Genomic DNA, 242,537 nt, shown 5'->3' on the forward strand with positions numbered 1-242,537 from the left:
GAGATTAGCGCATCAAAACGATCGAAAACATATAAAAAAAATTTATTTTTTAATAATAAAAATTAAATTTTTTGAAAATGTAGGATAAAATCCTTTCAATACATTAATGATTAATAAAACTTAAGGATATTAACACATACTCTAAATGGTGTTGGGGAATCACTGTTCCCCCGCACACATTTCACTGTGGATTACAACAATAATCCACAGTGATTCTTCCCCACTTTTCTTTTTTTTTTTTTTTCTTTTCCCTTTTTTTTTCTTTTCCCTTTTTTTTTGTTTTTTTTTCAAAAAAAATTTTCAACTTTCCTAATTTTTCTTTTTTTTCATTTATTTTTTTTTTGTTTTTTCCAAAATTATTTTTGTTGATTTTACTTTTTAAATATTGATCTGGTTAAAATTTTTGCTTTGTAATTTTTTTTCTTGAAAATACTGTGGATTGCTGCGATGTTTTTCCACATAGTTTTTCTATTTTATTTCTTTATTTTTTAAAATTATATTTTTTTATTTTTTTTAATATGAAGCTGATTGAGAATTTAGTTTTGTAATTTTTTTTCTTTAAAACATTGTTTTGTGTTTTTTTTTGTAATATTTTTTTCCAAAATCATTTTCGTCGATTTTATTTTTTTAAATATTGAGTTGGTTAAAATTTAACTTTGTAATAAAGCTTAATCATGTGGGGAAAGTATTGTAACTTTGCTCATAAAACATTGTGGATTGCTACGGTGTCTCTCCGCATAGTTTTTTTTGTTATAATTTTTTTCAAATTATCTTTTTCAATTTTATTTTTTTAATATTGAGTTGTTTGTGAATTACAATTACAAGTCATTACAAATAAGGCTAAATCATGTGGGGAAGCACTGTAGCTTTCATCACAAAACAATGTGAATTGCTACAGTGTTTCCAACATGATTTTTCCGGTGTTTGTTTTTTTTTTCTAAAATTATCCATGTTGATTTTTTTTTTAATATTGAGCCGATTAAGAATTTAGCTTTGTTATTTTTTTTTCTTGAAAACGCTGTGAATTGTTGTAGTGTTTTCCCATGTGATTTTTTTATGATTTTTTCCAAAATTATCTTTGTCGATTTTTTTTTTAATATTGAGTTGGTTAAGAATTATAATTACAATAAAGCTAAATCATATGAGGAAAGCATTATAGTTTTTCTCACAAAACACTGTGGATTGCTACAATATTTCTCTAAATAGTTTTTTAGTTTATTTTATTGGGAAAAACGCTATAATTTTCCTCACAAAACATTGTCAATTACTGCAACATTTTTTCTCATGGGTTTTTTTCCTTCCAAAATTATCTTTGTTGGTTTTTTTTAATATTAAGTTGGTAGAGAATTTAGCTTTGTATTTTTTTTTTGCTTTTTATTAACTGAAAAGCTAAATCATGTGGCGAAAGCACTGTATCTTTCCTCACAAAACACTGTAGATTGCTACAAATCATTTTGTTCGGTCTCTAAGTTTTTGATCACCGACACAACTTTTTTTTTTCCGTCATGAAATATTTGCTCCATCATACCTTTAATTTCTATTACTTATCTAGCGCTGGTTTACAATTATAACGTCATCTCGTTTTTATGATAAAAAAATGTTTCCACACATTATTCATGTTTTTTATCTAATAATAATAATAATTTTCTTATATATATAAAGTATCTCTGATTTCAAAAGAAACTAATTAAGGCTCCGTTTGTTTGCAGGAAAGTTGTTTCCTTTTGGAAAGTGAATTCTGGGGAAAGTGAATTCCTGGAAAGTGAATTCCGGAAAAGTATTTTCCGATGTTTGGCAGTGTTATGAAAAATGAACTGGAAAACACTTTCCAGTGTTTGTTTATGTTATGAAAAATGAACTGGAAAATAATTTATTAATGAATTAATTTTTTTTTCAAGTTTATCTAATATATATAAAATATTTAATCACTTACAATAAAGAAATAAAATCTAAAAAGTATAATGATGAATTTTTTTTATTATAATATATATTTATACATAGCTTATTTTATAAAATATAACTATATATGTCATATCATATTATATAAAAATAAGCTTATGAAATATTTTTTAAGTAAAACCTATTACTATATTTTTTTTCTTATATATTTGGTTTTTTTTTTTTGGTATGAAGTTTTGTTTAAAAGATAAATAGATTGAAAAAATATTTTGATGGGTTTTTTAAATAATTTCTTTGTTAAAAAAATTATCATGATTGAAATATACATGTTCATAAAGTTTAGAATATACAATTTTTTTGAATAACATTTTAGAAACAAAGTAAATATCAAATTAACTCTCGCACAAACACAGAAATTAATTTCTTCAAAGCTTCCTTCCCCTGACTTCGTATCAAATTAATTCCTTCAAAGCTTCCTTTATCAAATTAATTCCATTCCCCTCTCCCATTCTCCCTCCCTCTCGGTCGATTCCCCTCTCCCATTCCCTTGTTCCCTGTTCCATGTTCCCTCTCCCTCTCCCTCTCGGTCGATTCCCACTGTTCCCTCTCCCTCTCGGTCGACGATTCCCCCTGTTCCCTCTCCCTCTCGGTCGACGATTCCCCCTGTTCCCTCTCCCTCTCGGTCGATTCCCACTGTTCCCTCTCGGTTTCTTTCATTCCCCTTCCCCTGTCCCTTGTGCCAACAAAGCACAGGAAATGCACAAAACACAGGAAACGCATATCAGCAACAGAGAAGGAAAATCACATCGGGTGGAGAAACAAAGCATGGGTTTGCTGTGTTTTTTTCACAGAAACCAAACAAATTGTTTTGTTTGGTTTCTGTGAAAAAAACACAGCAAACCCGATTTCTGGGAAAAATGGGTTTGGGTTTGCTGTGTATGGGTTTGCAGTGTGTGGTTTATGGAAAAAATGCAGGGGTTGTGGTTTTCTATGGATGGGTTGCCTGGCGAAGAGATTGGGAAGGAAACGGGCGCGAAGGGCGCCTTCGGCTTGAGAAAAGAATGGTGATTCTTTGCTGTGACAGTGGTAATTCTTTGTTGTGATAGCAACAATGGCGAAAGGAAATAATTTTGCCGTGTATGTGTATGGGTCTGTGTTTGGTTTCTGGGTTCAATTTTTGGGTTTGCTGTGGTTGATTTTTCCCAGGGGTTTGGGTTTGCTATGGTTGAATGGGTTGCATTCCCATGGGTTTCGGTTTACAGAGCATGAGAGCTTTTGGTTGCAGTGAAATTAACAGAGCATGAGAGCTTTTGGATGGGAGCTTTTGGTTAATAAAGAAACGGAAAGTGTTTTCCTTAGAATAAAGAAAGGAAAACACTTTCCTGCTCTAACGTTTCATTTTTTTGTTGACTGGAATTGAGTTTCCTTTGACTGATTTTCCTTATGCTTGCCAAACATGGGAAAGTGGGGAAAATGGTTTCCAGGAAAATGAATTCCTGGAAACAAACAAGGCATAATATGTTAATATAATTTTTTAAAAGTAAGTTAATCCATTTTTTTGAATATATATCTAGCTGTCATGAACATAACTGCATATATATGACAGTGAGTCAGTGACTATAAATATATAAATATAAATGTCAACATACATATGCAATGACTACAAAAATATAAAGGTGAAAATGACCTCTCACCGAAAATGACTACATGACATGCACGTTTTGCCGACATTATTTTGACTAAGTTATCTTCTGACCCTCTCTTCTTTTTAGCCCTCACTCACTCAATAGATTTTTTTTTTCCGATACATAAGGCAAAAAAAAACTTCGGGAGTTTTTTTTAGAAAAATCATGTTTTTAAAATTATTTTTTATCAAAAAATATTAAATTAATAATTTTTTAATTTTTTCTTTAATAATTTTGATATATTGGTGTTAAAAAAAACTGAAAAAATATATTATTTTAATGTATTTTTAATTAAAAAAATATTATACACCGTATTATCAAATATAAACTTTCAAAAAAAAAAAAAAGTAAAAGGCAGTGTTGCACGTATGATGTGTCGTTATTGTTTTCATAATTTGAAAGATTTAAATTGGACACCTAGTATTTTTATTACTAAGAATTGTAACTAATATTCAAAGTCATGATATATGTTTTAGGTGTACAAATTCTCTAATTAAGAGTCATATCTGAATATTATAATCTTGAACTTATTTTGGAGGGATATAACATTTTTATATGAGCTTGAACATGTGATATTTTAAAGTCTTGATAGACTTTAACTTCTATTTGAAGGACTTTTCAATTATTTGTATCTGATTTTTTATAGGTTCTCTTACTATTTATAAACATGTGAATTAATCATGCCTCACATGGTCCTTGACATTTTATTTGCTTACTTATCTTGATATATAGGCACACGAAAAACAGCCAGTGAAAGCTAGCTTCATCATTGAAAAAAACAATTCCTCGAAGGTTTTTTTTATAATAATAATAGTTTAAATTCGTTTTCAAATATATCTCTGAGCTGACGAAGAACATGGAAGCATATGACATTGACTGAATAAAACATAAAATGCACGTAGTCAATATATAATGTGAAAACAACAAATCGCAAAAAAAAACACGAGCTGGAGATGAAAAAAACACTGAAAATACCTAAAATTGTCATTACAAGGTTACCGTTTATTTCTAACTTAAATTCAATCTAATTACTTATCATTTTTATATCCTAATTTGTATATTGATTATTTAGCTTTTATAATCAACCCTAGATAAGATAATTTAGAGACTAAAGAACATTAATTTCTCATCTAAATAAGCGAAAATGAAAATGAGTGAAAAATCACATTATACCATCACAACCATGTAGAAGAATACAGTAAAATTAAATAATTTGTATAGCACAAAGTATCCTGTAGTCTTCGTACAGCATCAAAGATGTCTACGAGTGAGCCAGTGAACATTCAAGATTATTGTAGAAGAGGGGCAGTGGCTGGTGGTAAAAACTTGAGTGCCAAACTTGCCATGTGGAAAATGCTTTTCATAAAAGTGTGGAAAGTCCAAAGATGATTTTTAAAATTAATTAATCCCTATCAACCTACTGACCCACCGACAACAAAATTCGAACCAACACTGCTCTGGTGTTAATTTTTTCCAACAGATATGTCAATACTAAGATATAAAAAACATTATTTCAAATTAGAAAAAAGACTAAAATAGTAATACAATTCCTAAAAAAATAAGTTAATACAGTTTTTCTAATAAATGCATATGACAATGACTATAAATATATATATAAATGTGAACATAAATGCATATGGTAATGACTGTAAATATATAAAAGTTAAAATGACCTACTCGTTTACTGATGACACGAGCTGACAATTTACTGATGACACAGAAGAAAACTCAATGACATCCACGTTTTCCTACCACCATATAATCTAGAGGTCGCGCAACCATTAGGGTAGACAAGGCAGGAGACTTAGAGAGAGAGAGGGGAGCTGCAATCTATAGGAAAGAGGCTCGCTGCTTGGGACCATATCTCTACAGAGAGTGTCCACTGATCGATCTCCCTCAGGTCAGCACTATCTAGTTTTGTTCTTTGAAAATTTACGAACGATGTTTTGGATTTGGTTTAAGCTCTTCAGACATTACAAGGTTTAATATATGTATAAGCATTCTATCCATAGAGTTTACCTTTTCCCTATAAAAGTGCATGGTGTGTGTAGTTCCATTTTTGTTTTTCATTTTTTTTAAAAGAACTAAACTAGGCCCGGTCTGGTTTTTTAATACAATTTAAACAATTGAATATATAGGAAGATTGTAAACGAGTCAGAAGAAGACAAGTAGAGGGGGGAAAAAGTCATTCCTGGTTTGCTATATATATACCTTCCATTCATTCCTGGTTTGTTTCACCGAATTCGCAGGCTGGAAAAGGATAAATTTATTGCAAGTGCTTCAAACGTGGAAAACGATATTGAACTGGCCAAGAGCATTAAACATGGAACCATTTGGATTAGATGAGGCCAGAGACTTAGAGGGGGAAAAAAAAGTCAAGTGGATGGAGAAAAGTCAACTACGTAATAGGAACATAGATGCATATTGCTCATTAAAATTGATACCAGTTATATAAATAATTAGAAAAAAAACATATAAATTTTTTTAACAATGATTAAACTTATAATTCTTTATCAATTAGTTAGTTAATCTATCTGCACTTGTCACTAACAATAGAAAATCCCTATTGCAATAATTACAGAAAAGGAACAAAAGTTTTTTTAAAATATAATTGTTCATTGATTAAGAATTTGTATATAAGACATGATATATGAGATCTGACTTTTGATTTTAAATATCATAAGTTATTTTTCATCTTCTCTTTCTTTCTTTGTATTTTGAAAATGAAATATCTTCATCTTTGTATATAGCTGATTTTGACAAATTTTAAATAAGAATTTGTAAAAACAACATCTTCATAAGTTTTTTTTTTTTCAAACCATTATTTAATCTTCTCTTTCTTTCTTTAAAAAAAAACTAAAAAAAAAAATTGTACCACTCCTCGTAAAATACTATTTATCAGAATAGTGTTTTGTTTTTTTTTTAAATTACATCCTTCAATATTAGATTTATTGGGAGATTGAACTTTATAATTTTTATTAATTTACTTTTTATAAGGTTATCCCAGTTTTATGACCTAGACCGCGGGTTTAACAGATCGACTCGATTGAATCGAGTTTTTGTTTTTTTCTTGTTATTTATTTTTTTCAAATTCATCCCTCAACTTTGGGGTGATTGGGAATTAAGTTTCATTATTTATTTTGATTTGCTTTCTATAAGATTATCCATATCTCATGACTCAAGTCACAAGCTTGGCTTGTTAACCCGGGTTTACTCGAGTCATTTTTTATATTTTTTTAATCAGATTCTATTTCAATTTTATCTTTCAACACTAGATTGATTAAGAATTAAACTTCATAATTTATTTCAATTTACTTTATATTGAGTTATCTCGGTCTTATGACCCAAGTTGACTCGAGTCAAGTTTTTCTGGTCTTTTTTTAAATGATTTTTTAATTTTATTATTCAACACTAAATTTATTGGAAATTGAGTTTCATTATTTGTACTTTTGATTTATTTTTTATAGGGTTACTATGGTCTCATGATCTGGCAAGTGGACTGACAAGTTAATTTAGATTGATCTGAATCAATTTAATAGGTTTTTATCTTAGTATTTATAAAAACAATTATGATCTTGAATATTTATTATGAGGCAAACTATATTTTTACTGGTTATTTGGGTTACCTTTTGAACTTCAAGTTGAATGGAACATGTCAAAATAATCCTTATATGGTTTAATTTAATTTTTTTTCTATAAGAAAAAATACTAGCAATGCCTAAATATTTTTTTCATACATTAAAAAAAAATTATCGGGCTAAAAATCTAGTTACACCTAATATTGGTCCCACCAAAATACATGTTTTTAAATTATGTAAATTTTAATTTAAAATTTATCAAATCCCATTACATAAATTTTACACACTTACTCCTATCATTAATACTTAATTCGATCATTTTTTTGCACCCTCGATACTTCATCATTTAATTTAGAATTCTTAAATTTACACACGACTTTATAATTAATGCTAATTTGTTCTGATAAATAAATTAATAATCTTCAAGTAATGCATCTAGAAGATGAAAATTAATAGATTGAGCTGAATCATCGACCCAAATAACATAACTTAATAGTTAATTAGGAGGATTTTATGCATAGTTTTAAATTATGTTATTTCTTGATCATGACAATTCAATGAGAAGGAAAATGGCTGGATTAAAAAAATTCAAAATTAAATATTTTGTATACTAACAAATTATATAAAAAATTTCACATAAATTGATTTGTTAAGTGATAACTACTGAAGCGATATATATATTGAGTGTACATGCGTTCCAAAAATATTAAATGATTGATTAAGAGTAATTATAATAGTTCATACATGAAATTTTCGTATGATTTCTGTATAGCATTGCTCTAAAAAATTTACATGGACAATTTTCGTACACACACACCTTCTATTCATTCTTGGTTTGTTTTATCAAAAAACTATCTCAACCTAATAGCTTAAACTGTTAGGTGAGATCTCAAAATATGATTTATATTATTCTCTAAAACATCCCCTCAAGTGAAAGTTTTTTGGACTTGAAACTTGCACAGTTTCACATTACCTTTTGCTTGATTTTTTTTATCAAATAAACAGGAAAGATAAGATTCGAACTCGTGACCATTTGGTCATCAAGGCTCTGATACCATGTCAAAGAATCATCTCAACCCAATAACTTAAATTATTAGGTGAGATTCTAGAATATGATATATATTATTCTTTAACATGTTTCACCGAAAATGCAGACTGGAAAACGATAAATTTACTGCAAGAACTTCATCCTTGAAAAACAATGAACAAGTAAGTGGATCAGATAATGGAAGACGATAGGGAAAGTGTTCCAAACAAAGGAAAAGATATAGCAAGTACCTCATGTGTTTTAAACATCAAACCCAACACTGGGATGACTGATATTTTGACACAGCTGCAAAATAAGATGGGATCGTTGACCTCTCAACAGGACCGGGCTGAGTGGTGTTGTATCTACAGGGTGCCCAATTCGTTTCGAAAGGTAAGACCGAAAGCCTACACTCCAAAACTGATTTCAATAGGTCCTCTTCACCGCGGCGATGAAAGACTAAAGGATATGGAAGAGCAAAAATTGAGATATTTCAAAGGGTTTTCTGAACGGGATGGGATATATAAGAAGAAAATCGAGGATCTTTTGATCATCATTCAGGATAAAGAAGCGCGTATCCGAGCCAGTTATTCAGAGAACTTCAGCGAAATTACAAGCAGTGAGTTCATAGAGATGATTCTGTTGGATGCAGTCTTCATTATTGAGTTTTTGGAGGATTCAAATGATATTGAACATTATTCTGAAAGTGTTAAGCCCTGGATGATATTTGACATACGAGAAGACTTGATGCTACTTGAAAACCAACTACCTTTCTTCATTATTAAGGAAATATATGAGAAGGGCTTTCGCAAACAGGCAACATGCTTTCCTTTTCTTGATCTTGCTAACGTTTATTTGGGAAAGTACACGTGTTCACAAGCGCTGCAAAACACCGGCCGGGATGTAGAGGGAAGCAGGCATTTCACTGATTTACTAAGGAATTTTATGTTGAAGGGAGCCATTCAGCCACGTTGTAATTTTAATCCTATCAAGCTGAAATATAATGCCGTCATGCTTCGCGAGGCAGGGGTGAAGTTTCAGGTAACCGAAGACAAATGTTTGGTCAACATAACATTTGAGGAAGGAGTGTTGAAAATACCACGCTTGGAAGTTGATTACTGCTTCGAACGTCTTGTACGAAATATCATGGCCTTGGAGCAGTGCTGCTACCCGTTTAAAGCTTACGTATGCAGTTACATTAAGTTTATGGACCATCTTATCGACAGTGCAGAAGACGTGGCTTTGCTAGCTGAAAATGGAATTATTCTCAACTGGCTAGGTGACGATGCCGCAGTTTCAAATATGATTAATAAGCTTTGCGAAACAATCACCGGCACTTATACGTTTTATGATGATATCTGCGGAAAGATGAATGCCCACTATAAGAACCGCTGGAACCATAGAAAGGCAACCTTGAAACTTGTATATTTCCCCAATGTTTGGAGAGGTACGGCAACTGTTGCAGCAGCTATCCTGCTGATCCTCACTTTGATACAGACTATCACTTCCGTAAAATCGGTATTCTAGGATTTTATCTCGTTTAGTTTCATTATTCCTACGTATGATTGATGTAATTGTTATTTTCCTTTGAAGATTGTTTTTAAACTCTGGGTATGTGTATTTCTGAACTAATAATGTTGTTGCAAATTCTTGTTGTTGTATTGTGTTAGAGAATAATATAGATCATATCTTGGGATCTCACCTAACAGTTTAAGCTTTTAGGTTGAGATGGTTCTCTGACATGGTATCAGAGCCTTAATGACCAAGCGGTCACGAGTTCGAATCTCACCATTTTCATTTATTTGATAAAAATTAAGCACAAGGTAATGTGGGTCTGTGTAAGTTTCAAGTCCAAATGGCTTTTACTTAAGAGGATGTGTTAGAAAATAATATAAATCATATCCTGAGATCTTATCTGACAGCTTAAACTTAAATGAAGCTAAAGAGTTAGTGCATGATCTCAATTTCAATATCCCCAGCTTACCTAACAACGAATTTGACAAAAACCTGAAAATCAAAGAAATGAACAACGACAGATAAGAGGCAGGAAGTGATCACAGGAGGAAGAAGAAGAACCAAATCTTTATTGTCTCGCGGCGGGCCTCTATTCTACATATATCCTCACCTCGTGCCAATAAATTTGCATACTGATCATAGAAAGTAGAAAAAGAAAATAGTCCAAACCTTTCTTCCTCTTCTTGTCTTCATATTTCATCACATATTCCAGTAGTTTCACTTGTAACTCAACCATTTAATTCTGTTATATGAAATCTTCCTTCGGGCACAAGGCCATACGAGCAGTGAAGTTAACAAGCAACATGTTCTTCTCTTTCCTTTCATGGCTCATGGCCACAGGATGCCTCTATTGGACATGGCCAAGCTATTTGATTCTCGAGGCCCAAAGACTACCAAAGCCACCAACCCTCTTAATGTGCTTCTTCTCTGCATAACAGTCCACAGATACAAAAAAAAAAAAAAAGGTTTTGAAATACTTGGAACTTGTTAGTTAATATGTTTTGTAGTGAATTGGTTGATAATATATGACATTAATTTTATTTATATAAATATATTTAATTTATTAATAAAAATTTATTTATTTTTAATAATTATTAGTTATTTTATTAATAAATCTAATATTTAATTAATGAATCTAGAGTAAAGATAAAAAATTTTGGATAAAAATATTTTGCAAAAGAAATTATAATGTTGTTATAATTATAGGATTTTTATTACATCAAATAATTGTTTCTAAATGTTCTTGGTCAATACTTTATTAAAAATGGATGTTAATTAGAGTTGTTGAGATTCATACATATTATGTTTTTTTTTTTATGAAATAAAGCAATTATTCTCATAAACTGAGATATGAGAGTTACATAGAACTAATATGTAGGTGTTTGTCGAATGACTTGCATACTGAAATGACTCACATGAAAAATTCATATATAGATATCACTTATGTCCATGAAAAAGCTCACGTGACAGTTGTGTAAGTGATCCTTAGATTTAAGATCACTGAATTATCTTATATAAAGAGTGTTATGTTTTGATCATATTATATGTTGTCCTAATCAAGGGTAACAAATGGGTAAATATTGGGTATAACATGAACTATATGAATTCATCACCTTAGATGAATTATGAAAAATATTTCATCTGTTATCAAATAGTATTAATTGTAAATCATTGCGCAAGATGAAATAAAATTAAAAAAGAGTTTCAAATCATATTCAAATAATCAATAACTATGGTGTTGAGAACAAACATGATTTTATAAAGTAAACATGCTCAATGTTATAATGTTTAAATCAAAACACTGTTGATAAAGGGATAATAATTTCATTTAAAAACTATTAAATCAAACCACTTATGACTTTCCTAGTATTTGGAGAATCACGACAGGTTGTTAAACATTATACTTAATCTTCAAATATAAATCAATCAATTATTGAATTGATAATAAATTAATTTGTTTAATTTATTTAATCCTATTTTGTTTAGGATTATGATTTATATTTGGGCCAACTTATTAGGGAGCTTAATGGATCACATACATAAGAATCATTAATCAGAAATTAAAATAAGATGATTAATCAAGTGTGACTTGATTGTAAATAAGTTTTAGAAATTAAGGACTAGAGTGTAATTTATACATTGAATTACAATTATAGACCTAGAAAAATCAAGTAAGGACTTGATTGAATAAAATTTTAAAATTAGCCTAAAATAATAAATGTGATATTAATTAAAAGAAAAATTGATATTTTATAGCACTCTAAGGTGTAGCAATCTCTCCCCTAAAAGGATTTCGAAGATTTTTTATTAGTGGTTCATATGAATTACCATTAGAGACTGAACACATGGACGACTTGTGATTTGCGACAACTTAGCCTTAAAGCAAATATTCAAAGCTGAAAAGAACAACTAATCTTCAAGTAATTTTCACAAAAACCTAACAAACTCTAAATTTGTTTAACAGGTTCTTAAGACTTCTAAAAAAAATTAAAATTTATAGTTTTTGTTATGTGTATGTGTTTCAAGAAATCCAACAGTGGTATTAAAGTCATCGTTAGACAATCAGGGTTATTGCTTGCATGTTTTAATTGTTATTGGAATTAATTTAGAATTAATTTTATATGCAAAAGTTATTTTTTCTAAAATTAATTTTTCACTCTTGATTTTATAAAAAAAAATTATTTATTGTTCCGACCAGGCCGGACTTTTTGAATGTGATCGAAATCTTCCATAAATTAAAAAAAAAAAGAAAAAAAAAACTTTTCATGGCTTTCCATAGGCACTACTGCAAGCAGCACCTCCCCAGCAAAGACAATCCCTCATGCTATTGGCTGGTAACGGCAACCAACGCTGCCGCTAATAGTGGGCAGAGAGCCAACCACCAGTAGAAGACAAGAAGAAACGAGAGGGGCAGCATTATGATTCTGCCCATAGTGCCCTTTTAGGGGTTTTTGGGATATAATTATTACTATACCCTTGCCACTTATATTTAATTACAAAAGGATTTAGAGGTTTAATTTATGAATTTACCCCTACAATTTATTACTTATTACAATTTGATTTTTTGGATAGAATTATGATTCTTTCTCTTTATATATAAAATATTGATTTTATATTTTAAAATTAAAACCCTAGATTAAATTAATTATATAATTAATTTTTCTAATAGGATTAGGATTGAATAAAAATGTTTCATTAAAAAAATTTATATTTTATAATATTCTAATCGGATTAGGATTTAATTAAATTTTTTAATTAAAAAAATATTTTTTCTAAAATAAAATGAGATTTATTAAGTCATAAAATTTTATTTATTTGATCCTAAAATAGTTTAGGATGTTAATAAGAATTTTAATATGATTAAATTTCTTATTAGATTTTTTAAAAATATATATTTTTAAAAGACAATCTTTATTAAATAAAATTTATTATATTTGGGAAATTATCAAATTGAATTTAATTAAATATTTCTAAATGTTAGAAATATTATTTAAAAAATTACATATAAAGCCAATAATTAGAATCAAAGCATGCAATAATAAATGGACATTAAAGACCAATGCGATTGTGTTTTTATGATTGAATGGTTATAATAATAAATAGCACTTGTGTCTCCTGTTTTTTCTCTATTATTATTTTGGATTGTAAAATTTTTTCTCATATAATTCCCTTTGAATGTAACTCGAGGTTTCCTATACAATTATGTAAATGTTATATAATTTAGAAATATAAAAATTTATATTAGAAAATCTATTTTTTAATCTAAGAAGAAAGAATGGCGGAAAAAGATAAAATCATGGTGCTCACAAAAAACTTATCAAGATTTGCAACAGTTACCTAGATTTTGACCATCTAATTTCATTTAATGCCCAGAGAAAATTTGTTTAGATATATCCATAACCATACAAATAGAATGTCATTCTAGGGGTTTATGTTTATATATAATTGCTATGTATGAATTTGTTTTCCATCACAAACATTTTTTTATGTGTTTGTGTATGGGACACTTCATCATGGATCCCTAACACAACACTTTTATATGAGTAATTTTATCTCGGATCCCACCAACAATATATCCAATAATAGTAACTAACATATAAGGAAATAACACATTAGTTCTTTAATGTTTTTTTTTCCTAGGGGAACCTTATAATCTCCTTTTACATAATCATGTCATATTTTACAATTGAAAAGCATATAGCAACTAACAACTAGGAATTGTTGGGATATTATACCCACTAACACAAATAGAAGCAAATGACAACAAGATTTGTTATAATTTAAAATACACTTAAAAACTAAAAACATTATAACTACGATACATTTAAATACTTTATTTTTTATTGATCTAAAACTCATTTCCCAAAAGGTTATTACAATTTTATATATATATATATATATATATATATATATATATATATATATATATATATATATATATATATAAACTAGATAAGGAAATAATATAAAGTGGGAAAATAAAAATAAAAATAAATTAACTAATAAAAATATCTATTTTTTTAAAAAAACCTCCTACATAAACTTGCTATAAATATTATAATTGTTCTCCACACCATTGTCCACACCAGCTTCACCACCCCCACCCTCTCAGTCACTATCATCACCACTTTACTGCAACTATCCTATTTTTTTATATTGTTGCTTATCATTTGAACATTTTATATATTTTACGTAAAAATGACCCAAAATTCAACCACCCAAATAAAACTCACGCTCACCAAGTTCCCCGCCAAAGAAGCTGGTTTCCCTAGATGCCTAGAAAATCTTGATTTAGTCACTAATCTAGAAAGTAGCAGTACACTCTTTAGTGATAAATTAGGTAATTACTATTGAAATTAAAAATAAATGATGAGTTAACATAATAGTAAAAAGTTTTTGATAAAAAAACATATTTTTAAATATTATAATTCAAAATCATGACATTAATTTAATAAGTTATATTTAATTTATATGGTGTTTCTAAGCCACTACATTAATTAAATTCCAGTGCACTTGTGGAAGTACACCCATTTGCTTTTCACTGGACTTGGAGCTACTTTGGCTAGCTCGTCAATTTCTCTTTGTGAGCAAGAATCAAGGGGGGTGGATTGAGGTAGCTAATCCATCAGAGCTGCATTCTGCAGCCTCCACGGTAGATGAGCTCGATCACAAAGTATATATGGGTTAGTATTGATTATCCAGCTCAACATAATAAAGGATATCCACACTTTTTTATTTAAGCATTCAAGAGTTTGTTCTACTAAAAGATTTTCCTGCTGCAGGAAGCAACAAGGTGGATCAAAGTTATTCTCTCTGGAAAGAATTGGAGAGGAACAATAGTGTGTTAGAAAATAATATAGATCATATTCTAGGATTTCATTTAATAGTTTAAGCTATTGGGTTGAGATAATTATTTGACATGGTATTAAAGCCTTGATAACCAAGCAGTTACAAATTCGAATATCACCATTCATATTTATTTGATAAAATTTAAACACAAGATAATATAAACATGTGCAAGTTTCAAGAGAGAAGAACTTTCATTTAAAGGGGTATGTTAAAAAATAATATAAATCATATTTTAGGACCTCATTTAATAGTTTAAGCTATATATTGGATTGAAATGATTCTTTAAAATAGTGGCGGTAATACAAATGATGACAATTATGAAAATACATTTTATGATACGCTTCTGTCTTTAATTCGTTGGATGATCCCGTATCACAATTTCTGGAAACTGTCCCCGGATCTGAAAATGGATCAGCGAGGGATCGGATCGTGCAGAGATGTTTCTACCGGGCCTTGTGATTCATATGGTACTCCAACAAAGGTCCAGCGCGCTTGAGACAGAAAATTTTGGAAATTGGAAAAACAGACTAAGAAGAACAATGCTGAGAAGGAGACAAGACCAACATCCTAATGGAGGTGAAGAAAATGGGGTGAAGAATCACAATAAGAGAATACCAGAGCAAAGAACGGAAAGAGAAGACAAATAAAGGCAAGGTTTATCTGCCGAAGATAGAGGAGGCTTTGCTTATTATTTATTTACTAATTTATATTAAGTTATCATGTTTTCAAAGAAGAGTAAAATGTTTAATTGTTGTTTTTCTAAAGCACGAACAATTATAACAATATTTTGTCATGTAAAGATTAATTGTTCTCAGTTTGCTTTCGTCTGGAGTTGTAATTCTTTCTTAAACAGGATTTCTTCCTGTTTTGGTTGATTTTGATCAATGAAGTTTTTCATTCATAAAAAAAAGAAAAAGGAAAGAAGCTTGGCATATAGGGCCAGTACTCTCGCTTTGCAATAGAAATGATGAAGAAAAAGCTCAAAGAGCTCTTGCATAGAGCTGTGATGCTACTAGTAATTAACATGTTTTCAGTGTCTTGATATCATTACCTACAGACAAAACTTGTTATTGTTATTATTTCTAAACAATTTATGCATCAAATGTTGCAATATATTGTTTTTCCAAGTAATTTTTGCTATTAGGTTATAAACTAGATTCATTCAATAAATGGCCAAGCAAGCCAGTAAAAGGAGTTAGGCCCTGACCTCAAAGGTTATGATATTCCAACCTCCAAATCCTTTGCAACCAGTTCACAAAATATCCCAGTAAAAATAGATCATCAGAGGGACTGATATCAGCTAACATTTGCTTTGTCTGTACGAAGAGAGATTTGGCAAATGGTGGACCCAAGACCCAAGCAAAGAAGACGATAAAAGGGATGCCATGTTTGGAATCATTGAGTAAGAAGCAACCCCAGTTTCTTTGGATGATTGAACACATTGTATTTTCCCACTGCAGATCATTGAGGGAAAGTGTAAGTACAACTGAACCTGGTGTGTCAGTCTTTAGCATCAGTTTGATTTCCTTTTTGTATTTGTTCTTGTATCTATAGGATGACTTTCAACTCGTAGAGACTGTCTTGTGAAAAGCAATTCTTAAAGAATATCACAATAATAATTCAAACTAGAAAAAAACATAAGATTTAACGTGGTTCAATAACACTGTTATATTCATAATAATAAAGAGTTTTATTTTTCATTATATTAAAATAAAATTATATGGTATGTATTTATAATAGATTAAAAATTACCCAAAAAACCCTAGATATCTAAAGAGTATTAATAATTTTTTTTAATATTTTTTATTATATCACAGAGTCGTTGCCCCCACAACCCCAACCCATTAATAATCCTCTGAAACAAAACAAGAAATAAATTTCAAAGAGATAGATATCGTTGTTTCGCTTCGCTCATACGCTTTGTAAAACACAAACTACAACGGACTGTATTTCGGGTCATATCTATGATTGTAGTCCAGTGGATTTTACGAGTGATATGGGGAGACGATCTGCAATTCACCCATCTGTTCTTAAAATGTCTCATCCACCAAGAATACTATCCTGGATGGCAAATGGAATTGGTAGCGGTCTTGATGCTCTCTTCCTGTACAGATTGAATCACGGCTTGCTGAGCATCGGCGGACTCTGTACTCCTTTGCTGTAAAGTACATAATATGTGCTCAGAGAATGATGATCTTGCTCCTTGTCTAGACATTTGCAATCTCGGAGTTTTTGCATTCATTTTACTCTTTCCCGCCCCTTATCTTGGAGTTTTTGCTCTTTTTGTAAATTATTTCCTAGCTCAAAAAGGATTCTACTTGCTTGAAAATAATACTATTCAAATCAATTTAGAACTCAGAACTCCTCAAGTCAGAGACCAAGTTATTCGAGGTTGAGTTGTTGTCTCCAAGGCTATTTCTGTCACATATAAAGCCTCTTAAATCTCGACTCTTCTTCTCCTTTTCCTTATAGGAAACTCTCTTTGTCCAGTTGCCACAAGAAAACTGCCTCTGTTTTCCAACTTATAGTTTGCTGAAATTCCTTCTCTCACAAGGACTCCTTGCACAGACCTAGCAGCTGGAATTACTGCCGCTGCCGATTCTTGGTTGTTGTTCCTTTGCTGCTGATTTATGGTCTACCTGGATCTCATTAGTACCATACGAACATTTGCTTGGTCTGTTATCTATTGATTATTTCTTATGACTTTGAAATTTAATTATTGGTAGAGAATAATATAAATTATATTTTATGATCTCTTTTAATAATTTAAATTATTGGGTTGAGATGGTTCTTTGATAAAATATTAGAGTTTTGATAATCAAGTAGTCACGAGTTTAAATCTCATCATCTCTATTTATTTGATAAAAATCATGCACAAGTTAGTATAAGTTTGTGCAAGTTTCAAGCTCAAAAAGCTTTCATTTGAGAGAATATATTAGAAAATAATATAAATTATATTTTGAGACCTCATCTCACAGCTTAAACTTTTGGGTTGAATTGATTCATTCATAATTATAAAGGTTTGTAATTTTAACATTTCTTTGTTTCTCTTTCCTCTTTTCATTCTCTTGATTTTCTTAATAGACATGAGAGAGCCACGCTTCATACTGAGATTCCAATTAACAAAATTTGATTTTAGTATCAATGATTTTATCATAGAAAATGGAGTTCAATGATGGTGGTTCTATCTTGTAAACATGTAAAATAGATGGACTTATAGTTTTTAAATAGATTAGAAGATGTGTTTTAGAGTTAAAGATTTATTGAAATTTTTATGATGTTTTTAAAATATTTTTAGATAAAAATATATATTAAAACTTAGGATTTTAAGATACAAAAACCTTGACAATGAAAAACATTATAATTAACATTATATTACATGCTTATAGTATACTCTTAGACATAATTTTCAAATCTTACCTAAAAAAAGGTCTTGGACATTGGGTTACTAAGTTAATGCATGGGTTATCAAATTAATCCTCAATTAACTTAATATTGAAAGATAAAAGTGATAAAAAAAAATGACACTTAACTAAAATAAAAAGCCTAAGTGAACTCGAGTCAACCAAGTAAACTCGACTCAACCAAGTAAATTTGTGATGCAAGTCATGCATGTTATTAGATTCAATATTTTTTTTAACAGAGATTATTTTTCATTTAATTACACGACGATAAAATGCATGACAATTTTTTTGTATAAAATGTTTTTTTAAATAGAAAAACAATATGTTAGACACGTGTGGTTGAGATATCATAAGCAGATCATTGATAAAAAAAAAAAAGATGAAATTGATTTTTCTTAGTTTTGAGCTTAACAAAAAAAGAGATCATTGATAACAAAGAAAGAAATTATATTTTTAAAATCGAGGGACAAAATAAATTATTAAACAAAAAAATAATAATAATAACTTGAATGCTACGAATGAACTATTAAACCTACAACTTGATTCATGAACTCAATTGGATTCAATGATTTCTTTTATCGATTTTTTTTACCCAAACATAAAACAACTAAACTTTTTTTTAAAAAAAAAAGAGTCGAGGCACATTGGACCTAAAAAACCAGCCCAAGCATGTGGGCCTTCAAACCTAGCCCACGCTCCTAGGCCTCGCTCTTTTTTTAATTTCTTAATGGGATGGATTTTTTGAAATATTATAATGAATCCATGTAAATAGATACACAACATACTAATATGAATAAAAGATAATTGGCAAGGCACCTTATCTCATATAAAAAGCTTTAAAATGTTAATATTTTATCTTTATCATAACTATTTCATTACATTACAACTCTTAAGATCAATTAGAGTATTTTTTATTGACCATTATATAAGGAGGTGATTCTTTTCTCTCTTTTTTTATTTATTTTCAAAATATTATATTTTTTTTAGGTTTGCTATAATGTCGAGTGTGATAAACGTTTTACATAAAAATAATTTCTTTATATATGAAAATATAAAATATATGTCAATACTAATATGTAAAAACAAGATCTTTAATTAGGAAAGAGATTAAAACATTAAAACAATTCTTAAAATACTTAATGTGTTAATTTCGTTTTTGTAAAAGCTTATTCATCAGAAAATTAATGCATTCTGTAAATATGTGAGTAGTGTCAAAATGCCAGATCACTCAAGAAAACACGTTCTCCTCCCACTAGTAAATGAAATAATGCCATGGGTCTGTTAGGACGTGGACTTAGGTGATCTGAATGTTTTACACAGTCGTTATTAATTTGAGGTTATGGGTTGTTAATTATTAAGTAATTTCAGTAATTATTCTGTTATTTAAGTTATGAGATTGAATAAAAAAAATATGCAGAATTGTATCCATATACAGAGTACCAATTAGCCCCTCAAAGTGACTATTTATTTATTCTCTACTAATTAGTATATCACAAGTAAAATTAATAACAACCGCCTAAAACTGTACTTGAAGTCGTGGCCTAGCGGTTGTGGTAGGGACTTGTTCCCTTTCTCTGCATCCGGGTTCGATCTTTTCTGTGCATGCATGTCATCTCCGCGGTGCATTACTTGCCTACTGGGCTTGCAGGATGTTTAATAAATCTAGGGATTAGTCGTGGTGCGCGTAAGCTGACCCGGATACCCGGGTTATAAAAAAAAAAAATAAATAAATAACAACTGCCTAAAACATTCTAACATAACAACCCATGACAAATAATCTAGAGGTCGCGCAGCCATTCGGATAGATGAGGCAACTGACTTAAGAGGGAGGGAAAAAAAAAGTCAAGTGGACGAAGAAAAGTCAACTACGAACATAGATGCATTCATTCAAATTGATACCAGTTATATAAATAATAAATAAAAACATATAATTTTTTTTAACAATGATTAAAGTTATAATTTTCTATATCAATTTGTTAGTTTGTCACAAACAATAGGAAAACCTGTTGCAATAATTAAAAAAAAAAACAGGAACAAAAGTTTTTTTTAAAATAGAATTGTTCATTGACTAAGAATTTGTAAGACATGACTTATGATATCTGACTTTTGATTTTAAAAAATAATTCATATGTTATTTTTCATTAATAATTTTTTCACAATAATAAGTAAAAAGAAATTTAAGTTAGAAATATGTGATTCCAATCATCAAAACAAATATAGTATAAATAGAATCCATCTAGCAAGTTAAAAATTCTAACTTTTGATTAAATAAATTTTTTTTTCTCAATTTTATAACAAATCTTTAAGTTATTTTATTTTTATTTAAGGGTATTAAATCAAAATAGCACAAAATATTTTGATTTATAAAAATACCTTTAATTAAGGTGTACTAATCGTTACATGTATTAAAAATACTTTAATGATAACTATAATATTTATTGTCTTATCTTAGGAAATTCTACATGATAAAAATAAAATAAAAAATCTTAATTTCACACTAACATAGTTGCATATATGAATTCTTGAATAAAAATGAAAATAAATGCTGTAAATAAATAAATGTACTAGTGGATCCTTTTTTTTAAAGAGAAAAAAAAAAACAAGTAGATGGAAAAAGTCAACTAATTAATATGAACATATGGAGGCACATTACACATCAAGATTGGTACAAGTTACATGAATTGAAAAATAAAAATAACATATAAAAATTATACCAAACAGAATGGAATATATATGCCTGTATTGTTATGATTTGTTAATCACCCGTCCTTGCTTATATATATTGGGCTCAACGATGCAGGTTGACAAGAGCAAGAGACTTCAAGAAAGAGAGAGAGGCTGCAATATACAGGAAAGGGGCTCGCTGCCTGGGACTATATACACAGAGATACGGCCGGCTGATCTCCCTCAGGTCAGCACTAACTTGTTTTGTTTCTTTGAAATGTTTACTTACCTTCTTTGGGATTTGGCTCATTATAAGTAAAGGAAAATAAATAAATTGAATAACATAACTTCTAAGTTAATCAGAAGGATTTCATGCATAGTTTTAACCTATGTTCCTTCTTGATCATGACTTAATTATTCGTGGAGAAGGAGAAAATACGGTATTTTAAAAAAAATGGAAATTAAATACTATGCATATAAACAAATTATATTAAATTTTCACATATATTGATGTGCTAAGCAATAACCACTGAAGCGATTGAGTGTACAGACGTTCTAAGAATATTAATTGAATGATCAGAAATAAAAAGAGTAGTCAGAACAATTCGTATGATTTTCTTCTAGAATTGCTCTAAAATTTAGGTATTTTTTTTCTAATTAGCATGGTTTTTTTTAAAAGAAATTAATTGAAAAAATAACAGTTTGAAAAAAAAAATAGCGAATTCACATAATTTATACAAGTTGTAATTAGAAAATACGACATTCAACTAACTTACTATAAAAAAACGCAGCATTTCAAAAATATTATCAAAATGAGCTGCACTAATTTCTATAAGAAGAAAGAGAAAAGAAAAAAAAAGACTCCAAAAACACATTGAAGCTCCTATTACAATGTCACCAGTGCCATCAAAAAGCTCTCGACGAGAAGTATACAATGACATCAAGAAAAATCATAAACAGTGATTAGAATGAGTTGCACTTGTAGTCCAAAGATATTAGGTAACTCACTTGCTTTTGATGGCAAGTGTGATCCATTCCAGTCACCATTGGTGATCTTCATTAGTATCATTGGATTCGTCTCGTCAAGAGTTTTTTATGGTACTCGTGATGTCATAATCGAAGCTTCAATGTGCCTTCAAGATTTCTTTCTTTGTTTTTTTCTCTCTTTTCTTTCTCCTCTCTCTTCACAAATTATAATGAGGAGAGAGGAGGGTAGGGAGAGAAGTCAAGAAAGAAAGAAATAGACTCTCTAGAGGTACATTGAAGCTCCGATTATGACACATTTGGTATTATCATAAAGATTTTAACAAGACGAATCCAACGATACCAAGAATATCACCAACAATGATCAGAGTGAGTCACACTTGCCGCTAAAGGCAAGTGAGTCATCAGTCATCTTTAGGTGCCAAGTGTGGTCTACTCAGGATATCATTGATGACATTTTTTGGTGTAGTTGGATTTGTCGCATCAAAATTTTTCTAATAGTACTAGTAGTGTCGTAATCAAAGTTTTAATATGTCTCACAAGTCTCTTTGTTTCTTTCTTTTATTCTCTCTCCTCATTATAATTTGTGCAACTCATTAATTTCATGTTTTTTTATAAAAAAAATCTCACGTTTTTAAATAGCGACAAGGTTGAATGTTGCAGTTTCTAATCATGATATTTATAAATTGTGTTATTTCACCAGTTTTTTTTTCAAACTTTATTATTTTGCCTTTTTTTTAAATAGTGCTAATTTAAAAAAAAAATACTAAAACCTTACGTTGGAAAATATAGCCAAGTAGTTGTATGGAAAAAAAGAGTGACATAGATAAAAACAATATAAAAAAGACAATAGTCATAATCAACACATAATTCTTTTGATTATCATATAAAAATTCTAATTAGAAATTTTATTACCGGGTATTTTTCTTCAAGTAGTTCGTCTCTTTAAAAGATTTAAAACTCTTTATTTTTTTTAAATCATCCTAAACAAACTAGGAAATCCAAAATCAAAGTCAAAATTAATAAAAATATTAAACAAAGTAGGAAATCTAAAAATAAAAAAAAATTAACAAAACTAGCCTTATGTGTCTAATTTGTGGTCTTTTTTACCTTACCTAATTACAACTCGATCTCCTATTGAACTAAGTTCTTAGAATTTCATGATATTCCAATTATTTGCAACCGAATATAATGTTGCCGCAAAATCATAAATATAACGGGAAGAAAATAATTTTAAAATATTTTAAATTCATAATCGATTTCCAACTTCATATGTCAATTACATTCTCCCATTCAAAAGGTAGAAAATGAAAAAATAAAATGTTTTTTTTTTTAAAATGATGCGTTTTTAGGAGTACAAAATGGAAAAGTTTGGGAAGTGTGCCATTTTGTTCTTCTTTTAAAACCATTATTAATTCATCTCCTCTCTCTTTCTTTATAAAAAAAACTAAAATTTTTTGTTTTACTATTTTTATACTATTCATTAAAATAATATTTTGTTTTCTTTCTTTGTTTATTTTTTATAAAAAAAAATCTATATTTTTTTTAATATATCCTTCAATATTAGGTTTATTGGATATTAGACTATATAATTGTTTTCAATTTACTTTTGATAAGGTTAATTATCCAAGTTTTATGATCTAGACTATGGGTTTGACTAGTTGATTCGGTTGAGTCGAGTTTTTGTTTTTTTTTCTTAATATTTTTTTTTCAAATCCATCCTTCAACTTTGGATTAATTGGAAATTAAGTTTCGTGATTTGTTTTGATTTATTTATTATAAGATTATTCTTATCTCATAGCTTAGGTCACAGGTTTGGTTGATTAGCCCAGGTTTACTTGAGTTATTTTTTATATCTTTTTTTAACAGATCTTATTTCAATTTTATCTTTCAACACTAGGTTGATTGAGAATTAAACTTGATAATTTATTTCAATTTGCTTTCTATTGATTTATCTTGGTTTTATGATTTAGGTCGCAAGTTTGATATGATAACTCCGTTGCCTAAAGTCAAGTTTTTCTAATCCTTTTTTAAATTGATTTTTTTTTAATTTTATTATTCAATACTGAGTTTATTAGAAATTGAGCTTCATTATTTGTATTTATTTACTTTCAATAGAGTTATTATGGTCTCATAACATGGCATGTGGACTAATAGGTTAACTCAGGTTGATCCGAATAGATTTAATAGGTTTTCATCTCAGTATTTATAAAAAAATTCTCCTCTTGAATATTTATTATGAGTCAAATTATATTTTTAATGATTATTTGGGTTGCCTTTAGACCATCCAAGTTGAACAAGTCATATCAGATTAATCTTAACATGACTTAATTTGTTTTTTTTTTACCCGCAGCGTAGCGCGGGCTAAAAATCTAGTTACACCTAATATTGGTCCATCAAAATTCATGTTTTTAAATTATGTTAATTATAATTTTAATTTAAAATTTATCAAATCCCATTACATAAATTTTACATACTTACACCTATCATTAGAATTCTTAAATTTACACACGACTTTATACTGCTAATTTGTTCTGATAAATAAATTAATAGCCTTCTTGTAATGCATCTAGAAGATGAAAACTAATAGATTTAGCTGAATCATTATGTTCCTTCTTGATCATGACAATTCATCGAGAAGGAAAAATGGCAGGACTAAAAAATTTGAAAATTAAATATTTTGTATACTAACAAATTATATAAAAAATTTCATATAAATTGATGTGTTAAGTGATAACTACTGAAGCGATATATTGAGTGTACATGCGTTCCAAAAATATTAAATGATTGATTAAGAGAAATTACAATAGCATATAGCATTGCTCTAAAAAATTTACATGGACAATTATAGTCCTTTAGGTAAAATTTCGTATGGAAATAAAAATGTCTTAATTTTGTGAAATAAGATAGAAATTACAATATTAGTTAGGTAAAATATATCTTAAAATTGCCTTGTTATTACTCTCTCTCTCTCTCTCTCTCTCTCTCTCTCTCTCTCTACACACACACACACACACACACACACACACACACCCCTTCCATTCATTCTTGGTTTGTTTCACCGAACGTGCAGATATAGAAAGTACCTTAGGGAAGGAGTTCCAAACGAAGGAAAAGTACCTTAGGTGTTTCTTACATCAAACGCAACATGGAGATGACTAGAGATATTTTGGCACAGCTGCGAATTAAGATAGGATCGTTGACCTCTCAACAGGACGGGGATGAGTGTTGTATCTACAGGGTGCCCAATTCGTTTCGAAAGGTCAGACCGGAAGCCTACACTCCACAACTGATTTCAATAGGTCCTCTTCACCGTGGCGATGAAAGACTAAAGGACATGGAACAGCAAAAATTGAGATATTTCAAAGAGTTTGCTGAACGGGATGGGAAGGGTATGGAGGAAATCCAGTATCTTGTGATGAGCATTCAGGAGAAAGAAGAGAGGATCCGAGCCAGTTATTCAGAGAACTTCAGCGAAATTACAAGCAGTGATTTCATAGAGATGATCCTGTTGGATGCAGTCTTCATCATTGAGTTTTTGAAGGCTTCAAATGATGATGAATGTTGCTACCCAAAGTTTTCGGAAACAAACCACGACAAAAACAGCCATCAATACCGCGCGGGAATGTTGGACAATGGACATTCTAAAAGTATTAAGCCCTGGATGATATTTGACATACGAGAAGACTTGATGCTACTTGAAAACCAACTACCTTTCTTCATTATTAAGGAAATATATGACGAGGCCTGTCGCAAAGAACCAATAGGCATTCCTTTTCTTGATCTTGCTACCGTTTATTTTGGAAAGTACACGTTTTCACAAGGGGTGCAAAACACCGACCCGGATGTAGAGGGAAGCAGGCATTTCACTGATTTACTAAGGAATTTTATGTTGAAGGGATCCATTGAACGAGGTTATAGTTTTAATCCTATCAAGCTGAAATATAATGCCGTCATGCTTAGCGAGGCAGGGGTGAAGTTTCAGGTAACCGAAGACAAATGTTTGGTCAACATAAAATTTGAGGAAGGAGTGTTGAAAATACCACGCTTGGAAGTTGATTACTGCTTCGAACGTTTTGTACGAAATATCATGGCCTTGGAGCTGTGCTTCAAACCGTTTAAAGCTTACATATGCAATTACATTATGTTTATGGACCTTCTTATCGACAGTGCAGAAGACGTGGATTTGCTAGCTGAAAATGGAATTATTCTCAACTGGTTAGGTGACGATGCCGCACTTTCAAATATGATTAACAAGCTTTGCGAAACAATCACGGACACTTATACGTGCTATGATGATATCTGCAGAAAGATGAATGCCCACTATGAGAACCGCTGGAACCATAGAAAGGCAACCTTGAAACTTGTATATTTCCCCAATGTTTGGAGAGGTACGGCAACTGTTGCTGCAGCTATCCTGCTGATCCTCACTTTGATACAGGCTATAAGTTCCGCAAAATCATTAATGCCCACTATGAGAACCGCTGGAACCATAGAAAGGCAACCTTGAAACTTGTATATTTCCCCAATGTTTGGAGAGGTACGGCAACTGTTGCTGCAGCTATCCTGCTGATCCTCACTTTCATACAGGCTATAAGTTCCGCAAAATCATTATTCTAGGATTTTATCTTGCTTAGTTTTATTAATCCTACCTATGATTGATGTGATTGTTATTGTTAATTTCCTTAGAATATTGTTGTTAAACTCTGGGTATGTGTATTTCTGAACTAATAATGTTGTTGCAAATTCTTGTTGTGTTGTCTTAAAATTGAGTTTGTACTTGTTTCTTCTCAAAATTCTCTTCTTTTAAGATCACCTTCAGATTAAATGAAGCTGAAGAGTTAATGCATGATCTCAATTTCAATATCCCCAGTTTGTTGGTGGGAGGAACCACTGTTGGTGGCCTTGAAACACTCGGAGGGGATAAAACACACTGTTTTATTACAAGAAACAAATAGCTTACAAACACAAAAAGCTTAATACACGCCCTCTCTCTTTCTCTCTAGTGTTTCTCTCTACTCTCTCCCACATAATAGCATAAGCTCAGCTTGCTATTTATACACAAATTCAAAACAAGATATTTCAACCTTCAAGTGTGAAGGCGGCTGGCGGCTGTGGCGGCAAACAGCTGGTGGCTGGCGGCTGGCGGCTGGCCGGTTGGTGGCTGGGCGGTGACAGCTGGTGGCTGCCTTCCTTGACCTTCTGGATGGATTGAGTTTAATACAACACAGTTTACCTAACAATGAATTTGACAAAAACCTGAAAATCAAAGGAATGAACAACGACAGAAAGTATATCCACGTCTTTCTACTAAAATCATCAATAAAAGTGAGGAAGTACCTATTATGTCCAGTCGACATAGGCGTAATTGGGCCACACACATCTGTGTGTACTAACTCCAGTGGCCTCTTTGCTCTCCAGTTGACTTCTTTGGCAAAACTGGATCTGTGATGTTTGCTGAGGACACAACTTTCACAGACTTCATCTGGATGATCAATGTGAGGCAAACCTCTGACCATCTTCTTGCTTGCTAGCATCTTCAAGCTCGTGAAATTCAGATGTCCAAGCCTCAGGTGCCAAAGCCATTCTTCACTGTTGGTGATGGCACTCAAACACCTTGCTGCATCATACTGGATGTTCAAAGGAAACATCCTATTCTTGGACATTTTCACATAGGCCATTAATCTCCAATTGTTGTCTCTAATTGTCAGATGACAATTCTTCGAGTAAAAAGTATATCCTCTCTCCAAAAGTTGACCTAAGCTGATCAGGTTCTGCTTTATGGCTGGGACATAATAGACATTGGCGATGTAGCTGGAATCGCCGTTCTTCAACTTGATTGGGATGCTGCCTTTACCTTTGAACGGAACCTTTGAGGTATCTCCAAAAGTAACTAGACCTTGCTTGGTCTCATCTAGATCACTAAATAACTCTCGGTAGCCGCACATGTGATTGCTGGCTCCAGTATCTAGATACCATATATTTTCCTGTTTCTCGCCAAGTTCTTGTTGGACAAGAAATGCAGCTTCTCTGTCATCCTTCTCTGCATAGTTGGCTTGCTCACGTATCTCCAACGAAGCTTTCCTTCTGCATTCAGTGCTATAGTGCCCAAATTGATTGCAACTATAACATTGGATATTCCTCTTGTCACGGTTATTGTAACCGCCTCCTCTTCCTCTAGGAGTGAATGCATGTTGTCCTCTACCTCCTCTGGTGGTGTTTCTACCACCTCTTCCTCTAAAGCTTGTATTCCAAGAACCTCTTCCTTGGAATTTCTGAAATCCTCCTCTGGATTGTTGACTTCCTGTTTGAGTGGTATATCCACTTGTTGAAGTCTCCCCTTGCTCATATCTGTCTTTGAGCGACAACTTTGCTAGTAAGGCATGCTCGATGGCCTTATCTCCATTTCTCTTTACAATCTTCTGCTCATGAGCTTGCAAAGAACTCATAAGTTCATCCACTGTCAACTTGTCCACTTCCTTGGACTCTTCAATGGCGACAACAACAAAATCAAATTTTGGATCTAGGGATCTCAAAATTTTCTCAGTAATTCGAGAATCAACGATGGCTTCTCCATTTCTCCTCATCTGATTGACTATCACCATAATTCTTGTGTGATAATCAGAAATAGACTCCGAGGACTTCATTTGCAATAACTCAAATTCACCTCGCAAAGATTGAAGACGAATCTTCTTGATTCTGTCAGCACCTTTGTATTTTTGTTGGAGAGCCTCCCATATATCATGTGATGTTTCAGCAGAAGCTATGATCTCGAATGTATCTTCATCAAGACCTTGGTAGATGATGGTCTTTGCTTTGTTGTCCTTCTTTCTGTTGACTTTCAGGGCTTGCTTATGTGCCTCTTGTAAAGCATCTTCTTCTTCTTTGGACTCTGGTTCATCATAACCATAGTGTACAATCTCCAAACACTCTTGTGAACCAAGAAATGCCTTTAATCTGATGCACCAACTATCATAGTTGTCTTTGGTCAGCTTCGGGATGAGTGTTTGTGTACTTTCTGTAGTCATTTTGCTCTTGGAATGACTATATCTCCTTCTGGGAGTTGAATTTGGCAAAACGGACACTGTAGATCGATCCGGAATGGTCGAAATAGTCGGGAACCGGTCTGACTTTGTAGAAATCAGGTCCGAAAATGGTTGAACCGGTCAAAAAACCAATTCTGGGCGACGGGCGGTTCGCTGGGTTGCACCGGGAATATTCTGTGGAATATTCTATCGGCTCGGCTTCGGCTAATAGCGGCTTGGCTTAGCGGCTAGGCTTGAAAAGGGAATATTCTTCGGAATATTCTTCGGCGCGGCTGGAGGCTTGGCTTGAGGCTCGGCGCGGCGCGGCTTCAACGGCTCAAATATGGCGCGCGTGGACGTCACTCGTCTTCTTCCTCTGGCGCGCGTGGGTGCGACTGGGCTACAGTCACCGGATCTTCAGTCGGCGCGTGTAGCGCACCCCGGTGTCCGATTGAGCTGATTTTTGCGGCAGTGAGTTCGTATGGATGAGCTCTACACGTTGGAATGATCAAAACTTGTTTTTGACAACTTTGAAAATTCGGATATCTCCCAAAAACACTTCTGTTTTCTGACGAACGGGGCTCTGATACCACTTGTTGGTGGGAGGAACCACTGTTGGTGGCCTTGAAACACTCGGAGGGGATAAAACACACTGTTTTATTACAAGAAACAAATAGCTTACAAACACAAAAAGCTTAATACACGCCCTCTCTCTTTCTCTCTAGTGTTTCTCTCTACTCTCTCCCACATAATAGCATAAGCTCAGCTTGCTATTTATACACAAATTCAAAACAAGATATTTCAACCTTCAAGTGTGAAGGCGGCTGGCGGCTGTGGCGGCAAACAGCTGGTGGCTGGCGGCTGGCGGCTGGCCGGTTGGTGGCTGGGCGGTGACAGCTGGTGGCTGCCTTCCTTGACCTTCTGGATGGATTGAGTTTAATACAACACAGTTTACCTAACAATGAATTTGACAAAAACCTGAAAATCAAAGGAATGAACAACGACAGATAAGAGGCAGGAAGTGATCATAGAAGGAAGAAGAAGAACCAAATTTTTATTGTCTCACGGCGGGCCTTCATTCTACATATATCATCACCTCGTGCCAATAAATTGGCATACTGCAGGTTGTAGAAGGTAGAAAAAGAAAATAGTCCCAACCTTTCTTCGTCTTCTTGTCTTCATATCTTCATCACATATTCCAGTAGTTTCACTTGTAACTCAACCATTTAATTCTGTTATATGAAATCTTCCTTCGAGCAACATGTTCTTCTCTTTCCTTTCATGGCTCATGGCCACAGGATGCCTCTATTGGACATGGCCAAGCTATTTGATTCTCGAGGCCCAAAGACTACCAAAGTCACAAACCCTCTTAATGTGCTTCTTCTCTGCATAACAGTCCACAGATAAAAAAAAAAAAAGTTTTGAAATACTTGGAACTTTTTAGTTAATATGTTTTGTAGTGAATTGGTTGATAATATATGGCATTAATTTTATTTATGTAAATATATTTAATTTATTAATAAAAATTTATTTATCTTTAATATTTATCAGTTATTTTATTAATAAATCTAATATTTGATTAATGAATTTAGGGTAAAGATAAATTTTTTTGGATAAAAATATTTTGCAAAAGAAATTATAAAGTTGTTATAATTATAGGATTCTTATTACATCAAAGAATTATTTCTAAATGTTATTGGTCAATGCTCTATTAAGATTGGATATTAATTAGAGTTGTTGAGATTTGTACATATTATGTTCTTTTCTTTATGAAATAAAGTAATTATTCTCATAAGCTGAGATATGAGGGATACATCGAACTAATATGTGAGTGTTTGTTGAATGACATGTACACTGAACTGACTCACATGAGAATTTCATATGTAGAGATCACTTGTGTCCATGAAAAAGCTCACGTGACAGTTGTGTAAGTGATTCTTAGACTTGATATCACTGAATTATCTTATATAAAGAGTGTTATATTTTGATCATGTTATATGTTGTCCTAATCAAGGGTAACAAATGAGTAAATATTGGGTATAACATGACTATATGAATTCATCATCTTAGATGAATTAGGAAAAACATTTCATCTGTTATCAAATAATATTAATTATAAATCATTGTGCAAGGTGGAATGAGATTTGAAAAGAGTTTCAAATCATATTCAAATAATAAATGACTATGGTGTTGAGAACAAACATGATTTTATCAAGTAGACATACTCAATGCTATAATGTCTAAATCAGAACATTGTTGATCAAGGGATAACAATTATATTGAAAAACTTGTCAATGAAAGATTAAGTCAAACCACTTATGACTTTTCTAGTATTTGGGGAATCATGACAGGTTGTTAAATATTGTACTTAATCTTCAAATATAAATCAATCAAATATTGAATTGATAATAAATTAATTTGTTTAATTTATTTAATCCGATTTTGTTTAGGATTATGATTTATATTTGGGTTAACTTGTTAGGGAGCCTAATGGATCACATACATAAGAATCTTTAATTAAAAATTAAAATAAGATAATTAATTAAATGTGACTTGATTGTAAATAAGTTTTAAAAATTGAAGACTAGAGTGTAATTTATAAGTGAATTAAAATTATAGACTTGAAAAAATCAAGGACTTGATTGAATCAATTTTTAAAATTAGCCTAAAATAATATATGTGATATTAATTAAGAGAAAATTGATATTATATAGCACTCTAAAATATAGCAATCTCTCCTCTAAAAGGGTTTAGAAGATTTTTCATTGGTTGTTCATATGGATTACCATTAGAGGTCGAACACTTGGACGACTTGTGATTTGCGACAACTCAGCCTTGATGCAATTATTCAAAGTCGAAAAGAACATCTGATCTTCAAGTAATCTTCACAAAAACCTAACAAACTCTATATTTGTCTAATAAGATTCTCAAGACTTCTAAAAAAATTAAAATTTATAGTTTTTGTTGCGTGTATGTGTTTCAAGAAACCCAACAGTGGTAGCGAAGCCATCGTTAGACAATCAGGGTTGTTGATTGCATGTTTTAATTGTTATTGGAATTAATTTAGAATTAATTTTATATGCAAAAATTATTTTTCCTAAAACTAAGTTTTCTCTATTGATTTTTCAAAAAAAAATTGTTTATTGTTCCAACCATATCTGGGTGGACTTTTCGAATATGGTCAGAATCTTCCAGAAATTAAAAAAAAAAAAAAAAACTTTTCATGGCTTTTGATAGGCACTACTGCAAGCAGCACCTCCCCAACAAAGACAGTCCCTCAAACTATTGGCTGGTAGCGGCAGCCAACGCTGCTGCTATCAATGGGCAGAGAGCCAACTACTAGTAGAAGACAAGAAGAAACGAAAGGGGCAGAATTATAATTTTGCCCCTAGTGCCTTTTTAGGGGTTTTTGGGACATAATTAACCCCTGCCACTTATATTTAATTATAAAAGGATTTAGGGGTTTAATTTATGAATTTACCCCTAGAATTTATTACTTATTACAATTTGATTTTTTTGGATAGAATTATGATTCTGCTCCTTTATATATAAAATATTAATTTTATATTTTAAAATTAAAACCCTAGATTAAATTAATTATATAATTAATTTTTCTAATAGTATTAGGATTGAATAAAAATGTTTCATTAAAAAAATGTATATTTTATAATATTATAAAAGGATTAGGATGTAATTAAATTGTTTAATTAAAATAATATTTTTATAAAAAAATAGTTTTTCTAAAATAAAATGAGATTTATTAAGCCATAAAATTTTATTTATTTGATCCTAAAATAGTTTAGGATGTTAATAAGAATTTTAAAATGATTAAATTTCTTATTATATTTTTTAAAATATATATTTTTAAAAGACAATCTTTATTAAATAAAATTTATTATGTTTGATAAATTATCAAATTGAATTTAATTAAATATTTCTAAATGTTAGAAATATTATTTAAAAAAATACATATAAAGCCAATAATTAAAATCGAAGCATACAATAACAAATTGACATTAAAGACCAATGCGATTGTGTTTTTATGGTTGAATGGTTATAATAATAAATAAGACTTGTGTGTCCTGTCTTTTCTCTATTTTTTCTGGGTTGTAAAATTATTCTCTCATATAATTCCCTTTGAATGTAACTCGAGGTTTCTTATACAATTATGTAAATATTTTATAATTTAGAAATATAAGAATTTATATTAGAAAATCTATTTTTTAATCTAAACAGTGAAAAAGAATACGATAATGGTGCTCGCAAAAAACTTATGAAGATTTGCAATAGTTACCTAGATTTTGACCACCTAATTCTATTTGATGCCTAGAGAGAATTTGTTTAGATATGTTCATAATTATACAATTAGAATGACATACTAGTGTTTATGTTTATATATAATTATTATGTATGAATTTATCTTCTATCACAAACATCTTTTTGTGTGTTTGTACATGGGACATTTCATTGTAGATCCCTAACACAACATCTTTGTACGGGTCACTCTATCTTGGACCCCACCACTAGTATTTTCAATAATAGTAACTAACATAGAAGGAAATAACACATTATTCTTTGATGACTTTTTTTCCAAGGGGAACCTCATAATCTCTTTTAACACAAGCATGACATATTTTGCAATCATCTCTTTCAGCAATGGCTATTCAAAAGCATATAGCAACTAACTATCAGGAATAGTTGGGATTTGGTACCAACTAACACAAATAGAAGCAAATGATAACAGGATTATAATTTAAAACACTTAAAAATCAAGAACATGATAACTAAAAAGGAGACATCCAAATACTTTATTTTTTATTGATCTAAAACTCATTTCCCAAAAGGTTATTTTATATATATGTATATATATATAATAACTAGATAAGGAAAATAATATAAAGTAGGAAAATAAACACTACAAGATTTCACAGTTTTACCGACGGAAAAATTCCGTCGGTGTGTGATTAGAAGTTCGTCGGTGATTTTTTTACCGACGTCATCACCGACGGATTACGTCCGTCGGCTTTCCCTTCGTCGGTGATTCCCCATTCCGTCGCTATATCGGTCGGAAAAACAAAAAAACCATTTGCCGATGCTTTTACAGACGGAATTTGCACGCCAAAAAAAAAAGATTCCCGCTTGAAATATACCGACGGATTTTTAGTCCGTCGGTATATTGTGATTGACCAACGGAAAATAACTGTCGGTAACTCTGTCGGTGAGTGTGTGAAATACCGACAGAATATGTCCGTCTGTAAATTCGTCGGTAATTGTGGAAGCTATTGTTAAATGCCGACGGATTAATTCCGTCGGTAAGTCTGTCGGTGAGTGTTTAAAATACCGACCGAATTCATCCGTCGGTAAAATCCTTGGTAATAGTTTTTTTCTTAATTTGTTTTTTAAAAATTATTTAGGATATATAATATAAAACTATATAAATTAATTGTAATACAAACCAATTATGCAAATAAAATTTATATTAAACATAAAAAAAAAAAACAAAGTTAAATAATATTCATTACAAACTGAATATGTTTTAAGAAAAATATTAAATGAAGTTTTAAAGGTAAATAATGTTGATTACAAATTAATATAAAGATGATGGAGCTGGAGGAGGAGGAGGAGATCCTGGCGGAGGCTGGTGGTTATACGGCCAAAAAGGATTAGGCGCACATGTTCCACTATTTGACAAGTTCATAATCATTGTGTGAAGCTGTTCATAAGCCGCTTTTTGTTGTTCATGAGCCGCTTCATACTCCGCTTTTTGTTGTGCTTGAGACGCTTTGAGTTGCTCAGACTCCGCTCTTTGTTCCGCTCTTTGTTGTGCATGAGACGTTTTGAGTTCTGCGTACTCCGCTTTTAGGTTATCGTATTTCTCGGTGAGCTGAGCCGTGTGTTGCTGCAAGGCCACGAACCTCTTAGATTGAGAGCTCAATATTGATTGGGAGCTCCCAACGGTTGAAACACTACGGGTCGACCGCAAGTTGTCGGCCGTAGTGTTGGAGAGCCCGTAAACCCGATTTTTATCGGGTCCACCTGACGAGCCAACCTCCATCCACAAATCCGGATCGAATTCCGGATGGGTCAAAATATCGTCCCCGTATCTCTCCCTCAACCGATTATTATAGGTCTCCTGAAAATAAAAATAAAAAGTAATCATCATATTCAATACAATAAACATAATAACTTACAAAATAAAATGGTTGAACAAACATACCACGAAATGCTGAGCACGGTTATCAACGAACTGTTGCGCCCCCTTCTGGCGGTCTTGACTCCGCACGTGCGTCTCCACAAACAGCTCCATCGGGCTCGGCTCACGTCCAAGAGACGCAGCCTATAATGAAAAAAGATATATTAACAACAACTGAATTTAACGATATATTTCATTTAAATTAATCTTACCATCCGTTTTGCATGTGCAGCAAACGGAATGGAGCCGCCAGTGTGCGTTGTCACCCCGCCATGAATTGGCCGATTCCGGTTGCCAGCACCGGACTGTGAGCGTTGTGTGAACCGCTCAAACGTCACGTGCTCAAGATAGTGCGGCCATATATCTTCCAGGATGTATATCAGTTTGAAATCCCTCCAAACCGCAACATCGTTCCAGCCTTGGAAACCCCTATCCCTCGCGGTTTTTTTTGCCTTTTTCTGTGCTTCATACCAAAAATCACGCAACCTACTTCACGCAACCAAAAATTACATTTCGAAACATAAATTTTTGTCTAAAAAAAATCTTGTATTGTTTTCGATCTTACCTAGTTGCCGCGTGATTTTCCCACACCCTCCTCACAACAGTGTTATGCTCAATGTCCCAACAGAATTTGTGTTGTGTATAAATAAACAAGTTTAAATAAAAATAATAATTTATTTACAATTATATTAATAAGCTGAAAATTATAAATTAATACCAACCTCAAACCTGTTAAACCATGCATTGATTTGAGGCATCCATTCAGGATGCTTGGATATCTGACTCCATTGAAACAATGGAATCTCCATCGACGATTTAAACGCCGATGATATTACTCGGGAGGCTTCAATGTTTGTAAACCTGAAAATAAATGAAATAAATTCAATAGTGATTACTTCATAAATTATGTTGTAATTTTTTTTAAAAAAACCTAAAACCTTAACAAACTTACATTGAAATGTCGTCCTTCCACTGTGCCTCGTACTTGCGGGTAAATTGATTCCGCTGCGAAGGCACGCCGCCTCTGCGCTGTGAAGTACCGCTGGAAGAGGCACCATCGGTTGACGGCGCAGGTGGTGTAGGTGCCTCTTCTTGAGAGGCACCTAAGAAAATATCATCCTCGCTGCTAGACGAACTAGCTGCGACCGCACTTGAGCGACCAACTCTGGTTTTCGTTCTACGCATCTACACAATTTGATACAAATAATTATATAATTAAATTCAAATGTAAAAAAAAAATTCGACAGCACCTCCCCTATACCGGATACTACCCAAATCCACAAACCTGCACATATTAACAATAGCCACAACCAATTTACCCAATCTATACTAATTATTCCAACATATTCAATTACTAATCCTAAGGTAAATTCAACATTAAGAATTACAATTCAAGTAATTATCAATAATTATGCCAATACAACAAAACAATAAATTAAAAAAAAAACTCTAGAATAACAATCAAAATAAATGGAAAAAATTAAACACAAATCATGCAATAATAAAGTAAAATTAATAATTATTCCAACATATTCAATTACTAATTCTATGGTAAATTCAACATTAACAATAAATATTCAACAAATTAACTAATAATAATTATGCCAATACAACAATAAAAAATATTCAATAAATTCAAAAAAAAAACTATAGACTTTAGCAATGAATTATGCAAAAAAAAAAAAACTATAGACTTTATCTACATTACAAAAAATACACCAAAACAAAAAAAATAACCAAAAAAATAGCAAAAAAAAAACCATTAAAGTAAAATGAAATAGAGGAAACACTAACCTTTTAATCTGATGGAGATTCACGATAAAAAAAACTTGAGATCGGAGTGAAGAACGGAGAGGAAAAGAATGGTGAAAAACTGAGGAGAAGAGAAAATGAACTGAAGAGGCGGTCGGGGTAGGTTAAAAGCCAATTTTACCGACGGATATAAAATTAATTATTATTTTAATTTATTCCGTCGGTGAGGTGTTAAAAATCCGTCGGTAATTTTTGAATTTCGCACCAAATTTTTTAATGGCGCTCCATATTTTTCGAATTCCGTCTGTAAATCCGTCGGTAAGATGACGCGGTCAGAGATGCATTTAATGCACAACCCTTTGATATTCGCGCAGTCCGTCGGTAATTGTGTCGGTAAAATTGACACATTACCGACGGCTATAAATTCATCGATGTGGCCGTCGGTGATTTGGTGGCATTACCAGTAATTTTTTTCGAACTCTCTGTGAAATGCCGACGGACTTACGTCCGTCGGTGTGGCCGTCGGTGATTTGGTGGCATTACCAGTAATTGTTTTCGAACTCTCTGTGAAATGCCGACGGACGTACGTCCGTCGGTGTGGCCGTCGGGGATTTGGTGGCATTACCAGTAATTATTTTCGAACTCTCTGTGAAATTCCGACGGACTTAAATACGTCGGTGTGGCTGTCGGGGATTTGGTGGCATTACCAGTAATTATTTTCGAACTCTCTGTGAAATGCCGACGGACCGTCGGTGATGTGGTGGCATTTCAAGTAATTATTTCGTAATTGTGGCATTTCAACTAATTATTTCAAGTAATAAATATTTTGTGTTTCAAAATATATCATCCATAATCTAAATTACATGAAAAAAAAGGGTTTTACATAGGGCTTCATTTTGGTAGTTAGTCAGAATTTTCTTCTTCATCATCATCAATTGAATTGTCATCACCTTCATCACAATCTTCAATATGAATATCATCATCTTCATCGACATTTGTTTGTCCGCTAGAGCTCAAAACAAAATTCAACTCCTCTACGTCAACATCAACAAGACTATCATCGAAAACACGAAAATTTGAATTTTCTTCCAATTCAATCGAAGGAGCAACTCGATATGGTTCAACCACCTCACTAACTTGAAAGACTTCATCTCGCATACTTGTGTCTTCGTTCTTATCCCGAACAACCTCGACACGACCCCGGGGTTTCGTTTTTAAAACGGACAACCAATCCACTCTTGATCGATCCTTTCTAAATGAAGGGGTGTATGTGTAATAAACTTGTTGACATTGCTTTGCAAAAACAAAGACATCGTTTATGTTGCGGAGTCTAGCTTTTGAGTTGATTTCGACCAGACCATAGTGCGGATCAACTCTGATTCCTCTGTCAGTCGTGTCATACCAATAGCATTTGAATAAAAACACTATATTCTGCTCGTTATGATATTGCAGTTCGACGACCTCTTTTAATCTACCATAGTAGTCAACTTCTAACTCACTACTAGTGGATCCCTTAACACAAACACCGTTGTTGTATGTCTTTCTTCCTTCCCCGTATTCTTCAGTATGGAAAACATATCCATGGATAAAATACCCGTTGTAGCACTTACATTTTCTTTCAGGCCCCAGGCTTAGTGAAGGTAACGGGAATGCCCGCATGTCATGCACTCGGTCATCTCAGCATTTTCAAGGTAGTAGAACATGCAGAAGTTAGGGCACATGTCAATTTTTTGGTATCCTAAACCGAGGGGTTTCATCATGGACTTCGCAGCATAGAAGTTCTCTTTCAGCCTGTTCCTTTCAGGTAAAATGCTTCTTGCCCATTCAATAATCTTGTCATACCCGGCCTCACTCAACCCGTGATCTGACTTGATGGTGAACACCTGTGCTACGGCCGATAATTTACTGTGGTTCGTGCAGCCATCCCATAATGGTTCGTCAGAATCTTTCAACAAATCAAAAAACCTAGCTGCATCTGCATTAGGTTCTTCTTCTACGATTGGACATTGACTGCCATTACCTTGATTCATTCTCATTGCATCCATAACCATATTTCTATAAGGATTAGTGTTGTCATTTGCCGCTTCATGCACGTTGCTAGCACTAGAAGTAGACCCAACCACCGTTTCTTCCATTCTCCTCTTACTACCAAATACTTCTCCATGTGCATACCAACACTGGTAATTCTCCATAAACCCTTTTGTGTAGAAGATGCATCATTACAACATCTGGATGCAGATACTTTTTATTTTCACACTTCCTGCATGGACACCTAATACCGCCTCCAGTAAAATTTATGGGAATAGATGTTGCGAAATTAATAAAACCCTGAACCCCGTTACAATAATCCATCCTCCGCAATCCTTGGGGTGAATCTCGATACATCCATGAACGATCATCCATGACTTATATCGAACATCTATAAAATTATGATGACATCATGTATTAATTAACTAAGTTAGGTAAATAAACTTCCAAAAATATTGCATTACCTCGAGATTATCCAACAAACCAATCACAACTTCTCATAAATATTAAATATTCATTATCATTTATCAACGTCCATACGAATTAAAATATATAAATTTACAGAAATTACCACTCCGCAATACCATTGATAAAACTTTAAACGGACCCATTAAGCAAGCTATTAATTATTTCAAAATAGCACATGTAATTCGGTAGTTCCATAAAGTTTTAACAATTTACAAACAAATACAATCTTACAAAATCTAAAACAAACCATAACAGGTATAAAATTATACATTCATATACTACAAGTTTGTTTGAGAAATAACAATACAACATGTACATCTACTAACAAAATACATATACTAAAAAAACAATAAAATTGACATTTAATTAAATGTTAAAATTTAAAAAGATAGAATTACTTACAAAAATTGATAAAATCCGTCGGTAAATCAGAACACGGATGCTGTGACCACAAAACTTCAAGAAATATAACTTGTTGTGCTGATATGAGGAAGATTTTTTTTGGGGGTGGAGGGGGGGCTGGTTGTTTGCAGATGGGGAGAGTTGGGATAAGGAAGAAGAAGGAGAAATAGGGGAGGAGAGGGTCGGCAGAGCGGACATATATTAACTTTTTCCGACGGTTTCACCGACGGAAAATACGTCGGTGAGTACGTCGGTGATTCTGACAGAAACATAGACACGTCACCGTACGGATCTGCCATTTCAAATCCCTCGGTGAGTCCGTCGGCAATTTAAACAGCGAACCGGTCACGTCACTGTACCGACAATTTCAAATCCCTCGTTTTGAATCCGTCGGTGATTCCGTCGGAAAAAAATAACCCGCCAAAACCTCCACGTCAGCGACCCGTCTTTTTTTTTAATTCGAAAACTTTTCCGTCCGTAAGTCAGTCGGTAACTACCAACGGAAAATTTCCTTCGGTAGTTACCGACTGAATTACGGACGGAAAATGGTCCGTCGGTAGGTACCGATTGAATTACAGACGGAAAAGTGTTCGTCGGTAATTTCGACCTCAAATTACCGACAGAAATATTCCGTCGGTAAATCCGTTGGTATTTAGCGAATTTCTGGTGGTGAAAAATAAAAATAAACTAACTAATAAAAATATCTATTAAAAAAAACTCCTACATCAGACTTGCTATAAATATCATAATTGTAAAGTATTTTAAATTTATTTTATAGAAATTTTTTTTATTTTTTAATATTTATTTTTTATAAAGTATTTTAAATTATTTTCATTTAATATATTTTACAATCAACCGTCCTAAATTTAATTTATTTTTTAAAAATTATTTTTAAATTATAAAATCTCATAAAATATTTTACTAATAATAATTTATTCATAATATTACCTTAGAACCTACATCATCATCACCTCAACAATCATTGTTGTCCACACCAGCTTCACCACCCCCACTCTCAACCTCTCATACTCACCATCATCACCACTTTACTGCAACTATCATATTTTTTTATATTGTTACTTATCATTTGAGCATTTTATGTAATTTACGTAAAAATGACCCAAAATTAACTCACGCTCACCAAGTTCCCCGCCAAAGAAGTTGGTTTCCCGGATGCCTAGAAAATCTTGATTTAGTCACTAATATAGAAAGTAGAAACTAGCAGTAAACTCTTTAGTGATAAATTCGGTAATTAGCATTGAAATTAAAAAGAAATAATGAGTTAACATAATAGTAAAAAGTTTTTGATAAAATAACATTTTTAAATATTATAATTCAAAACCATGATATTTAATAAGTAATGTAAACCACTACATTAATTAAGTACACCCATTTGTTTTTTCACTGGACTTGGAGCTCCTTTGTGAGCAAGAATCAAAGTGGATGGATTGAGGTAGCTAATCCATCAGAGCTACATTCTGCAGCCTCCACAGCAGATGAGCTGGATCACAAAGTCTATATGAGCTGGTATTGATTATCCAGCTCGCCATAATAAAGGATGTGCACACTTTTTTATGTAAGCATTCAAGAGTTTGTTCTACTATAAGATTTTCTTGCTGCAGGAAGCAACAAGGTGGATCAAAGTTATTCTCTCTGGAAAGAATCGGACAGGACCAATAGTGGCGGTAATACAAATGATGACAATTATGAAAATACATTCTATGATACGCTTCTGTCATTAATTCGTTGGATGATCCCATATCACAATTTCTGGAAACTGTCTCCAGATCTGAAAATGGATCAGCGAGGGATCGGATCGTGCAGAGATGTTTCTACCAGGCCTTGTGATTCATATGGTACCCCAACAAAGGTCCAGTGCGCTTGAAACAGAAAATTTTGGAAATTGGAAAAACAGACTAAGAAGAACAATGCTGAGAAGGAGACAAGACCAACATCCTAATGGAGGTGAAGAAAATGAGGTGAAGAATCACACTAAGAGAATACCAGAGCAAAGAAAGGAAAGAGAAGACAAATAAAGGCAAGGTTTATCTGCCCAAGATAAAGGAGGCTTTGCTTATTATTTATTTACTAATTTATATTAAGTATCATGTTTTTAAATAATAAAAATTTTAAATGTTGATTTTTTTAAAATATGATAATTATCTTGTCGTGTTTAATAATAACGATATTTAAATAAATACTGGACTTTTGAACAGGTAAAAATATGTTGTATAGGTCAAAACTTTCTGAAATAGTGTTATTCTATTAAAATTTTTAGATTAGTAAGCTAATTAAAAGAAAATCCACTCTTTGGTTCTCGTGTAGAAAGTTGTTAGTAATGCTTGTTTGGCTGCTTTTTGAAAGGCTTGGCATTTGTGTAAGATTAATTGTTTTCAGTTTGCTTTCGTTTGGAGTTGTAATTCTTTCTTAAACAGGATTTCTTCCTGTTTTGGTTGATTTTGATCAATGAAGGTTTTCTTTCATAAAAAAGAAGAAGAAGAAGAAGAAGCTTGGCATATAGGGCCAGTCTCACTTTGCAATAGAAATGATGAAGAAAAAGATCGAAAAGTAAAGCTACCAGACATTGATAATATGAGGGCATGAAATGGCTTGACCCCAAGAAATCCATAAAATGTATTTTCATAATTGTCATCATTTGTATATATTTTCATTATTGTATGTTGGTAATTAACATACAAAACGTTACCAACATATCCCAGTAAAAATAGATCATCAGAGGGACTGATATCAGCTATTCGAAACAAAAACATCCTCGAACATTTGTTTTCTTTGTACGAGGAGAGATTTTGCAAATGGTGGACCCAAGACCCGAGCAAAGAAGACGATAAAAGGGATGCCATGTTTGGAATCATTGAGTAAGAAGCAACCCCAGTTTCTTTGGATGATTGAACACATTGTATTTTCCCACTGCAGATCATTGAGGGAAAGTGGAAGTACAACTGAATCTGGTGTGTCAGTCCTTAGCATCAGTTTGATTTCCTCTTTGTATTTGTTCTTGTATCTATGGGATGACTTTCAACTCGTCAGAGACTGTCTTGTGAAAAACTTACAGTAATTATTAATGAATATTGTAATGAAAAAAATTAGAAAAAATATAAAATTTAATGTGGTTAAACAACGTCTCTACATTCATAAGAATAAAGAGTTTTATTTTTTATTATATCACAATAGGTTTATATTTATAATAAACCGTCCAAAAAACTTAGTCGTCTAAAATATTAATAATTTTTTATAATACTCTTCTACCTAACCCCAACCTGTAAATCATCCTTAAAAACAAAACATGAAATAAATCCTAAAAAAACAGATGTCATCATTCTGCTTCGATACACTCTATTCTGATTCTGTAAACCACAAACTACAACAGACTGTATTCCGGGTCATATCTATGATTCTAGTCCAGTGGATTTTACGAGTGATATGGGGAGACGATCTATATTTCACCCATCTGTTCTTAAAATGTCTCATCCACCAAGAAAACTATCCTGGATGGCAAATGGAATCGGTAGCAGTCTTGATGCTCTCTTCCTGAACACATTGAATCACAGCTTGCTGAGCATCGGCGGACTCTGTACTCCTCTGCTGTAAAGTACGTAATATGTGCTCAGAGAATGATGATCTTGCTCCTTATCTAGACATTTGCAATCTCGGAGTTTTTGCATTCATTTTACTCTTTCCCGCCCCTTATCTTGGAGTTTTTGCTCTTTTTGTAAATTATTTCCTAGCTCGAAAAGGATTCTACTACTTGCTTGAAAATAATACTAATCAAATCAATTTAGAACTCGGAACTCCTCAAGTCAGAGACCACGTTCTTCGAGGTTGAGTTGTTGTCTCCAAGGCTATTTCTGTCACATATAAAGCCTCTTAAATCTCGACTTTTCTTCTCCTTTTCCTTATAGGAAACTCTCCTTGCCCAGTTGCCACAAGAACACTGCCTCTATTTTCCAACTTATAGTAGCTGAAATTCCTTCTCCCACAAGGACTCCTTGCACAGACCTAGCAGCTGCCGATTCTTGGATGTTGTTCCTTTGCTGCTGATTTATGGTCTATCTGGATTCTCATTACCATAAGAACATTTGCTTGCTCTGTTGTTTATTGATTATTTCATATGCCTTTGAAATCTAATTATGAAGGTTTGTAATTTTAACATTTCTTTGTTTCTCTTTCCTCTTCTCACTCTCTTGTTTTTCATTACAGACAAGAGAGAGCCGAATCTTCATACTGAGATTCCAATAAAAAAAAATTGATTTTAGTATCAATGATTTTATCATAGAAAATGGAGTTCATTGATGGCAGTTTTATCTTGAAAATACATCAGAAAAAATATGTTTTTTATTCAAATTGACTTATAGTTTTTAAATAGAGTAGACGATGTTTTAGAGTTAAAAATGGATTTATTAAGATTTTTATGATGTTTTAAAAATATTTTTAAATAAAAAATATATTAAAACTTAGAATTTTAAAATTGAAAAAAATTATTACAGTGGACATTATATTACATGCTTATAGTACACTCGAAGACATAGTTTACCTAGAATCTTACCTGAAAAAAAAAGTCTTAGAAATTAGGTTACTAAGTTAATTCATATGTTATCAAATTAATCTTCAATTATTTTTATTAAAACATTGTTTTATTTTTAAAAAAATTTCTCCATGTTAATTCAATCATGTCTAGATTATGATTGATAACATCATTCCATTAACGGTAATATCTTTTTATAATTTAACTTTAAATTTATTTTAAATCAAACTTTAAAATACAAATTTTTCTAATTAACTTGTTAAAACAAGTTGGATCTAACCTATATACTCTTAAAACATTCTATGAAAATAAAATATACAAACTAAGTTTCAATCTTGTTGATGTTTGGTAGTGTGATAGTAGTTATTTTTCAAAGTATTTTTTATTTGGAAATATATTAAAATAATATTTTTTTATTTTAAAAAAAATTATTTTTAATATCAATAAATCAAAATAATTTAAAAAAATAAATAAAAATTAAATTTTAAGTAAACAGCATTGTAGCTGGTATGACAAACTCGTTATAAGTAAATAAACTATTATAGAAATCTCAAAATATATTCAGTAAATTAAGGGTGTGTTTCGGAGAGGTATCGTTTCACAAAATTTTTAATTTTTTTTAAAATTAATTTTCTGAAATATTTTTAAATTGTTTGATAACAAAAATAAATTTTAAAAAATAAAAAATATATATTATTTTAATATATTTTAAAATAAAAATACTTTTTTTAAAAAATTATTACGATATTAAACACAGTCGGAGACCCGAAATTAGTTTGGTTGCAATTTCAATGCCGTCGCAATGGAAATAAAAACGAGGCAAAAAATCACGTGCATCACACGTGACAAAAAGGCCAGTTTGTAAGAACAGTGCTTGCAGCTAGCTGTGACAGAGAAAATGGAGAAAGACTGCGAGACAGCGTAGGAGACCTGCTAAAATTCACTCTTGAATCCCAAGTTAACCAAACCCTAGAATTCAATCTCGGACTCTCCAAAGAGTTCTGCATTAACCTCCTAGAAGAAGACCCAAATGACGTGTCATGTAACTGTCCTGCAACGGGTAATGAAAAACAGTATAAAAAAAATTTCTGTGTTTTTTTTTTCAATTATTTGATTAAAGATTTGATTTTTATGCATAAATAATTAAATGGACTGCAGATTCTTTTGATGGGGTCGCTCAATATCCTTTGTATAAGCGTTTAGCTTTGTATCATTCTGTAAAGTGTGGTGCTTTATGGAGAACTTATGTGAAGATGATGTTTTGTGATGAAGATAGTAACTTGAAGTAGAAAGAAGAGAATTGGAATCAGTTGATTAAATAAAAGGGACTTGAATTGATAAATGTAAGCATTTTCTCATTGTTATTAAGTGTTTTTAATTAATATTGATTGGTGATTTAAGGGTTTTTCTGTCAGGTTTTGGAGGGTGTATTTTGTGAAATTCATGTTCAGGAACCTTACTTTTCACTCTTGAAAGGTGTTGTTTTTGTTTCTTTGATATGTGGTTTTTCCATGTTTTCATTTTTTTAATATATTACCTGCTGTTTATGTGGTTCAAGACATTTTCTTTTGTAACCTGGGGTTGTGTGTGTAGATGGGAGCAAAACAGTCGAAGGAAGGTGTGCTACTGGTGATTACATAATGTAGATGGTTTGCCATATGCTTCAAGTACATCATCATGAATATTTGCAAGTTTATGATTGTGCAACCTTTGAAGAACTCTCTGCAAGAAAGTGGATGAATGTCTTTATTTTCTTATATATTTTTGTAGCTTATATTCAGTTTTTTTTGCTATAGAATTGGGCTGGGAGATGTGATACTCGTAAACAAAACTGTGGTGAGATGAGCCCGCATTGTCGAGATATATTCATTCATTTATATTTTCAGTCTGGGCTATATACTTTTATCTGTTTCCTGAATGTTCACAGATACGCTTCATTTTTTAAGATGTTGCAAGCTGAGAGTCTCGAGAAAGTCCTTCCTGGAGTTAAAACTGTTGAAGAAGGTAAACCTAGTTCTGTGTTGATGTTTATGCTTTGCTGTCGAAATGATGTTCTCAGTTGAGACATAGCGAGGATGACTTGCTAGAATAAGCTGTCATACCTCGTAACTGCCTATAATGCTGGGAAAATTCAAGATTTTAGTTTGACTAGTTAGGGATAAGGAGTAGGGTTTCTGTTATTTGTGCACAACAGTTACTGGGTTGTAAACTTCTAAATATTTCGGTTTGCATTTGTGCAAGAATCTTTACATTACACTCTTTGCTCCAAGAAATCATTTTAAATCTGTATTGTTTGAAATGAGAGACTTGTTGAAAAAATTGTTACTGGTGATTGCGTTCTTGAATTTATAAGGTCTGAATTGTATAACAGGGCAAACCGGGTGTCAAGATTTATAGGAAATTATATGCAGAAGAAAAGGAAGTGTCTAATGGTGTCCTGGCAATCTGTGTTTCAAAACTGGCTGCCCAGCCATACCTTTCTCTGGCTAGCATACTGTTTGTGAGTTCTTCCTGACCCTTTTGATTCCTGTTTTCATGTGTGGGACTTAAGTTTAATTTTATAATGGAGATCTTTGGGATACAGATGTGACATAATATTTATCGTGTGGATCATGTTTTGAAATAGACATACCTGTAAAATGGCTTTTAGAGTTAAAAGTTCTGGTTATTTTGGTGTCTCTAATGCAGGGATTGAGTTATGGAGGTGTTCAAAGTCAACTGGGTACTGCAGGTACTGGTTGAACAGTTTCTAATTCCCTACCTATTCCAAGATCGACACTTCTCTCATCCTTCATTTTTCCATATAATCTGAATGTAAGATCATGGTACATAATGAATTGTTTCATGCCGTAAGCTATCTCAAGAGATTTTTTTTAGCTTTTTCTGGGCCCTATGATAAGAAATTGGGTTGCATTGAATTGATCTGTTCAAAATTTGGATTCAATAGAAAGTCATAGTAGAGAAAGCTCATAGCAGAATTTACTTATCTCTTAAAATGCAAACAATGACTATTCAAGGGAGAGTAATCATCTACCTTGTTTTTTCTTAATATCTGATATGTTAATCTAATCTATTTATCTTGTTCCAATTTAGTCATCCGTGAGAGAATTGTTTTGTACAAAGGGAACAATTTCTTGCTTGCTGGACTTAATATTCATGTTGCCTTTAGACCCCCCAAGTAGTGGCAACCAAGGTTGATTTTCAGCATTCTTTGTGGGTACATTTCCTAACTTTTTTTTCCTTTTTGTCAAACTGTCAAGGAAGCAGCTGTCTACTCAGTTCATTATATGTTTGAGCAGGTTTATGCATGCCAATTGTAGAATTGTTTCAAGCTTGATTTTGTAAATATATTGTGGTTCATGATTCTGAGGTTTTTTATTTATTGGCTTGAGATCAAAGGCAGTGCCTTGGCGAAGCATGCTGAAAGGAGCAGCGATAGATTTCAGTCCATTAACCGCTTGGGGCGTTCTTGGTGGAAGTGGTGAGTACCTTTTAGGATTTCAGTCCTTGAACTAGATTTCTTACTTCATTATTCTGTATGGAAGTTATCTTACAACTAACCGCTTTGCAAGACTTGTCATTCATTTCTAGATTTGTCACATCGCCCACTCACACTTAACAACCACTGTCACATACTGTACTGCTCTTGAGCCATGCTGCCGGTGCAAAGACTACCCCCCCCCCCCCCCCATTTACTTTCCAATTCCATTTGCAGTACTATGGTTCAATATTATATAGGATGTTGTGTTTTAAAGCCAAAGCATAAGTTTCTCTTGAGGAAATGAAGACGAAACCTCTTTGATATGCATTTGAAAACTCTTTCTGCAAATTATAAGGTCAAAGGTTCAAACTTTTTCCAACAACCAAACATCCATAAAACTCTTACTAAATGCGTCACCTATTATAAGAAAATGGATGTGTCTTGCAAGTTACATGGTTGTGCAGGGCTATGGTCCTTTGTTAAGGAATTGAGTTTCTCATGTCCAAAAAGAACACATGGACTTTTCTTTTGTTGGCCTTACCATTGCATGCTTGGTGACTATCTAATATATTATCATCACTTTTATCTTACTAAATTCCACAAAAAAAAGGCTTGCAATGGATGTCATAAATCGCTTAATAGCTGCTTCTTGCTGGCAAAACATTCATGCTGTTCCACAACACGGGGCTGTCTTTGGGATAAGGGTAGTTGATGGTTATGGAGCATGTTGATCTAAGGATGGAACGAGGGTATATTTATGCTATTGTAGTGATCCTTGTAACTTCATGTATACTTGCATTGATGGATAACATGCTAGGAAACAGAAAAACATGTACAGATTGAATAAGGGTTGGCTTAGGCTTAAAACATGCTAAATTTTCAAGAAAAACATGAAAGTTATGCTAATTGAGGCCTCCCTTTTCTTGTGGATAAAAGAACAAATTCCAAAAATCTGGAGAAGACATCCAAAAGAGAAGAATAAGAGAGAGAGCACGAAAGGCTATGTATAAGAGCACCTAAATCCCATTAAGACCCTATTCTATTCTATACTGTTCTCTGTACAATATCTTGGTACTCTGCTAAGTACTCCTAATCTGAGTGCATGTAACGATGGATTCCTCATGAAATCGATAGATTGGTGAATCCAATCAGCTATCAGAGTAGCTTGTTGTGAGATTTGCATGGTTTGTACAAGAGAGTGGAATTAACAAGTGACTTTCAGTGTTCTTAAATTGACTACTCAAAAGTGCCCATTTATTATTGAAAAGCATTTTCCATCGGATTATATTATTTGAGCTGAAAATTAAAAGAAGACATTCACAGAAATCAGTTGCTATAAGTCCCTCCACTCACTGACAAACAGTAAGGCAGGCAGTTCCACCATCTAGATTTTGAGGCACAGCCCTCCATTCCCAACTCTCTCGCAACCGGTTTACTGGTGCTAATGGTAGTTTTAGGAAAGCATGCATATAACTGTTTCTTTTAGTGCTAAAACCTATTATTGGATTGTAAATTTTGTCCTAAAAAACGTGTCCTGTAACAATGCAAATTCCGTTGGCTTTTTGCTGACACTGAACCTGACCCTGTTATCAATGCCCAAGTTTCAACTCACCCATTGTTTTTGTTCATTTCAGTTCATTTCACTCAAAGAAATGGAAGCATTAGTTTGCTTGAGGGGGCATTTCGACTGGCATCCTTGAACTATATACTGTCTCATAGTAATGCCTTAGCCCTACCCTCGCTTTCCTTTTGTGTCATTTCAGTTAATAGGATTTCTTGAACTACTCATGGAAGATGGTCACTTAAAGGGATTGAAGCATAGTTTGTGTGAGGGGGCATTCCTAGTGGTGTCCTTGATCTGTAAAATTGTCATCATGATAGCAACTTGAATACAAAGTTTTCAAAGAAATGATATCTTAATAGCAGTGCTCAGTTCCATCTTATGATACTGACTGGGACTTTAGAGATCATTGATCTTTATTGATGTTCAATCTCTGCTTGATTTAAAACTTGAATAGAAAGTATTTCTGAGCTTGGCTGGTCAGGGGCAATAATCGTTATGGCACTAGCATTGGTTTGGTGGTGTCTATGCACATCTTGATGTATCTTATGGGAAAGATATCATAGGTTTGCAATCATTCCTTAAGTAGCTATCACTCGGTAACATGTCCTGCCTCGTACTCACTTGTTCTTTGTTTATGTGACAGATGTATTTACATTAAAGTCGATAAGCAACCTATATAGAGTGTGACATGTCACAGTACAGGTTATTCAGGCAACCTGGAAGAATTTTTGAAAATTTTGATTGATGATGGCACCAAGATTGCATCAATATTATCTCAAGAGGGGCTGATCGCAGTCGGCAAGCGCTTGTGCATATTACAACTGTTAAATGAACCATCCTTGTCAACCCCTCCCTCCATTAACATTTAGTGTATGTAATTATCTTGGGGACAGTTGATGTTTTAAGGATTCTCAAAAGCATGCAACATACACCGGCTAAGGACAATTTATGTTTTCCCCTCACTTTGTTACTTCTCTCTAATTATCTGAATGGTCGTGCAGTTTGGATTTATTGCTTTAGTACTGTTGATATTTGAAGTTCTTCTATTGTCAATCTATTAGCCCCATATGTCTCCTGGTCTAGCATGAATGTCACTCAGTTTCTCATGAACACCGTTGGTGTCATGGTTCCATCAATTTCCTTTTGAACAAGGTTGATGTGGTTAAATCTCCTTGTGTTTGTAAGTGGTGTTCGTCCTCTTGTTTAAACTTAAATACGTAGTTGCTACGAGATTTCTAAAAGTTACAGAATGATGAGAGCTGCATGGAGAAGATTGCTAACACAAATACTAGGGTTTCATTGATCTGACACTGATGTTACCTGCTTTGCACTCCTCTTTTAGGTGCTTTAGGTAGTCTATCGTCGGTCAGTCTCTCCCGGGTCATTGTCGATGTTGAAGCAAATTACAGTTTACTTTTAGCAGCACTATCTCCAAATTGATCTGCTCTATCGTTTAGTTTCTGCAGACAAAAACGATTCAGAAAAAGAACTGATTGCTTTATCACAAAGCTTTTGATATTGTCCAGAGAACTTTCTGCATTTGCAGATGATAAATAACTGAACAGCTTTCGGCGATGCTTTTGAAATTACCTCTTTGCACGTTAAGCTCCTTTCCTTCTTTTTCAGTGGGAAGGCTAGAAATGCTGCAAGAGCTGTGGAAGTCTGATGCTTGTCAAGATAGAATATTCAGCTGGTAGGGCTTTGTGGTGGCTTTTTTTTCTCTTGAAATAAGAAAACATGGGCATACCAGACCATCTTCTTCCCAGTTACCTCATTTTGCACTGTTATTATAACCTTTAATCGCTTGTTTTTCTTTTGATTCAAGCGGGAGGCTTGATGAGTCTTAGCAATACAATGGGATGGCTATCTCCTATGATCATCAAGACGAAGTAAACAAGCTAAATCTACATAATAAAATTGAAATTGATGAATTAATGGAGGCATGTAACATCCTCCTACTAAAACTCTACTTTTCCTACTTTATAAATTATTAGAACATGCCCCCTGTTGGCTCATCAGTTTTCCCATCTAACATCATAATCACTATTATTAATGGTGGTGGTGGTGATCGTCGTCGTCGTCGTCATCTGTCTAGATTTTGTTCCTTGAGAATCAAAATCCAACAAGATAATTAAATAGTAATGAACGTAAGCAAAACACTAAACTCCCATCAGCACTTTATCCATGGAGGAGATTAATGCCTGTATGTTTGAGCTCATATGAGATTGAACTTTATAAAGGTTCCCTCGTACGTTTGAGGTCAGCTTTTGACTTTTGAGGACTTCTTTCTTATTTTTTTCCCTCACTTTTTTTCTTTCTTTTTTCAGTTAGACAGGGAGGGATACAAATCTACAAATTGTTAGATATGTAGAGTTCATCTTTGTGGATAAGTCAGTCAGTCAATCTGAGCCTTTATCATCATCTACTAATCGCACAACCATGAAGTCTACTGCTTAATTGAATCAATGAGAAATATTTACCAAAAGTATAGTATTTACTGCAGCACTAGAGAGAGTTTACTGTGTATTGCCTTGACGTTCATCAAGTTAACTAAGAAAACTAAACACCGGGTAAAATGGTTTTTTCCATGTGATTTATTTATTTTTATTTTTTTTGAATGGAGGTACAAATGTTTTTTTTTGTTTTTTTAGAAAAGTAAAATACTTTTATTATCCTTAAAAGAAAAAAAAATTCATAACATTAAGCGTTATCTAGTGGTCGATAATTCTCTTATGTAGTGTCTGTTGATTGCCCACAGCATCCTCTTCTTTCATTGAAAACGTGTGTTGACCTGTTATGGATGGATTATAATTGGAGCTGTTTTTTTTTCTTTCTTTTCTCTTTCTTCCCTAAAAATTCATGCTTGGCATTGAAAATTTTTGGTTGTTCCATTGGTAGTGAATATTTGAGTACCATTACTCATTATTTTTAATTTTTAATTTGTGTAATTGGCATTTTTGTAAGTTTTTTTTTTTCAATTGTGTCATTCAATCTAAATTTTTTATTTTTTATTTTTCACTGATTCTTCTTTTTTTTTCTTGCCTCTTTTGTGAACTTTTAATTATTTTCAATTTCATCCTTCAACTAAAATTTTAAATTTTAAATTTGTTATTTTTTTTAGATTTAATTCACATTCTCTTGGTGGTTACTTTAATTATTTTGTAAATTTGATTTTTTTTTTTAATTTATCCCTTCATTACAAAATTATTCATCATCAAATTTTTTTTTCAAATTAGATCCTTATTATTTTAATTGCTATATTTTTTTTAAATCCTTTTTTTGTTATTATTTTTTTTTATTTCAACCTTTAACATTTGATTTATTGAAATTTGAACTTCGTGGTTTTTTCAGGTTTGATTGTTGAAATCAAATGGCCCTCACGGGCTCACATCGGTTTTTTATTACTTATTTTCTTTTTCAATCTCATTACTCGACGTTGATTTTAAAAAAAAAATTGGCTTCATGCTTTTCTTTGTTTTTATTTTTATAGGGTTATCCCGATCTCATGATATGACTTGTGGGTTTGATAAGTTAATTTAAGTGGGCTCGCTTTTTTTTCTTTTAATTATTTTTTTCTATGATTGATTTTTTAATTTTATCTTTCAATATTTGATTTGTTATAGCACAGGTTAGCATCGGTTTTTTTATTTTGTTTTTTGTTTTTATTATTTAATATTAGTTTTTTTAAAAAAAACCAATATGCCTACCGTTGACTAAATATTTTTTTTCTCAAAAACAATTTACCCACTCAAGGCGAGCTGTTCTATAAAAAATTGCAAGATGAAAGTTCTGTGAGATACAATTGAAAAAATATTTTGTAGTATAAAAAATATGGAGCACAAACTTGCTATTTAAATTTATCAAAATTTCATTGTGGCAGACCAGCCAGCTTTACCCCCCTGCAATGAAAACTATGCTACTAGAAACTTTTCTTTTCTTTTCTTTTTTATGAAATAGATACTTTTCTATTAAAATATTGTTTTTGCAAGGTTGATCATTTCACACTCTAATTCTTTTTTCTTTTCTGTTTTTTTTTCTTATTTTTGAGATAGCTAGGAATATCCTAAAATAAACTTGCACGTCAATTGAAAATAAATCTTCCTTCTTGAGTAAGGACACTCTCTATTAAATTTTTATGAAGGTTAATTATAAAATTCAATTAAAAAATAAAATAAACCCCTATAGGCTGATATAAAACCTCACATGGATCGGTTTTATTTCAAATTATTTTGGAGATTAATCTAATTAAATTTAAATTAATCCAATTAAATTTAGATAATAATATTGTTAATTTCACTCAAAAAAACAAAATAATATCTTTCAACAAACTCAAGACTCATCAGGTTTAATAACTATACTCCAACCCTCAAAATTAAAGTGTAGTTTTTAATTTACATAAAATTCTTTGCAAATTGAATTTTATGTAAGCTATCAGGCATGTTTGGGAATATGATTGTAGTTGTTTTTTAAAGTGTTTTTCATGCTGAAATGCATTAAAATGATTTTTTTTTTATTTTTTAAAAATTATTTTTAAGATCAGCGCATCAAAACGATCCAAATTATATAAAAAATTTAATTTTTAATAAAAAAAATTAAATATTTTAAAAATACGAGTTTACCTGTATTTCCAAACACTCCATGAAAACACTTGCAGACAATGTGGGCTAGAATATCGTGGACCACATGAATGGAATCACCATAAAATTAAATCATATTTTTTTTAAGGAAAAAAAAAGACTTGAGGCAAAGACATATATGTACAGTTGCTCCAATGATTGGATGGAGAAACAGCAGCCTCACCGCTGTCCTCTTGTTTAATCATTTGTATGGAATAATATGCTTTTAGATACCATTTAATTTTGGTTTTATATATGCACCATTAAAACCTTCTTTTTTTTATATCCATTAATGGATTGTCAATAGTAATATAAGAAATATGTGTGATAGCTATGTTCTCCAAACAAGTCATTAAAAATTTCCTTTTTAATTCAAATTCTCCAAAAAAATAATATCAAATTAAACTAGTCTCGTAGCATTCAAGGTGTCTTAGGATACCAATCTAAGCACAGATTAACAAAAATGGATAAAGATAATTAATTAAGGCTTGTTTGGTTTTGTATTAGCTTGTGTATTTTTTAAAATGTTTTTTAAATTATTTTTTATTTAAAAATATATTAATTTAATTATTTTATATATTATTTGATGATTTTAATGGGTTAATATCAAAATAAAAAAATATTATTTTAATATATTTTTAATTAAAAAAAACTTATTACACTTTGTTACCAAACACACACTGACTTAGATTCGAAAATTTCCTTATTCCAAGCTTCCATATTATTCACATATCAAACATGATTTATTAATATTTGTTTATAAAAATAATTTAACTTGAATAATTTTTTTATAAATATATTTTTTACTATTGTAAAATAAAAGGAGAACATGATTTATTCATATATTAAGTTCATTTATTATATTTTATGCTGAGTTTTCATGTCAGTCGTCCTCTCTCTATCTCTCTTTTTCTATGTTTCTTTCTTTTTGCTTTATTTCATGCCTTTTTTTCTTACGTACAGTGATGCAAAAATGTTCTTGGCAGCTTTAATAACACTTCATCAAACTTTAATGGGGCTTGCAAGCTTTAACCTATAGTCGGGTCTAATTTATTTTTTTAAGTCTCTGCTACCTAACAATATATATTCCTGTGTGCTGACATGAACTTGCCTCTTTAATTAATTACTAATATGATTAATTATAAATATTCCACGAGCTTGGGTCATGGTCTAACACATGAATTTCAACAAAGCTGAGAAGGATTGAATTGACATAAAAACATTAAGAATTAAGAAGACTGTGAAAGAAACATTTTCATGTACTTGAATGTCTTTTTTGACTTCGGAAATTTAATGTTTAATTAATGTCTTAAAAAAAAGTGGATGATGCATGGTTGCTTAATGAATATTATAAGACAAGCCATGCTTAATTTTTTAATACAAATCTTGAAAGCAGTTTTTAATTAATTTCTTTTAAATGTGTTAGTCTGATTAGTATGATGTAGAGAATATATGTTTAATACAGCTTAAAATAAAAATAATATTAATTTATTATAAACTAGTTCGAAAATATCTTTTGTTTTTTAATTATAATTTAAGAAAAAATTATTTAAAATATTTTGTTACCCCACCCCTGCAATAAGTTAGCAGATGACCAGTACTGTTGGGAGGTTAAGTATTAATTTCTTCTACTTTTCCCTCCCGTAAACCTTAAATGATGGCAATTTGACCCAGGAGTGATTGTAGTGATTTTTCTTTTTTTAGTAATTTTTAAAAGTATATTTATCTTAAAAAATATTAAATTAATATTTTTTTAGTATTTTTCAATAATTTTAATGTGTTGATTTCAAAAATAAATAAAAAATTATTTTAATATATTTTCAAATAAAAAAATATTTTTGTAAAGCATTATGTACTGTTAGATAGTAATATAAATCATATATTAAGACCTCACTTAGTAGCTTAAATTTTTTGGTGAGATAATTTTTCGACATGATATCATAACTTTGTTAATCAAGCAGTTATGATTTCAAATTTCACCATCTCTATTCTATTTGTTAAAAATTTAGCGCATGGGTCACATCAATAAAATAAGAAAATCCAAATGATATTATATTATAAGCTAATTACCTTAAATAAAGACATTTTAATAGCTGCCATTAGTCTTGGCAAAATGAAGAGTAGTTAGTTTAGTCTACTAATATACTAATAAAAGTTGGAGCTCTACAAGCTAGTATGACCTAATTCTACAATAATATTTAATTGGTCAAAGAATTGTAGTGCTCAAGTTCAAGCTCCTCAATTTTCCTAAGCCAATAATTAAGAAAAAGGTAGATGCATCCATGTAGAATTAATGGGAATTAACATTTTTTTTCTTTTATATATATATTACGTCATGCTGAGCATGAATATTCATCATCATTATCAGTATACTATATATAATCAATATATAGTAATCACAATAATTATGTTAATAATTCTCACAGTATTAATGATATATAATTGGCAAAAGGTGCAAAAAGTTTTTGGCAAATGAAAGACTTTTGAGTATGATCAGTTGATTTAATTAGTTAAAATCAAATCGCATTAAAGTCACAATTATTTAGTCTATTTTTCAAGTGCTACTACTTTTATCATAATCTTCTTGTTTGTGCTAACTGAAAAAAATTATTCTTTGTTATTTTCCCTTTAACACTACTCAGTTGCTATTTAACAATTATGAGATTCCATAGGGATATTTTATTTCTGAGAATAAATGTCTTATTCCTTGCCAAAACCATCCATGATTGCTAACTACTGAGATGATACTGACCTAATTAATATTTTCCCGGCTGCCCTTATTAATAATTAGTTTTTTTGTTCATTGATTAGCATTTCAAAATAAAAAAATACAGATAAAAAAAAATAGAAATGCATTCTGCAGTGGGGATGTTGTTTTGAGATGATACTTCAGCAAGCTTGTTGTGAAGATCATGATCTCACAGATTGTATTCTGCTTTCTCTATGTTGTTGTTGGGTTGCCTTTTGAATTTCTAGTAGTTTCGTTGAGTTTTGCTGCTGTGGGAGTTTCTGAAGTTTCCTGTTTTGCTAACATGGTTCTAGACCTTTACTTCTGTCTAGTTTCAACTTCTGTTTTCTTTATCTCGATAGTTTAATTAGGTTAGGTTAAAGCTGTTTGATATGATTAGAGTTGTTTTTTAGGTTTTGCTCTAATTTTGTATGCTAACTTTCTATCTCCTTGCCTACTTTGGCTATAATATATGCCTTATAAAAAATAAAAATAATATAGCTTTATGCTAAGCTTAATTATTACTATTATGGTGGCCAAATTGGACCACTAGACTAGCAAAATAGGTTATTGGAACAAGGAAGTTGCTTGCTCAGTTGGTATGACTAAAAAGTGTCAACTTGCACATTTAATTAGCAGTCATCTCTAGTGGTAAAAATTTGGGATTAAAGGATTTGCTTCCCTTGTGATCTCAGATTCGAGCCCTGTAGTTGCTAATATGATGGTCATTAGAGGTTTACATGGTCGTTAACTTCAGGGCCCGTGAGATTAGTCGACGTACACGCAAACTGGCTCGGATACTCATGTTAATAAAAAATAATAATAAATAAATAAATTAGCAGTCCTCTATCAAAATATAAAGCTGTACCTGGCCAAAAGTTTCTGGTAAAAATTTTGTCTAATTTCTTGTTGGACGCTATGATTTTTCCACCACAAAACATCTTTATAATTTCTGAAAAGTTCTGAAGTTTTCATCAGGAGATCGCATCATTTGAAGGTAAATAGTAGAATAGTTTGATGTTCTTAACAATATTATATTAAAGTCATGTAATGTTTCTTGTACTCTACCCATAGGCCATGAACAAAACAATATAATTGTGTTCAGATACTAAGGAACAAGAATTTTAACCTTAATTTCTAATGATAACATAGAGGTTGCATAGGTAAACCATGCACCTAGTAATCACCATAGAGTTTAGCTTAAAACAAATTAAAATACATATAAGAATATTTCAAATATAATACACAAGAAATTATTCACATTAACAAAATAGGATGACTATGACCCCCCACCCCAAGATATAATTATACTATGGATATCTATATCAATATAGCTTTGTACTTGGCCATGTCTGAACTCAAATGAAATTTGAGTTTGGCAAAGGTTCTGCCTCTAGAGTCAAAGGGGGCCTCGCCGATCACCCATGGACATAACTCTCTTCAGTCCAAAAGACACACTGACACACTTCTTTCCTTCCCACCAGCAAAGCAATGATCAAGTAGCAGCTATAGACATGCAAAGCAATAGCAGCAACAACAACAATAATCAGCCTCAAACCAGCCATACATCAACAAGCCGGTCTTCGGACTCCGGTGAGGCCTGTGGAGGAGGAAACAAGTGGGCATCAAAGCTTCTTAGTGAGTGTGCAAGAGCAATCTCAGAGAAGGACTCTAGCAAGATCCACCACCTTCTATGGATGTTAAATGAGCTTGCCTCTCCTTATGGAGATTGTGATCAGAAATTGGCATCTTATTTCTTGCAAGCTCTATTCTGTAAGGCTACCGAGTCTGGTCAACGGTGTTTCAAAACCCTAACAACAGTAGCTGAAAAGAGCCACTCCTTTGATTCAGCTAGGAAATTGATACTAAAATTCCAAGAGGTAAGCCCGTGGACTACTTTCGGTCATGTAGCTTCAAATGGTGCAATTTTGGAGGCCTTAGATGGGGAAAGCAAACTTCACATAATTGATATCAGCAATACCCTTTGCACACAGTGGCCTACTTTGCTAGAAGCTTTAGCCACAAGAAATGATGAGACGCCGCGATTAAAGCTCACCGTTGTGGTAACTGCTAGCATTGTAAGATCAGTCATGAAAGAAATTGGCCAAAGAATGGAGAAGTTTGCTAGGTTAATGGGAGTGCCCTTTGAGTTTAAAGTAATTAGTGTGCTAAATCATATAGGAGAGCTCACAAAGGAAGGACTGGGTGTTCAAGAAGATGAAGCAGTCGCGATTAATTGCATTGGGGCATTGAGAAGAGTTGAAGTAGATGAAAGAAGTTCTGTAATCCAGTTGTTCCGATCACTTAACCCTCGAGTTGTGACAATTGTAGAGGAAGAAGCTGATTTTACTAGCTCAAGATATGACTTCGTCAAGTGCTTTGAAGAGTGCCTGAGGTATTATACACTATATTTTGAGATGCTAGAGGAGAGCTTTGTCCCAACTAGTAATGAGAGATTGATGTTGGAGAGGGAATGTTCAAGGAACATAGTTAGGGTTTTGGCTTGTGATGAAGAAACTGGTGGAGGAGAGTGTGAAAGAAGAGAGCGGGGTGTCCAATGGTCTGAAAGGCTAAGGGAGGCATTTTCCCCTGTTGGATTCAGTGATGATGTTGTCGATGATGTCAAGGCATTGCTTAAGAGATACAAAGCTGGGTGGGCACTTGTGCTACCTCAAGGAGATCATGAGTCAGGAATTTACCTAACATGGAAAGAGGAACCTGTAGTATGGGCTTCTGCATGGAAACCCTAAAAGGTTGTGGCCAGAACACCATCTCTATGCTCAAATTCAAGGCTCAGCATGGCAATTTATTCACAAGATGGGAACAGCGCGCCATGAACACATATTGATAATTAATTATAGAGTACTACTACTTTCACTTTTCATTTCTTCTTCTTATTCATGCATATTTGTATCTTATGCACTCCAACTTTTCTTTTCTTATGTTATATGCTTGGGAGTTTGTGTTGCTTTTCAACAACTCTAGATAATTGTATTTGTTTGAAGGTGTTTGCACTTGTGCCTCTTTTTTGCAGTTCCATGGCATCCCTTTCCCTTTTGGCTTGCCTCCTCAATATCTTTCTCTGCATCCCATAGTGGGCAATTTGTAAGAAACATTAGCAATCCATGTATTCATAGAAAGTGGTGATTTAATCACATCCGTCATATGATCATCAAGTTTCTATCCATCCAAGAATAGCAGTTAATTCCTATAAAAAAAAAAAAAATTCCTGGTAGTCCCTTCCTTTATGTCCTAATGTATATTGACAAATCCTAAGTGGATTGTTGGTATAATTAAATTAGCTCATAACAGGTAAGCTCAAGTATGCATGGGAAGAGTTTGGTGTGTAACTTATGTATTATTGCTGTCCTTGTTTTCATCTTCCTGCAATTTCCATGGCAACACAAGAAACAAATTGTGTAGAAGATCCTTCTTCAGTTCTTATTTGAATATTTAATGTCTACCAAAACCTAGCTCGGTGGTGATGTATATGCCTGACTCATTAAAAAATAATTTGGGAATTCATTGTTGATTGCGGGCGGCCTGCAAGAGCACCCATTTATTAATGCCTAAGCCTCGGATCTTTATATGGATTTGATTTTTTTTAATGAAAAGATAAATGTTTGATTGTTTCATATTTTACTTTTAAAAAAGAAATGCTCGAATCCAAGATATTTTGAAGTGCATGTTTGGTATAGTGGCAGTTTCTGTTTTTTAAAATATTTTTTATTTTTAAAAAATATTAAAATAATATATTTTTATATACTTTTTGTTAGTTTTGACATAATAACATCAAAAAATTTAAAAATATATATATATATAAAAAATATTAAAACACTTTACACAATATTACTAAACACACATAGTCTAATGGAAAAGGATGGTCCCTCGTTATATAGCTTTAAGATCCAACAAACCTTCTGATGAACCAAAGAAAGTAAGCTACAAGTCAATCGGTTTTAAGTATGTTAATTGAGGTATAAGATTATAAATTACCTAAATGAATTATTATTTTTTTATCTATTTTTTGCACATTAGGGTTAAATATCAATGTGATTAAGTTTTAAATAAATGACATCATGATAACGAACCCAATTACCCTATAGTTTATTGGGTCCAAAAAAGATTAAACTAATTGAACTTATTTGCGTGGTGGCAATGAGCATATCCCTACATCACCAATTTGGAGAGTAGCTAGGAGATGACATTTTCAATGATGCATGAATGAACTTAATTTATTAAATTATTTTTCCCAAATCAACATAAGAATCTTCTCTTCCCTGTGATGATATTTGATGCTATATGGCTAGCATGATTGCCAATTGATTAGAAACTTTCTTAACCAACACAGGTTATTTTATTGGCAAGTAGATGATAAGTGCTTGTCAAGCTAATGAGAATTAAACCAGAAATACGATACTAATTAGAGATTTCACCAGCTATGCAAAGAAATATGGCAGTGTGTGGCCGCAGTCTCTTGAGCATCTAAATTAGGTCAATTTTTCTCATGTCACTCTTAACCTAATCTATTGCTTGGATTTTCGATATTGTAAGGATTGGTAATTATAGATTGAAGATCATAAGAAAAATTTCTTATCATTTAAATGAAACCGTTTGGGAACGCGGTGCAAACTGCGTTCCCAAAAAGTTTAATTTTTTTTTTACTAAAATTTAATATGATTGGTATGTTTTGGATCGTTTTGATGTGCTGATATCAAAAATAATTTTTAAAAAATAAAAAAAAATCATTGGCATGTATTTCGGCATGAAAAGTTATTTGAAAAGCAATTGTTACCACACTGTCGAACATACAATGCAAAAGGGTAAGACGGGTTCTGTTTTTTCCAGAGAACCTGTTTTCCTTTGTTATTTTCTGTATGATGGGTCACAAAAATGAAGAGCGACTGTGCTATTGGAAAAAGGGATAAAAGAGAGGACATATTTGTGAGGAAATATATGCATAAATTGACATAAAGAGAAGGAGAAGGGACCAGGAAGAGACCTTGGTGGCAAACAGATGAGAACCAAGCAGATCCCATGTTTGCTTTTATGTCTAGTGATTTGAATAGCATATTTGCCTTTAAATTGCCATCCTTTGTGTACAAACTTTAGGCCAACATTATATAGTGGAAAACAACTTTTGTTGATTTAGATAGCTAGGACCTCTGCCATTTTTCACCTACAACTACTCTCTTCAAGATCCCATTCACACAAATACACTTGCCGTCAAACACGCTTGGACACATTATAAGAAACCTTCTTCCCCCTTCTTCAAATAATTTGCTTACTACAGTGTTATTAACCTGACTTGATGGATGGATAAGTTCGGTAACTCGATGATTTGACCTGATACTTGATCTAAATTGACTCTTAAATTAAATTATATAAAAGTTAACCTAGTATGATAGAATCAACTTACGATAAAATCAAATCAGCTAAAATATACAATTTGATTTAAAAAAAAAACTCAAAATAATATGTTTTTACTTTGAGAAAAATCTTGAAATCACATCATTTTAGATCGATATAGTTTAACTCATTTTAGTTCGAAACTCAGAACTTAAACCAGTCATAGGAAGGAATAGGTTTGATAGCTTTGGTTTACTGATCTTGCGTGTTGGTTCTCCTAGCTGGATGCTTGGGTTGGAATCTTTTTCATGGAAAAGATTTAATTAAAACAATAAGTATATCCCCATGCGAATTAATCTTGAGTTTCTTGAGTTTTGATATGGACATAGATTCAGTATGGGAACTCGATAGGTATGTTGTATAGGATCAAATGCGTGCGATGATCTCTATTGAGGAATGGGAATTGCTAAAGTAACAATATTCACTATCACATAATTGACAAATATAAATAAAAATACTAATAATTTTTTTTTTTTGGTATACTATAATAATATTTATCGATCTAATTTTTTCATTAAGAACCATTGACGAGAATATATTGTTGATATATATTGAGAAAATTGTAAAGAGAATAGAAAAAAAATAAAACGGCGTGATGAAATATAAATTTTTACAGATATAATTACCAATAATATAATTCATCCATAAATATATCAACGAAAAAATTTTGTCAATATATACTAATAACATTACGGACAGTATTATAGTAAAATTTAGAAAGACAAATCCTATTACATAGGAATGGGAATTGCCTAATGTAACAATATTTGATTAAATCCACATGAGATATTATATGTTTCAATAACGTGATCTTAGGGTTTTTTTCATAAGAAAAGAATATATTATACATTTGAGATTTTGAGTATCCAATTGTGGGAGTGTGATAGGCTTTTGACACCACTCCTTTTGTGGAGTCCAATGAATATAATAGTATCCCTTTAGTGGCTTAATTGGCTACCTAATGTCATGATTTATGTTTTAATCACATTATCTCATGACTTTGTCTCATGAGTTTGAAATTTTAACTATAATCACTTTGTCGTGGTTAGTATTTTATGATAAAAAAATAAAAATGTGTTTAGTTAAAAATATAAAAATAAAAATAAATGTGTCTTTGAAATAATTTTTTTAAAGTGAGTTTCTATACTTTTAAAAAAATAAAAATATATATATGTTCTTTTTTTATTATTTTTTTATTTCAAAATAATAATGTAATGTTATTTTATTAATAATACCACTTATATGTCAAAGAAAAAGCAGCACTGATGGAATCATTTCCTCTCACTTGGTTGATATATAGGGTGAGACTTTTTCATGCCTAGCTAAAGTAGATTACAATTATAGCTCATGTGTGCTATTTCATTTTTGAAACTCTTGATTTATTCTTTCCAAAGAATGTCTCCCTGTCGTGGATACAATGTCGTTTGAACGCTTGGATATTGAAGTTTGAGTACGACTAATTACCCTGTTAAAATAAAAAATTTGGAAAACTTAATGGAGTTTTTGCACACATGAGCTACTATATATATATATATATATATAGTTGGGGTCAGGGTCGGGTTCGGGTAAGGTTTCGGGTCAAGTAGGACAATATCCATACCCTACCCCAACCCGACTTCTTTACTTGGGTATTACCCGAATGGACAAAAACAATTTCTACCTATTAGGTTCGAGTCGGGTCGATATCCAACGTGTTGAAGAACCATCTCAACCTAAGAGTTTAAGTTGTTAGATGAGGTCGCAAAAATAGTTTTTATATTACTTTTTAACACACATCTTTTGGGTTTGAAACTTGCACAGACTCACACTATCTTATGTTTGAATTTTATCAAATAAAATAGTGATGGTGAGATTTGAACTCGTAATTTCTTGGTCATCAAGGCTCCAATACCATATCAAAAAACTTTCTCAACCTAAAATCTTAAACTATTAGCCAAGGTCTGGAGAATAGCTTTTATATTACTTTCTAACACAACGGGTATAGATAAATTTGCCATCCTTACTTGTCCCATGTCCACATATATTTTTATATCAGCATATTAAAATTATTAGAAAATACTAAAAAATTAATTATTTTGATACTCTTTCAAGCTAAATACATTTTAAAATACATCCAAATACAATTCTAAACACAAAAACAGATGGAAAAGTTGGTAAATGAATTTACTTTCTATGTCATCGTGGTTTGAATTTAAAAGAAACTTCAAAAGTGCTTTATATATATTCTAATGATTTTTCTGAAACTCAAGAAATATATGAATGATTTGTCTAAAACTCAAGAAATATACTCTTAATACTAACTATTTAACTCGCGCACTACCGTGGGTTGGATAAAAAGATTGAAGAAAAAAATGATGTTTAGCGACAAAAACACATTTTAAAGAAAGGAAAAAACAATGTTGAACGATGAAAATAAACAAAAAAAAACGATGTCAACCCATGTTAACACATTAAGCCCGTGACCCAATTCATTTAAACTAAAAGCAATAAACTTTGAAAACCTTGAAATCTAGTTTTCAACTAATCGAATGTTGAAAAAAATGAAACATACAAAAAAAAATAGTAATTATAAGTTAAAAAAGACATGAGGCTGCTCAGGCTAACCCACCTAACCTACAGGTCAAGTTATGAGATTAGGATAACCCAACAAAAAGTAAAATGAAGAAAATAACGAAGCCTTATTTTAAAAAAAAATCAATGTTAAATCATGAGATAGAAAAGATTAGAAAAATAGTAATTATAAGCCAAAAAAAGCTTGAGCCCACCCGGATCAACTTGCCAAACTCACGAATCAGGTTTTGAGATCGGGATAACCCTAAAGCAAAAGAAAAATGAAGAAAATCACAAAACCTATTTTTTAAAAAAAAAAAAACCAATGTTGAATTATGATACAAGACAAAAATAAGTAAAAACAATGATGACAACCCTTGTTGTCTTATAAAACTCGTGCCCCAAGCTATTTGAACAGAAGTACCAGATATGAAAAAACCGCAAAGATCAATTCTTAATAAATTAGATATTAAAAGATGAAATAGAAAAATCAATACACAGAAGGAATTAATTATCAAAAGGAAAAAAAGATATGAACTACCTAGGTTAACTCGTCAAACCCACAGGTCAAATCATGAGATAATGATAACTTTATAAAAATGAAAATGAAAAAAACCATGAAGTTTATTTAAAAAAAAAACCAACATCGAGTAATGAGACAAAAAAAAAAGTCTGAATAAAATATGTGAACCCAAGCCGGCTTATAAAACACGTGACCTAAACCATTTGATTGGAGACACTAAATCCAAAAAAACCACAATTCTCAAGTTTTAAAAAACCAATTGATAAAGGATAAAATTGAAAAAAAATCACAAAAAAAATCAAAAAAAATAAAAATTAAAAGAATTATGATCAAATTTAAAAGAAAAAAATTGTGAATAATTTTGAATTGAAGGGATAAATTAAAAATAAAAATAAATTCCAAAAAACAATTAAAAGAAAAAACCACCAGAAGAATGAGGATAAAATCTAAAAAAAATTAAAAATCTTGATTGAAGGATAAGATTGAAATTAATTGAAAGTTTTTTTAAAAAAAGGCATGAAAAAATGAATAAAAAAAAAAGAACCAGGATCAAATTTGAAAAATTAAAATATGAAAATTCTAGATTGAAGGGTGCAATTAAAATTTTTTTAAAAAAACTTATAAAAAAATCAAAAATAAAAATTAATAAATCAAAATAATAAGGATCGATACATAAATACACACAACCAATGGGACTGCCCTGAAATTTGAAATGTCGGCATGAATCATAGGGGAGGGGAGAGAAAAGAAAAGGAAAAAATAATGATAAATAAATTATATAAAAAAGACTATTTTACTCCTAAACTTAATCTTTTAACCTGATTTAAGGAAGGTTAAAAATATTATTTTATTATTACAATTCATAGTAAATTCTCTTTTATGCTATAATAAACATTAATTCCATGTCATATTTTTTTTTTTATAAATATGAAAATTCACTTAAAATATATTGATTATTGAATCCACCAAAATAAAAAGGTAGTCAGTGTGAATGCATGTCCAATCTTTTTTCTAATCTAGCCCCCGCACGGGCCACTAGCCATCTCTTGTCAAAAGAGATGTTTTCAAAGTTTTTTTTTCACAATCATTCACCAAATTAATCGGAGGCAAATTGAAAGTGAAGGTTAGAAGACATTCATCTATATTTCATGGATAAATAGGGAAATATATTGCAATTATTGACCCCTACATTTCTATCACTTCACATATATTCATATTCATATATATCATGGATAAATCGGAAAACATATTGCAATTATTTGCCCCTAGATTTCTATCACTTCATATTATTTATATTCATTCACAAAAAAAAAGTTATTAAACATGGTTTATCCCTTAATCTTTACCAGGGCTCAGGTTATAGATTGAATAGGTTAATGTAGATTAACCCGAGTCCATTAAAATAATATTATTTTAATTTTTAAAATTTAAAGAACAAAATTTTAAAGTCAAACTAGGTTTTGATGAGGTCAACAAGATTAACTCTGAGTTGATTTTATTATAAAATTTGAGTTGGGTTAAGAGTTGAATCTCAAATCAATCTATCAATCGGGTTTAATAATTATGATTGTAAGTTACTCTTCAAAAACTTTAAACTATCCTAAAAAATAATTAAAAAGCATACATTATCAAAAGGGACGCATATATAGTAACAAATTGCAATTTTGTACATAAACATTTGATTAGACAAGTATAACGTACCACACCACCAAAACAAGAGAAAAATGACACACATAATCTTATCCTACCTTCTATTATCTTAACTATAAAAGAAGCTAATAATATCATAATATATAGATAAAGGGAAAAGTAATAATATTAATTATAAGAATTTCAAAATATTTGACAAAAAAAACATGGTTATAAACACTTGGGGATTCATGTTAAGTTTTAGTAAAGGATTAAAAATCTAAGATTTTTTTGTCAAATATATCAATTTTTTTTTTTTACAATATTTGTGTGATTTCATGATATCTCAATTATTCATCATCAAATCCGGTCAATGGCACATTTTTTTTCCTTTTCTCTTGTTTTCTTATGGATTGTGTCCCTATCTCCTCAATTATTCATGATTACATTCTATCTTTTAATTTCTTTTTTTTTTCTTTTTTTTTCATGTATTATATTTTAAGAAAAGTTGTATATAATTTCCTTTTTTTTAATTCCATGGTAAGTTTTTATTGGTCTGGGTTTTCTACTTCAATTTTTTTTATTTATTTCTTAGACAATGATATTATCAATCAATATTTATATTTTTAATACGTATAATATGATTTAACAAAATTAAAAACTGCATGGATATAGATTAGGGCACAAAAGCCCATCCTCCCCTTAATCTCTATCTGGTCGGGTAAAATTAAGATATTTGGAGCGGATCAGAACCGGTTTCCTTCGGATCCCTACTCAACACCTCGTAATGTTTTTTATTATTAAGTTTGGGCCTACAATTCAACTACTTAAAGCCTTTGGGTCAGACGGCAGAGGCCTAGTAAGTTAGAAGCCCGAAAGTATAACCACTGGCGTAATAAAATCAACTATACAGGGCCAAAACAGTCCACAAACACAATAAATTTTCTAGGGTTTAAAAGCAAGTGATAATTGTAACTCACCATATATATATATTTATATCTCTCCACCTTAACAGAGCTAGGGTTTGGGGAGCGCTGAGACTTCAGCAAAGACGAAGAGCTCTCAGAGACTCTGAAAAACTCAAAATGGTAATACCCTTTTAACCTCTCTCCATATCTCTTGCCTTTTTTTGCTTGGTTATTGTAGAGATCATGTTTCTTGGTTGTTAGACAGAAGGATGGGTTCATCTGTGTTTTTATTTTTAAGGATGCTGTGTTTTAAATGGTCATGTTTCTTCTTGCTATCTGTGTTTTTAATGGTGAAACTTTGAAAGATTGTTTTTTTATACAGTGAGAATTTTGAAAGATTGAAACTTGGGTTAAGAATATGAGTAAGTTTTGGACTTTTTAATCATTTTGTTTAGGCTTGTTTGTTGGGTTCTTGATTTTTACAAGTGTGAGGGATGAAACCAAGGAAAATTAAAGCTGTAGTTGGATCTGAAGAGAATGAAGTTGGTGACTAGTTAATGTGAATAGTAGCTGTAGTGATATTAGGTGGTATGTATTATGGAATTTTTTCATTTTTGTACTCTTAGCTTTTTCTTTCGTCAGGTAGGTTTTAAAGCAGATTTTTCTCTGTGATTATTGAGGGTAGTTTCTTATGCTATATTTTTAATGTTTTACTGAGGGAACTAAAACTGGTGGGAACTGGGGTGGAACTGAGAAGACAATGTAGTCTAAGGTACAATTTCTTGAAAGCCAGGGTGGTTACTAATTAGATGGTGAGTGGAAGTTGTCTATTTTAGAAGAGCCTGGAAATGGAGATAGAAAAACAGGGTGTAGTCTTAAGGTAATTTGAGTACATTTGTTGCCTTGTTATTTTTGTTTCCATGAATGGTTTTGTGGTCCTGTTATTTCTTATAAAAAGGAAGAATTGCTCCTAAGCCATAGGCAGACCTCTTCTCTCCTTTAAAACTGATACCTTTTTCGTAATTGTGAATTAGTTTTTTAAGCTTCTTAATCTCGAGTGATCACTGAATAGAGCTTGAAATCTGCATGTATCGGTTGGTGATTTTGTCCATTCTTCTACATTGAAAGATATTTGAGTGATTTCTTCTGGTTTTTGTGAATGGTTGCAAGAGTGTTGGATGTACTTAATCTAGTGTTGTCAATCATGTCACTCGATGATATTTGATTTGATACATCTTTTTATTTGTCGATGTATTCAATCATTCTGTCCTTGTTTGCTGTCCTTGATACACAGCCTAAGCAGATCCACGAGATCAAGGATTTCCTTCTTACTGCCAGAAGGAAAGATGCACGCTCTGTGAAGATCAAGAGGAGCAGAGATGTGGTCAAGTTCAAAGTTCGCTGCTCAAAGTACCTCTACACTCTTTGTGTCTTTGATCCTGAGAAGGCAGACAAGTTGAAACAATCTCTTCCTCCAGGTCAGTTATAAAAAAATCTTCCTTAAGAAGTTATTGTTCACAGTGATTCATTGTTCCATGCTTCTCCTAGTGTCATGACTACGAAATACACAGCCTAAAATCTGTAGATAGAATAACCAAAAAGAAAGAACGTGAAGAGATAGTCCTAAAAACAACTAGGCATGTATGCATCTGCGTCGATTATTGACTCAAGATAGCCAGATGCTTTTATTGTTGTTTCTTCCATTTATTGATGATAGGTGGTCTGTTTCATTAATTGCATCCTGTCTATTTTCTGCGGCTGCAGGTTTGAGTGTTCAAGATCTGTGAAAGATGGCAGTCTTGTCCAAGCTTGTCGGCTGATGATTTCTAGGAGAGATATGAACAAGAATTTTCCTATTTCGTGTTCTATTTTCATGGTTAAAATACTTAGTATTGGATTTTGGCTTGGCACTTCATTATGATAAAGTTTCTGTGGATCATTTAGTAGTTAATGTCACTCTGAAATTTTTCTAAACGTTTGTAGTTTTTTCTTTCATTTTTGTTCAATCACCAGTTCCATGTTTCAAGTGCTTCACATAGCATGTAAGGATTTGTGCAAACATCATTTTTAATCTGGGGTGATACTTTCCTGAGGGTATGTCAATTTCGGGTAATAACTTGCTATTATTATACAAAACTCTGAACGTCGTGGCCAAAACTTTAATGTTCAAAAAAACATTTCATTTTGATTCTAATTATTTTTTTAGCGTCATTGTATATTTTTGGGTCAAATTATACGATAATTGATGAGAAATAAAATTAAAAAAAATAGAAAAGATGTTGTGATGCGTTTAAAATTATCATAAAAAGTTTATTTTACTCAAATTTTATAAATTATATCTATTTGGTTTATCAATAGTTTTGCAATTCATTTTAGTATAAAATTTTATTTTTTTAGTTTTTGGTTTATAAGAAAAAAAAAAAAAAGAATGCTGAATTTCAGTGATAAAAAATGATTTTGACCACTAAAATAGTTAAATAGTTAATTTTAATATCAAAAGATTTTTGATGAAGACTAAGAGAGTTTTATTTGTGTGTTTTTTTGTCTTGAAATTATCTAAAAAATCATGTTTAAGTTTATTTTTCATCTTGAAATTGCCTAAAAGATAATATCTAAGTTTAGAAAGATTTTTTATTTTAGATTTTTGTTTGGTTTGTTTATAAAAAAAATATTATATATAGGATTATCAGGGTGTTAGGGTGTTTAGGTATATAAATATTGGGACGAACAACATGTCATCCTCTCCTATTATATATATTTTTTAAAATAGGGCTTGTATACTATTATATTTTTTAAAAAATAGGGCTTGTATATTGGTTTTTTCTAATTGTGTCAAGCCCCACGACACGACACTTAACCTCTTTTTGTTTTTTAGTGTTTTTTTTTTAATTTTACCTTTTAAAAAAATTATGTTTTTTTTATATGTGTTTTTAAAATAATTTTATAGTTAATATTTAAATTAATATTCTTTCTCTTATTTTTATTTATTGTATTTAGCCTCTTTTTAAATAGTGATTGTTTTTTAATTATTTTGTATATTTTTTATTTTTAAAGAGATTATTCTAATTCATCTATAACTTTTTTATGTTATATAATTGAAATTTATTTTTTCAAAAAACAATTATATAGTATTTCCAATAAGTACAACCTTGTGATATATTTTTCTCATTTAATTTAATTTAATTAATTTTATGTGTATATCTATTTCTACTATCATTTGATTAAATAAAAAGTTAATTTCAATAAATACAATCATGTAAATAGTTTATATTATGAGATTAAATATTTTGATTTACATCCGCTTCTCGACCTTTTCATATATGTATTTAGTTATTGTTAATGTCTTTTTTTTTCATGTATTGACATAGATTGTTCTCAATTTATTTAATTACATACATGCATAAATTTTTTAATTTATACTTAATATTTTTATGTAAATAAAGAAAGTGTTGGAAAATCCTACAAATTAAATTTTTTTATTCAAAAAGAAAAATACAAGTGAAGCACATGTTAAATAGCTAGTATTAACACTTATTTCAAGTATCATTTTTGTGTGCAAAGACCAATTTCAGATGGCAAAACTGATTTCGAGTTATTGCTTGGCTTGTACATGCAATTTTTGGGTAATAACTTGCATGGAAGCTCAGATTTCAGGAGAAAACTTGCCGATTTCAGGAGAAAACTTGCCGATTTCGGGAAACAGTTTGCTGATTTCAGGTAAAAACTTGTGATGTTTGAGTCATAACTTGTCACGACTTGGCAAGTGAACACCCAGTTCGGGTAATTACTTTTCAAGTTTGGCAAGTGAACACCTGGCATTTTCGGGTAATAACTCGGCTTGGAAACACCAGCTTTGGGTAAAAACAAGCACTAACTCGGGTAACACTTTGGGGTTGCATGGTAACGTCAATTTCGGGTGATAGCTTCATGTTCAAAAACTAACATCGATTTCTGGGTTATGAGAAAACAAAATAAAAACAAGAAAATCAGAACATGAACTGAAATCGGGTTGTGAGTTGGTGCCCCCAAGTTCGGGTTGGAGTTGGTCGGGTTAGAACTTGCAGGAAAAGGGTTAAAAGTTGTGTCATGGTTTGCAAACAGCAAATGAGGATAGAGGTTGGAGATTGGACTGTAATAGGAGTGGAAGGGCCTTAAGACATGGAGGATTTATTCATGGATAATGTGTAGAAACCCTTAGGCCTTATGAACTATCCAATGATTTGATTAATGTGGAGTTATTAATGGGTTTGACAAGGAGTTCTTGCTGCCTTTGCTTGTTATTTGTTTCTGTTAAAAAAAAACATCATTGCCTTGATAGATACAAGGTTTCATATTTTAGCTTGAAGGAATTGACACGATGATAAAGAGCAATATATAAATAAATTATAACTCAATTTTTATTAATATATAACCAATAAATATTTGATTTACTGATAATTAAACTTGGTATGTTTTGATGTGGGGTTGAATTATTTTATTTTTAGCTACTAATTGTTAATAATAACTCTATGATTATCATATTATTGTGATTTGATAAAAAAAAAAAATTAATCAATTTTTAGCTCTACCATCTCATTAATAAGAAAAATGAAGATGGATATTTAGCGTGATAAGAAAATTGAAACTCTCATTAAATTTCTTTGTATCAAAACAGAATGAATTTTTTTAATATATTATTTGAAATCAAATCATATGCTGAATTGAATGCAATTCATAAAAGATTTTTTAGAATCAATTCTTTATTATAATTCAATTCAATTATGGTGTTTAGTTTGAATTCAATTAATAAATAAATTGAATTCACATGTTTGGAAGAGATAAAACTTGATTTATTTTATTTTCTATATTACCTCATTAACATTATCTTTTTTATCCGAAGAGGTCTCTCAAAAAAGTATTTTGAGGAAGCTAATTAACAAAGAAACTAAATCATGTTATGAAAATATTGTTCATTCAGACTCATACAACTGTGGATTGTAACAGTTACTTCAGCTCATATACTCTTTCTTTTGGTTTGTGCATTATTAAATAAGCAGGGCAATACCCTTTCTTCAGCCTGTATTTGTTGTCGCCTGTCAATTTGTGCATTAAATGAGTGGGGCATTGACATCATTAATAACACCTGTTTACTATCACATTGGGTCTCTCTACAATATTGAAAAAGCTGTTGTGGTTTGCTTGGAAAATAGTGCAACGTTTGTTAGAGATAATATTCTGCACTCTTTGCATGTGATCCATTGTGCAACAATTGTGCTCTATTTTTTATCTGACCAGAAATTAAAAATTTCCTATTCTTTTTTAGTTTACAGCCAAATGATTTTTCTTTTGATTTATCTGTCTCAATGCATGTGATGGACTTCTACTAAGGATGTTTTTGGATTTTTCTTTGTGTTGTTTTTTAGCTGGTGAAATGTCAGTTCTAAAGAGTTATTATGGCAATTGTTTTTCTTGCAGGTGGGTTCCGAGGTTTCCCGTAGGCTATTGTTTTTTTTTTTTGTTTCTCTTATATTCAAGTCTATGCATTTCTTTGGCCATCGGATGTTGCACTCTTTTTTTTTCTCCATTGCCTCTCCTGCTGGTTGTTGCACCATCAATTTAGTCTTTTTTTCCTCTCTCCATTGCATCTCTTGCTATCTTTGTTTAGTTTGTTTTCTGATGTATTTTTTGGGGGTGTTATTTCATTCAGATTCTATCGGTTTTTAGGTGTTGCATGTGTGGTATATTTTGTGTTGAACTTGTTGCCCTTCGGTTAGATTATTTCTATTACCGAGGTTAGCTCATGTTTGTGCCATTCTTTTGTTTAGTTGTTTTTAACACTCCTGTCGTAGTGCTTTTCATGCACAACTTCTGCATTAACGTTGGTTTTTTCTGCAAGATTTAGCTAGCATTTAATGTTATTTTATGTTGGAATTTGCATTTATTTCTTTTATTGTTTGCAGGGTAGCTAGCCTTATTTTTGTCTTTCCTTGCATTTCATTGTGCTTTTAACTGTATACGTTGCTCTATTTGCTTTGCTTTGTTTTTTTTTCTTGCTTGCATTGTATTGTCACCATACTTAATTTGTGTGTTGTCTCTGTTTTCATCAGATTTGTTGAGCTTTTCTAGCCTTCTTTTCAGTTGGGTTGCTGCTTTGTTGAGATTAAGACTTGCTTGCTTTACTCTGCTAGTATGTGTAAGAGTTTATGATCTGGAAGATTAATTATTGTCTTTTTCTTGCTTTGTTGGACTGTGTGATCAGCTTCTCTGTTTTTCCATTTGTTTTGAAAATTATTTCTGTTGTGTTTTCTTCCTTTTTGATAGTAATCAAATTTGTGCTTTAAATTCCCATCTTTATTTATTTGGCCAATTCATATTGCAATTTACATTAGTTCTTTTCATGGCTTACCCTTTTGATTCCAGTCATTCATTTAGTGCAGCATGAAATGTTTTTTAAGTTTGGCGCATTGCTTTGAATAATTGATTGGTCAAGTTAAACATTTTGTTATTCCCTTGCTGGCTAAGATTGCACTTTAGGTGCTACCGAGATGCACAGAGCATAAAGGTCTGAAGTTTAAGAGATAGCCAAGCAAAGATGACCAAAGGCCCCTGTGGAAGACATGAACAACAAATAAAATCAGCCTCAAAAGACAAATGGCAAACCAATCAAACCATGACTGAATTCACAGTGCAACCGACAAAGGCCAAAGCTTCAAAGAAAAGAGAACATGAACATTGCAAAAAGTTTTTCTAAACAGACCAAACACTTTAACCTTACTCTAGGAAGACTCTTAGTGGTGTTTAAGTGGCCTTTAAGTTCAGAATGTGCGCAAAGACCACCAAAGCAAAACAAAAATTCACAGCAAAACCATCTAACAATGATGCATCAAGATCTTTCATTTTATCCAAACCACCCCTACCATGCACGTTTCCCAAAAGCCACCCTTCTTAGACGTGAAAGCCTAACATATTTGGACACAACTAATTATATGCTTGGTCTAAATCCACATAGCACATAGGTAGTAATAGAATCCTTCTCAACAGCAAAGCAGTAATAAAAACAAAAGTATCAACGACAAATAACCTTAAAAGCAACAGATCGCAGACAGTCAAAGCAGAAGCCAACAACATGAATATAAAAACTAATTCCTGCTGCAACAACATAGAAGTGTCCACCCCAAACACCAGTCAACATGGAATGCCGCCCAACACAAATATGATGAAGCAATAAGAAATTTTCAAAAACTTGTTTTAGTATTAAATTATGCAGTAAATCAAGAGGTTGATTTCTAATTTAATTTTGCTCTATTCTTAGAAATTAAATTATATTTGGAATTCAATTTTTGACGTTCAAACTAATTCTAAATATGAAATTTCATTAAATTTTTTAAATTGAATTTAATTTGAAGAGTTCTAAATAGTCTATATGCAAATTTAAATTTAATTAATAACTTATTATAATTTTTATATTTAAAATAAAATATTAAATAATATAATTGAAGTCAATTATATTATTTAAAATACATATATAAATAAATTAAATTAGCGATCTTAACTATTTTTTGCTTAACTTAGAAATCATTCTTGTTAAGAAAATTTTTTTTTTGGTTATAAAAAAACTTTATGTTTATTTAAAACGATATAAAAAGAAAAGAAAAGTTTAATAACATACCTTATAAAAAAACAAGAATGTCTTGACAGTGATTGATGCAGGTCGAGAATGAAAGGATATTCTGATGTCAAATGTTTTTGGAAGGAAAAAAAAGAAGGGTATGCTAAAGACAAAATAAAAATAAAAGTTTGTGTTAATATCTGAATATTTTTAAAATATCGTTTTCAAACATTAATTTTATGAGATATTACTATAGCAAATGAGAGGAACTCCTATCATTTTATGAGATATATTTTCGCAACTTCTTACTAATTACTAATGATGTTTGAGAGTGTGATTGTGATTATTTTTTAAAATACTTTTTATACCGAAATATATTAAAATAATATTTTTTATTTTTTAAAAATTATTTTTGAGATCAGCGTATCAAAACGATCTAAAACACACAAAAAAATTATTTTTGAGTAAAAAAAATTAATTTTTTTCGAAACGCATGTACACCGCGTTCTCAAACGGTGTCTAAATTCTATTTAGAATTTATATCGCTACTCTTAAAAAAATTTCAAACATAGTAATGATTCAATTCATAAAGTTATAAATAGGTTGTATGTAAATTAAATATGTGAATTCAATTTACCAAAATTTCAGTGAAGCTTGTTTAGCAAAACCAACACAAGTTAATAATCCATCATAAAACAAAAAATCATGGATTTTGAATAAAATATTAAAAACAAATTATTAACATAAAATAAAATACCATGATTTAAGTGGAAATTTGATAAATATATATATATTTTATTAATGTAGGTGTTCGGACTAGTTTGAGCGCAACTCGACTAATCCCACGGACCCTGAAGTTAACGACCATGTAAGCCTCCAGTAACCATCATATTAGCAACCACATAGCTCGAACTTGAGATCACATGAGGAGTAAATTTCTTAATAAATATACTTTTATCTCTTATTAGAGAAATGACCCACTATGTTTTAAAATTTTAAAATTTTATCTAATTATTTTAAATTATTTTTTATATATATTTAGATTGTTTTAAAATGTTAATATTAAAAATAAATTTTAAAAAATAAAAAAATATATTATTTTGATATATTTATAAAAAAAATACAGAAGAATACTTTGAAAACTTCATGCGAATCAAACGTTTCTCTCTTTTTCCACATGTTTGAATAACATACACTCCTGTTGTCTCTTTGATCTAATCTCTTTCTCTCTCACTTCAGATTCTTATAATATCAGTAAAAAAGAAAAACCCAGCTCTCTAAGGTAAGTTGTTTTCTTTCTTTAATTTTGTGTGTGTATATACCCGCCTTGCTTTTATCGATATGTGCACTACTCTTTGGTGACTGAGAAAATGCTTTGACTTATAAAGGAAAGTTGAAATTTTGAATCATGGGTTTTGTTTAACTGGTTGATATTGGAATAACCCAGTTTGTGATTTTTCAAATTGAGAATTTATTCTATTATTCTTTTGTAGTGGAGTCTTACGTTGAGTGTATGGTTGGTGAAGATGTAGTTATGTAGAGAATGATCAGTGCTTAAGATTGGTAATTGAATGGCTATCTCTGTTTGGCTGCTGAGAGAATGTGGGAAATGAAAAGAAAGGGTTTCTCTATGAGTTAAAGTCTAGAACTTTGCTTTGTTGTTTTTGGTATTATAGTTAACTCGAATAGAAATTTGCAAAATTTATGATTGATTATTTATTTCTGGGAAACACATAAAAGGGTTTTGTTTTGTAGTTGCCGTAATTGGACTGGTGGAGATTTCAGCTGCTGAAGACTGTTATGAGAGTAAATTTTAGTTCAAAACTTGGTCAAGGGATAAGTCTTTGTTGAGGATATCAACTCGTACCATTGTTGTGAGGCATTGTCATAATCATTGAGCTGTGATTGTGCAGAAAGATGGTTGGGAAGTCATTAGTCCAGGTTTCAAACTGTCCTCCTATGCTATCTTCGTCATCAATGATTAATGTATCTCATGGTTCTTCAAACTTCTTGCCTTTTCTTCTGGCAAGACCACAAAAGAAACTCATAGGGGTGCGAGCTATGTCAGCAGATACAGGACATAGCCAACAACCACCCTCTTCTTCGGAGAAAATGAATGCACTTGCAGTTATTTTGGAGGTTCCTCGTAATATTTGGAGGCAAACATTGAAGCCGTTAAGTGATTTTGGGTTTGGTCGGAGGAGCATTTGGGAAGGTGGTGTTGGGTTGTTTCTTGTGTCTGGTGCAGTGCTTGTTGCACTCAGTTTGGCTTGGTTGAGGGGGTTTCTATTGCGGTCTCAATTCAGGAAGTACACGGCTGTGCTTGAATTTGCTCAAGCTAGTGGTATTTGCACAGGAACACAAGTTAGGATTAGAGGGGTCACTGTTGGTGAAGTTGTCCGTGTTAATCCTTCCTTGAAGAGTATAGAGGCTGTTGTGGAGGTTAGATTAATGATTATTTTTTTTGTGTTTCTTCCTGACATATAAATGCTGAGGTTTGTGGTTTTGTTTTTAGTCAAATGTGTTCCCTTGTATTTTTCAGGTTGAGGATGATAAAAATTTCATACCTAAAAATTCACTGATTGAGGTGAACCAGTCTGGTCTTCTCATGGAAACAATGATTGATATCACTCCTCGTGATCCAATTCCAACACCTTCTGTTGGACCTCTTGATGCTGAATGTGTTAAAGAAGGTCTAATTGTTTGTGATAGGCAAAAATTAAAGGGACATCAAGGGGTGAGTTTGGATGCCTTGGTTGGGATATTCACTCGTATTGGACGAGAAGTAGAGGAAATTGGTGTTGCCAAGAGCTATTCATTGGCTGAGCGTGTTGCTGCTGTTATTGAAGAGGCAAAGCCACTGCTTACAAAGGTTTGATGTGCCCTACTTATGCTTTGTTCTAGTTTCGATGGATAACGTATTGTCATGAATGCACTTTTTAATTAAATAACTGTCTCAGTTTTGCAATCATCAACGTGGTTCTTATGAAAGTGAAGGCTTTCTTCTCATGCTAGTTAAACTTCACCTGCTGTCTTATGAAATTTCTGCAGACCTCATTTGTCTTGATAAAATATGCTGCATGAGAGCCAATCCGTTCAAAGAATTTGCTGGGGCACCCTTAGGACCAAAAGAAGTGCAGAATTGATGATAATATTACATTTCTTAAAATTTTGATGAAAAGAAAGAAGGATTTAACTTGAGCATTGGGTTTGTAAAACTCTTAAGAAACTTCATGTACAGTTTAGGTGTTCAGGAACCATCTAGTTTCTTGCTTGTTCATTTGAATGATCAAATAGAATCCTGTGAATGGCAATGCTATTCAGGTTTAAGGTTGTCGGCCATTAATTTGTAATTACCCTGTAAATGAGTGAACTACATTATGGAATGTGAGAGTGCAACATTTCATCTAACCAGAAAACTTAAAGATGAACTCATTCCTTTTCACTGAAACTCCTGCATTATTGTCATATACGCATTATGATCTTTGACAGGTAGGCAATGTGGACATCGATTGGTATAAGGTAGTGCATGTATCCTGTGCATGTACTTTGCCTGCTGCGTGATTGAAATTGTTACATGTTTGTTGTCAACATTTAACTTGTATCCATGCATACTTTGATTTTGATGTAGTGATGTCTCAGATTAAAGCCATGACTGAAGATATTCATCCTTTGCTGTCTGAGGTTCGTGATAGTGGCCTGCTAAAAGAAGTTGAGGATTTAACCAGAAACTTATCACAAGCCTCTGAAGATTTAAGGTAAATTGTCCCAAACACTTTTCCTTATCCCCCCCTCCCCACAATTTAGAATGTTTATTGATGTCTCACGTTTACCATTTTAACACTCAAATATGATGATGACCTAAATGAAAAATCCAAATATAACCCAAAAGAAACAAAGTGGTGGTTTTTTTTAATGGAAATCTAGGTTTACTGCATCTTTATCCTACTTTTTTACGCTAGCTCACAATTGTAGACCTTCCATTTTCCTCAGAAGGGCACATACATCCATTATGACACCAGAGAACACTGAGTTGATTCAAAAGTCCATTTACAGTTTGATTTTCACTATGAAAAACATTGAGGTGAGATCTTCATCTGAAACTTATTCCGTTTTCTGATAATGCAGAAATCATGAGTGCTGTTGTCTAATTATTTTTATCCCTGTTCTGTGTATTCTTCAACCATATCAGAATATAAGCTCTGATATTCTGGGATTCACGGGTGATGAGGCTACAAGACGTAACTTGAAAGCACTTATAAAGTCCCTCAGCAGGTTATTATAAAAGCCAATGAACCGCGAAAATGGTATGGCTATCTTCAACAGCTGATTAGATGGCCTGAAATGGTTCCCTCATTGTGTTAGCATTATTGATGGTAGAAGGGCTCATTCTAGACTACTTGTTGAATGTTCTCCCATGGCCTAGCTAGAAGTGACAAGAGAATGCTTTTTAGACGAAAGCATTTTTGTTATACGAAATCATTGATTGGCATTCTGAATAGTTTCAATTTTTTTCCGTGGGATATTACTTCCCAACCAAGAAACTAAGTCCATATTAGAAGAAATAGAATACATCATCAAGAATTCCTCGTCCATAATTCTTTCTTTTCTTGCCATTTAGCTCTCTTCTTGAAAGAATCAAGATGCTTATTCAAAGAACCAGAAATTTCCACGTGTATCTTGGAGTAAATGTGAATAGAACAAGTCTAAACACCACCCCAAAATGTAATCCTCGAACTGCAATCTCAAAAAATAATAAGAGAGGAGACCAATCATCTTCGGATTTTCAGCCTTAATTTTGGATTTTATTTTTATTTATCTTATATATTTAAGAATTCTGGTTCTTCTTTCGGTTTCAAACCTAATTAAAAAGCTGTAATCGTTTTTGGAGAAAGAGACTATTCGAGAGGAATTATTCAGTAATAAAAACCAGAATTAGGGTTCTTATTGAGAGATTGTCTTCCTTGATTTGTGATTCTTAGTTTGTCAAGGTTGGACTACATAAAAAAAAAAAGAGGCTTTTATTTACACCAATCAACTTGTAGTCCATTAGTAATCATACAACATAGGATGAAGTTCAAATTCAAGTCCTAATCTTGGATTTAGCTACTCTTATGCTTCTAAAAACATGATACAATTTCTTCCTTGACCTTCATTATTGAATTCAAAATCAATGGTTAAAATAAAAATATATGAATAAAAATTATAAATGTTGATTTTAAAATTAATGATTTAAATTTAAAGAATATGATATGTTATATTTTTAAGAATATAAAAGATATAATGTTGATGCTGGGGTACCTTTTGCTTTTTAAAATATTTTTCAAATTACTTTTTACGTGAAAAAATATCAAATTGATATTTTTTAATAGTTTTGATGTGCTAATATTAAAAATAAAAAAAAATCTAAAAAAATATCAATTTGATATATCTTTAATTAAAAAAACTTTTTAAAAAGTATCGCACACGAAGTTATAGAACACATATCAACTTTAATATTAATCCAAAAGACTAAAAACAAATCATGAATGCATCACCCACCACATTTGTTTTTACTTTTGAAAAACACCTTGCACTGTATTATACAGTATTATCAAACAACATTAATAGATTAAAATTAATATTGTATTTACTTTTACTTTTCAAAATGCTTTTAAAATTATTTTTTGTTTAAAAAAATATCAAGTTAATATATATTTTTTAAGTATTTTTTGATGGTTTTGATATGCTAATATTTAAAATAAAAAAATCTAATTTTAATATTGAAAAATCACTTTTTAAAAACTCTTCCAGCACAATAAGAAATACACAGTAAATGCAAGTGTATATAATTATTTGTTTCACAAGTGAAAGTCAGTGTAGTTACAGTTATTCACATGCTATCCTTGAAGAGGTGGTAGCCAGCACTGCAGCAACCATATCTCTGACCATGAAACCGATCAATGTCTAAGTCTTTGCGTATTTTTTTGACAATGTGGTCCTTTTTTCTTCCGTGATTTCTTTCATTTTGTAGTGTTCTAAGTTTTAGCTTCCTTTCACGTTTATCTTGCTGTGTTTTTCGTTAATTACTTGCAACTTTATGGTGAATTTGCTTTTAGAAACATAAATGTCTGATTTGAGGCCAAACAAATGAGGGATTGAGGGATTTTCTTAGTGCGTGTTTTGTTTTTTTTGTTTTGTTATAATTATTAAATTCAACTCGGTATAGTAGGTCGATTTGGAATTCGATTCTTGATCTTGGTTGGGTTTCAAAAAAAAATTAAATTGAAAGGTTGATTCAATAGGTCAACCCATGACCCAATCAAACCTATTTGATTTTTTAAAATAAAATTTTTTAAAATATCATCGTTTTAATTTTTTTTAAAAATCAAAACAATATTATTTTAATTAACTTAAATTAACTCGCCCAACTTGGAACTCTGATAATGAGTTTAGCTGGATTAATAACTTTGCTTTTCGCATTTTCAATAACACTTCTAATTACAATATGAAATGAAGATTTATTTTAACATAATGCATAGGAACTTAATAAAAAAAAAAAAATTCACAATAATTAGTACCTTAAACAAAATCTTACAGATTACTGAAAGATTTTGTCTTCATTTTGACCTCACAATGGTTTATATATTTAATCGATGGAGTGTTAATTAGAGGGAAAAAATGAAGAAAATGTCATTTTACTTCTTAATCTATACTTATAAAAAAAATTAATTATATGTCAAGCAAATGATTATTGATTAGGCTCATCAACCTTTGGATTTGTCTTGTCTGAAACCTTAATGAGATTTGATCTCAAATCTTTAAGAGGATGTCAACTGATTATTATTATTATTTTTATTATTTTGATAATTAAATTGTTCATAAGAAATATTTGTAGAAATAATTTAATGGGCCATTATTGCCTAACTTTAGTGCTGCTGTAATAAGAGGATGCCTCGGCTGGTGGGGGGGCGATGGTGATGTTTCTGCAAAATGAACACAAAATAAGGCATGCGTGGTCAATGTGCCATCCCAAAAATAATTGGTAGGGACTTCACTATATGTCATCATCATTATTTTTTATAGGTTAAGGTGTTTCTAGGTTTTATAACAAGGAGATTAATAAATTCTCTTATAATTGGGTTTTAAATTAAAAAAAAAACTCAAATAAATACATCCATATTGTTTTTCAATAACTCAAACAAATACATCCATATTCTTTTGAATTAGAATTTGAGATGATCATATAAAAAAAAAATTTCTTAGCATTTGATTACTGTTTTAGAACAGAATAGACGGAATTAATAAGAATAAAGGGAATATGTCTCTTCTATACTTTCTATTTTAAAAATTCAAAAATTCACTTTAAAACTATTTTAAAAATAGATTTGTTGACTTTTTTTTTCTGTCTCTTTAATTAAACATGTTTTTTATTTACTGTTTATGTCTCTTTTATTTCAAAACAATAACCAAACTATATCTTTTAAATGTTATCGTCGCTAATATTGAAAAGTCATTCAAGTTGTAGGGAATGCTTGTTTTTGTGATTGAATCTGTTTTTTAAAGTGTTTTTTAAATTGTTTTTTTTTTAAATATATTAGATATATTTTTAGGTATTTTAATGTGCTGATATCAAAAATTAAAAAAAAATTACTGTAATACATTTTCAATTAAAAAGTATTTATAAAAAACAATTTGCATTACACTACCAGACACACACACTTATATTACATGATTTTTTTTATTGTACGATAATTTAAATCCAAGTCACTTAAAAAAATAAAAAAAATAATTTTTTTTAATAAATTATTATTTTTTCTATATTATCCTAATATAGTAGCATTAAATAAAAATCCTAACCAATGGGAAAACCAATATATCAAGAAAAAAAAGGTAATATGAACAAAATCATGAAGAAGAGATCAATTCAATTGAAAGTGTCGGGATTTTGTTGTAGATGGGTTCTTGACTAATCAACATTATTAATCTTTTTGCTTAGGGATTACATTAATGCAAATGAGTGTTGTCAAGAAACCAAACCTTCTTGCTTTATTGATAATTAACTTTAAATCAGCAAATAATTACAACCACTTTAGCATATTCTAACCCTTAATCTTATTGCTTTTTTCCTTGTTTTCAATTTGTTCAACAAATACTCAAGAAATTAAAAGAGAGAGAGAGAGAGAGAGAGAGAGAGAGAGAGAGAGAGAGAGAGAGAGAGAGGAACAAGGAAATTATTAGGTAATGAGTCACAAACAGAGATGTATGGTATGTGTGATGTGTCGGCAACCATAAGATTAGAGTAATTATTACTTGATAAAAAGGAAAAAAAAATAAAAAAAATATACTTGATCTTGCTTAAGAGTTACACTGTTCCTTTATATGTACTTGAATAGGATACTTGCCTTGTTACATCCAAAGCATTAATCCCTTCCGGTCTAATATTTAATTAACGGTTTAACTTATTTTATAAATTAATGAGTTAACTCAAGTTAATTTAAAATTATATTATTTTAAGATTTTTTTAAAAAAAATTAAACAACATCAATTTGAATGATTAGAAAAACAGGTTTTGATATGGCCAACTCTCTTCTGGTTTAATTTAAAATCGAATTCGGATTAATTCTCGAATTGACTAATTACCGAATTGATCTGGCTGGTCGGGATATGTTTAATAATGTTGAATACATCTTTGTATTTTGGAGATTTATCAAAGAAAAACTTCCTTTTTCTTTTTGAAATATAAGTAAAGCAAAAGAGAAATTATAAGCAAACTTGTTCTCACCATTGTCTTCCAATCAAAGTCATGCTTCCTTTGAATGAACACAGAAGGGTATGGGCTCTCCATCGATGTTGCCATATCAACTTCTCCTGCATTAAAACCATATGCTATATATTTTTCAATCACACCAGTGATCTTACACTCTGCAGTAAAAAGATGAGTTAAATTCCTAGGATGATGCAGACTGCAGGTCTAAAACCTGGATTTTGGTGGTATAAATTGTAAAAAAAATACCTTAATGGCTGTAAAAAAAGAGAGGTAAGAGGTAAAATTTTGCATTGAGGCTACAGTGGCTGCTGCCATGGTCCCAAAGGAAGACAGATTCTTTTCATCTTCCTGTAATCTTTAGAGATTCCTTGTGCTTTCACATCGTTTATGTTCCTCGAATTTGTTGAAAACAATGGTTGAAGTTGAGAATCTAACGTTAATGGCGGCAATGATTAGACAAACAAAGCTTTAGGACAGCTCTCAAGTTAGGTCCAGGATGTCACAATGACATTATCTTTTTGCAACTTGAAGTATTTTTTATTTAAATAATATTTTTTTAATTTTTAAAATTTAATTTTAATATTAACATATTAAAAATATATTAAAAAAAACAATTTTTTTTTAAAGAAATCCAAAACTTTTTGGAGACGCTTAGTCTCAACTCAACTAGGTAATTAAAAACTCCATCATATTTTTCTATTTAACTTGGAACTTAATCCAAACCAAATCCGGAATCTTGAGTTTCTATGGAAACCCTTTATGTTGTTCCTAGTTTATTCTATTAACTATAAATAAAACATGAACCACCTTTTTTTTTAATGTTCTTTGCAAGTATTATATATATATATATATTGTTTTGCTTTGACATGTTGATTAAGTACAATAAAACACTATTAACAACATGCATTATTGTTGACAGGGATGAATAAAAAAACTGAAAAATCAATTAAACAAAAACAACCCTGAAAAAACTGAACTATAAAAAAAATCGATTAAATCAATTAGAATATTTTAAAAAATATTTAGTTTGGTTTGGTTTCAGTTTTATAAGCCCAAAACTGAAAAACCAAACTGAACCGAACTGAAAAAAAACGAACCAAATTGATTCCAAGCCTATTAAAAAGTTCAAAAAACCCTAAAAAACAATATAATTTTTTGTTTTTAATATAAAATAACTGAATTTAAACCAAAATTAAAATCGGTTAATTTGAATCAGTTTTAATTTTATTTTTTATATTTTATAAGATTTTAATTTGATTATTTTTATTGATAAAAACCGGATTTAACCGAAAAATCACCCATAATTTCTTTGAAGTTGATGAGAAATAGAAACTTGCAACAGCATTGCAGACGCTAGGGATTCTGTGGATTGACTTGGCCATATCAGTTGTCAGCCACTAAACATCGCAGAGATGTCTCACGCTTGATTGTTTTTTAGTATAATTCCTTTTCTGTCAAGTAAAATGCCCCTTTCTTGGTTGACCTCGGAGCACAGCTTTGTCTTTCATGGCGATCCATGTCTGGCTTGCTCAGCCTGCTCACTGTCTTGATTGCGTAAAATCATCCTGCAATTCTCTTTTTTATCAGTTCACAATTCCTGTCATCACACAGAATCTTGTCCAGATAAGCAAATCCGCAAAATAACATAGTTTTTATCAAGTTGACTGAGTTGCGAGTTAATTTATCAGATAGAAAAGGCAATCTGATAGAAATGGATGCTTTAAAAGTCCATCCAAATACACTGTAGAAACTACTACGGTAACAAAATCACCATGCAGGAGAGGTAATTCATCCCCAGTTGTGGAACAATATCCAAGAAATCAACATGGAAGCACGCACACCCATCAATATTGTGGATAATGAAGCAACACAAGCCATGAATCTAAATGAATCATGACAAGATAATGCAGTAGCGATGAGATCTTTCTACTGTGAGGTGAAATCTTCATAGTAGTTACAAATTTTTTGTGGGGCAAATTCTGTCTATGAAGATAGCCCAAATCAAGCATGATCATATGTTTTGATTGCATGAGATAGAGCCAAATTGGTGTGGGGGCAAAACCAACAAACCCTAAAAAGAAGACACATGAGAAGTGAATCAGCTAAGCACAAAAATCGACAGCTCACGCAAGATTTAATACCCTTTTAAACATAATCTTACACAAGTTATTAAAGGTGTTTGGAAGAGTAATAGCGGTTACTTTTTAATGTGTTTTTCGCTCGGAAATGGATTAAAATAATTTTTTACATTAGTACATCAAAATGATCTGAAAACACCAAAAAAATATTAATTTGAAGCAAAGAAAAAAAATTAATTTTTTTTAAAAATATTTTTGAAATATAAATATAAACATGCCTTTAAAATTATTTACTAACAAAAAAAATGTTTTTATTATTAAAATTGAGCATGACATAATATTGTATCCAAGGAGCTAGGACTAAAGTTCAAGAACTTGGGACCTAATCTATAAACACAAATTGAAGTAGACCTAAGGCAATAAAAAGAAACACATAGTTTCTTATATGCAATTAGGAAACAAATGATTTGAAGGATGTAATTAAAAAAATCAAGATTTCATCAGGACTAAAATGTAAACTTTTATATGCAAGATTTATTCCTTTTTTATGCCTTCTACGGATCTATAGATTAAAGGAAAGGAATACTTACCTTTGTAATCAAGTGCTTATCTCTTCCTTTTGCAACATGGGGTCACAAATTCTTTGTTTTCCTTAAAGTTTTGAAGAAGAATCATAGGTATTAAACTAAATTAGTGGGTTTTGAATCACATATTTAATAAGTTAATTTAATTTTTTTTTAAAGAATCAAAATAACATTGATTTGTAAAAAAATTAAAATAAAAAAGTATCAAGATTTTATGGCCGAGTTTTAATAAAATCAAGCAAGTTATAAATTTACTTGTTGGATCAATCAAATTAATTTTAAATTAACAATTTAAAACTTGGTTAAAAATTAATTAATCAAATACCGAGTTGATCGACTCCGTTTGGAAACGCGGTGCAAATCGCGTTCCTCAAAAATTCAATTTTTTTTACTAAAAATTAATATTTTTATGTGTTTTGGATCGTTTTAATGTGCTGATTTTAAAAATAATTTTTAAAAAATAAAAAAAACATCATTTTGATATATTTTAATATAAAAAACACTTTAAAAAATAATCATAACCACACTTACAAACAGGAAAAAAAAAAAAATCTACCACATGCCTCGATAGTGTGATGGTGAGTAACAGGACTTATCGGTAAAAGAAAAAAAAAAACACCAAAAGTTATTTCCAAGATAATAGAATAGAGTAATAAAAAAAAAATGAATAGAAACAAGATAAAAGAATGCAACATGGCAACTGCCATGCTATCTTAGGGATGTGACAACCTTTTCAGGTAGCCGACAACCTTTACCTTGTAAATAACACCCCCAATTGCGGAGCACATGCACCCATTTGCAGCATAACACACACTTTCAAAATTATTATTTTTTATTTTTTAGTTTTCTTTGAATGTTACATATAACTTAATCGATGATGATATTCTTATATCAATTTTCGTTTTTCAAGATTATCTATTTTTTGTTAAATATATCTTGTTTTAAAACTTATGAGGTGTTTAAAATTGAGTTTCAACCTATTTTTTTGTTAAAATTTTAAAAAACTTTTTTAAAATTATATATTTTTAAAATATGTTAATATTAAAAATAATTTTTTTAAAAAAATAAAAATTTAATGTATTTTTAAGTAAAAAATATTTTAAAAAACAATCGTTACAACACTTTCAAACACCACCTCAACCTAATGCTTAAAATAGCCGCGTTAATCCATAAAAATCCAAACTATATTTTAAAAAAACTAGTCAAACAACATCAAGTCATCATTTGTAAGTATGTGTGTAATACAATGCATTTATATGCAGTTAAAAAAAAAGTGTTCATCAATTGTGTTTTAAATAGATCATGTATATTCTTCTTACCTTTAATGAATTCATACCATTTAATTCATAAACTTTTTTTTTTTTTTATCGAGGACTAATGTTAAATTAAAAGCAGCAAATTCTTTAAAATTCAGGAATTATAAAGGAATAAATTTAATTATTTAAAAAATTCCATAGATTGATTACTGACAAAATAAGTAACTTAATCCTTACATTCTATGACAGTAATATTCCTCTAACAGTTTCTGCAAGAATTCAAGAGACTTTTGTTTTTCATAGTCCAAATCCACAAAAACAAACACTCCCAATTCACTAAGTACGATTTACAAATCCTTTTTTATATTCATGGATTGAATTCCTCAATCCAATCAAAGAGAGCTAGTTGAAGTGGGTCAGGTTTCATCTTTTTTACTTGGACACATTACAAGTTGTTGTGCATATGTCAATGTGTCAGGCTCTGACACCTCTTCTCTCTCTGGATTGTGCAATACATACCAATCATACATTAAGCCTGGCATCATCAAATTATTCTCTCTAGCTTTTCATCGGTATGTTGCAAAAATTTCAGCTTCTTATGATCACATGATATCATATCCCATGTTACATGCTGCACCTGTCAAGAACTAGCTTAGCTTCTTTGTGTGCTTTGTATTAAAAAAAAGGTTGCCTTTTTTAACTCCATTTTGATTTACAAAATAAATTTGCAAACTTGCCTTCGGGTTTTCCTTATCTTGGTTGTCTCTTGTAATGAGTTGTTAGCAAAAGGAAGACCAAATCTTATTTACGAGTCTTCCTTTTTCTCTTTCTGAGTTGTTAAGTTTTTGAGCACGCACTTCAGTTGCCTCTGCCAAGCTGGACACCATTATTGCTTCTGAAAGCATCTTTAAAGGAGTTTTCAGTTTCTGGGTTTGTTTTGTTTTTATTGATTAATGTATTTTCTTGAAAAAAGTTTCCATCTTGGTTGGTTTTGGTGTCTAATATTTACTTTTAGTTAGGTTCTTTATTACTGGGGCTTGGTTTTGTTCATAGTTTATGTATTGGTTGGTATCTTGTTTGTTCTTCTAATCTGGATCTTGAGCATTCCATTTCTCTCACTTTTTTGAAACTGATATGTGGTTTAAAGCTTTTTGTAGTAACAAATTTCATTTGGGTCTAAAGGGTGATCCTTTCTTTCCTTTTCTGAAGAAAAGTAAAAATCTTTGATTGCAAATTGCATTTTTTTTTCAATATTGACAAAAACTCTTCCTTTTCAACTATTTCTTCAAGTTCTCCATCAGGGGTATCCTTAGAGTATCTGGGCATTGCAAAAACTCTTCCTTTTCAAATATTTCTTCAAGTTTTCCATCTGGGGTATCCTTTGAGTGATGCAAACTGAAGGCCTGTTAACAAATGGCAAGTCTTGTACCTGGAGTGTTACTCAAGCTTTTGCAGCACATGAATACAGATGTCAAGGTTGCTGGGGAACACAGGTCATCTTTATTGCAAGTGGTGAGCATTGTCCCAGCATTAGCAGGTGGTGAGTTATTTCCTAATCAAGGGTTTTATCTTAAGGTATCAGATTCATCTCATGCGACTTATGTGTCTTTGCCTGATGAGCATGATGATTTAATTCTTAGTGATAAAATCCAATTAGGCCAATTTATTCATGTTGAAAGGCTTCAATCAGCCTCACCAGTACCTATTCTTAGAGGGGTTAGGCCAGTACCAGGGAGGCACCCTTGTGTAGGGAGCCCTGAAGATATTGTAGCAACGCAGTCTCCTGGTTTTCTCAACAATAATCACGTGGGGAAAGCCAAATCACCTAGAAGGGGTGTTTTGAGCAGTACGAATGTTGGAGAAAAGGATAAATCAGTGGGGGTTAGACTGAATGGTAATTCTAATAAGGATGCTTTGTCAGATAAGAAGACGACTCTGACTAGATCAAAGTCTCAATTGTCAAAACTTACACTAAATCTGGATTCGAAGAAGGAATCTGTGGCAAAATTTAAGTCAACGAGTTCAAGATCAATTCCTTCTTCCCCGACTAGTTGTTATTCATTGCCTACTTCATTTGAGAAGTTTTCAAATGGGGTTCGGCTGCAGGCAAAGGTTAAGGGACTGGACAAGGGATCACCTAGGATTGTAGAAAAGGCAAGTTCTGTTCGTGGGGCCAGTCCCACTGCAAGGAGGGTGCCGGTGATCAAGAATGTTGTTCAGGGGATTGAGTTGGGGGCAAAAGCCTTGAGGAAAAGTTGGGAGGGGAATATGGAGGTGAAGCATAGAGAGAATTCGAAATTGACAGCTGCCAGACATGATTCAAAGCCTGAAGCTAGGAGTATTTCTGTAAGTATTATTATACATGGATTTTGTCTTTAAGCAGACTGTGATTTGGTTGAGATGTACTTGAAAAAATGTCCTGTTTCAGTTTAGATGTAAAATGTTGTCATAAATTTGGAGTAACAGGCAGGCCAAGTCTGATTTCGTTCTTTTCTTGATCATGGGTTTTCAATGTTCCTAAATATTCAGTACTTGAGCCTTTTTTTCAAACTTAAATCCTTTTTGATTGGTAAACTGTTGAATTGATTTATCTCACTCTTAATAGTGTCCTGATTTTGTGTGACCCAAAAGGTCCTGAACCTATGGGACTCAAAGGAGATTTTGGAAATGTTGTGCTGTTTACTGCAATTCTCCAATTCACTGTCACTGGTTTCCCAACTCATCCTTGTCGAATTATCATGCTCGCCATCTAAGCTAATTGTACATGGCAGACTCCGAGAAAAAGTACATCAAGTGAGAGATTGCCATCTAAAGAGGATTATAGGGCCCAAGTATCTGCCAAGTCGTCTAAAGAGGAGAATAAAATTCAGATATCTACCAAGAAAAATGTTGCAAATGGAAGTTTGGATGAACAAGACAAGGCAAATAAGCTAAGAACAAGTGTTGGAAAGAAATCATCAGAACATGCTAACAATGGGTTACCAGGAAATCTGGTCAAGGTCTCGATAAATAGCAGAAGACTGACTGAAGGAAGTGTTTCATGGAGTTCACTACCCTCTTCTCTTGCCAAACTTGGAAAGGTAAAACTTCATTTTTGACAAGTTCATGGGCTTTCTTTCTGTTTTCCGAGAGAGAAAAAAGATAGTGGTATATATGATTGAGTTTCTAGACTTTATTAACGTTACCTGTTTGTTGAGTGCTGAATCACTGTGCTGCTTAAGAGCATTCTGTTGAGCTATTTTATAATATTATGCATGGCCCGAGCATAACATTGTAGCCACACCTCCTTTGACAAGGAGGTTGAAAGTCCAAATGTGTCGCTCCCAAACAATCCCATCATCAAAAGAATTCAAAACAGAAAGTGTGATGTACTTTTTAGCCAGCATTTCTTCATGAAGTAGTTTTGAATTAATGATAACAGAATACATGGCCTGAACCTTGGAGGCAGGGGCCTCAGGCCACTTAAACCTTAATTCTTCTGCTTTCAGCTGTTTGCTCATAGCAGCATAGTCATCTGTAACTTACAGACTGTAAGTAAATATCAATGTATAATACAACGCCACATCATACATTCTGTAGTTAGTGATTTGCTCATGGGAAATGCAAGTTTTCCACATAATTTAGGGACACTGCTGATACGTTAATTATTTTAGTGGTTAAGAGCCAATTCTTTTGATTCCACAGTTATTATCTGTAACATTCAGTTCAATTGGTTTCTGGTCTTCTAGAAGATTTATTAAATTTAATTACTTTGATATTTTCAATTTTCACATATCTCTACACCTTTTTTATAGCAGGAAGTTGTGAAGCATAGAGATGCTGCACAGATGGCAGCAATAGAGGCTATTCAAGAGGCAACTGCTGCAGAGAGCTTACTTCGATGTCTAAGGTATAACTACTCAAAGAAATAGTGGCAACAAGGGTAGAAGTATTAGATCTCTAGGCTGTAACAAGCAATCAAGTTGTATAGCTTGGTTTAGGATGAATGATGCGGTCTTCTTGGTAAATGAAGACAGCTTCATTTGATCTATAAGGCATCAATTGCAAGAAAAATGAACTCATGAATTGGTCAAAAGACTCCCGGGCCAATATGAAACTTCATAGCAAATACTGTTGAAGGTTCTATGGATCAAAGAGTAGTTATATGCAAACAGCGTGGTTAATTATAAAAAGAAGAAGAAAATGTCAAAACTTTCTACTTGTACTTCTGATTTCTTTGTAGCTTGGACTACATCCAGTCCATATTTGAGAAATGTTGGACAAACCGAGATCAACATGAGTTCTACTTGCATGATTAAGATATTGAGAATATGAGAAAAGTTATTTTCAGGGGATTCTTTGATTTGACATCTCGGATGTGTAATCTATGTTCAGTTTTTTTCTAGTGTATGAACATTTCAGTTTTAATTTTTTTTTTCTGACATTTTGTATTGTGCCTCTTTTCTCTTGCAGTATGTACGCAGAGCTGACTTGCTCTGCTAAGGAAGATAACCCAAAACCTGCTGTGGAGCAGTTTTTAACTCTTCATGCAAACTTGAATAATTCTCGCTTGATTGCCGATTCTCTTTTTAAAATTACTCTAGTTGGTTCATCCCCAGATTCCTATGACAATCCATCTGAAGAAGCACTAAAGGTCACGTCTGATAGACGTAAACATGCAGCCTCTTGGGTCCAAGCTGCACTGACCACCAATCTGTCGTCCTTTTCAGTGTTTACCAAAGATTCTACAACTCCTACTCTTGGTACAAAGCCTACTGCCAGCAATCAATCCATTTTAGTCCTTGAAAATTCTTCGAAGAATACCTCAACAAAAACTCAAGGGAAAGCCCGTCCAATGGTTGGCTCCAAGCTTGTAGCAACAGGAGCTTTTCGCAAACCAGGGGATAATTCTGCCATTACTCAAAAGGTGCCACCCCAACCTCCACGAGAGTGGATCAAAGGAAATGGCCTTGACGAGGCAGTGGACTTGGCAGAAATGTTGCGGATGGAATCCCAGGATTGGTTCTTGGGATTTGTTGAGAGGTTCTTGGATGCCGATGTGGATACCTCGGCTTTGTCAGATAATGGCCAAATAGCAGGGATGTTGACGCAGCTTAAAAGTGTGAATGACTGGTTAGATGAGATTGGATTGAACAAGGATGAAGCAGAAGCACCCCATGTTTCATCAGAGACTGTTGACAGGTTAAGAAAGAAGATTTACGAGTATCTTCTTACACACGTTGAATCAGCTGCTGCAGCACTAGGTGGTGGATCACAATCATCACTGGCGATCCGAACTGTAGACACTAAAACAAAGAGGTGATACTATTAGTTTTTGTAGCTTGGCCACATGCAGTGTTGGTGATGCATATAATAGTAACATACCATTGAAGCTGTGCCCCTTGGCAACCAAGCCAAGTGGGCTTAGGAGCTCAGTGTTCTAATCAATGTACATAAATCCTACATGGGTTTGAGGTATAGATCACTATTAATTATCAAAGAAAGCATTTGTTGTAAGTGCAGGGTTTTTTTTTGAAGGAATTGTGTCCTTTAAATTAATGTGCAATGACTAAACTTGGATAGGAAAATTAACGGAGATAATTTAATCTGATTATTTTAGGAGTCGTAGTGCTTTGCTAGAAGCCAACTACGATTAATAGGGTTAAACCTATAGCTATTATAATTGGGTCCTATGAGGTCACACACTTAGAGATTACGGACTAGATCAACGAAAGAAAAAAAAATGGTTAATTATTAATACATATTAGATATTATTAATAATAAAGAATATTATTTATTTCTGAAATAAAATAAATATTATTTATTCATATTAGATATGATTAATTATGGAGTTATTCATACAGCCTTTTATTTGATAAAAGGACAAAGTCTTCATTTCTATTTATTGCTTTAAAAACCGTACGTTGGAAAAGGAAATGACATTTTCTATATATTGATGTGCCATAAAAGGAAAAAACATCTCCATCATTGAAGATGGAATATATAAATGATTTTTAGAAAATCATGTTTTGGAAATAAAAATCTTTCCATGTAACGTACGGGGAAAGGCTAATATAAGAAATGAAAGAGGTTTTGAATATATAGGTTTTTTTTTTCTTGGCTGCTCTCAAAATTGGGAGAGGGGCAAGGAGAGACCACCATTTTTCCTTTTTTCAACCAAGGCAATTTTGATTGCTCCCTTTGTCCATTCGTCCTAGCAGTCGAAGGCAAGAGATCTATTCGGGCTCGTGTGGACTAAATAGAGGAGCTACACGTGGGGCTCTCATCCTTTTAGATACCACCATATCTGACTCGGTTCACGCATCAATAGGTATTTTCCATGAACAATACTTTGATCTGTCAATTATGCTTGAAGATTCTACGATTAGATGTTTAGATATGATCTGAAATTCCGCTTAATGCATCTAATTTTTCAACAATGGTATCAGAGCTATCTTGCATAAATTCATAGGATCAATGAATTAATTGTTAATTTGATGCGGATCTTGATTTAAATTGGTGGTGAATTTTATATGGATAAAATGTAAAATTAAAATGAAGATTTTGATTGGCCCATGGAATTTTATGAATATAATATGAATTTTTAGGAGGGAGATACACAAAACATATGGTACATGACTTTTGCTGTTGATCTCCTCTCCTTAATAATAAAATGCCTTTACGATTTTAATTAAAAAGAAAGCAAAATTGTTTTGTTTCCTCCAATTTTAAAATGTGCAGACAAACCCCAAGGGAGTCAATATTATATGGTTTATTTTATTGTTTCCTAAAAGTTAGGAAATCCCATTTATATATTTTTCATACAATTTTATCTAATAATTGCATTTTATGATTAATAATGATTAATACCATGTAAGGATTTAATTTTAAATTAAGAATTTTTTTTTTTTTTTTTTATGCTTGTTTTATATTATGATATATTGCATGCATAAGGTGACTAGTATGGCCCAGAAATACGATCTGCGTATCGTTATATTTTTGTAATTTATTTTAATAATTAGATTATTGTAAATAATTTTGTAATACAAAGAAGAGAAAGTCCATGAAGTTCAAGGATGAAGATCCATGAAGGGTACAAGGATGAAGACAAAAGAAGATTAGATCTTTAATTATTATTTTTTTTTGGGGGCCATACTAGGATCATTTTTTTTTTTATTGCATATTTTTTTTATGCTTTATTTATTTATTTTGCATTGTCTTTATTTATGCCAGTTTTCACTTATAAATAAAAGATAATCAAAAACTTAAGTTCCTACAGAAAATTGGGGCAATGCCTTTCCGTGTCATAACCCATGAAGTTTATGGTTTTGGTTGGATGGGTTTCGCAAAAGCGAGGGTGTCCTACCTCAATCTTAGGCTCGTGAGGGTGAATCTATACGGGGGTTCATAAATCTTGATACGGTTGTACCCAACAAGAGACCAAAAGGCAAAGTTTTGGATCTTGAGGCATGGGGATGAATCCTACATTGGATGTGGATCATCAACCAAGAATTATAATAAGTTATAATTAGTAATTGTTACTTACCTTGAATACACAAGAACTAAGGCAGTGCAAAAGTACGTTGGGGCTTGTCTATGATGGGATCTTGGAATCATTTTATTCATAAGGGACAATAACAACTTGAATAAAATGTGCATTTACTTATTTTAAAATTGTTTAATTATAAGTATTTGCAATATCAAACATAAACTGATTTGTATGTCATTTATATTTTGTAGATTATGTCGAACGATAATTTGAAATTCTCTCTACGCTCAATTGTTGAGAAAAACAAGCTCAATGGAACGAACTTCCTTGATTGGGAAAGGAATCTGAGAATTATTCTCAGGTCCGAGGGACGTGAGGACGTCCTAGCTACCCCTGTCCCTACTGTGACCAATACCTCATCAGATGAGGAAAAGGCAACAGCAACTCGGGTAAAGTCTGAGGCATTACCTGTAACTTGCCTCATGCTTGCTGCAATGGAGCCTGATTTGCAAAAGAGGTTTGAGCATTCTGATGCTTATTCTATCATAACTGAACTAAAAACGTTGTTTCAGGATCAGGCAAGGATAGAGCGATATGAGACTCACAAGGCTATACTTGATAGCCATCTTGTGAAGGGAAAACCAGTAAGTCCTCATGTGATTAAACTGACTGGGCTTTTCAAGAGGATGGAAAATCTGGGGACCCCATATGACCAAGAGTTGGCCACTGATATTGTTCTTAGATCCTTGCATGATGGTTTTGCACCATTCAGAATGCAATACCATATGAATGGTCTGAAGCATGATCTGAATGAGCTTCATAGCATGCTTAAAAATGCTGAGGGCAATATAATTGGTGACAAGAAGAAGGAAGTTCTGAATGTCAACAATGGGAAGGGATTTAAGAGGGTGGCTAAAAGTAAGAGCAATTACCAAGGGAAAAGCAAGCAAGTTGCCAAACCCAAGGATGGTGAGAAGCCAAAGGTGGCTGCTGATCATGATTGTTTTTACTGCAAAACCAAAGGACACTGGAAAAGAAACTGTCCTAAGTACTTGGAAGACAAGAGGAACGGGACTGTGAGTTCCACTTCAGGTATTTATGTTATTGAGATTATGACAACCAATGTTCTCACATTAGATAATGGTCCCACTTGGGTATTAGATACTGCATGTGGTGCTCACATTACTTCATATGTGCAGGGACTAAGAAATAGGAGACAAGTAAGGAAAGGGGAGATAAACCTGTGCGTTGGAAATGGAGCAAGTGTTGCTGCACTCACCGTAGGAGATTTAAGTTTATCTTTACCTTCTGGTTTAGTATTAGAACTGAATAATTGTTATTACGTTCCTTGCATTACTAAAAACCTTATTTCCTATGCTGTATTGGATCATGAAAATTTTGAATTTAGCAGTAAAAATGGATGTATTTCTATTTTTAAGAATGATATTTTCTATGCAACTGCTCGAGTGAGTAATGGACTCTTTGTATTAGATCTCAAATCAGAATTATATAACATAAATAACAAAAGGCAAAAGTTAAAAAGTTTGAGTGAGGCCTACCTATGGCATTGTCGATTAGGTCACATTAGTGTGAATCGCATGAAGAAGCTCCACAAAGATGGACTTCTAAAAGACATGGATTATGAATCCATTGATACATGTGAATCATGTCTGATGGGCAAGATGACAAGGTCACCTTTCAAAGGAACGTTTGAAAGGGCTACTGAACTACTGGGCGTAATACATACTGATGTATGCGGGCCAATGAGCACAGAAGCTAGAGGTGGCTATAGATACTTCATCACATTTACTGATGACATGAGTAGATATGGGTATGTTTACCTTATGTCACATAAATCGGAGTCTTTTGAAAAGTTCAAAGAATTTCAAAATGAAGTAGAGACTCAAAGTGGCAAGAAAATAAAAGCACTTCGATCTGATCGTGGTGGTGAATACTTGAGCCATGAATTTGATCATCATTTGAAGAACTGTGGGATAGTAACACAGTTGTCTACCCCAGGAACACCACAACTGAATGGTGTGTCTGAAAGGAGAAACAGGACTCTGTTAGACATGGTCCGATCAATGATGAGTTTTGCCGATCTTCCGTTATCCTTCTGGGGATATGCCCTCACTACCGCTGTACTTACATTAAACAGGACTCCGTCAAGAACTGTAGACGAAACCCCATATGAGATATGGACTGGAAAGGTTCCAAAGTTGTCTTTTCTGAAAATATGGGGATGTGAAGCTTATGTAAAACGTTTACAAACAGAGAAGCTTGCCCCAAAATCAGATAAATGCTATTTTATAGGGTATCCAAAAGGAAGTTTCGGATATTACTTCTACAATCCAACTCAGCAAAAGGTGTTTGTTGCAAGGGATAGTGTCTTTTTGGAAAGAGAGTTCTTTTCCAACAAGTCAAGTGGGAGAAATATTCATCTTGAAATAGTTCAAGATGATGAAGAGCAACAAACTCAACAACAAGAAGACATGGATGATGTCGATGATGAGATGATTACCTTTGAAGGCCTAGGGCCTCAGATCATCCAAGAGCCGGAACAAGAGGATCTACAAACAGTTATGAATCATGTTCCGGATCCAGTTGTTGAACAAGTTGAACCCACTCGTAGATCGGAAAGGCCAAGGGTACAACCAAGACGTTATGATGATTTCATCTTGAACGAAAGCCTTGATGTTCTTATGCTAGAACTTAGTGAGCCTTCTACCTATAAGCAAGCAGTGACGGGTCCAGACTCCAAAAAATGGCTTGAGGCCATGAGGTCCGAAATGGATTCGATGTTTGAAAATCAAGTATGGGACTTGATAGATTTGCCAGATGGAGTAAAACCCATAGGAAGCAAATGGATTTTCAAACTCAAAACTGACACGGATGGAAATATATCTGTTTACAAGGCAAGACTAGTTGCCAAAGGTTTTAGACAGATTCATGGTATAGACTATGACGAGACATTTTCACCAGTTGTCATGATTAGATCCATTAGGATAATCCTAGCTATTGCCGCATATTATGACTATGAAATATGGCAAATGGATGTCAAAACCGCTTTTCTAAATGGTTTTTTGGAAGAGGATGTGTATATGACACAACCTGAAGGTTTTGAAGATCCAAATGAAGCTGGGAAGGTATGCAAGCTTAAGAAGTCCATTTATGGACTTAAGCAAGCATCCAGGAGTTGGAACTTTCGATTTGATGAAAAGATCAAAGAATTTGATTTCATTAGATGTGAAGAGGATCCTTGTGTTTACAAGAAGTTTAGTGGGAGTAAGGTAGCCTTCTTAGTCTTGTATGTAGATGACATACTACTTATTGGGAATGACATTCCGATGCTAGAGTCCGTAAAAGAATGGCTGAAGAAATGTTTCTCTATGAAAGACTTAGGAAAGGCTGAGTACATACTTGGAATTAAGATCTATAGAGATAGATCTAAGAGGCTTCTTGGATTAAGTCAAGGAACTTATATTGATAAGATTCTTAATAGATTCAAGATGCAGGATTCCAAGAAGGGATTTTTACCCATACAACATGGTATATATCTGAGCAAGAAACAGTGTCCTAAAACACCTGTTGAGCTTGAGAAGATGAAACAGGTCCCATATGCTTCTGCTATAGGATCTATCATGTATGCCATGGTATGTACCCGTCCGGATGTTGCATATGCTTTGAGCATGTGTAGCAGATACCAATCAAATCCTGGAGAAGCACACTGGAGTGCAGCTAAGAATATCTTGAAGTACTTAAGAAGGACTAAGGATGATTTCTTAGTATATGGGGGAGATGAAAAATTGATCGTACAAGGCTATACTGATGCAAGCTTTCAGACTGATCGAGATGGCTTTGAGTCTCAATCTGGTTATGTCTTCATCCTTAACGGAGGAGCTGTGAGCTGGAAGAGCTCCAAGCAGGATACAATAGCAGATTCTACAACAGAGGCTGAGTACATTGCTGCTAGTGAAGCAGCAAAGGAGGCCGTTTGGATAAGGAAGTTCCTAGATGAACTCGGTGTTGTTCCTAGCATATCAGTGCCTATCGACATCTATTGTGACAACAATGGTGCCATAGCCCAGGCAAAGGAACCGAGTTCGAGCTCCAAATCCAGACACGTTATGAGGAAGTATCACCTTATTCGTCGCATCATCACTATGGGTGACATTAGGATGTGTAAGGTGCATACTGATGACAACATTGCAGATCCATTGACCAAACCTATGCCTAGGCCCAAGCATGAGAGTCACACTAGGGCTAAGGGTCTTAAGCACATTGGAGAATGGCTTTGAGTGTTGATTTTATATTACATTATATTTTATGAGTGTTGGACACTAGTTTTATGTTTGACTTGATGATTTTATGATATATGATATTTCATCCTTATTTATATATTGTTTTGATCGATATTGAATAATATGTCCAAATAATTCATTATTAACAAATGGGATCACCTTAAGTGTTCTGGTGAATGAAACCCCATTAAGTGAAATGAAGTTTTGAATTATTAAATGTCTATAGTTTGAAATCATCAAAGGGACATAGATGATTTTATAAGCTACTATATTGTAAGCTGACTGATAGCACCAGGTTTCATGGGCTATAGGGACATGGAGATGTCTAGTCAATTACATATATGTGTATGGATGATACATGTAGGACTGACCCACCTTAAGACTCTCCAAAAGAGATTGTAGAGTCTTAAATTAAACCATGATTAGTAGATTCCTCAGACATGAGCATGTTGTGGTCTCACTTGATGATTGGTATCTCTTTGACACTGTTAAACGCTTTCCGTAAAAGGGAGTTATAAAGGCAGTAGTTGGGATTGCCAAAAGTTGAGTGGGAGCCATAGTCATACAAGACTGGAGAAGTCCTCCTGCTTCGTGCATACTGTGATGCATTGAACAGGAATGGTGTCTCGGCCATTTGAAGAGCGAGAACTAAAAATGCATGGCCATGCTCGGATGGATTATTTGAAATCATCCGTTTAATTGACAGTTCAAACTCAGAGTTCAAGAAACATATTTGATAATAGATATGAATGTCACCATATCATCAAATAAGACATTAAGAGACAAAGGTATCTTATATTGCACACTTGTTTAAAGACAAGTGGGAGATTGAAGGAATTGTGTCCTTTAAATTAATGTGCAATGACTAAACTTGGATAGGAAAATTAACGGAGATAATTTAATCTGATTATTTTAGGAGTCGTAGTGCTTTGCTAGAAGCCAACTACGATTAATAGGGTTAAACCTATAGCTATTATAATTGGGTCCTATGAGGTCACACACTTAGAGATTACGGACTAGATCAACGAAAGAAAAAAAAATGGTTAATTATTAATACATATTAGATATTATTAATAATAAAGAATATTATTTATTTCTGAAATAAAATAAATATTATTTATTCATATTAGATATGATTAATTATGGAGTTATTCATACAGCCTTTTATTTGATAAAAGGACAAAGTCTTCATTTCTATTTATTGCTTTAAAAACCGTACGTTGGAAAAGGAAATGACATTTTCTATATATTGATGTGCCATAAAAGGAAAAAACATCTCCATCATTGAAGATGGAATATATAAATGATTTTTAGAAAATCATGTTTTGGAAATAAAAATCTTTCCATGTAACGTACGGGGAAAGGCTAATATAAGAAATGAAAGAGGTTTTGAATATATAGGTTTTTTATTTCTTGGCTGCTCTCAAAATTGGGAGAGGGGCAAGGAGAGACCACCATTTTTCCTTTTTTCAACCAAGGCAATTTTGATTGCTCCCTTTGTCCATTCGTCCTAGCAGTCGAAGGCAAGAGATCTATTCGGGCTCGTGTGGACTAAATAGAGGAGCTACACGTGGGGCTCTCATCCTTTTAGATACCACCATATCTGACTCGGTTCACGCATCAATAGGTATTTTCCATGAACAATACTTTGATCTGTCAATTATGCTTGAAGATTCTACGATTAGATGTTTAGATATGATCTGAAATTCCGCTTAATGCATCTAATTTTTCAACATTTTTATCCTCACAGGAATTTGTTTGTCTTTTTCCCTGAAAGCTACACAAAATAAACAGTTCCATAAGCTGGAAAAGCAATATTTTATCTCCTTTTGGAATGCTTATGCAAGTTTCTATCAGAATATGTCCCTTTTAGACGTTCTCGTATTTGCATTCTGTGGATATGAATTGGCTCAAGAAATTGAACACTTGCCAATGCGAATTTGAAACTTAATAGGTGCTAGTTTTGTAAACTGGCAAGCTTCTCAACCTCCAAGGATAGATAGCATAAAGAGATATCATGGTACAGTTGATCAATTTCTGCCAATCAACAACAAATGCAGGTGCTGAGTCTGTCATCAACATGTTATCCAAATCCTGTTTTGATGTCATGGTCTTGAAAACAAAATAGAGGAATGTTTTGAAGAATAATGGCTGCTGGACTTCTCCAATTCCAATTTCATTCTAAGTGGTATGTTTCACCATAATTGGCATCAGAATACACCTGAAGCCAACAAACTGAAATAACTTTAATTTCACATAAAACATAGATTTGAAGTCCTGCAAACAACAAACTGATCGAACCTTCCTACTGTCAATCTTAGTCCCATTTCCTGATCTTCCTGCCAAGCTCAATTCACCAAACGTCGTCCCACTAGTGACTTGCATAGTCTCGGATGCTTGCTGGCATGTTCTTCAGTCTTGTAGCTACGGAGGAACTCGAACTTCCTACTGTCTGCTTTTGGACTACTAGCCTATATGGTTTCTTAGCCTATTCACATTATAAAACATCTTATAGAAGGAGGCATCACGCCTTTTAAATATCCTAAACTTACTCCATACTTCATACAGGATATGTATCAATAAGTCAAGTCTAACAAAAAGTCTAGACACATGCATAAAAACAAGTATAATTTTTAATACAACTGGTGAATTATGGTGAGATTTGACCAGCACGTTCTACAAACCTACTTCTATAATGGATCAAATTAGTTGTAACCTGTTTAAGTTGAGATCATATCCAAATTAGAGGTGATGTTTTTGAATTTTCATTATTTTTCTAGTTGTTTTAGGATTCATTTTTCTTTGTAGTTTAAGTTGGTTTAACTACTATTAAAAAAGTCTTACGTGCTGTTCTTATAATATATTTTATGAATTATTATATTTTAAAATATATCATAATTATCTCTTCTAATCTTAGAGTTTGAGTAAACAAAGCTAGTAGTATACCAGCATTATTTTGTCGTAGCCTACCTTTGAGAAATACATTAAATTCACAGGTTTGCAATTTCTAAGATAAGAGTTATTTAACAAATGGATACTTAGGCTCCATTTATCTAACCTTCTGCTTTTTACAATGCTTTTCAACCCAAAAAACAGAAGCAGCAACGCATACAAACTGGCTTTTGGAGACCACAATAGAATGGATTCCAAGGATGATAGATGTTCGTCTAGAGGACTTCCCCAGCTTCATTCTGACAACAGAACAAGATGAGGTTATGGTAAATTAAGTGATCAGAGCAGCAGAGAAAGCCTCGAAAGTTTCAGATATTATTCTAAATACTTTTGATGACTTGAAGCATGTTGTTTTAGGTGCTTTCTTATCCATTTGTTAAATAACTTTGCGGATTTCAATAGAACAGGTCGCTACTATGCCACAGGGAAATAATTGGACACATGCTGCCTAGAATGGAAGAGCATGTTGAGATGCTTCAGAAACATCAAAGAAGACCATTTTTTAAGCAGGAGTACATCTCACGAGCTGCCATAATAGCTCGAGCATGGTGAACATGTGCTCGTGTGTGAAAGGACCGGTTGCCAGGAGAGAAAAAAAATAATCAATTACCGACAATGCCACGGGGCAAATAATTTGAGATGTCTTATAATTGAATGCCTTTGAAAACACAAGATACAAGTACGTCGCACGCTCCACCACAATAGCTAGAGCGTGGAAGGACCTACTACCACAACTTTTTTTTTTTTTTTACTTTAATCCTTGATTTTATAAGCGTCCATCAATTAAGTCTTGAATTTTATCTCTATTTAAATTTTTTTTTCAATTTAGTCCTTAATTATCCAAAAAAACTCTTCAATTTAGGCTTGAATTCCATCTAACCCAAATCTAATAAAGGCCCGGCTAGAAAGAAAATAAAAAAAGGAAAACAAAAAAAGACAATTGACCAGCACATTATGATTGTATCCCTAGCTTGAGTCATGATTTTTGTATTAAACTTAAGTTGACAAAGTGATTCATTATATCTCTGTTTCAAAATTAACATAGTTAAATATGCTATATTGAATTTTCTTTTAATCAATCACACGTTGTTATCAGTCATCCAAGTTGTATTTATCTTGTCAAATGAATTTGATAATATTGTGACAATTTTTACATGGTTAATTTGATTCTCGAACTATATATATAATCGGGTTAAAATGCTTAAAATTGACTCACTAAGTTAGTTTTAATAAAATTATCAAAAGTTTTCCATTACCTAACTATTTTTTTATGTGCCCAAGAAAACAACGGCATTTAAGATTTTCTTCTTTTAGATTTGTTTTTATTCATACCAAGTTAACTTAGTTCGACATGAGATTACTCCTAATGTTTGCAAAATAAGCTCACATGAACCTTATTGACACCTCGTAATTCATACCATTAACAGAGCTCGAGGAATGAAACTAGTTCATCTCTACAAAATGATGAAATAATGTTAAATGATTCAAAATTGCCATTTGTTTGAGTGAGAGAGTTGTTATATGATGCCTTTGATCATGTCTCATAACGATGCCTGGACAATTACAAAGAATTTCATGAATCTTTTAGTCAAGAAACACTCCAACTGTTGAAGTGGCATCAATCATTAGATTCAAGAAGTAATTTTTATTATATTTTCAATTTCAAAACCTTCTTTTTTTTCAAAGGAAGAGAAGGAAGAGAAGAAATCGACCTAAATTTAAGAAAAAGGAGATGTTTTGAAAAGAGAATGGATGAAAAGAGAGGGGAACGAGGAAGAAGAAAGTTGCAAGGAGGGAAGAAATGAGAAAAAGGAAATTTTAATTTTTTTTATTAAAATTTATTTTTACCATTGATCCTATGAAAAATATAATCTTTTTTAAAAAATAAATCAAATGTTATCACACTAAAATGTTTGGAAATTCATGATAAATTTTCTTAAAAAAACATAAAGAGTGTTTGAAAATACAGTAATGGTTAATTTTTAAAATATTTTTTGTTGGGAAAATTATCAAAATGATTTTTTATATATATTTTAAATTTATTTTAGATATTATAACATCAAAACAATTCAAAAACACTAAAAATAATTAATTTAATAAAAAAATATTAAATTTTAACAAAAAAAAAAAAAAGTAAAACACACTTCTAAACAACTTCCATAATCTTAAAAATTAAATTTTGACTTTAAATAAATTTATAGATAAAAAAAAAACCCAAATATTGAAAAACTTTAGATTTGTAGAGGGGTTATTTATGTAAAATCACTGCTCACACTAGATTCTCTCGCCCTGCTATACCAAATTACCAATCACTAGATCTCTGGCACTTGGAGCCAACTGGTTTACCAGAAATGGAGAACAGGCCAAAACTACATGTCGTTCAAGCCTTAAAGCAACTATTTTTGCTCTTCGCTGTCCACTCTCTCTTCCTCTTCCCCTTCACTCTCTCAGAAATCTTCTTTGAGGAACGTTTTGAAGATGGTTGGAAAGGTAGATGGGTTTTATCAGACTGGAAAAGAAGTGAAGGCAAAGCTGGTACTTTTAAGTACACCGCGGGGAAGTGGCCTGGTGATCCAGATGATAAAGGTACAATAACATGTTCAAGATTTGATCTTTTTGTGTTTATGTTATCTGGGGTTTGAATTTTTTTCGTTTGATTTGTGTGGAAATATGGTGTTTCAGGTATTCAAACATATAATGATGCAAAGCATTTTGCTATATCAGCAAAGATAACCCCAGAGTTTAGTAACCAGAATAGGACTTTAGTGGTTCAGTATTCTATTAAGTTTGAGCAAGATATTGAGTGTGGTGGTGGTTACATTAAGCTGCTTTCTGGCTATGTTAATCAGAAGAAATTTGGTGGTGATACTCCTTATAGGTAAAGAAAATGACCCATTTGATTCTTTTGAGGTTTGAGAATTGGAAAGTGGTCAGGTTTAAAGCTTGCTGTGTCTTTTGTCTTTGCAGTTTTATGTTTGGACCTGATATATGCGGTACACAAACAAAGAAGCTTCATGTTATATTGTCTTATCAAGGACAGAATTATCCTATCAAGAAGGATTTGCAATGTGAAACTGATAAGTTGACTCATTTCTATACATTTATACTTAGGCCTGATGCATCTTATAGTGTGTTGGTTGATAATAGAGAGAGGGAATCAGGAACCATGTATACGGATTGGGATATTCTTCCTCCACCAAAAATTAAAGATACTAAAGCAAAGAAGGTATGATAGGAACTTGGGTTGGATTTTGGTTCCATTTTTTGCAGGAAAATGTGGTGATTTTCATTTTTGATAGTTTGGTGTTTTTAGTCTAGCCAATAAAGGTTGACTTTCATTGTTTCGCAGCCAGCAGACTGGGATGATAGAGAATATATCGAGGATCCTAATGATGTCAAACCAGAGGTATTACCTGGTAGTCTGTTTAATAATGTGGTTGAAATAGTGATTTATATGTGTTCCTGGTACATTTTGTACATTAACTATTTGCTTTGATGTTGCAGGGATATGATTCTATTCCCCGGGAGATTCCTGATCCTAAGGCTAAAGAGGTTTGTTCATTGCCTTTAGCATTTTAGAATCTCTTCTGTAATTTTCTCGTTCTCACCATGTTGGGGTTTGAAACATGTGATTAGACTATTCATGGATTAACTTGCCTTTATACAATGACAATGCTCTGGGAAAATGTCTTTCTTTTTGGCCCTCACTTATTCAACTTGATTGTTGGATAATTAGGTTATAAATAAGAAGAGATATGTAGGTATGTCGTTTATTTAACTGTCACAGCCTAGAAGACAAAATATAACATGCCTTATTCTATTGCTGCTTTGAATAGCCCGATGATTGGGATGAAGAGGAGGATGGAATATGGAGGCCATCCAAGATACCGAATCCAGCTTACAAAGGACCATGGAAAAGAAAGGTGTGCATCCATACTACTAACCAAAAGTTTGAAAAAAAATATCTTTGCTGATTAATAATGATTATTGAATTAAGTTGTTATCCTGATATTGTAGAAAATCAAGAACCCTAACTATAAGGGAAAATGGAAGACTCCATGGATCGATAACCCAGGTATGAATCATTCCATTGAGACCAAATGGTTATTTTTATCACTCGTTTGGGGAAGAATGCTTTGGAACATTTTGGCAGATACAAATGCTCAGAAATAGGAAAATGAGCTTTTTGGCCTATATACCAGCATTTAACCAAATAATGGAGCAGGCAGCATGTTCCAACTTCCAAGTGGTGAACTTTGCTAATGGGTTTTAGACAAGTCTTTTAGTGTATAAAAAATGGAAATTTCATATAGGATACTAACAGAGCATAGTAAATGAGCTAGCTTCTATGTTGTAGTAGGAATGTTTGCTGGTATTTTAAAGACAACTGGTCCTCCAACAAGTTTGTATCACTTGTCTCTCTAAGTATGTGGTTGATCTAATAGATGTGCCTGATTTTAGTATCCAATTTCATTTTGTAAATGCGTACAATCCACTTTCCCTTTCTTTTTGTCAGAGTTTGAAGATGATCCTGACCTTTATGTGCTGAAGCCAGTAAAATATGTGGGTATCGAAGTTTGGCAGGTAGGTCTCATAACTTCTTTCCCTCTTCTGGAGATCATTCATACAACCTATTGTTTGGGGGAAACATAGCACATTAATGATACCAAGAAAAAGTAAAATTTAGTTCTTTGAAACAACAAATGATTGTATTATCTGATCTGACAAACACATTTGCCTCTCTTATTTAACCTGGCTTTGTTTATCTGAAATCAAGATAGTAGATTTTATTATATTAGTATCAGTAAACTGGCTTGTTCGAGTGTCGACCTAGCCTTTCATTCTAGATGGGAAAACCATTAATTTTAACTCATTTTTGCTGTACTGGTTTATTGACTTATATCTACCCTCTTAGTGGAGTTAGGATTTGTACTCAGCTCTTTTGATCTGTCCAAATAACTGAGATGCCTTACCCTAAAACAGATTTGAATTTCTCATTGTACATTCCTGGCAGAAAGATTAATCTCTTCCATCATTGTGTTTTCAGTTGAGTTTGGATTTATACTCTCAACTAAAAAACATTCTGAGTTACCTTGATCTGATGACATCAAATATTGCATTGCAGGTGAAGGCTGGATCAATTTTTGACAACATATTGATCTGTGATGACCCACAATATGCAAGAGAAGTTGTAGAAGATGTTTTCCAGAATAGAGAGGTGAATTTATTGATTTTAGAATCCATAATGGCGGCTTGGTTCCAAGGAACATGGATTAAATTTGGTATTTGGATTCTCATTTTATGTATATGCCAGATAGAAAAGGATGCCTTTGAGGAAGCAGAGAAAGTGAGGAGAGCTCGAGAAGAAGAGGTGACTACCTTTGTTTGCTTGCTTTTGGGAATTTGCAATTTGTCCTATAACTCTACTTTTAGCCATTCTTTTTTAGCATTATCCAATGGATTTGAATCATTGCATGAGTAGGAAGCTCAAAGAGCAAGAGAGGAAGGTGAAAAGAGGAGGAAAGAAAGGGGCCACAGGAAGCCTCGCAGAAGGGTATAATATCTCTTGATATCTTCTAATTAAACCTTAGTTGCCACTTCAATGTTGCATCTCTTGAATGCAGCTGCTTGAGTTTTTTAATGGTACCCCTTAAATAGAATCATTTTGATGAATGATGCTCCAAACCATTAAAAGAAGTAAGAACAACACTTTAAACCATTTTCAGATTACCTTTTCATCATGTTTCATTGAGAAAGAGCGATGAGCAGCTAAAGAATCATAAAAAATAAAACGTCATTTTATTTATTTATTGTGAAGCTTTTTATTGGTTTGGTGAATGTTGATATAACATAAAAATTTTGTTTTGCAGCATGATCCCCGGGACTACATGGATGATTACCATGTAAGCATATCTTCGGCACTCTTTCTCTCATTTTCCCATTGAATTGACTCTGTTTTCAATAAACTCATAGCAAGTGGTAAAAGATCAAGGCTTTCTCTACAATAGGCAGGAATTACTTAGCTCGAGCCTTTTACTTTCCATCACATTTCATTAAAAAGGGTACCTATATTCTTTTCCAATCAATATAAAGCAACACAAGCAGATCAACTTTATGGTAAGCTGTTATAACATCAATTTCTTGGCAATGAAGACAGTATGCAGCTCGAGGTGTTCTCAACAATCATGCATGATCTACACTGGAAAATCATCTCATGCTTCAGCTCAAATACTTAAGTTTCCCCCCTGAACTTTTCTTTTGCAGGATGAACTATAAGCTGTCCATGGCTTTTTCCATTCACATCTTACAATCGCAAGAGAGATCAAGTTTCAGATTTCAAAAGGCAGCATGTTTCAGTCTCAAGCATGTCATGTTGTTGTACCTCCTGTTGTATTACTGTTGCTGTAACATAAGAGACCTACCACACCAAATAAGTTGACCAAGTTGACGTGCCAATCCAGCCATTACGGCTTATGTGGGCTCTTGTTACTTGAGTTGACGGTAAATTGATGGACAATTTTGAGTCTTCTAATCATTGAAAGTCCTCATGGTTTGAACGGATTCAGGATTGTTTATTAGTTAAGATTTGGCTGTATGAAACCTTTTTGCGGTATAAAGAGAGCAACTTGTGCTGCTAAGTAGATAACTTATGCACTAGGTCATATGGGTTTCATCTCCACAATGACTCAATTTCCCATTGAATTAGCAAAGATTAAATCACGTGCTCTGGTGAGTTGACTATTTTTTTTTAAAAAAAAAGTCAATTAGTTTCTTATTGTGTTGAACAGGTTGAAAGTCTGTTGTCTGGGTTTTTAATTGGGTTGTAATAAGTTAATTATCTATTATTAATTACAAAACCCGACCCGAGCCAGGTCAGGTTTGATCTACCAAGTCGATTTGGATCTCGGGTCGTTCTCAAGAATCTCAACATGGCCTGAAAACACTGTAAGACCTAACATCTTCTGTTCTTGTTTGCTCTGTGTGTGTGTGTGTGTGTTCTCGTTATATTCAACTGTTGCTGAAAGCATTTCTAATGATTATTCTTTGATTAGGGCTAAAAAACAAGTCTTGATTAGGGTAATTTTGGGAAGGAAAAGGAAAGAATGGATCGGACTTGACGCGTAATCTGCCACGTGGGCCCAGCATAAAGCAGTTAGTGACGTTACTCTCCACTCCGAGCACCCACTTACACGTAAAGGGTCTCCGTCACCTTTTCCTTTTAACGTTCCTCACCGTCATGTAACTTTATCATCTCTTCTACAATGAACAAGAGCAACATAAATTAAGCTAATAGAATAATAATACAGAAGAAAACAAAATTGCAGTCCATAAAAATTGATAAAAAATAAGAGGAAAATAATATTTAAAAAACCGACATCTATAGTTCCAATTGAGCATTAGAAAAATGTTTAAATTATATATATATATATATATATATATATATATATATATATATATATATATATATATATATATATATGTTTTTAAGATTCCAATTTAGGTGACTTGTTTTCCATGTTGGTCAACAAAGTATCATAATAATAAATCATCATCATCATTCAAGTGATAAGTGCCACCAAAGTGCCAACCCACAAACATCCACAATAACACTCTCTTTTTCTCTCTCTTTTTCTCTCTAAAAACTCAAAAGAATAAAAGAATAAAAAATAAAAGAGGGAAAGAGAAAGAAGGGGAGCGATGCAGATGATCTCCAAAGCATCTTGTGCCATGGCTTCCCTTCCTTGCTCCAGGGTGGGTTTACTTTCTTGCTTGTTTGCATTCCTTGTTTACTCCAAACCCTCTTGATTTCACTCTATGTTTTGTGCTTTAGTGGTTGTTTAAACTTTAAAGTTTCAGTCTTTATGGGAAATGAGTGATCTTGATGTCTTAACCCATTTGAGATACTGGAAAATCTTTGCATCTGTTTTTTTTATGCACTATCTGCTTGTTTGTTGTTTAAAGTTTTCTTTTTAACTGTTTTAAAGAAAGCCCATTTACTGTTTGTACTGGTTTTGATAGTGGAAGTAGAACAAATGGTAGAAGTTCAGGAGGTTGGATGGTAAAGAATCACGTGATTTGATGCAATGGACATTTTATTTTTAGTGAATGTTGAAGGAGATGGCATGATTGGTGACTTGTATGTTGACGTATGAACTTTTGATGAAAGGAAATCATTTTGAGAAGTTAACCTTCCATGTATACTGTTTGGCCTTTCTAATGGATATGATCCATTTATTAATTTCCATCTGGTGCCTTTTGTTGTGAACCGCAGGGGATGCTTTTCCATCTATATGGAATAGGTTTTTGGTGTTTGTTTCTGGCCTTTGGTGCAGTAGATGTGCTTGCAAAATTTGTGGAGATTGATAATTAGGACCTTACTGTTTTTTCTCTCTCATATTATTAGGTGAGGAGTGGGATTCGCGTAAGGCCAGGCACGAGACAACTTTCCCTTAGAAAAGTTATTGTGTATGGATTCATGCGTTTGTTGTCCACACCGTTCAAAACCTTGCGTGGAGCAAGTCGAACACTTAAAGTTGCTCAATTTTGCAGCGTTTCCAATATGTCTTCTTCATTGCAAATTGAATTGGTAAGAATTTGTAATGTTTTTATTTTGCAAGCTCTGTTATAGTTTTGAAAATATTTAGTGTTCTTATTGTGAATGGATGCCTTATATCGTTTTTTGTTACGTTCATTGCTTCAGGTGCCATGTCTTAAGGACAATTATGCATATCTTTTACATGACGTGGATACAGGCACAGTTGGAGTTATTGATCCGTCTGAAGCTGCACCTGTTATTGATGCTTTAAGTCGGAAAAACCGAAATTTGACTTATATACTAAACACTCATCATCATTATGATCATACGGGTGGGAATGAAGAGTTGAAAGCAAGGTATGGTGCAAAGGTATGCGACAGTGTTCCCAAGTTCTTTTTTCTCCCAACTCTCATGGGATGAAATTAAATGCATTTAATTGATACAAGAAGCCAGCATTTTTATTCACCATTTTAAATCTGCTTGTATTGAGTCTAATTCTAAAAAAAAAAAAGCTCAGACAAAGGTTTTCAGTGAATGCTGTGTCTTCCATCTGAGTATTAAGAGGGACCTAGATGCCTGTTTGTGAAGTGGCTCTCAAAATTGTGTAGTTTTTACAGTTTTGCTTTTTGTTTGTAGGTAATTGGTTCAGGAGTTGACAGGGATAGAATTCCTGGCATTGATATAGTTCTGAATGACGGGGATAACTGGATGTTTGGAGGCCATGAGGTGCTAGTAATGGAAACTCCTGGCCATACCCGAGGTTCTATTTCCTTATCAATCTACATTAGGAAATCGCATTAGTGAGAAACATGCCATTATAATGTCAAAATGCAATCTTTTCTTCTGTTGACTGGAAAAGGTATGTAAAATCAACACGTTTCCTTGCAGCTCCAAAAAAAGAAAAAATAATGCATTTCCTAGAAGCATGAACCTGTGATACATGAGTTTATAAGTAGAAAAAAACTCATTTGAAATATGAAGAACACCAATATAAAGTCTGAGTCATATGAAACAGTTGGAAGGCCACAACAGGCTATACCTTCTGATATATGTCCTCCATGCCATTAAAATGCGAAACTTATGACTTTCTGCTTGGACATTATCTAGTTAGCGAGGGACATGTGGTATGCATTCAATACAAAAATTGAAGCAAGCAAACAATTTTTGTTGTTTCAGCTAAACCAATGAAAGAAAATGTAGCAATTTTGTTGGTTAAATTGTCTGTCGTGTCCTCATTCTTTCTAGTGATTGCTTACATGGAGAATCTGGGTATTTTCAAGTGGGATGGTGTGATATTTGCTGGCTTCTCTTGTGGGTTTTGGGTTTAGTAAAGAGCACAAGACTTTATGGTTATGCAGCTACTGAGTAAATAGTTGTCTTGACATTCAGCATTCATTTAATTGCAGGCCATGTAAGTTTCTACTTTCCTGGTTCGGGGGCAATTTTTGCAGGAGATACTTTATTTAGTCTGTCATGTGGCAAGCTTTTTGAAGGGACACCTGAGCAGGTAATTCATGACACGCATTCTTCACTAAGCTATAATTTTGAGGTCGGAAATAATATCTGATGATGCAATATTGAGATGAATATATTGGATTGAGCCTTCCTATTTAGACAGTTTCAGCGCTTGAATCCTCAATGTGAAACGATTCTTTAAAATATCACTTCATCTTTTTAACTAGAAGAGTAATGAATTGTTAAATGATACATGTTTTCTGAACTTGAAAGTTGAAAATTTTCTCAAGCTACCACACAAAAAAACTTAAAATTCTGTGTTTTTAAAGCCTCCTGAAAAAATATTTATTTATTTTTGTATTTACTTTGCAAGTTGGACGTTTGGATGGAATCTTTTATAGTCACAAGTGGACAGTCCTGTTGTCAAATATTGAAATGAACGAGTGAAACATTGGAGGATGGGATAGAATTACCCCCCCCCAAACTGTAGTCCAAAGCCCAGCTGGCCTCTCTTAACCAAAAGAGCATATTTAATAAGAAGCTAGTTGCCTGATTTCATGATGATTGAATACTATAGCATCTGATTTTCTTTGTTGCAGATGCTTTCATCCCTCAGGAAAATCATGTCACTGCCAGATGATACAAATATATATTGCGGTCATGAATATACGTTGGTTGGTCACCTATATATTTGTTTTCCATATTCTTCTTGTTTTATCTACTAAAGATCAAAGTTAAATGCCCTAACCATGATGCATGTTTTTTGACAGAGTAATTCGAAGTTTGCACTGTCCATAGATCCAAATAATGAGGCACTCCAGTCCTATGCAGCCCATGTGGCACATCTTCGCAGCAAGAGTTTGCCAACTGTGAGTCTTAAGCCTTCTTTCTTTATTGAATACCTGGCCAATGACGGGCTACTGTGATGAGAGAAGCCTTCACTGCCTGAACCCCAACTCCCCTCACCCCCACCCTACCTTGAGTTCACAATGAGAGCAGGACTCTATCCTGTGTCTAGTATAAGGCCAGGAGAATTTAGCAACTAAGTGATGCGCCACCAGATTTTCTGATTTTTTTTTATCTAGAAAGGAAATGATTTTATGATTTGTGCCTCTTATCAGTCTTTGGTCTTGAACCCTCAGGAAGCTCTTCACTGTGTTGGACATTCCTATCCATGATTGATCTTTTGATTTTTTAAACTGAAATTGACTTTTGAAAGGTATCTTGCTTTTTGATAGAAAATATATGCGCACCAATTTCAGTTGCATGTCATGCAATTATCCAATTTTGAAGTCAACTTCTCTTTTGCAATGCTCATTACTGTACAACAGCACATACCTTCTTCGGCTTTATAGAAGCACTTAAGTTATAAGCCCTTAGTTTTCCTGCCTGGCACCGGCTATTTGTCAGGCGGTTAACTTTGTAGAATCGCACAAGCTTCCTCATGTTTGTGTGCCTTGAAATGGCGATCAGTTTCAGTAAAAGTTGAAGTGGCAAGCAAGCTGGGTTGCTTAGCCACTATCAATCTGCATAATGATTGTGGACTTGATTTAATTTGGTAGTCCTGTGTGTGTTTTTATTTTCTCGTCTTATCATTTAACTTTAAGTTTTATCTTCCTAAAGTTCCACATTGAGGGTGATTTTTTCTGTCTCGTCAGATTCCAACAAAGTTAAAGGTTGAAAAGGCTTGTAATCCTTTCCTTCGCACTTCAAGCACAGCAATCCGGCATACCTTAAATATTCCAGCAACAGCAAATGATTCAGAAGCGTTAGGCGTTATCCGCCAAGCAAAGGACAATTTTTAAGATCACTTGCAAGATTATATCTACTTGTCTATAGGATAGGTGACCCCGCCATGTATTATTCTCTGCCAATATGTTCTTTTATCTAGAGTTTTGATATCTTGAATTTCCTTTGGATTCTTTAACCACAAGAAACAGCAAATCCAGTTGCCAGTAACAAATGCTTTCTTCTATTCGAAAAATTGGTTTAATTTTGTACTGGTTCAGCATTTTTTTGCTTTGAAAATATTGCATGAAGGTATTCATTTCTCCTTCTGGTTCATGCCATGGTGTAAAACACTTACTACTGTTTGACTAAAGTTAGGCTTGGCAAGAGCTTTGACTTTATTAGTCAGCAAGTGCTGCTCCTTGCTCTTGTTCAAAGATGGAGAGCTGAATTATCTCTTTGGTCAGTGTTCTTTGAATAGAAAACTTCACAGAAAATGGAATATCAAGACGAGAGTTAAAAACTTGGTCGTCACTATTTAAAATTAAAATATAATTTAAAATTAAAAAATATAAATTAATTTAAAGGGAAAAAAAACAATTTTTTTTTAAATCACAGTACAAAGAATGGGTGGGTTTATCGAACAAAGCAAAACCCAGACATTGTTCCCTTCTCCCATTAAACATAATGGCACCATGTCCATGAAGTTGACAGAGGCAGTCATGAAGTAACCTTATCTGCTCTGCCGCTGCATGTATTCTTGAAAATTGAAACCAACAATATGCCCTTCAAGCATTGGACCAGTGCTTGCTTGTTTTGTACTGGGGTAGTTTTATTTTTAATTTTTTTATTTAAAAGAATATTAAATTAATATTCTTTAAGATATATTTTTTTAATAGTTTTGATGTGTTAAAATAAATAAAAAATAGAAAAACAACATTTTGATGAAAATACATCTATTATTCCCAATTAAAAAGTACTTTTAAAAAACACCATTTATCACTATATCAAACACATATTAATGCTACTTCTCTTGTTTATAAAACCAAATTCAATGTCTAACTCGTTCCAAGACCTTGGTTACAGGTTAGCGAGCTCAATCCATGAATCGATAGGTTAACTTAATTTTTTTATATCAAAATAATATATATTATTTTGATAAAAAAATATTTAATTTATAATAAAACTTGATCTAAATTAGATTCCAAGTCGAAAAGTTACCAAGTTTACTCATTCAGCAAGGCTTTATAACTATGTTAATTCTTTTGCATACCTCATTGTTCAATTCTCTCATCATTAGATCATCTAATTGGAATTTTTATACGAGTATTTTCTCTTCTATTATTCCAATAACTTTGACGCATTAAAATTAAATTTATCTTAAATTAAAAATATATTATTCAAGTGCTTTCAAAACTGAAAACTCATAGATATTATGTTTCTCATGTCAAGATTAGAACACTAGAATTTGAGAGTTAGACCTTAGGATTCCTTAAATCAGATGAATAGACACTGTCTCTGTTTTTAAGGTACTCTCGCTATTGCAAATGCCCATGAAAAGCATCTTTCATTTTCAAAAAATTCCTCCTTGTTAAAGATTAATAAATATTGATTTTGAAATATTTTTTATTTAAAAATATATTAAAATAATTTTTTTATTTATTTTTAATATCAACAAATCAAAATCATTCTTTTATTAATTTCGAGAGGAAATACAACTTGCTGATAATACTGCTGTAACACCCGTGAAATAATAGAAAAAAAATGTTCAGATATGATCATAGATAGATTTGCATACAACTCTATTGGCTCTGATCTTGACTAATGAATTATGTTCTACACTTCTACTCGAATCAAGCTTTTTTTCATGTCTTGTTTCCCTTTCGATCTCTTTTTTATCACTCTTGAAATTTTGCTCCCTGCATGAAGTGTTGATCTGAAAAACCCGTGATATGAAACTTAAATTAATTTTAAGTTGAATTTAAATTAATTTTAAATTGAACTAGAGAAATATATAAATATATTGATTTGAAAAGCTTGTGATGTATAACTTAACTTAAATTGGTTTTAAGTTAAACTAAAAAAACATTGATTTAATAAAAATTATGTGATCTGATTGGGTTTTTAGTGATTTAGTTAACTTGGTTAAATTCAGTCTAAATTCAATTAGGTTAATAAAAAGAAATTTTTTTTTAATAAAAATATGAAATTTTGATAAAAATAATGAATATAGATCGTGTAAGCTTCTATTTATATCATTTGGATTGAAAAGCATGTAAAATGATGCTTTCTAACCTAAAAAGCAGAAGTAACAGTTTGTTTAAATGAACTCTAAATTCAAAAAAAAATTTAAAAAAATAGAAAACATATATTTTTTTTAATTAACGTGGATGTTTGAGTCAGTTTGCGTGCACCTCGACTAATTCCACGGATCCTGAAATTAATGACCATGTAAGTCTCCAATAACTCTAAGATTTGTGAGATTCAAATTAATGACGTCTAGAGAATAAATCTAGAATTTTATCAATTAAACTATATCACTTTGAATTATAATTTACATTTCATATTAGGCAATGGAGAGTAAATTCTCATTAGTTGTCTTCGTATGTCTTTGCTTGTTAATAAAAAATATATACCATATTTTTATCCTTACAATATATGATCTTTTATTTATTTTTAAACTTTTCGAGTGTGAATTCTCAAAAGGTTATTTGAACCTTGTGTTTGTCTTCGACAAGATTAAAGAGATTATTTGGTTTTGCCGGTTATTTTTAAAAATATTTTATTATTTTAAAATATATTAAAATAATTTATTTTAAAAAAAATATTTTCAATATCAACATATCAAAAAAAAATCAAAAATAAAAATAAATAAATAAATAAATTAAATTTTTAACAACTACACGGGCTAGCTATGTTTGCCAAACAAATTATAAAAATTAATTATCATAATTTATTTGGTTGTGGAATTTAGTAGTGTTCTAGCAAAAGTATTCCTCTAGATACTTTGGCTATATGAACAAGATCTAATACTAGATTGCTTTTAAATAAAGTTAATAAAAGGAAATCTTTCAGAAAAACAATACCAGCCCATTGTAATATTATAGAAAACAATGTGTTAAAAGCACTTTACAAATTTGGACATTGTTGTTCACCAATCCTATTTTTTACCAAAATCATTACAAAATAAAAACACAAATTATAAATATGAGAAAATTCTTTAAAAATAAATATAAGTCGACTTGATCAACAAAGTGTTGGTTTAGCGGTTAAGACACCGTTATATCCATGCAAGAGTGAGAACACAAATTTGATTTTAAAAAAACACACTTGTTGGGAGGGACAGTTATAAATCTCGAACGAGACTAGTCTCAGTCTTTAGAAAAAGTATGAGGATACCCAAGTAAAAAAAAAAATTTAGAAAGACTTACTATTTTTTTCTTTTAAATGATCCAATAACTCACATTTTAAAAATTGTTTTTCTTAACTTTTTATTCTTGAGAATAACATTAAGTAACTCGTACTTTTTTCTTACTAAAATATAATCTTAAAGTTTCAACTAGAATGATAAATTAATATTTGACATGTTTAGTATCGCGAGTGTGTTTTAAAAGTATTTTTTATTTAAATATATATAAAAATAATATTTTTTATTTTTAACATCATTAGAATAGTTAAAAAACTCTAGAAAAAATATTAATTTAATATTTTTTAAAATAAATATACTTTTAAAAATAATTTAAAATAAAAAACTAACACACTCCCAAACGAAAATAAAAAATAGAAAAAAATACATCTTATTACCCTTAAAATATATATATAAAAAAAACTCATGAAATTATTCACTATTTAACCCAACAACAAACCCCAAAACGACAAACCGTTTCCCAACCTCACGCCTCCTATAAATAAGAGCCACCCGTCATCATCAGCTTCCCTTCTTTAAAAAAATTCCCCAAATTAATTTTATTCAAAATCGTCAAAACCCTAATTTTCTAACAAACTCTCTAATGGCGCCGCCGCCATTGAAATCAAACAAGGCAGGAACGCTAAAATCAGAGACAGACCAACAGAATTCAGCGGAAGTCAAAGAATCGAACAATCTATGGGTAGGGAATATATCGAGAGAAGTAGCAGATTCAGATCTAATGGAGTTGTTTGCGCAATTCGGTGCGCTTGATAGTGTAACGACGTATTCAGCAAGAAGTTATGCGTTTGTGTACTTTAAACATGTTGAAGATGCTAAACAAGCTAAAGATGCCTTGCAAGGGAGCTCTCTTCGTGGAAATCAGATTAAAATCGAGTTTGCTAGACCGGTTTGTTGTTCTTTTCATCTTATTACTATCATCATTTTTCATAATTTTGATTTGATTTTGGGTTTTACTAATGATGGGTTTGTGGATTTTGGGTTGAATTTGATGATTGATTTGTTGTGTAATATTATTTATTTGCGTCTGTGTGGTGATGATGATAACAGAGTTAACCACAAAAAAACCCCCTTTTCCTTCCCCGATCGTAAAAAAATTAATCCTTTTAAAATTATAATATAAATAGAGAGGATTTGCGAATTTGGGCGTTTTGATTCAACGTGCGAGCCTTTTATTTTTTTTTTTTATCAAAATTGAAATCGAAACACTCAATTAAGATTGGGTTTTTAAGTGATTTGGAGAGGAAATTTTGGTTAATTTGAAATTAAAAAAACTTTATTTTTTTTAAATTGGGCAATAACATTTGACAAAGGAGTTAAAAGGAATAAAACATATATGTATATTTTTTTGAAAAGACATTCAAATCATTTTCTCAAACCATTCTGGGGTTAGATTTTCAATTTCTACATTGATATTCCAATGGAAAATCATCTCGTATTTCATTATTAGGCATATCAAGTTGTACTCGCAGCCGATTTCCGATGCATTCAAACAATAATTTCATATCCACGGAGTTGTACTCCCTCGTCTTCTTGCTGGAAAAAAATCGTATCCCATTCCAATAATCATCTACTTCCCATTATATTTCTCCGTAACCAAGAAATAGAGAAGGAAAATGAATTCTCTGTTGCCCAATTCTCTTTCCTAACCATTGGATTCGTCAATGAATGTCAATTCATAATTGACGGTGGTGTCAATGGCTGCCAATCTAAATCCAATAGTCAGTCGGTCAATTCAATTCAATGGATTTCGTGAAATTACTATGAGATAGCCAATTATTTGTCAAATATATTTCTGCGCACAAGCTTCCTAATACTCAAATCCCAATAGGGTCTGCGGTTTTTTCTTCCTTCACATGATAAATATTTTGCGTTGCTAGTTAGATGATAGAGCTTTACCACGATTATTGAGTATACTAAAATAATCAAGAGGAAGGTTAAAGAAAAGGGACAATTTCCTGGAAACTAATCAAACCTCCAAACGTGAATTTGCCATTCCAAGACGTGCATAAAGTAATATTATCACTTTACATACGCCCTTCAGGTCATAATCGTGTGTCGACTGGTGGGTGGGTGGGTGGGAGCGACTAGTCATCATTTCTGCCAATTCAGGAAAGATGGATAACCAAAATCGCAGGCTGCTGAATATTGGATGCCTAGGGAAAGCCCCATTTAGATCCTTAACCTAAATATCAAGTTTACTCTGAAATGTAGTCACCTGGGTACATGCAAGAGTTTTAACTGTACGAGTAAGAAGATAAGTCCTAACAAGCAAAGAAAGTAAAGATCGGATATAGTTTATCTCTGGAATTTGACAAGGTATACAATTTGACCTCGTGAATAGTTTAGGATTATTAGCTAAATTGTATAATCAATTGCTTTGCATGATGGATACTATACCATCTAAGCCTTCAAAATATTCCAATGAGAAATTTGGTTTATGGGTGATAAAACTTCCAAAAGCGAACTATTCAATATGACTTCATATTGGAGGAAGTTCAAAGACAATTACTAAGCGATTCATAATGTTAAAGCATGTATATGGTAGATCGTCTTTTAAAGATCATAGTCTTCATTCATTATGGCTAGGAAAAAGGAAAGAAAATGGAGTTACTTTGTCTGAAAGCCTTCGTATGTTTCATGGCTATCAACCTGAAAAACTTGTAGAAAGAAATATAACATTACCTTTTCTTACCAAAGGACTATCCTTGTTGATATTAATAGTGATTTTTTTATTATGCTAATGTTTTAACTCAGTGATTGGACGGTGGCAAGTTTTCTAGAATCTGACTGTTTTCTGTAGTACTCTTATAATGGAAATTTGACAAGATGGTCAGTATGAAGTTATTTTTGTGATAGTACTTGAAAATATTAAAATTGTAAGTGCTATAAACAAGTTGTTCAATGCTAAGGTTGCCCTTTCATAGATCTGTAGAATTCATGATTTATCGATATTTTTCTCTTCTTCTTAGTTGTTATTGATGCATTTTCTATGTTTTAACTATTCAGAAAGTGGTAATACCGGCAACATCTTTTTTCCCACGAGAACATGTGTCACTTGAGCTTCTTCCTTTTCTTTTCTTAACCCTCCCTCTCTTTTCCAGGCCAAACCTAGCAAGTATCTGTGGGTGGGTGGAATAAGCTCATCAGTTTCTGAGGAACGGCTGGAAGAAGAGTTTCTTAAGTTTGGTAAAATCGAGGATTTTAAGTTTCTTAGAGATCGAAAGATTGCATATGTTGAGTATTTGAAACTGGAAGATGCTTTTGAAGCGATGAAAAACATGAATGGAAAGAAAATTGGTGGTGATCAGATTCGTGTGGATTTCCTTCGATCACAATCCACAAGAAGAGTAAGTTGATATCTTTCGGACGTGTATATACATATGTTTGTGCTGAGGGCAATCTTCACTGATAGAGCTTCCATTATATAAACAAACTAGAGTTTGTTGAAAATTCTGAATGATTTGTGTTTAAACTGATTCCAGCAAAGTATTAAATGTGCCTGCCCTCCTATGACACCCATCACTTTAATTCATATACTGATTGCTTTTTTTCAAATGGATTCAATATGCTTTAGTTTTTTTTTATTTTTCCCTTTTATTCATTTGTATAAACATAGCTGATATTTTCTTTACCGTCTCCAGGAACAGTTACCCGACTTTCTTGATTCAAGAGAGGATCAGTTTTCAGCAACACATTATGGAGTTAGACGACCTCAGGTGGTAAATCATGAACAACCTTAACTCTAATACAACTGCAAACTCTCTCATTTCTCATTTCCTTAATCATGCATGTTAAGTTATTATATGTCTGCTGGTTGTATACCCTTTTACTCATTTCGCAACCTTAAGAAACTTATACTGCAAACTAAAGCAGTTAAGCCTAGACCTGTTCAATGATTTTTTGGGAGAAACTTGGGCTTCATGTAATGATATTTGAAAAGATTTTTAGTTGGCTAGTAATGTTTAAATTGGCTTAGTTGAGCCAAATTTTGTTTGATAGTAGTCTGTCCATATGGATTATATTTTGAATTTTCATTTTTCATGTTGCAGCTACCTCAGTCTTTGGGAGGACGGAAGGACGGTCAACCCAGTAATATTTTGTGGGTAGGCTATCCTCCTTCTGTGCGGATTGATGAACAAATGCTACATAATGCCATGATTCTTTTTGGTGAGATTGAGAGAATCAAAAGCTTTCCTTCAAGGCATTATTCATTTGTGGAATTTAGGAGTGTTGATGAAGCCCGGCGTGCTAAAGAAGGCCTGCAAGGGCGGCTTTTCAATGATCCTCGTATCACAATTATGTTCTCAAGTAGTGGGCTGGCACCTGGGAAAGAATACTCTAGTTTTTATCCTGGAGTTAAAGGTCCACGGCCAGAGATGTTTAATGAACATCCTTTCACACCCATGGATGTCATGTTCGATCAACCTGGGGGGCCAGGAAATTTCGGCAGTCCATTTCCACCTAGTGGCATTCACAGACCTAACCTGCCAGTACGGCCTTTTGGTCCTCAAGGTGTTTTTGACACTTTACTTCAAGGTGGAGAGTTTAACGATTTAGCTCCATCACATAGCACTCGAGATCCTGCATCTGGGATCCTTCCTTCTCCTGCTTCTGGTATTAGGCCATCCATGAGGTCGGTTTCTAGTGGTTGGGATGTGCTTGATCCCAGCCAGTTTCCTAGGGAGGCCAAGCGATCAAGGATTGATGCTGCACCATCTATTGATGATGATTCTTTTCCAGCTAGAAAGATGGATGATCGTGATCTGGGGTTGGACAAATCATATGGGCTAGGTCCTAGAGGTGCATATCCAAGTCTCCAGGGGAATAGCAGTCTTAGTCCAGTTGGTGGTAGGTTTAAGGGTCATTTTGATAATGATTTCATATGGCGTGGGATTGTGGCCAAGGGTGGAACGCCTGTATGCCATGCCCGTTGTGTCCCAGTAGGGAAAGGGATAGAATCAGAGATGTGAGTATGAAATTTGCTCTTAGCACTTTTTTGTCTGTGCATTTTGCACATCGCAACCATTTAAATGTTGTAGCCTGTATGTAATTTTGTTTACCTATAGCACATGCGTTCTTACATGGAATAGTTTCACCCTACAGAATTATTTGTTTCTGTTCGTTGTAGAAGCTGAGACACATGGCTGGGTTGGCTTGCCAAATTTCCTTGAAATTTACAAAGTCTCCTCACCTTAATTATTTGCATAAAGTTGCTCATAATGCCTTTTTTCTATCACCATTAAATCTCCTGCTGTTGTTTGCTGCTGAAACGTCATTTTGCATCATAAATATTCTTTAGCTAACTCTTTGACATGCAACATTCTTGACCAACTCCTTCCTGATAAATTCCAATTCTGCTCCTCTGGCTTCAAACTTAGCTTTCAATGGATGATGTCACTCAATAATGGCTCCGTTCTCACTAGCATTTCACCTTTTCCATCAAGCACTTCAGCAATAACCTCCTTTTCACATCCTAACATGTGATCTTCCTACTTTGCAGACCTCATGTCATAAATTGCTCAGCAAGAACAGGGCTGGATATGCTGGCTAAACACTATGCTGAGGCAATTGGGTTTGACATTGTCTTCTTCTTGCCGGATAGTGAAGAAGATTTTGCTTCCTATACAGAATTTCTGCGTTATTTGGGTTTAAAGAATCGGGCTGGTGTAGCAAAGTTTGATGACGGGACCACTCTATTTCTTGTGCCCCCATCCGATTTCTTAAAGAATGTGTTGAAAGTTGCAGGACCTGAACGATTGTATGGTGTAGTTCTCAAGTTGCCACAGCAGGTCCCTAGCAACACATCAATTCAGGAACAATTGCCTCAGCCCATCCATTTTTCTCAGTATACAGACAATCAGATTCCACCACCAGAAGCTGACTACAATCAGCTCCGTCAGGGGGAGGAGCGAGGAATGCCAATCCATCATAACAGGTTTTTGCATGAGGATTCTAAGCTTCCTCCCAAATCATTTTATCCTTCGACAACAGAGTCCATTGCAGTGCCACCAGTTCCCCAAGAATATGCGCCAAATCTTAGTGCAGGACCATCCACTGCGGGAGTTTTGACACCTGAGCTTATTGCTACTCTTGCAACTTTTTTGCCCACCAATAAGCAGTCATCTAGTTCAGAAAGTAATCAACCAGCATTGGGCTCTTCTATTGTCAGGCCACAATTTTCTTCAGTTGCACCTGACAGAGGAATTTCCTCTCAGGGATGGAAGCATGATAATCAAGTTTCTGGAAATGCAAGTCATTTACAAATGGGGAACCAGTTCAATTCTCAGGTTCAGGTTCAGTCTCAGTTCCAGCCTTACCCATCTGTCCCCAACACATATAGCCATTCAGCAACTGTGGTCCCTAGCAACAGTCAGATCCAAGATTCTACTGCCAGCCTATCGCATCAGAGTGTAACTTCATCCAGACCATTGACTAATTTTTCTATGCCTTCTCAAAGTGGACAATTTGCTTTGTCTCCACAGGTCAGCCAGAAAAATCTGCTCAAAGTCCCTCATGCTACTCAGAAGGGCCATGGGGTAGTCCATGGAACAGATGTTCTGGAGCCATGTAGCCCTTCAATTATTCAGAAACCTAATCATACTGATACCTTGTTTTCAGGTTCAGGGAGCGAATTATTCTCAGACCCAATCAGGGATCCCACCATCTGCAGACAGAGGGAACTGGGAGCTCCCCAATCAAGTGCAGCAATTCCAACCTGCTCTTTCTGGATCTGGGCAGGGCACCTCAGAGGTTGAGGCTGACAAGAATCAGCGCTATCAGTCAACTCTGCAGTTTGCAGCCAACCTCCTGCTCCAGATACAGCAGCAGCAGCAGCAGCAGAAGACTGCTACCAACCCAGCTGCACACGGATCTGGAAATCAGCAATGAGTTTGCTCTCATCAAGGTAATTATTCCTGCTATGACTTTTTTATTTACTCAATTGTTAAGTCCTTTTAGAATAAAGTGATATTGCGGCTGTAAGTGTGGTTTGAATGTTCAAGTGATTAAATGTGTTTGTTATTTGTCTATGATCTTAACTCACAGGTTTAGTACAGCATCTTCTCTAGTAAAGTGAACACTGTGGTGTTTCATGTATTTTTTCCCCCTTAATTTAATTGCCCATATCTATTGAAAACCTTTTTAGATAGATTAGCATTTGAATGCAAGATCTGCTATGATTGTTATTTGATAGAGGGTCTGCTCTGATATACAAAACATCGATGTGCAAATGAGTAAATTCATCGACGTACTTGTAGTCTTGTACATTACATTTAAGATGGTAACATTAGATGTTGGGAAATAGAATTGTCATGGCTGTTTGGAAGAGCTTGAGTTGCTGTAAGGTGCCCAGGAAGAGATGACTTACTTAGATTGGGTTGGGACTTAATTATTGGAGTTCTATTTGATATTGATGATACAAGGGATTTCATTCAGGAAGAAATGGACGATTTTAGATCAAGTTAGAACTAGTTTTTTGGAGTTATTTTTGTAATAATGATAGAAGGGATTTGATATGGAAGATAGTCTTCTGAAGATGATTGCTGGCATCATATGCTGTAGTTTGGCACTTAGAGAGCTGACTATGCTTCAACAGTGTTTTATTCAAGACTGTTATTTTCAAGGAACAGTGGTATGTTTTAAGTCGAATCGGTTGGTTTTGGTCTGTACCTGTAATTGTTTTTTATCTGGTAATTCAATAATCATCTCTTCTGGGATATTGGTTTTCAGCTTGTTTTATTTGCTTAAACTAACATTGAAGCTGATTTTCAATGGCTTTCAGCTTGTTTTCAATGGTTAAAATAACCTTGAAACTGGTTTTCTCTTGGTAGAAGTAGTTTTTTAAGTTTTGGGGATTTGTAGACATGTTTCATTTCATTTTTATATTCTAATCAGAAAATTGCCTCTCTACTCTAGTGAGCGTTGTAAGATGATTGTAACAGCCAAAGGAAAAAAAAAAAAGAGAATTTATTCTTGTCTTCAAGGTAATGTTTGGTACCAAATAATGAATGCAATTTAATAGAGAGGAACATATTCCTCTCTCCACTACAGTGCAATCACATTCCATTACGATCTTCTAAATGTATCATAGTTTGAAGAGCAAGCATCATTTTTTCTTAAAGGCAATCTGTTAGTGCTTGATGCAGCATTAAATCAGGCACTTAATAGATTTAAGGTTAAATTTGATGGGACTGAATTTTAAGCTTAGACATAGGATTTGGAAAGCCATATAAAATCAACTACATGCTGTAATGCATGCGGATTTGAGGTGGAAGGGGTGTTTTTATCTCCTAGTCATTTGTGGGTCATGTCTGCAGTTTATGGACAGAAGGTTTGCTTGTAACTTAGCAGCAATGATGACAGCAGATTGGTTATTCTATTTTGAACCATGCCTTGGAAATGATAATGCAGCAAAATGAGGGTGATATTGGTAGAGGGTTATAACGTTCACTTCGCAATCAGTGGCATTGATAATGAAATTAGGAACAATACTTTTTATTATGAGATTAACTGAATGGGCAGCTGTTTAAAGAGGTCGAGTCCAAGAATTCTATTTTTTTGGATGGCCTTTTTGCTTAGGATTGCGCCTTTTAGCCTATGGAACATGACAATCAACTCTGCTCTTTTGGTGCTTTGCAGTTTCTGCGCACTGTAACATATCTTCATGCTTTTGATGCTTTAAATTCTGTTGGTCATTGAATCCTGATGCATTCAAATTTCAATGTTGACATGCATGTCATTTTTATTTCTATCAAACCTGTCGTATAATCTTTTTTTCTTTGCATTGCATGACCAATTATGGTATTATATTATGTGGTGTATCATTGTTCATCTTTACTGCTATCAAGTTTTTTCTCTTGCTGATAAGATGTATTCGTTTGTTTGTTGATGCTTAATGTTGAATGCCTGAACAGATGGCTATGCTTTCGTTGTTTTAAATGCATGTTTCTTTTTATATGCTTATATTTTATGGTCATATGCCCCCCTTTTTGTTTGCATTTCTATTATCTAAGCTTATATTTCTCTGTGACCGTGTAGCTCTTTCTTTTTCATGGACTTTTCATATATGTTACCAAAATTTAGGTTGGATTTGCTTAATTGCAACCATGAGATGTAATTGTACTTTGTAAGAGTTGGTTTTACATAAATATTTAAGACATCTACTATTGAATTTCCTGAAATATGGTCTCCCAAGGTTGTTTCCTAAAATGAGTCTTAATTTTGTTAAAAGGCCCTTGAAATCAATACACTCAATAACGTATGCCCTAGAAGTTTTTATAGATATAAAAAATGATGAGAGTTGATATATTGGAGCTCATTTTCACCTTTAAATAGGCATTTACACTTATTTTTTAACTGTTTGCCCATGCAAACTGAGTTGGATGAACCTTATCGTCCTCTACATCAGACATTGACAGAATTGGAACCTAGTGCATCCATTCAAATGAACCATTTGCTACAAAATGCCACACGCGGAGGAACTTAGTTCATGTTCGTGTTGTAGAAACTTGTATGGTTTCAAGGATAAGGAACTGCATAAATTACCTAGGTAAATGTAAGGTCTTTGAATAAGTGTCACAGCAGGCATCAAAAATGAAAACTCACGCTCCACAGTTATGTTCCATTTCGGTTAGATATTCTGTATTGGTAATCTTACTACTACTATTAGAGTCAACTCCGAGCATTAAAGAACACTACTGAGTTTGTGATAGATAAATGAATTAATCACGATGGGAATGCATATTGGGTCAATTTTGTTAGGTCTGCAAATGTTGGATCTGTCCCACTTAAATTAATTTATAGAGCTGTTAATTGGAAAATTGTTTCTACTGGTTTCGCATGACAAAATTAGAGTTATTAGTATTTCAAAAGTTTCCCTCCCCAAATATGCAAAGAGACAAAACTGAATTATTGTCAGTGACTGGAGATCATTTGCCCTCTAAAGTATATACATTTGATACAAAGCTTAACTAAAGATGAATCAGCCCTTTTCTTTTCACTACACTTTTCTTGTTTTTGATTCAAGATTCAGTCTAACATAAACTAATTAGTTTAGGGTTTTCTAATGTAAAGAAAAACATTTAGGTAGAGCTTGTTAAGTATTCGATTCTGCTTTAGCTTATGAAATGAACTCAGAACAGTGGAGAGCAAACTTCTTTAGAACCTCGTATGTACAATAAAAAAGGGATAAGCGACAGATTTTGCAAGAAATGTCTGTATTGATCCGTGTTCATCTTTAATTGAGATTGTTATAGATTTTATTAGATCCCCACTATTTCAAGAATCAAGACCATCCCTTGGCTCTTGGACAGGAACATAAATGCAACAGCCTGGAAGCTGCTAAAATCCTTCTTGGTTTTTGGACATTCTTTACGAGGACTCAATTTCATCAGCTGTCATTGGAAATCTTCCTGCCCTCAACCCAATTAGCTAGCAGTCATTCTAGTTCACTGGGTATTTCCAAGTATCCAGTTCTTCCTTTATCTCTCGTGCGTGTGAGAGAGGAATGTAAGGAGAGGCAAAACCTTAATATCTTTGGTTGCAAACAGCTTTTGAGGACTGTTACCGCTTTGTGTTTATTCCGAAAGGCAATCAGGGCACTTCAGATATTGTAACGATGACAACGAACATTGTCAATCATCTGTCTAGCGTTCTGTTTTAGCAAATTTCTCAGAATCGAGTGCAATTAGAGGTTAATATTCCACTTTCTATTAATGATTTGTTTTAGCAAACAGGCTTTGGCTATAGTTCTAACCTGTATATTTTGAACAATCATATCATAGTAGAATGGTAGTAATGAGAATCCAATTTCAGCTCCCAGCAAATATCAACATGCTCGTTCCTAGTTATTTTCAGTTGGTTTTGCGGTTCGCATATCGATTTTCGTGTATCTCGACTAAGGCTCCATTTGTTTTTGTGATGTGGTTTGGTGCGGTGTTTTGTCCATTATAGTTTCTTGAAATCTTGATCAAGAAAAAGCTATAATTTTATAGGTTTTTTAAAATTTATATTTTTCTACTTGCAACTATAAAAACTACCAGACATGCTAAATCTTCAATCTCATCAAAGCGAGGCAGTCTACGTTGGTCAATTCATATAGTAGTTTCGATCAAAACTATCCGGACCCGCAATTATGGCAGTGATGGCAATTGCTGGAGGTGCCTTCTAGCAGTTGCACTTGATGCTCCTTCATATGGTGTCATTTTCTGCGCGAGCAGAGTAAAGGATCGCTATGAATTTGGGGTGAGATCTGGCTGATAGCCTCCTATACCAGAAGAATTTGGTACTTTTCCTGTTTGTTAAATGAGCTATTATCATATAATTAAGTAGGAAACAAATGCTAAGCATATAAAGGAGGAGCATATTTCCATGCCTGTGGCTTATGTGCCTGTGCCTGTGACTGGAAGTGAGAAATGGTAGTGATGGGCGTCTTTCAGCACCTGATGAGGATTTCGTTTTTGTGTTGTGTAGGTGAGTGGAGCCCCGTTTTCCTCTCAAAGTGGCATCCATCCGTACAGAATCTACCTCTAGGATTGGCTATTCTGCCTGTAAATATCAAGGAGGAAGTGCAAGATCAAAGCTGTCTAGTGTTTGGATTGGGTTGGGTTGACTTTGTTTGTAGTCAATTCAGGAATGTAAATGGGTTTTGTCCCCCTCTCTCAACATGATGCCATCAGATTTTTTTTTTCCTCCTTTCTTTCAATGATTTGATTTCTTCTAGCTGATGCCCGCTCTCTCTCTTTCCAAACTCGTACTGGTATACTATTAGCCAAATTTAGTTCAGGTTTTATTTTGAATCGATTTGAACATTAATTTAACTAAATTCGAGTTATTATTACGTTATTTGATTGATTTGGTGAAACTTCATGAGATTTATTGAGTTAATTTTAAAGAATATTTTTTATTATAAAACTTTTACTCAAAACAATATTATTTTAAAATTGATGTTTGGATCCTATCTCGGATCAGATCTAATAATTGCTAAGAACACTTAAAGTAAGGGTAGGTAAAAAAATCAAAAAAATAATTAAATCGAGAAAACTAGGAAAAAAATAACTAAAAAAATTGAACCGTGAAAAAAAAAACAGATTAAACTGATTAAAATTTTGAAAAAACTGGCCGGTTTGGTTTTGGTTTTATAAGCTTGAAACTGAAAAATCAAACCGAACTGAAACAAAAAAAAAACCAGAAAAAACCGAGCCATGTCAAAAAAATCGAGTCAAAACCGAGCCAAACCGGTTTGAACCGGTTTTTGTCCTAAAAAACCGAATCGAAACTGGTCGGTTTGAACCGGTTTTATTTTTTTAAAATAAAAAAATGATTTGGTTATTTTTTTCTAATAAAAACTAAATCGAATAAAAAATGATCATCCCCAACTTAAAGGTCAAATTATTAGGCAAGATCATTTTTTACCTACCTGCCAAGTAAAATAACCGAGGCTCTCAACTGCTTTCCCCAGCAGCAGTATAATTAATTTTGAATACAAAACATTAAATTGAATCAAACATCTAAAAATCAATAGAACATTGGGTTTTTTTCTCTGTCAAATTAGCGCAGGAAACATAAAACATTGATGGAATACGTTTCAAATTTTTTTTTTTGTGAAATATCTTCTCTTGTTTTAGAAGGGCGATAAGGTGAAAATTCAATTATCTTACTCAACTAGTCAACTAATTTATAATAATTACTGAAACCAGTCAACCGTTTCATATAAAAACCATGATTTATGGACCAATGAAACATGTTTAGGTCCAAAAAGAGGTTTGGTCAAGTCTTACCAAAAAAACAAATCAAAATAGCTATTATGTTTTATATGATTGTTGGATCGGACTCAAATATTTACAAAAGTTTTCGGAGGTTGTTTTTTTCACTAATCATTACTAACCAACCAACTAGTTGAGTCAGATAATTATATATTTATCCTGTCACGTTTCAAAAACACGACATTTACTAAATATTATTATTCTGAAATACAACAAGGTAAAAACATACTATTTCATTAAATCTTTTTCAAATAATATTATTCTAAAAATATTTTATTTTTACTGTGGTAATTGTCATATTTATTCATAACATTGGCAATATTACAGCAACCCTTAAAGGGAGCACACATATTAAGATAGCTCTTGATAATTACTTTCTTCTAACGAGGAAAGCATGACTTCAAGAACAATAGCTCCTCGAATACTGGGCTGCCAGCCGAAACATGATTGAGCAAACCATGTATTTCACCTCCCACGTCTTCACTTCATCTGCCTGCCCTCATCTATTAATCAGCACGAGTCCCTTTGAGGATTTCATGTCAGGAATGGGGTTTTTGCTATCATGGGATCTTGCTGGATGGATCGGCAAGTCAGGCATCCCTGCAAATGACACGTTTGGGCCAGAGGAGAAGATGGCTGGGAAATGGTTGAAGACGGGAAACAAGGCCAAATATAGGTTTTCCGACGAGCCTGCAATGTATGACCATCTAGGAACAAATGGGAGGTGCTCACATCAGCTTGTACCAGCAACTTTGGCACTTCATATACTATATAGTTGTCCAGGGGTTTAATAATAATTGTTTTTTAAAATATTTTTTACTCGGAGTTACATTAGCATAACGTTTATTTTAATTTTTTATTTTTTTATATCAGCACATTAAAATGATATGAAAATATCAAAAAATGTTAATTTAAAGCAAGAAAATATAAAAAAAAAATTATTTTTTTTAAAATATTTTTGAAATGCAAAAACAAACAGTTTTAAAATGTGTAATCAAATAGTTCGATCACTCCAAACTATATCATCTATGATTAGCTTTTATTTATTATTTTTTTAGATGTATCATGATAGATGATTTTGAAGGAAAGTTGGAAATCTTTATTAGTACAAAATCTTGTAAGATTTGTGCACAATGTTAAAAGGAGCTAGATGTGTTATTTTCTTTTTAATAGGAAATTTAACTAGAAAAAAAAAACACATGATCCTACGGGTTAGATGAGTTAATCTAAGTAATTGTTTTTTAAAAAAATTATAATAATGTTGTTTTAATTTTTTTTTAAAATCAATTAGATTTTGATGAAGTAAAAACACATCAACAATATATTGCTCCTTTTTTTTTTTTTACACCCACACCAAGCCAAGGTGCATTGAGTCCCGAGTTTAATGATATATACATGCTCTTAGAGAATGAAACACATCTTAATTAGTTTTAAAAAAAATCAAGAAAGGCATCATCCTTTTTAGAATTTACCGTCTAAGAAGTGAGAAATACATATTTTAGGTTTATTTATTATTCCTTTTACAGGAAAAAATATATTTATTGTTCTAATCTAAAATAAAAAAAATGAATTTAAAAAACCTCATTTTTCTATAAAAACATAATTGACAAAGAAACTTAGGATTTCATTCTCCTTTCGAATGACAAGGAATTCTCCAAACTTAACTGCATACCAGGCTAATTTTTTTTTTAATTCTTATCCGGATATTCTTATACCTTTTTAAAAGATGAGACTAGTTCTGTTCGGGGTTTATGGTTGTCCCTCTCAATAAGTGCGCTTCCTGGAGCATCTCAGGCTAATTTAAAAAATATATAAATGATCTGTAAATATTTTTGAATGAATTAATTAAGAAAAGAATGATTTGTGAGGTTTGGGTGGTTAGGTTGGGAGGAAAAAAAATGAGGATGGTGATTATTATTAAAAAAATATGTTTTTGAATAATTTTAATTTATTAATATAAAATGTAATGTCATGTACTTTCTTGTGTGTTTTTACTTAATTTTAATGATCGAGTCGGGTAATTTTTTTATTTATATTTATAAGAAAAGTTTCAATAATCTTTCAACAGTTTTATAAATGTACACAATTTATTACCATTGTTGTTAAAATTTTCATCCACATTAACTATTTATAAGTTTTTTTTTCTAAAAATACAAATATTTTTTATGTATAATACTGAGTAGCTTAGTGACCCCAATAAATGGATGTCCTCAAAGGAATTTATTTGTGAGATATATAAAATCACAAAATAAATCATATTATATATTTGCATCATCCCAATTACTAACGTTTAATAATTATATGATCAAAACCAATTTCATAATTTTTTCTTTAAAAACATTGATCTTATATCAATTTTTAACATTTTTCATTGTTCTCCGATAAAAAAAATTTCCCATCATTTTATTCATCACCTTATCATATTTGCATTATGGTAACTGTTTCATTCATAATTTAGTTTAACTCGTCACTATATGATTTATTTCTTATAATTTTAAAATTGATTGGTTTCATTCAAACACTTTTATACAATGTTCCTTTTTACATCGAGGTTATTTAAAAACTTTTTCCACTTCATGAATATATTCAAATTATATTGATAATATCATTTCACAACTCATATATATATCGACATTAATTTCCATTGTGGCATTGTAATATGAATTACACGCGATTTCCATTGTCTCAATTAGTAATAAATCATATATGCAAGGGTTTTTTTCTTTCGTTATTGTTGCAGTAAATCACATCTCATAATGTACTACACATTATCGCTTATGAGATTAAATAAAATTGCATACCAATTTCTACCTCGAAGGCGTACACATTCCATTAACAATAACAACAGTAATGCACTATACAATTTAATTACTATTGCAATTCTAACAATTATAAAAGCATGTATAAATAATTAAAAAAGCAAGGGAGGGTCAATCTATTACTTTGAAAATCCTGGAATACATACTCCTGAGAAGTCAAGTCTCACTCCGAACACTTTTATTACATTTCAATATAACATTCCGAATCAATATTCAAACATTTTTAGTCAATTCATCACGTTCACTAATTTACATAATCGAATACCTTCGTAAACGAATTGATGGATATACTTTGTTTTTTTATATAAAATTTCAATTTATCTACATTAGCATCTTTTTACACTAGCATTAAATGTCTGAACGCCTCTATTTTTCTTTGATGATTTTTAATGTCTCAATTTTTCATTGATGCTTTTCAATTTTCAGATGACTTAATTTTTTCATTGATGAATTCCACACAACAATTCAAGCCAAGTTCGACATAGTCCATGATACCATGTTCAAGCTAATCCTTCCCTTTACCATATTCATAATTTTAGCCAAGTAAACTTTTGTCATCTTTTAAAATTTTTCTCTATTAAATATCTCACTTTACACGATCATCACCAAAGACTTCAAATACAATCAATTCAAATCATTTCTTACATAAAGATGACACATACACAATTTCCCTAAAATATCATAGTTATTTTCTTTTCATCAAAATCAATTTATAATCATTCCCACAATTTATCAAACAAATAATGTATAATTAATTTAAACCACTTTTTACATCAGAAATATATATACCAAATCTTCCAAAACATAACCATAATAATCCCACACATCATAAATCAATTTACAATGAAAATTATACATTAAATTTATCACATATCATATGATTTATATAAATTTAGAACACAAATTCTAGTATTAATTCCACACACACACATACACACATATAATCTTCCAAAACACATCTACAATGGTTCCACATATCATAAAATAATTTACAATGATTCTAATCACAATTACATACTTAATTCATCATTATCACATATAATTTACATAATTTCTAACACCAATTATACATATCAAATCTTTCAAAACACACAAAAAATGGTCCAACATATCACAAATTAATTTATAAACATTCACATAATTTATCAAACACATGGTGTGTAATTAACTCAATTCATCCTTCACTAAAAAATATACAAACCCAATATTGAATCAATTTGAAATGCAAATAAAATTAATTAAATCTTAATAATCCAACATTAATAAGTCTAAATTTCTTGCTGGAAAACATCTTAAAAATTGTCTTTTACAACCAGGGACCAAATTGCAGTTTTCTCAAAATTCATGGTCAAATCGTATTTAAAAAAATAAAAGACTAAAGTGAAAAATATTATAAATCAATGACTAAACTGAATTTCATCATATAAATCAAAATTTTAGGGACTAAATTGTAATTTTTACAAATAAAGGACCAAAAATAAAATTTAATCATCTTTAACCTTAAATCTAGTTTTTTTTTTCCAGAATTTTCCAGCAAGGTTTCTTCACAGTCATAAGATTACTTACTAAAAATACATTAATTAATCAAATTCAATCTCAAATAATTATTCTTAACAATCCACTCAAATCAATCAATCTAACCATTACCCACAACAATCATTAATCAATATTAACAACAAAAACCTCAAATTTTTAGAAACCCCTACAAAATCAACATCACATTTATCATACATATCAAAACACACTCTTGCCTTAACACTTAATTCCTTTATCATCCATGTCTCAACTTTTTCTTCATTTCTATTTCCATCTCTTTCTCTTATTCACCTCCTCCCTCTTTCTCTTCCTCTCACTTATAATTTTCTCTCTAAAATCTGGTGTCTTCTATTCTTCTTCTTTTTCCTTTTTTTTTACCCAATATATATATATATATATATATATATATATATATATATATATATATGAAAAAGACTACAATGCCCCCAATCATTAATAAGCGTAATAATGCACACAAGGGCATTACCATCTTTTCAAATCATTTTTATTTTCTGACTTCATATATATTTTTATCACAATATGTGAAAAGACCACAATGCCCTTCATAAATATCTATATGTTCCTTTTTTATCAAATTCTGGTTTGTTGGTATTTTCGTGAGGCCTTCCCAGACTCCGATTGAACTGAATATTTAACTCAACGTAGAATAATATTTCAAATGACTACTTGTAAAATTTTAGCCCGATCCAACGATCAATTTAAAAGATATAATTGATATTGTAAAATTGATCAGTAGATAATTTTACATCAAAAATCTGAATTTTACGTACCATTTCATTTACTTATATCGTTGTGATTTTTAATTTAATTCATTGGCGACTCCTATCTATAACCATCATAAAAATTTATTCAAATCTTTCACCACTCTCTGTCAAAATAGCATAATTGTACATGTGGTTTATACCAACAATAAATATTTTCACGCGTAAAATTATACATTATTTTTTTCTTAGAATCCCACTCTATTATTATTATTATTATTATTATTGTATAATTTTTTTTATTATTGTATAACTTTTTTTCTCCTCAATGTATAATTTTTTTCCCTTAGATACCCAACTGGAGAATTTATGCTATTCGTCACTGGGTTGACAATTCACGTATCAATTTATTATTTTATTTTGTCTAAAATTTAAGTTAAATTTCTAAAAATTTATTATCTTCATCTACAATAATCTTTCTTCTTAATTATCATTTCTCAATAAAATTTTTTATCATTTTTGATTTACCAGTTTCAAGTAGGAGATTTACATAAAAATATATAAAAAAATTAAAAAAAACATACACTAGTTTTTGCTATTAGTTTAAGAGTCCTGATATTATACTAGCGATTGTTTTTTAAAATATTTTTTATTTAAATATATTTTAAAATAATATTTTTTTTTATTTTCTAAAATTTATTTTTAATATTTAGACGTTAAAATAATATAAAAACACACCAAAAAAAATATTTAAAACAAATAAAAAATAAAAAAAAATTTCATAAATATTTTTGAAAGACAAATTCAATTAAGTTATCGGTCTCCTCTATCTGCAGACGACAAACAAACAAAACCAAGAACCTAAAAGCAGAACACATCTTAATAAGCAAGAGAAACCTACACAGAATTTAGAAGACACAGAGACATGGGTTTGGATTCAGTGGGAGATTTAGCTCTCAACATAATCTTAACAAAATTGGGTCCAAAAGAGACAGCAAAAGTATCATGTGTTAGCAAGAGGTTCAAGGATTTAGCCTCTGAGGAATCTCTCTGGTCATTATTTTGCCTTCAAGATCTAGATCTATCTGCCCCTCTTGACCATCATGGAAACCCTTTACGCTCTTTTAAGGTAATAGACAATACATCCAATCATTTTTGCTTTCTGGGTTCTTATTAGTTTTCTATATATGATGAAAATTTGGTAAAGTTTGGAACCTTACAGTTAGTTCTTGCTGTTGAAGAAATTTGTTGAAGTTTGGAACTTTATAGGGTGTTGGTTGTACTGAAGTGTTTGTCAAAATGTTGCATTTGGAATTGGAATCAATTCATTGTTTTGCCCCCTGGACTTGTAGCTTGCTTGTTTGCTTTTTGTTAATGATTTTTACTTTCTGGGTCTTTGTTTTTGCTCGAAAAAAAAGTTTGAAGCTTTGTAGTGCTGTTTGTACTAGATTGCTTGTCAAGATGTGGAATTTGGAATGGTAATCAATCATATGCTTTGTCTTGTGAATTTGCTTTTGTGGCTGATATCTTTGTTGACATGTATACAAACAAAACGGAAATATGGTTTTTTTGTTAATTCTTATGAGAATCACTTGTTGATCTCAAAATATGATAAATTGGGTGGGATGGCGTCCAGCTTTACTTTCATCGAGTTGAAAGCTGAAACTTTTCAACATGTGTGCATATTTTCAAAGTTCTATTGGGTATGTTTTGTTCATTTGCTTTTACAAGAGTTTAGTGGACTTTGTGTGTTATTCATGTAAATCCCTGGATAGAGATTACTGAAAGAGGGTCTCTAGTTGATGGCCCTAACCCTTAAGTTGTAGCTTGGACTAATGCCTTGTTTGTTAATTTTGGCTCGTATGTTGGAATCATCCTATTGCATCATACATGTTTACACTCTCTTTCTCTCTCCAGGCAACTTATAAGTTATGGAGAGAAGCTTTTTGCATGTATCCATGGTCCCTTGTAAAGCGAGTTAAAAGTTGTTGGGACAGACTCAAGAGCTGGTTGACCACAAACTTTCCTGAAGTTAAAGCTACTCTTGGAAGGGGTGCATCAGAAGGTGAGATTCAAGAGCTTGAAAGAATTTTGAAAGTTAAGCTGCCTCTTCCCACGAGGCTTCTCTACCGCTTTCATGATGGTCAAAACTTAACAGGTGAAAATTTGAACACTGATGCGGCTGCCTGTCTATTGGGCCTGATAGGTGGCTACTGTTTTTATGATCACTTGGTTAATGTCTACTTATTACCCCTACATGAGGTGATCTTGGAAACACGGGAGATAGTACGCCACCTGGACTTACCCAATGGATCACAGTTTATTGTTGTGGCAGCCTCATCCTCAAACATTGGAAAGTTTTTCTTCCTGAACTGTTCTGATGGCCAACTTTATGTTGGGACTCAGAATCTTCTGACAATTGGAGAAATGATCCCATGTGTACCTCAGACATTAATTAGTCCAGTCCATGATTTCAACATAGACCAACAACAGGATGCTATGTTGTTATGGCTAGAAGAACATGGCCATCGCTTGCACAATGGCATGATCAAACTTCGGGATGAAGGAAATATCAAAAGTATCTCTCTTTTTCCAGAAGAATCTCCTCTCTGCTCAACTGCTGTAACCAATGGTGTAAAGGTAAGCAATTGAATATGGCCATGCACACATAGTTTTATATCAGGGCGTTTATTTTCTTCTTTTCTCCTCTTAAAGCTCGGGGTAGGATTTTTTTTTGTTCCTTGCGCAGCAAGGTTTGTCGAAAATATATGGTTGTCAAATTTATTTGGAATGTACAAATTAATATCATGTGTTTATTTCCAAAGTAATAACTAACAAACATGTTTTTGGCTCTTTAGCAATATGTTTATTCATACCTGTCTTTGTTAACGTATTGCTATTGCAATTTTTGTTTGCATCCACTGTCTCCCCTACTGGAATTATGACTATCATTATCACTTTTGCAAGAAATATGAGAAAATTTTACATTTCTTTCATACTTGTGTACATTTACTTTTATTCCTTATATAAATAGTTCTGTATCAGATCAAAAGAGCTTTTAATTGTTTCCAGGTCCGCGCATCTGCTATTTTTGTGCCAGAGGCTGTTGATCTCTCTAGAAAATACTTGTTTGCTTATTCAATCCGCATGTCCCTTCCACCAGAAGGATGCATCATCAGTGGAATGCGCTTCAGCTCTTGCCAACTGCATTTGAGGCACTGGGTTATCAGCGCCGATGATACTGTCGTATCTAATGTCAATGCAGAGGCTGTGATAGGCAAGGTATGACTTAAGAATTTCTTGGGTTGATATTGCTAACTTGCTCCGAATGAGATTTTTATTTTTGTTTCTTGGGTAAATATTTGGAGTTTGAACTGCACTTGATCAATCTTTTTTTCCCTTATCTTTTCACTTTGTTCATAGACTTCTCAAGGTCCACCTGTGTGGCCTTCTAGATGCAACAATTGGGAGCTTCTAAAAGGGCCTACGGGTCACAAAGTCGATGATTTGAATCTTATGTAATGCTTAGTTTCCCTTGATTTAAGACAGCTTCTGGGGAGAGTGCACATGACCTTACTGAATCTAATGGATTTTGTGCTGAACATGGATTAGCCATTGTAATATGTACCTTCTGGCAACTTGTACATGGTTGTCCACCCTTTCCTGGACAGCCAAACTCCAGAAAAGAGATGAAGGCATGATAATATTTTATTTTCTTGGATTTAATCAACATGAGCTTTAGGTAATGGAAAAATCATACTGTACTATTGCAACTTCTTGATCCAAACAAGGAAGGGAAAAAATAGGAACTGCTGTAGTTCCTCATGGTATTTTCTGACTCTGCCCATTTGCGAGTTTGATTTCTAGGTAACTGATCTCCATGGATAATATGCTGTGAACTGGGAATTCACAGTGACAATCATGACATAAAAGAAGAACTTCTCTGTGCCTACATATGAAGCAGTTTTTGAAAGGGAAAAAAAGTGAATTTAGTAACTTGTTTGCTGTATGTTAAATTTATAAATCCACACCATGATGCATTGTTTCATGTTTGGAAAAATGTGCGGAGTCTCAGACTTATCTTTTATGTTTGCAGTTCCCACTCTTGCTTCCAGGTGAGAAAGAATTTGTTTATGAGAGTTGCACACCTCTGCGATCTCCTACTGGCTCTGTTGAAGGTTCTTTCACATTTGTCCCTGGCAGGTATTCCGCATGGATCCATGATATCCTCTGAGTTACAATGCTTTCAAATCTTTACAGGAGCAGGGATTGTAAATCCTAGTTGTATTTGAGATGATCTTGCAAAAATGACCTGCTTTCTTTTTATAATGACATTCTATTGCTATGTGGATTTGCCACACTATTGATTTTTGAGTTATCACATGACAGAAACACTTAAATCTCATATACCAGAATCTAGTAGAGATAATTATCATTAAATGTATCTGTTGAAGCACTCCAGGCCGTGCCCTCAAAACTCACATATCGTTATGCTTGATTCATGTTTGCAGTGGCATGGAAGTGAAGTCTTTTGAATTTTTGTAGCCTTGTGATTGCTAAAACCTATTTAATGGGGTTTTATCATTGAACAGGAAATATGAACACTGCTTATCTTAGTTTAATCATTGAACAAGAAATTTGAAAAACTGCTCATGGAAGTGAAGTCTTTTGAATTTTTGTAGCCTTGTGATTGCTAAAACCTATTTAATGGGGTTTTATCATTGAACAGGAAATTTGAACACTGCTTATCTTAGTTTAATCATTGAACAAGAAATTTGAAAACTGCTCATCTTAGTCTGACAATGATATTAGCAATAATAATCACATCTTTCTTACACTAGTTTCTAATGCAAAACTATGTTGCTTTGTTTCCTTGTTTGTAATTCTATTTTCTTTTTGTTTCTTCGTTTTTAATTCTATTTTCGTTTTGGTTCCTCAAGATTGATAGATCCAAAAGGAATGCCATTTGAAGCTGAAGTTGCCCGGTTTCCCCTCCAACTGCCGGACTACATTTTCTGATGATCGTTCACCAGGTTGAAAGTCCTCAATAAAGAACAATCGTTTCCTTGTCAATAATTGTAACAAAGCCCTGGTGTCTTGGAAAAAACCTTGTTGCATTTCCTGCCGGGAAAACACATTTCATTACACAACTCCAAAACCAAAATCCCAGTTCAAAACCAACATCCAGAAGCAGAAACTTTAGCTAAAAAGTGTCTCCATGTCTTCCAAACTTTTGTTTCTGGCAAATAGAAGAAATAGAAGACCCAAACTACCAATGTGGATCCCGCAAGGAAGAAAAAGCTAGCTCCATGTGAGCAACTGTGGCGCAATAACAAGAATACTATAGCAATCACTGCAAAAATAATCTTAACAAAAAGACTGGTAATCACTGCAAAAATAATCGTACTCACTCCGGCTCGTACAATGATGCCTGTTGCCTCATCGGAAGGATCTCTGACAGTAAACCCGGGTAATTGCTGAAGAGCTGGCTGAAAGAAATTAACGTATTAGATCTCCTAACAACTTTGATGTGCCCTCGCAACTACTTTTTTAGTTGCCAAGGTACGTGAGAAGTTGCCGGGTGTTCTAGCACTACATGCCTTAATGATAGTATTTTTTGAGCTTGCTTTTAATTGGGGTTAGGGCCTATTCCTAGGGTTTATATCTAAGAGATCCTTTCGACGAGGAAGCAACAGGCAAAGAGCATCACTATGGGGGTCACATTGAGTAAGATTATTTCTGTAGTGTTTTTGTCATTGCACTAGAATTTCTCCAATGGAGTTTGCTTCTTCTTCCTTGCAGGACCCCCCTTGGTAGCTCGGGCCTTCTGTTGCTTCTGTCTGCCAATGGAGTTGACTTCTTCTTCCTTGCGGGTTCCACCATGGTAGCTCGGGCCTTCTGTTTCTTCTATCAGAAGACAGGGAGACAGTCCTTGGTTTTGAAGTGTTGGGTGGTCATGGTACCAGTAGGATCTCTTAACATGAACACAATGAGATGGTGAGGGTACATGAAACGACACAACTTTCCTCATCTTATGTAAGGTTTATGGAGGGAATATTATTTGGATAAATATTCTAAAACTCCATTGGAATTCTGTAAATGTTACTTTAGAATTCTGTGGTGGTGTTAGTATTTGATATTGGATTGTTTTTTAAAATATTTTTTATTTGAAAATTTATTAAAATAATATATATTTTTTATTTTTAATATCATTACATTAAAATAACAAAAAGAAAACAAATTAATTTGAAAAAAAAAATAAACTTTTTAAAAGTCGCGGCATGGTTGCAAAGAAAAACAGGATGGGTTTATTTTTATTCAATCATTTTTCTTCAATTTAATTTAATTTAATATAATTTACGTATCTTACAAGGCAAAACGACTACTTGATATCTTTGACTGTGAACACCTCACCTCCACATGCAAGATTATTATTTTTAAAATGATTTTTAAAGTATTTTTTATTTAAAAATATATTAAAATAATATTTTCTATTTTTTTCACAATTAGCCTATCAAAACAATTAAAAAATGTTAATTTAAAATACTCTTTAAAAAATTAAATTAAAAAAAAAACATGGTTATATCACAGTACCAAAAAAGTCTTTAGATTCTCCTGATCGTGTGGTGTGAATTATATTAATTTTTTTCCATTTTATTTTATTATTTTATCTTTTTAAATACAGTTGAAAGTGTAGAAAACGGGGGTCTGAAGCATCCTAGTCATAAAATAGTCTTCTTCTCCCATGGAATTTGGCTTCTAGAAATTCCAAATGAACCACAAAGATAGAACCTTCCTAGGATGGCACATGCAATTGTCACACACATACCATGAGAAGGTGCATTTGAACTTATTCTCCCATTTACTCTCTTAAACCTAATCTTTTCAAAAAAATGCATAAATTACTTTTGTATTTACGAGCCAACGTTTTAACACAAGAAAGTCGAAATATATATTTTATTAGATACAAACTCTTTTTTTTTGAAGATTCACTATAATAATAAGAAAGATTTCTACATATACGGATAAATCAGTCAGAAATCTCTCAGTTAGTGTCACAGTCTGTTCTACGTACAATAATGTGTTGAACTACTTCAACAAGTCTGCGCGTAAGATATCCAGCATCTGATGTTCGTACAGCAATATCCATAACTTTTAAATTAAATTTGATTAATATTTCAGTACATAAAAGATAAATACAAAAAACACAAAAATTAAGATCTAAAATTAAATTTATTCATGTAATAGTTTTTTTAGCCTAATTATCACTGTTTTTTTTGTTATTAGATAATAACCAAACATTACCTTATATATCATTATTTTAGGATATTTCAAGTTTTACTTTTCAAGATTTTTTAATTTTTTAGGTTTTTAAAATTTTATAGGGTCTTGAAATTAATTTTTCTTTTTAATTTATTTATTATTTAAAATGTTTCCAACAATTTAAATAAATAGCTCAAAATCCATCTTTCTCGCGATACGATATTATATGGAATGATATTTATAACATGATGGTAATATTTTAAAATAAATTACAAAATATTAATTTAATAATGATGGAAGTATTTATTAAATTTTCTTGGAGATGTTTATAAGAACATGATAAAATAATCATCTTCGAGATGTTCATGCCAAAACTTTATATAAATTTGTTTTAAATTTTTTCATAGATTTAGACGATCTCAAGGGCTAAATTCTGTAAATAGATTACTACTTCCAAAACTTTTTTTATCTACAATTTAAATAACAAAATATTTTAATATAGCTCGTTGTTATCTAAAAAATTAAGCAATTATTATAAAAATAAAAAAGTATCATGTTTTATATATTTTTCACTTTTTTTTTAATTTCTTTTAAATAATTACGTATTCCTAGCTATCTTGTATTCTCCCTTCAAACTTTGAATATGAGCAAACTTAGTAGTTTATAATAATGGATATTAATTTTAATCCTAACATGATAAATTTTAATTTAACAGTTTTTTTAAATAATTATTTTATTTTATGAGTAATGAAAAAGCTATAAATATTGTCAAACCTAACCCAACACCTAACCCAAAATGTGTTTGTATTATATAGATATATACATGAAATATTTATATTTTTTTAAAGATAATATAATATATATATCTTAATATTTACATAATACAATAAAATATATACATATTTTAATATTAATATAACACAACCTAGACTTGGAATCACAATCGGTTTAAATTTTATAAAAAATAAAAAAGAATTGTTTAGTGTAACTCAATCAAAAAACAAGTTAACAGCTTGATCCTGTTTGTTTTTTCGTTTTAAAAATATTTTTGAAAAAATTTGAATTTTTTTATTTTTTTTCTTTACTTTAAATTAATATTTTTTTGGTGTTTTTAAATCATTTTGATGCGCTGACATCAAAAATAATTTTTTAAAAATAAAAAATATAATTTTAATAAATTTCTGAATAAAATTACTTTGAAAAGCAACAACAACCATACTTTCTTATAAAAATAATTGATTTTTCTTGGATTGTTTTTTGGATTAACCCTATCAATTCATATTCATGACTTGAATTTTATAATGGATTGACTACCGGGTAAAGCTCAATAATTATGATAGCTACATTCACACCCTCTAAGAAGATTCTTTATTTCTACATAAATACGTATATTATCCATGTGTATAAATACATGTATGGTGTATAAAAAAATACTATATATGTATACACGAAAGGTATGGTGAGAGCATGTGAGGTGAGTTGAATAGGAAGGATTCTCCTTTTGTTTTTTACCTTTTTAACCCTTTTGGTTTTTGTTTTTAAAATTAGAATTAGAAGATCTAAAAGCCCCCAAAATCTCTATGGGAGAGAGAATTCATGTCTGAAATATTTTCCTTGAAAGTTATCAGATTTTCCCTGGAAATTTCTGTCTCACTAATCCCAAGGAGCTTTCAGCTGTCTGATTTCTTGGGTTTGCTTGCTTTTCATTGCTTTTAATATCCCCTTCCTGTTTTGTGGAATCTCTCTCTCTCTCTCTCTCTCTCTCTCTCTCCTGTGTTAATCAGATCTCTCTCATTTTTATAGGGTTTGTTGTTGTTATGTATAAAGTTAGAGACTTTGTGTCAAGTTTGATACTTTATTAGGTTTGTTGTTTGCGTGTCCTTAGTTTGTAGTGTTTTGTGGGAATTAGAGTGGATAATCTTTTGTTTTGAAGTGTAATTTGGGTGTTTATTAGGGTTTGGTTGTGTTCTCTTAGGTGTTTGAATGTCGTGTAGCTTCAAAATCAAGACTTTTTGGCATTTCCCTTTTTGTTGCGTGCAAAATCTACGTTTAGTGGACTCTTTGTTTGTGCCTTCTTGAGTTATTGAACTAGCTGCCCAAAAGTTTGATTAGGGTTTTGGGGTTTTTGTGATTTATTAAGATGGATAAGGATAAATCTGCTAGCCACCATAGTAGTGGTTTACCACCACCTCCAGGCAGGTACTCTAGTTTTTCACCCTCTGGGAGCTCCTTTAATTTGAAACCTGAGCAATCACCTTCTACATTTCCTCCAATGGCTCCCGGTAGTAGTCCAGACCCTAATCATTTCGGTCATGGATCGGATTCTAATCGATTTAGTCATGATATCAGCCGAATGCCTGATAACCCACCAAAGAATTTGGGCCACCGTCGGGCCCATTCTGAGATCCTCACTCTCCCTGATGATATTAGCTTTGATAGTGATCTTGGTGTCGTGGGTGGTGGTGCTGATGGGCCAACTTTTTCTGATGAAACTGAGGAAGATTTGTTGTCAATGTACCTTGATATGGATAAGTTCAATTCGTCCTCGGCCACATCTACTTTTCAAGTTGGGGAGTCTTTGGCTCCAGCAATGGCAGCACAAGCAATGGCACCACTGCCTGCAGCAGTGAGTTTGGGTGCTGGTCCAAGTGAAAGGCCTAGAGTTAGGCATCAACATAGCCAGTCAATGGATGGGTCAACAACAATCAAGCCGGAGATGCTCATGTCAGGTTCTGAAGAGGCCTCTCCTGCAGATTCTAAGAAAGCTGTATCTGCTGCGAAGCTAGCTGAACTTGCACTTATAGATCCCAAGCGTGCAAAAAGGTATCCCATCTCTCTTTCTCTTAAATTTTTCTATTTTTCAAGGTGTGGTTTGTTAAGTTATGGGATTACTCATGATGCTAATTTCAGTAGTAGCAATATCATGTGTGTTTCGCGTGAAATTAAAAATTCGTGCCCGTTCCATGAAATTTAATGTTTTTGAAACGTTTTGTTATGGGGCATCTTTGAGTTTGTTATTGTCTCCATAAAAATAGTCTTATGAAGCACTGAATGTAATTGCACTCACTGTTCATAAGGTACTTCTTGTAGTGAACATACCTGGCATGTACAGGACTTCTTTTAGGAATAGTTTGTTATACAGATAGCATGGAATTTTTGTTAAGCTCAAATGAAGTTTTCTGCTTGTATAAAAATGGTCTTGAATTCCCCTGCTGCAAAGGACTCATCTCTCTCCTCTTTCATCCCTCTTATTTTATTTCCTTCTATCAAAAAAGAGAGAGAAGACATTTCCATTGTTTTATTTATTTTAGATTGACGTCAGACATGTTCATTTCTGTTCCATCTATAGGATTTGGGCCAACAGGCAATCTGCTGCAAGGTCCAAGGAGAGGAAGATGCGTTACATAGCTGAACTTGAAAGGAAAGTGCAGACACTCCAAACAGAAGCGACGTCGTTGTCTGCTCAATTGACTCTTCTTCAGGCAAGTTGCATAAGCTCACTCTTATTTATTTGTGAACTGTATCTGGTTTGACTTGACTGTCCAATGGAAGTTGTAGCCTATGTTTCCTTTTTTCTATACGTTAATTTAGGAAGTAATGTTTCCATCGGGAACACATTAATGCATGTCAAATTGATATTGTTGCTTATTATTTGACAGAGGGATACAAATGGCCTGACCTCTGAAAATAGTGAACTGAAGCTGCGTTTGCAAACGATGGAGCAGCAGGTCCACTTGCAAGATGGTAAGGGTCCCCCCTGAATTTTCTAAATATAATTAGCCAATTTTAGTTAATGTTTTTTTTCCATTAATATTTGTGTTATTTGTATATGATTTTTATGAAGAGGCATTTTGATATGTATAAAAAGCATATGAGTGCACACCGTGATCCACAAACAATGTTGCCCTATTTTATCTCTTCATGCCTGTATCTTCTAATAGTAATATACTGGCAATGTCAGCGTGTGCATGGTCTAGGTATTTGACATTAATTGTGTATGATTCATCATCCTATGACTTACATATTGCCACAAACAGAAGTCTTAACATATATACATATATACATACACACACACACACACACACACACATATATATATATATATATACATACATATACATAGCAGGCTTTATGATAGGTAACTTTTTTTGGTTGTAAACATTGTTATTTTGTGATCTACATCTTTTTTTCCACTTATGCATTTTCTGTGTTGTACACAATCTAGATTTTGCTTAGAACTGTCGTTCAATATGGCGTCTGCAATTGCTAAACTTTCCTCTTTCTTTCACGTCATTTGATCAGGAAAGGAATTGTAATATGCTCTGTCTAGTGGCCAGGAATGTTCGTAATCTTTTAATTTGGTTACTTGTCATTTATGACACTTTTCATGCCAGAGGATTTTGTAGTTGTTTTTGTTGATTTAAATATGGGATCAGCTGTGTCTCTTTATATGGCTGATTATAATGTCAACCGGTTGATTATTTGTTGATATTTGCATGGCCAAGGGCATGCATTAAAACCACAGTTGTGTGTTATATGTTTCATCCCTGGATTAAGACCTAGGGCTGGGAATTGAGCTGACTTTTCTAAACTAGGAAGATAATAGGTGTTATTTATTTCAGCTCGGAAATTGTCCTCCAAAATGTGCATACTTCAGTCATCTTAGAGTCAGGGATTTTGGGTATTATTTATTTTCAAGTCTTAAAATGTGCACTTGATAGCATTCAATTGATGGTGTGCTTGGCTCGGGATGCGATAATGTTGTGATATGTAAGTAGTTATGGATAACAATAAGAATGTATACTACATGGGGGAAATAAATTTAAAGCTCCGAAGATGATGCAAGACGTAGCCTGTGTAGACTGAGTTGCATGTGAAAGATCTCAAGGATGCTATGCATTGAGTTATAGGGATTTTGTTTTTATAGTAAGCTTGCTGATTGATATTTGATTGCAGAAGTGATTGTAGTCTATAAATTGGTGTTCAAGTAGCTTATAGGGATTTTATTTTTATAGTAAGCTCTTCCACTTCCAAATTTTATGCAAGCACTTTATTTTGTGGAATGGTTTCTCATGAATGCCCAAAAATTATTGCTAACTTAAACCTTATTATTCAAGGTAGTTTCATTGGGAGCAGGTAGTTTCTATTCTCATCTGAGGGTGTGAATTGCCTTTTTTAGTTTTTGTGATGTGAACTAGCTTTGAGTGGGCATTCCAAATATAAGCATTTCCTCATTTGTAAGACTTGTTAGGCACTTAGTGGAGGCATAGCTGTTTAGAACTGCTAAATAGAAGGAAGTCGATAAACTTTGCACCAGTTTTATTTGACACATTGTAGAGACACTTCTGTCTGAGCATAGGCAAAATTTGCTCACGTGGCCTTTCATAAACTTGCAATTGCATCCATATGCAGCTTCTGTACCCTGTATCTTCCATTGATAGGTCCGTTGATGAATTTGGTTGTGCATATTAATTTTGAATTTATTCAGATTCAACTTCTTTTGTTACCGGCCTTAATGATGATTTTTTGTTTTGTGATAGCCTTGAATGACGCGCTGAAAGAAGAAATTCAGCATCTGAAGGTACTGACTGGTCAAACACCAAATGGTGGACCCATGATGAACTATGCATCTTTTGGAGGAGGCCAGCAATTATATCCCAATAATCAAGCAATGCATACTTTCTTAGCTGCACAACAGTTTCAACAGCTCCAAATTCATTCCCAGAAGCAGCAGCAGCAGCAGCAGCAGCAGCAACAGCAACAGTTCCAGCTACATCAGCTTCAGCAGCAACAACTTCAACAGCAGCAGGAGCAACAGCAGCAGCAACAAGGTGGGGATTTGAAAATGAGAGGATCATTGACTTCTTCAAGCCAGAAAGATAATGGATCTGAGGCTAATTCCTCTTCATCGAAGGATTGAAAAAGAGAAGGCAGCTACTTAATGGTCTCTACTGTTGTTTACATCCTAGTTGCAATCTGTTGTCACATAGGATATTTTCCCTTCCTTTTATCTCCAGTCCTTCTAATATACATTACCTTACATTTCTACCTTACATTTCTTTTAGGCAGCTCTATATTCTAGTTTGCTTAAAGTATTTAATATGGTATAGTCTATGTAGAACCTTTATTACAATCATGGGCCTTTGTTGGCGATTTGTTGATTCGAAATTCATAGGTTTGTCCTCAGTTGTACCTCACCAAAACCCTTCAAACTCTACTTCCTGTCCGATATGGGTGTTTACACATGCAAGTTCTTATTGATGTTTATGTGCTTGGTTACCTCTGTTTCTATACCAGTCTCAAATGGGCAGTACAAATTTTGCTGGTTGTTACTAGTTTTCGTTGCTTTCAGTGTGGACCAATGAGGCATTTGAACCCAACACCCCATTAAAGAAAGAAAACAGAAAGGGTTATGTTGTTTTTAGCGGTGCTCATGGTACTTGCCTGACTATATTATGCCATCCAGTTCCCCACTTGGAGCTGCAATGGAAGTGACAGAATTTAGGGCAAGGACAAAAGTGGGTCCTCAATTGTCAATGTAATGTAAGAAAATGTTTTGTTGTCGGAGGTTAAGTTTAATATGTAAGAGGAGATGTTGTTAGGTTGCCTAATTATTGTTGGCAGAAGTGGATAGGGACTGCAGGTTGCCTAATTATTGTTGGCAGAAGTGGATAGGGACTGCAACTAGCTCATGAAGTTGTCTAGAGGGAGTGTTACCCTAATAAATTAATACTGGCCCAGCTTTCTATATCACCTTCATCGTTCCTTCGTGGTTTATTTCTTTTGGTTGATGATTATTTTGGTGAATATATAGATAGGGAATTGAAAATGATTTACAAACTATATATATATATATATATATATATATTATCATGTGTTGTTGGTTTCCTGGCTTGAAAAGAAATTAGACTCAAGTCTTGATTAGTTTCTTTACTTGCTCTGGAATAAAGACCTTAGGAATGAATTTATTTGAGAATTGGGATGACAATAGCTTGGTAAGACTTTAAACAAGAGATTAAGCTCTTCTCCTAATCATACTTATTAAATTTGACCCTACAAGTTGACTTAAAACATATGGGACTCAAAGCATAACCTAAGTGTAATTATTAATTAAATTAGATAAGATATTCATCTGATAAAACATGATTAATTAAGGGATCCAGTACACACCAAGAAAAAAATATCATTTTAATAAACACAGTTGCTTGACTTTTTTCTGACAACTATATTCCCAATCCATCAAAAAACAGAAATAAATAATATAAATCTTTCATGCTAGTTTGCATGGCAACTCCCTTCGATTGTATTGACAATCTTTTCTTATCAGTGCTCAGACAAAATTTTGCAAATGCGCAACATAGAGAATTGGCCTAAATAGCATGGCTTCAAATCACAGTGAAAAAGTTTTTTATAGCTTACTTAAGGATTCAAGTCAGAATCGAAAATGTTATTCATTCTTGATTATTTGATACTGTATTTATAGCTAAATCAATCAATCAATCAGCAAGGGATCTTCCATTTTCTGTGTCAACTATGCAAGCTATCAAATAAATATATCAGCATCAAGAGATTCAAGCTTTGCTTGTTTCCTGTGAGGTATTTACAGGAAAATACTCTTTATTTTAGGGTTGCTTTGTTTCTGAAAACTTATACATGAAATGTCCCTTTTCAATGAAGGTCACAAAGTAAATCTACATGACTGAGTAGCCTGGGCCACCTCCCCCTTCTGGCACTGTCCATTCAATGTTTTGCTTTGGGTCTTTGATATCACATGCCTGAAAATAATATCCAAGCAAAGTTAATGAAGAAACGAAGGAAGTTGAATGATCAAATTAGGCATTTGACAAGCATAACATTGATCCTTTTTTGGTTGAAGTTACCTCTTCAATGCTTAAAGAAAAAAGAAAATTCATCACTTCAGCTTATAATGAGAGTTATCATTTCATATTTATAATTTATGATGGTTCCGGAGGCTGGAGGTAATTTCTAAGAGCTAGAAAATGGAACCCTCAAAACAGACTGAAAAAGGAAAAAAAAGAAGAAGCTAGAAAATGGTCTAAACAATACCTTGCAATGCAGGCAATTCTGGGCATTGATCTGTAACTTCAGCTGACTGTTCTCATCGGAGATGTACCTGTATTTCAAAGAAAGGTGAAAGGAATTATAACATATACAATCCATTTGAAAAAGGAAACCTAAAGTGCAGGGCATATCAAGAATGTGTATTACTCATATACACGAGCAGGACAATATCGTGACTCTGGTCCAGCATATTCTGGCAAATTCAGAGTCTCAGGAATCTTGGGGTCCTTCAAACGAAGGTGAGCAGGCTGATCGTGGTCATGATTAGTGTTGCTCCTAAACAAGCAAAAAAACAAAGATTGTTATATAATTGCTGCCCCCTTTCTGGCATGGAAAAATTAAGACTCAAAGTTCTACTATTGAACAGGTAACAAAAAAAACACTTGACTTGCAAGATCCTCACCAATAATTGAATATTTTTCTCAAATACGCGTCGTATAGACCACATGGATCTAGCATTGCCAATCTATTCTATCAAGGGTTAAAATCTCTGTCCAAATATAAATCTCTAAACTCTTCAGTAACTTAATCTTATAATAGCGCTTGTCATGATTATGTTGACAAGATGATGGTCTTTTAGAACTCACACCCCTTACCTACCTGATGTCAGTAATAACAGTCCCACTCTACTATTACAGTCTACAGTCTGCCAAACCTAACAATTTTCTGAAGACTTTGAATAACCGAACCTCTTCATCAGTAACAATGATCAGAACTACTCGTATACATGCCAGAATCTTATTTCTTATCTTTGTAAACAGTGCAGAAAAACACTGCTTCTAAAGCAGATGCCACTAAGTTTTCCACTCTTGTTTATGAAAACTGTTGATTAGTCTGACATATTATGCTAGTAATTCCAGCATGTCTCATTTTCTATCTATCAGCGCACAAAGTGAAAAGGAGCAGAAGAAGAGGAAGGTTGGCTATTTAAAAGGAGGTCAGGGCCTTGGGCAAGTGCTGAGTGACATTCGAGTAATGCTGGCTATTCAAGTTTTTCTTAATTCAGACATGGAGAAGTGTGTCAATGAGGAAAGACAAGGAAAGGTACCTAGAAGGAAAAAGAAAAGGAGAAAAATGTGCTTAGGTTCCACATCAACGGAGCCCATAGAAATGGGAACATTATTACAATATGTTATTCCTTCTAGTCAAAAGAAGCAGAGACCCTTCCCCTATGTATTATTTTCATAGCATCCTAAAATAAACATTTCACCACAAGTTCTTGTAATTAATTTAGAAATGCTACAAAAAACACATCCTCCATGAAAAGTCAACAATAATAGCATCCCCATGGTAACCATCCTAGAAAATGAAAAGGCTATCCACCCAACAAAAGTTGAATGATAACTGAACAGAATCATCAAATTGTATATTTACAAACCTGTGGAGGGAGGTTGGCACATCAAAAGAAAAAACTCCATCAGGCTTTGGATATTCAATTGGAGAGTGTAACCGTGCAGCCTGAAAAATATGAGGGTTCATCAGCCAGCATTCAACTGTTCCATCTCTGACTTTAGTCTATACTAAGAACTTATAGTGTTAGTTACACTAATAATAAAAGAAAGAAAAGAGTTAACTTCCTCTTCACTCAGAGTCCACTTGCTCTTCACTATTTTTGACAGATAGAACTGGGAGAGTTACTCCGTAGACATTTATTGAGCACATCATTAAAGCAAAAGTGATAATGCTGAAGCAACAAACTGAGGATGGTCAAACTATATTCCCCATCTTTGCAGTGTTCGATTACTGAAGAAATTAAAATACCATGTGTGATAGAACAAACTGTTTCCTAAGAAGTGTCTCCTTACATTTGTTGACTCGTGATCAGGTTTCCCATGTTTCAGCGTGAATGGGGACCTTCCTTTTAGTATGTAGCTGCCAGGCAGAAAAATTCAGCTAAACGAGATTGCAAAGAAAAAATTATTACATAATTAGAAATTTTCAAAGGTCAACCAGTCAAGAGATAAATGATTAAAGTACAAAACCAGTGAGGTGAAATCTTACCGTTCTAATGCACTAATAGCCATTCCAGGAATAACCCCATATTCAAAAGCCTGCAGCGATAAAATCATTTTTCAGAATGAAAGAGTTCAATATATATGCAACTTAAACAAACACCCTTTCTTATTCACTCAATCAAACTCCATATTACCAATAGTTTTTGCACAATTAAGGGACCATATTAATCATCGTGCACTGTATAAATACAGCCTTAAGCAGACTGAACATACAGTGGTTTCACTAGTGTTTGACTACCAAGCCGATAACAATTAAAAAAACTGTTATATACTGTCTGCACGAGTCTATGTTATTTCATGCTATAGTAATCTATGAAATAAATAATTTAGGTAACATATGTATGCTCAGTTGAGGTTCCTTCATCTATTAAAAGAGTCATATAAGTTAAGTACAGAGCTCACAATAGTAGACGGACCTATTTGTAGGGGAACAAACAGAACAATGTTTGTAAAGAAAAGAAGGGATTGAATTGGTGCACATACGGGTCGATAGTTTCGAGCTTGGTGGAGTTCATCCCATATCCAAGAACTCCTTAAAGTTTCCCAATATGATTTCAAGCTTGTGCCTTCCCTAAGAGAACCAAATGCTGCTTCTGCTGCTAGCATTCCTATATGAAGCAAGCAAGAAAAATAAATTAGACACTCACTGTTACCTAAAAGATGGATGGTAATATTCTGAAAGTTGGTAAACTAGATTCATAGTACAACCACAAATGGACATACTCTAGAAAGATCATCTATTTACTGTAACCTTTGAAGTAACTTTCCAGTCTAAAGTGTTCTAACAGTATTTAATTCAAACTTTGCATCATCACATGGTTCATTAAATTGATTAACATGCCCTAATCAGAACATACTTCAATAGGAAAGTTAGGCGAAGATAAGCCAAACTGTATGATTAATGTGATTGGTACCTGATTTCATTGCAGTGTGTGTTCCCTTTATTTTTGGTACATTTAAGAAACCAGCTGAACATCCAATAATTGCTCCTCCCGAGAAAACTGGATATGGAATGGACTGAAATCTAACTTGTATCATATTCTTATTGTATAGCATTTAATATGAACAGAAGATGTTATGCCTCATATATCCATGAACAGTTTGATCAATGGTTTATGTGAACTTTTGGAATTGCATCCTTCCAAATTTAAGTGTCAAACATGTACAACTTTCAAGAGATTTGTAAATCATTGTTTTTGGCACACAAAAATTGCATTTACTAATTGCAAATTGCAAGCCACCTATAAATTACAGATTACTGACTCACCTGAATACCACCTTCATTTAAAGTGCGAGCCCCATATTGGATCACAGTTCCCCCTTCCAGAAGGGGTCTGATGGCAGGATGATGCTTAAATTTCTAAGAACAAAATCCAATAAGTGGAAATTGAGTAAGATTCCAAGAACTGGTGCTCCATGGATGAGCAAGTTAAGAGCTAGAAATATAAGACAACATTTTTTGACTATTTTATAACACAAGCAACCCGGAGAAGCATTAAATGATATGATAACCTAGATCCATGTGCACATGCCCTACAAATAAAATGGGAGATATTGAATGCAAAGCTTGACAAAAGACCTGTAAATATGGTTCACCTGAAATTCCTCGTAAGGGTTCAAGTAAGGATTGTGATAATTCAAAGCAACCACCAAACCGATTGAAACCTGTTTGATCAATCAAGGTAAATATAATTACGAGCTTTAGTTATCAAAATAAATGGTGATAAATAGCTCCAAGGTGAGAAACTGTTGAAAGAAGGTGATAAATAGCTCCAAAGTGAGAAATTGTTGAAAGAACAGTATTGTCAAATGATTTTAAAACTTGAACAGCAATTACATTTACAGGACAAAGAATGAAATAAAAATCTGGCAAGAAACACAACACTCAAAACACTCGTCTTGTTTTTAGAGTTTGATTAAAACACGTTACCTGCCTATCTTTCATATGGTACAAAAATGACCCCCCATATGTTTTCTGATCCAAAGGCCATCCTATCGTGTGAAGAACAGCACCAGGTTTATGCTTGCTCTCATCAATTTCCCAAACCTGATCGAACCAATCAAATAACAGATCTAGAAAAATTAGATGAGTGAAAACGGTTTGATTAGACTTCATGTATGCCATTAAACCAAGAAAATTTCCTTCAGAAAATCCATCAATAACAATCAAAACATATTTGAAGGATACTATGAACTAAGCATGAAAACAAGGACAATTGCAACAACTATAATTTCATTAATATATCTAACCTTAGTGGCTATACAACTAGTGTGAGTGCTTCGCTACAATTCCTAGTGTAAACACAAGGAAAATTGACATTGTTGCGTCAAAGGGAAAGGACAAATAGAGATCTGAAAAGTTAAAAAAGGCAGTAGAACATAAAATTTGCTTGAAGATAGGTTACCTCTTTAATTCCTAAAGCATAAGTCTGATGTTGAGCATGCCCCTTCTCTCTCAATTTGTATTTTTTAATTAGTTTCTGTTAGAACAAATATGAGATCAGCCTTAGCATAATTATCAGCAGGTTAGCTCAGAAGTTTAATGGTGTCTACTACAGCTAAATACTTATTCCTACAAACCTCTGATAAAGATCCTCTACAACCTTCAGCTAGAAGCGTTACGCGACCTGCATATTCATGTCACCCTTATAACCATTAATTAAACCACACAAAACTTAATACTAGTCATTCTCAGAAAAAAAACATACTAGATTGAAGTCTGATATACGTGTAACAAATGGGCATGATTAAATGGCCATCCGAGGTGTATCTAAGGGCATTGAGGAAAATGATACGTTGGCTCTCATTTCATGGCTGTTTAAGAGGGAAAGGCAGCATAGACATCTTATTTTGCTGGAAGCTAAGAGTGGTCTGTGGCCTTATTGAAAAGAAAACCCAAAAGGGTAAAGTCATGTGTCCAGATTGGAATAGAAATACTCATAGGATGCATTATTAAATTCCATATGGTAATCCTAGAGAGAAGAGGTAAGAAAGTACAATTTTCGTTCAATTCTTCGTTGTTAACTGAAACTAAACACTGGAAATAGTACTCTGAAAAACCACCTTAGATCTGGAAAAATTTCAAGGATTTTAGATAACAGAGGGTGTCGGACCTTTCAGCTCTACACCACGTTGAAAAGTATCCTTCTTAGAACCATCTTTGGCAATTCCCATATCGTTAGTTCCAATGCCAACAACACTATCATTTGCATCATATAAGATCTGGTAAAATTGCATAACTTGTAAATACATTCCTGCAGTGATATAATTGTTGAGAAAAATACGAGAGCCAAACTAACTGCACCTCACTTGCTGCAAAGCCAGGATATATCTCAACTCCAAATTCTTCAGCTTTTATCCCCATCCAACGCACTAATTGACTTAAACTGCATCAGAGGACCCACAATGACAATGAACTGACAGAGTAAAAAAAGAAGAGTTGCAGAGCAAGTACTAATTGTTGTAAAATATTGACAAAGGAAGAGACAGTTTAGTCAGATATCTTAAGATGCAAAGTGTTAAGATGACCTAAAAGTTCTCGCAAGCCAGTAAGACTCTATTACATGACCAGCTGCCTTTCCAAAGAAGTGAACCAACAATGCAAACAGAATCAATTTCAATTTCAAGTCAAGAAGTGGTTACTCCACAGAATTACAACCTCCTTTCTGGTGTCACAATCACATGCAGTGTGTCAATTAGGCTGCAATGACTCCACCATAGACTGATAATCAAACTTTAATAAAATTGTTCAGAAAGTCAGAAAAAAAAAAAAAAACTTATGACAATGGCATGAACAGTATAAGGCCCTGCCCAACAGAGAAACTTCATATACATAAAAGATTATCAAGTGCTCAGTTTGACTATTTGTAAAACTGTTCTAAGGTAAATTGCATAAATTCTCAAGAATTCATTCATGATGCGAAGGAAACAAAGACAAAATCTTAAAGAAACAGGATTTGAAACCATTCAGAATCGTATAAAATCAGATTTGCATCATCACACAAATATTCCAGGCAAAACAGGAGGACATCACATTAATTACCTTATAACATAGTTCCCCTTGTTATCAAAAGGACATGGAAGAGAAAAGGCACGATCCTTTGTAAGAAACCAAAACTTGTCAGAAGATACAGGGACATTGATTGGTGCCTGCAAACCCAGATTGGCAAAGAATGCATACAAGAATCAAAAGAGGTATGTGGTGGTGATACATTTTGCAATGCATTGATTCTACTTCAGTGTACTTTTTTAGCAACAGCTAAAAGCTTTACTACACAATTACTGCCTTTATACACCAAGCAAATTTTTTAAGAAAATAAAAAGGAATCATAAATATATCTGGAACCAAAATAAAGTCTGCTAGAAATATTACATATTCAATGAAAGTTTATTGCTAATTGAATCCTTCATCCAACTTGAAACACAAATCAACTACATTTAATCAATGAAGAACCGGTAAGAAACATTAGCAGGATGAGGCTTCATTCTATATTCCCATCGTTAACTGTATTATTCATGTATGTATTCTTGATTACATATCTTATATCACATTAACCTTCAAAAAAATGGCAAGAATTGCAACGAATGCCATAGACAATCAATGAAAAATTACCTCTTCCTCTTTCCAATGCGGTAGAAGTTCATCCAGTGCTCGGGGCTCAAACACATTGCCGGATAAGATATGAGCACCTACAACCACATTGAATAACCAAAAAAAAAAAAGAGCCATAAAAATAAATAAAATCAAAGAAAAAGAATTAAATAAACTCATTTCAAAAGCTCTATTAACACTAATACAATCTCGAAAGCCAAAAATGCTACCGGCAATTTAGACAAATACCTACTTCCGGGCCTTTCTCAACAACACAAACCGATAAATCCACACCCTTTTCACTACACAACTGCTTCAATCTTATTGCAGCTGATAATCCAGCCGGTCCAGCACCAACAATCACAACATCATACTCTATAGACTCCCTTTGAGCTTCACTACTAAACCTCCTAACAAAACCTTGATTTTTATCAAAATTCCTCATTTTAGCACAACTTGGCCAAAGCCCATATGAAAAAACCCGGCTGAAGCATCCTTTTGAGGCTATAAGATTCCAGCTTTGATGGAAACAAGAAGACCAATCTGCAGAAATTGAGTGTTTTTGAGGTGATTTCAATGGATTGAACAAAGATTTAAGAGAATTGGACTTTGAACGAAGTGAAATGAGTCTCTGCATAATTTATTGATTGATTGATGGATAGAATGTGGTGATTGAGAAGCTAAGTTTGAATCTTTTTTAATGCACAGCTTGTTCGGTTAAGGATGATGAGCTGACGTCCCATGTTCATCTTTCCATGTCGGATGTGACCCATTATGACAAATGGTGAACTTAAGGAGGATTTTTTTTTTTATTATAATATCCTCACATCATACTATACGCTTGAATAATTTTTTTATTTTATTTTTTATTTTTTTAATATATATTTATAAATTTTAATTTTATTATTTAATATTAAATTAATAATACGGTGTATAATTTTTTTAATATTTTATAAGGTTGTTCTAAAATCTTAATTCAAACTATAAATTTAAGGAGTTAATTTTTTTCTTTTCTAATTATTTTTTTTTATTTTTTTTAATATTAAATTAATAAAAAATTAGATTTCATGATTTATTTTGGTCTTTTGTCTATGATGTTATATCTATCCCATGATTAGGGTCATGGGTTCAACGAATTAATCTCGGTTAACTTGAATTATTTTTATGTTTTTTTAATATATATTTTTTTTCAATTTTATTTTTCAACACTGAGTTAATTAAGAATTGAATTTCATAGTTTATTTTGATTTGCTTTCTATTGGGTTATTCCTAATTTTATTATTGATTATAGATTTGATATGTTAACTCGAGTTGACTAAGATTTTTTTTTTAATTGATTTTTTTTTACAGTTTCATCTTTCAACATTATATTTATTGGAGATTAAATTTTATAATTTATTTTCTATATAGTTATCATAATCTCATGACTTAGTATATGGATTAACAAGTTAACTCGAGTTGATCCAAATCGATACAATATGTTATTGTCTTTATTTTTATTAAAACAATCTCATCTTAGATAATTATATTAAGTTAAATTATGTTTTTTTTTTTGTTATTTAGGTTTCTTTTAGACTTGTTAAGGCAATCGAGTCATATTGAATAAATTTTTACACAATTTATTTTTTATTAGAAAAAATATTAGCAATACTAATATATTATTTTTACATTAAATTTTTTTTAATTCAATTTACAGCATAAGTGAATTACCTGGTCTTTATCTAAAGATTTTATGAATTAGATTCATCCATTCGATGAAATTAGACATGTTGGAGATAATTTTTGTAAGATATTAATTAATTAAAATTAAAATTAAAATTAAAAAAAAACTAATTAGGAAAGGGTTTTTCATAACCTCTCCTCACAAAATGTTATTAATTGAAAAGGTTCTTTATATTTTTTTCTTCAATCAATTATTTTATATACTATAATATTAATTTTTTTTATTGAGTGGTCTCATTTTCATGACAAGGATTATGAGTTTGATGAGTTAACTTGGTTAATTCAAGTTTTTTTTTTTAATTAACTTTTTTTTTAATTTCATTCTTTAATATTGGGCTATTTGAGAATTAGACTTCATGATTTGTTTTGTTTACTTTTTATTAGGTTATCTCGGTCTTATGACATGAGAATAATGCTTAATGGATTAACTCGAGTTATTTTTTATGTTTTTTTTAATTGAATTTTTTTTCTTCTAATTTTATAATTTAATATTGGGTTGATTAAGAATTGAGCTTCATAATCTATTTTATTTGCTTCTATGAGGATATCTTGTTCTCATAATTAAGGCTACAAGTTTTGGTATTTTTATCTCAATTAAATCGGGTTGTTTCTTTAATTTTTTTCTATAAGGTTATCATAGTCTTACAATTCGGATCATGGATCCTTCAACATTGGATTTGGTTGTCCTCATCTCATGACTCAAGTTCCGGGTTTGACAGGTTAACCTAGTTAATTAAGTTTTTTCTTTTTTTTAATTGATTTTTTTTCTTCTTCATCATTTAATATTGCATTTGATTAGAAATTGAGCTTTATTATTTGTTTTGATTTGTTTTTTATCAGGTTATTTCAGCCTTATGACTAGGAAATAGTGTTTAACAAATTAACCTCTATTGACTTGGCTCATTTTTTATGTTATTTTTTAATTAAAATTTTTATAAATTTTATCATTCAATATTGGGTCCGACATAGTTGATTGAGAATTGAGGTTCATAATTTTTTTGATTTATTCTCTATGAGGTTATCTCGGTCTCATGACCAGCGTAGCGGATTTGACAGGTTATCCCGGGTTAAATCAAGTTATTTTTTTTTATTTTTTTCTATGAAATTATCTTGGTATCATGACCCGGGTTATAAGTTTAGTGAATTGACTCAAGTTGTTTTTTATGTTTTTTTTAAATTGATTTCTTTTTAATGTCATCCTTCAACATTAGACTGATTGAGAATTGAGGATTGAAATTCGTAATTTGTTTTGATTTAATTTCTATGGGGTAGTCTTGGTTTTATGACTCAAGTCACAGGTTTAACAAGTTAATTCGAGTTGCATTTTTAGGTCTTTTTTTATTTGATTTTTTTCAATTTCATCCTTTAATATTGGAGTGATTAAGAATTAAGTTTTATAATTTGTTTTGATTTGTTTTTTATGGGGTTATTATAATCTCATAACTCAGGTCATGAATTTAACATGTTAACTTGGGTTGACCTGAGTCAATCCAATATGTTGTTATTTTAATATTAAAAAAGATGTCATCTTGAAATTTTTTTTAGTCAAATTATATTTTTACAAATCATTCGAATTATTTTTGAATCCATAAATTTAACCCCTACACGGTTTAGATTTTTTCTTCATTAGAAAATAAAATATTAATAATATCTAAATATTTTTTTATGCTCAGTTAAAAATTTTACCCGATCCCCAGTAGTTATTTTCTATTTATGTAGATAATTAGTTATCTTGAGAGGAGAAGAAATAACCTGTGGTCTGAAGTTGTAGTTAAAAATCAATTTTCATTTGTATTATTTCGAGTCAATTTTTCGATAAAAAAATGTGAACAAATCAATATCTACATCCAAGAAAAAAAAAAACTATAATTTTAATAAAAATTATAGACCAGTGACTCAATAACTCGGGCTTTTTCCCAGGTTTTTTCGTCGAACAATTTGACAAAACATCTTGTTCACAAAGGGATGAATAATCTAAAAGGAAAAAAAAAAAAAAAACAATAAGGGGGTACAGAGCTAGGAAAGTGACAGAGGAGTCTGCAATTTGTTAAACCATTGCTAAATAAAGGAGAGTCCAAATCAAAGGGAACATGCAGCACAGCACAGATGAACAAAATAACTATCAGGATTTGTGCTGTTGGTGCTAAGGATATGGGAGGGTAGCAATGTGGTTATGAGCCACAGTTCCAATCCACAGCTTCCCTTCTACTTCCCTGACTTCACTCACTAGCTTCATTACTTCACCCTTTGGATCCTCAAGAACTTCCAAGATCTCTCCATTCTCATTGAAGAGGGATACAACTGTGTACATCTTCATGCCCATCATCCTGGCTAAGTACCTCATTTGGATTGGTAACCGGAAATAAACACTCTTCATCCATGGATTCTGAGTAAGAACCTCCTGTGCTGCTGTCCTGCAGCAATCTATTGCAACCCAGAATTGGCCTCTATCATTAAGTCTTACGTTGTCTGGAAAACCAGGCAGGTTTGCGACAAGTTCCACCCTCCCGGTCTTCGGTCCTTCCAGCCAGTATTTCATTAGCCTGTGGCATTGCCATACATGTTAAACAAAATGACCAAACTTGTCATAACCTACTCATCATGCACTATTGTCCATGATGTTCATGGTGCAATCTTTGAATGGAGTACTAATTTGGTTTCTTTTAGTCATTCGCCGAAACGAACGAATTGGATCATACAACATCTCAATATTTATGTCAGGATATTGAAATTTTTTTGTTGAATTACAAGGATGTATGCACATTACCTGCAATTGGTAGTCTCGGTGAAGACAATGAAAGTTTGGTCCCTAGATAGCTGCACTCCATTTGGAAATGCTAGGCCATCCAATACTACATGAGTTGTTTTGGTAGGAGGGTCATATCTGAGAAGCCTACCAGTGGATTCTCCTTCCAACAATATGAAGAAATGGTCCCTGCAAAACAAATTCCTATCAACAGCTCCAAAATTGTACAGAAATAGCCAAATCTTGTAAGAACAGCTCTTACACTCTGTCGTATCTTTTGCTGGTGTCAGTAAAGAAGATGGATCCATTCTTGTGTATGTCAAGGTCATTTGCAAAGAGTATTGGGTCCCCTCCCAAATGAGTTGCCAAAGGAGTAGCAAGCCCTCCTTCAGGTCCGACTACCAGAAGGCCATAATAAGCATCAGCAATGTACAAATTTCCACTCTCTTTGTGGAGCCTTAGACCCAGTGGGCGACCACACAGTTTCTCATGCTTCCATTGCTTAGATGTGGTTGAGTCAACTCCTCTAGCACAAAGTTTCTCTGACCTTTCAAAGCCAATTCGAAGAATAGTTAGTATATACCAGTAAGGAGATATTAAAAGAGAGAACAAATTCATGTTCCAGATTTCTTTGATCTGACTCACTAGCTTATTGATCTTAATTAATAACTTGATTAGAGAAAGTTTTCCCTCAACACAAGCTAATTACTTGGTATATACTCCAATTAAAAATGCGGAGAATTTTCGTATATCCAAGTTATAAATCATCTACATGAACTTGATGATCCTCTTGATTTGTTGAGATATGAAGTGGGTTAATTTCAGAGTAGATGAATACATATTCTCTCTGTTTTCATCAAGTCATTAATAGAACTCACCAGTTTGTGGTAACAAGTGCAAAGGTTTCCCATCCAACATCCTGTCCCATCCATCTCACAACGCGTCCATCGGCCAAACCAGCGTAAGGGCCTCGCCCCAGGCTGTCGAACTCCAACGATTCAGGGCCGAAAACTTCATCGACAAACTCCAAATTTCCGGACCCTAATCGACTTCTATTGTCTCTAGGCCAGTTTTCCATGACTTGCTTGTAAGGGGCAAGGTCATGCTTAAAAGGCTTGAAATCATGGTCTCCTAAAGGTCCCATTCTAAACGGATCCATTATAACAAAACTTATAGCTAGAGCAAGAACTAGGAGAAGTGGATGCTGCAACAAAGTCCCATCTCTTTGTGATCCTTTCTTCTCCATCTCGAGGAACTTGGTTCGATCGAGAGAATGTGTGTTGCGGTAAGGAAATATCTAGTGAGGGTGTAAATGGTGGATCGTGAGGACACAACTTAGTTGATTTTCATATGTTAGGAAGTAGAGAGCATGCAGTGTTCGTGATTTCATTGAGTTCAGAAGTAGGTTGTCTGTTGTTGGCCATGTTATTTGCATTTCTTCTTATTGTTGAGATACAAACCAGAAATTATGATTTCCCTCTGGCAACTGAATAGAATTTTACCCATAAATCTAATTCAATCGAAACATTCAAATGTAAGCATTGCCTCCATGAATGGAGTCTTTTTAACTAGTGATGAAAGTAAGTTGGCTGCATCCACAAGCAATGCAATTTGTACAAAACAATTTTTATAGGACAACTGCAGAGGATAAGCCTCATCACGATAAAGCTTTTGGGTATCTTGTTTACTGTATTGGGACAAAAAAAGACAGAGATGATAGAGATAGATATGGCATATACTTCCTGTTTTGAAAATATAGAAATTTACTCAAAAACTATGAAAAAGACATTTACTTTATGTTCCATTTCCATCTCTTTAATCAAATACGTTTCTGTTTTTTTCTGTATTTGTCCTTGGTTTCCAAGAACTGAACAACTTTCAAATCCATCAACTAACATGTCAATTACTTGTATGTTATTTGAAACAATGAATGATCAGCATAAAAACAATAACCCATCTACTGATTTAAATATAGTACAGAGATCATATTGCAGCTGAAAAGGAATAGCAGGATGGATAGACATGGTTCCCATTCTCTAAGAAATCTATCACTTCAACATCCAATGGATGAATACCAGCATCTGATTTTGGAATCAAAGACAGGCAGTTTAGTCCAATTTCCCTCAACAATGTGATTGATGCCAAGAACACAACAATTTTATGTGGTTCAGCAATCTTCTATGTCCAGGCCGAGCAGCCAATTTCATTATATAGAGAACAAAAACTACAATCTACGACAATGGAGGAGGAGCAACACCTCAACTTAACTCCCACTCTCTGTAATGGTCTCACATCTCTCTCTCTGCTGCTACAGCTACTGCTTGCTCTAATGCACTACATTGTGCTGCTTATTTTTTCTCTTGTTAATGCCTCTATTTATGGTGGAAATGGGGGAACAACCATCCCCATTCCTAGCTCACCTCCACCTTTCCAGCCTAGCACCACTTTCCAGGTTGTCTTTGTCTCCACTTCTCAACACCATAATCCATCATCATCATCCACGCCTCCGTAGATTTTGAATTTACAACACTATCAACTACAAAAATAAAGGGAGTCTTCACATAATCCTACATCTACCCTTGATTTATAATTACCTCGAAAATCCGGCAGCAATGAGAATAATCTGAATTTCTCAATTTCAAAACCAAAAGCACAAATTCGAATTGGAAGAAAGAAACCGAAAGTTCTGATGAAAGCTCGGAACTCCATTCAAATGCAGCAGCCAGGTTCTTGTCATCAGAGTGACTAAATCCTCCTAAGTAGATTGATCAAGAAAGAAGTTTTTTAAATCGCTTTTCACTTAAAAAACAATTTCTATACATGTTCTTATATACTTTTCTATTATAACTGTCTTTTCTGTAGCGAAACAGAAACCAACTACTGCCTTGGTAACTCTTGTTCATCCCAATTCAACTAAAAAAATCTGCAACACTATCATATATCTTCTCTCAACACATGCTGCGCAACACATTACCGGTCTCTCTTAATCAACAACTTAATGTCTCAACGAGTAGAAAGAAAGATGAGCAGGGTTAACATCATCACCCCGCGACAAAGGGCGGCTGGAAATAGGCTGCCTGGAGCTTGAGTGGCCTGCCGAAGGATGCAAAACACCGGCATTAAAGGCTTGCTGACCAGGTTGAGAGAGCAGTTCTGAAATTAGCTAGTTTGGGAGAAAAACACGCAGGAGAGAAGGAAAGGAGAAGGGCATATCGATCCGCACGTGACAAGGGGTATACAGTTCTAAACTTTACCAACCGAACGGAATCGGTTGCTACTCGGTTGCAGTGTTATTTAGCAACGGAGCTTAATCATTTATACGTGCTATGCTGTTGAATATTTTTTTTTTAAAATTTTAAAAAATTATTTAAATATTATTAACATATTATTCAAAAGGATTAAAAAAACCTATTTAGAGAGTCATCTTATGTAATAATTTGGCAAGTTCAATAACAATATATATAATAACAAAAATATAGTTTAATTAAAAATAATTTTAAGATAATATTTTTTTTAATATTAAAATAATAAAATATTAAATCAACTCAGATTAATTCAAGTTAATATATTAATTTTATATTCGGATCATGAGATCATAATATTCTAATAAAAAATAAATTAAATAATTTATTCAATTAAATTCTTAATTAATCCAATGTTAAAAAATAAAATTAAAAAAAATTAATTAAACTTAATTCCCAAACAACTTAAATAAAAAAAATAAAATTAAAAAAATCCAATTACAAAATAGAATAAAAAAATCTCGACTTAACCAAATTAATTCATAAAACTCATAATTTGAGTTATGCGATTATGATAACATTATAAAAAATAAACTAAAATAAATTATAAAATTTAATTAATAATAAATATAATATTAAAAAATAAATTTTTTTTTTAAAAATAAATAGGATTTCCTCCAATTATTTCTTGTTATTTCGATTGCAAACTTCGGTTCCAATTTTAATTGTCAACCCAATGTAGATTCTTAAAGTTAAAATTGAGAAAAAAAATTGTTGTCATTCGGTTGCAAATAAAAAAACTAAACTTTTTCTTCCAAGCATTTACAGGATTTTAAAGTTCGAAACAATTTACTTGAGATAATCAAAGTAGCCCGAGAGACGTGGAGCTTTTCTGATTGGTCAACAGCATTAAATCTGTCAGAAATTTACTTGGTACCGGTTTATCCGGTATCTCTTCCATGTCATAATCATCTCTCACTTCAAAGACTAACTGCTTTAGCCAGTTTTCAGTAAATAACAAACGGAGCAAGTTTTCTTCGTAAGGAATATCAAAATCCATACAAACGAAAAGCAAACAACTTTTAACCTTTATTGAAGGCTGTCTTTGAAGCTTCCTTGTAAAGACAAATCAAGCAGACAAAACCCTTTATGTATCTGTTTCTAATTTGGGGTTTTTTCAGAAATCTTGATTCTTTGAGTGACCCTTTGTCTTCTCCACAAAAAGGTTAGAACTTTGTGGTTTTAATTGTTTTTTAGCTTAATTTCTTTGGTGTTTCTGTTTTTTTTTTGGCTTGTGGGGATTTTAGTTATTGAGTGATTTATGTTTTTGGTTGCAAATCTGGTAGGATTTTGTAGCTACCCTTTGTGGGTTTCTTGCTAAATTTGCACTTGTGTAGATGATAGCATGTTTATTTGTGTGGGTTTTTTTTTTGTTTAAAGGTGGTTCCTTTGGTTTTGATTTTGATAATTTGTTGATTTTTTTTGCGGTTTTAGTTGGAATTGGTGTAGTGTAGTTTACTTTCTTGGCAAATGCTGTGGATTTTGGTTTGGTGGGGTTTCTTTGCTGGTTTTAAACATGTTGTTGTGTGTTTGGTTCATGTGAAGTTGTTTTCATGAAAGCGAGGTAGACTTGGAAACATTTTTCCATGAAAACTGTGTTCATATAACTATATGCACCAAAGCGTATCACTTATACGTGTTGATGTATACGATGAATTATTAGTTCTTGATGATAAGATTTTTAGTCAGGTCAATTAAAGCTCATAGAACAACCCTTTAAAGAAAATTTTGCAGTGATTAATGGAGATTCTCGACTCTGAAAATAGCAATCTCTTTATCTGGTTAATGTTATGATGGGTTTGAGAGAGTAATGTTTAGTCATTTCAATGCATGTTTTGTTTTATGACGTGAGGGTGCTTTTTATCTTCATAGAGTTGGCAGGAGCATGTATAGAACTGTGCCACAGATTGCACATGTCTGATCTTTCCCATTATTGGTTTTGTTTTGTCACGTTTGGTTAATTGATATGTTTGGTCCAAACAGAGTCATATGGCCAGCCTCGGTGATGGGGAGCATCAATGGTTAGAGAGAGTAAAATCAGAGGGGGCTGTTCCACTACTTGATCCAGATAATTGTTCAAATGGCTGGGCATCTCCACCTGGAGACTATTTCATGGTAAGAGGTCCAGAGTATTTGACAACTAAGACTAAAATCCCTGGTGGAGAATATCTTTTTAAGCCTCTTGGATTTGACTGGATTAAAGGGTCTAATAAGATTGCAGAGGTTTTGAAGAATCAAAAAAACCGTGTGAGGAAGGTTATTGATGAAGAGTTTCCAGATGGTGATAAGCCTTTTGTTTGGGCATTTAATCTACAACTCCCAGGTAAGGACAACTATAGTGCTGTGGCATATTTTGTAGCCACAGAGCCATTTCCTGAGGGATCTTTAGTTGATCAGTTCTTGAATGGTGATGATGGGTTTAGAAATTCAAGGCTTAAACTGATTGCCAACATTGTCAAAGGCCCCTGGATAGTAAGAAAGGCAGTCGGAGAGCAGGCTGTGTGCATAATTGGGCGTGCCCTTTCTTCCAAGTACTGTGTTGCAGAGAATTTCTTCGAAGTGGATGTGGATATCGGATCTTCAATGGTTGCAAGTGCAATAGTTCATTTGGCGTTTGGTTACATCTCAATGTTGACTGTTGACCTGGCTTTTCTCATCGAGGCTCAAAGTGAGTCAGAGCTTCCAGAACGACTTTTAGGTGCCGTCAGATTTTCTGATCTAAACCCTGCTTGTGCTTCCTTATATGAACTGTCATATGGAAGTACTGATAATTTGCAGTCCTCATTGCCGACTCGCTTATGGAAGTCAATTGGACAGGGGTTTTCTCAACTCCTTCATCCCGTGCCAGGGGCTCAAGAAAATAGTTCTGCCTCTGGCACAACCCATGGTAATGAAACTTCTGAGCTCAAAGAGGGAAGTGAAGACACAAAGAAATGGTAAGAGTTGTGAATTGCAATTACCTTCATATTCTTACATTTGAATGAGTGAAGGTTTAAATTTTGGTCTGTTTTGGGCCATGTAAAAGTGAGCTCACAAAAAAGATCTCAAGATTTCAATAATATCTTTGGTTTGCATCACAAGAAGACTATTATAATGTCATGGTGGCTTTATCCATACAAAATCTGCCTTTTCAGAAATCAGATGGACAGGGATCTGGCATGCGTAATTAAACTCTTTGCATGCAACTTCTTCGTTTGTATGTCATATTGATATGTGCTGATTGATGATATTTAAACCTAGGATGCACGCAATCTATGATTTGTTTCCATCATCTGGAGGTTGTTAACTTATAATACTTGTATAACATGCAAAACCATTCAATGCCTTAATCTCCAAATCTGTTCTCATGCCCGCCTTTCCCTTTCTAATACCAGTACTAGGGCTGTTCTTCCTTATGTTAATTATTGCTTTCCTGTCAATTTCTGTCTTGGTCGAGTATGCAAGTATTATCAATCACCACATTCTCAATCTTACTTCACAGTCCTTGCTTTGGAAAATTTTCCTCCTGATGAAAGTCCGTCATCAGTGTCCGTTCCCAAAACCATTTCCCTAATTTACAAAATCCGGTTACTCCAGAAGTTGGCTGTATTCCCACACGTACCATGTCTCAATAACTGCATCCAACTTATCCTGCGCCTCTTGTGCAATTAGTTAAAGATTGATTAAAGCTCGAAGATATTCTCTATAAAAGTGAAGTGCAGAAACTTTATGTGACAGATTTTTGAAGGCTCTTGTTTATTATCAAATTTCTTTTAAGAATTGTTCCAGAGATTTCATTTCATGCATGTGATACATTTGTCATGGTGCATAATCTATTCTTATCAAAGTTATTGCCTTGCTGGTTCTAAAATTATTAATTGGCATCCATTTTTCTTTTAACCAATCACTGTGGTCGAGCATTGAGCTAACTGTTATCCTTTGATGAACTATAATATTTGCAGATGAATCAGATACTCCTGGTGGACAGTGTATATGTGGTTGTTGGAGTAGCTTAATCTAGAAGTCACAGAATGATTTAAGTGGTAACAAGTATCCAATGTCCACTGCATTCAACTGCTTGGTTGCTAGTCCTAGTCGTGCCATTTTATTCTTTTGATTTGTTGTAGTTTTGAATATACTATATGGGCGAGCAGTCAATGAGTCGTTATTTATTGGCAAGTATTAAAATTGTTGATAGCTTATTCTGATACATTTGTAATTCAAAAGTATTATTTCCACAAAAAGCTGAGTTGAATTTGCCAATTTCATTTCTGCTATTAACTTGGGGTTATGAGGAGATGATCGAGGCAGGACAGTGTAGCCTTCCTTAGCAAGTTGGAATTGTGCCTCGATTAGCTTCAAGCTCTTCCACTGCCGCAGGCTGTAGTCCTAGTGGTTGGTACCTTGCTGTTTCTTGATCTAGACCTCTTGCATCTTATTATGGATTGCCTTTTCGTTGAGCTTATTAAGTCCCTTTCCTGTGTAGTTGGCTGTAAACTTCATGGTAATACGGCAAAACTTGCAACTTTGTGTCAATTCTTTTCGGCTATCAATGGCCATCTGCAGGAACTACTGTCAGCGTCACATTTGGTAGGGATGAAACATATCTCATTGATGTATTCTGTCTACTGTTGCCCGTTGGACTCCACACGTTACCTTCTTTCTGGCTTAATATAATTTTAGGATTGAATTATGTTGATTGTTATCACTTGTGTGTCTAGTGGGGCTCAGACAACGCAATCAAAGCAGTTTTAGCCACTATAGATGGCACTCAAAGATGATGAAGTATGCTGCCATTCTAGAGCTTTGAGGTTAGGTAAGCTCGGTCCAAAAGATCTGAAACAGCTTATTAAATTTATGGTATTTTGGATTCTTTTAACCTAAGCAGTGCATAATCCAGCAGGCAACAAAAATCAGCCGAACTAATTGTTCCATCAGGAAATACTTAAAAGCTAAATGATAAGGACCATTCAACAATGAAAATTCAAGGCTAGGGCAACCGAGCAAAGTGATCTCCATGCAAAAAGAATCCATGAGAACCCGCAGGAGACCCTCAAACAATGGCATTGATAGCATTGAAGTCGAGTCTATCCAAAATAAACGAGTGGAATAACTGCCATCACTACATTCAGCAAGTGTTTTGTTTACCAGATCAGAACACGCCCCCACCCCTCCCCCTCCCCCCTTTTTTTGTTGCCAAAACCCGAGTGCTTCGTAAATGAATAATCCAAGAATTCATCAATCTGAGACTGAGAAATCGAAGGAAAGTCTCATTCCCAGCAATTTTTTTTGCCATAGCCAAGTAGGAAACAGTGCCTCCCCGAGTCTAAATTGGATGCGACTTTGCATATGATGATTGATAGTGATCCGTGAAAGAATGAAACAGGAAACATCGTCCAAACAACCATTGTGTGCATAGATGCCCTAACCATTGATTTATGCAATAAATAACTATAAGCATAGCATTCATCCAAAAGAAAAGAAAATAAAACTTGTGCATCACAGTCAAACAATGGTAAGAGTGCAAAATAGAAGTAGAGAGTTGAGCAACAACTGAAGCACAAAAGATTGAATACAAAAAAGCATGTTCAGTTTTTAAGCTTTATAGTTACATAGAGCAGTAATATCTTCATTGCATTACAACGGATCTGTGAACAAGTTACTTTTCATCATTTCTTGAATAATATTGTGCCTAACAAAAAAGAAAATCACGAGATCAGAAGACCAAAGAATTTCAAAAGGAAGAAAAGCTGCAGTACAACAAACAAGGAACTAGAGGGCAAAACAATGGCCGATAATCTCAAACCACATTGGTCTACAGCAAGAAGCATTTACCATTCTAATAAATGACTGAATGCGAAAGCTGCAACTGTAAATCTGCAAGTCTACAGCAGAAATGGGTGCCAGCTTGAGCTTTGATGGCCGGGAAGATGCGACAAATCCCAGTGTAAAAGTCCAGCTTGACAGAGCATACTTAAATAGTATCGAGATTTGACTCTTCAGAAAGTAAAGCCCCTAGTTAACAAATGGGGATAACATCTTTAACAGAAGTTAAACGATTTCAACACCTTCAACTGGTAGTGCACTCATCTGCAATGCTCTACCAGTTCCAGGAAACCGCACAGAAGGCAAGGAAGGATCCATAACAGATTCAATCTCAATAAAATCAAAATCATAAGCACCTGACCGCTTCAAACTGACCACAGAAAAAAGCACAATCCATCCAAGCATTGATATTGCCCAGAAATTGTTCATCCCATGTATCAAACCCCATGCTATAGCATATCCAACAACAATTCCTGATAAATGGCCAAGAAAACTCGCTTGTGGAACAATAATTGATGTAAAAATCAATGACTCAAAAGGCGCAAAACTGATAGGAAGTGAAAGGAATCCAAAAAGATCCAACTTCGAGGATGGTTGCTTCACAGAAAGAATTGTCATCCACCCAAATACAACACAAGAGTACCCAACAGCTGTCACTCTCCGAAAATACTCTAGCTTGAATCTTTGTATCAATATATGGTACATCCCCAGTACTAGTGCCCCAGACAATACGACCAACACAAGTGTGTAGTGAAGATAATAAGCCATTCCAAGGCCAATGTGCCCCAACTGTTCTACAACCCCTAGACTCCAAAGTGCGCTCATATTGAAAACAAGATGAATAACACTAATATGTGAAAAGGCAGAGGTAATTATCCTCCAATGGTGCCCTTCAACTGCATTTTCATAACTCAATCCCACATGAGAGTACCCGATATTTTTCTTCTGTATATAAAACCATATAGCACTACATATTCCAATTATACAACTTGTAGCTGGTTTTTCCACAATCTCATAAAACAATGGCCTCCCCATCTATAACAAAGCCCTTGTTCACTTCCTCTCTTTAAAACCACAAGTTACTCAACAACGCAACACCAGATAGAGCTTTTCCACAACCAAAACATCCACCAAAGCTCCAGCAAAAGTGGGTTCTCCTCAGAGATCAAATCTTTATAAGACAACACAAACCCTTTTCCAATCTAACAAATTTGAATAACCCCAAATGAAAATAACACCAAAAAACCTAAACTTTACACATCTAACCAATCCAACATGAATAAAAATCGGGGTTTTCTATATAATCAAACACCAACCCTTTTCTCACACTTAATTCCTCATAAAGTACAAGTAAATTCTACACGCAAATCCCAGTAATGGTACTAAAGTTCTGAAATTCCTATTGCAAGAACAATAATAGAGAAGAAAGTTCAGATTTTTTACACCAAAAAGTAAGAGGAAAAAAGAAATTTTTTAGAGATAAATTCGTCACCTTTTTGCTTCAAATTGATTGAGAAGTTGCTTGAGCTTTCTAGTTTTCTGTCTTTCTGGGTGTTTCTGTCTTTTGCACAGATGTCATGGTTTTGAAAGCTTATATATGGTACACCCTTTTGAACAGCAAGGATACATGGCTCACCTCATTGATGTTTGTCCCCTATGGCCCCAAGGTGGCATTTAAGGACAAATGACGTGTAGTTTGTTTGAACGACATACGACAAAAGCACAAGTTGTGATTAGGAGCTATTTGTGAACGCGTTCAAACTAAAATTTGATTTTTTATTTTTTTTATTTTTTTATGTTTTTGATTTTTTTAATATGTTAATATTAAAAATAATTTTTTAAAATAAAAAAAATATTATTTTAATATATTTACAGACAAAAAAATACTTTAAAAAACAAAAAACAAAAAACAATTGCTCCTAATATTTTGTTCAAAAATAAATCTACTTCTCAAAAGATATGAATTAGAAGTAATGATCAAGGTTGTTAAAATCATGATTTTAACACGGCACGGAAAGCCGCACGCAAACTCGGATCGTAAAAACGGATCGTAAAATCGTAAAAAAATCGTAAGGAATTTTAAAATACATTAAAAAAAAATTCATGCTTCAAATAAAAATTCATACATAGTTCAAGCACCTTAAAAATAATGTTTCAAATAAAAATTCATACATAGTTCAAACATCTTAAAATACATGGTTCAAATAAAAGTCATCCTGATACATAATTTAAAATAACTTTTCATTAACAAATAATTAACAAACTTAAAATAAACAATTTGCTGGTGTGTCATGTAAACTAAAATCAGCTTCATTCCCTTCATCTTCCTCATTATTCCTCAAGCATTCATCAATATCATTAGCATCAAGAGGATTATTAGTATCACTACTAGTATCAACACCAATATTATGAACATTAGTGCTACTACTAGTACCAACACCAATATCATCAATTTGAATATCCAAATCATCTTCAATATCATGACTCTCCATTTCAACATTATTAGGAATTTCTTCTTCATCACTTTCATCCTCATTACCATTTTGTCTTCGTGTTGCACTGGTAATAGTACCAAGAAAATCAAAGTTTGGATGTTTTTCTCCCTTAGTTATCCAATCATCATCAGATGAAAGATCATCTTCCATACCAAAATCATCAGCTTGCCTTTTGACTTGGTTATCATTCAATTTCAGATTGCACATTACAAATACCAAGTCATTCATTTTTTTCTGGTGCAAACGATTTCTTCGTTTTGTATGAACCTAAATAAACAATTCAAATTTATAAGATTTTTATCAAATATTTCAATATTTAAAATAAAAAACAAAAAAAACTCACCATTTCAAATGCACTCCAATTACGCTCACATCCAGATAAAGTACAAGTCAAGCTTAGAACTCGGATTGCAAACCTTTGTAATTCTGGACATTCATCCCCATAAGAATCCCACCATTGAGCTGGAGTTTTTTTATCTCTTGCTGTCTTGGCAGCGTCAATGCCAAACAACCCTTTTGCATCCTTGAATGATTCAAGTTGTAAGTCAATTTTGCACCTTTCATTTGCATTAGGCACCATCCTTTCTAAGCATTGATATAATCCAATTTTAATGTTGGCATTAACCTTAAAATTAGGATTATAATGATAATGAGGATTCAAATAATAAGCTGCTGCATGTAAAGGTCTATGGAGTTGAAGTTCCCATCTTGCATCAACAATATTCCATACAGGTATATAACTATATAAAAAAAAACAATAAAAATGTCATTACAATATAGGAATATCTCAATTGAAAAACATTCATATTAATAGATGACAACATTTGAAATATAAATTAGCAAGATATATACCTTTTTTTCACAGAACCAAAATTCACTTGTATCTTCTCTTTTGCTTCATCCATTGCTTTATATATAAAACCCATAGCTGGTTTCTCATCAGAATCAACTAATCGAAGAACTTTAATTAGAGGAAACGCTGCCTTAATACATATAGTAACATCATACCAAAATCTGCTGTCCAAAACACAATTTTGAATTCGTTTCCCTTCTTCTATTCTTGCAAACCTACATGAATTCCACTGGTTGGAAGTAAACATAGTCATCAGCTGTATTTTATGATCATTTAAACATCCTAGAGTCAAATATGCAGTAGCAAATCGAGTGGCAGCAGGCCTAATCAAATCCCTTCCTTTCGTAAAGTGCCTTAGCATAGAAATAAGAATGGTTCTTGAATAAATATATGAGGTGATTCTCCTCCCCTTTTGCAATAGTTACTTGATGAACCTCTAACTTCTTCTCAAAATCTTCTAATATCAAGTCAATACAATGGGCAGCACATGGTGTCCAAAACAAACTCTTTCTTTTTTTCATTAATATTTGTCCCGCTGCCTTATAATTTGCAGCATTATCGGTGACTACTTGGACAACATTTTCCTCCCCAATCCTCTCCACAATGGCATCTAACATCTCAAATACCTTATCAGCAGTCTTGGACATATTAGAAGTATCCACCGATGACAAAAAAACTGTCCCTTTAGGACTATTAACCAAAAAGTTACAAATACAACGTCTTTTTTTATCTGTCCATCCATCAGACATTATTGAACAACCTGTTTTTTTCCATTCTAGCTTGTACTCCTCAAGCAATTTCATTGTTTGATCCACTTCTTGCTTCAAATACTTCTCTCTAATATCATAGTAGGATGGAGGCTTGAAACCTGGCCCATGCTTTGCAACCATTTCAAGTGCTTTAATAAACTCAGGGTTTTTTACACAATTAAATGGAATTGCACTAGTGTAGAAAAACCTAGCAATTTGTCGACATGCTTCTTCTCTAATATCCTTTTTTAGCAATTGATTTAGAGTTGTTTGTGTACTTCCACTCCCACTAGCTACTCTCTTTCCTTTGTCCTTGGAGCTAATTTCTTTTATTTCATCATCATCAACATCATTTCCACTATATTGAAGGGCCTTTCTTTTCTTTTCAGTTGCCTCTAGATTTTTCACCAAAACACCTAAAATCATCTGCTTAACATTTTCTGGCACTTGCTGACATGACTCAACATCCTTACGAGTGCAAGCCAAATGTTGTTTGAAACGAAATATACCTCTACTAATAATTTTTTGACAATACTTGCACAATACTTTTCTAGAATTTTTATCAACATCTATCCCATGCTGCCATCCAACATCAAGCCTATTACCAGAAGCATTTTTTCTAGATGCCATAAGTTCAACAATTCAAGAATCAATTCAAATCAGCCCTGTAATCAATCCAAACATTTTATAACAGGTTACAAACTTGATTTTAATACACACTACAACCCATCTTCTATATTATTATCCATTACAGGTTACAAACTTACAAGTTACAACCCTTTACTACTCAGCAAAGGCAGCATAAAAATAGTCAATCAGCACTCTAAATTACAATTTACAACCCAAATCCATTCATCACAAGTTACAACCCAAATCACGGTAAAATGACAATAAATCCATGCATCACAACTCAGCAGCAGCAGCATCATTCTAAATTATAATAAATCCATTCATCACAATTCACAACTCATTCACAACTCAGCAGCAGCAGCACTCTAAAATAAATTACAATGAATCCATTATCACAACTCAACAACAACATCATCAATCATCACTCTAAATTCCAAATTCAAGGTAAGAAAAAACAGAGTCTCTCCATTTAGACACTGTCACACACACATACTGTCACACACACACACACTGTCACCGGTTATATTTCAATCCAAAATTCGCAGGCATACTCTCAAATTGATGGACACTTGAATATTAACATGTCTCAATAACAGATTAGACATCATTAAACTGTAAAGAAACGGAATGGTAAGAAACTAAGAAGCTTACCTTTGTTCTGAGCAGTGAGCACCGACGCTGAGAAGAGAAACAGAGTAACGGACTAAGCAACAAGACTCACAGTGAATGTTTGCAGTCAAAGTTGGAGCATGTGAATTCAATCAAACTAACATTAACATCAGTGATGAGATTAATAGACGGACAGGGACGAAAAAAAAACCCACTTGAAGATTAGAGAAACAAGATAAACGGACAGTGTAACTTACCTCGTGAAGATTGGAGAGACGTCGTTGACCGTTGTTGTTGTGTGGACTGTGATTCTCACAGTGGCCGGTGGAAAGAACGTCGGCGATGATGGAAATAATGCAGATGAGGGACGAGCGAGGGCTGTGACGGTGGTTGATTGTTGGCTGAGAGGAAGACTGCAAGAGATTAAGAGAAGACTGAAGAGAGAAGACTGATTCGGTGAAGAGAAGACTGAAGAGAGAAGACTGTTGGTTGTTAAATTTTTGATTTTCAATTTAGGGATTTCGTGAATTACTGAATGTCTGAATTGTGAATGTCACTGAAGAGAAGACTGAAGAGAGAAGACTGATTCGGTGAGTCACAGACTCACAGTTACTTTGCCTTCGATATGTTCAAGCCAATAGGCGGGTGACACGTGGCAACTACACTGAATTTTGTTCTCCTGCGGGCAAACTCGTTCAATCGGTGGTGAAATCGCGATTTTAGGCGATTTCACCCGATTTTAACGATTTTAACTGTTTTTGACCCGATTTTACTCATTTCCGATTTTTATGAACGATTTAGCACGTAAAGTCTATATTAACTCGTAAAAACGTACGATTTTACGACTTGAATCGCGATTTTAACAGCCATGGTGATGATGCTGAAAGAGTGATTAATTACATTTTATTAGTTACTCATTAAATTCATTTTAAAAATATATATATATATATATATATATAAATAAAAATAAAAATAAAAATAAAATTTATAACTCATTAAAAATAATAAGAATATTTCTATTTAGAATTTTTTTCTACTATTTATATTTTTTTTAAATAAACACATAAAATAACTAATAAAATTTATTAGCTTGAGATAACCCGAGGATACAAGTGGTAAATGATTTCTTGGGTTCCCTACTAATCTACTATTCCTTCCTTTTTAAAGCATAATTGTGAACAATTTACATGTCATGAACAAGTTGTTTTCGAGTTACAGTTTATTTTTTAAATTATTTTTTATTTTAAAAAATATTAAATTAATATTTTTCAGGGTATTTTTTTTTATATAGTTTTGATGTTTTCCTTACTAATTTGTTATTTTTTAATACATTTTAATTAAAAAACATTTTTAAAAAATATTATATATCATAATACTAAATACATATTACATCATATTGGTTGAAAGTTGAGTTTGTCATAAAACCAATTCAATATAAAAATTTAAACTGTTAGGTAAGATTTAAAGATATGATTTATATTATTCTCTAACACATTCTTTTAAATGAAAACACTTTGAACTTGAAACTTGTACAAGCTCATACTATCTTCTGCTTATTTTTTAAAAAATAAATATTATATTAAAGAATTAATTCAATCTAAAATTTTAAATTATTAGATCAGATTTAAGATATAAAAAGAGAGTTCAATTGTAATTGGATTCCTAGCTCCAAAGGCTACAATCAGCATGATCATCTCTATAGCGAGCCTTTGATGTAAGAGATTTCCATGAATTCCATGTATGCTCGATGAATACATGATGTATATTTGTGTCATTATATATCTGCTTTAATTTAATTTTTTGGATTGAAAACATTATGTGTTTTAGGTTTTTTTTTTTAAATAGTTGCTGTGTATTTAAGTAATGAGTATTTGAATTGTTACTCCAAATCTGATAGGGTTGGATATCCAAAATCTATATCCATGTGAAACTAATGATTTGCCTAATAAAATATGATTTTTAACTTTATTTGAAGAGTAATTTTTTTCAATCTTTAGCTTTTATTATTACATTTGTCCACGCTAATTCATAGATCAAGGGGAAAAAAAATTAAAATGCAAAAACAAATCTAGATATTAGTAACGTGTTTTTTTGTATAAAAAATTTAATTATGAATTGAACAATATTTTGATCTAATATTAAAATGAAAAAACATTTAATCCACTTGGATTAACTTGAGCCGACATTCGAAACTCACAGTGATAATCTTAAAAAAATAAATTGAAAAACTTAATTCTGAATTAACTCAATATTGAAGAATAAAATCAATAAAAATTAACATTTTATTAAAAAAAAAAGATCTCAAGTCAATTTTTTTAAACCAAACATAAAATAGAAAAATAAAAAAAGGATCCTAGCCATATGGGACTGGGCATTTAAACCCTGAGTTTATTTTTTTTTTCTTCTTATTATTTCTTAAAGGGTCGTCAAAAAATAGGAGGTTTGATTTATTTATTTTTATTAAAAACTCATTTTTGATCCAAAAAACCTACAAAACACCTTGATAAATCTATATATGATTACAAAAAACCCAAAAAATAGTTCAAAATATCAAAATCAACCCGAAACCAAAATTATTCCTGTAGTCATATTTACCTCCTTGGGCAAGGAGAAGAAAATAAATGCCTAGGTCAAATTCTCCGAAACCTATTAACATAAAAATCAATTATTTTTATGGTTGGATATATCAACAATGATGAATTTCTCTTTCTACACTAAAATTTAGTGAGCTTTTCTCTCTTTTTTAATCAAAAGAGATTGAAAATAAGAGAAATAAAGTCTGGTACTAAAATTAAATTTTGAAAAACTAAAAGGATCGGTCACCTAATAATTAAAAAAGATGAAGAACTATAATACACTTTTCAATTCAAATTCTAAGATATTTATTTTACATATCCTTTGCACTTTAATCTTTTATCTTTCAATTCAACAATTTCTTTCAAAAAGACATGTAATTAGTGCTAATTTAGGTTTTAAAAGACTCAATTATGTTTTAAAAAAAGTTTAAAAACTATAATAAATTTTTTTAAAATTATTACTATTTCAATTCACAATAATTTATATAAAGATAAACAGTAAAAAAATGCTATAGTGGTTAATTTCCCCATAAGGCTTAGTTTCTATTAATAATTCTAAGATGGTGTTAATAATTGGCATGCTTATTTTTTTTTTGAGCTGAATTCCTTTTTTCTAAAAAAACCCCGAAAACCTAGAAGCATTTATAGTAAGATTAGACATTGGGTTAGGTAACACATGGATTTATTTCTCAAGTTATCTTAGAAATTTAATTCAAGCAAAAAACTACATAAAATATAATATCCCTTACAACCCTTGCAATATGATTTTTACTAGTACTATGGGCATGCTAGCAGCTGTTGTTATCATAATAACAGTAAAAAAAGAATAGTCTTTGCAAGAAGAAAAATCTTTTGCAAATACAACAGTGCATTAATAAGTGATTGGTTAAAGATTGATATATATATATATATATATCTCGAGGGGTATCAGAGGCTTGTTAGCATAGTTTTGAAACTCAATCTAGCGGGTCGACCTGAGACCCAGCCGATCCGGGATTGGAACCGGACCGGGTTGAAGAAAAAATAGAGAAAGGAAAAACCCAGTGTGACCCGGTTGATCCAGCAAGACCCGGTCAAAAACCCGATTCAACCCGTTAACTTTTGTTTTTTTTACTAAAACAACGTCGTTTTAATTTTTTTATATATAAAAAAATTGACCCGAACGACCCGGTTAAAATCCAGAACCTGAGCTTTGGACTAGGCCGGCCACCGGACCGGATCTAAAAACCATGCTTGTTAAAGACTCTTAAATAGTAAAATTTAAATCATAAATATCTCACTCCACTTATATTAATTATATTTTTAAAACTCAAATAGTAATTGATTCGGAGTAAAGTTTATATCACGGGGTTGGGAGGATTAATCTCTATTTAAAAATAAAAACTAAAATGATATTATTTAATTATTTTTTTTTAAATTTTTTTAAAAGGTTAACAAATTAAAAACTAGATCAATCCAAATTTTTAATTTGGACCGTATTTTATTTTCTTCAATCCCATGTGGATTCAATGGTCGGTACTCGATAGACATCATAGAGGACTTTAAATATTTAGGGTATTAATTTCCAAGTGAAACACAAAATGATTAGTCAATTAATATTCTAAATCATTTTAATATACTAATATCAAAAATTAAATTTTAAAAAATTATTTTAATATATTTTTAAATAAAATAATACTTTAAAAAACATATCTAAATATCAATAACTCTCAAAGTTAGGCACACAAGAAGGATCTTCCCCGCTTTATTAATGTCGTTTATTACACTTGGCTAACGATAAGCCGTGTCGAGACAAAACACTTGATGGCAATAATAAAAATAAAATAAAAGGAAAATTACGATCATCACTCACACCATTGCCGTTGACTCATCATCAACGAGAGGAACCAATTCTCCACCACCACCACCACCACCACCAGTCCTCTCCTCAACACAGAAATCCTCTCTAACCCACAAAACGGCATGAATCAAAACAATAGGAACTGTGGCTGCTAAGGTGATAACAAGATGCAAGCCAGCTTTTGTCACTATGAGCTCTATCATAGTTGCAACAGCTATCAAGCCAAGCACTATACTCTTATCAATAATCTTATCCAGCAAATAAAAATTTGGAGGAAGGGCACGTAATAATAACAGGTAAAGTGATGCCACATATGTCATGATGACCAAAAAAATCAGAGAGACCTTGCGTTCTGGGATGAGGGCAATGAAGAGCACAATCCACACAAAATGTGTGTAATACAACGCAAAGTGGCCTAAATTTCTTATAATTCTGAGAGAAGCTGCTTCTGGGCTTGAAGGGATGCTGAAGGGGCACACTAGCTTGAACTCGGGTCGCTCGAAATCGTCACGGTTCTTTCCTGTCGAGTCCTCAGGATCGGTCGGCGTGGTTGGTGGTGACATGGTGCTTGGCCTCTGAATGGTTCCATGGCCAGCCATGGTTTGGTTTGATTAGAGGGAGATATGAAGCTTTATCAAGTATTGGTGTGTTTGAGCTCAAGTTGTGTCCTTGGTTTTAGAGAAAGGAGAGATAGGGTTCTGTAGTCAAGGAAGGAAAGTCTTGTGAGTTTACTTGGAAAGTTCATAGTAATTTACCCATACATATTGCTTGGAGTTCATTTTGTTGCTTAAATAAATTAATGGATAATTAATAGTTAAAATATAGTTTTATTAAAAGATTAATAGAAAAAAAAGGAAGAAATCATACACGAGAAGACAAAGTAAACGGTGAAGTGGACTTGTGATGGATAAAATTGAAGGTGACTTCTAAATTGGGGCTATACTCGTGAAGGTTTTACCTGGTCTTAATTTGATTTCTTTTGTTTTAGTTTAATTTCCTAGGTGCTCAAGGATATAGTTTTAGTTTTATTAAAAGATTATTTTTTTCATCTTCTTTAATTTCTCTTGATTCTTATATTACATGCTGAAATTCTTTAAAAAACTATTGAAAAGAAACTCACATCCAAAATGTCTAATGGAGAGAAGTGAATATCAAAGACAATTTTTTCTAACAAATCCCCTTATTAAGATTGAAAGATGATTTATTACGGTTTGTTTTTGTGTTTGAAATTTTATTTTAAAAAATTAAAATTATTTTTAAAATGTTTTTAAATCATTTTAATATACTGATGTTACAAATAAATTTTAAAAAATTAAAAAAAATATTATTAAAAAAAAACTTAGGTCCAAATGAATAAGAAAGAAATCCCATTATTAAAATAAGAAGCCATTAAAAGTAACATAACTCGTTTTTTTTTTATTAAAAAAAATATTCAAACTCAAAACTTAAATAAAAAAAAGGGAGGTGAAGCAATTTATTTGATTATATAATATAATTCAAATGGATATTAAACTTAGACAACATATTCATTTACCTAATTTAGCTTAGAATTGAAGATATACTCAAGTGACTTGTTGAAAACAATAATTGTAAGATGACAATCGGTAGTTTTTTGAATTCCCATTACCTTCCTTTAAGGCAGTTCATGCTTTAAGAATTCTATGTATTTTTTATTTTAAAAATACATAAATTTATTTTAAAATTATGTTAAAGATAAATAATTAATGTAAAATACTTGTCTTAGTTGCACCTTTTATTTTTAATTATTTTTATAGTTGTATATATACTTAGTTTATACAATTATAAGATTATAAAACTTAAGTCGCGCTCACCTTCAAAATCATTAACTAGCTATTTAAGGAATGCCTAGTTTACGCAAAAGTGGGAATTTAATTAGATTATTAACGAGAATTAATTGAGGAGGAAAATCACTATCCTTTTTCTCACAAAGGATTGTTCAATTTTTGTTTTAATGTTTAATATTATATTTATTGGGGGTTGAATTTTATAATTTATTTTAATTTATTTTTTATGAGGATATTCGAGTTTCGTGATTTAAGTCACAAGTCTTGTGGGTTAATCTGGTTGACTCAGATTTTTTTTGTTTTTTTTATAATATTTTTTTCAATTTCATCCTTTACCATTTGTGTTAATTAAGAATTAAATTTTATAATTTATTTCGGTTTTCTTTCTATGAGGTTATCACAATCTCATGATTTGAGTCAAGGGTTTGATATGTCAAACTGAGTTGACTCGGGTTTTTTTTCTGTCTCTTTCAATTTTATCCTTTAATATTGTTGGATTGATTGAGAATTGAGCTTTATAATATGTTTTGATTTACTTTTTTTTTGGGTTATATTTGTCTCATGATCCATGATTTGGCAAGTTAACACGTATTGGCTCGAGGTTTTTTTTATTTTTTTTTAATTAATTATTTTTTAATTTTGTTTTTTAATATTCAGTTGATTGAGAATATATTTTTTTTTAAGAGAATTTGACATCTCACACCTTTTCATTTAAATTCCCAATTAATTTTTTTTTTAATTTTAGATATGATGTATATCATGAATAAAAAATACAGTTGTTAATACTTAAGATTATAGCTTGAAACTGGCAAAGAAAATTCAGATATTCTTTCAAAAGTCTTAAATTCAATAATTTAATAAAAATAAAAATAAAAATAAAACATTAACACCAACTATTTATATAAAGATTAAAAGTGAACTAGTCAGAATAAACACAAATTTAAATAAAAATTATTTAATAAAATTTAAATATGATGCAACAATCAAATCTAAAATTAATAACAATTGTTGCTATGTATTTGATATCTGATCTACACACACACAACACATTTCATATCAAAATAGAAGAAGCAATGGTACCTTAATATTCAAATAACTACAAGAATATGTTTCCAGAAAATCGAAACCAAAAAATATCTCTTACTATTTTTGAAAAGGGCAAGCTAGAAATAAACTCTAAACAGCAATTTTATTTTTGAAATAAACTCTAATAAGTTCACATTTTTAAGAGATTTAGAATCTTTTAAATAGGTTAGAAAAATCAACCTTAACATAGAAATAAAATTATAATCCTAAAGCCAAAAAAAAAAAAACCATATAAAATCTGTAATTATATAAATTTAGACATCATCAAGGAAAAATAAATAAAATTAGCATGAATAAAATAATATTTCTTTTCTTCTAAAAATATGATAAAAATTATTTTTTAAATTTAAAAATACATTAAAATAATATTTTTTTAATTTAATTTTGATATTAATAAATCAAAATAATAAAAAAACATTAAAAAAATATTGAAATTTTAATTAAAAAAACAGATTTAAGCTGCAATCAGGTCTTAGAAATGGCTAAGCCAACGCGAGGCAGGTCCTTCATCGCGGTCAGGCTCCGGTTCCAGGTCCTCCACCATTTTTTTTATGGTGGGGGAAGGACTACGATTACGATTAGTTATTAAATGTTTTTCTTTTCTTTTCTTTTGATTAATTATGAACTTGTAATTCTATAGTTTTCTCTGATTAATTTATGAGTTGGAAATTTAACTACTTAAGCTGATTTTGATTGCTAAAGAAAGCATTTGAAGGATGTTAAAGCACAATTGATCATAGATAACAGGTGGCCGCTCTTGTAAAATAATAATAAAAAAATCTCGCAGGCAGGCCGGTCTTTAACAGTCTAAAACTATTTTTTATTTGTCTTTGAGTTGTTGTGGATTTGTTTTTAATTTTTTTTATTTAATATGAGGCTTTTATTTAATTTATCAATCAATATCAAGTTGATTTTTTTTATTTGGATTTTTTTAGCTTTTATTTTTTCTCAAAAAAATCTTTTAGTTTTTTTTTTAATTCCATCATTTAATGTGAGGTTCTTATTTAATTTTATCCTAATTTTTTATCATATAATAAAATAAAAGAATTAATTCAAACCAGTATAGTCCATAACCAGGTCATAAATTTAGTAAGTTAACTAAGATTGACATAACCTGTTTTTTTTTTTTTTTTTTTGTTATTTGAATATAGCTAGTTTGATAAGTTAATGTTGAGGAAACTCCTATATAATTTAATTTTAAACTCAGTTTAAATAAGAAATCGAATTAAGAGATTTCAAAGTTAAGCCACAACTAATAACTATAAAAAGTAATTTTATGTGTTCTTAACATTTGTTTGATACAATTTATTGGCACAATTGTTCAATTTTCTTGCCCTTGCCCAAAGAAGAAGCTTGTTGTTGCACGAAATATCATGTTTGACTTCAACATTGACTTAACTTGTATGTTTTAGTGCTCCCTAACACCCTCCTCCCACTCTCTATTTTATTTCTTAATAAATTAAAAATAATTACTCTAGTTGTTATAAGAGTTTGAAATCCTGCCCTTGCTCTTAAAAGAAACCAGAAAAAAAAAAAAAGCTTAGAGAGGCTCAGGTGATGATCCTGATCATCGACCAAGAACCTGTCATTTGAAACCAGCCGATGACAAAGACACAAGAGAAACAAAAGATTAAAAAGAAAAACCAATATTATACCCTAACTCTTTTTAAGAAAATGTATGGTCTCTGGCTAATTAAGATTTGAGTGTGGGCATTTTGGGTTGAGGAGGGGAACCTACAGGCTACAGGATTTCACTCGGAGGGAGTTCAAGGACTCGGAAAGATAAAATGGGCTGACTGGAGCAGAAAAGGCCATTTTCTTCATGACAACCGAAGCAGCCAATTTAAACTTCAAAGGGATAATGAAAGGTCACGTGCATGCTGAAATCAATCATCTTATTATCTCCTTTGAGCTACAGCTACACTGCCTTTTTATTTGCTCCTCCCTATATATGGCCATCTGTGGCGGACCCCGAGGCGTTTCTCGGTCTCTGAACTCTTTTCTCGAGGCTGCCTCGATTGGTCTACTGCCATTACCGAAGAAGTCCGCGCGCACCCTTCTCCGCCTAATTCTGTCCAAAGTCTCTGATGATGGAGCCAAGAAGGTGGACTTGAATTATTTCTTCACAATCACCTCTCTCAATGTAATTATGAAGATGAATGCTGGAAAGAAGCGGGTTGAAGAGGAGAAGGCTGCCTGTATCGATTCTGAAAAGCAGTGTATTGAGGATGTCTAAAAGATATTCCCTTCAAATCCAGGGACCAGCTTGTTGGATTTTTTTCCAATTTTGAAATGGATTGGGTACAACGGGGATATTGAGGAGAGTACTGTGATAAAGAGAGGGATGAATTCTTGCAGGGCTTGATAGAAGAGGTGAAACGAAAAGAAACAAGTTCAGAGATACAAGTAACACTGAAGAAGTGAAGGATCAGACAACTGTGATTGGAAAGTCTATATTGGCCCTCCAAAAATCAGACCCTGAATTGTTTACGGATGTAGTTGTCAAGGGTACCGCAATTCAGACGATTGATTTTCATCTGTTTTTGGGTGTTTTTGGGTTTTGGTTCTTACAAATTACAAACTTGTTTTCAACAATTGTTTTACAAAAAGAAAGTTGAGTACATACTGATCTTTACAAAATATTAATAATAATAATTGTCTTTGACTAATGATGGATAGTCGAACCTCTAAAATATAATTCTTAATTAATTATCACAAACAAAATAAATTTATAGTATGATCGTGAAATTTAGGTTGAACCTAAGAGAAATTTCGTTTAATTTTCCTACATTAATATACTAAAATAAAAAGGAACAGGGGATTCGAATAAAAAATTAAAGAAATAAAATTCTGAAAATAAAAAAAATTTTATATGTCGTTAACTCAGTTTAAGGGTCCACATATTCATTTATATAAACCTGTTGATCATCGAAGTAAAATAAATATTCTTTTACATCAAGCAAATAAATTTGATATCCCTTAAAGCTGAGGAAAATCGATGAGATTATAAATAAATTAATTAGACAAAGCTCTCTAATCAATTTCTTACCATCAAGCGAATTTAACATTGAAAGCAATTCTCATTCACTTAGCAGTAGTCTTAGGAGTAAAGTCTGTGTATTTATTCTAAACAAACGTTTAAAAGCTTGATAATTTAACTTAGTTTATTCTTCCCTAATAAATCAAGATAAGAGTTACAACAATCAAATTAATTTTTTTGCCTTTTACTCTAGTCCCTAACAACAATTACGGATTGAAAGAAACTAGAAAGCATACATGCCATTTCAAAATAATTCAATATACTTGAATAACAATCAATAGCATAATTTTGAACAAAGAAAAATAAATACTTGAATTAATCTGAAAGAATTACAATAATAATGTTACTTCTCACAACTTGCTAATGGAAATGATGTGTATTTCTCTTGAACCAAAATTAGGAATTAGTTCATATTTGCTGGAAAATTGACAAATACAAAGAAGAAAAGAATGTTATAGAGCCCATGTTTTAGTTGTGTTCTGCTTTATTTATTCTCTTTTTTGGCTGCTGATTTTCTTCAGATTTCCTAAGCTAATTATAAGTCCTTATAATACTTAACTCCTTCCTACTTTATCTAGTGCTTAAGGTTGGTTAAATCCCTTAGAATTTGTGTTGAAAATAGACTCTACAATTGTCACAACTTTGCTATAATATTAACTCTGCTACAACTTAGACTTTGTTTCTGACTTGGTTTTTTGCAATATCCGACTATCTAAGATGTATTATTTCAGTCATGGCATGTTAGAAGCTTTACCTGAACCTTTCTTGGGTTCTAAGGCCCACCGTTTCTATGTCAGAATTTTAGCCATAGTAAGATGCTCGGCACTGTTAGTTTCCTCATCAGATCAAGAGACCAATCTCGTCCTTCAGATTGCGTCTGGATTTTCACCTTCCAAACAATTTTATATGACCTGAAATCCTTCATAAAAGTTGTATTCCTAGATGTGTAGATGATTTTGAGTTTTTGAATCGCATGATTTCAATGTCTGAGGCTAAAGATATATATGCCCATTTGAATCTATAATGTGAAAACAGAGAATCCTGATGCAAGAAGGATTTCAACTCGATTTTGCAGGTTTGATTGGAATTCCAAATGAACCCGGATTTCTGCCCATAAAACCTTTCTGAAAAGCTTGATATGTGTACTTTAACTTTGATTCAGTCCACTTTCATATTCTGAAATTAAAACTCTGTGAAAAACCTATCACAAGAAGCAAAGTCTGAAACATAAAAAGCAGAAATTCTTATTTTTTAGCAATTAATTCACAAAGACTCTTAGGCATGCCAAACTCATAAAAAGAGATACAGTAGATTTCACTATAGAATGGGCAATGTCATTTCTGCTGAACCATCCAGAGAGATTTTCACCGCAATGCCAAACACGTCAGAAGGGTCATCGATGGTTATGGTTTTAATAAAGATGAAGTTATCAAGGAGCAAACTATAATTCGAGACCAAAAGATGCATAACATCATTGAGATTTCATATAATGTTTTTTTCTGACAGACATGGAGTTCATTTTTTGTTTTTCTCACTACATTCTGTATCAATATAACCTGTAAAAGGGAATGGGAAGAAACAAATTTAATCAGAAGATGAAGATAATTTCAATTCCTAAAGGTGGGGCAGAGCTAGAGAAATGGAGAAGATGCATGGAGGAACAACTTTAAATCCTAGATATTGCTTATCAAGGAAAAAACATACACCAGTAATTACTTTGTGGCTGGTAGCTTGGACTGATGGATGGATGGATGCTGGATATATAGTGACTGCTTGGTTGGAGTGGTTGATAGAGATGAACAGTGCTCGTTTGGGTCATTTGTTATTACTAGTCGGTGTTGAAACCATATTATAAAATGATTTTGAATAACATAATAAATACGAAGAACACTTAAGATGTAGGAGTGTGATGAATTTATGAAATGAGAAGCAATGTATATGACTCTTCGCTGTTTTATCTGGTACAAGTTATGTTGTATACGTACAGTTGGTAGACATGTATTTTCTTAATTGATTAATGAGGATTTAAGTTATTGCTAATAAATATTTTATTTGATATAAAATTTGGAAGCTATTAAATTGGAGCAACTTTTGTCTGCTAAAAATGACAATACTTACCTACTAGCCCCGTGTCGTGGCTCGAACTAAATTCTTTGTCTGTCAACTTAAAAAAAATACAAATATTGGTGATGTTTTTTTTTTTTAAAAAAAATCTGATGCTGACCTCAATTTGATTGATTATCTAATAAAAAATATCTTATACCAAAAGACACAATGAAAACCTTAATACCTAAAATTATAGCTCGAAAATGACAAAGAAAATTCAGGAATTATTAACACCAACTATTTATATAAAGGTTAAAAGTGATCTAATCAAAATAAACACAAATTTAAACATGAATTATTCGATGAAATTTATACACAATCCAACAATTAAATCTAAAATAATAATTGTTTTTATCAGGATTTGATATGTATAACTTTTTCTTAAATTTTTTTTAAAATTTTTATCTGATCTATCTGAGCTACACACACAACACATTCCATATCAAAATAGAAGAAGCAATGGTACCTTAATATTCAAATAACTACAAGAATATGTTTGCAGAAAATCGAAACCAAAAAATATCTTGTATCTTTACTCTTACAATCGATGGAGAAAAGGGCAAGCTTGTATGATGTAGAAGAAAGCACAATAAGGATAACAATACACGTAGAACGATAGATAGTTGGTCGACATAGGTTTATCACAATAAAACCCTAAATAGTAATTTTATTTTTGAAATAAACTCTATTAAGTTCACATTTTTAAGAGATTTAGAATCTTTTAAATAGGTTAGAAATATCAACCTTAACATAAAAATAAAATTATAATCCTAAAGCAAAACAAAAACATATAAAATCTATAATTATATAAATCTAGAAATTATCAAGAAAAAATAACAAAATTAGCTTAAACAACTTCTCTATAACCTAATTTGAGGTCTTCCAGGTGGAAGCTGGGTGGGAGCTGGTACAAGTCTACTGATCTCACTATATAACTAAGCCACAAAAAATCATCCAAAAATATTTGTATTAATTCAATAGTCAAATCAAAAGTTATCATGTTTTATTGCTAGGCTGTTGATTTGACATGACTAGACTTACTTTAAATATATATATACCAGACTATTTATATAATCTGTTGGTAGTATATATACTAGACTATCATTATATTATGAGGTTTTTATTTAATTTATCTTTTAATATTAGGTTGAGTTTTTTCTTTCTTTCGGTTTTTTTTGCCTTTTATTTTTTCTTAAAAAAATCTTTTGTTTTTTTTTTAATTTTATAATTTAATATGGGGTTCTTATTTAATTTTATCTTTTAGTATTGAGTTGATGATAAATTAAATTTTTTATATTTTTTTTATCATATAATAAAATAAAAAAATTAATTCGAGCTAATGTAGTTCATAACCAGATCATGAGTTTAGCAAGTTAACTAAGATTAACATAACCTTTTTTTTTTGTCACTTGAATTTGGCTAGTCGATAAGTTTATGTTGAGAAAACTCCCATGTAATTTAGTTTTAAACTCAGTTTAGATAAGGAGTCGGATTAAGAGGTTTTAAGGCCGCGTTTAATAACTATAAAAAAATAATTTTATGTGTTCTTAACATTTGTTTGATATAATTTATTGGCACAATTGTTCAATTTTCTTGCCCAAAGATTTTTTTTTAATTAACATGGGTGTCCAGGCCAGCTTGTGCGCACCTCGACTAATCTCATTGGTCCTAAAGTTAACGATCATGTAAGTCTCCAATGATTATCATATTAGCAACCCTGTGGTTTGAAAAGACTTAATAAGTCTATTGATTGTTGTTGCACCAGATATCATGTTTGACTTCAAAATTGACTTGATTTATGTTTTAGTGCCCCTTAACACCCTCCCACTCTCTATTTTATTTCTTAATAAATTAAAAAATAATTACTCTAGTTTTTATAAGAATCTGAAATCCTGCCCTTGCTCCTAAAAAAACTAAAAAGAAAAGAAAAGAAAAAGGCTCAGGTGATGATCCTGATCATCGACCAAGAACCTGTCATTTGAAACCAGACGATGACAGATACGAGAAAGTACAAAAGATTAAAAAGAAAAACCAATATTATACCCTAACTATTTTTCCGAAAATGTATGGTCTCTGGCTAATTAAGATTTGAGTGTGGGCATTTTGGGTTGAGGAAGGGAACCTACAGGCTACAGGATTTCACTCGGAGGGAGTTCAAGGACTCGATCGGAAAGATAAAATGGGCTGACTGGAGCAGAAAAGGGAAAAGAATCTCCTCAAAACGCTACCCATCTGACCAGTAGGTTTTTTCCAAGAAATTAACAGCTCAGTCCGGCAAGCTATGGCCCGCAACAGATGGTCAGTAAGCTTCTTTCTTCGTGTTCAATCTATGACGATCCATAGGATGCCAATTACCGTACGTGATCAGTGGGAAGAGTTTTTATGCTGCTCAAGAGTCCTGAACTCGGGATTATAGCTGGTGGGTGAATGTGAAGTTGTCTTTGATGCAGCTGGCAAGTCCAAATGCGCACTTGGTAGAAGAGTCCGATGTGTCATTGATGAGACCCTTCGTTCGTATCCTCTCCATCACCACTTTTGCTGCCTCATGCTCCTCCTGGAGACTGTATCCATGTTTTTAACCCACGGATAAGAGGATTCTTTGCAATCAACTTTAAATCCTAGATAATATTGCTTATCAAGGAAAAAAAACATACACCATTAATAATTACTTTGTGGCTGGTAGCTTGGACTGATGGATGGATATATAATGACTTCTGGGTTGGAATGGTTGGTAGAGATGGAACAGTGCTCATGTTGGTGTTGAAACCATAATGTAAATGATTTTGAATACCATAATAAATACAAAGAAATTTTGAGAGTGTTTGAAAACGCGGGCCAACCCGTGTTTTTAAAAAAATTAATTTTTTTTTATTTTTTTAAAAATTATTTTTTTTATGTTTTGGATCGTTTTAATGCGTTGATCTCAAAAATAATATTTTTTTAAAAAAAAAATATCATTTGATGTATTTTAACATGAAAAGTATTTTAAAAAGTAACTGCAATCACACTCTCAAACAAACCCTTAGATGAAGGAATGTATCTTTTCTCTTGTTGGTTTCTTATAATTTAAATTGTCGGACGGATGGGACATTAAGCAATCATATAATTATCACTAAATGATATGATACTAATCAGTCCTTAATTGTTAAACTCATATAATTATCACTTTGATCAACCATAAATTATGTCTATTTTATAATTTATTTTCTAACAGGAGTTAATTATCAAGATTTATTTTTCAATTAATTAAGGTATTTTCCCCCCTCACTTGTAGCTTGAAGTACTCTGAACTCTAGTGGCTAAAGAAGGAATACACCATCCTAACTATTACACCAATACCTCAAGTAAACTATTCAAGGAATTTGATTACTTTTTCATTATAATTTAATTTCTCCTTCTAATCTATTGTAATTACTTTATTTAACTATATATTGCTTTGGTGTTCGGAATCCATCCTTGTTTTCTACATAAATTTTTCACTCTCAGTTTCTTACAATTTATTAACTTAGTATACCTTATCAAGTGTAATTGTCATTAATTACAATTCTGGCATTAATTAATTGACATTAATTAATCATTTAAAAATTATTGCATTAAATCATGGCTTATTAATTAACGAATTATCTTCAGGGCTCGTGAGATTAGTCGAGATGCGTGTAAGTTGGTCCGGACACCCATATTAATTAAAAAAAAATTAACAAATTATAACACATTTGTTCCTTTTTCAATGATGAAACAATATATCCATCAATTTTTTTTTTTTAATTCTTTGCACGTGAAATAACCTTTCAATCATCTTCGCCATTATTAATTCGTTAATTTAATAAACACAAATTTTCATTATTTCCATTTTATTTTCTTGAGCAATTCTCATTTGATTTCACAATTGAGACCACCTGCCAGTCTTTGAGTTGGAATCTGGCAGTTGTGACTTCTTACTGTCATCGTCAAATGCATCAAGAAAACAATTTTAAAAATATTATTTAGATGTAACCATGTAAAAATTAAAAATCTCTTCCCTTGTCTCGTATCTATCTATTTAAACCTTGTTCTCCACCCACAGCAACCCACCATGCTTACAAAGAATTTGTACTTCACCATGAACTACATGTACTACTGCCTTGCTTTCTTCCTCTCTAGCTTTCTTGTATTCAAACTTGTATTCCAACGTTCCCGCAACTTACCACCAAGTCCTTTCGGTTTTCCGATCATAGGCCATCTCCACCTTGTCTCGAAGCCACCAATGCATAAAGTGCTAGCAATTCTTTCAAATAAATGCGGTCCAGTTTTTACTCTTAAATTAGGCAGCAGGAACATTGTTGCTGTTTGTTCTTTATCAGCTGCTGAAGAATGTTACATCAAGAATGATATAGTTTTTGCCAACAGGCCTCAGAGCATATTTGTCCATTATTGGAGCTACAACTACGCTGCCTTTTTATTTGCTCCGTATGGCCATCTCTGGCGGACCCTGAGGCGTTTCTCGGTCACTGAACTGTTTTCTCGAAGCTGCCTCGATCGGTCTGCTGCCATTAGCGAAGAAGTCCGCACCCTTGTCCGCCTGATTCTGTCCAAAGTCTCTGATGATGGAGCCAAGAAGGTGGACTTGAACTATTTCTTCACAATCACCTCTCTCAATGTAATTATGAAGATGAATGCTGGAAAGAAGTGGGTGGAAGAGGAGAAAGCTGCCTGTATCGATTCAGGAAAGCAGTGTATTGAGGATGTCCAAAAGATATTCCCTTCAAATCCAGGCACCACCGTGTTGGATTTTTTTCCATTTTTGAAATGGTTTGGGTACAGGGGGGAGGAGGAGAGTGTGATAAAGGTGTACAAAGAGAGGGATGAATTCTTGCAGGGCTTGATAGAAGAGGTGAAACGAAAGGAAACAAGTTCAGTTACAAGTAATCCTGCTGAAGGAGTGAAGGATCAGACAACTGTGATTGGAAGTCTATTGGCCCTCCAAAAATCAGACCCTGAATTGTATACGGATGAAGTTGTCAAGGGTACCATGGCGGTAAGAAACTTACGGGCCCTTCGAAGTTTTACATGTTTTCTAAAGCTCTCTTGAATTTATAAGATTTTTAAAGGTGTTCTTAGAAATAGCCCCTCAAAAACAAAAATTGTACGGTTTGGTCACCCCACTTTCCAAAGTCTGGATTTATCCCTAGTTAAAATTAAGCAAAATTAATAATTGTAATTTTCTTAGACTGAGCATGAATTTTTCATCTTCCGCAGACACTCTATTTGGCAGGAGTGGATACAGTAGATTTCACTACGGAATGGGCAATGACATTTCTGCTGAACCATCCAGAGAGATTAGAGAGGGTGAAAGCGGAGATTGACAGGGAAGTCGGGCATGAGCGCTTGGTACAAGAGTCTGATCTTCCCAAGCTAAGATATGTCCGTTGTGTCGTTAATGAGACCCTTCGTTTGTATCCTCCAGCCCCACTTTTGCTGCCTCACGCACCATCTGAAGACTGCATCGTAGGTGGATACAAGATACCACGAGGCACGATTGTGATGGTGAATGCATGGGCCATACATAGGGATCCCAAGTTGTGGGAAGATCCTGAGAGCTTCAAGCCGGAGAGATTTGAAGGTCTTAATAATGAAGGGGAAAAACAAGGATTCATCCCTTTCGGTATTGGGAGAAGGGCTTGCCCTGGAAATCACATGGCCATGCGCAGAGTGATGTTGGCATTGGCTGCGCTTATTCAGTGCTTTGAATGGGAAAGAGTCGGGAAGGAACTGGTAGATATGAGCATCGTAGATGCTCTTATCTCTGTACAAAAGGCTAAGCCTTTGGAGGCTATTTGTACTCCTCGTCCTTTCACAACTACTCTCATCTCTCCACCCTAATCCCAACTGTGACTTTCTACGGAACCATTTCTATTTGGAATTAAAGTTCCGGGTCAACAGAACTATCTCTAGTTGGAAATAAAAGTTCCAAGTCTACTTTGCTTTGTAATCCAATCCAGAACTTGTTACTTATTAAACTTATTTGCCGAAGATTAGATGTATTGAAGTTATTACAATGAATAACAATCTCCATCAAAATTATTATGAATCTAAAATAAATATTGAAGAGTCTAATATTAACTAAGTACTTTAAAGATTGTAAAAGATATATTATAATGTTTATATATATTTTATGAATTTGATAATAAAAAGTGTGAAAGTATCGTTATTTAGCTTATTATATTTCATCAAAACATATAAGTAGGATCCCCTCTTATGTTCTGATATTATTTTTCCAATAAATTTGGTATTAGATCTTGATAATAGATATGGCTTCTAATAATACTCAGTTTTATATTTCTCATCTTACAAAACAAAACTATGATCTGTGGTGTATTCAATACAAAGCACTACTAAGATCACAAGAATTATAAGAGTTAGTTGAACAATCAGAATCAATAAAAAAAAGGTAACAATGACTCATGGAGAAAGACAAACATTGAAAGAATCGAGAAAAAAGAATAATAAAGCTTTATTCATGATTTATCAAGGACTTGATGAAGCAATGGTGGCACCAACAAAGACATCAAAGCAAGCATGGGAAATACTTAACAAGATTTATAGTGGAGTTGAAAAGATAAAAAGGATCCGATTGCAAGCAGAGGAGACTTTAAAATGTTGATTAAAGAAAATAATAATACGGTTCTAGATTACTTCACAAAAGCAATCTCTTTAGTGCACCAGATGAGAAGGAATGCCGAACATTTCCAAAAGATCATCCATGGTTATGGTTTTAATAAAGATGAAGTTATCAAGGAGCAAACTATAAATACTCATTAATTCGAGACCAAAAGATGCATAACATCATTGAGATTTCATATAATGTTTTTTCTGACAGACATGGAGTTCATTTTTTTGTTTTTCTCACTACATTCTGTATCAATATAACCTGTAAAAGGGAATGGGAAGAAACAAATTTAATCAGAAGATGAAGATAATTTCAATTCCTAAAGGTGGGGCAGAGCTAGAGAAATGGAGAAGATGCATGGAGGAACAACTTTAAATCCTAGATATTGCTTATCAAGGAATAAAACATACACCAGTAATTACTTTGTGGCTGGTAGCTTGGACTGATGGATGGATGGATGCTGGATATATAGTGACTGCTTGGTTGGAGTGGTTGATAGAGATGAACAGTGCTCGTTTGGGTCATTTGTTATTACTAGTCGGTGTTGAAACCATATTACAAAATGATTTTGAATAACATAATAAATACGAAGAACACTTAAGATGTAGGAGTGTGATGAATTTATGAAATGAGAAGCAATGTATATGACTCTTCGCTGTTTTATCTGGTACAAGTTATGTTGTATACGTACAGTTGGTAGACATGTATTTTCTTAATTGATTAATGAGGATTTAAGTTATTGCTAATAAATATTTTATTTGATATAAAATTTGGAAGCTATTAAATTGGAGCAACTTTTGTATGCTAAAAATGACAATACTTACCTACTAGCCCGGTGCCGCGCTCCGTTACGGCTCGAACAAAATTCTTTTTTTTTCAACTTAAGAAAAATACAAACATTGTTGATGTTTTTGTTGCGATGTCGTAGTCACACAAATTAATTATCCTGGCTTAAACAAATAAGATAGTATAGAGCAAGCAAGTGATCAATCCCACAAGAAAGATCTAGTTCAGGTCTTTATGCTAGATGATTCAAATTAAGTTGGGAGGTTTAGAGGTTATTTAGGTTATGTTATGGTAAATAGAATAAAACAATCAAGCTAAATTAAAAAAATCTGAAACTTATCAAGAGAAAAACCTTGGTCTCAAGTAAACCTCCACCTACAGAAATCAAAATTAGTTACTGAATCGATATGTCAATTTATATTTTAAATATCTATCTTTCCTTAATATTAGTCAATTAACCTATCCGCACTCTAACCCTAACCATTAAACAACCACAGTGTTTGCACCAGTAATTTAATTTGATAGCAGCCTTAAGAACTAGATAGGTTGATATAGATAACATAACTGTCTGTAGTCTATATTCGATTTAATTGAATGTTTTTTCTAAGATTAAAAACATAGATCTACCATAATTATTAAACCTAGTCGCTTCATAAGTTCAAATATCACAACTCCGGTTTTGATAGCAAACTTAGCAGTAGATTGATTTAGAATAATAATTTAGAGTCCGCTCTAACAATTAAACTAAACAATCATAGGAAATAAGTATAGGAAAACATTCATATTCATCATATAAATTGAAAAGAAAAGATAGAATAGATCTCATGGTTTTTGAATTTGAAGGTTTATGTATCATTTCAACCAAGAAAAATAATTAATAGAACAAGTGAGAACATAATTTCGAGTATAAGAGAAAATGGTAGAGTTTTTCTTCTTTTTTCTAGCTGCCTCCTCTCTTTCTTTCTCTCTTTCTTTTTATTTCCTCATAAACCCTAATCCTCAAATCCCTCCAATCCGTTTATATCCTCTCAAGAAAAATAAAAATAGTCCTTTCCAAAATGAACAATCTACATTTAAGTAAGTTAGATTTGTTTCTTCACAAAACCTATATGCTGGCAAAATTTATAAGTTGTCTTAGCAAAATCATATCTCTCTCATATGAGCTCCTTTTCTGCTGACATTTAGTAGGCTGATATGTCTTTGAGTCAGGATTTCAACAAAATTGATTTTGCATCAAATGTTCTCTAACTCAAGATATTCAAGTTGGAATGGCCGAAGGTCAAAACTGGTAAAATACAAGATTTGTCTTTAAAGGCTATGATTTCTATCCCCTTTATTTTTTATTTTTCTTGTCATATATGAGGTATGGATGTTAGCTTTCTAATGTCACTGGAATCACTTTATTTTGACCTCTATATCTCAAGTTCTGCATAAAATATTGATCAGATATCAAATTTATCAATATTCAACATAGATTGGAACATAGTCTGAATTTTATCCTCAGTTTACTCCTTTTCGAATCTCATATCTAAAAGTGCCTTCAAAACATAAAATAAAGATTATCAAGACATTTTATATATAAAATATGAACAAAATACTAGGTAAATGTGGGTAAAACTATGAAATAATATGGTTGCATTAGTTTTTTTAAAAAAAAAACAATTCTGATGCTAGCCCTGATTTGATTGATTATCTCATATAATAATATTTATTAAAATTATAATTAATTTTGATTAAACTAAAAATAAAAATAATCATGAATGGCATAAGAAAAAAAAAAGAGCTTGCTAATATATAAAAAAATATGATGATCTCGTTCAAAAATAATAGAAAAACAACCTTTTTAATATAATAGAAAAGGGATATTATCTGATAAAAAAAACAATTGAAAACCAATGGTATCTAATAAAAAAATTAAATTATTTTTAAATCAATCTATTTGAATTGACCAAACAGCAAAGTGTAAAATGTAGAGAAAATAAAGAAGAAGAACAAAATAGGCAAGGTGTGTGAGCCTGTGCATGTCGTCTGCTCTTTAACTTAAAAAAAATAGAGTAGCCTCATCCTCCCTTTAATTGTTTTTTAAAAATAGTATAGATAACATGCCATCTATTGTTCTAGATTCCAAGGACCAAAGAGTTGCCGGAAAATCATGTGAGGACTATTTTGTACCCAAAGACACAATGAAGACCTTAATAAACTCATATGTCCATGAATTTGTCAAAAAAATCCAAATCCAACTCAAGTTTCAAAACTTTCATATCCTAGATTTATTCCCTCAAGCAAGGTGAAGGTCAAAAACACACTTAAATAGAACTTATCTCGTCTAATAAAACTCGTTAATATTAAGATCGATGCAAACAGCGAATCTTTCTCTCTTCAACCTCTTTCATTTCTCAAACCAAATGGGCTGAAAAGAGAAGAAGATGAAGTTTTGGATTAAAAGTGATTTTTTTTAAATCAAAGGGACTATAAATGTATCAATTGAAAAATAGAAGGAGCAAAGTTAACTTTTCACATCTTAGTTTCTCTGCTTTTTCACTTGGAAAGTTATTAAATTCTGCCACCCAGTTTGTCAAGCTACCACTAGTACGTATCTTTCAGATCCTGATTGATCATGTCTGCAGCAAATCTTCTATATATAGCGACAAGTCAACAAGTCAACAAAATCTTATACATGCACGTGCATAATCTCAGCATACTATATATAAAGCATTTGGAAATGCAGTTGTCCTGTATTTTTAAAAAAATTAATTTTTTTTAATAAAAATTAATTTTTTTATATGTTTTGGATTGTTTTGATGCGCGATCTCAAAAATAATTTTTAAAAATAAAAAAATATCATTTTGATATATTTCAACACAAAAAATATTTTAAAAAATAACCGCAATCATACTCCCAAACAGATGATATATTGTACACATCTTTGTCAATTAACAAATCATAAAAATTATTTCACCTAACATTAGTTGCTGTTTTATAACAATATTTTATTTTTGTTTTCTGCACTTGGTTTCTTATAATTTAAATTGTCGGATAATTATCACTAAATGATATGATACTAAGTAGTCCTTCATTGTTAAACTCGTGTAATTATCACTGTTAAACTAGGTCTATTAATTTTATAATTATCAAGATTTATTTTTCAATTAATTAAGGTATTTTTTCCCTCACTTGTAGCTTGAAGTGCTTTGAACTCTAGTGGCTAAAGAAGGAATACACCATCCTAACAATTAGATTAATTTTTTCTTCTAATTAATCTATTGTGATTACTTATTTAACTACATATATATTGCTTTGGTGCTTGGAATCCTTATTTTCTACATAACTTTTTCACTCTAAGTTTCTTACAATTTAATAATTTTGTATACCTTATCAAGTGTAATTGTCATTACAATTAATTCGGCATTAATTGTCATTAATTAATCGTTTAAGAATTATTGCATTAATTAAATCATGGCCCATTAATTAACGAATTATTACACATTTGTTCCTTTTTCAATGATAAAACAATATATCCGATCAATTTTTTTTTCTTTTTAATTTTTTGCACGTGAAATAACCTTTCAATCATCCTCGCCATTAATTCCTTAATTTATTAAATTCAAATCTTCAATTTGTCCAGTTTATTTTATTCAATTCTGGTCTTAGGCATATTCTCACGTGCACTCATGTTCTTTCTAGCATCGCTCTTGAGACCACCTCCAGTCTTCGACTTGGGATCCCGTAGTTGTGGATTCCTACGTTGTCATTATCCAAGGTAATAACGCAGACAGTCCAAATTGTTTTTGTTTTTTTATCTTTTTGAATTATTTTAATATATTGATATTAAAAATAAATTTTTAAAAAATATTATTTAAAAATATTACTAAAGTGTGTAATAAGTAAATCTTCGAAGGTAAAGTGCCGGACTGAGAGTCTATTTATGACTTAATTTTTCATCGGCTATGTCAGTGGATTCGGGATTTCAAACCCACCTTCAGCTACACGGGAAATGATCTAGCTCGAACTGCAGATAGTATTCGCTTTTGGTCTAACAGCAGCATATTAGCAATTGTGTGATTTCAGGCAGTCATTTCTTGTGGGTTTTGGCTTTTGGATGGATGACTTTAGCATCGACTCCATGGCTCACTGATCGAGAGTTTGATTTTGGTGAAGTCTTTGAATGAGCTCATCGAAGATCGGGAGAGTCCAACGGTTGCCCATTGGCCATGCTATTTTTTAATGCAATTCTCGATTACTTTTAAAATAAAATACCAAACACGCTAGGAAAAAAAATCTCTTCCCTTGTCTCGTTCTATCTATTTAAACCTTGTTCTCCATCCACAGCAACCCCACCATGCATGTTAAAATGTTATCTATTCCAACAAACAACTCTCAATTATTTGGCCAATTGTTTCACCTTTATAATTAAAAACTTGATAAAAATTTAGAATTCTTTTATTCAAGTTTCAACCTTCATCAATCCAATAGGCAGTCAAACACATATAATTAATATTTTGGATTGATGTCCAAGTATCGGTTGTTAAACATACACGTTGATCCTTAAAAGCATTCTTTAATTTTTTCCTTCTCAACTAAATAAATTTTCAAACAATCTCTCCAAATCGTCAAACGAGAAGGAACATCAAATCTAGGTTGCATTACTTGACAAATGATTTAAATCCTTGATTTTCAACAAAGTTAAAAGGTAGCTCATCAAGTATAATCATTTTTTCTAGAGCTTTCCTACACTCTTCATAACTATAACCTACCGCCTTAATAGTCACCAGATTTTCCTCTCCATTATTACCCCCCTTTATTATAGGCCTAGTGTCACGGGGTTAATTTTTCGCAACTAAACTTAACCCAATACGACAGTCTAGTCCCAACTAGACTCAGCCTTGCCTCACCCTTTCACTCGTGTTTTCCTACGACTATGTGTTTCGCTCACTCAAGGAGGTTCTCACACTCGCCTCGTCGTAGACAACAAGTAAACACAAGCAACACAAGCACACTAGAGTTTTACAAGAATCCCTCTCAACCTTTATTTATCTCATCAACAAAGGAATACACAAATATGGTGTGTGCTATGCACAAATCGCATGCTACACAGCAGAGGCTTGGCAGCCTATTTATAGCCAAATGTGAGATTCCATCCTCACCTATAATCCCCTAATTTCGGGGCATGGTGGAGCATTATCTCCCCCATGATCACCCTTTACATGGACTAGTGGAGCACTACCTTCCCCATTATCCTTAGTGGGTTGGTGAAGCACTTTGTCCTCCATTATCTGGCCCCTCCACCCATGATTCTGCCTGCCCTCATAGCAGCCCCAATTGTCTGCCTTGTTGTGTCAGCTGCTGACTTAGAAAGTCCATTGTCTAAGCCCCACGTCCATGCCAAGTCGCCAGCTCAAAGACTTGCACAGACCCTTGCACGCTGCCTGCCGAATTCGTTTCTGCCGCAGTCCATCGCTGCCGAATTCTAGGCAATGTGCCTTCGTTGGCGCGCCCCGCGCCTAGACCTCTAACAAACCACCCCCACTAGAAGAGTCCGACGTCCTCGTCGGAATAGACGTGAGGTAGTCTTGTATTTGATCCTCAAATTGCCACAAGTCAGTATCTTTCTCCCATGAAACCTCCTCATTTTTCTTCCATTTTACTAAGAATTCTGTCCGCCGATTCTTTCGATGTTGGCCGAGTCTACGATGATCCATAATCTTGACAATCCCATCGTCAAACTGTTTATGAATCGTAGGAGGAGCTCGTTGTGACTTGCTTCTTTTTGGATCCTCGTTGTCTTCATGAAAAGGCCGTAAGTAACTTACGTGAAACGTAGGATGAAGTTTCAGCCGTTCAGGCAGCTTCAGCCTATAGGCAACAGCGCCTACCTTTTCGATGACTTCGAAAGGTCCATCGTACCTTGGCACCAGCCCTCGGTGCTTCGTCCCCACAATTTTCTTCCAAATCTGCGGAGTTAACTTGAGCAACACCTTGTCGCCCACACTGAATTCCAGCAATCTTCGCTTTTGATTGGCATATTTGAGCATTCTTTTCCTTGCCTTGCGCAAACTATCTTGCGCTTGCTCGAATAGCTCCTGCCGCTCCATCGCAAACCTGTATGCTGCTGGACTCTTCCCACCCGATATCTGCACTGCAATCTCCGCAGGAGTTTGGGGTTGAGCTCCCAACACTAGCTCAAACGGACTTGCTTCCGTTGCCGAGGATTTTTGAAGATTGTAGCAAAACTGCGCACTATCTAGCAACTCCAACCAGTTTCGTTGCATTGCTGTCACGTAGTGTCTCAAATATTCCTCTAGCAAAGCATTTATCCTTTCCGTCTGCCCATCGGTTTGCGGATGGTTCGCAGTTGAAAATTTCAGCCTTGTTCCCATCATGTTGAACAATGCTGTCCAGAATCTGCCCGTGAATCGCACATCGCGATCGCTCACAATGTCTGAAGGCACTCCAAAGTACTTCACCACGTTGCGGTAGAATAATTCGGCTGCCACTTCGGCTGTACACACCGTCGGGGCAGCGACAAACACTGCATACTTGGTGAATCTGTCCACAACAACCATGATTGTGTTCATGCCATCCACCTTTGGAAAACCAACAATAAAGTCCATTGAAACCGACACCCAAGGCTTTTCTGGAATCGGCAGCGGCTGTAACAAGCCTGCCTCTCGTTGCCGCAAAGTCTTGTCTTGTTGACACACTAGACAAGTCCTTACGTAAAGTTCTACATCATCCTCCATCTTCGGCCAATAATAAGTTTGCGACAAGAGAGCAAGCATCCTTTCCCGGCCAGGATGTCCAGCCCACTGCGGATCATGCGTCTCCGTCATTAAGTATTTTCGCAGCTCTCCCTTTGGCACGAAGATTCGACCCCCTTTTGCATAGAGTAGGTCCTGCTCTAACCAATACCTCCGTATTGTCCCTTCTCGTACAAGTTCCACCATTTTCTTGTACGCTGCATCCTCCGTAGCAGCTTGGCGAAGTCGATCCAGCATATCTGACTCCACCTGAACAATAGCAAGAACAGTAGCTATTACCTCGCATCTGCTGAGTGCATCCGCAACCTGATTGTGGCTCCCCGGTTTGTGCTCCCATACGAAATCATATTCGGCCAGAAATTCCTGCCACCGAGCTTGTCGTTGTGACAATTTCTTTTGCGTCTTGAAGAATGTATTAGCAACATTGTCGGTCTTGACAATGAATTTTGGCCCCAGCAGATATACTCTCCATATGCCAAGGCAGTGCACGACTGCCGTCATTTCCTTCTCGTGTGTTGAGTAATTCCGCTCCGCATCACTTAGCTTCCTACTCTCGAAAGCAATCGGATGTCCCTCTTGAATGAGCACTCCACCAATAGCCCTATCCGAAGCATCAGTATTCACTTCGAATGGCTTCTCAAAATCAGGCAGCCCCAAAACTGGAGCTGACGCTACCGCTGTCTTCAGCTTCTCAAAAGCTTGCTCGCAGTCAACTGTCCATTCCCATCTCCGATCCTTCTTGAGAAGATCTGAGAGAGGAGTTGTCTTCTTGCTATATCCCTCAATGAACCGTCTATAGTAGTTTGCAAGCCCCAAAAATGACCTCAATTCCGGGACTGATTTTGGTGCTGTCCATTCAACGATGGCTTGGATCTTCCGTGGATCCATCTTCACCTGTCCTTCTCCAATTAAATGGCCTAAGAACATAATTTCAGATTTTGCAAACTCACATTTTTCCTTCTTTACATACAGCTCATGTTCTCTCAATCTACCTAAGACTTTAGAAAGATGAGTTACATGTTCTTCAATTCCTCTACTATAGATTACAATGTCATCTAAGTAGACTACAACAAAATTGTCTAAGAAATCATATAACACATCATTCATTAAATTACAAAACGTTGCTGGAGCATTTGTTAGGCCAAACGGCATAACTAGAAACTCGTACGAGCCATACCTCGTCACACAAGTAGTCTTATGCTCATCTCCGTCAGCAACTCTCATTTGCCAATACCCCGATCGCAAGTCCAACTTCGTAAAGATCGAAGCGCCACACAATCTGTCCATCAAATCCTGAATCAAAGGAACAGGATATTTGTTTTTGATTGTTACCTTGTTTAGTGCTCGGTAGTCCACACACATGCGAAGGCTCCCATCCGCCTTCTTTTGGAACAAAACCGGAGCACCATATGGAGCTTTGGAAGGTCGGACAAATCCTGAATCAATCAGCTCTTCCAACTGCTTCCTCAATTCGGCCAATTCTCTTGGCGACATTCGGTAGGGAGCTTGAGATGGTGGCTTTGCCCCCGGCACCAGCTCAATTCGATGGTCGATGGCCCTCCTAGGCGGGAGTTTCTTTGGCAGCTGAGGCGGCATCACCTCTTCGAATTGCTGCAGCACGCTAGCAATCTCTTTCGGCACCTCCTCACAATAGTCGGCTTTCTCCTCCACTATTGTTGCTAGAAAAACTTCCCCTCCTTTCCGCAATGCCTTCTCAATAGCAATTGCCGATATCAAGCTCTTCTTTCCTTTCACAACATTCGCAATTGCGACGTTTATACATGGGATGAAACATGGGCATCCCTCACTCGCAACCATGATTCCATTGAGATATGGCATTAATGCAATCTTGGCTTTCCGTAAGAAATCAAGGCCAAGAATAATGTCGTAATCATCAAGAGTTACAACCAACACATCTTGCTTACCTCTCCACCGATCCAGCACTATCGGCACATCGTAAGACATCCTAGCAATCCTTTGCGCCTTCGAGTTCACTGCCTTCATGGATGTCTGGCTATCACTCAGCCGCAAGCCAAGTTCCTTCACCAGCCGATCTGCCACAAACGTGTGGGTTGCGCCTGAATCCAGCATAACATTTATGTCTTTGCCATTTATCCCGATCTTCACATACATCAGGTTGTCCGAAGCCCCTGGCTTCCCTTTTCTCAATGTATCAATTCTCGCCAAGTCTTTCTCAACATGGCAGGTTTCGGCAGCCGCATCCCCTGATTCCGCTACCAGGCAGTTCAACACACGCATAGGATTGACGCGCGTGACTACCCCTTCTTCCTCATCGCTATTCCCAGCCCGAATAGCATTCAACTTCTCCCTCTTTGGGCATTCCCTTGCAAAGTGAGGACCATCACAAATGAAGCATGTAAGGTTTGGTTTAGTACCATTACCTGGTGTGCTCGTAAATTTTGACTTGCCTTTCTCCGCGGCAGTAGCCTTTCCAGCACCCCCACCAAACTTCTTCTTTGGCCATTCCTCCTTGCTCTTTCCCTTTGACTTGAAGGAGGCTGATTTATGGCTCTCTCTCATAGGAGCCTTATAGTCCACCAAGTTATCCGCGGCAGCAATAGCAGAAGACAGATCCTTCACATTCTGTCGTCGTAGTTCTGCTTGCGCCCAAGGTTGTAATCCGGACATAAAATTGAACAACCTGTCCTCCTCGGACATATTCTCGATGTCGAGAATTAAAGAACTGAAAGACTTCACATAATCACGAACTGACCTGTCTTGTTTGAGTCTTTTCAATTCGTCTCGTGCAATCCACGATGTGTTGTTCGGGAGGAACTGCTCCTTCAGCTCCTTCTTGAGACGCTCCCATGTCTCAATCTTTGGACGTCCCGCACTTAGATCGTCTTTGGTTCTCGTCCTCCACCAAAGCTTTGCATCACCCGTGAGATACATCACGGTGAGATCAACTTGTTCTGCTGCGCCTATCCTCGCAACACTGAAGTATTGCTCCATGTCCCATAAGAAATTTTCCAGCTCTTTGGAACTTCTTGCTCCACCAAAACATTTTGGTTCGGGCAACTTAGGCTTAGAAGAACTTACCCCAAGAGGAGTGTTTGTGACTGCCCTCTTTAGAACAGCAATCATCTCTTCGGCAGCAGCCAATCGCTCACTCGATTCTGCCGCAAGTGAGATGTACAAGCTCTCAGCCTGTTCAGCGCTTTCCATCGCTTCCTTTAAGCGATCCATTATAGAGCGATCTTCCTCTTCCTCGTCTGGCCCTATCAAAGTCTCCAGACGTGTAAGCCGTTCCCGAATGGCTTCCATGGCTTCGGGTTGCACGTTGTTGAATCAACCGTGCTCTGATACCAATTGTCACGGGGTTAATTTTTCGCAACTAAACTTAACCCAATGCGGCAGTCTAGTCCCAACTAGACTCAGCCTTGCCTCACCCTTTCACTCGTGTTTTCCTACGACTATGTGTTTCGCTCACTCAAGGAGGTTCTCACACTCGCCTCGTCGTAGACAACAAGTAAACACAAGCAACACAAGCACACTAGAGTTTTACAAGAATCCCTCTCAACCTTTATTTATCTCATCAACAAAGGAATACACAAATATGGTGTGTGCTATGCACAAATCGCATGCTACACAGCAGAGGCTTGGCAGCCTATTTATAGCCAAATGTGAGATTCCATCCTCACCTATAATCCCCTAATTTCGGGGCATGGTGGAGCATTATCTCCCCCATGATCACCCTTTACATGGACTAGTGGAGCACTACCTTCCCCATTATCCTTAGTGGGTTGGTGAAGCACTTTGTCCTCCATTATCTGGCCCCTCCACCCATGATTCTGCCTGCCCTCATAGCAGCCCCAATTGTCTGCCTTGCTGTGTCAGCTGCTGACTTAGAAAGTCCATTGTCTAAGCCCCACGTCCATGCCAAGTCGCCAGCTCAAAGACTTGCACAGACCCTTGCACGCTGCCTGCCGAATTCGTTTCTGCCGCAGTCCATCGCTGCCGAATTCTAGGCAATGTGCCTTCGTTGGCGCGCCCCGCGCCTAGACCTCTAACACCTAGGTTCTAAAACTAAAGTTTTTTATTTTCGATCAATCACAAAAGGAAATTTTTTTGCATACACCTAGATGACTCCACATGTTACTAGTCCCATTAAGTATAGTATGACATGCATAGTCTTTTCCACAATACATACATGCAGCCCTAGGAGCCTTAACATTACCATCTAGTTTCTTAAAGTGGTCCCAAATTTAAAATATTTTTCTTTTATTAAATCTAGAAGCTGGATTACCTTCACTTTCAGTGTTGCTATTTGTACTAGAATTAGCAATTGGAACTGGAATAGGCACAGAATTGGGTTCCAAACTTGAAGGATTTGATTCAATTGATGTAGGATCTTCCCGATTATCTATCTGAAAATAAAAAAAAACAACAACATGAATCAACATCTGACTACAATTGACTAATTGAGAATCAATTCATTGCAGAAATACTGTAACCATATATTGATTTTCCATGTTAACCAATAACCATATTAACCAATACCATATACACTTTAATGGACTAGGCAAAAAACAGATTGAATATCAATTCATTGCAGAAATACTGTAACCAGATTGAATAAAGCTATGAACACTGTTAAAATCCATTTTGATAAAGCAAATATATAACTTTTCACCAACCATCATAAGCCATAAATCTAGCCAAACTCTCTTCACCAACCATCATATAACTTTTCCTGACCCGATTCAAAAAACACAGTACCCAATCCTAATTAGCTTATCTGTTTCAAAGTGGAACCCCCTGTTTTTAGTTTCAACCAGCCTAGAACAGAAACGACATAGGACTCTAACCCTTTTTTATACCCTTGTAATGTGATTCAAAACTCAATCCAATGAGACTAACAAAGTAACAATGTTGCAAATTACGTCAAATCAGCAAAGAATAAACAATTAAAGTATTCGTTGAGTGCAGGACAGATAATGCAGACCCCCCTAATCCAAACAGCAAAGACAAACAACAGGAAAAAGGATTCTGGCAAAAAAATTGTTCCCTTACCTTGAAAGGGCAAGCCAAAGGCAACAACAACGTAGGTCCTGAAAGCTGAGATGGACCACAAACAACGGCGAAACCTGAGGAAGATAAAAAGAAAGCAGAAAATTAAGAAGAGTTAAAAAGGTCCAAGCCTTGGGAAGCCAATGGCAAGAAACGTCAGAGAAGCATCAAAGTTTGAAACAAAAGGTTGAACTTACAAGCACACGAAAATAAACTTTACCTTGCCGCCTTTTCTCTAATAGAGGAGCCCTCTCTTTCTGCTGCAAGTGAAGAGAGAAGCCAAGGGGTTTTGTTCAGGTTTTTGTTCAGCTGCAAGTAGACTAAATGGATGTGGAGATGTGGGTTGTTGACTTATTGTTCGACTAGAGAAGAGACAGATGCAGGGGGCAAGAGCAAGACGCGGGGAGGATGAAAATTAAAGGGGCAAGAGTCAAGATGCAAGGGCAGAGGGCAAGACAGATGCAGAAGGGAGAAGAGGGAGGATGAAAATTGAAGGGCGGCGACTTTAGAATGTCAATTAGGGTTAGGCAGCTTAGTGGTTTACTCTTTAGTTATGTTATTTATACTACCGATTCGGTTCACCGGTTTAAGTGGTCAAACCGGAACCGAACCGAACCGGCAAGATTTTATGGTTTTAAAAATCGGTTTAATCGGTTTTCTATCTCGGTTTGGTTTCCTCGGTTAATTTTTTATTGGTTCTCTCGATTTTTTTGGTTAATCAGTTTTTTAAAACACCCCTAATTCAATCTATAACGATCCATGGGATCATGCCAATTACCGTGATCAGTGGGAAGAGTTTTTATGCTGCTCAAGAGTCCTGAACTCGGTACTATAGCTGGTGGGTGAATGTGAAGTTGTCTTTGATGCAGCTGGCAAGTCCAAATGCGCAGTTGGTACGTAGAAGAGTCCGATGTGTCATTGATGAGACCCTTCGTTCGTATCCTCTCCATCACCACTTTTGCTGCCTCATGCTCCTCCTGGAGACTGTATCCATGTTTTTAACCCACGGATAAGAGGATTCTTTGCAATCAACTTTAAATCCTAGATAATATTGCTTATCAAGGAAAAAAAACATACACCATTAATAATTACTTTGTGGCTGGTAGCTTGGACTGACGGATGGATATATAATGACTTCTGGGTTGGAATGGTTGGTAGAGATGGAACAGTGCTCATGTTGGTGTTGAAACCATAATGTAAATGATTTTGAATACCATAATAAATACAAAGAAATTCTGAGAGTGTTTGAAAACGCGGGCCAACCCGTGTTTTTAAAAAAATTAATTTTTTTTTATTTTCTTAAAAATTATTTTTTTATGTTTTAGATCGTTTTGATGCGTTGATCTTAAAAATAATTTTTTAAAAATAAAAAAAAATATCATTTTGATGTATTTTAACATGAAAAATATTTTAAAAAGCAACCGCAATCACACTCTCAAACAAACCCTAGACGAAGGAATGTATCTTTTCTCTTGTTGGTTTCTTATAATTTAAATTGTCAGGACGGATGGGACATTAAGCAATCATATAATTATCACTAAATGATATGATACTAATCAGTCCTTAATTGTTAAACTCATATAATTATCACTTTGATCAACCATAAACTATGTCTATAATTTATCAAGATTTATTTTTCAAATAATTGAGGTATTTTTTCCCCTCACTTGTAGCTTGAAGTACTCTGAACTCTAGTGGCTAGAGAAGGAATACACCATCCTAACTATGACACCAATACCTCAAGTAAACTATTCAAGGAATGTGATTACTTTTTCATTATAATTCAATTTTTCCTTCCAATATATAGTAATTACTTTATTTAACTTTATATGCTTTGGTGTTCGGAATCCTTGTCTTCTACATAATTTTTTCACTCTAAGTTTCTTACAATTTATTAACTTGTATATACCTTATCAAGTGTAATTGTCATTAATTACAATTCCGGCATTAATTGACATTAATTAATCATTTAAAAATTATTGCATTAGATCATGGCCTATTAATTAACGAATCATCTTCAGGGGCTCGTGGGATTATTTTTTCAGCAATTCTCATTTGATTTCACAATTGAGACCACCTGCCAGTCTTTGAGTTGGAATCTGGCAGTTGTGACTTCTTACTGTCATCGTCAAATGCATCAAGAAAACATTTTTAAAAATATTATTTAGATGTAACCATGTAAAAATTAAAAATCTCTTCCCTTATCTCATATCTATCTATTTAAACCTTGTTCTCCACCCACAGAAACCCACCATGCTTACAAAGAATTTGTTCTTCACCATGAACTACATGTACTACTGCCTTGCTTTCTTCCTCTCTAGCTTTCTTGTATTCAAACTTGTATTCCAACGTTCCCGCAACTTACCACCAAGTCCTTTCGGTTTTCCGATCATAGGCCATCTCCACCTTGTCTCGAAGCCACCAATGCATAAAGTGCTAGCAATTCTTTCAAATAAATGCGGTCCAGTTTTTACTCTTAAATTAGGCAGCAGGAACATTGTTGCTGTTTGTTCTTTATCAGCTGCTGAAGAATGTTACATCAAGAATGATATAGTTTTTGCCAACAGGCCTCAGAGCATATTTGTCCATTATTGGAGCTACAACTACGCTGCCTTTTTATTTGCTCCGTATGGCCATCTCTGGCGGACCCTGAGGCGTTTCTCGGTCACTGAACTGTTTTCTCGAAGCTGCCTCGATCGGTCTGCTGCCATTACCGAAGAAGTCCGCACCCTTGTCCGCCTGATTCTGTCCAAAGTCTCTGATGATGGAGCCAAGAAGGTGGACTTGAACTATTTCTTCACAATCACCTCTCTCAATGTAATTATGAAGATGAATGCTGGAAAGAAGTGGGTGGAAGAGGAGAAAGCTGCCTGTATCGATTCAGGAAAGCAGTGTATTGAGGATGTCCAAAAGATATTCCCTTCAAATCCAGGGACCCCCTTGTTGGATTTTTTTCCATTTTTGAAATGGTTTGGGTACAGGGGGGAGGAGGAGAGTGTGATAAAGGTGTACAAAGAGAGGGATGAATTCTTGCAGGGCTTGATAGAAGAGGTGAAACGAAAGGAAACAAGTTCAGTTACAAGTAATCCTGCTGAAGGAGTGAAGGATCAGACAACTGTGATTGGAAGTCTATTGGCCCTCCAAAAATCAGACCCTGAATTGTATACGGATGAAGTTGTCAAGGGTACCATGGCGGTAAGAAACTTACGGGCCCTTCGAAGTTTTACATGTTTTCTAAAGCTCTCTTGAATTTATAAGATTTTTAAAGGTGTTCTTAGAAATAGCCCCTCAAAAACAAAAATTGTACGGTTTGGTCACCCCACTTTCCAAAGTCTGGATTTATCCCTAGTTAAAATTAAGCAAAATTAATAATTGTAATTTTCTTAGACTGAGCATGAATTTTTCATCTTCCGCAGACACTCTATTTGGCAGGAGTGGATACAGTAGATTTCACTACGGAATGGGCAATGACATTTCTGCTGAACCATCCAGAGAGATTAGAGAGGGTGAAAGCGGAGATTGACAGGGAAGTCGGACATGAGCGCTTGGTACAAGAGTCTGATCTTCCCAAGCTAAGATATGTCCGTTGTGTCGTTAATGAGACCCTTCGTTTGTATCCTCCAGCCCCACTTTTGCTGCCTCACGCACCATCTGAAGACTGCATCATAGGTGGATACAAGATACCACGAGGCACGATTGTGATGGTGAATGCATGGGCCATACATAGGGATCCCAAGTTGTGGGAAGATCCTGAGAGCTTCAAGCCGGAGAGATTTGAAGGTCTTAATAATGAAGGGGAAAAACAAGGATTCATCCCTTTCGGTATTGGGAGAAGGGCTTGCCCTGGAAATCACATGGCCATGCGCAGAGTGATGTTGGCATTGGCTGCGCTTATTCAGTGCTTTGAATGGGAAAGAGTCGGGAAGGAACTGGTAGATATGAGCATCGTAGATGCTCTTATCTCTGTACAAAAGGCTAAGCCTTTGGAGGCTATTTGTACTCCTCGTCCTTTCACAACTACTCTCATCTCTCCACCCTAATCCCAACTGTGACTTTCTACGGAACCATTTCTATTTGGAATTAAAGTTCCGGGTCAACAGAACTATCTCTAGTTGGAAATAAAAGTTCCAAGTCTACTTTGCTTTGTAATCCAATCCAGAACTTGTTACTTATTAAACTTATTTGCCGAAGATTAGATGTATTGAAGTTATTACAATGAATAACAATCTCCATCAAAATTATTATGAATCTAAAATAAATATTGAAGAGTCTAATATTAACTAAGTACTTTAAAGATTGTAAAAGATATTTTATAATGTTTATATATATTTTATGAATTTGATAATATTTTATGAATTTGATAATAAAAAGTGTGAAAGTATCGTTATTTCATCAAAACATATAAGTAGGATCCCCTCTTATGTTCTGATATTATTTTTCCAATAAATTTGGTATTAGATCTTGATAATAGATATGGCTTCTAATAATACTCAGTTTTATATTTCTCATCTTACAAAACAAAACTATGATCTGTGGTGTTGAACAATCAGAATCAATAAAAAAAAGGTAACAATGACTCATGGAGAAGGACAAACATTGAAAGAATCGAGAAAAAAGAATAATAAAGCTTTATTCATGATTTATCAAGGACTTGATGAAGCAATGGTGGCACCAACAAAGACATCAAAGGAAGCATGGGAAATACTTAACAAGATTTATAGTGGAGTTGAAAAGATAAAAAGGATCCGATTGCAAGCAGAGGAGACTTTAAAATGTTGATTAAAGAAAATAATAATACGGTTCTAGATTACTTCACAAAAGCAATCTCTTTAGTGCACCAGATGAGAAGGAATGCCGAACATTTCCAAAAGATCATCCATGGTTATGGTTTTAATAAAGATGAAGTTATCAAGGAGCAAACTATAAATACTCATTAATTCGAGACCAAAAGATGCATAACATCATTGAGATTTCATATAATGTTTTTTCTGACAGACATGGAGTTCATTTTTTTGTTTTTCTCACTACATTCTGTATCAATATAACCTGTAAAAGGGAATGGGAAAAAACAAATTTAATCAGAAGATGAAGATAATTTCAATTCCTAAAGATGGGGCAGAGCTAGAGAAATGGAGAAGATGCATGGAGGAACAACTTTAAATCCTAGATATTGCTTATCAAGGAATAAAACATACACCAGTAATTACTTTGTGGCTGGCAGCTTGGACTGATGGATGGATACTGGATATATAGTGACTGCTTGGTTGGAGTGGTTGATAGAGATGAACAGTGCTCGTTTGGGTCATTTGTTATTACTAGTCGGTGTTGAAACCATATTACAAAATGATTTTGAATAACATAATAAATACGAAGAACACTTAAGATGTAGGAGTGTGATGAATTTATGAAATGAGAAGCAATGTATATGACTCTTCGCTGTTTTATCTGGTACAAGTTATGTTGTATACGTACAGTTGGTAGACATGTATTTTCTTAATTGATTAATGAGGATTTAAGTTATTGCTAATAAATATTTTATTTCATATAAAATTTGGAAGCTATGAAATTGGAGCAACTTTTGTATGCTAAAAATGACAATACTTACCTACTAGCCCCGTGCCGCGCTCCATTACGGCTCGAACAAAATTCTTTTTTTTTTCAATTTAAAAAAAATACAAACATTGTTGATGTTTTTGTTGCGATGTCGTAGTCACACAAATTAATTATCCTGGCTTAAACAAATAAGATAGTATACAGCAAGCAAGTGATCAATCCCACAAGAAAGATCTAGTTCAGGTCTTTATGCTAGATGATTCAAATTAAGTTGGGAGATTTAGAGGTTATTTAGGTTATGTTATGGTAAATAGAATAAAACAATCAAGCTAAATTAAAAAAATCTGAAACTTATCAAGAGAAAAACCTTGGTCTCAAGTAAACCTCCACCTACAGAAATCAAAATTGGTTACTGAATCGATATGTCAATTTATATTTTAAATATCTATCTTTTCTTAATATTAGTCAATTAACCTATCCGCACTCTAACCCTAACCATTAAACAACCACAGTGTTTGCATAAGTAATTTAATTTGATAGCAGCCTTAAGAACTAGATAGGTTGATAAATCTAGATAACATAACTGTCTGCAGTCTATGTTCGATTTAATTGAATGTTTTTCCTAAGATTGAAAACATAGATCTACCATAATTATTAAACTTAGTCGCTTCATAAGTTTAAATATCACAACTCCGGTTTTGATAGCAAACTTAGCAGTAGATTGATTTAGAATAATAATTTAGAGTCCGCTCTAACAATTAAACTAAACAATCATAGGAAATAAGTATAGGAAAACATTCATATTCATCATATAAATTGAAAAGAAAAGATAGAATAGATCTAATGGTTTTTGAATCTGAAGGTTTATGTGTCATTTCAACCAAGAAAAATAATTTAGGCGTGTATGTCTATTAAAAAACTAATGAATAGAACAAGTGAGAACATAATTTCGAGTATAAGAGAAAATGGTAGAGTTTTTCTTTTTTCTAGCTGCCTCCTCTCTTTCTTTCTCTCTTTCTTTTTATTTCCTCATAAACCCTAATCCTCAAATCCCTCCAATCTGTTTATATCCTCTCAAAAAAAATAAAAATAGTCCTTCCCAAAGTGGACAATCTACATTTAAGTAAGTTAGATTTGTTTCTTCACAAAACCTATATGCTGGCAAAATTTATAAGTTGTCTTAGCAAAATCATATCTCTCTCATATGAGCTCCTTTTATACTGGCAAAATTTATAAGTTGTCTTAGCAAAATCATATCTCTCTTATATGAGCTCCTTTTCTGCTGACATTTAGTAGGCTGATATGTCTTTGAGTCAGGATTTCAACAAAATTGATTTTGCATCAAATGTTCTCTAACTCAAGATATTCAAGTTGGAATGGCCGAAGGTCAAAACTAGTAAAATACAAGATTTGTCTTTGAAGGCTGTGGTTTCCATCCCTTTTATTTTTTATTTTTCTTGTCATATATGAGGTATGGATGTTAGCTTTCTAATGCCATTGGAATCACTTTATTTTGACCTCTATATCTCAAGTTCTGTATAAAATATCAATCAGATATCAAATTTATCAATATTCGACATAGATTGGAACATAGTCTGAATTTTATCCTCAGTTTACTCCTTTTCGAATCTCATATCCAAAAGTGCCTTCAAAACATAAAATAAAGATTATCAAGACATTTTATATATAAAATATGAACAAAATACTAGGTAAATGTGGGTAAAACTATGAAATAATATGGTTGCATTAGTTTTTTTTTAAAAACAATTCTGATGCTAACCCTGATTTGATTGATTATCTCATAAACAATATCTCAAATATAATAATATTTATTAAAATTATAATTAATTTTGATTAAACTAAAAATAAAAATAATCATGAATGGCATAAGAAAAAAAAACGCTTGCTAATATATAAAAAAATATGATGATCTCGTTCAAAAATAATTTTATTTAAAAATATTTGGAGAAATAAATAATCTAGGGCTTTAAAGAAAGAGCCCATGGTGTGGGCAATGTGGCCACATGCTATGATAATTACTTTTTCGAAAGTAAACAAAAAATTAAATGATATTTAATCAATCAATAAATTTAGCTATCGAATAGAATTTTTTTTTTAATTCACGAAGGGAAAAAAACAACCTTTTTAATATAATAGAAAAGGGATATTATCTGATAAAAAAACAATTGAAAACCAATGGTATCTAATAAAAAAATTAAATTATTTTTAAATCAATCTATTTGAATTGACCAAACAGCAAAGTGTAAAATGTAGAGAAAATAAAGAAGAAGAACAAAACAGGCAAGGTGTGTGAGCCTGTGCAGACGAGTCGTCTGCTCTTTAACTTAAAAAAAATAGAGTAGCCTCATCCTCCCTTTAATTGTTTTTTAAAAATAGTATAGATAACATGCCGTCTATTGTTCTAGATTCCAAGGACCAAAGAGTTGCCGGAAAATCATGTGAGGACTATTTTGTACCCAAAGACACAATGAAGACCTTAATAAACTCATCTGTCCATGAATTTGTCAAAAAAATCCAAATCCAACTCAAATTTCAAAACTTTCATATCCTAGATTTATTCCGTCAAGCAAGGTGAAGGTCAAAAAACACTTAAATAGAACTTATCTCGTCTAATAAAACTCATTAATATTAAGATCGATGCAAACAGCGAATCTTTCTCTCTTCAACCTCTTTCATTTCTCAAACCAAATGGGCTGAAAAGAGAAGAAGACGAAGTTTTGGATTAAAAGTGATTTTTTTTAAATCAAAGGGACTATAAATGTATCAATTGAAAAATAGAAGGAGCAAAGTTAACTTTTCACATCTTAGTTTCTCTGCTTTTTCACTTGGAAAGTTATTAAATTCTGCCACCCAGTTTGTCAAGCTACCACTAGTACGTATCTTTCAGATCCTGATTGATCATGTCTGCAGCAAATCTTCTATATATAGCGACAAGTCAACAAGTCAACAAAATCTTATCCATGCACGTGCATAATCTCAGCAGACTATATATAAGCGTTTGAAATGCGGTTGTATTGTATTTCTAAAAAATTTAATTATTTTTAATAAAAATTAATTTTTTTATATGTTTTGAATTATTTTGATGCGCTGATCTCAAAAATAATTTTTAAAAATAAAAAAATATTATTTTGATATATTTCAGCACGAAAAGCATTTTAAAAAATAACCGTAATCATACTTCCAAACAGATACTATATTGTACACATCTTTGTCAATTAACAAATCATAAAAATTATTTCACCTAACATTAGTTGCTGTTTTATAACAATATTTTATTTTTGTTTTCTGCACTTGGTTTCTTATAATTTAAATTGTCGGATAATTATCACTAAATGATATGATACTAAGTAGTCCTTCATTGTTAAACTCGTGTAATTATCACAGTTAAACTAGGTCTATTAATTTTATAATTATCAAGATTTATTTTTCAATTAATTAAGGTATTTTTTCCCTCACTTGTAGCTTGAAGTGCTTTGAACTCTAGTGGCTAAAGAAGGAATACACCATCCTAACAATTAGATTAATTTTTTCTTCTAATTAATCTATTGTGATTACTTATTTAACTACATATATATTGCTTTGGTGCTTGGAATCCTTATTTTCTACATAACTTTTTCACTCTAAGTTTCTTACAATTTAATAATTTTGTATACCTTATCAAGTGTAATTGTCATTACAATTAATTCGGCATTAATTGTCATTAATTAATCGTTTAAGAATTATTGCATTAATTAAATCATGGCCCATTAATTAACGAATTATTACACATTTGTTCCTTTTTCAATGATAAAACAATATATCCGATCAATTTTTTTTTCTTTTTAATTTTTTGCACGTGAAATAACCTTTCAATCATCCTCGCCATTAATTCCTTAATTTATTAAATTCAAATCTTCAATTTGTCCAGTTTATTTTATTCAAGTCTGGTCTTAGGCATCTTCTCACGTGCACTCATGTTCTTTCTAGCATCGCTCTTGAGACCACCTCCAGTCTTCGACTTGGGATCTGGTAGTTGTGGATTCCTACGTTGTCATTATCCAAGGTAATAAGTAAATCTTCGAAGGTAAAGTGCCGGACTGAGAGTCTATTTATGACTTAATTTTTCATCGGCTATGTCAGTGGATTCGGGATTTCAAACCCACCTTCAGCTACACGGGAAATGATCTAGCTCGAACTGCAGATAGTATTCGCTTTTGGTCTAACAGCAGCATATTAGCAATTGTGTGATTTCAGGCAGTCATTTCTTGTGGGTTTTGGCTTTTGGATGGATGACTTTAGCATCGACTCCATGGCTCACTGATCGAGAGTTTGATTTTGGTGAAGTCTTTGAATGAGCTCATCGAAGATCGGAAGAGTCCAACGGTTGCCCATTGGCCATGCTATTTTTTAATGCAATTCTCGATTACTTTTAAAATAAAATACCAAACACGCTAGGAAAAAAAATCTCTTCCCTTGTCTCGTTCTATCTATTTAAACCTTGTTCTCCATCCACAGCAACCCCACCATGCATGTTAAAATGTTATCGATTCCAACAAACAACTCTCAATTACTTGGCCAATTGTTTCACCTTTATAATTAAAAACTTGATAAAAATTTAGAATTTTTTTATTCAAGTTTCAACCTTCATCAATCCAATAGGCAGTCAAACACATATAATTAATATTTTGGATTGATGTCCAAGTATCGGTTGTTAAACATACACGTTGATCCTTAAAAGCATTCTTTAATTTTTTCCTTCTCAACTAAATAAATTTTCAAACAATCTCTCCAAATCGTCAAACGAGAAGGAACATCAAATCTAGGTTGCATTACTTGACAAATGATTTAAATCCTTGATTTTCAACAAAGTTAAAAGGTAGCTCATCAAGTATAATCATTTTTTCTAGAGCTTTCCTACACTCTTCATAACTATAACCTACCGCCTTAATAGTCACCAGATTTTCCTCTCCATTATTACCCCCCTTTATTATAGGCCTAGGTTCTAAGACTAAAGTTTTTTATTTTCGATCAATCACAAAAGGAAATTTTTTTGCATACACCTAGATGACTCCACATGTTACTAGTCCCATTAAGTATAGTATGACATGCATAGTCTTTTCCACAATACATACATGCAGCCCTAGGAGCCTTAACATTACCATCTAGTTTCTTAAAGTGGTCCCAAATTTAAAATATTTTTCTTTTATTAAATCTAGAAGCTGGATTACCTTCACTTTCAGTGTTGCTATTTGTACTAGAATTAGCAATTGGAACTGGAATAGGCACAGAATTGGGTTCCAAACTTGAAGGATTTGATTCAATTGATGTAGGATCTTCCCGATTATCTATCTGAAAATAAAAAAAACAACAACATGAATCAACATCTGACTACAATTGACTAATTGAGAATCAATTCATTGCAGAAATACTGTAACCATATATTGATTTTCCATGTTAACCAATAACCATATTAACCAATATCATATACACTTTAATGGACTAGGCAAAAAACAGATTGAATATCAATTCATTGCAGAAATACTGTAACCAGATTGAATAATGCTATGAACACTGTTAAAATCCATTTTGATAAAGCAAATATATAACTTTTCACCAACCATCATAAGCCATAAATCTAGCCAAACTCTCTTCACCAACCATCATATAACTTTTCCTGACCCGATTCAAAAAACACAGTACCCAATCCTAATTAGCTTATCTGTTTCAAAGTGGAACCCCCTGTTTTTAGTTTCAACCAGCCTAGAACAGAAACGACATAGGACTCTAACCCTTTTTTTATACCCTTGTAATGTGATTCAAAACTCAATCCAATGAGACTAACAAAGTAACAATGTTGCAAATTACATCAAATCAGCAAAGAATAAACAATTAAAGTATTCGTTGAGTGCAGGACAGATAATGCAGACCCCCCTAATCCAAACAGCAAAGACAAACTAATCAAGAACCGTAACAACAGGAAAAAGGATTCTGGCAAAAAAATTGTTCCCTTACCTTGAAAGGGCAAGCCAAAGGCAACAACAACGTAGGTCCTGAAAGCTGAGATGGACCACAAACAACGGCGAAACCTGAGGAAGATAAAAAGAAAGCAGAAAATTAAGAGTTAAAAAGGTCCAAGCCTTGGGAAGCCAATGGCAAGAAACGTCAGAGAAGCATCAAAGTTTGAAACAAAAGGTTGAACTTACAAGCACACGAAAATAAACTTTACCTTGCCGCCTTTTCTCTAATAGAGGAGCCCTCTCTTTCTGCTGCAAGTGAAGAGAGAAGCCAAGGGGTTTTGTTCAGGTTTTTGTTCAGCTGCAAGTAGACTAAATGGATGTGGAGATGTGGGTTGTTGACTTATTGTTCGACTAGAGAAGAGACAGATGCAGGGGGCAAGAGCAAGACGCGGGGAGGATGAAAATTAAAGGGGCAAGAGTCAAGATGCAGGGGCAGAGGGCAAGACAGATGCAGAAGGGAGAAGAGGGAGGATGAAAATTGAAGGGCGGCGACTTTAGAATGTCAATTAGGGTTAGGCAGCTTAGTGGTTTACTCTTTAGTTATGTAATTTATACTACCGATTCGGTTCACCGGTTTAAGTGGTCAAACCGGAACCGAACCGAACCGGCAAGATTTTATGGTTTTAAAAATCGGTTTAATCGGTTTTCTATCTCGGTTTGGTTTCCTCGGTTAATTTTTTATTGGTTCTCTCGATTTTTTTGGTTAATCAGTTTTTTAAAACACCCCTAATTCAATCTATAACGATCCATGGGATCATGCCAATTACCGTGATCAGTGGGAAGAGTTTTTATGCTGCTCAAGAGTCCTGAACTCGGTACTATAGCTGGTGGGTGAATGTGAAGTTGTCTTTGATGCAGCTGGCAAGTCCAAATGCGCAGTTGGTACGTAGAAGAGTCCGATGTGTCATTGATGAGACCCTTCGTTCGTATCCTCTCCATCACCACTTTTGCTGCCTCATGCTCCTCCTGGAGACTGTATCCATGTTTTTAACCCACGGATAAGAGGATTCTTTGCAATCAACTTTAAATCCTAGATAATATTGCTTATCAAGGAAAAAAAACATACACCATTAATAATTACTTTGTGGCTGGTAGCTTGGACTGACGGATGGATATATAATGACTTCTGGGTTGGAATGGTTGGTAGAGATGGAACAGTGCTCATGTTGGTGTTGAAACCATAATGTAAATGATTTTGAATACCATAATAAATACAAAGAAATTCTGAGAGTGTTTGAAAACGCGGGCCAACCCGTGTTTTTAAAAAAATTAATTTTTTTTTATTTTCTTAAAAATTATTTTTTTATGTTTTAGATCGTTTTGATGCGTTGATCTCAAAAATAATTTTTTAAAAATAAAAAAAAATATCATTTTGATGTATTTTAACATGAAAAGTATTTTAAAAAGCAATCGCAATCACACTCTCAAACAAACCCTAGATGAAGGAATGTATCTTTTCTCTTGTTGGTTTCTTATAATTTAAATTGTCAGGATGGATGGGACATTAAGCAATCATATAATTATCACTAAATGATATGATACTAATCAGTCCTTAATTGTTAAACTCATATAATTATCACTTTGATCAACCATAAACTATGTCTATAATTTATCAAGATTTATTTTTCAAATAATTGAGGTATTTTTTCCCCTCACTTGTAGCTTGAAGTACTCTGAACTCTAGTGGCTAGAGAAGGAATACACCATCCTAACTATGACACCAATACCTCAAGTAAACTATTCAAGGAATGTGATTACTTTTTCATTATAATTCAATTTTTCCTTCCAATATATAGTAATTACTTTATTTAACTTTATATGCTTTGGTGTTCGGAATCCTTGTCTTCTACATAATTTTTTCACTCTAAGTTTCTTACAATTTATTAACTTGTATATACCTTATCAAGTGTAATTGTCATTAATTACAATTCCGGCATTAATTGACATTAATTAATCATTTAAAAATTATTGCATTAGATCATGGCCTATTAATTAACGAATCATCTTCAGGGGCTCGTGGGATTATTTTTTCAGCAATTCTCATTTGATTTCACAATTGAGACCACCTGCCAGTCTTTGAGTTGGAATCTGGCAGTTGTGACTTCTTACTGTCATCGTCAAATGCATCAAGAAAACATTTTTAAAAATATTATTTAGATGTAACCATGTAAAAATTAAAAATCTCTTCCCTTATCTCATATCTATCTATTTAAACCTTGTTCTCCACCCACAGAAACCCACCATGCTTACAAAGAATTTGTTCTTCACCATGAACTACATTTACTACTGCCTTGCTTTCTTCCTCTCTAGCTTTCTTGTATTCAAACTTGTATTCCAACGTTCCCGCAACTTACCACCAAGTCCTTTCGGTTTTCCGATCATAGGCCATCTCCACCTTGTCTCGAAGCCACCAATGCATAAAGTGCTAGCAATTCTTTCAAATAAATGCGGTCCAGTTTTTACTCTTAAATTGGGCAGCAGGAACATTGTTGCTGTTTGTTCTTTATCAGCTGCTGAAGAATGTTACATCAAGAATGATATAGTTTTTGCCAACAGGCCTCAGAGCATATTTGTCCATTATTGGAGCTACAACTACGCTGCCTTTTTATTTGCTCCGTATGGCCATCTCTGGCGGACCCTGAGGCGTTTCTCGGTCACTGAACTGTTTTCTCGAAGCTGCCTTGATCGGTCTACTGCCATTAGCGAAGAAGTCCGCACCCTTGTCCGCCTGATTCTGTCCAAAGTATCTGATGATGGAGCCAAGAAGGTGGACTTGAACTATTTCTTCACAATCACCTCTCTCAATGTAATTATGAAGATGAATGCTGGAAAGAAGTGGGTGGAAGAGGAGAAAGCTGCCTGTATCGATTCAGGAAAGCAGTGTATTGAGGATGTCCAAAAGATATTCCCTTCAAATCCAGGCACCACCGTGTTGGATTTTTTTCCATTTTTGAAATGGTTTGGGTACAGGGGGGAGGAGGAGAGTGTGATAAAGGTGTACAAAGAGAGGGATGAATTCTTGCAGGGCTTGATAGAAGAGGTGAAACGAAAGGAAACAAGTTCAGTTACAAGTAATCCTGCTGAAGGAGTGAAGGATCAGACAACTGTGATTGGAAGTCTATTGGCCCTCCAAAAATCAGACCCTGAATTGTATACGGATGAAGTTGTCAAGGGTACCATGGCGGTAAGAAACTTACGGGCCCTTCGAAGTTTTACATGTTTTCTAAAGCTCTCTTGAATTTATAAGATTTTTAAAGGTGTTCTTAGAAATAGCCCCTCAAAAACAAAAATTGTACGGTTTGGTCACCCCACTTTCCAAAGTCTGGATTTATCCCTAGTTAAAATTAAGCAAAATTAATAATTGTAATTTTCTTAGACTGAGCATGAATTTTTCATCTTCCGCAGACACTCTATTTGGCAGGAGTGGATACAGTAGATTTCACTGCGGAATGGGCAATGACATTTCTGCTGAACCATCCAGAGAGATTAGAGAGGGTGAAAGCGGAGATTGACAGGGAAGTCGGACATGAGCGCTTGGTACAAGAGTCTGATCTTCCCAAGCTAAGATATGTCCGTTGTGTCGTTAATGAGACCCTTCGTTTGTATCCTCCAGCCCCACTTTTGCTGCCTCACGCACCATCTGAAGACTGCATCGTAGGTGGATACAAGATACCACGAGGCACGATTGTGATGGTGAATGCATGGGCCATACATAGGGATCCCAAGTTGTGGGAAGATCCTGAGAGCTTCAAGCCGGAGAGATTTGAAGGTCTTAATAATGAAGGGGAAAAACAAGGATTCATCCCTTTCGGTATTGGGAGAAGGGCTTGCCCTGGAAATCACATGGCCATGCGCAGAGTGATGTTGGCATTGGCTGCGCTTATTCAGTGCTTTGAATGGGAAAGAGTCGGGAAGGAACTGGTAGATATGAGCATCGTAGATGCTCTTATCTCTGTACAAAAGGCTAAGCCTTTGGAGGCTATTTGTACTCCTCGTCCTTTCACAACTACTCTCATCTCTCCACCCTAATCCCAACTGTGACTTTCTACGGAACCATTTCTATTTGGAATTAAAGTTCCGGGTCAACAGAACTATCTCTAGTTGGAAAGTCTACTTTGCTTTGTAATCCAATCCAGAACTTGTTACTTATTAAACTTATTTGCGAAAGATTAAGTGTATTGGCGATCAACATCAAAAATACTACGAATCTAGAGTAAATATTGAAAAGTCTAATATTAATTAAGTATTTTAAAGATTATAAAAGATATTTTATAATATTTATATATATTATATGAATTTGATAATGAAAGGTGTGAGAATACCTTTATTTAGTGTATTGTATTCCATCAAAACATGTGAATAGTATCCCCTCTTCTGTTTTGTTATTGTTTTTGCAATAAATTTGATATTAGATCTTGAGAGTAGATATGGCTTCTAACAATGCTCAGTTTTATATTCCGCATCTTATAAAACAAAACTATGATATGTGATGTATTCAATACAAACATTGAGATAATCGAGGAAAAAGGATAATAAGGTTTTATTTGTCATAACCCAATTTTTGACCCTTTTATTTTAATTATTATTATTATTTTATTTACTGAAAAGGATATAAAAAAAATGATGAAAAGCAAGTAAAATGAAATAAATGAAGAATGAATTAAAATTTGGGTTAAGGGCAACTTGATTGGAAGTTTTGAGGTTTAATTAAGTTTGGAATTAATTTAATTAATCAAATCAAGGGTTTAATTGAATAATTGATAAGTTTTTAGACTTAATTGAGATTGGAATTAACTTATTCAGGGACTTAATTGAAGAAATATTAAAGTTTGGGGTCGAAATTGCAAAATTAAAATCCAAGGATGAAATTGAAAATGGTGCGAAAGTGCAGGGGTCAATATACAGTTTATCCAGGGGTCTTTCTTACGACAATTTCAAAACCTCAGGGACCAAAACATAAATGGCCTTTTAACATTCGAACGGCGTCGTTTCAAAAAAAAAAAAAGGAACCGCTCGTCTTCTTCCGCTCGCCAAGCCAGAGAAACGGACGCCCCTGCCATCACTGCTCCTGCAATAACGGTCTTGGGGTCTTCATTGCCAAGAAAAACGCATGCCATTCTCCGACTATAAAAGCAGGAGAAGGGATGCGCACCGGAGGGGGAGAAAGAGGAGATCCGAGGGCAAGAAAAAAAGAAAAGGAACCCAGGAAAGAAAGGGCAGAACCGAAAAGCCACTGGGGACCCAGAACAAAGAAGAGAAAAAAAGACCAGACTTTCGTTCCTCTGTTTCTTCTCAAGGAAACATAGGAGGTTAAAGAAAAAAAAGCAACGAACAGGGGGCAAAACAAAGGGAAAGAAAAAGGCGGGCATCACCGAAAAGCCCCTGGAGAAACACAGAACCGGGGGAAGAATAGAAAAAACTTTCGTTCCTCTGTTTCTTCTCAAAGAAACAGAGGAGGCCACGGAGAGAGACCACGAGCAGCGGAGGAAGAAAGCAGCTAGCCCACCAGTCCTCCATCACGTTTCCGTTTCTCTGCTTCCAGAGAGGAAGTAACACCGGGAACACAACAAGACGCAAGAACAGAAACTGTACAGAGGGGAGCAAGTTTTCTGCCCCTGTTTCTTCTCACAGAAACAGAGGCATTCGTGCCTCACGATCGTGAGGCACGAACGCGTGAAGAAAGGCCATTCTCTGGCCACAGCGGGGAATCACGGAACCAAGGACATACAGAGAGCAGAGAGAACCCGAAGAAAAACCAGGGGAAGGAGACTAGACAGAGAAAGAAAAACAGATATAGAGAGAGAGAGGGAGAGACTTCTGAGAGCAGAAGAAAGCAAGAGATAAAGAGAAAGAAGGGAGAGAACGTCGTCCGGTCAGCCCTCCATCACCGTCATCCTCATCTCCCAGTGCAGCGCCAGCGTTAGAAAGGAGAGAACGTCGCCCGGCCAGCCCTCCATCACCGCCATCCTCATCTTCAAGGCGCCAGGTAAGTTGCTCTTTCCTTCCATTTATTTTAATTACATGCTCCTGTAGAAAAACTAAAAAATGGCCAGCCGGGTCAAGCCTGTGACCCGGCTAGGCCTGCTGGGTCCAGCCCAGCCACATGGGTTGCGCTGGGCCCAGCCCAAAAACAAAATAAATAAAAAATAAAAAACAGAAAAACAGAAAAATAAAAAATGTGTATACATGAATAAAAATAATATAAATTTATTGGTTTATTCACTGACGTTAGAGTCAGGAATAAATATACCGGTTTAAATTTATATTATTTTTATTCGTCGTATTTTATTTTATTTAGCTATAAAAAAATAAAAAATATATGTGCATGCATAAAATAGATTTATTTTTATTTATTTATTCACTGCGCGCTAGAGTAGGGAATAAAAAATATTGATCTAATTTTTCTTCGTAGCTATGAATTTTTACCAACGCCAGAGTTGGAATTATTCGAGCTCGAATATTTATTGGCGCCAGAGTCAAGAATATTATAAACAAATCATCATAGTATAAGCGAATAAATGTTTAGCAATTGAAGACAAAACCAGCAATGCAGTTTGCCTTAGGCAGAATGTTTAAGGGGTAATAACATCTTCCCTTTTACGTAACCAGTCTCGAACCATAGAATCTCTGTTGACCAGTTAGGGTTCCTAGTGACCATAATACTAGGTGGCGACTCCTCCAACAAGACATTTTCTTTAAAAGAACAAGATGCCAGAAATCTGTTCTTTTTCCACAATTGAAGGATTATTTTTAGGGCCGCCGCGATGTCGGGTGCGACATTATTCATGATTTATCAAGGATTTTATGAAGCAACTCTTGAGTTGGTGGCACCAACGAAGACATCAAAGGAACCATGGGAAATACTTAACAAGATTTATAGCGGAGTTGAAAAGATAAAAAAGATATGATTGCAATCAGAGGAGACTTTAAGAAGTTGAGCAAGGAATGCCAAACATTTCCAAAAGATCATCCATGGTTATGGTTTTAATAAAGATGAAGTTATCAAGGAGCAAACTATAAATACTCATTAATTCGAGACCAAAAGATGCATAACATCATTGAGATTTCATATAATGTTTTTTCTGACAGACATGGAGTTCATTTTCTGTTTTTCTCACTACATTCTGTATCAATATAACCTGTAAAAGGGAATGGGAAAAAATTAACAAATTTAATCAGAAGATGAAGAAAATTTCAATTCCTAGAGGCGGGGCAGAGCTAGAGAAATGGAAAAGATGGATTGCTTATCAAGGAAAAGACATAGACCAGTAATTACTTTGTGGCTGGTAGCTTGGACTGATGGATGGATATATAGTGACTGCTGGGTTGGAGTGGTCGATACAGATGGAACAGTGCTCGTTTGGGTCATTATTATATTATAACAATAGCTAGAAGGAATCAGTGTTTTACTGTGGACTGCACTGTGCAGTCCACAGTAAACACTAATTCCTTAGGCGGTTTTTTTTTTTTTTTTTAAGTTATCTAAGTTTTTTTAGCTATTTTTTTAATGATTTTTGGGATTTTTTTTTTGCTTCTTTCTTTGTTTTTTTAATTAATTTTTTCGTTTAGTTTAGTTTGTTAATGTTAAATTTCTTTCTATTTAGTTATTAGACTTTCATGACACATATCCCGAGTTTCACAGGTTAACCTGGTTTCACGGGTGAACCCAGTTAATTCTGGGTTGACCCGTCAATTTTTTATTATTATTATTTTCATAAATATTTTTGTTTAATTTAGTTTGTTAATGTTAATTTTTTTTTATTTAGTTATCAGACTTTCATGACACAAATACTGAGTTTAACAGGTTAACATGGTTTGACGAGTTAACCCAGATTTTTTTTCTTTTTAATTAATTTTTTTGTTTAGTTCAGTTTGTTAATGTTCACTTTTTTTTTATTTAGTTACCAGACATTCATGACACGGATCCCGGGTTTAACGGGTTAACTTGGTTTGACGAGTTAACCTGAATTTTATTTTATTTTGCTTTTTTTTTTCTTTTTAATTATTTTTTTCGTTTAGTTTAGTTTGTTAATGTTAAATTTCTTTCTATTTAGTTTTTTTTCTTCTTAGAGGTTTTTTTTCTTTTATTTTTTCTTTTTAATTTTATTTATTTAATTAATTTAGTTTATTAATATTAAATTTTTTTCTAAGTAGTTCTCGGCTGACGCCTTTAGTTTTTTTTTATGCCTTTGACTGTGAACTGCACAGTGCAGTCCACAGTGAAAAGGCTGATGCCTTTTTTTTTAATTAATTTTTTTCGTTTAATTTAAATTGATGTTAAATTTTTTTCTATTTAGTTATCAAACTTTCATTACACGGATTCTGGGTTTGACAGGTTAACTTGGTTTGACGAGTTAGCCCAGTTAATTTTGGGTAACCCATTAATTTGTTTTTTTCTTTTTAATTATCAAACTTTCACGATGCGAATTCAAGGTATGACAGGTTAACCTGGTTTGAAGGGTTAACCCAATTAATTCATCTTTTTTTTTCATTAGTTTTTTTCTTCCTGTTGGTTTTTTTTCTTTTTAACTAATCTATTTAATTATCACACTTTTATGATACGACCTTGCAGCCAGACCCACGTCCAATGCTATTGGGTCTGGTATTGCAGTCCAGACACTTTTATGCTAAAGGTTAACCCAAGTTTAATGTTATTATTAATATTATAAACATTACTCTTGGGTCAGGCGTTGCAACCAAACCTGAGATTCTTGGATATAACTTTGCAAAAAAACCTAACACTTTTAGATCTTGGCTATTTTTAAAATGCAAAAAATAATTAACCCGCGGCATCGCGCGAGGCGTGTAACTAGTTGGAGGCTATTTGCACTCCTCGTCCTTTCACAACTACTCTCATCTCTCCACCCTAATCCCAACTATGTACTAAGACTGTGACTTTCTGCGGAACCATTTCTATTTGGAATTAAAGTTCCAAGTGTACTTTGCTTTGTAATGCAATCCAGAACTATCTCTGTTTGGAAATAAAGTTCTAAGTGTACTTTAATTTGTAAATCAATCCGCCATTGACGAGGTGCAAGTTCAATTCTTTCAAGTTTATTTTCAAGTCCTTTTGGTTTTCCAATCATAGGCCATCTCCATCTTGTCTCACCAGAGCACAAAGTTTTAGCAATTCTTTCAAATAAATGCCGTCCGGTTTTTATTTTGAAGTGTAATGGTATTGTTTTTTAAAGTTTTTTTATTTTAAAAAATATTAAAATAATATTTTTATTATTTTTAAATTTATTTTTAACACAAGTAAATCAAAACGATTTAAAAATAAATAAAAAATTAAATATTTTTTATCACAAAAACCATCATACTATATAAATTAGACAGCACGAAAAGTGTTGTTGTGTGTTCTTTATCAGCTGTACAAGAATGTTTCATGAAGAATGATATAGTGTTTGTCGCCTCGGAGAACATTTGTCATAATCGGAGCTACAACTAGGCTGTCTTTTCTGTTTTCTCTCTATGATCATCTTCGGTGAACCCTCAGGCACTTTACGGTGACCGAACTGTTATCTCGAGGCCGCCTCGAAAGGTCTACTGCCATTAGTGAAGAAGTGAGCACCGTTCTCCGCCTAATCCTCGACAGGCCCAACTATAGGAAGAAGAAGGGAGAGAAGGAGGAGGATAAAATATCCAACCACCCAGGAAGAAAGAGAGCTGTCCAGCTAGGTCAAATGCTTCTTGTTGAGACAAGCAAGGTAGGCATTAAAGGTTCTTGCTAGAAGGGAGCTAACTTAGAGTGCTCTTTAAGGCGATCTTGATGAGGCTTTGATGGTTTCTACATGAACATAAATTAGGGTTTACGTGAACATGATAGGTTTGAGAGACAATATTATAATGATGAATCGAGAAAAGCAAGCATAAAAGCAAATAATTAATTATATAAATGGAAAGTTTAGTCATCTCGATTTCTTGCATAGAAAAAAAAATTCATCACATCTATTCGTTGGAAATCCTTATTTACCTTAATTTTTAAATGAAATAAGTTTCTTAAATTTAAAATCTCTTAATTTTTAAATTTAGCATTTTCGGTATTGTGATAGCGGTTGTTTTTCAAAGTGTTTTTCGCTCGAAAATACGTTTTTCTTTTAAAAAAAAATTATTTTAAATATCAGTACATCAAAGCGATCTAGAAACACAAAAATTATTTTTGATTTTTTGCAAAAACATTTTCCAACTACAAAAACAAACAGGGTTAATATCTAAATTAATTTTGTTAATCTTTTTTAAAAAACTATAATTAAGAAATCAACCCTTCCATTCACTTATAATAAAAAGGGTTTCCAAATAATGTCAAAATAAAAATTAAGAAAATAGAAAGCATAAGAAATATAAATTCAAATCTTTACTTATAATTTTATATCTAGGACAGTTTTGGAATAAACTTTAATACCTCTAAAACAGGAAATATATATGAGATATGTCTCACTCTCCTCGCTGTTTTTTTATTTTTTATCTTATAATAATAACTAAACTCTACCTTAGAGATAGTAAATAGAAATGACATCTTTTTTATATTTTTTATTTTAAAAATACAAAAATTACCCCCAAACTATAATAAAAACATATTTATTTTATATATATATATATATAATTAGATATCTTCTATATCTATTTTCTGTTACATGATATTAACTATACGCAACCGAAGAGAAAATTTTATGTGTGTTATTTATAACAAAAGACAAAAGTTGTTGTGATGAGCTGGAAAAAGAGCTTAAAATGGAAGAAGAACCCACGAGGCTTTTGTTGGAGCAAAGCAGCAGCTGGACGAATTGTCTACTTTACGTGCACTGGAGGCGCGTGCAAAACAGTCCCCACTGGAATGGCGGCAACCTATAGCAAGCAGCCGTCCCCGGAGATGCCTCCAAATCACGTGATATTGATTTTCAATCCATCAAAAGAAAAACTAAGGGGAAACTTCGTTTTCATCCTTCATGTATTAGCTGATTTTCAATTAAATCCTGAGATAATTCATTTTATCAATTTTATTTCTTCTGTAGTAGAATTTCTCAACGGAGTAATCTTTTATTAAATTATCATAATTCATTAAAAATATTGTTAAAGTCTGTACAAAATAGTATTATATATATATATATATATATATATATATAAAAACAAAAAAAATATTAATGTACATGAGCAAAAGAAGATAAAGAAGGAATGTAATTACATTAATGACCCAATTGAAAAAAATAGTTTAAGGATCAAATTGAAGATTCATGAATAGATTGGAGATTCATGAATAGATTGGAGACGAATGTTGCACGCTATGCACTCTTCATTCACCTTTTAAGTACTTGCTCTTTGCTGACAAAACTACGTCCACACATGGAGGTCCGACCCCACAATGCATTGATGTCATGCACAAGGCTTTGAGTTTTTGATTGGCAAAATCTCTGAGCCTTATCTGCACACACTCAGCTTCTTGGTTTCTCCACCAAACACTCCTCTTTCTGTATCTTCCACAGATTCTTGCTTGCATTATACAGTACTTCACAAAGCTCCCATCTCCCATTTCTATTATTATACCTTCTCATAGTTTCTCCTCTCTTCTTCTGTTCTTTCCTTTTTCTTCGTGGCCGAACTCTTTCTTTCTCTTGTTGTTTGGCCAGTAGTTTCTTGGGAAAAAGATTATTATCTTTTCAGGCTGTTTTTTGAGCTACTTTGAAACATATGTTTCACTGTCTCATTTACTGTATGCTGAGTTCACTTAAAAGGTAGAAAGAAACTAGAGGTGGTGTAACCAAGTGGGGATCTGCTAAAAGAGAGGAGGAGGTTTGGTCTGTTTTAAGCAAGATGAAGATTCAGTGTGATGTGTGTGAGAAAGCACCCGCCACAGTGATTTGTTGTGCTGATGAGGCTGCACTTTGTGCTAAATGTGACATAGAAGTTCATGCAGCAAACAAGCTTGCTAGCAAGCACCAAAGGCTTCTTCTCCAGTGCCTCTCCAACAAGCTGCCTCCATGTGATATATGCCAAGTACTTTTCTTTATCACCTTTGGTATAATTATTTAATTCTCGACTATTAGGTGAACCTATTGCATTTGTGATCTATCTATGGCTAATTGTTTTGTGTTTGCAAAATATGGAATTCGAGCATGTATATTTATTTATTTACTTGTACTCCTTCTGAGTTCCAAGAAGACATAAGAAGGGGAAAGCCCTAAGGAATCATTGCTGAAGGTTGAGATCTTGAATGATGATTGTAGAATCAATTTCTTGAATGATGTTTATGGTGATTCATAGTAGAGAAAAAAGTTAAATTGAAAGAGATAGAGTTTCACAGGGTTAGTCTATGGAAAAGGGACCAGCTAGGAATGTGTAGTTGAGGCATCCATCTTGAATTCAATTACAAAAGACACCTAGGCGGCCTACATTAGCCGATGAGAAGATGAGGCCTTGCAGGTTCTGTCCACTTATTAAGGGTTAATCTATGAGGGGTTCCTTTTATGTTTTTTGAATAACAGATGAAGTTACTTGATATGTAAAATGCTCAATTTTAGTTTTAATTATCAAATGAGAGGCTTAATGCTCTTCGTTGAGTTTTCGTATGTCCATGAATTTCTATTCTTATGATTGGGAGGTGTTTCTCATCTGTCTCTCTAATTTATTTGATTTTTCAGGAGAAGGCAGCTTTCATTTTCTGTGTTGAAGACAGGGCCCTCTTTTGCCGGGACTGTGATGAACCAATCCATTCAGCTGGTAGCCTTTCTGCGAATCACCAGCGGTTTCTGGCCACTGGAATCCGAGTGGCTTTAAGCTCGAGTTGCTCCAAGGACACGCAGACGAATTCTTCAGGGCCACCAAATCAGAGCGCACAGCAAACTCCCATGAAAATCCCTGCACAGCAAACATCGAGCTTCGCCACTTCATGGGCAGTTGATGACTTGCTACAGTTTTCCGAGTTTGAATCATCCACTGACAAGGTAATAAGAAGCTTTTGTGAGGACTAAATACATTCCCTTGGATTTTGTTTACATCCAATATTGTCTTCCCAAAGAATGAAAAGATTGGGATAAAGTGGGAATTGCCTGCCCAAGATCTTAGGACATGGACTATTGATTGACTGTATAATGGTATATAGTTCTTCCAAATATAGTTTGCCCTAATCCCAACCCAAGATAATCTGTCTCTCGGAGAACAAGGAAGCTATAGTAGCTCTCTAAATATGGAAACTAGCAGTTACTTTCTGATTTTGCATTTCAATGACCCCTCTGAGCACCCAACCTTGCCTTCGTGAAATGTAGGGTAATGTTTTTTCATTTTCCTGTTATATGATGACGAAAAATAATTGATGTCAAAGCTGTTGGATTGAGCATTGTCGCTCAAATGTCAATGTCCTTTCGTAACCTTCTTGTTTCTTACCTGTGCAGAAAGAGCAACTTGAGTTAGGAGAGTTTGAGTGGCTAGCTGACATGGGTCTTTTCGGTGAGCAACTTCCTCAAGAAGCTCTAGCAGCAGCTGAAGTTCCTCAACTGCCAATCTCACCACCAACCAATGTGAACTCATGCAGACCCACCAAATCCAGCATGCCCCATAAGAAGCCTAGAATTGAAATCTCAGACGATGACGACGAGTACTTAACTGTGCCTGATCTTGGCTGAACTTGGGGTGTTGAACTCAGCACTTTTGAGTTCAACTTTTAAGGAACTATACATGCTTTCTCTAAGTTCCCGTAGGCATTGATGTATGTATATACTATATAGTATGTATTTGCATACACGGGCATGAAACTCTGCATTTTAAGGACTAGAGAGTAGCATCACAGTCAGCTCTGGGGATTCATTTTCCATGTTATCCTATATATTGTTATTTTTGTTAGTTCTTTTTTCCATTTGAAAGAGCAATCACATCAATCAGTGCTCTTGATTGTAATAGCTCAATGTATGATTCTCAGCTATTGCATGTATATCTGTGTGCCAGGATATTACTAGCTGTAAGTATATGGATTGTTTCTCGCTAGGGTTACTCTTTCCCTGGAAATGCATATCAGTCGAAATGATAAATTAAGCAAACATTGCCATTTAATGGGGGAGGATTGGGAGCCATATTAATTTGATTGTGGGAGGGTTATAACTCTCAAAACAGAGTCAAATTTCGGGTTGTGCTTGCAAATATAAAATTGAACATGAAGCTAATGTTTGGTGCAGTTCAATGGATGACAATGGCACCATGTTTGCTAAATTACCTCTAGTGGGTCAGAGTCTTTGAATTTCTTCCTTGAAAGAACATTTCTCATACTGTTTTTTATTTAAAATTGAGGATCACAATCTTGTTTTTCTAAAGAAGGGTAGTTGAAATGGTTTCAAGTGGAATGACCACCTTGAAATCATTCTTTAAAGGTTTCTAAATCACTTTCTTGGCATGGCTAGCCACTTTCTTGCAATGAAATAGTCATGAATCATCTATTATCAGAATGCCATTATAAGTGTGCGAAGTCTTTGATAGCCAAGCAAACCATCGAAAGTTTAGATCGCCTGCCTTCCCTTGAACCAATGGCCAAACAACTGCGCTCCCTCCTTTCTTCTTGCTTGCTTTCTGTCACTGTATCCATAGTTCTACTCCATATACCAACTCGAGTACATTCAGTAACATTGAAATCAGATGTTGAAGCCCTTCAGGCACTGATGCAGGCCGTCGATCCCGTCTCGATTGTGAGGTATTCCTACCTCCATAGCTGGGATTTCGCATTCGATCCATGTGAGGCTGCAGGGGTATTTCAAGGGATCTTGTGCACATTCCCTACAGACAAATCGGCCAACCGTATAATGGCAATTGATCTTGATCCTGCTGGGTATGATGGCTTTCTAACAGCATCGATCGGGAATCTGACAGAGCTTACCTCCCTTAGGATAAGCAAAAACAACTTTCGAGGGCCAATACCAGAAACCATAGCCAACCTTCAGAAGCTCACTAGACTATCATTGCCTCAAAATCTCTTCACTGGGAGAATACCTCAAGGAATCATTAATCTCAAGCATCTTCAAATCTTAGACCTGTCACAGAACAACCTCTCTAGCAAAATTCCTGCCGATATTACAACTTTGAGAAGCTTGGTGCAGTTAAGCTTGTCAAACAATGCATTGTCTGGCAGAATTCCAGACCTCTCCGCATTGTGGCAGCTGAGCACATTGGATCTTAGTAGCAACAATCTAGATGGAATTGTACCCAATCTTCCAATAAACTTGAGAAAATTGTCGCTGAGCCATAATGTACTATCAGGACACATTTCACCTGTGAGCGTCCTCCAACACCTCACAGTACTAGATTTGAGTGATAACAGGCTTTCAGGTCTCATTCGTCAGGAAATTCTCACTTTGCCTCTGGTGGAACGCCTTAACATCTCAAATAATCAATTCACGGAAATGGAGCCAATGCCATACCCTAGGGAAGGTTTACAGCTTCGTGTGCTGGACGCACACGCTAACAGGTTGCATGGTCATCTGCCCATCAGCTTGGTTAATATAGCGAATTTATCATCAATTGATCTATCCCATAATCTGTTCTCTGGACGAATCCCACTAGAATACGGAGCCAAACTGGGGAGTTCATGGAAAAGCTTGCTCTTAGAAGACAATTTTCTTATAGGAAATCTTCCACCACAGTTTATTAACGGGACAGTCGCAGTTAGAGCCAACTTTGCCCACAATTGCTTAAGGTGTCCACCAAACATTCCGTTTTGCAGAGGAGGGCAAAGGGCAAACACAGAGTGTGTCGAGCAGCAAGATCACAGCACTTGAGAAGTTACTGATAATTCACAACGGTTCATCATAAAAATTCCATGTACTCGAGCTTATAATAAAGTCCAGTGAGGCAAGCTTCCACTTCCTAATCAGTGGTTCCAGCGAAGGAGAAGGTGTCATAATCTGTACTCTTCATTAATGCATTTCAAGTGTTGAACAAATGTCCATTTATCCATAGGATAAATTTATTATCTGTAATGTTGAAACTTACATTTTCTCAACACATCAAACAACAGACTTTCCCAGATTTCAAAGTGGATGAAAAGAGCAGTGGATTCACATGCTTATCAGCAAAAACAATCACCTCGAAATCAGCTAATATACCAAAAAAAATTGATATTTCATAACTCTACAAATACATGTTTCTACAACATAACAGAGCAGTTTAGAGAAACCAATTGACACTAACATTGCCAAGCCATGCGAAAAATGGGAACTGAACCAAAGCGATGAGGAGCAAGAGAAAATGGTGTCTGCTAGAATCAAAGCTCCTCACCTCTGCAAAAAGTACTCTCTTCATTGTCTTCACCAAGAAAATTCCCATGCATAAGCAGGCACATGGCATCAAAATGTAGTAAGAGTATCCAGATAAGATCTTTCCAAGGACAGCAAAACACATGCCTGTGAAGGTATACCCAGCATATGCAACAATGTCTAACAAGGGCGCCTCCCCGCTACCCAATGAAAGGAGTATCATTTTGAGCAATGCAACCTGCATAAACCAGCCGAGCAATCCCTTGACAAACAGCCAATTGAGAGCTTCTGGGCTAAATCTGGAATCAAATGGAATTAAACTTCAGAGCTTAGAGCATGAAATTAATTTCCAAATTAAAGATAAAGAAAGTTGAAGTTCAATGATGTGATCCAATTCCAGATATTTTTTGGCTGGTTTGGACAAAGCATCCTGTCCAGACCAGCCACAGCCAATTGATAGCTTCTGGGCTAAACCTAGCATCAAATGGAATTAACTTGATCTCAGATAAATGAAGTTAAAGGCAAAAGAAAATGAAATAGAAGATCTGGTGGAATCAAAGATGTAATGCAACTAATGGTTCATCAGGCTGAGAAATTACTTGCTTTATTAAAGCTTACAGATACAAGCACAGATATCCCTGGACACGCACAAAAATTATGGAAGAGGAAGAAAAATATGAAAGACAAAGAAGCTGGAGTGCAGGATCAGGGGATGAGAGTGATAACATTAAGCAACACTGTCACTCACAATTGCCAACATATGATTACTGCAACTAGGGTTAACAGAGGTGATATTCATAGATGCATCCAACACAGAAAAGTGATCAAGCTTGCTGGCAGCACATGTAGTAGTTATTAAGGTTAAGCTGGGTTGACTGGAGAATATAATCTACTTACTTTCCATTAAGTCCCAACGACAAGCCAGCAAGAACAACATAGGTACCAAATGCCATGAATGGAATGTACAAGTCTGGTGCATTTATATCATAGATTGGGGGTTTATAGGAAAGCCTGCCCCCTACTGGCTCGGTTATCCTCATCCAATGTCCCTGAGAAAAGCATGGTAAGGACAAAAGTTCACGACAATATGAAAAAAATGGTGTGGGCTAGAAAAAAGCATTAGATTAGATAAGTTACCCTGTGCAGAAATGGAAACAAAACAACCTTCAGTTTGTTCCTCACATACTGGTCATTCACTTGGAAATAGTACTGTGGATCAGAGAAGTATCTACTTATCTGTTTATTTAAAAGAAAATGTCAGTTAAAATCACATAGTTATCAAACTAAAGTACAACAATCTAATCTTCCCAAGAATGAAATGTTGAAAATGGGAATAGAAAATTTTATCTTTCTTTTCATTGAAAAAATTTCTAAAATGAACCCATAACATTTATGTAAAAGAGGAATGAATTGGTGCAAATGCCAGCGGTTTAAAGACATTGGCATGAGGTTTCGAGGTGTCCAACATAAATCACATCTGAACTGCATGCTTAACCAGAACGGAAGCATTTGGCTAACAGCAAGCTTAAACCACAATGATTTGACATAAAAGCCTCAGAATGCTACTTACATTGCTTTGTACATACTCAGAACTTGAGCCCAAAATTTTCTCTCCATATGCACCCAGCCCACCTTTCATAAGTCCTGAACCAGCTCCGTAGAAGGAATTCCCAAATGGATTGGGCTGGGGGTTGGTTGGAGGTCTTGGCACCCCAGGCTGAGGTCCCACATTGTTATACATTTCTGCACTTAGGAGCGAAAAAAATCAGAACAAATTTGTTTCCATAAGAACTGCTCATTAGCACTGAATGTCTCTTAGCTGAGTCAATCAAGCACTGATTACTAATGGATGCTTAAATTCTAATTTTTTTCAAGAAACCAATTAAATCCATAAGGTCATTCAAATAAAATAGAAGAAAAGTTTCAAGCTCAACAGGGAACAACTGATCTCACTTAATATTATTAAGAAAGAGGATGACTTATGCATCCTTAAAATGAAACTGTTAACTTGAGGCTTATGAAGTTTCATATAATACTAAAATCAAAATACATTCTCCTCCATCTACTGCATATTCTCATGGTTTAATTGGCATATGGACCATCTTCCAAATATCTCCCCCACCCCCCCCCCGCCCCCCCCCCCCCCCCCCCCCCTCAAATCACCAGAATATACAGGCCTGGAAAAGATATAACTTACAATCTGACCACGTCCTAAGCAACCGACACGGACTCAGGATCTCATGTGGAGCTCATGAAACAAAAGGCAAAAGGGAGGTTCCCAGTACATCCATTGTTTGTAAAACACAGCCCCACCTCCATCCACAGTCAAAATCCTCACGCATCCTATATTCCTAAACATATTCCTCTTTCTTTCTAAACAATTAAAACACCGTCACTAACCTCCCAAAACTCTCTGCCAATCCAAAACACATCAAGCACCTAGCAGCACCTTTCCTTCAACTTCCAACAATTGACATCATACACCACAACTCCAAAAAAATTAACCTACCCAAAACTGCATGCCTACAAGACCCATTTACCGATCCTCTTCAGAAACCAAACTAAACTCCCTCAATGACACAAAATCTTAACAACCCATTTTAATAAATCCCAAAAAATTCTTAAACCCCGAATCCCATCAAATTCACAGCATAAGCACGTACCATTCAATCAATCTACCTAATCTATTTGCATTAAAACATACACACAACGCATACAGAAAAATACAGTTAAACATGGATCTAAGAATATGACCTGGAGCCGGAGATTTAGGTGGTGTTTTCTGGCGATCGTATCTTGGGTTACCGGTGATGGGATTTTATTCTAAAAAGGAACCGAGGAAAAGAAAACTATGTATGCAAGTAACGGTTTGTGGATTCTTGAGAAGGAATGGGAATTATGTAAGGGTGGTGGCACGTGCTGTGCACGTGCAAAGGAGCGTTGGTTCTTTTTCTTTATAGATTTGACTAATTTTCTTTGCATCATTGGGCCAATTAGGGATTGACAAGTAAAGGGTCGGAGCTCCAAATTTAAAGGTGAGAGTTTTTACAATCTACTAGCTTGCCGACTGCCCTCCGCCGTAGTTGGAAATTGGAATCATATTATTTTTTAAAAACATAACCAAAAAAAATATTTAAGAAATATTTTATATTATTATTAAATTTAATTTGATGTGTCATTCTTAAATCTTTTTATTAGAAATTTAAAATTAAATTATATAAAAAATATTTTAATGTGATTCAAATAATTTGGCTAGATCATAAATAACTTGAATATCTGATAAAAAAAGTTTAACAATGAAATTAAAAAAATTAAATTAAAAAAAATCCCTCGACCAAACTTTTCAGTATAGAAGTTATTATGACGTGACTCGATCAACTTAGTTATTGTTTAGTTATTATCTAGAAAAAAACGGAGATAATAAGAATATGTGTTTCTATATCTTTTGTTTTTAAAATATAAAAATTTATTTAAAACTGTTATAGAGAATAATTTATTTTAAGTTTTATATCTTTAATCAAATATATTTTTGTCTTTTTTATATAAGTTTTTTTTTTTACCAAAATTATAAAACCTAATCTGAGAGTTAATTTAAAGCAAGGTTTAGATCATAAATCGGGAGGGTAAATTCAAGTTGATCCGGGTTAATCTTCTAAATTGTTTTTAATAAAAAAATCTAAAATTATATTGTTCTGTAAAAAATTAAAAACAAAATTCAATACGTTGATTAACTAGGTGAATGCAAGTCATATACAAGTCACGTTTTTTTTATATATAGATAAATTTATTTTTCAAATTTAAATTTGAAAGAGAACTAGAAAAAAAAGGAGAAGATAAAAAAAAAAAAAAAGTAAAGCTATTTTCTCCTATGCATAGTCTTCTCACCCGACGAAAAACACAAAGAGAACACGTGAGTCAAACTCTCAACCTTTTCCCTCACATTCGATTTGTTTTCCCATGCTCTTCTTTATTTAAGTCAATGACAAAGCATACTTAGAGCTAACGGTCAGTTTCATAATTTAATTCTGATTTTTTCTAAAATTATTATTTTTTAAAAATAAAAAACAATAAAAAAATAAAAAAGAGCAACTTGGTAAGAATTGGCTGAAAAAAAGAATACATAGATGAATCAAACTGGAGTTTTGGACAAAATTAGAAGCCCAGTTGTATCTTATTATATCTAAAACTGAAAGAACAATGCAGATTCAAAGTCAAACAAAATAATTATTAAATGAATCTTCATAAAAATTAAGTTTGAGGACTTAATTAGACTTTTAATAGGGCAATTTGATTTAATTATAGACCCAATAAAGAATTAATTAAGTTTAAGAATTAATTTGGGTCAAATTAAACAAAATAATTAAGTATAAGAACTTAATTAGACTTTTAATGAGTCAAATTAATTTTATTAAGGACTTAATCAGTGAAACATTAAGTTTGAAAGTCTAACTTGAGGTTAATTGATAAATTAAAATTTTAAAAGACAGAGTTTAATTTATACAAGTTCGATTGAGTGAAAAGATGAACAAAATTACAAGGAAATCAAAGTTTGAAGGTTAATTAGACGTTAAATTGAAAAAATTTTGAAACCAAGGATTCATTTTGTAAAATAACATAAAAATTTAAGGGTCCAGTCAAAGAAAGCCAAGGGTTGGAAACTGCAAGGGATTCAAAAATTAGTGCTGGTTGGGGGTTTTCATTACAAAATTCTAAAAGTTTAGAAATCAAATTAAACAATACCATAATTTCACTATTCATCATCTTCTTCTCGTTTAAATAAGAGAAAATTAAAGATGTTCAAGTGCTCTCCTTCCAGCTCTAATTTCTTCCTCATCTCTTCACCCTTCCACGCAAATCTTATAAAAACTTCTGCTCAGGTATTTGTACTTCACTCTAAACTAAAATTCCAGCTCTTATTACATTAAAAAGACCAGCAAATTCTCTCCCAAAAAATTACCCAGCATACTCTACCTGCAAAAATAATCTTGTATTTTCCGTTGTCAATTTCTCAACATAAGGATCGATATTCCATTAACTCATGAATGACACCAACACCAGCACACCTGTGACTTCATCTTCTCCATTCATTGCAGCTACAACGACAAGTCATAGCAATACTAGTTCAGCCGAGAGCCACGTCAACAACAGCAAAGTCTTCAAACCGTGAGCAGCCTTTGATTCAAACTGTGTAATGGCAGTTCAAACTTCACCTCCTCTACACTGTGAGCAACAGTACTAGAGGGTCTTTTTCATCAGCAGTCAACTGGTCACGATACAGAAGCTTCCTTCAAGTAGCAGAGTAGCAGAGTAACAACTGGTCTTTTCCTCTCCATCATAGCAACAACAGAGGTTTACAGTTCGGTAACTTCTCTAAGCCCTGCACAGCAATGGAAGCAAACACATCCTCTGTGCAGTCGTGAGCCTCCAGGTATAACCCTTCCTTTTCTTGTTACGATACTGCATGTTTAGATGGACTGTGTTCTCTTTAGTTAACATCCTAGTTTGAAACTGGCAAAAACATGAATAGGAGTACCATTTCCATTTGGCTGGAAAATGCATGTTTCTGGGTAAATATGAATGCTGGGGATGTAGGTAAATTGAGACTTGAGAGTTTTTGGGTGCAGACCCTTTATCATTATTAATTTATTATAGTTTATGTCTTCTTGTTTGATGGGCTGGGCTTCAATTTGAAATATTTGAATAAATTTTATGGGTGTTTTAAATTTTAGGTTGGATAAACTATTGAGGTTTTTGGTCAAGGCCCGGCCTCGTGGCTAGGTTGAGCCCTTAAATGCTGTTGTTCTGAAATTTTATAATGAAAAAATATATTTTGTTTCTTAGAATGTGTTTGATAAACACGTCCTAACAAATTTTTTATAGTTATTTTTGCTGATTTATTTGTGTTTTATCAAATAAACCTTAAATAATTTCAAGACAATTCTAAAAAAAAATGAAAAATCATTTTATAATTTTTTATGGTCCCTCACGTGTTTTCCAATCTTTTTATTTAATATTTGGGTTGTAAACTTATACTGTAAGATACTGACCCGATATTAAATATACAAGTCTTTTTTCAAAATTTTAGGGAAAAAATAATAAAAAAAAGGTTCCTTATTTAAAAAAATATAAAAATATATGTTTTTATTTGTATGCATAAAGCCAAGTTTCTCAAAAAAAAAAAGTACTTGCATAATTTAGCATCCTAAAAAAATCACAAAAATAATCTTTTTATTTTGCATGCATATTAGATTTAATAGCTAGTTTATTAAAGCCATGAGAACTTGTTCTACATTTCAAAAATATCAAAAATCTATT

The 242,537-nt window shown here is 33.3% G+C and overlaps 23 protein-coding genes and 1 long non-coding RNA gene across 77 annotated transcripts in view; 18 read left to right on the forward strand and 6 right to left on the reverse strand.

The window, feature by feature from the left end:
• The first annotated feature begins 2,816 nt into the window (after nt 1-2,816).
• Nucleotides 2,817-9,890, forward strand: LOC18110748 (UPF0481 protein At3g47200). Its single transcript, XM_006389015.3, has 3 exons — nt 2,817-2,985; nt 5,354-5,484; nt 8,532-9,890. Exons 1-3 carry the CDS (start codon nt 2,817-2,819, stop codon nt 9,714-9,716), a joined length of 1,485 nt encoding a protein of 494 aa, XP_006389077.3. The 3' UTR covers nt 9,717-9,890.
• Nucleotides 9,891-25,128: 15,238 nt separating this feature from the next.
• LOC18106869 (UPF0481 protein At3g47200) lies at nt 25,129-26,851 on the forward strand. The gene is made up of 2 exons (XM_052448695.1): nt 25,129-26,461; nt 26,611-26,851. Exons 1-2 carry the CDS (start codon nt 25,254-25,256, stop codon nt 26,723-26,725), a joined length of 1,323 nt encoding a protein of 440 aa, XP_052304655.1. The 5' UTR covers nt 25,129-25,253; the 3' UTR covers nt 26,726-26,851.
• An 18,496-nt stretch (nt 26,852-45,347) lies between these two features.
• Nucleotides 45,348-50,572, forward strand: LOC18106874 (uncharacterized). 33 transcript variants are annotated; one of them, XM_052448217.1, is made up of 11 exons: nt 45,349-45,576; nt 45,675-45,859; nt 45,932-45,992; nt 46,110-46,183; nt 46,313-46,352; nt 46,444-46,520; nt 46,888-47,016; nt 47,205-47,247; nt 47,916-47,997; nt 48,608-48,746; nt 49,632-50,572. In XM_052448217.1, the coding sequence occupies exons 4-10, from the start codon at nt 46,163-46,165 to the stop codon at nt 48,726-48,728; spliced, it is 513 nt and encodes a 170-aa protein (XP_052304177.1). In that variant the 5' UTR covers nt 45,349-45,576; nt 45,675-45,859; nt 45,932-45,992; nt 46,110-46,162; the 3' UTR covers nt 48,729-48,746; nt 49,632-50,572. The 33 variants fall into 33 exon arrangements, 13 of the variants coding, with proteins under 13 accessions (XP_052304178.1, XP_052304180.1, XP_052304177.1 ...); XR_008057675.1 differs by lacking the exon at nt 45,932-45,992 and having other exon boundaries at nt 45,350-45,576; nt 49,632-50,124; nt 50,205-50,572; XR_008057676.1 differs by lacking the exon at nt 45,932-45,992 and having other exon boundaries at nt 45,350-45,576; nt 49,632-49,715; nt 50,205-50,572.
• A 7,538-nt stretch (nt 50,573-58,110) lies between these two features.
• On the forward strand, nt 58,111-59,938 carry LOC18106876 (protein SHORT-ROOT). Its single transcript, XM_006372766.3, has one exon. The coding sequence runs from the start codon at nt 58,330-58,332 to the stop codon at nt 59,653-59,655; it is 1,326 nt and encodes a 441-aa protein (XP_006372828.1). The 5' UTR covers nt 58,111-58,329; the 3' UTR covers nt 59,656-59,938.
• An 8,018-nt stretch (nt 59,939-67,956) lies between these two features.
• LOC18106877 (60S ribosomal protein L38) lies at nt 67,957-69,919 on the forward strand. The gene is made up of 3 exons (XM_024588677.2): nt 67,957-68,104; nt 69,219-69,402; nt 69,689-69,919. The coding sequence occupies exons 1-3, from the start codon at nt 68,102-68,104 to the stop codon at nt 69,709-69,711; spliced, it is 210 nt and encodes a 69-aa protein (XP_024444445.1). The 5' UTR covers nt 67,957-68,101; the 3' UTR covers nt 69,712-69,919.
• A 6,736-nt stretch (nt 69,920-76,655) lies between these two features.
• Nucleotides 76,656-80,110, forward strand: LOC112323263 (protein TRIGALACTOSYLDIACYLGLYCEROL 2, chloroplastic). 4 transcript variants are annotated; one of them, XM_006372768.3, is made up of 6 exons: nt 76,656-76,794; nt 77,268-77,954; nt 78,055-78,384; nt 79,155-79,270; nt 79,506-79,596; nt 79,705-80,110. In XM_006372768.3, exons 2-6 carry the CDS (start codon nt 77,430-77,432, stop codon nt 79,795-79,797), a joined length of 1,155 nt encoding a protein of 384 aa, XP_006372830.1. In that variant the 5' UTR covers nt 76,656-76,794; nt 77,268-77,429; the 3' UTR covers nt 79,798-80,110. The 4 variants fall into 4 exon arrangements, 3 of the variants coding, with proteins under 3 accessions (XP_006372830.1, XP_024444270.1, XP_024444269.1); XM_024588502.2 differs by having other exon boundaries at nt 76,658-76,794; nt 77,006-77,954; XR_002978639.2 differs by lacking the exon at nt 79,705-80,110 and having other exon boundaries at nt 79,144-79,270; nt 79,506-79,528.
• Nucleotides 80,111-88,519: 8,409 nt separating this feature from the next.
• LOC18106879 (uncharacterized) lies at nt 88,520-93,675 on the forward strand. 2 transcript variants are annotated; one of them, XM_024589042.2, is made up of 4 exons: nt 88,520-90,525; nt 90,951-91,259; nt 91,974-92,068; nt 92,632-93,675. In XM_024589042.2, exons 1-4 carry the CDS (start codon nt 89,593-89,595, stop codon nt 93,479-93,481), a joined length of 2,187 nt encoding a protein of 728 aa, XP_024444810.1. In that variant the 5' UTR covers nt 88,520-89,592; the 3' UTR covers nt 93,482-93,675. The 2 variants fall into 2 exon arrangements, with proteins under 2 accessions (XP_024444810.1, XP_006372831.2); XM_006372769.3 differs by having other exon boundaries at nt 88,524-90,525; nt 91,977-92,068.
• An 11,524-nt stretch (nt 93,676-105,199) lies between these two features.
• Nucleotides 105,200-109,538, forward strand: LOC18106880 (calreticulin-3). Its single transcript, XM_006372771.3, has 13 exons — nt 105,200-105,486; nt 105,583-105,778; nt 105,868-106,126; nt 106,250-106,306; nt 106,405-106,452; nt 106,737-106,823; nt 106,918-106,975; nt 107,417-107,484; nt 108,026-108,118; nt 108,215-108,271; nt 108,383-108,454; nt 108,771-108,803; nt 109,165-109,538. Exons 1-13 carry the CDS (start codon nt 105,252-105,254, stop codon nt 109,174-109,176), a joined length of 1,275 nt encoding a protein of 424 aa, XP_006372833.1. The 5' UTR covers nt 105,200-105,251; the 3' UTR covers nt 109,177-109,538.
• Nucleotides 109,539-110,474: 936 nt separating this feature from the next.
• Nucleotides 110,475-114,887, forward strand: LOC18106881 (hydroxyacylglutathione hydrolase 2, mitochondrial). Of its 2 annotated transcripts, XM_006372772.3 has the most exons (8): nt 110,475-110,652; nt 111,305-111,487; nt 111,602-111,805; nt 112,073-112,196; nt 112,843-112,943; nt 113,491-113,565; nt 113,662-113,760; nt 114,550-114,887. In XM_006372772.3, exons 1-8 carry the CDS (start codon nt 110,599-110,601, stop codon nt 114,694-114,696), a joined length of 987 nt encoding a protein of 328 aa, XP_006372834.3. In that variant the 5' UTR covers nt 110,475-110,598; the 3' UTR covers nt 114,697-114,887. The 2 variants fall into 2 exon arrangements, with proteins under 2 accessions (XP_006372834.3, XP_024444679.1); XM_024588911.2 differs by lacking the exons at nt 113,491-113,565; nt 113,662-113,760.
• Nucleotides 114,888-118,552: 3,665 nt separating this feature from the next.
• LOC18108704 (flowering time control protein FPA) lies at nt 118,553-129,890 on the forward strand. 7 transcript variants are annotated; one of them, XM_052448352.1, is made up of 7 exons: nt 118,553-118,935; nt 121,151-121,396; nt 121,691-121,765; nt 122,099-123,015; nt 123,550-124,531; nt 124,668-124,953; nt 129,117-129,600. In XM_052448352.1, the coding sequence occupies exons 1-6, from the start codon at nt 118,630-118,632 to the stop codon at nt 124,935-124,937; spliced, it is 2,796 nt and encodes a 931-aa protein (XP_052304312.1). In that variant the 5' UTR covers nt 118,553-118,629; the 3' UTR covers nt 124,938-124,953; nt 129,117-129,600. The 7 variants fall into 7 exon arrangements, with proteins under 7 accessions (XP_052304312.1, XP_024444225.1, XP_052304310.1 ...); XM_024588457.2 differs by lacking the exon at nt 129,117-129,600 and adding an exon at nt 128,360-128,880; XM_052448350.1 differs by lacking the exon at nt 129,117-129,600 and adding an exon at nt 125,610-127,228.
• Nucleotides 129,891-136,708: 6,818 nt separating this feature from the next.
• Nucleotides 136,709-142,094, forward strand: LOC18106888 (F-box protein SKIP16). 8 transcript variants are annotated; one of them, XR_008057769.1, is made up of 7 exons: nt 136,709-137,016; nt 137,805-138,527; nt 138,960-139,169; nt 139,984-140,090; nt 140,828-141,449; nt 141,544-141,614; nt 141,690-142,094. XR_008057769.1 is itself a non-coding variant. In XM_052448569.1 (6 exons), exons 1-5 carry the CDS (start codon nt 136,813-136,815, stop codon nt 140,904-140,906), a joined length of 1,323 nt encoding a protein of 440 aa, XP_052304529.1. In that variant the 5' UTR covers nt 136,709-136,812; the 3' UTR covers nt 140,907-140,920; nt 141,690-142,094. The 8 variants fall into 8 exon arrangements, 3 of the variants coding, with proteins under 3 accessions (XP_052304529.1, XP_052304530.1, XP_052304528.1); XR_008057768.1 differs by having other exon boundaries at nt 140,828-141,614; XR_008057767.1 differs by having other exon boundaries at nt 141,544-142,094.
• A 2,540-nt stretch (nt 142,095-144,634) lies between these two features.
• On the forward strand, nt 144,635-149,336 carry LOC18106892 (probable transcription factor PosF21). The gene is made up of 4 exons (XM_006372783.3): nt 144,635-145,973; nt 146,500-146,632; nt 146,810-146,894; nt 148,691-149,336. Exons 1-4 carry the CDS (start codon nt 145,291-145,293, stop codon nt 149,068-149,070), a joined length of 1,281 nt encoding a protein of 426 aa, XP_006372845.2. The 5' UTR covers nt 144,635-145,290; the 3' UTR covers nt 149,071-149,336.
• A 1,312-nt stretch (nt 149,337-150,648) lies between these two features.
• On the reverse strand, nt 150,649-158,613 carry LOC18106893 (electron transfer flavoprotein-ubiquinone oxidoreductase, mitochondrial). Its single transcript, XM_006372784.3, has 18 exons — nt 158,088-158,613; nt 157,860-157,936; nt 157,290-157,396; nt 156,552-156,633; nt 156,361-156,469; nt 155,828-155,874; nt 155,653-155,727; nt 155,178-155,294; nt 154,844-154,912; nt 154,515-154,607; nt 154,162-154,264; nt 153,731-153,855; nt 153,234-153,283; nt 153,038-153,104; nt 152,611-152,690; nt 151,380-151,508; nt 151,218-151,284; nt 150,649-150,925 (listed from the first exon to the last, which is right to left on the reverse strand). Exons 1-18 carry the CDS (start codon nt 158,473-158,475, stop codon nt 150,842-150,844), a joined length of 1,869 nt encoding a protein of 622 aa, XP_006372846.3. The 5' UTR covers nt 158,476-158,613; the 3' UTR covers nt 150,649-150,841.
• A 2,990-nt stretch (nt 158,614-161,603) lies between these two features.
• On the reverse strand, nt 161,604-163,954 carry LOC18106894 (protein STRICTOSIDINE SYNTHASE-LIKE 13). The gene is made up of 4 exons (XM_006372785.3): nt 163,185-163,954; nt 162,569-162,853; nt 162,328-162,495; nt 161,604-162,103 (listed from the first exon to the last, which is right to left on the reverse strand). Exons 1-4 carry the CDS (start codon nt 163,550-163,552, stop codon nt 161,704-161,706), a joined length of 1,221 nt encoding a protein of 406 aa, XP_006372847.1. The 5' UTR covers nt 163,553-163,954; the 3' UTR covers nt 161,604-161,703.
• Nucleotides 163,955-166,544: 2,590 nt separating this feature from the next.
• LOC18106895 (protein ENHANCED DISEASE RESISTANCE 2-like) lies at nt 166,545-169,850 on the forward strand. Its single transcript, XM_006372786.3, has 3 exons — nt 166,545-166,773; nt 167,592-168,544; nt 169,550-169,850. Coding segments are annotated over exons 2-3 (948 nt in total). The 5' UTR covers nt 166,545-166,773; nt 167,592-167,597; the 3' UTR covers nt 169,551-169,850.
• A 1,279-nt stretch (nt 169,851-171,129) lies between these two features.
• LOC18106896 (RHOMBOID-like protein 13) lies at nt 171,130-173,062 on the reverse strand. 2 transcript variants are annotated; one of them, XR_008057824.1, is made up of 3 exons: nt 172,906-173,062; nt 171,423-172,812; nt 171,130-171,279 (listed from the first exon to the last, which is right to left on the reverse strand). XR_008057824.1 is itself a non-coding variant. In XM_024589009.2 (2 exons), the coding sequence occupies exon 2, from the start codon at nt 172,446-172,448 to the stop codon at nt 171,639-171,641; it is 810 nt and encodes a 269-aa protein (XP_024444777.1). In that variant the 5' UTR covers nt 172,449-172,812; nt 172,906-173,062; the 3' UTR covers nt 171,130-171,638. The 2 variants fall into 2 exon arrangements, 1 of the variants encoding a protein (XP_024444777.1); XM_024589009.2 differs by having other exon boundaries at nt 171,130-172,812.
• Nucleotides 172,493-181,764, reverse strand: LOC18106897 (uncharacterized). The gene is given in 10 exon segments (XM_052448698.1): nt 172,493-172,615; nt 173,828-174,175; nt 174,252-174,291; nt 174,343-174,648; nt 174,761-175,176; nt 175,178-175,682; nt 175,869-176,024; nt 176,792-176,818; nt 177,007-177,162; nt 181,178-181,764. Coding segments are annotated over 10 exon segments (2,664 nt in total).
• Nucleotides 181,765-193,241: 11,477 nt separating this feature from the next.
• LOC18106899 (cytochrome P450 81C13) lies at nt 193,242-195,262 on the forward strand. The gene is made up of 2 exons (XM_006372790.3): nt 193,242-194,216; nt 194,438-195,262. The coding sequence occupies exons 1-2, from the start codon at nt 193,275-193,277 to the stop codon at nt 195,059-195,061; spliced, it is 1,566 nt and encodes a 521-aa protein (XP_006372852.2). The 5' UTR covers nt 193,242-193,274; the 3' UTR covers nt 195,062-195,262.
• A 12,222-nt stretch (nt 195,263-207,484) lies between these two features.
• LOC127904497 (uncharacterized) lies at nt 207,485-208,814 on the reverse strand. The gene is made up of 3 exons (XR_008057735.1): nt 208,644-208,814; nt 208,427-208,500; nt 207,485-207,780 (listed from the first exon to the last, which is right to left on the reverse strand). It is a non-coding gene; the product is annotated as an uncharacterized LOC127904497 (long non-coding RNA).
• Nucleotides 208,815-210,661: 1,847 nt separating this feature from the next.
• LOC127904494 (cytochrome P450 81C13-like) lies at nt 210,662-212,664 on the forward strand. The gene is made up of 2 exons (XM_052448425.1): nt 210,662-211,618; nt 211,840-212,664. The coding sequence occupies exons 1-2, from the start codon at nt 210,677-210,679 to the stop codon at nt 212,461-212,463; spliced, it is 1,566 nt and encodes a 521-aa protein (XP_052304385.1). The 5' UTR covers nt 210,662-210,676; the 3' UTR covers nt 212,464-212,664.
• A 9,549-nt stretch (nt 212,665-222,213) lies between these two features.
• LOC18106900 (cytochrome P450 81C13) lies at nt 222,214-224,160 on the forward strand. The gene is made up of 2 exons (XM_006372791.3): nt 222,214-223,177; nt 223,399-224,160. Exons 1-2 carry the CDS (start codon nt 222,236-222,238, stop codon nt 224,020-224,022), a joined length of 1,566 nt encoding a protein of 521 aa, XP_006372853.2. The 5' UTR covers nt 222,214-222,235; the 3' UTR covers nt 224,023-224,160.
• Nucleotides 224,161-231,732: 7,572 nt separating this feature from the next.
• Nucleotides 231,733-242,537, forward strand: part of LOC127904496 (B-box zinc finger protein 24-like) — a 61,100-nt gene continuing 50,295 nt past the window's right edge. Inside the window, exons 1-3 of the mRNA XM_052448433.1 lie at nt 231,733-231,984; nt 232,629-232,931; nt 233,379-233,644. Of these exons, the coding sequence (XP_052304393.1) occupies nt 231,802-231,984; nt 232,629-232,931; nt 233,379-233,609 (717 nt within the window). The 5' untranslated portion in view covers nt 231,733-231,801 and the 3' untranslated portion in view covers nt 233,610-233,644. The remainder of the gene's footprint in view (nt 231,985-232,628; nt 232,932-233,378; nt 233,645-242,537) is intronic.
• Nucleotides 234,402-242,537, forward strand: part of LOC18106904 (LRR receptor-like serine/threonine-protein kinase FLS2) — a 71,943-nt gene continuing 63,807 nt past the window's right edge. Inside the window, exon 1 of one of the 2 annotated variants that reach the window (XM_052448430.1) lies at nt 234,402-234,847. In XM_052448430.1, coding sequence (XP_052304390.1) covers nt 234,402-234,847 — 446 coding nt within the window. The remainder of the gene's footprint in view (nt 234,848-242,537) is intronic. The other variant, XM_052448427.1, reaches the window with a different exon arrangement.
• LOC127903909 (uncharacterized) overlaps nt 235,863-242,537 on the reverse strand; it is a 62,178-nt gene continuing 55,503 nt past the window's right edge. Inside the window, exons 1-5 of one of the 2 annotated variants that reach the window (XM_052448432.1) lie at nt 238,977-239,101; nt 237,793-237,965; nt 237,360-237,458; nt 237,120-237,271; nt 235,863-236,521 (exon numbers count right to left, since the gene is read on the reverse strand). In XM_052448432.1, coding sequence (XP_052304392.1) covers nt 236,134-236,521; nt 237,120-237,271; nt 237,360-237,458; nt 237,793-237,963 — 810 coding nt within the window. In that variant the 5' untranslated portion in view covers nt 237,964-237,965; nt 238,977-239,101 and the 3' untranslated portion in view covers nt 235,863-236,133. Of the gene's footprint in view, nt 236,522-237,119; nt 237,272-237,359; nt 237,459-237,792; nt 237,966-238,976; nt 239,102-242,537 lie in introns of those variants that run through there. The other variant, XM_052448431.1, reaches the window with a different exon arrangement.

This window comes from Populus trichocarpa, chromosome 17 (genome assembly GCF_000002775.5).
Source record: "Populus trichocarpa isolate Nisqually-1 chromosome 17, P.trichocarpa_v4.1, whole genome shotgun sequence".
Lineage (NCBI taxonomy): Eukaryota > Viridiplantae > Streptophyta > Magnoliopsida > Malpighiales > Salicaceae > Populus > Populus trichocarpa.

Coding starts and splice junctions, on each gene's coding strand:
- LOC18106894 (XM_006372785.3), bottom strand. CDS start 163,552: ATGGAGAAGAAAGGATCACAAAGAGATGGGACTTTGTTGCAGCATCCA. Junction 162,854..163,184: donor GCACTTGTTACCACAAACTG/GTGAGTTCTATT, acceptor TGGCTTTGAAAG/GTCAGAGAAACTTTGTGCTA. Junction 162,104..162,327: donor ACCGAGACTACCAATTGCAG/GTAATGTGCATA, acceptor GCAATGCCACAG/GCTAATGAAATACTGGCTGG.
- LOC18106874 (XM_052448218.1), top strand. CDS start 46,163: ATGGTTTGCCATATGCTTCAA. Junction 47,248..47,915: donor AAGTCAACTGGGTACTGCAG/GTACTGGTTGAA, acceptor TTGAGATCAAAG/GCAGTGCCTTGGCGAAGCAT. Junction 47,998..48,607: donor GGGCGTTCTTGGTGGAAGTG/GTGAGTACCTTT, acceptor CACAAAAAAAAG/GCTTGCAATGGATGTCATAA.
- LOC18106896 (XM_024589009.2), bottom strand. CDS start 172,448: ATGGGGAGGCCATTGTTTTATGAGATTGTGGAAAAACCAGCTACAAGT.
- LOC18106880 (XM_006372771.3), top strand. CDS start 105,252: ATGGAGAACAGGCCAAAACTACATGTCGTTCAAGCCTTAAAGCAACTA. Junction 106,976..107,416: donor TCCATGGATCGATAACCCAG/GTATGAATCATT, acceptor TCTTTTTGTCAG/AGTTTGAAGATGATCCTGAC. Junction 108,455..108,770: donor ACAGGAAGCCTCGCAGAAGG/GTATAATATCTC, acceptor TTTGTTTTGCAG/CATGATCCCCGGGACTACAT.
- LOC18106879 (XM_024589042.2), top strand. CDS start 89,593: ATGGCAAGTCTTGTACCTGGAGTGTTACTCAAGCTTTTGCAGCACATG. Junction 91,260..91,973: donor CTCTTGCCAAACTTGGAAAG/GTAAAACTTCAT, acceptor CCTTTTTTATAG/CAGGAAGTTGTGAAGCATAG. Junction 92,069..92,631: donor AGCTTACTTCGATGTCTAAG/GTATAACTACTC, acceptor TTTCTCTTGCAG/TATGTACGCAGAGCTGACTT.
- LOC18106899 (XM_006372790.3), top strand. CDS start 193,275: ATGCTTACAAAGAATTTGTACTTCACCATGAACTACATGTACTACTGC. Junction 194,217..194,437: donor TTGTCAAGGGTACCATGGCG/GTAAGAAACTTA, acceptor CATCTTCCGCAG/ACACTCTATTTGGCAGGAGT.
- LOC112323263 (XM_006372768.3), top strand. CDS start 77,430: ATGGTTGGGAAGTCATTAGTCCAGGTTTCAAACTGTCCTCCTATGCTA. Junction 79,271..79,505: donor CAAGCCTCTGAAGATTTAAG/GTAAATTGTCCC, acceptor CATTTTCCTCAG/AAGGGCACATACATCCATTA. Junction 79,597..79,704: donor TCACTATGAAAAACATTGAG/GTGAGATCTTCA, acceptor CAACCATATCAG/AATATAAGCTCTGATATTCT.
- LOC18106877 (XM_024588677.2), top strand. Junction 69,403..69,688: donor GAAACAATCTCTTCCTCCAG/GTCAGTTATAAA, acceptor CTGCGGCTGCAG/GTTTGAGTGTTCAAGATCTG.
- LOC18106888 (XM_052448568.1), top strand. CDS start 136,813: ATGGGTTTGGATTCAGTGGGAGATTTAGCTCTCAACATAATCTTAACA. Junction 138,528..138,959: donor CTGTAACCAATGGTGTAAAG/GTAAGCAATTGA, acceptor AATTGTTTCCAG/GTCCGCGCATCTGCTATTTT. Junction 139,170..139,983: donor CAGAGGCTGTGATAGGCAAG/GTATGACTTAAG, acceptor TTATGTTTGCAG/TTCCCACTCTTGCTTCCAGG.
- LOC18106895 (XM_006372786.3), top strand. CDS start 167,598: ATGGCCAGCCTCGGTGATGGGGAGCATCAATGGTTAGAGAGAGTAAAA.
- LOC18108704 (XM_052448352.1), top strand. CDS start 118,630: ATGGCGCCGCCGCCATTGAAATCAAACAAGGCAGGAACGCTAAAATCA. Junction 121,397..121,690: donor GATCACAATCCACAAGAAGA/GTAAGTTGATAT, acceptor TACCGTCTCCAG/GAACAGTTACCCGACTTTCT. Junction 123,016..123,549: donor AAAGGGATAGAATCAGAGAT/GTGAGTATGAAA, acceptor CCTACTTTGCAG/ACCTCATGTCATAAATTGCT.
- LOC18106892 (XM_006372783.3), top strand. CDS start 145,291: ATGGATAAGGATAAATCTGCTAGCCACCATAGTAGTGGTTTACCACCA. Junction 145,974..146,499: donor GATCCCAAGCGTGCAAAAAG/GTATCCCATCTC, acceptor TTCCATCTATAG/GATTTGGGCCAACAGGCAAT. Junction 146,895..148,690: donor GCAGGTCCACTTGCAAGATG/GTAAGGGTCCCC, acceptor GTTTTGTGATAG/CCTTGAATGACGCGCTGAAA.
- LOC18106900 (XM_006372791.3), top strand. CDS start 222,236: ATGCTTACAAAGAATTTGTTCTTCACCATGAACTACATTTACTACTGC. Junction 223,178..223,398: donor TTGTCAAGGGTACCATGGCG/GTAAGAAACTTA, acceptor CATCTTCCGCAG/ACACTCTATTTGGCAGGAGT.
- LOC18106869 (XM_052448695.1), top strand. CDS start 25,254: ATGGAGATGACTAGAGATATTTTGGCACAGCTGCGAATTAAGATAGGA. Junction 26,462..26,610: donor TGGAACCATAGAAAGGCAAC/CTTGAAACTTGT, acceptor TAGAAAGGCAAC/CTTGAAACTTGTATATTTCC.
- LOC127904494 (XM_052448425.1), top strand. CDS start 210,677: ATGCTTACAAAGAATTTGTTCTTCACCATGAACTACATGTACTACTGC. Junction 211,619..211,839: donor TTGTCAAGGGTACCATGGCG/GTAAGAAACTTA, acceptor CATCTTCCGCAG/ACACTCTATTTGGCAGGAGT.
- LOC18106881 (XM_006372772.3), top strand. CDS start 110,599: ATGCAGATGATCTCCAAAGCATCTTGTGCCATGGCTTCCCTTCCTTGC. Junction 112,197..112,842: donor AACTCCTGGCCATACCCGAG/GTTCTATTTCCT, acceptor ATTTAATTGCAG/GCCATGTAAGTTTCTACTTT. Junction 113,761..114,549: donor GCAGCAAGAGTTTGCCAACT/GTGAGTCTTAAG, acceptor CTGTCTCGTCAG/ATTCCAACAAAGTTAAAGGT.
- LOC18106893 (XM_006372784.3), bottom strand. CDS start 158,475: ATGCAGAGACTCATTTCACTTCGTTCAAAGTCCAATTCTCTTAAATCT. Junction 156,634..157,289: donor AAGGGGAACTATGTTATAAG/GTAATTAATGTG, acceptor CCTCTGATGCAG/TTTAAGTCAATTAGTGCGTT. Junction 156,470..156,551: donor CTGGCTTTGCAGCAAGTGAG/GTGCAGTTAGTT, acceptor CAATTTTACCAG/ATCTTATATGATGCAAATGA.
- LOC18106876 (XM_006372766.3), top strand. CDS start 58,330: ATGGACATAACTCTCTTCAGTCCAAAAGACACACTGACACACTTCTTT.
- LOC18110748 (XM_006389015.3), top strand. CDS start 2,817: ATGGGTTTGGGTTTGCTGTGTATGGGTTTGCAGTGTGTGGTTTATGGA. Junction 2,986..5,353: donor GATTCTTTGCTGTGACAGTG/GTAATTCTTTGT, acceptor TATAATCTAGAG/GTCGCGCAACCATTAGGGTA. Junction 5,485..8,531: donor CACTGATCGATCTCCCTCAG/GTCAGCACTATC, acceptor ACCTCTCAACAG/GACCGGGCTGAGTGGTGTTG.